The 265182-nt window shown below is 45.6% G+C and overlaps 1 protein-coding gene across 2 annotated transcripts; it reads right to left on the bottom strand.

The window, feature by feature from the left end:
- Nucleotides 1-23373: 23373 nt before the first annotated feature.
- RERG (RAS like estrogen regulated growth inhibitor) lies at nucleotides 23374-222020 on the bottom strand. Of its 2 annotated transcripts, XM_075341923.1 has the most exons (5): nucleotides 221922-222020; nucleotides 177794-177925; nucleotides 144308-144364; nucleotides 77822-77895; nucleotides 23374-25125 (listed from the first exon to the last, which is right to left on the bottom strand). In XM_075341923.1, exons 2-5 carry the CDS (start codon nucleotides 177852-177854, stop codon nucleotides 24718-24720), a joined length of 600 nt encoding a protein of 199 aa, XP_075198038.1. In that variant the 5' UTR covers nucleotides 177855-177925; nucleotides 221922-222020; the 3' UTR covers nucleotides 23374-24717. The 2 variants fall into 2 exon arrangements, with proteins under 2 accessions (XP_075198038.1, XP_075198039.1); XM_075341924.1 differs by lacking the exon at nucleotides 144308-144364.
- Between the last annotated feature and the right edge of the window lie 43162 nt (nucleotides 222021-265182).

Raw genomic sequence — 265182 nt, 5'->3', positions numbered from 1 at the left:
TATCCATGTGATTTTAGGGTTAGGATTTTGTTTGTTTTTACAGTAGGTGGATATTTTGGTAGGCGTTGTTTAGTTGTGCCTGCCTTCTTAACAATATTTTTTCTAATTTCCCTGACCTAACCCTGTCCCTGGTTTCGAATCCTTGACGGTCCATCCAAGAGTGAGACAGTCTCTTAGCCCTCTGGACGACTAGGCCCAGTGAGAATCAATCTGTTCTTTTTACTGCTATATTCTAGTGAATTGTAGTGAATTTATAATTAAAAAATCAAATGTGGCAGATGTTGGATTTGAACCGAGTTCTTCCATGGGAAAACCAGCTTGCTCAGTTTGAATGTCTTATAGGTTGCTGCAGGCATGGTTTTAACCACGTCAAACTGACATCATTCCGGGTTCCGGATCAACACATGTCTGAGAGCCACGCCTCCGGGTGGCGTCTCAATGCGCTGTCCCCGGTTAGCCAATGTCACTTCCTGTTCTGGATCAACAGGTGGCTATGAGAGCCCACTCCTCCAGATAGCAGTGCTAAGTAAAGGGGTGTTTACATGTCATTCAAGCCCCAAAATCTTCGTCCGCCCTAATAACCCTATGAAGACTTTAACAAAGGTAAATTTCCCTGTCAACTTCTTCCAAATTCCAAAAATTTTCCATCTCTTTCCCAATTTCCTGAAATCGAGATGTTTATTCGGTTGGTATCACAAGATTTAACTTCAATATCCACATCTATAAAAAATGATAATTTCACTCGAGGAGAAAGAACTGTTCTGAGACAATTAGAGGGTTTAAAAGATGTTATTATTAAACCTTCAGATAAAGGTGGAAATGTTGTTTTGTGGCCAAAAAAACAATATGAGAAAGAAATGTACAGGCAATTGAGGAATTCTGGGTGTTATCAAAGATTGTCATTCAACCCTCTTCTCAAATACCAACAGGAACTGGACAAGCTCTTATGTGAAGCGGTTGAAGATGGAGTTCTAACTATTAAACAAAAGGAAGGCCTTATTATTAAAGAACCTATAGTGGCTAGCATTTATTTGCTTCCGAAAATACATAAATACTTGAATACACCACCAGGTAGGCCAATTGCTTGTGGCATTAACAACTTTTTGGAACCCTTATGTGGTATTATTGATCATTTTTTTGAAACTCCTGGTGGAGGTACTACCCTCTTTCATTAAAGATACCACAGATGTGTTGCATAAATTGGATGGCATCCAGATGGAAAACAACTCTTGGCTCATTGTATGTGATGTGGAATTATTATACACATCCATCACATCCATATACACACATAGTATTGCCGCTGTTAGGTTCTTTTTGGAAGCTAGTGGTCTGGATACAGATCTATTGTTTTTTTGGTTAGAGCACTTGACTTTGTGCTTACGCACAATTTTTAAGGATACTCTCTACCTACAGCTCCAGGGCACAGCAATGGGGGCATCCTGTGCGCCCTCAAATGCTAATCTGTTCCTGGGGCTGAGGGAGAGAAATGTTTTCCAATCTGATGCATCACCACTAAGTAACAAAGTGAATTTTTGAGGACGATACATCGATGATGTGATCCTAATTTGGCAGGGAACTCTTCCTGAGCTTGATACATTTTTTCAAGAATTGAATGACAATGAGATGAACATCAAATTAACATACAAAAGTAGTAACACCAAAATTGATTTTTTAGATATTTTGATCCAAGTAGATGAACGAGGATTTCTACAAACAGACCTCTTTCGGAAAAACAATGCAGTTAATTCAGTTCTTCATGCCTCCTCTCAGCATCTGAATCATTTAATTAAAAACATCACGGTAGGACAACTCTTACGAGCTAGGCGCATTTGTTTAACTGACAAAAATTTTGAGACTCAAGCTGTTGACCTATGCACTCGTTTCAGGGATAGAGGCTACAAGAAAAAGACTATTCGTCAAGCATACAAGAGAGCATCATAGAGAAAAAGATCTGATCTACTTACACATGGAAAACAAAAAACGGATTTTCCATCTAAGGTACGTTGTGTACTAGATTTTAATTCAAGAAGTGACGAATTCCTCAATATTCTACGTAAACATTGGTCGGTTCTCCTACTGGACAAAACTTTTGCAAATCATCTTAAGCTTGCTTTACACCATACGATCCAGCATACGTTATCCTATGCGATCATACTCGTCCCCATCGTATGTGCGGTACGTTCAATTTGTTGAACGTGTCGCACAAACGAATAACCCCCCGTCACACATACTTACCCATCCATACGAACTCGATGTGGGCGGCGAACATCCACTTCCTGGAGTGGGAGGGATGTTCGGCGTCACATCGACGTCACGCAGCAGCCAGCCAATAGAAGCGGAGGGGTGGAGATGAGCGGGACGTAAACATCCCGCCCACCCCCTTCCTTCTGCATTGCCGGCGGGAGCCGCAGGACGTACGTAAGATCTGTTCATCGTTCCTGGGGTGTCACACACTGCAATGTGTGCTACCCTGGGTACAATGAACAACCTGATGTTCAATTTTTAGGAATTGAACGACATGCATGCGATGGACGTTTTACCGTTCAATCGCAATCGCACGTAGCTGTTACATGCTACAATGTAACTTACGATGCCGGATGTGCATCACTTACGACGTGACCCCGCCGACACATCGTAAGATATATTGTAGCGTGTAAAGCGCCCTTTAATCCTTTTCCATCAGTAACTTACAGACGATCCAAAAATCTTCGTGATAGACTAGTACATAGTCACTACAAAGATGAATCACCAAGTAAAAGTTTTTTGCCACTAAGGGTCCCAAATGGGGATGCTCACCATGTGGGAATTGTGTTGCCTGTGCTTACATCCTAATGAGCCAAACATTCAAAAATTCTGATGACACCAAAACATACAACATTACTCACAATATTTGTTGCACCACAAATGCAGTGGTATATTTTGCCACATGCCCTTGTGAGTTGATTTATATTGGGATGACATTCCATTAGTTACGACGGCAAGTTCGTGAACAGTGTTGGATATTGAAAATGGAAAGCAAGAACAAGATCTCAAAAACTTAAATTCCACGACATTTCAAAATACATCCCAATTGTGACAGCACTCTATTTTATGCCAAAGGAATTGATAGAATATTTTTAGGTTCTAGAGGTGGCAATTGGAAACGGATGTTAGCGCAGCGTGAATCTATGTGGATTTACAAATTAAATATGTTGGCTCCCCATGGTCTTAATGACCATAAGAGTTTTGTACATTTTCTGCCGATTTAGTACGTCGATGAGCAATTGATTGTCTGTGCCTCTTTCCATTGAGCTTTTTAATTGGTTTTAATTTTCTTTTAGTAATTTTATTGTTGGGTTAGGGTTTTAATTATTATATATTTTTTCTTGTTTTTTTAGGTCCCTCTTGATATGCCCTTATGATTCCATAATGTTGATGTTTGTGCATGGGGCTTCGTTGTTTCTCCTGTCATGCTGCTGCTATATATTTTTTTTTGAAGATGTAGCTATTATCCATTTTGTTGATTTTGTTATGATTGTTCTCATGTTGGGAATACCATAATCTTTTGATGTCCATTATATGTATTTCCTATATTGATGGTCCCTCTCTTCCCTTGGTACATTGAACATTAATCATTTCACTTCTTTTATATATTTTTAATGTTTGATAAATTAATATTTGATATATATTTTTTATCATTGTTCACTGTTTTCTCCATACATGTTTAGGTTGATTACTTGGTTTGGGTTCTTCTTATTATGTGTCGTGTTGTCATGTTTATATAACTATTCAGTTAGATTCAATGCACACTTGATTAATTTATATCATACATATATTTATGTATATATATATATATATATATATATATATATAATTATCATTCATATAAATATAAATTTTTTTACAAGTTTATTCAATTATACAATTATTATATTTTTTTCATTTTTCTCATTTTCATTTATACTTTTATACATGATAGATCACAATAATATTCTTCTTATCACACACACTAACACTTATTTGTATCACTTGTTATTCACATAAAATTAATTTTTTGTCACATGATAGTATACACACACACCGGCACGGTGGCTCAGTGGTTAGCACTGCAGCCTTGCAGCGCTGGGGTCCTGGGTTCAAATCCCACCAAGGACACCATCTGCAAGGAGTTTGTATGTTCTCCCCGTGTTTGCGTGGGTTTCCTCCGGGTACTCCGGTTTCCTCCCACACTCCAAAGACATACAGATAGGGACTCTAGATTGTGAGCCCCAATGGGGACAGTGTTGCCAATGCATGTAAAGCGCTGTGGAATTAATAGCGCTATATAAATGAATAAAATTATTATTAATTAATTATTATTATACATTAATACACATACATTTATTTCTCTAATAACATTGTTTTATCACTAGTTTTCACCATACACCATTTATATTTTCTTATTACACAATATTTTGATATTTTATGGTTATATGTATTTTTATAGTATCATAATTAAGAAATTTATTATTACTTCTCACTTTTTTCTGCTTCACGTGTGTTCACTTGGTTTTCTTTATTTACTTTCACATATTTATATATATTTTTTTTCCTTGGGTGGTTTCTGCACTTATTCACTATTTGATGAACGTAATCAATATTTTGAATTGTCCAGTTTGAGCACTTGCTTACTAATCTGTGCCCGGACTCCTCCGGGCATCGTTTGGCAGCAATTTCAAATGGAATGGACATATGTATTTGAACCCTGGGTATATGCATGCAGACTAATCATGACTATCGATATGTCTAGACATTTATGTATATATGGTACTGAAATGTGGTTTTCTTAATTGGATTATCTATAATATGTTATCCTCTGAAATGAATATATCTTCGGTGACCGCCAATTGAGTTATTGATCTAAAATTTGATCTTATTATGGATTGCGGTTTTCTACTAGTTTTGTATATATTCATGTATACTTCATTGTTAAAACAACTTATGTATATCTGACAATTATTGGTGAATATGTACAACATTGTATGGAACAATGTGTATTTTTCTATATACACGTATATCGCTACACTGAATAAGATATAACGCTCCTTTTGCTTTAAACGAGCTTTTAGCTATAATCCCGCAGTCATCGGACATGACGTATTCTGTGCTTGACAACGCATCCCTAGCAACATATACTTCCGTATTATAAGCTTGAATGAGTTGTAACTCCTCCCCAGTAATGAGTCCTTAACTACAAATCTTCAATGCACACAGCGATTGGATGTGACGTATACTTTACTTGGCAACGAGTCCTTAACTATACTCCTTACCATATCCAGTGATTGGACGTGATTGGATGTGACGTATACTTTACTTGGCAAAGAGTCCTTAACTACACTCCTTACCATATGCAGTGATTGGACGTGATGTTTCCCCTGCCTAACAACGAGTCCTTAACTACATACATCGCTACATTCGCTGATAGGATATGACGGGACCAACAGCGGTATGTTACGGGAATCCAATGTGGAGGCGTCACTAAATGGACATTTTTCATTGGACATCGGCACTATATAGAGGGATTCTTTTCTGATTTTACCTCACTCCTGGAAGAAGCACTACAAGGGCGAAATGTGCGTTGGAGAGGGTGTGGGACACCTACTTGTATTTTTTGATACTCTGTAGGTATTTTTTGTTACCTGTGTTTGCTACTTAGCTCTTCTGAGCTATTGTATTTCTCTTATAACACACTTGTGCTATCATATATATTTATTATTATACTTCTATTGATATATATAGTATTATCATGTTTTATATGGGGTGTTAATTATGTGAATTTTTGGTGTTCCCAACATAATAATTTTTTATAGAATTTTAACCCCTTTGAGCAGCTTGCTTCCTTGAGACATCCTGTCTATTTTTAATGTTTTATAATTAATAAAAGTTAATTTTTATATTGACTATATTTTCTTGTTGGTGATTTATATTTCATTGTTTGTATTTCCCTAATATTGGTATACAAAAAATTTTTTGGGTGTTGATATATGTTACCCAAGTATGAGGAAAGATCTGAGGGTTCTCCAGCAGGTTGTTTCGTTGCTACCCCACCACCTGATCCCCATTCTATTCCCCCTGTCCTGGAGCTGCTCTTGGATGTTGCTGTCCCACTGACTGGCCAAGATCCTCTAGATCCTTCAGTACCGCCCACACCAGCCTCCCCCCCCAATCCCTGTCCTGGCATTAGCAGCCCCCACCCCACAGCTGGTAGAACTTCTCCCCACTACCTATCCCCAACTGGTCCAAACTGAGCAGCCACCCCCATATGACCCAGCAAGTTGGATCTGTTACCAGTGTGGTTATCACAACCTGGACTGGAGAGATGTTTGAAAAAACTGTGCATTTCACTGCCCAGATCCGAGCCTCAGCCATAAACCTGCCATATTTTACCTGCCCTGGAGACAGACGGAGGTTACAATGTACCTCCCATACAACAGAGAACAGTTGAGTTGACTAGGAGCTACTGCCCCCACCTCTGCCCATGGCCCCTCCTGTACCCTGTAATGCCGTCCCTCTCCCCACCAGCCATTCTGACACCATGCACCCAGACTCTGGCTCCGGTCAATCCCCCACCCCCCTGCTTCTTTCGGGGCATATAGTGAGCCCTACTCTGAGTGGTCCCAGACCCGTCCACAGGTTTTCAGTTCATGATATGCCCAGATACTCATTATGCCCTCGAGGTCTCATGTTTTGTACAGGATATGGACGGGAGGTTTGTTAACGCAGGAGAATGATAAACAGAGGGCAGATGCCCGCAGAAATGTGTAGGAGTGTGTGATCATTGTAACAGAGAAAAGCTGGAGCAGAGATTGCCACCACATCTGGAAAGGTGGGGGCTAGGCAGCTCATAAGAAGTTGCAGAAGGGGAAAAAAAACTGACTTAGTAGAGAAAAAAAAATAGTTCCAGCAGAGATGTGGATTGTGGAGGGTGGAATTTGCAGGGCAGCTTGTGTCTTGCTCTGTGCTGGTGGGTGGGGTGTGGCCCCTCCTGGCTGGTGGGGTGGGTCTTGTTTAACCCTTAGAGTTTGGAGGGCGAAGCCTGGCCATGGGAGACTGAGGACGTGTCGGTGTCTCGCTCCTGTCCTGAGCAGGGAATAAGAGTAACAAAACCAAGCTAGAATTGTCGTAAACAACACCGATGGGAGCAAGAAGGAAAAAGAAAACTGCAGCGGTGCCCAGCTCTGATTCACCATCAGCACAAGCAAGCATGGATCGATTCTTGGTCGGACCCGACGGGGCAGGAGAGGAACGGCGGGAACAGAATGCTGCAAACAAGGTGACGCCGGTGAGAGGGAGAGAGGAGAGGGAGGATCCTGAAGCACCGACCAGCATGAATGCGGTGACAGCATTGGCAGAGGGGAGATCTCGAGCGGAGGGTGCTCTTGAGAGTGGAGGCCAAGCTGGAACCTCGTGGCAAGATGGCGACGGGACACAGAGCGGGGAGAAGCAGGAAGCTGCAGTCAAAGAGAACGCGGTGAGAGCGGTGGAGGGGGGGGACTGGACAGATCGGGGGCCCAGAGGCAGTAGCCAGAAAAATGAGGGCAGAATCCAGGAGAGCACAAGGGGGAGAAGGGAGAGAGGGTGCTGAAAAACAGGGCCAGACACAACATAATTCCAACATGGAGGGAGCGTCTTCTGGAGTGGGGGAGGGGAACAGAGCTCAAGTCTCTCCACCACCAGCCACTGGTGCCCAAACACCCCCCCTCAGTTACAAAGTGCCCCGTCCAGCAGTGGTATAACTAAGAGCCCGGGGACACCCCATGCTACAAATACAGATTAAATGTCTATTTATGCACCCAGAAGCACAGAGACACCTAGAGCTGAGATGGAAGAGATAGGAGTAAATGCTGATGTAAGAATAGGAGATTATCTACTCCTAGATATACAAAGTCTTACTACATATATCCGGAGCATTCCGACAAAGAAAGGTATGGAGCAATATATCACATGCCTGGAAACCTCATATAAAGCGGAGATAACAATCCTGAGAGACAAGGTGCAGCATCTGGGTGAGAGGGTGGTGGCAGCAGAGGCCTCTACCTCAGCTACAGCTGCAAGAATGGATTCCCACAACTCTGAAATAGCAGTCCATACCGATCAGTTACAATACTTAGCCGAGGTGCTGGATGATGCTGAGAATAGGGGCCATCATAACAATATAAGGGTAAGAGGTTTACCGGAAACAGTGACCCCACCTGAGCTGCACAAAACCTTACATGACCTCTTTAACTCTCTTTTGGGAGTCCCCAAAGACACTCCCTTGGAGATGGACCATGCCTATGGGGCCCTAGGCCCGAGGCCTGCAGATCCTGCTTATTCTAGGGATGTTATATGTCGGATCCACAGGTACCAAATTAAGGACGCTATAATGACACAAGCTAGAGCTGCTGGGAATGTACAGTTCCAGGGAACAAACCTCCAGATCTTGCCTGATCTTTCAAGATTGACCCTTCAAAAAAGAAAAGAACTTCGTCCACTGTTGGATATCCTGAGACAACGCAACATCCCCTACACCTGCGGCTTCCCTTTTCACCTGTGGGTCCAGCAGGAGGGAAGGATACATACTCTTCATCATCCAAGAGGACTTCAGGAGTTCACGGAAGCTCTGGAGATACCATCGGTTTCCATAACAGAATGGCCAAATCTACCAACAGGTCTTCAGGGCAATGATCCGCCTCAGCCTAGACCCCAGAGACAGAGGGAGCCCAGAAGAGGAAGGAGAAGAGATGTTGACGACCAGGAATGACATGGAGAACGCCTGATGAATCCAGTAGAGTACAGTGTTGGATTACCCGATAACTTTGTTAGACAATGCTAATGCATATGTGGGTCTGTGTTAAAATTTTTATTTATTCCAAATATAGTAAACAGTTTTGGGTTCTTTTCCCACCCTCTCTGCTCAAACCCTTTCCCATACCCTTTCCCCCCCTTCACCCACCCCCCTTTTTTCCCCCTCCCCCATCTCCTCCCTTCCCCCCCTTCTCCCCTCTCCACTCCCCCCCTCCCCTCCTCCCTCTCCCACCCTTTCCCCCCTTCCCTTCCCTTTCCCCCTCTACCCCCTACCCCCTCCCCTCCCCTTCCCCTTCCCCCAATGGAATATCCTACAGACAAGGGTTCGTAGGACCGGGAGTGCCTTACAATACAATCAGCCCCACAAGGAGAAGGGCTAAGTAGACAGGGCAAGCTACAAGATGGTTAATTTAAATATACTTGGTTTTCTTTAACTTTTCATCATAAAATCGTTATAATAATATAATGATTGCTAGCTTGGTTTAGGGCATAGCAAAGATAGTTCCCAGCTCCAGGGGAGGATCTTCCTTTGGAAAGCACGCTTCCAATAGAGGGAACTATACTTCGCAGGTCGGGGTGTAGTATAAAGTTCTACTCCCTCTACCTTACTCGCAATACAGGATTGTTCAGAGGAGAGTGAGGCCATAAAAATTAAGAGTTGGGTTATCTTATAACCAAACTTTTTGTGCTGCTCATATAGTTTGTATTTTCTATTTTCTTCTCTGATTTCTTCTACTCTGGTAGTGTTCTTCCCCTCCCCTGTGTGTTGACTGGTGCTGCTACAGACTAAGATGCCGAAAATAAAGCTGGGATCTCTGAATGTCAGCGGTTTTAATGTGCGAGTGAGGCCATAAAAATTAAGAGTTGGGTTATAACAAAACTTTTTGTGTTGCTCATATAGTTTGTATTTTCTATTTTCTTCTCGGATTTATTCTACTCTGGTAGTGTTCTTCCCCTCCCCTGTGTGTTGACTGGTGCTGCTACAGACTAAGATGCCGAAAATAAAGCTGGGATCTCTGAATGTCAGGGGTTTTAATGTACCTCAAAAGAGATCTCAGATATTATACAATATACACAAACAGAAAATACAGATGTTGCTTCTACAAGAGACGCATTTTAACCCCTTCAGCCCCGGGGCACGTTCCGTTTTTGTTTTTTGCTCCCCTTCTTCCGAGAGCCGTAACTTTTTTATTTTTCCGTCAATCTTGCCATATGAGGGCTTGTTTTTTGCAAGACAAGTTGTACTTTTAAATGAAACCATAAGTTTTACCATATGGTGTATTGTAAAACAGCAAAAATTTCCAAGTGGGGAAAAACTGCAAAAAAAGTGTGATGGCACAATAGTTTTTGGGATGTTTTATTCACCGTGTTCACTATATGGTAAAACTGATGTGTGGGTATGATGCCTGAGGTCAGTGCGAGTTTGTAGACACTAAACATGTATATCTAAGGGGTTAAAAAAATTCAGAAGTTTGTCCAATAAAAGTGGCGTACGTTTTGCGCCATTTTCCGAAACCCGTAGCGTTCTCATTTTTTGGGATCTATGGCTCAGTGATGACTCATTTTTTGCGTCTCGAGCTGACGTTTCTAATGGTACCATTTTTGCACAGATGCTACGTTTTGATCGCCTGTTATTGCATTTTGCGTAAAACTTGCGGCGACCAAAAAACGTAATTTTGGCGTTTGGAATTTTTTTGCCACTACGCCGTTTACCAATCAGAATAATTGATTTTATATTTTCATAGATCGGGTATTTCTGAACGCGCGATACCAAATATGTGTATATATTTTTTTTTAACCCTTTAATTTTCAATGGGGGGAAAAGGGGGTGATTTGAACTTTTAGTTTTTTGGTTTTTTTTTTAATTTTTTAAAACTTTTTTTACTCTTTTTTTTATTTTACTAGTCCCCCTAGGGGGCTATAGCGATCAGCAATGCGATCGCTCTTATCTATCTGCTGATCACAGCTATACAGCTATAAACAGCAGATTCAGTCACTTTTGTTTTCACCCTGCTCCCGGCCGGGTGAAAACGAAAGTAAAACGTCATAGCTGCAGGCGTCATCACATGCATCACATGACCCTGTGCTACGATGGCAACCCCCGAAAGTCACGTGATCACTCACGTGACTTCCGGTGGGGGCGGCGGTAAGTAAAAAACATGGCCGCGTGCATATACATCTCGCTGCCAGATTTTGGCAGCGAGATGTAAGGGGTTAATGTTCCGGGTGGAATCCGATTCCACTCAGAACATGTAGGCACACATGTCAGCTGTTGATAACAGCTGATATGTGCGCCGATCCCCGACGCCTGCCCACGGCAGGGGGCGGGGCTTAACGGGACACGCTCCATGACGGATATATCCGTCATGGTCGTGAAGGGGTTAAAATAGGACACATGCCTGACATTCACAACCGATATTATACTGAATGGTTGCATAGTACTAATAACGATTCTAAATCAAAAGGGGTATCTATAGCCCTACATAAAAACCTAAGCTACTCAGTGTTGGATTCACGGGTGATGTGGGTAGATATGTTTTGCTTAAATTAAAAATTAGCTCCACCATTTATACAGTGGCCGGGTGGTATGCCCCGAATCGAAACCAAACTAATGCTTGTTGTTCATTTCTAAAGATTCTGGCTGATTTCGTGGAAGGTATGGTTTTGCTGGGAGGAGATTTCAATTTAACCCTGGACCCACAGGTTGATGTGTCAACTGGGAGAAGTACGGTGCCCACAAAACGAGTAGCAGCGTTGAAGCGTGAGTTACATAGGCTACACATCTTAGATGTGTGGAGGATCATGAACCCCCGGGGAAGAGATTACACGTTTTTCTATAATCCTCATCAGTCTTATAGCAGGATTGATTTTTTTTCTGGTAAACCAACCGGTACTGTCATGGCATCCGGAGCCTACGATAGGAAACATGATTTGGACAGATTACGCACCTATATTTTTAGAGATCACTCCACCAGACTGTCTGAATCGGGAATGGACCTGGAGACTGAATGACAGGTTATTGCGAGACGACGTGTGTGTCTCTGACCTGGGGAATTCTATTGATCTCTTCATATCTACACATGCAGAAGACCCTACACCTCTTCCGGTTTAATGGGAGGCATTGAAGTGTGTACAGAGAGGGGTGCTAATCAAGCATGGAGCACAGCTCAAAAAGGAAAGGACCATGGAAATAGCAGGCCTCCTTCAAACAATTAATACATGCGAGAAGGCACATAAAGCTCACCCCTCCTCAGGCATGTTAGCCCAATTGATTAAGGCCAAAGAAGACCTCCGAGGTATTCTGGATACCAAATTCCTGAGATTTAAAACCCAGTTTAAAAGAGTCTTATACTGTCATTCTGATAAGTGCAGCCGTCCTTTAGCTCGCCTCCTTCACCCACGTAACCATACCTTATATATCCCTAAAATGAAATCAAAAGTTAACACAGACACACATGACCCTTCTGAGATACTGAACATATTGAAGAATATTATTCAGGATTGTACAATATTCAGGGGAAATTTGCAGACATAGCCCCACAGGACATACAACATCATATTGATACATATATCACAGAAACCTCCCTCCCAACCCTAAAGGCAGAAGAAACGACACTATTAGAAGACATCTTCTCAGAGGAAGCAGTAGATGCTGTCATTAAAAATACACCATCAGTGAAGAGCCCGGGCCCTGATGGATTTTCACCTGCATTTTATAAGAGATTTCGAGAGAAAATCACCCCCTTTATCACTAAAGTATTCAACTCTGTGTCAGAGGACTCCCCATTTACCCCACAATCCCTCGAAGCCAATATTACAGTGATCCGGGAAAGGACGCAATGGTGGCCTCCAACTACAGACCCATATCACTGATAAAAATTGATATGAAACTATTCGCCAAACTTCTAGCAGATAAATTGCCCCCCCTTGCTTCCTTCTCTGGTTCATACGGATCAAGTGGGGTTCGTTAAAGGGAGAGAGGCCCGGGAGAACGTAAACAAAACAATCACCATAATAGCACAGGCCATTTCCAGAACTGAACCAGTGGGACTCCTTGCTATAGACGCTGAAAAAGCGTTCGACCGTGTACACTGGAGGTTCATGAGGTCTGCATTAAAGCAGATAAGTATAGGTGGGAAATTCCTCAGAAGGATTATGGCTTTGTACACTCGCCCCTCGGCCCGCATCAAAGCCAATGGTTCCCTTTCTGCTCCCTTTGAGATCAGGAATGGCACCCGCCAGGGATGCCCACTGTCCCCATTACTATATATAATAACTATGGAACACCTGGCAAATACGATAAGACAGAACCCCAGTGTACACGGTCTCTGGGTAGGACAAAGAGAATACAAGACGTCGTTGTATGCAGATGACGTCTTGTTGTATATATCACAGCCAGTAGTCTCCTTCCCAGTGCTCTTAAAGGAGTTTGACCAATTCGGTGAATTGAGTAACTTCAAAGTCAACTATTCTAAAACAGAAGCAATGAACGTAACCCTGGCCCCGTCAGAAGTCCAGATAATAAAAAACACATTCCCTTTCCGGTGGCAGACAAAAGCGATCAACTACCTGGGAGTAAATATTCCAAATAGGCTTGACCTCAACTATCAAACCTCGTTATCCAAGACTCTAAAGGATCTTGAGTCATACGGCAGGAGAAGCTTATTTTGGTTCAGAAGGATAAACTCCTTCAAAATGGATATTTTACCACGATTTTTGTATATCTTCCAGACAGTACCCATTAACCCCCGATGGCCTTTTTTTAAGACTCTTAAATCTGCACTGATATGGTTTATATGGAAAGGGGCCAAGCCCAGGATTAGTTACCAGCCTCTCACAAGATCAAAAACAAATAGAGGGGCGGGACTATCAGACCTGAGAGTATATCAAGCCTCACTGTTAGCCCAGCTTATTGATTGGCATTTTCATGACCAACTAAGCAATGGGAATTACTAGAGCAAGAATGCTCCCGGACAATGCTGAAAAAACTACCCTAGATTTCCCCTAGACAGGACACACTGATTGACCCTGGAGGGATCTTGCCTGCGGCTACGTTAAGGGCTTGGGACAATATTAAAACCAAAAAGGGGTTAACTAGCACCAGTTCCCCACTGACCCCCCTGCTCGACAACCCTGATTTTCCCCCGGGGTGTCTAGTGGAGGAATTCTTGTGATGGAACAGGAGGTCAGATATCAGATTAGGTGATATAATGAGAGAGGGATCTTTACCATCCTTTGAGGAATTACAGATCCAATCCCCCTCTCGATGGAATATGTACAGCTAAGGTCATTTGTAAATTCCAAATATGGGGTGGATGATCTTCCCTGATTATCACCGACTACACCATTTGAACAACTATTCTCAAGGGAGACACCACCCACACACCAGATCTCATTAATAAGTAATCTATTAAATTGGCAAGGGGTGATGGACCCTAACTATATTAGGGCATGGGAGAAGGAATTGGGATATGACTTCACAGAGGAAGACAAACAAAAGGCATACATATTTTCTCACAAAATATCTGTAGCAAGTAATGTACAAGAAAAAAGTTACAAGCTACTGACTAGGTGGTATCAATGCCCCACTAAAGTCCACAAGGCATTCCCTTTGGTATCAGATCGATGTTAGAGATGTGATAGGGAAAAGGGAACCATGGCGCACATATGGTGGGAGTGTCAGGGAGTGGCCCCATTATGGACAAAGGTGTATCAGATATATAATCAAATGACGGAGGAACGAGCCACACCATCATTTAAAACCACAATTCTATCAATCCTTCCCGGATCCACTGGGCAACAGAAATAGAGCCTTCTGTCTAATAGCGGCACGGGCAGTCATCCCACGGCACTGGCGATCGACGACGCGACCTTGTATGATAGAGTGGCTGACGGAATTCTCTCATATATTTCGTATGGAGGAAATCTCGTCGGAAATCTCAGACTCACATGAAAAATTTTTAAGGTTGTGGCAACCTTGGATATCACTTAAGGAAACAGCAGACTTTTCTAATATATTTCGGTAGCAGTATACGGTCCCCCTGTTTTCCCTTGTCATTGTGTTTAGATTTCTCCCCTCTTCTTGGTTCCCTCTTGATCTTAATTGATCTTAATTCTTTGCTTAATATGTATTAAGTTGGAACAAATTATTATGTTCCAGTAGTTCAGATATAGTTGGATTAATAGTAGATTCTGTCGTGGTGTTCGAAGATTACCCCATGCATACTGTTGGATTAATACAAGGCAGAAACGACATGAATATATGAGAATATGACACGTATATACGCTGTGTTTGTTATTAATGTAATACTTCCTTATACTCTTCCTTTCTTTTGTTTTCTGCAATTCTTAAAATTCTTTTAATACACACTGATTGATTATAACCCTTAGAGTTCAGGATTTCAAAAGAAATTATCAATAGTATCCTGCTTATACCTGAATAATTAAATTAACTTTGCAGGGAAAATTAGATTTCTTGAGATATGCAAATTATTTTTTTTGTTTTTATGGTGATCTTTTTATTTTGTGACTCTGCATACAGACTGCTGATATTTTATTAACATTTCATTTTGGTTTTCCTTTCTTTCATGGATATTAGTGTACAGTATATACGAACCGTGTTATTTATCGTAAGGTCTCAAAATTCCCCAGTAGTGTATTGTTGCAGAGACATAGGTTATATCCAGTGTTTGTTTTGATTGAGTTTTATAGTAATTTGTCTGCTGTCTTATTTTTCTTTTAGCTGTACAGGTGCTAGAGGTGGGGAGACAGAAGGCGCAAATAGGGTCTTACCCGGTATGACTGGAGATGACAGAAATAAGAGTACACTCACCTGATCTGGTTGTGCCAGTCACAACTCCTGAGATCGCATGTGAGTGTCAGATTGGTTTGAAAGCAGCGGCCCCGTGGCTAGCAAATGTCAAATATATAGAAATAGGAAAACGGGTTTTAGCCGCGCTGAAAAACCACTGGTACAGGATTAATAAAGAGGTTTCTTTTTTATTTCAGCATTTCCAACGCGTTTCAGAGACTGGAACCGTCTCCTTCCTCAGGGAAAAAAGAAATCATGCAGCTGTCTAACAGTCAAATGTTATAAAGGAGGATGAAGATTGAAGACTGCCACGTTGACAGCCATGACGTCATCCACCCACTCTGTTGCAGGGCAATGACTCATAGACACGTGGAGAACATACAGGAAAAAATCACAATCAAATACATCGAATTATTGTAAAACACAAATAACTGCATGAGATAAAAATAAAAATTATTTAAAAGTTGTTAAAAAAAGTTTTTTGTGGTCCATTTGTGACATATAAAGTTTTAGATTTGCAGGTATAATTTATAAAAAAAGACTAAAAAGAGAATGGAGAGGTGCGAACCTGTGAACAGTTACTAGTATGCGGGGGATTAGCCACCGTACCATTCCTCCAAATACATCTAGTGAACTTGGTAGAAATGGGGATGGGATGTCATAAAGTGACTCAGAAGGATCAGTTAATAAAGGCAATCGCCCTCCAAGAGACGTGAAAATTTAATAAATATTTGTATATATATAAAATATAGATCTGTGTAAGTGTATGTACATGATAAATATTAAATCCATTAACCGTATCAAGTTTTACTGTTTAGAAAAATAAATTATCAAATGAAAAATTTGGGTGAATCAAAGAGGGGCTGGTGTGGGATAACTGAACGTAAGGTGAAAAAGAACCGCATCTATGAAAGAAGGAAGCGAGTGCCAGTGGGGACGGGGTGAAATAAGTTCAGACCGTGGGAAAAAAACAGACTGCGCAAGCGCATAGGGAAAGTAAAACCCTGCTGGGGTGACGAAAGTTCAGACCGCAAGGAAATGTGCTCAGTGGCATAGAGTAATGGGTGAATACACAAGTGAAAGTGCACTGTGCAGGGCTGAAGGGTGATCGAAACTAGTGATTATACTGATAAGAATATCAGGATGACTAATGGGTGCCTGGAAAAACAAGGGGAGAGAAATAACTTGTGGATTTAAAACCACTTTAAGAAGGGCTATTAAACTGAGATAACAACAAAACTAATGTGTACCCTGCGGAGATAAGAAGTGTACGGGACTAGCGTTAATCCCGACAACATATCTAAAGAAGAGAAATAAGAGAGGGACCAAATGTGTTTATAATTATAAAATATTTAAAATTATAAAATGATAACAATAAAAAGGTATCCATTAATACCAATCATTATTATCATTTAATATTCTTGGAAGGGGAAGATATTGGATATTTATTGATACCTTACAATTAAAATGGAAACAACGCTGGAAAAGAAAGCAACTAATAAATCATGTAAAAACAAATAAAATCATGTAAAAAATCGTGCCAAAGGACACTTAAGGAGATTAACTCCCCTTTGCACATAGGAAAGAACATTTGCCTCTTTTTGTATTTCAACTTTACCATTCAAAGGGCTGCACCATAAGAGGTTTTTTTAAAAAATGTATGACAATTTTGACCATAACAATGGGTCACAAAAATCTAGGGCAGCGTACATTGCCCGGGCTATGAAGGACTTGAAAAGGACCATAAAACACTGATTTTAAATTAGGCTAAAAAGACACTGACATCGGACATAAGTGAATTAAAACAATAAATTGGCATAAAAATAGGCTAATAAAATAAATCAGAGACTTCATTAAGGCCAAAAGGTTTCAGGGTATTCAATTTATATATCCAGAAAGTCTCTTTCCTGCTGAGAGTTTCAGCCCTATTGTGCACAACAGGGTCAATCTGTTCAATCGGTGTGATTTTAAAATCAGGATTTTTATTATGCTGTAGAACACAGTGTTTAGAAAGGCCATGTAAAAGAAAGCCCGTTTTTATATTGTGGCGATGCGAATTCAATCTGTTATGCAGTGCTTGGCTTGTTCTACCTACATACTGTTTGCCGCATATACAATCCACCAGATATATAACAAAATTTGATTGGCATGTCAAATGATTTTTTATCTTAAACAATTCCTTCCCATTGGACGCGCTAAATGAAGTTCTTCCATGGTGAATGATTTTGCAGCACAAACAGTTCCTAGAACCACATCTAAATACACCCACTGGGGCTGAAAGAAAGTTATTTGGGGTGGGCTTTGTCCTTAATTTACTGGGGGCTAATATATTTTTGATAGTGGGTGCCCGTCTGAATGTTACACCCGGGGTGGGAGGAAGAATGGGACTCAGGATGGGGTCATTTTGTAGAATATCCCAATGTTTGGCCAGGATGTTTTTGATCGACTTATTGTCGCTACTGAAGGTAGTGATGAGATTCAGGCTAAAATCCTGCTTGGCCTTTTTTCTTGCATATTCATTTTGGTTTTCATTAGTGGAAGGGTTTTTATCATTACTTTGCTCAATGGGGGGCATACTTGAACGGGTCTTGATTAGGTCTATTTGTTTCAAATTAGAAGACTTCTGATAAGCCCTCCGAATGAGAGGTTTGGGATATCCTTTTTCTTCAAAACGTTGTTTTAAAATAACCACCTGATCTTTAAAATCATTATCCTGAGTACAGTTCCTCCTGACTCTTTTATACTGGTTTAGAGGGATATTCTGCAGCCATTTATTGTAATGTTCGCTATTGTAGTCAATGTAGCTATTGGCATCAACTTTTTTGAAATAGGTTTTAGTAAAAATCTTGTGGTCCTGATGGAAAATAATTAAATCTAAAAAATGTATGCTATCATGACATACTGATGATGTGAAATTGAGACCCCAATTGTTGCCATTAAGGTCATCAAGGAGAACTTTGATGTCAGAGAAGCTGCTATCCCAGATAATAAACAAATCGTCTATGAATCTTTTATAAAGGACAATACCCTCTTTATGCCGGCCACTCGTGATGTAAATCATTTCAAAAATCCCCATGAATAGGTTTGCATAGGAACATGCAGCTTTCGACCCCATTGCCGTTCCAAGTCGCTGGTGGTATAATATGTTGTTGAAAGTAAAAAAATTATTGTGTAGAATAAAATTCATGCCTTCCAGAATAAAACTCCTTTGCATAGGTGGAATATTAACATCATCCTCTAGGAACAGGGAAATACAGAATAAGCCTAAATGATGCTGTATATTTGAATATAAAGAAGCCACATCTATGGTTACAAACACGTAAGAGTCTTTCCACACAATATCGCTAATATTCTCTATGAGATGAGCAGAGTCCCTGATGTGGCTATTTAGCCTCAACACATATGGTTGCAGGAATAAATCCGTATAGTGAGCAAGATTGGAAGTTAAAGAATCAATGCCTGCAATTATAGGTCTACCTGGGGGGTTTTGAATATCTTTATGGATCTTAGGTAGATGGTAGAAGAATGCCATTATTGGATTTTTAATTTGCAGGAATCTCTTTTCAGTCGGATTTAAAATATTACTTTCAATGGCTTTCTGGATGAGACCATTGTAGGCAGCAATAGCCTGATCATATTCCACTCTATCAGCAGTTTTATAGTAAATCGGGTCAGACAGGATCCGATATGCCTCTTTAAGGTAGTCAGTACGATTTTGAATGACGATTCCACCACCTTTGTCGGCTGCTCTGATGACTATAGCACCATTATTTTTCAAAGTTGACAGGGCTTCCCTTTCACAAAAGGATAAATTGTATTTAGTTTTCCTTTTTTGATTGATGGCTTCTTTTAGATCTGACAACACCAAGTCACAGAATGTCTTTAAAAAATGCCCCTTACTTTGTGTTGGAAATGCTGAAATAAAAAAGAAACCTCTTTATTAATCCTGCACCAGTGGTTTTTCAGCGCGGCTAAAACCCGTTTTCCTATTTCTATATATTTGATTATTTTTCTTTTAGAGAGTAATAGTATAAAACTGTGAATTTTGCTAGATTGGTACACAAAACAAAAAAAAGGGGGGGAAAGATGTTATCTATTATATTTCTCCAGCAGTAGGAAGCGCGACAGTCATATTTACTAGACTACTATGAAACATGTCTGTTATAAGAATGATCTAATGCATATTTAAAGTTTTTTTTCTTAGATGGAATAAGATGCTGGTCGATTCTACACTGGATATGCTGCGGTTTACACAACATGAGGCAATCAAAATTTGAACCATTCCCTCCCCTCCTATAAGTACAGGAGGCAGTTATGTATTGATGCCCTCTCTAGTTGGGTAAAACAGAAGTAGCTAAGATGGTCAAATGTGTATGTAGGATGTAGATCTTTCCTGTTGTCAAATGAGCTAGGTATGCTGAAGATAAAGTCTAGATCTGAGCTGATGAAACCAAAGGATATCCCCGCACAGGTGCAGCTGACAAAGAAGCAGTGAACGGGCCTAGAGTTGAGGAGTCCTTTACCACTGCAGACCGCAGCAACCTCAGTGGCACCTGTCACATCCATGACTTTTGTCACTTCTTGTGTTTTTAAATCCCTACAGGAACAAGCGATTCAACAAGGAATGGAGTGTGAGATCCAGGGAGCCAGCTGACTGAGGAAGGTCTATGGATAAAGGGCGGTAAGCTTTCTCTGCCATGACATCTCTTCTCATTGACGGCCCAGGTAACCTATGGACTAACATCTGTGTAAGATAGTTATCAGTGTGTGCTTTGGTGACACCAGGGTTCAGTACCCAGGTGGGCAGACTCACCCAGTCTTGTAAAACACGGTCTTAAAACAATGTGAGAAAAACTGTAAAGAGTCCACAGAAACACACCCTGCCCCTGCTCTACCCATTTCACAGACTGTAGACTGATTATAGATGTATATCATGAGCAGGTTTTCTGCAAGTTTGTGCGTGTTGTGTAAATTTCTTTCCAGGTTTGGTCAGAGGCATTCCAGTGCAGAAAACTACATTATTGCTGAAAATTCACATGATAAAGGTGGTATGTAAAAAAAAATGGGTTTACAGAGGTAAAAAATATGTATATTTTATGGAAAGGTGGAGACTGGCAAGTCATGAAGCAAATGCGTGTTTTGTTTCCCTTTAGTAATGAACAGGTCTATTTGTGGGATGTTTTTTGGTTTAGCACAGGCATGTACAATTTTTATATGATTGACTAAATAGTTTAATAAACAGGTGTATTCTCTAATTCCAGATCCTAAATCAGAGCTAGTAGCATATGGTCTTCAGTCAGGGGACTGATTGATCCTAAAAGAACAAGCAAGAAAGAGCCATGAGTCAAGACTAGATGAGCTGATCCAGCTTTTCCCAACCACAGAGATTTCGATGAAGCTCGACGGTAGGACAACATGGATTCACGCCTCGCATTGCAATAGAGACAACCCACCAGAGCTGCACTAAGTGTCTTGCTTGTATTTATCCTTTTCAAAAGACCTGTACAGTCTCAGACCATCATTGACAAAACAGTTAGAAGAGAGGACTTAGAGAGCCTTGAGACATGGGAAAGTCCAACTACAAAGGGTGAGGACTCGCCTAGGAGTCCTTGGTCTCAAACCTGTGAAGAAAACCCTTTCCCCTCTCCACCCATAACTAAACGTTCAGTCAGGCAGGTTTTCCCAACAGATCTTTTTTCCTCTCTTTCTAAGGGAACACAGTACCCTTAGTATTCGGAAATGGCAGAAGTGAATCTTTAGGGGGGACTGTTGAGGGTATGAATTGAGTAACCTGAAATACTTAATTCAGCCATTTCACAGACCCAAATATGTGGTTTAGTTGATGTAGCTTAAAATATTTGTGAATGCTTTTGTTTCCTACTAACTCATATATGAATATATTCAGTGATTTTCCTTAATACAAAATGCCAGCTGTAAACCCTCTAATCCCAGGAAAAGTTTTGGAAGAGCCCATCTCACCAGGCTGATGTCTCCCCGGTCCAGTCTGCTGAGCACTGGCAGTGATACGTCATGCCTCAGAAACCAATGGACCTGAAACAACTGAAACAGAGAGCAGCTGCCATTTCACCCACTATTTCAGAAGTCTTCTCTGAGTCAGCACCTCAAACTGTTTACATGAAGCCTCATCACGCTTTGGCTCCTTATCAAGAGCAGATCACCAAGGTTCATGAGTCGGCCCTGGATGGACTAGCACCGACCAAGTATCCTCCTTCTCATTTAATATCCAAAAAAGAACAACAGACAATCTGTAGCAGATGTTTTTTGGTTATGTGCCGACCTCAAGATAAGATTTAGACTCAACCTTCCTTGGTCAGGACAATGTGCCCTAATGAGCGTAATAACGCCAATCCTAATAGCCCCTGTAAATCATGGCATTACCCTTGAACAGATAAAATAGGTATCCAAGGGTGGAGCCAAAGCCCGTAAAGCTGTGTCAAATGATGACCTATTGGAAGACCCCCACATATATATATATAAATATAATTGGAGTCCCAAGGGGGGGTCCCAGATGAGTATAGGGTCCGAGAGCGTGACTAGCACGTACCTATATATTGTAGCATGGGACATAAAATTCCCTAGGAAACCCCTAGATTTAAGATGAAGGTAGACAGATAATCTTATTAAGGGTGGACTGTGAAGGTCCAGGCTATGAATCAATTATCCATATAATAAGGTCATCTGTGTTTATATGATTATTGCTATGTGCATACCAGAATGCGCCTTTGGAATGTGAAACAAATTATGCTAGGCTGAAAAATGAAAGTATTCATAACACACTGATTGTATTCATAATTTGTTGGTTCTCACTAGCTGGGATGTGAAGCTGGGGCTTTATCTCTTACTAACCAAGATGAATAAGCCAAAATGTACAATGAACAAAGAAGTATTCAGTAGCTGGTTCAAACTGGTATTAGAAAGCCAGTAGCAGGCTGATGTCATACTATATAGACTTTGTCGGTTATCTCCAACCAATCAAGGACAATGCTGAACTGAATAACTGTGTGTATTTTATAATATACGGGTTAGAAGAGCATTGAGCTTCTCCTGGATAGAGACACATCTCTGTGTAGTCATTTTTACTCATACATACATCTGCGCAGATTTGATTTAGAATCTGTCTCTGTGACCCTGAAGACCCTTTAGCGGTCTCCCCCAACAGTATGTGCCTGCCTTCCTAACCATTTATTTTCTAATTTCCCTGACCAAAACCTGCCCTTGGATTCAAGCCCTTGACGGTCCATCCACAGGTGAGACACAGTCTCCTAGCCCTCTGGACCACTTGGCCCAGTGAGAATCAATCCGTTATTTTTTCTGCTATAATCTAGTGAATTGTAGTGATTTTAGAATTAATTTAGAATTTAGAAATCAATTGCGGCAGAGGTTGGATTTGAACCGTAATCTCCCATGGGAAAACCAGTCATCTTAGCTGCCAGGTTATAGGCGGGTAGCTGCCAGACTTTGCTCAGTTTGAATGTCTTATAGGTTACAGCAGGTGTGGTTTTAACTGCGTCACACTGACGTCACTCCCGATTCTGGATCAACATGTGGCTATGAGAGCCCACTCCTCCGGGTGGCAGCATTAAGCACCGCCCCCCATTTACCGATGTCACTTCTGATTCTGGAGCAACACGTGGCTGATGGGCCTTTTAAGGAGGAGGGCAGTGGCCACAAAAGGCTACAGCTGAGCTGCAATTAAGCAACTTGCAGCAAGGAAAAACTGACAAAACTGTGCCATCAAAAAGCAAAGTACATTTAATGTTAGCTCCCAGAGTAGGGAGATAGCTCAAATAGTAGAACCATTACAAATCACTCCATGATGAGAGATAATCGTGACAGTACCCCTCTTTCCACGAGGGGCTTCTGGACCCTCAAAGCCAGACTTGTCCAGATGTGACTTATTAGATATATAAGCCAACACAGAAGCATTCTTCACTGCTGAGCTGACACCTGATCAGATAATTATCAACAAAAACTGGAGATGGCTAAAATAAACTGCCTCAGCGATGACCTGTGAAATACAATATGAGCATTACGTATTGGGTAGTGCAACATAATCATGACACTGCCCAATCCTTATAAGCCTCTCTTACTATATTTTAACCATTCTCAAAACTGGAAAGTGCACAGAAAAGTTGGAAATATTGGAGTAAATTTGATACGTCATGATTTGTGACTTATTTAAGCTATTAATAAATTTCCCTAATTCTCCAAGACCAGTAGAGATCAATTAGGGAGGAATAAATGAATTGTATATGATTTGACATAGTTTTCTGTTGCAAGGAAACAGGCTGTGGGTGATGTATTTAATATGGACATTGGGTAGATCCAAACAGTGCAGCTATGGTTCATTCTATGTTGATTTTGTAGAACTGGCAATTTGGATCAGTTGATTTGTGTACCAGAATTATATTTGTGACCTTGGTGGATTTATGAAGATTTGTGAAGAGTGGCATTTTTGGCAACAAACTTCCCTAAGGCAATACTGTACTTAGTGAAAGATGTGATTATCATCTGCACTGTAATCCTAACATTCTTTAGGAGACAAGTTGTTATATACATTTGATTTCATGATAAATAAGCTTCTATAAATCTGCCATACACTGCTGCAATCCATGGTGTATGTTAGAACTGATTTATAGTGGGAACCATGAAATAAAAAAATACATCAACAGGTGAAATTTCACCTAATGCCTTCATTTATTTGTGATGTTAAATGAAGAATTGGAGGCCGTGCAATATTCAGTATAAAGACTTAAGGTCACAGCAAATACGTAATGACCTAATAGAAAAACAGAGGAAGGCCACAATTATCACACTGGGCCCCATTTTTAAAATCAAATGAGACTCAATGACAGAAATCTCATCATCATTGCGTCCTGCGGTCAGTGTGGAGTGTGGGACAGAATTGCTGACATGTTGGCTTTTTACGAGAGGTAACATGGGTGTTATATTAGTGACAGAGTACACAGCACACAGCCTTAGAAATTTACATATGTACAATGTAGAAAGAATTTACAGGGTACAGCACTTGTCATTATGCTAAATGCAATAGCAGCTCCCCTGTGATCTTTCTTCATTTTTCAGCTACTGATTTTGGTTAACATTTTGTTGAGAGCTTGTTTAACATGAGTGGTGGAGCTTCGTCTTCTGGTCTTTCCTTGTATCATTTTCCTTCGTCTTATTTCCCGACAAAGCTCATAAAACACCTCAGTGATATTTCCTTCCCCAGTGCAGGCTGAGCACTCATAGAATGCACAAGCCAGTTCTGTCGCAAGCTTCTCACCATCCTCAGTACGAACCTGGCGAGAATGACTGAGATCTGCTTTATTTCCCACTAGGATGAATGTCACATTTTTTGGTTTCTTTACTTCATCTAATAGGTTCTTAAATGTGATGACATCTTCAAAGCTTCCCCTATCTGTTATATCATATACAATTATAAAGCCTTCTCCCCAACGGATGTGTCCTTCCCTTTGCAAGGGGTCTTCCTGAAAATAAAAAATGAAGAAAAAGAACTTATTAGATGATAAAATATACATATATAAATAGTATACAGATGCATACAAGCACATAAAATATGGACATACACATCACAAAGGCATATAGATAGTACACACATATATACAAGCATACAGTTAGGTCCAGAAATATTTGGACAGTGACACAAGTTTTGTCATTTTAACTGTTTACAAAAACATGTTCAGAAATACAATTATATATATAATATGGGCTGAAAGTGCACACTCCCAGCTGCAATATGAGAGTTTTCACATCCAAATCGGAGAAAGGGTTTAGGAATCATAGCTCTGTAATGCATAGCCTCCTCTTTTTCAAGGGACCAAAAGTAATTGGACAAGGGACTCTAAGGGCTGCAATTAACTCTGAAGGCGTCTCCCTCGTTAACCTGTAATCAATGAAATAGTTAAAAGGTCTGGGGTTGATTACAGGTGTGTGGTTTTGCATTTGGAAGCTGTTGCTGTGACCAGACAACATGCGGTCTAAGGAACTCTCAATTGAGGTGAAGCAGAACATCCTGAGGCTGAAAAAAAAGAAAAAATCCATCAGAGAGATAGCAGACATGCTTGGAGTAGCAAAATCAACAGTCGGGTACATTCTGAGAAAAAAGGAATTGACTGGTGAGCTTGGGAACTCAAAAAGGCCTGGGCGTCCACGGATGACAACAGTGGTGGATGATCGCCGCATACTTTCTTTGGTGAAGAAGAACCCGTTCACAACATCAACTGAAGTCCAGAACACTCTCAGTGAAGTAGGTGTATCTGTCTCTAAGTCAACAGTAAAGAGAAGACTCCATGAAAGTAACTACAAAGGGTTCACATCTAGATGCAAACCAATGATCAATTCCAAAAATAGACAGGCCAGAGTTAAATTTGCTGAAAAACACCTCATGAAGCCAGCTCAGTTCTGGAAAAGTATTCTATGGACAGATGAGACAAAGATCAACCTGTACCAGAATGATGGGAAGAAAAAAGTTTGGAGAAGAAAGGGAACGGCACATGATCCAAGGCACACCACATCCTCTGTAAAACATGGTGGAGGCAACGTGATGGCATGGGCATGCATGGCTTTCAATGGCACTGGGTCACTTGTGTTTATTGATGACATAACAGCAGACAAGAGTAGCCGGATGAATTCTGAAGTGTACCGGGATATACTTTCAGCCCAGATTCAGCCAAATGCCGCAAAGTTGATCGGACGGCGCTTCATAGTACAGATGGACAATGACCCCAAGCATACAGCCAAAGCTACCCAGGAGTTCATGAGTGCAAAAAAGTGGAACATTCTGCAATGGCCAAGTCAATCACCAGATCTTAACCCAATTGAGGATGCATTTCACTTGCTCAAATCCAGACTTAAGACGGAAAGACCCACAAACAAGCAAGACCTGAAGGCTGCGGCTGTAAAGGCCTGGCAAAGCATTAAGAAGGAGGAAACCCAGCGTTTGGTGATGTCCATGGGTTCCAGACTTAAGGCAGTGATTGCCTCCAAAGGATTTGCAACAAAATATTGAAAATAAAAATATTTTGCTTGGGTTTGGTTTATTTGTCCAATTACTTTTGACCTCCTAAAATGTGGAGTGTTTGTAAAGAAATGTGTACAATTCTTACAATTTCTATCAGATATTTTTGTTCAAACCTTCAAATTAAACGTTACAATCTGCACTTGAATTCTGTTGTAGAGGTTTCATTTCAAATCCAATGTGGTGGCATGCAGAGCCCAACTCGCCAAAATTGTGTCACTGTCCAAATATTTCTGGACCTAACTGTATATGAAACTTATACACATCATACTCATCTACAGTTAGATCCAGAAATACGTAGTTGGTCAGTGATCAAATCTTCATGATTTTTGCTCTGTAGGCGACTATTTTTTATTTACAATGAAACAACAGTGACGCAATTGAAATATAGATTTTCAGGTGTAATGAAAGGTATTGATAAAAATTATCTTGAGAAACGTTTTGGAATTGCAACCATTTTTCTGCAAAGTCTCTTCATTACAGGGGTTTAAAGGAAAAATTAACTGTACCATAATAAAAATGTTCATTTTTAATACTTTGTAGAGAATGCTTTCCAGGCAATGATGACCTCAAGTCTGGAATCCATGGTCATCACCAGACGCTAGGTTTCCCTCTTTCTGATTCTTTGCCAGACCTTTACTGCAGTGACTTCAGTCGTTGCTTGTTTGTGGGTCTTTCTGCCTTAAGATGTGTCTTAATCATGTGAAATGCAGCTCAATGGGGTTACGATCTGGTAATTGACTCAGCCTTTACAGAACATTCCACTTTTTCGCCTTAAACTCCTGGGTTGCTTTCAGAGTGTGTTTTGCATCATTGTCCATCTGTACTTTAAAGCGCTGTCCAATCAATCAGAATTCATCCAGCTGCTTCTGTCCTCAGTCACATCATCAGTAAATACTAGTGATTGTAAGCCATGCATGCCCAACTACCACACCATGTGTACAGAGTATGTACTGTGCTTTGGATTGGGATCCGTTCCAAGCCTTCTCCACACTTTCTTGTTTCCATCATTCTGATGGATTGATCTTAGTTTCATTTGCCCACAGAATGCTTTTCCAGAACTGGACTGACTTCTTTAGATTTTTTTTGGCAAAGTCTAATCTGGACTTTTTATTTTTCGGGCTGATGAATTGTTTGCACCTAGTGGTGACTAGTGATGGGCGAACTCGGAAGGTAAAAGTCCGAATCTGCGTGGGTAGCCTAGTACCTAGTATCTTTTGTAAGACAGACTATAAATAAGGACACAACTGCGCGAAAGGTGTAATATCTGACATCACCCTGGACTTAGTGCAATTTTCATCAAAATAATAAAGAAACGATAAATAAATCCAGAGCCAGTGATATACTCAAAATAGAAATATCTAACATTCGTCACCAAATATTATCCATACTAGATCGAAAATCGTTGTGTGCCAGGGATAAATTCCGCAGGAATATCTTTGAGTTTGGAGATAAAAGTGGACGATTACTGGCCAGAACCCTACATCCCAGATATGCACAAACTCCAATACTCTCGCTAAACTCACAGGCAGGAACTCAGATCCACTCCACCCCTGACATACTAGAAGAATTTAGAACCTACTATGCAAAACTTTACAACATCCCAACTCCACATGCCCCATTATCTGACACGAGACACCATAACTCAATAAATATGCACCAGACCCTCTTGAGGATACAGAGGCTGAGAGCCTAGAAGAGGATTTCTCAGACACTGAACTAGGCGATGCTAATAAAGCCCTTAAAGTTGGCAAAAGTCCTGGCCCCGACGGGTTTACCCCCCGGTTCTACAAAATATGTGGAGAAGCCTGTAGCTCTATAATGTTGAAAGCCTTTAACTCCATAACAAAAACATGCCAGTTCCCTAAACAGACACTTCAAGCCCGAATAACAGTAATACCAAAACCTGGCAGGGATCCACTAACTTGCACCAATTACAGACCTATCTCATTAATAAACGTGGATATTAAACTATACTCTAAAATGATAGCTTTGAGATTAGGCCCCTACATTCCCAAGCTGATACACAAAGACCAGGCAGGATTTGTTCCAGGGAGGGAGGCGCGTGATAATACAATCAGAACCCTGTCTTTGGTAGCCCAAGCCCGACAACGCCAAACCCCAATGTGCCTCTAGGACAGTCAATGCCGAAAAAGTATTTGACAGAGTCCATTGGGGCTTTTTAGAAGCCACGCTGCAGGCAATCGGCGTCCGTTCGCGCTTACTACAATGGGTAAAGGCCCTATACCGTGAACCAACGGCACAAGTGGGCGTGAACAGACGCCTGTCAACCCCATTCAATATTGGAAACGGAACCAGACAGGGATGCCCTCTATCACCATACCTATACATTTTGGTAATGGAATCCCTGGCAAACACGCTTAGGAAAAACCCCACTATAAAGGGGTTACAGATAGGACCAACGTCTCATTAACTGGCACTGTTTGCAGATGACCTCCTGATATATGTGACACAACCAAGGATTAGCTTACCCGCCATACTACAGGAGTTTGAGACTTTTGGTAGACTCTCCAACTTTAAAGTAAACCTACAAAAAACAGAGATCCTAAACGTATCGCTACCGTCGGTGGAAGAGGATGCCCTCAAACCCGTTTTTCCCTTTAAGTGGAACAGCAATTGCATTAAATATTTGGGGACCAGGGTACCTTCTAAACACCAAGACCTATATGAACATAATTTTCCAGACCTTTTAAAAAACATACAAAAAGACCTCACGGCTTGGCATAACCTCCCCATCTCGTGGTTTGGCAGAGTCAATACAATTAAAATGGATGTCCTACCCAAAATACTATATATGTTCCAGACAATCCAATTGAATCTAGGAGAAAACATCTTCCTCAATTTAAAAAAGATGATCAGCAATTTTGTATGGCGCGGTACCAGACCCCGACTGAAATACTCCATGTTGAACAGGTCTCGCTGGGGCAGAGGGGTGGGGCTACCTGATTTTAAAGCGTACCATGCGGCATCAGTGGGCAATTGCATACTGGATCTCCTCCATAACAGGGACAGAAAATTGTGGGTAGAGATTGAATGTGATTTACACGCGACCATGACGCAGGGAATCTTCTGGTTATCATCTAGAATCAACTTGGAGACCCTGGGAATTTCCCCAATTCTCTTGTCTCTGGCTACTGCATGGAGGAGGGCCAATAGGCAATATAGGCTGACAGGGGAACCGGGCCCTATGACACCACTGGTGGGCCACCCTGCATTCCAATGCTGGCTTCGCGAAATCCATCCCAGCTTGATTTCAATGCCAACGGGAGGGATCCCACATGTTAAAGATGTCATTACTCAACAGGGTTGCAGACCACTGATGTCCTTGCTAGATGACCGGCCAAGAGAGCCAAGTCATTGGTTTCAATACTTACAACTACGTAGCTTTGTAGACTCTCTGGCTCCGAGATCTGAGATGCATAAGGACTTGACTCCATTTGAAAGACTATGTTTCCTTCGAGAAACACCTCCCCACACAGTCTCGTTAATTTACAACATAACAGTGTCCGGGGGGACGGGGGGGGACCTGCCCGAGTATGTAGGGCAATGGCAGTCAGAACTGAGAAAGACCTTTTCCAAAGAACAGTGGCATAAGTCATTTAACCTAACACACAAATCCACCATCTCATGTAGAATGCAGGAACTCAACTATAAAATCCTCGCACGGTGGTACAGGACACCCGCCAGGCTCCACAAAATGTTTCCAGAGGTCTCAGACACTTGCTGGAGGTGTCAGACCTTGGTGGGCACAATGCTGCATGTTTGGTGGTCTTGTCCAGGGATCCAGGGATTATGGGAAGATGTCTTTGCTCTCTATAATCATTTACATCAAGTGGGAGTGACACCCTCGCCGGAAGTGGCACTCTTCTCAATGTACGGGGGGGGCAATCTCTAAGGCGAAGAGAGATCTGCTCTCATACTTCATGATCTCAATGAGACAGATCATACCGAAATATTGGAGGTCCACCTATACATTGAGAAGAGCAGACTGGGTGGGGGGCTATGGATGCCCTGAGACATTTGGAAGAGATAAGAGCATTTGATGAAGGGAGAGACTCACTATGCTTTTCCACCTGGTATCTGTGGCTTCAATTCAGAGAAACACAACAATTCCAATCCTGGTTACTCACGGGCACGCTGCCACATTGAAGTTTGGCAGGGCGAAGTGGTCCTCCTGATGGGAGGGTGGCGTGGTGCCACGTTACAGAACCCTACAGAATCTCCCCTTCTCTCTATCTCGTGTTTTCCTTCTTTCTCTTCTCTTTCTCCCTCTTCTTCTCCTTTCATCCCTTGCTTTTATTTCTTTCCCCTCTTTTCCTTCTCTTGCTTATCTGATTAGTGTACATAGGTTTACTTGTTGAAATATATGGCAAGATTAAACAGAATGATATTGGCATCTACATATTAAATAGAACAAAAGATAAGCGATTGATATATACTTGGGATAAGATGTCATTAAGGATGTTATGAAGAATTTTTCTTGTAAGACCTACGATAAAGTTCACTGTAGTATATGCTGTATAAGATTTAAATGCCCAGACAAAACTGCAAATTTTCCATATTCTGTAAAACCGGGCACTACAAAATTATCTATATTCATGCTTTGTTATATAATTTTTCTTGAAAACAATAAAGAAATATTAAACGAAAATCCCCAAATAACCCTCAAGGTCCAACGTAATCCACACAACACTGTCAGCTCTGCTACATGAAGATGACAGGGAGCGCTCTGTATCCTCTCCACGTAGCACCTGAAGTGAACCGCGCTGTAATCTGAGACTTCAGTCTGTAATGCAAAAGTCAAGATTACCAAATCTGCCTATGTTTTTTATTAGAGCCAGTAGCTCAATGGATAGAGTGCTTGCCTAAGAAGCATTAGTTCACGAGTTCAAGTTCCGGCAGTCCCGGTAAAAAATGTAATTTATTTTTAATTTTAAATTAGAATTATTTATTTATAATTATAATTAAATTTAATTATTCACTGAGGGGAGGACATCAGCTGTGAGCCATACCTCTAAAATTGGAGCAGTTCACGGAATGAGGCTGCATTGCTCTCTCTCTTTCTCTCAGTCAGTCTCAGTCTCAGTCAGTCAGTCAGTCTTAGTCAGTCAGTCAGTCAGTCAGTCTCAGTCAGTCAGTCTCAGTCAGTCAGTCTCAGTCATATAGAAAAAAGATTCCGGTCTTTGTGAGCGCTAGTAATAGATCTTTGGTCTTTGATCTTTTAAGAAATTTGGCTTTATTATTAATAACATAAAGCTCTTGTATTAACACAACGCGTTTCAGCAAGATACACTTGCCATCCTCAGGTGTCTGAAACGCGTTGTGTTAATACAAGAGCTTTATGTTATTAATAATAAAGCCAAATTTCTTAAAAGATCAAAGACCAAAGATCTATTACTAGCGCTCACAAAGACCGGAATCTTTTTTCTATATGCCTACTCCCATAAGGGAATCCGGGTAGAGCTGCTGTGAGTAATAGAATCCATCAGATCATTTGAATTAACAGCGGGAGGACACAGATCCGCACAGAGCTCCAGGATTAAAAAAGTCAGTCAATCTGAAGCCAGCAGCGGCAACAAACCTGGATCCACCCAGCAAAACAACGGATAACACCAGCTGAGACAGTCCCTCATCCCCCAGAGGAATTATACATCTAACACCGGGGTTGTGTGAGGGCGCACAACCTAACCAGGAGAGCAATTCTATAATATAAATATACAGAAATCACTCCACGGGTGCTTCTCATATGCGCTATATTTTTATCTCTACAGTCAGTCTCAGTCAGTCAGTCTCAGTCAGTCTCAGTCTGTCAGTAAGTCTCTCTCTCCTCTCTCTCTTCTCTCTCTCTCTTCTCTCTCTCCTCTTCTCTCTTCTTCTCTCCCCTCTCTCTCTTCTCACTCCTCTCTCTCATCTCTCTCTTCTCTCTCTCTCTCTCCACTTCTCTCTCTTCTCTCTCTCTCCCTCTCGCTCTTCTCGCCTCTTCTCCCTCTCTCTCTCTTCTCTTTCTCTCTCCCTTTCTCGCTTCTCTTTTCTCTCTGTCTCTCAGACCTAGCGATGATCAGCTGATGCGGTCACCTGACGGAATCAGCTGACACTATAAGTCGAGCGGTGAGGCCGACTTTTTACCGCCCGGCTAAACTATCAGCTGATGCTGTTGGACAGGAGTCTGCACAGAAGTGTGTAGTTTTTTGTTTTTTTTTGCACTGATGCATCAGCTGATTGTATAAAAGCCGTTTATACAATCAGCTGCTGTGTCATGTGATTCAGGCCCTTGAACCTGACACATCATCTGATCGATTTGTCTTCCAGCAAACCGATAAGATGATATTGGATCCAGATTGGACGGTGCGGGACCCTTGACCCAGGATTACTGCGGAGGGGGGTTCTTTATTTCAATAAAGATGGAGTCGCTAATTGTGTTGTGTTTTATTTCTAATAAAAATATTTTTCTGTGTGTTGTGTTTTTTTTTATCTGTACTAGAAATTCATGGTGGCCATGTCTAATATTGGCGTGGCACCATGAATTTCGGGCTTAGGGCCAGTTGATAATATACAGGTAGCCCTAACCCCATTATTACACAGCAAGCCACCTGTCACCAGGGCAGCTGAAAGAGTTGGATACAGCGCCAGAAGATGGCGCTTCTATAAAAGCGCCATTTTCTGGGGCGGCTGCAGACTGCAATTCGCAGCAGGGGTGCCCAGAAAGCTTGGGCACCCTGAGCTGCGGATTCCAATCCCCAGCTGCCTAGTTGTACCCGGCTGGACACAAAAATTGGGCGAAGCCCACGTCATTTTTTTTTTAATTATTTCATCAAATTCATGAAATAATTAAAAAAAAGGGCTTCCCTATATTTTTGGTACCCAGCCGGGTACAAATAGGCAGCTGGGAGTTGGGGGCAGCCCGTAGCTGCCTGCTGTACCTGGCTAGCATACAAAAACATGGCTAACCCACGTAATTTTTTTGGGGGGGGCAAAAAACTCCTTCATACAGTCCTGGATGGAGTATGCTGAGCCTTGTAGTTCTGCAGCTGCTGTCTGTATGGAGGAGAGCAGACAGCAGCTGCAGAACGACAAGGCTCAGCATACTCCATCCAGGACTGTATGCAGGAGATTTTTGAGCCCCCCCAAAAATGACGTGGGCTTTGCCATATTTTTGTATGCTAGCCAGGTACAGCAGGCAGGTACGGCTGCCCCCAACCCCCAGCTGCCTCTTTGTACCCGGCTGGGAACTAAAAAAATAGGGAAGCTCTTTTTTTAATTATTTCATGAATGTCATGAAATTAGAAAAAAAAATCGACATGAGCTTCTCCCCATTTTTGTGTCCAGCCAGGTACAACTAGGCAGCTGGGGTTTGGAATCCGCAGCACAGGTTGGCCCGAGCTTTCTGGGCCCCTATGCTGTGAATTGCAGTCCGCAGCCACCCCAAAAAATGGCGCCATCATCTGGCGCTGTATCCAACTTTTCCAACAGCCCTGAAGCCGGGTGGATTGCTGGGTAATAAGGGTTAATACTAGCTTTGTTTTACTAGCTAGTATTAAGCCAGAGATTCTTAATGTCAGGCACGTTTGACCCAGCCATTAAGAATCTCCAATAAAGGATTAAAAAAAAAAAGACACCACACAGAGAAAAAAATACTTTAATAGAAATAAATACACAGACACACTTAAGAGACTCCATGTTTATTACTCCCTCTCATCCCTCCACGATCCATGGTCTTCTGTCTTCTTTCTCCTTCAAACCATGCAGCTCTGCTACATCAGACAGCACAGCATGGAAGGAAGATTGCTGCTGCTCCCCGTGCAGTCTATTCACTCAGTGAGTGAGCAGAAGCTGCGTGCTGTAAGCGGTGATGTCACCGCTGACAGGCCGTTTGCTATAGCAACGGTGATCTCCATTATTCACCGGCTGTGGCATCCAGTCCTTGAATGTGGCTAACTCTGTAAAGAGCTCCAACATAAACGGAGGGAAGCTGACTGTGTGCCAGAGCATCTCGCCGGTACATGGAGATACACAAACGAGCACCGTGTACCGGAGAGATGCACTGACAGGACCTAGCATGACGGTTTTTTTGACGTCACGGAAGGTCCTATCATCAGTGCTGGTTACCGGGAGGACGCAGCAATTATCGGAAGGAAAAGTGACGGGAGACAGAGTGCAGGACGCGTCGCAGGGACCTGTAAGTGTTATGGCAATGTCTATTAACTGTATGTGTACATGTATAATGTGTTTTTATGTGTTTGTGTTTGCCTGCCATTGTTTTCAATGGGGTTTGAGAGGTTCATCGAACGTTCGCCGAACCAGCCCTCTATTCGACGAACTGAACTCGAGCCTTCAGAGGTTCGCTCATCTCTAGTTATAACCTCAGTTGGGTCTATTTATTGCATCTACTATTGGATATCAATTTATTTATTTCCTAAAATATTTCAATGGGGTCGTACACACGATCTGCCAGGTGTATACATTGAGATCTACGCACCATAAAAATGGCTTTATATTGATTATTTTTGGTGCGCAGTCTATACTAATGTTAGAGCGCATCCAGAGAGATCACAAGGTGTGCACTACACGTGTATATTCTGCGCAGAACGGACTGCACAGAACACGCTGTTTAAGAGAGCCTTATTTTGTAAAGCTGAGCGCTAAACGCCTCCCAATAATTTTTTTTGCTAATTAAGTCTGTCTTCCTGGCTTATCGCCTTGTTTTCAGAAGGGTTATTATCTTCTCTGCTCTTATGAGTACACATATGCTAGCACACTTAGCCATTTGACCTTTCAGTTTCTTTGGATAGCAGCTCTGTACACATCTCTGTTCCAGGCTGTATCTTTGTCTTTTTGCGGCAGCACGGTGGCTCAGTGGTTAGCACTGCAGTCTTGCAGCGCTGGGGTCCTGGGTTCAAATCCCACCAAGGACAACATCTGCAAGGAGTTTGTATGTTCTCCCCGTGTTTGCGTGGGTTTCCTTCGGGTACTCCGGTTTCCTCCCACACTCGAAAGACGTACAGATAGGAACTCTAGATTGTGAGCCCCAATGGGGACAGTGTTGCCAATGTCTGTAAAGCGCTGTGGAATTAATAGCGCTATATAAATGAATAAAATTATTATTATTTACAGGTATCTAGCTTGCTATGGTTTTCTTATTCAATTCTGTTGGTAGATTGTATATTGTAAAGGAATACATTTATTTTATTTTTTTACATGTACTTAGTGTTGTTACTGTGTGATTCTGTAAGCTATAGGTCAGTGCATACTGTCTGCAAAGCTGACAAACTTATATCAGCTAAGAGCTGTTTTTTTCCTTGGCCCCACCTGTTTTTTTGAAGTAGGGGGTTATTTACATTTGAAAGACTCAATGTGTTTACAAGTGGTGTAGTATTCTCACTGCTCTGACTGAATGATTAGCATATTAGGTATGTTTTGATGTAGTATAGAAGCTCTTATTGTGGAAAAGCACTGGTTAGGCCGTATATTGAGGAAGAAAGGTAACACCCAGAACGGAAGGAGCAGCAGGCCTTGTACAGATAATAATTTTAATAATTTATATAGCGCTATTAATTCCACAGCACTTTACATACATTGACAACACTGTCCCCATTGGGGCTCACAATCTAGAGTCCCTATCTGTATGTCTTTGGAGTGTGGGAGAAAACTGGAGTACCCGGAGGAAACCCACGCAAACACGGGGAGAACATACAACATACAAACATACAAACATACAAACTCCTTGCAGATAGTGTCCTTGGTGGGATTTGAACCCAGGACCCCAGCACTGCAAGACTGCATTGCTAACCACTGAGCCACCGTGCCGCCCAGTTACAAGGACACCCATTGCTAGGGAGGTTGAGCATTGCAGCGGCCAATGAAGGGTCTGAGGAATAGGGGGGTCCGCATTATATGGGAAAGGGGATTGATGTATCGGGTGATACGAGACACATTGGGGCCAGATAGCAAGCAGTTGGTGGTGTTGGAGAATTTCAGAAGGGATATCCTGTGCTTGGCCCACAAGGGGACACTTGGGAGTGCAGAAATCCAACTCAGGGTTATGAGCAGGTTCTTCTTGCCCGGGTGTCCTTTGAAATCAGAAAATTTGTAAACTCCTGTGACACCTGTTAACGGGTGGGATGTTCTCCACGCAGAGCCCCTTTGCAACCCATGCCTTTAATAGCAGAACTGACCCAGACGCTCAGGAAAGAGAAACATACTAACGGTTGTGAATTTTGCCACACGGTACCCTGATGCGGTAGCTCTCCGAGGAATAGATGCTAAAAGGGTGCCCTACACATTAGTGGAGATATCTTACTAGGTGAGTTAAATCAGCAACATGCTCAGGAAAGTGAAACTATGGCCTCCACAACCACTTCTACCCCCGTGGCCTCTACCAGCGGTGCTTCAAGAATAAAAAAAAGGTGCAGCTATTGCCCTTATTCTTGTGATAATAAAACAAGTATTACATGTTCTGGATGCCAAAAATTCTAATGCAAAGCACATGTTTATTGTTCTTCATGCAAGAATACAGTAATATTACCATGTGAATATGTTCAAATTGAAGTGTTTATTATCTTTAATTATTTTTTTTCACAAAATGTTTGACTTGCTTGTTTTGCTTTGGGTTTTTTTTACCACATGTGTAGTTTGCTATTTTTCATTTTGCTTATTACTAAGTTTTTTCTGAATAAGATAATAATAATTCAATTCCATTTTTCTTTTTTTTTTATTTCCAAACATGTTCCTATACAGTCTAGTAAGCAAAAGGCAAAAGGTATAAAAATAATTGAGTTAGAGTATCTAAAATCAAGATTTAATAAACCGGGTCATAGTGACGCAGGAGCAATACAAGTATATAGTACATGGGAACAGAACAACAGGGTTAATGAAAATGCATTGTGCATTAAGGGATCGAAATGTCTCTTTGGCATGCAAAGAAATTCCTTTTTGGGGTTTATTTTGTCCCCGGCTTCTATTGAAATAGATCCGATCAAGGTTCAGGCCATTCATGATTGGGTTCAGCCAACTTCATTGAAATCCCTTCAAAAATTTTTGGGCTTTGCTAATTTCTACAGTAAATTTATAGGCAATATCTCTAGTGTTGTTAAGACTTTGACTGTTTTGACCAAAAAGGGAGCTGACCTGGAGAATTGGACTCCAGAAGCAATTATGGCCTTTCAGGAGCTTAAAAAGAGGTTCACTTCTGCCCCATTCCTGCAGCAACCTGATGTTTCTCATCTGTTTCAAGTGGAGATAGATGCCTCAGAGATTGGAGCAGGAGCTGTTTTGTCTCAAAGAGATCCTAGAACTTCCAAGCTGAAGCCTTGTGCCTTCTTTTCTCTGGGGTTTTCTCCATCGGAACAAAATTATGATGTGGGTAATCGAAAATTATTGGCTATGAAGTGGGCCTTTGAAGAATGGAGATACTGGCTGGAGGGGACGAGACATGAAGTTGTGTTGTTCACCAATCATAAGAATCTGACCTACCTTGAATCTGCCAAGAGACAAAATCCTAGGCAGGCTAGGTGGGCTCTACTTTTTACATGTTTCAATTTTGTGGTCTATTTTCTTCCAGGCACCAAGAATATTAAAGCCGATTCCCTCTCTCGAAGTTTCTTTGCTTATTGTCTTGATGTTGTTGAGCCATTTACCATCCTAAACGAGGGTGTGGTCCTCTCCGCTATTTCACCTGATTTGAGGTTAGCACTTGAGATATTTCAGAGGGACAAACCTGTGATATGTCCTGTGGGACAACTATTTGTTCCTGATCAATGGAGGACTAGAGTTAAGTCTGAGATTCATTGTTCCGTATTGGCTGGACATCCTGAGATTTTTGGTACTAGGGATCTTGTGAGTAACTCTTTTTTGTGAGCCTTCTGTATCTCGGGATGTCAGGAGTTTTTTGCAATGATGTGGGATTTGTTCCAGATCCAAGCATTGTTGTTGACGTTCTAGTGGGTTGTTGTTGCCATTGCCTAAAGGCCCTGTCATACACACAGATAAATCTGCGGCAGATCTGTGGTTGCAGTGAAATTGTGGACAATCAGTGCCAGGTTTGTGGCTGTGAACAATATGTCCATGATTTCACTGCAACCACAGATCTGCAAAAGATTTATCTCTGTGTGTGATGGGGCCTTAAGAGACCTTGGACTCATATCGCCATGGATTTTATTTAGGATCTTCCTGTATTTCAGAGGATGATGGTTATTTGAGTTTTTTGTAATAGATTCTCTAAGATGGTTCATTTGGTACCATTGCCGAAATTGCCGTCTTCTTCAGAGTTGGTGCCCTTGTTTTTTCAACAGGTGGTTCACTTACATGGTATTCCTGAGAATATTGTGTCAGACAGAGGGGTTTAGTTTGTCTCCAGATTTTGGAGAGCATTTTGTTCTAAATTAGGAATTAAGCTGTCTTTTTCTTCTGCTTTCATCCTCAGACCAATGGTAAGACTAAGAGAGCAAATTAGACCTTGGAAACTTATTTGAGATGTTTTGTATCTATGGATCAGGACGACTGGGTTTCTTTTTTGCCATTGGCAGAGTTTGCTCTCAATAAAAGCGCTAGCTCTGCTACTTTGATGTCTCTTTTTTTCTGCAATTTTGGGTTCCATCCTAGGTTCTCTTTAGGGCAGGTTGAGGCTTCGGCCTGTCCGGGAGTTGATTCTGTGGTGGAGAGAATGTAGCAGATTTGGGGGCAAGTAGTGGACAAATTGTTTCAGTCCAAGGAGAATACCAAAAGGTTTGCCAAACGGAGTAGAACTGTTGGTCCCCGGTTTAAAGTGGGGGACATGGTTCGGTTGTCCTCCACAAATATTCCTATGAGAGTTTCTTTTTCGAAATGTAAGCAAGATTTATTGAGCCTTATAGGATTTTGGAGATCATTAATCCTGTATCTTTTTGTTTGGCTCTTCCTGAGTCTTTTAAAATTCACAATGTTTGTCATAAGTCCTCTCAGGGCCTGCCACCTCACGGACATGCCCAGTTAGGTCCTTACCGGACCTAGCCTCTGATGCACTGAGATGCACTGAAGTGCCTGAGCATGCTCAGTAGCCTGAACAACAGTCTCAGAAATCAGACTGTCTGCCTGAGTATGCTCAGTAGGCACAACACAGGACTTAGACATGGCACGATGTCCAAGTACCTGTGCAAAGAGGCTTGTCATACTAAGTGTAGGAGCATGCTCAATAGGCTAAACTGAGGACTCAGCCTCAGGAATGGCATAGTCAGGCTGAGCATACTCACTCGGCGAAACACTGGACTTTGGCTCTGGCTGGGGTAAATCGGCACGCACATGCGCACTAGCCACATCTCCACAATTAGACATGGAGGAGGAAGCAGCCAGCTGGACGACTCGAGGCATGGCCAAAAATGACGGCCAGAGCCTGGGCGCAACTGGAACCGCAGCTGGCTGCTTGCGGCTTTGGCGGCGCCGATTCGTAACACGATCAGACTGCTAATCCATAAAGTCTCCTAGGAGGACTAGCAAAATAAATGAAAAATAACTTTTAAAAAATAAAAAAACCTAAAAGTTCAAATCGGCCCCCATTGAAAATAAAACAGTTAAAAAAATAAAAAACATAATCATATATGGTTTTGCCACGTTCAGAAATGCCCGATGTATCAAAACATAAAATCAATTAATCTGATCGGTACACGGAGTGATAAGAAAAAATTCAAACCGCCAAAATTACATTTTTTGGTCGCCGCAAAAAAAATTTAAAATGCAACACCAGGCGAACAAAACGTAGCATCTGCACAAAAATAGCATAATTAAAATTTTCAGCTTAAGTTGCAAAAAATAAGCCATCACTGAGCTCCAGATTTGAAAAAAATGAGAACAATACAGGTCTCAGAAAATTGCAAATAAATTGCATTTTTTGGGGACAAAATTCTGAATTTTTTTAACTTCTTAGATAACAGTAAACCTATACATGCTTGGTATCAACGAACTCGAAGCAAACTGAGGCCTCACATCAACTCATCAGTTTTACAATATTGTGAATAAGGTGAATAAAATATCCCAAAAACAATTGTGTAATTGCACTTTTTTTTTTTTTTTTTTTTTAAACTTCACCCCACTAGGAATCTTTTTTCCTGGTTTCCAGTACACTATATGGTAAAACTAATGATTTCATTCAAAAGTATAACTTGTCCCGCAAAAAACAAGCCCTCATATGGCAAGATTGACGGAAAAATAAAAATGTTACGGCTCTCGGAAGAAGAGGAGCAAAAATAAAAAATGGAAAATTGCCCGGTCCTTAAGGGGTTAAATATCTTGTCAAACACATATGAAAGCTTTACATTCATATTCACTTTTGTTAACTTGATGCACATGCGGTATGCTTGACAATAAAGTCTCGATGCGATGTTACCAGCAGGAGGAGAAGTTGTTTTTTCTTTACTTATTACGGATTACTTCCATTCATGCTCAAGGCAAAGTGGCCAAGAAACATATGTGATCTGTGTGTGGTGTCATATAGTGTTGTGCGTGCTTCTCCATGACAGATATCATTGTCTGGTACGTTGTATCTACAGCCATGATGATGCCACAAAGTCTGTTAGATTACAGCATAGAGGATTGCATTTACATATTACCTTAAGATTAGGAAGAAATGTATTTATGGTTCACATACATACACAACCCACGGCAAGGACGTTCATTTCTATTATACACTGAGAGAAAACAATGTGTACTTTTCTGTAAAAATCCCATTGATTCTTCCCAAGGACACCTGTTAGTGACATTTCAATAGAAACCCTTGATTTCTGCGTGGGAGCAAAAGGGATGGAGATGCTGGCAGGAAGCAGCACATTAATTCCAGATACTAGTGACAAACGAGAAACACATCCCAGTCCTGATTCTAGACAGAAAGCCTTAATCTCTCTTCCTCTCTCTCTCTCTTTTCTCTCTCTCTTTCTCTCTCTATCTCTTCCTTCCTGTCAAAGATCCATGCATCCCACTACAAAAGATGTCAGACCTGGAACCAGGAGATGGCTGTCTTCCCTCTTCTACCTGACACTTTGAGTCAAGAAGATGATATCCAAGCCTGTGGACCAGAAGATGACTGTGCATCCCGCCTTTGATGATGTCCCACCACTACCGCATGAGGAATATGAGGCTCTGAGTGCAACTAAACCTGATGAATATGAACGGATGAGAGGACCACCATCACTCCTTCCCAAACGGATGCTGTATGCCAGTGTGGAACGTAGCCAAGAGGACAATCAAGGGGTATTAAGTCAGGGTCTGTCAGGAGATAGGGATACGCTGGAGGCTCAGCCCTGACCACCATTAGGTCTACCGTCAGGTTGAGGGAGAGCGCAGGGTCCCCAGTCACAGGGTCAGCACAGGAGCCCTTGGATCATTCATACTCCCAGTGACAGATAGGTTATCTCGTAGGCAAGTGAGGTAACCATCGGCATTCAGACAGATTGATACTCGACGAAAGTAAGGAAAGATTTTTGGCTACCTCCAAAGGAGGAAATGATATGGACATGATTATGAACTGTTATGAGTATGAAGTATTATATGAAGATATCCAAAAACAAGACTTACGATGGCGCTTGAAATATGTACCACACCTATATTCAGCAGACATCATAAGACACACCAGACATTCTGGGACTTTCCTGTGATAAGTGAATCATGCTGACTTAGCTTAATATAAATGAGGAAACACGTATACATTTTATATATATTTATATATATTTTATATATATCGCAGAATAAGCTCTTTTACAGTTTACCCAATAGGAGACGTGTTACATATTCTTGGTCCCTAGCCAACTGATTTCTTTAAATGTATCTTAACTTACGCAATAAAGTCAGTGATATGTTCTACGTAGACCAGTACACATTCCTTCTTGTTCTGTGTAAGAATGGCATGCATGCTACTGACAAAATGGCTCATGATTTGGATGCAGATGGATTAGAGGTGTAGATGCATAACTTGGATTGCATTACTGTAAATTATGTCCGCCCTTAACACAGGCGCTTCTCATCAGTGTTCACTAGAGATGAGCAAACCTCTAGAGGCTCGAATTCGACTCGGTTCGTCGAACGGAGGCCGCGTTCGAGTTCGGTTCAGCGAACCGTTCGACGAACCTCTCGAACCCCATTGAAAACAATGAGAGGCAAACACAAACACATAAAAACACATTAGAAATGTACACATATAGTTAATAAACATTGCCATAACACTAACAGGTACCCGCGACGCGTCCTGTACTCTGTCTCCCACCGCTTTTCCTTCTGATAATCGCTGCGTCCTCCCGGTAACCAGCACCAGCATAGGACCTATCGTGACGTCAAAATAGCCATGTGACCAGTCACGTGTCTATTATCTCATTGGCTGCAGACTGGTCACATGACTATGACTGTCATGCTAGGTCCTGTCAGTACATCTCTCCGGTACGTGGTGCTCGTTTGTGCATCCCTGTGTACCGGCGATATGCTCTGGCACATGATCGTCTCCCCGTTCTGCTTCCCCGTTCTGTTATTCATCGGCTGCCACAGCCGGTCAATAACGGAGATCACCGTTGCTATAGCAATGCGCCTGTCAGCGGTGACGTCACCGCTCACAGCACGCAGCTGCTGCTCACTCACGGAGTGATATAGGCTGCACGGGAAGCAGCGTCTTTCTCCCATGCAGTGCTGCTGATGTAGCAGAGCTGCATGGGTTGAAGGAGAAAGAAGAAAGAAGAGCTGGATCGAGGAGGGCTGTCAGGGAGTAATAAACATGGAGTCTCTAATGTGTCTGTGTATTTATTTCTATTAAAGTATTTTTTCTCTGTGTGGTGTGTTTTTTCTAACCCTATCTTGGAGATTCTTAATGGCCGGGTCAAACTTGCCTGACATTAAGAATCTCTAACTTAATACTAGCTAGTAAAACAAAGCTAGTATTAACTCATAATTACCCAGCAAGCCACCGTCACCAGGGCAGCTGGTAGAGTTGGATACATCGCCAGATGATGGCGCTTCTATGAAAGCGCCTTTTCTGGGGCAGCTGCGGACTATAATTCGCAGCAGAGGCGCCTAGAAAGCTCGGGCTAACCTGTGCTGCGGATCCAATCCCCAGCTGCCTAATTGTACCCGGCTGGACACAAAAATGGAGCGAAGCCCATGTCGGGTTTTTTTTTTTTAATTATTTCATGAAATTCATCAAATAATTAAAAAAAGGGCTTCCCTATATTTTTAGTTCCCAGCCGGGTACAAATAGGCAGCTGGGGGTTGGGGGCAGCCCGCACCTGCCTGCTGTACCTTGCTAGCATGCAAAAATATGGCGAAGTTCACGTCATTTTTTTTTTTTTAGTTTTTTGGCAAAAAAAATAAAAAATGCTTCCCTAGATTTTCCATTGCCAGTGAAGGTAACACCAAGCAGTGGGGGTAAGCAGTCAGTAGCTGCTTGGATTACCCTCAGCTAGCAATACAAAAAATGCAGCGGGAGCCCATATAAATATATATTTTTTTAATTATTTATTTAAATAACTAAAAAAAAAAATTGGGCTTCCCTGTATTTTGATTGCCTGACATCACAGTACTGTAAAAATAAATCATTAAAAAAAAGATGTAGCGCTCCGCAGTATTTTTGATTCTCAGCGCAGATAAAGCAGACAGCTACAGGTTGCCACCCCCATCTACCTGGCGTTACCTTGGCTGGCAATCAAAATACAGGGAAGCACATTAATTTGTTTTATTTAAAAAAATAGTTTAAAAAAAAATGACGTGGGGTCCCCCCATTTTTGAAAGCCAGCTAGGGTAAAGCAGACAGCTGTAGCCTGAAACCCACAGCTGACAGCTTTACCGTGGTTGGTGATCCAATGTGGAGGTCACCCCAGGCTCTTTTTTATAATTATTTTAGAAATAATAATAATTACAAAAATAGTAGGGTCCCCCCCAAATTGGATCACCAGCCAAGGTAAAGCGGACAGCTGTGGTCTGATATTCTCAGGGTGAGAAGGTCCATAGTTATTGGCCCTTCACAGCCTAAAAATAGCAGGCCGCAGGCGCCCCAGAAGTAGCGCATCCACTAGATGCACCAATCCTGGTGCTTCACCCCAGCTCATCCCGTGCACTGGTGCAGTGGCAAACGGGGTAATAAATGGGGTTGATACTAGCTGTAAGGTCACCTGACATCAAGCCCAGCAGTTTGTGATGCCATGCGTCTATCAGATACCCAACATCAGAAACTGTCAGTACTAACAAACAAAATAGACAAAAAAAAATTATTTGAAAAAACACTCCCCAAAACATTCCCTCTTTCACCAATTTATTGTAAGAAAAAAAAATAAGGGGGTCCCACAACGACTCTGGACCATCTAGAATATGGGGGGACATGCTCAGGGAACATATCCCCCATTTTCTAGAAGTGCAGACCCTCCATGTGAGGAGTGTGTGTGCAATGAATCTGCACCCACTCTCCCCGGGTCCACTGCAGCAGAGTCCATGTGGTAACTGTTGCTGCAATGCCCTGCTCATGAGGTAAGGGCATGTCTAATCAGGAGAACTATTCTACATTTCCAAATATTGGTATTTGCTATTATTGCTATTCCACCTACTATATATTGGGGGATAGGATCTTGGAGATGGAATACCCCTTTAAGTCCAGTTATCAAGCTGAATGAATACTAAACAACAGAGCTCGCTATTTAGATGTGTTTTCTTGTGGCGTATAATGGACTGTCATGTTTGGTAGTTGTTCAGCAGGGCAACTATAAAATCAAATACCTCCATTTGGAAATGTAGTATAGCTCTTCTGATCAATTATGTTCCTTACCTCATGAGCAGGGCATTGCAGTAGCTTACAGATGCATGGTTACTGCCACTCACTGTGTCTGAACACAGGAAGCTGAGCTGACAGACGCTCTGTGCATGCGGCAGTGTCTATTGTGAAGGAGGGGGCCGCGGGGATCAATGCTTCACAGGTACCATGGGACACCAGGGAACACCGGTGGTGTTATAGGGGGAGACCTGGCAGGGCCTGGGGAGGAGTTTTCTGTCGCATGTGTCATGGCACATGTGACAGAAATCAGAAGAGTAGGGTTAATGCAGCTGGTGCACTGCTGTGAACGCGGCCATCTTGGATTTCCGGGAGGGTGTCGGGGGGGGGGACACTTTGGAGTCACCGGGGGACCGCAGGGGAACGGGGAGGAGATTTATCTCCTATCTGACATGTTTGTTCATGCCAGATGGGAGATAAATAATTTTTTACCGGCGCTGTCATTTACTGTAACCTGATCATTGGTATACGGTGTATACCGGTGATCACGTGAGTGGGGACCAGAAAAAAACAGCCTGAATCATGATCTCCAGGGTCTCAGCTACCCCCTGAAACCCCAGAGATTTTCTGATGCTGGGGGGAGCTATTCACTTATTTCTGCCTGCTGTTTATAAACGGCAGAGATCAGAATAAGGATTCATTCACACAACCGATCCGTTTTTGCTGTCCGCAAAAAATGGTTCGTTTTTTTCAAGGGTGCATCCGTGTGGCATCCGTTTTCGTTCCGTATACGGTCCGTATGTTATCCGTTTGTCATCCGTGTGCCTTCCATTTTTTTGCTTACTGCAAAAAAACTGAAGGAGGGATAATACATAAATTTACCCAGGATCCTTAGCTTCAACCTACATGAGGCGGTCACATGTTGACTCCAGTGCCATTTGATACTGATTTTTACAGCGTAGAGCGCTCTGGTGATTTTCCTGTGCTTGTACACTTCATATCAGTCTTTTCTGTCATGATAATGGCAGAAAGACACATAATGTCCCACTCTCCTGCATTTTGTAATTTTCAACCCTTTGGTGCCTTTCATGTGGCATTAAGGGGTGCTTAGCCTTGTATTTAGCAAAAAAAATAAATAAATTTAAAAAAAATGACGTGGGGTTCCCCCTATTTTTGATAGCCAGCTAGGGTAAAGCAGACGGCTGCAGTCTGAAGACCACAGCTGGCAGCTTCACCTTGGCTGGTAATCAAAAACTAAGGGCACCTCACGCTGTTATTTTAAATTAAATAAATAATTAAAAAAAAAACATTGGGGGTCCCCCCAAAATTGGATCACCAGCCAAGTTATAGCGGAAAGCTGGGGTCTGATATTCTCAGACTAGGGAGGTCCATGGTTATTGGACTCTCCCCAGCCTAAAAATAGCAGGCTGCAGCCGCCCCAAAGGTGGCACATCCATTAGATGCGCCAATCCTGGTGCTTCGCTCCAGCTCATCCCATTACCCTGGTACATTGGCAAACGGGGTAATATATGGGGTTAATACCAGACGTGTAATGTCACCTGGCATCAAGCCCTGGAGGGCGTCTATCAGATACCCGACATCACCAACCCAGTCAGTAATAAATAAAAAATAGATGACAAACACATTTTTATTTGAAAAAACACTCCCCAAAACATTCCCTCTTTCACCAATTTATTGGAAAGAAAAACAAATCCAGGTCTGGTGTAATCTAATGGGTTCCCATGACTATCCATACCATAGTCAATGTCCCAGTCAATGAAGAACAGAATGTTCCATATTGGCTGGGAGAGCAATGCAGTGACCTGAGCTAACATCAATAGGTCAGCCCAGGTCACTGCAGGGCATGACGAGTGCTGCTGTTAGGAGGATAGCGAGGTACATTACCTGCGGTGATCGCTGCACTCCTGATAGCAGCGCTGTCAATGCAGGGCATGACAAGTACTGCTGTCAGGAGGTTAATGAGGCACATTACCTGTGGTGATCACTGCACTCCTCATAGAGCTGTCACTGCAGGGCTCCACCCACCTCGCACTTTGCCGCCCGAACACATGGCGGAGTGCTAGGTGGGTGGAGCCGAGCAGGGCCATGTGTGCGGGCGGCGGAGTGCGAGGTGAGTGGAGTCGAGCGGGGCCATGTGTGCGGGCGGTGGAGTGCGAGGTGGGTGGAGCCGAGCAGGGCCATGTGTGCGGGCGGCGCAGTGTGAGGTGGGTGGAGCCAAGTGGGGCCATGTGTGCGGTGGGCGGAGTGCGAGGTAGGTGGAACCGAGCGGGGCCATGTGTGTGGGCGGCGGAATGCGAGGTGGGTGGAGCCGAGCGAGGCCATGTGTGCGGGCGGCGGAGTGCGAGTTGGGTGGAGCCGAGTGGGGCCATGTGGCGCTGAGGACGTCAGTGCCGGGAACTGCATGGCTGGGGACAGGTGAGTGTACATGCCGAGTGTAGGAGGGGGCGGAGCCGAGCAGGGAAGTGTCGGCTTCCTACACACGTAGCCAGGGTAAATATCAAGTTACTAAGCAAAGCGCTTTGCTTGGATACCCGATATTTACCTTGGTTACCAGATTACCGCAGGCTGCCAGCGAAGGCTCCCTGCACACTGTAGCTGTAAAAAGCCACGCTTTTGTTGATCGAACCGTTTTCGAACGTAACTCGAACTGTCGAGCTTTTAGGAAAAAGCTCGAGTTAGAGTTTGATCTCGAGCGCCCCCGAAATCACTTGAACATGAAATTGGCGAACCTCGAACCTCGCTCAACTCTAGTGTTCACCAAGGAACTGACTGTTCCAGGGATCATTCAACAAGTGAAAAATCAAAGTTCACCACCTGATATAATTCATTTAACACAAGAAGTACGCCTGTGTCTGAGTAAATTAAACACTGACATATCCCCAGAGTCAGATGGCATTCATCCACGAATATTGAGGGAATTGAGCTCCGTAATTGACAGACCACTGTATCTCATCTTATTAGACTCTCTTGTAACAGGGTTGGTGCCTCAGGATTGGAGGATTGCTGATGTGGTTCCAATATTTAAGAAAGGTAAGCGGGTGGATCCAGGTAACTACCATCCAGTAAGCCTGACATCAGGAGTATGCAAAGTTTTTGAGGGCATTGCTCTATGAAGAGGTATGTGCAGATCTGGATATTGGTAATGCAGCTGATGTGACTTATTTGGACTTTGCAAAGGCATTTGATACTGTACCACATAATAGCCTTATACTAAAGCTCCAGAAGCAAGGACTAGGGGAAACTATATGCAACTGGGTACGGAATTGGCTAAAAGATAGGAAACAAACAATTGTCATAAACGGTATATTCTCTAAATGGGCTGCAGTCAGCCGTTCTTTTTAATCTCTTTATTAATGACCTTGTGGATGGGATTGATAGTAAACTGTCAGTCTTTGCTGATGACACCAAACTATGTAGGATATTAAAAACGGACCTTGATAGTACAATATTACAAAAAGATCTGGATAAGATGTCAGAATGGGCAGATACTTGGCAAATGAGATTTAATGTTGATAAATGTAAAGTAATGCACCTAGGACGGAGTAATCCTATAGCTGCGTATACATTAAATGGAAGTAAACTCGGGACTACAGAACAGGAGAAGGACTTGAGTATTCTTAATACAAATAAGCTGAGCAACAGCACTTAATGTCAGGCAGCAGCTGCTAAAGCAAACAAGATTTTAGAGTGTATAAAAAGAGAGATTAGATCCTGTGATCCCAACGTATTGTTACCCCTCTATAAATCACTGGAAAGGCCACAACTAGAATATGGGATCCAGTTTTGAGCTCCACATTTTAAAAAGGACATTCAAAAGTTAGAGTCAATTCAAAAGCGGTTAACTAGACTACTACAAGGAATGGAAGGCCTCCCATATGATGAGAGGTTTAAAACGTTAGATATGTTTAGCTTAGAAAAAAGACGTCTCAGAGGAGATCTCATTTATATGTATAAATACATGTGTGGTCAATATAAAGGACAGCACATGACTAATTCCTTCCGAAAACAATACTAAGGACCAAGGGGCACTCACTGCAAATGGAAGAAAAGCGATTCCGGCAGCAAAATAGAAAAGGGTTCTTTCCAGTTAGAGCAGTCAGACTCTGGAATGCCGACCACAAGAGGTAGTAATGGCAGACACTAACAGCTTTTAAAAAAGGGCTGGATGATTTCCTCAGTGCTTAACATTGTCGGATATAAATGACTTGGTGACAAAATGTAGAATTGGTGGAGGAAGGTTGAACTAGATGGACGTAGGTCTTTTTTTCAACCTATGTAACTATCTAACTATGTTAAAAAAAAATGATCTGGTAGAGTTTGATGCAGGAGATTTTCATGTTTGTTTGGTTTTTATTTATAAGATTTTACCTTACTTGTTGTGATAGGGTGCTTCTCCTATGTACGATACGATATGATACAATACGATACACTTTATTGATCCCGTGGGAAATTAAGGTATCACAGCAGCACAACTTAAATAATAACATGAATTACTAATTGACAAGACAGTAGAGTCATTATACATTAGATTAGGACATACACAGCGGGTAAACTGAAAAGTAGAAGAAATAAAGAAGTAAACATTCACCTTGATGATTTTACACTAATGTTATTGTTGTACATTCCCATAGCAGTTGGCACAAATGATTTCCTATATTTTTCCTTCTTACACCTCAGAAAGATTAGCCAGTTACTGAAGGTCTCTTCGGTCTCATGAATACCTCATATAATGGATGTGCGTTATTATTCAGAATCGCCATACACTTTTTCAGAGTTCTTCTCTCCCCGACCTCCTCAAAAGAGTCAAAATTGCAGCCAACACATAATCAACAGAGCGAGAGATGGCTGAAGAATCCAAAGAACATTTATTCCAAGCAAGTTTGAAGTTCTCAAAGAGACTGTCTCTTCCCCCAGGAAAGCAGAGAGTTTACAGAAAGTGGATCCCAGGTCCCCTTTTCCACACTTAAGGTCCAGTCACACTAAACAACTTACCAGCGATCGCAACAACGATAGGGATCGCTGGTAAGTTGCTAGGAGGTTGCTGGTGAGATGTCACACTGCGACGCTCCAGCGATCCCACCAGCAACCTGACCTGGCAGGGATAGCTGGAGCGTCGCAACACGAGTTGCTGGTGAGCTCACCAGCAACCAGTGACCAGCCCCCAGCGCCGCGTGGAAGATGCTGCGCTTAGTAACTAAGGTAAATATCGGGTAACCAACCCGATATTTACCTTGGTTACCAGCGCACGCAGCTACACCTGCAGAGAGCAGGGAGCAGCGCACACTGCTTAGCGCTGGCTCCCTGCTCTCCTAGTTACAGCACACATCGGGTTAATTACCCGATGTGTGCTGCAGCTACATGTGCACAGAGCAGGAGCCGACACTGACAGTGAGAGCGGCGGAGGCTGGTAACGAAGGTAAATATCGGGTAACCAAGGACAGGGCTTCTTGGTTACCCGATGTTTACCGTGGTTACCAGCCTCCGCAGAAGCCGGCTCCCTGCTCACTGCACATTTAGTTGTTGCTGTCTCGCTGTCACACACAGCGATCTGTGCTTCACAGCGGGACAGCAACAACTAAAATATGGCCCAGGACATTCAGCAACAACCAACGACCTCACAGCAGGGGCCAGGTTGTTGCTGGATGTCACACACAGCAACATCACTAGCAACATCGCTGCTACGTCACAAAAGTTGTTAGTTAGCAGCGATGTTGCTAGCGATGTTGCTTAGTGTGACGGGGCCTTTAGGGACAGGAACACTACAGGGGGTAATTACCTACAAACAATACAATGTACACACAAACAATACAAATAATGGACTGTGAACCATGCATAAAATACGAACCTACACAACATGATACACAGTACACCATATCCCACCATCACACTTGTCTTCATAGAATTGATTAATTTCCACTTTTGTTGATTTTGATGGTGCCTTACAAAATCAAGAAATTTTGTGCATTCATATAAAGAATGTTTTTGCGATGCCATAATACAGGTTTCAGAATTCAAAAACCCAAATTTATTCACAAATGTCTGAATCATTGATTGTGATCTGACACGTTCAGCAGCTGTTCTGTACAATCGCATAAATATGGACATAACAGTAAATGGAAGTTCTTTTTGTCCAATTCGTAATTCCTTTAGCATTTCAAAATTTGGAGAATTATCATTTCTTTTACAAAAAAAATCAGATCTTTCAGTGTGTCGAGTTCTCTCTCAGTGGGAGAACATGCACAATTGGGGGCTGACTAATGACTTTTTTTCCCCACCGTATATCAGTGTGAACCGATTTACAATCTTTCTACATTTAAATTTTCTAACTTTAAACTGTACCAGGTTCACAAAAGTCCCAAAGTGCTTAATTCACCTTAATCATACTCTTGTGTGTCTCATAAAATCATCAGATGACTCACCCATCACAGCAAGATTGCACACATGTATACGCCGAGCTCAGTGTGCTATGTGGGTGTATTGCACCTCTGTATTACTCTGCACTGGTGCCAGTAACATTTCACACATGCACATAGCACTTCCAGAGGCCACCCGCACCATATTGCAATAAGGCAAGACTACACATTAGCTCTCGCATGCTGAATGCACTCCACAGCAACACCTATATTTACTTGTGCATTTACTACAAGAATTTTTCCTTTTTTTGTTTTATTTGTTAAAATGTTAGTTTCATACATCCCTTGTGTGACACAACCTTCCTAATTAAAGGACAGCGCTGGTCACTCCATGTGTCTGGGGTGATGGCTGAAAACCTCCCGGTCTGCAGTCTCTCTCCCATTTCACTATGGGGCAAAATAACATTATTCATTTTTTTATTTTTTTTTTATCAGGCTTAGTTTATAAATTCACATAGATTTTTTTTTAATAGTTTTATAGCAACTATGCTTTTCATAATGCTATGCTTACAGAAAAATACTCTAAATAAATACTTTTAACCAAAAAAATTATAAACTTTGATGGATGAGTCAATATCCTCACAATGTGTATGTGTTATCATAATCTGTGAAAAAAAGAGCAAACATAAATTTAGAAACTAAAGAAAATATAAAAAACCTTCCAGAAAAATCAATTCACCACTGATCCGAGAGATACATGATTATAGTATTAATCTTAAAATCGACATCCAAACCATGCGGTTAAGGGTACTCAATCTATGTATCCACTCTAGTTCTTTATGTTATCTCCTCCCCTCCTCTGTGTTAGGACATGATCTATGATCCGAAATTTTAGCTGCTTCTCTATATGTCCACATTCACTGAAATGCTTAGGTACTGGGAGGGCCAATTTTTTTTTTTAATTGTATACCGATGTTGGTTCATTCTCATCTAACATCTACAGTCATCTCCCCTACAAGGACGTTTTTGCTAAAACGGTGTACTGCCTCCATCAATTTTTTTCCTATGGTACATGATAATGGAATACATGGGAGGTCTGGCAGCCACAGCTGTATATATAATATATATATATTATATATATAGTATATATATTTTATTTTTTATTTTTTTTCAGCATTACCCCCTTCCTTACCGCAAATACAGGCTCGAGGGCACCTCTATGGCCAGAAAACCATTTTCCATACCACCGACTCCCAGGAATCCCACCCTGAGGAGCCCCAAAAATTTGCCAGGTATCTACACGATTTCCAAAACCAATGAATGTACAAATCCCACTCCAATTTTTGACAACCCCCCCCCCCCCACTGTCACAGCAAGTATTATTTATCCCCTCAATATGCGTGTCACCACAAACAAAAACATGCCCGCTCCACACCCTCTTGCCCATAAATCTGTACCAAATTAACCTAAATGTACCCCATCACTGCATCAAAATTTCCCTTCGCCAGACTCCAAATCCATATGTCTCATCATGATCCTTCAATTCCCTTTTATTCTTTTGTAGATCCAGTCTACTGATCGGGCCCTCCACCAAATTTCTGGACACAATATCCAACCAATTTTCATGTTCGGATAAGATGCCCAAAACCACAATAAATCATGACAAATATCCCTTATCAACTCCCTTCAGAGGCAAATCCCTAAATTGTTTCCTCCACTATGTAATACCAAAACACCCAGGGGTAACCAGCTCATACCTCACACCCGTATCCACCTGTTTACCACATTTCTCCTAGCAAACCCAAATTTTCGTCCATCTTTCACACGTCGGTCCCCAACATTCACCAAAAAACAAATGAATGTTCTAGTGTGCTTTATCTGAGGAAAATTAGCATTGCCGGATAGGTTTATGGGTGGACGGGAGAAGTTTGTGGTATTTAGATAGGCCTGTAAACTTTACTTTAGGCTTAGACCGCACTCCTCAGATACCGAGGAGCAGCGGGTGGGGATAGTTATCTCACTCCTCTACTCTAGGGGGATCCCCATGCCTGGGTTTTCTCTCTCCTGCCTGGTTCTCAGTCACTATAGACAGTTGAGGGTTTTTTATGATGATCCTGATCGAGTTGTTCTGGCTGAATCCAAACTACGTCAGATTCAGCAGGGTGACTGGACAGCTCCAAGTTCCGCAGATGGTCCACATACACCCGGTAGAATGATTCCGCGCTCCGGAGCCATTTCTGTTCGTCTCTCTGAGAGAGTGAAGGATGCGCTAGTCATGTATGAGACTCCGGGTTCCCTGGAGGCTGCCATGTTCCTGGCTATCCGTGTTGACCGTTGTCTCTGTGAAAGCTCAAAGGAGATCCAATTTGTCTACCAGAAATACTGTAGTTACTAATTCTAGGTGTGTACCGACTGAGGACCCTGTGCAGTTGGGAGGGGCAACCCAGGACACTGGTTAACCTATAGATCTGTGCAAAAGAAGGGTTTGTCTCTATTGTGGTCATAAAGGTCACTTTGTAGAGATCTGTCTCTCAATACAAGACTGTACTCGGTCTATGAAAAAACAATCAAGCCCAGTTTGCATGGAGGATAGCAACCTGGGTATACATATTCCCTCCATTAGTAGGTCGCAATTTTTTTTATGCGCCGAGGTCCTAAGTGGTAGAAAGAAGGTGTATATTTCCGCCTTTTGGATAGTGGGGCAGGGTCCAATTTGGTGGATGCCCAGTTTGTACAGACCCAGGGCCTTACTCCATATAAGTTACCTAAACCTATTCATCTTGTCACCATTGATTCTGCACCCCTGAGTCAGGGGCATTTCACTGAGGTCATTCGAGCTTTACGTCTAAAGGTAGGGGCCATGTGCACAGAATCCATTGATTATTTTGTGCTGGACAGTCTACCCTTACCTGAGTATCTATCAGACTTTGAGGATTTTTTTATGAGCAAGGTTATCAGGAGCTGCCACCCCACCACTTCTACAACTGTTCAGTTAATCTTATGCTAGGGGCCAAGTTGCAAAAGAGCAGGCTACATAATATTTCTGGTCCAGTGAGGCAGGCCATGAAAGAGTACATTACAGAAAGCCTTGCTAAAGGACATATCAGACCCTCCTGTTCTCCTGCATCTTCAGGGTTTTTCTTTGTTAAGAAAAAAGATGGGGGCCTGCATCCTTGTTTGGATTTCCGCGAACCAAATCAAATCACCATTCAGGATTTGTACCCCCTCCCTCTTATCCCATATCTCTTTTATCAGATTTTCAGGGTGAAATGGTTCACCAAACTGGATCTGAGGGGGGCATACAATCTTGTCCAGATAAAGGAGGACAGTGAATGGTAAATGGCTTTCAATACCTCAGAGTGGCATTATGAAAACCTCGTCATGCCATTTTGGTTAACCAATGCCCCCCCTGTGTTCCATCATTATGTTAATGACATTTTCCGACATCTGGCAGATAGACTAGTGGTGGTTTGTTTGGATGACACCTTAATCTATTCACCAGATCTAGAGCCACACCAGGTACATGTGAGGCCGGTGTTACAGGTACTTAGGAAAAACAAACTCTATGCTAAGTTGGAAAAATGCATGTCCAATTTTTGGGGGTGTCTGTTATCTGCCACTGGTTTTTGTATGGATCCTGCTAAAGTCAGGGCGGTACTGGACTGGGATCTTCCTGAAAATCTAAAGGCTTTACAGCGGTTTCTTGGTTTCGTCAACTATTACCGTAAGTTCATAAAGAATTTTTCAGTAGTGGTCAAACCATTAACTGATATGACTAAAAAAGGGACAGACTTTTCAAAATGGTCCAATCCTGCCTGTGTTGCATTTTTTTACTCTTAAGAAATGTTTTGCTTCCGCACTGGTCCTCATACAGCCTGATGTTACCCAACCATTCATTGTAGAGGTAGATGCAGCAAAGATGGGGGTGGGGGTTGTACTGTCGCAGGGATCATCTCCCGGTAAATGGTCCATGTGCCTTCTTCTCTAAAAAAAAATTTTCGTCCGCTGAAAGAAATTATGATATCGGCAATAGAGGACTCCTGGCAAAAAAGTTGGATTTGAGGAATGGCAGTACATCCAGTCAGAGTCATTACAGATCATAAAAATGTATTGTATTTGAAATCTGCTAAATGACTTACCCCTAGGCAGGCAAGGTGGTCTCTGTTTTTCACAAGATTTAACTTCTTTATTACATATCGTCCAAGGATAAAAACATCAAGGCCGATGGAATATCTCATTATATTCCAGGGGGAGATAATGGTGGTGAGCCTGTCCCCAATTTACAGAAGGGAGTTGTCATTTCAGCAGTAAGTTTGGACCTTGAGAAGTAGGTTGTGGAAGCTCAGAGGGACGCCCCTGCAGCTTGTCCTCCAGGCAAACTGTTTATTCCTCTGAATTTATGTGTTAGAATTTTAATTGAACAGCATAATTCAGTTCTGGTAGGACATCTGGGGAGTAAAACTACTACGGAAGTACTCTCTCTGCTTTTCGGTGGTCTAAACTAAACCATGATGTTCAGGATTATGTCACGGATTGCAATGTTTGTGCACGTTCTAATACCCCTTATACTCGTCCGCCTGGGGTTCTGCAATCATTGGTCAGTCCTCATAGATAACGGACTCACAAGTCAGTGGATTTTATAACTGATCTGCCCATGTCCGCTGGTAAGACTGTGATACTGATAGCGGTTGAGAGATTTAGCAAAATGGCTCATTTTATTGGTTTATTTGCACTTCCCAGTGCTAAAACGTTGGCACAAGTGTTTATCAATCAGACTGTAAAATGTATGAGCTTCCCTCTGATATTTTATCAGATCACGGGACCCAATTCATATCTAAGTTTTGGAAGGCATTTTGTGCTCAGCTAGGGATTCATCTTTCATTTTCGGTCGCCTTTCACCATCAGTCCAATACGTAAATCAAAATCTTGAGACATATTTAAGGTGTTTTGTTTCTGAAAATCAAGAGGATTGGGTTTCTTATTTACCTCTGGCAGAGTTTGCAGTAAATTACCGTTGTCATGAATCTACAGGCAAGTCCCCGTTTTTCGGGGCATATGGGTTTCATCCTCAATGTAACGGGGTCCTTCTCCCATATCACACAATCAACAGAGTGAGAGATGGCTGTACAATCCAATAAGCATTTATTTCAAGAAAATCAAACGGTCTATAACATAATCCACCATACAGAAGGTAAAATTAGTCCAGAACTATGAAGATAATCCAATAAGCGATAAATGTCCAGGTCTCTTTGGGGAAACGCAGCTTTTCCCTCAGAGGTTCAATCTTCCTGCTTCACTCTTGTCTTGAAGTTCTCAAACAACCTGCCTCTTCCCCCCAGATAAGCAGAGAGTTTACAGTAAGTGGATCCCAGGCCCCCTTCCCCAGACGTAGGGACAGGAACACTACACTACACTACACTACAACCTACAGACAGTACAATGTACACACAAGTAATACAAATAATGGACAGTGAACCAAGCATAAAATAGGAACCTACACAACATAATACAAAGTACACCATATCCCACCATCACACTCAATTTTGCATCTTTAATTGAAACTGTTCCTCAGGAGTCCCTGGGGAGGAGCGGTTTTCTTTATCCATTTCTGCTGTGTGGCGAGGGGTTCTGAACAGCTTGAAGGTGATGGATGCCAAATACAAAGGTATGGCTGATTGTAAGGGTATGGATGGTCCAGACCTGTGTGTTGATGATATGGTGTGGTTGTCTACCAAGAACATTAAATTGAAGATCCTGTCTTGGAAGCTGGGATCCAGGTTCATTGGGCCATATAAGATTGTTGCCGTTATCAATCCAATACCTTTATGACTTGCATTACCCCCTTCGTTTAAGATTCATAATGTGTTTCATCATTCTCTCCCCAAAAAAATATGTTGCCTCCTCTGATCCAGCTCCATTATCCCCTTCACCAGTTGTTGTGGATGGAAATCTAGAATTTCAGATAGCCAAGATCATTGATTCCCGCTTGGTACACCGGTCACTTCAATACTTGGTACATAGGAAGGGTTACGGTCCAGAGGAGAGAATTATTATTATTATTATAGTGACATCAATTCCATGGCGCTTTACATGTGAAAGGGGTATACATAATAGGGACAAGTACAATAATCATAAACAGTACAAGACACAGACAGGTACAGGAGGAGAGAGGACCCTGCCCGCGAGGGCTCACAGTCTACAAGGGATAGCTGAGGATACAGTAGGTTAGGGTAGAACTGATTGTGCGGCGCTGTATCAGACTGAGGGTTACGGCAGGTTGTAGGCTTGTCGGAAGAGGTGGGTCTTCAGGTTCCTTTTGAAGCTTGGCAAGGTAGGAGTCTGATGTGTTGTGGCAGAGTATTCCAGAGTATGGGGGAGGCATGGGCGAACTCTTGTATGCGATGGTGGTAAGAGGAGATGAGAGGGGAGTAGAGAAGGAGATCTTGTGAGGATCGGAGGTTACGTGTAGGTAAGTACCGGGAGACTAGGTCACAGATGTAGGGAGGAGATAGGTTGTGGATGGCTTTGTATGTCATGGTTAGTGTTTTGAACTGGAGTCGTTGGGCAATGGGAAGCCAGTGAAGGGATTGGCAGAGAGGATAGGTCGGTGAGTAGCGGGGGGACAGGTGGATTAGCCGGGCAGCATAGTTTAAAATAGATTGCAGGTGTGCGAGACTGTTAGAAGGGAGGCCACAGAGCAGGAGGTTGTAATAATCCAGACGGGAGATAATAAGGGCATGTATTAGGGTTTTTGCAGCTTCTTGGGAAAGGAATGTACGGATCCGGGAAATATTTTTGAGTTGGAGGCAGCAGGAGGTGAAAAGGGCTTGGATGTGTGGCTTGAAAGAGAGATCAGAGTCTAGGATTATTCCCAGGCAGCGAGCGCGTGGCACTGGGGAAAGTGAGCAGCCATTGACATTGATGGATATGTCAGGTGGGGGAGTTGAGTGAGGAGGAGGAAAGACAATGAATTCTGTTTTGTCCATGTTCAGTTTTAGGAATCGAGCAGAGAAAAAGGATGAAATAGCAGACAGACATTGTGGGATTCTGGTTAGTAGGGAGGTGATGTCAGGTCCAGTGAGGTAGATCTGTGTATCATCAGCATAGAGATGATACTGAAAGCCATGGGACTCTATGAGCTGTCCCAGGCCGAAGGTGTAAATGGAGTACAGCAGGGGTCCAAGAACTGAACCTTGGGGGACCCCGACAGACAAGGGGCGAGATGAGGAAGTGGTGTGAGAGTGGGAGACGTTGAAAGTTCGGTTGGATAAGTATGAGGAGATCCAAGATAGCGCAAAGTCTGTGATGCCCAGAGATGAGAGAATTTGTAATAGAAGGGAGTGGTCTACTGTGTCAAAGGCAGAGGACAGGTCCAGGAGGAGGAGGACAGTAGTGTCGCTTGGCTTTTGCGGTTAGTAGATCGTTAGCGACTTTGGTCAGGGCAGTTTCAGTGGAATGATGGGGTCAGAATGTGACATAATCTGGTAAGCAAAATTAAGCTTACCAAGCAGCAATTGGAGGTCACTAAATTGTATTTTCTTAAGGTGACTAGCGTCAACTTTTGCGAACAGTGTCACAATTTTTTCACTGTGCAACCTGCACTCAATCCTTAATGTATCTATAATGATACCTAAAAAACTTAGGCAAGTAGTAGGACCCTCCGTTTTCTTCTGCACCAAAGGGACCCCAAAATGATGAGCTGCCTGTTGAGTCACAAGGGTCAGTGGGTGCTCTCGTTCGCTGGCCTGGCTGTCTTTAGAAAGACCACACAAAGCAGGGCTCAGAACACTATTCAGATAACACAGGGTGAGTAAACCACACATTGGTGAGACTTTATAGGTACACCAACATTCAAAAACATATTGCACATTCCCAGCAAGAACACAAGATGGTACAAGCAACTGAGTCTCACCCTTCCACTGGTCCACTAGGCCTTTGACCACACCACCCTGAAGAAGGCTACGGCCAATACATGTGTTGGTGTGGCTCAGCAGTGGTGTAATGGCGACAGGTATTTACCCCTATTATGGGAACTTTAGGAATTTCTTTCTTTCTTATTATGCCTGTATTTGTGCCATATAGTTATTTGTAAACAGCTATTAAGCCCTTCATCCTTTTTGGCTTTTATTTTATTATCTATGGGTTGGTTTATTAACCCTTTGATGAATATATCTCTTTAAATCACATTCATTGGATTTTATGTTATACCCATTTCTGGGAATAGATATCTGTGGTGTGATATATACTATTGATTTATATTCGATCATAATATCCATTGGTCTTCCCTACCTGTGGAGGGATTAACATCTGTCTGCTTAACTCCATCTGCCCCGATACTCCTTACAGCAGCGGCGGTTCTCCCATTACCGCAACCCACAGGTGGCATCACAAACTTATCCCATGTAAATACCCCCTTTATACGGCTCAAAGTGTCTGCCAAGCCGGGGTCCAGATGACCCCTTCAAGCCACAATCCCGGATCAGAGCAGCCCGACTAACACCGGGACGGCACAAAAGGACTTGGGCAAAATAGTGGATCCCAGATTCAACATGAGCCAACAATGCGGAGCTGCAACTAAAAAGGCCAACAAAATTCTGGGATGTATCATGACAAGCATTGAATCTAGATCAAGAGAGGTAATTATTACCCTATACTCTGCCCTAGTCAGACCCACCTGGAATACTGTGTACAGTTCCTCGCCCCCAAATTCAAGAAGTACATTGATATATTGGAGCAAATCCAGAGAAGAGCAACCAAGATGGTAGAAGGTCTGCAAACCATGTCATATGAAGAATGGCTAAAAGAACTATGGATGTTTAGTTTAAAAAAGAGAAGGCTGAGAGGAGACTTAATAGCGGTCTACAAATATGTGAAAGGTAGTCACAGTGCAGAGGGAACTACCCTATTCTCATCTCATTAGTACAAGGAAGTACAAGAAGTAACGGGATGAAGCTTAAAAGGAAGGAGATTCAGATTAGACATTAGGAAAAACTTTTTGACAGGAGGTGGTGAGCTCTCCATCAATGGAAATCTTCAAGCAGAAACTGGATCAACATATAGCTGGGATGATTTAGGAAAGCCTGCACTCGCAGGGGGTTGAACCCGATGGCCCTTGAGGTCCCTTTCAACTCTACTATTCTATGATTCTATGAAATTCTGTCTTGGATGGCAGACAAGGCCTTTTCATATTTCTCAAGCAGCAACCAATCTTGCACGACCACACAGTCTATTGTGGATACACAGAAGGCTTTCCCATCCAATCCTCAACCTGGTTCTCTTTCCGCCTCCAAAACATCAGTCACAGGAGACATATGACCCCAAGCTTGGCCACTCTGTGGATCTGTTTTGTATGTATCCTTTGGTTGGTTCTGGCCTCTCGCCATGCAGCATTGAAGAGGGACGTGAGGAGGTGGCGTGCATTGCTGAGCAAGTATTTGAGGACCTACGGCCAGAAGAAAGCCACTTTGAGGAACATGATTTACTGTCTCCAGAGGTGGAGGCTGATGATGATGAGACACAGTTGCCATCAAGTCAGCCTACAATCTCAAGTGGGAAGGAGGATGAGATGGAAGACGAGGTAGTTAATGATGAGTAAACTGATCTGATCTGGACTGTTGACATTCATAGACAGTACACCAACACAGAGGAAGACTGATATGTAGCACGAACACAGGCAACAAGGGGTACTGGTTTGCCCAGAGTGAGAACTGGGTCAACTGTTCCCAAGAGTACCCCCACTGTGGTCCAAGTCAGGGCAAGGGGGAATTCAGCCGCTTGTCTGGAAAATTTTTTCTGAAAGTCCTTCAGAGAAAAACATTGTAATCTGTAGCATCTGCTATACCAAGTTGAGCAGAGGCCAGGGCAAAGGCAACCTGAGCACCACCAGTATGCGGAACCGCATGGCAGTAAAGCACCCCAGTAAGTGGACAGAACACTAGGGTACCAAATTTGTATCTGCGGTTCAAACCACTGCCATGTCTCCTGTGCTACATCCTTCACAATCTGCTGTCCAGGAAGCAGGCAATCATATATCCTGCCCACAGACACAGCAAACATCAACTACATCCACTTCCTTTTCCCAGGGAAGCATCCAGAACTTGGAAAGGAAGCGTAAATACCCAGCCACCCACCCACAGGCACAAAACCTAAACTCGCACATTGCCAAATTGCTAGCCATGGATATGTTGCCATTTAGGCTTGTGGGAACACAGTGTTTTCTTGATCTCTTGGCTGTGGCTGCCCCACAATACAGTGTTCCCAGTCGACACCATTTTGCCTGTTGTGCCGTCCCCGCGTTACACAAGCATGTGTTAAACAATTTCAACCGTGCTCCGACCAACGCCGTAACTGGGAAGGTCCACCTAACAGACACGTGGACAAGAACGATACATATCTGTCATGGCATACTGGGTGAATCTTGCGGAGGCTGGGACAAACTCGCAAACTGTAGCATGACACATCCTACCCACACCAGAAATAGCGGGCCCAACTTCTACAAGAGATTCCGCCTCATCTTATGCCACTTCTTGTCTCCCCTCCTCATCCGCTTCCTGCTCCTAATCCTCTGCTGAATTACCCTCCTCATCACTGCCAAGCAGGGAGATGTGCAGCAGCGCATCAGCAAAGCAGCAACACACTCTGTTGAAGCTGATCGGTTTAGGTTACAAACCACACACTGCAGCAGAGCTGTGGCAAGGTATAAAGGAGCAGATCGATCAGTGGCTCTCCCCGCTGCACCTGCAACCCAGCCTGGTCATTTACGACAATTAGTGTAACCTGGTGGCGGCTTTAAAGGTCGGCAAACTGGTACATGTGCCATACATAGCTCACGTGATGAACCTAGTTGTTCAGAAATTTATGAAAATATACCCTGACTTGCCGTACCTACTTGAGAAGGTGCGCTGTATTAGTGCCCATTTACGCCATTCCTCTACCGCTTCTGCTGGTCTTACAGTTCTGAAAAAGCGCTTTAACTTGCCAAGTCACCAACTCATGTGCAACCTGCCCATGTGGTGGAACACTACATTCTATATGTTGGCGAGGATTACTGAGCACCAGAGGGCAGTAGAGGAATTCCAGCTTCAACATGTTCGTCAGACTGAGAGTCACCCACCACACATAACTGTTGAGTGGGTGTGGATCGCTGACATCTCTAAGGTTCTTGAGAACTTTCAGTACTGCACCAAGCTCATGAGCGGTGATCAGGCTATTATCAGCCTAACCATCCTGCTGCTGTGTCTCTTGAAACAATCACTGCATAATCTCAAAAAGGAAGCTTTGAGTGCCCAGTATATCTCTAAGGAGCCTTATTTCCCAAATGGGTGATACTACCTACAATATTCAGAGGCAACATTGGGTGATGATGAGGAGGAAGAAGACTTATTTTTCTGTGCTACCCAGGGGACTCCCAATGCTACACAGGGGACTCTCAACCCCAGCTTCATGTTTGTCCAGCATGACTGGGCTGGAAAGGAGGAGATGGAGCAGGATGAAGCACGTCAGTGTGAGGAGAGGATGGGTGTTGTTCCTCCTGGTGGGGATACAGAACCTTTGCCTCTTTGCAGCTTGGCCTACATGGCCCAGTTCATGTGTAAGTGTCTGTGGCAAGACCCTCGTGTGATACACATTTTATCCAACAACCTATACTGGTTGGCCACCTTTCTGGACCCATGGTGTTATGGACAAGATTATGAACCATTATGAGTATTGGGAGTTGTATGAAGATATCCAAAAACCAGGATTTAAGATGGTGCTTGAACTGTGTACCACACCTTTATCTGCATTCAGACATCATAAGACTGACCAGACAGTCTGGACTTTCATGTGACAAGTAAATCATGCTGACATGGCTTAATATAAATGAGGAAATGCATTGTACATTACAGTTTACTGTATATCACAGAATAAGCTATTTTATCCAATAGGAGACGTTTTACGTATTCTTGTTACGGGGGGACCGGCAGATTAGGACCAGGGGTATATATCCCAATTGCCAGTCGGGGCCCACCGTGCTCGAGATGGTAATGGAGCTGCTGGCACCCTGTGGGTTAGGCGGAGACTATAGAGCTGGATGGCTCTGAGATAACTCAAGGAACCGGTCACATGTGTAGGGACACGTCAGACCGGACGACAACCCAGTTAGCGTTTTGGTGGAGCGGACGCTACTCCAACCACGTGTGTAACAACACGTCAGGCCGGATGGTAACCAGTTAGCATTGACCAAGAAGACCGCTGCGACAGCGCCCTGTCGGCCACGTGTGTAAGACACGTCAGGCCGAGCGGTCCTCTGATTAGCGTTTCTGGACACCACTCGACTGGCCACATGTGTAAAGGACACGTCAGACCAGGTAGTCACACCAGTAGCATTTGACTGGGAAGCCGAAGATGATAATAGGGTTCACACACCCAATCCAGGAACACCCTGTTAACTTCACAGGGGTTCTGGGGTGCGCTGTCCGTGCGCGTAGAGGGCATACCCGGACAGGTGGCGCAGCAGGTACACTGTCCGTGTGCGTAGAGGGCACTCTCGGACAGGTGACGCAACAGGTATTCTGTCCGTGTGCGTAGGAGGCACAACTGAACAGGTGACGCAGCAGCCGCAGCCCAGTTAACGCCACTGGACTGCTCTAGCACAACTGGAACGGTAGCAAGGAAGTACGGCGCCTGACCCTCATGTGCTGAGCCACGAATCTTGGCGTGACAGGCACCGTTCGCCTAGCCCTACCTACCGCTTCCAACAAGGCTTATGCCACCAAGAACTCTAAATGAAGACTGTGCACCTCCATGTTGTCTCCAGACCCTTTTATAACCTGGGTCCACCCCAAACCCAGGGTGGAACCACCAAGGTCCAATAACAGAGTGCCATGTCATCAGTGACGTCACATGCGACCTATCAGGAACCGCCACGTCATTGATGACCTCATGGCAGCCACGCCCCAAACACTTCACTAGTCATCGTCTGACGACCAATGGTGAGGTGCCAGATCATAGGGGCGGGCCTCTGCGAGCCAGTCCGGAGTTGCCACGTCATCAGGACACCTGACACCCTCTGCCCTATCAGGGCCTGCCACCTCACGGACATGCTCAGTGAGGTCCTTACCGGACCTAGCCTCTGATGCACTAAGTGCCTGAGCATGCTCAGTAGCCTGAGCAACAGGCTCAGAAAGCAGACTATCAGTTTGAGCATGCTCAGTAGGCACATCCCAGAACTTAGACACAGCACGAAGTCCAAGTACCTGTGCAAAGAGGCTGTTAGGGTTAATTGTGGGAGCATGCTCAGTAGCCTGAACTGAGGATTTAGTCTCAGACATAACACAATCAGGCTGAGCATGCTCACTAGGCAAAACACCGGGCTTTGACTCTGGCTGGGGTAAATCGGCGCACGCATGCGCACTAGCCACCTCTCCACACTTAGACGTGGTGGAAGGAACAGCCAACTGGATGACCCGAGGCACGGCCAAGAACGGCAGCCGGTGCCTGGGCGCAACAGGATACGCAGCAGGCTGCTTGCAGCTATGGCGGCGCCGGTTCGTAACAATTCTTGTCTCCTAGCCAACTAGTTCCTTTTAAATGTTTGTCAACTTCCATAATTAAAGCAGTCATATTTTCTATGTAGATCCGTGTCATTTCTCTGGTCTGTATGGAAGAATAGTATGCATGCTACTAACAAATGACTCATGATTTGGATGCAGACGGGGTTAAGGTAGATGCACAGTTAGATTGCATCACTGTAAATTTATGGCCCCTTAACAATGGTAAGAGGAGATATTTCCTTCATTCCTTTTGGAGTCACCAAAGGGTTGCACAATGGAATCCTTCAAGAGTGTATTGTAGATCAGTAGATGAAAACATCACCCTCAGACAGCGCTGGCAACAGAGTTACCGACTCTTTTCAATACCAACAATAAATGGGGAGAGACACCAACACCAGGTCGAAACAGAGGTGGGGGGAAAATGTGCACAAATTAGGCCACTTTCAATAAACCAAGACATCAGCAAGGGCTATCTTTGCCTGTAGCAATGCCAAGGAGGAAGAAGTTGTACAACATGGTCAATGGGTACTTACAGTCATATGAAAAAGTTTGGGCACCCCTATTAATGTTAACCTTTTTTCTTTATAACAAATTGGGTTTTTGCAACAGCTATTTCAGTTTCATATATCTAATAACTGATGGACTGAGTAATATTTCTGGATTGAAATGAGGTTTATTGTACTAACAGAAAATGTGCAATCTGCATTTAAACAAAATTTGACCGGTGCAAAAGTATGGGCACCTCAACATAAAAGTGACATTAATATTTTGTAGATCCTCCTTTTGCAAAAATAACAGCCTCTAGTCGCTTCCTGTAGCTGTTAATGAGTTCCTGGATCCTGGATGAAGGTATATTTGACCATTCCTGTTTACAAAACAATTCCAGTTCAGTTAAGTTTGATGGTCACCGAGCATGGACAGCCGGCTTCAAATCATCCCACAGATGTTCAATGATATTCAGGTCTGGGGACTGGGATGGCCATTCCAGAACATTGTAATTGTTCCTCTGCATGAATGCCTGAGAAGATTTGGAGCGGTGTTTTGGATCATTGTCTTGCTGAAATATCCATCCCCTGCGTAACTTCAACTTCATCACTGATTCTTGCACATTATTGTCAAGAATCTGCTGATACTGAGTTGACTCCATGCGACCCTCAACTTTAACAAGATTCCCGGTGCCGGCATTGGCCACACAGCCCCAAAGCATGATGGAACCTCCACCAAATTTTACTGTGGGTAGCAAGTGCTTTTCTTGGAATGCCGTGTTTTTTTGCCTCCATGCATAACGCCTTTTTGCAGGACCAAACAACTCCAATCTTTGTTTCATCAGTCCACAGGACCTTCTTCCAAAATGTCACTTGCTTGTCCAAATGTGCTTTTGCATACCTCAGGCGACTCTGTTTGTGGCGTGCTTGCAGAAACGGCTTCTTTCGCATCACTCTCCCATACAGCTTCTCCTTGTGCAACGTGCGCTGTATTGTTGACCGATGTACATTGACACCATCTGCAGCAAGATGAAGCTGCAGGTCTTTGGAGGTGGTCTGTGGATTGTCCTTAACTGTTCTCACCATTCTTCTTCTCTGCCTTTCTGATATTTTTCTTGGCCTGACACTTCTGGGCTTAACAAGAACTGTACCTGTGTTGTTCCATTTCCTTACTATGTTCCTCACAGTGGAAACTGATAGTTTAAATCTCTGAGACAACTTTTTGTATCCTTACCCTGAACAACTATGTTGAATAATCTTTGTTTTCAGATCATTTGAGAGTTGTTTTGAGGAGCCCATGATGCCACTCTTCATAGGAGATTCAAATAGGAGAACTACTTGCAAGTGGCCACCTTAATTATCTTTTCTCATGATTGGATACACCTGCCTATGAAGTTCAAAGCTCAATGAGGTTACAAAACCAATTTAGTGCTTTAGTAAGTCAGTAAAAAGTAGTTACTAGAGATGGGGAGACAAAAAGCGCAAATAGGGTCTTACCCGATATAACTTGAATGATAAGGAGGAAAAGTACACTCACCTGATATGGTTGTGCCAGTCACAACTCCTTAAATCACTTGTGAGTGTCAGCGTGGTTAAAAGCAGCGGCCCCGTGAAAAGTGGATAGGATATAAAAAAAGGGGAAAAACGGGTTTTAGCCGCGCTAAAAACCACTGATGCAGGATTAATAAAGAAGTTTCTTTTTTATTTCAGCATTCCAACGCGTTTCAGAGACAAGGACCGTCTCCTTCCTCAGGGAAAAAAGAAATCATATACATGTCTACAGCCTGATGCTTTATAAGAGGATACAAGCTGCCACGTTGACAGACATGACGTCATCCACCCACTCGATTGCAGGGCAATGACTCATAGACACGTGGAGAAAGTACAAGAAAAAAGAAAAAAGAGGGAATCACATTTTGGTACATTAAACATCGCAAAAACACAAACGACCATCATGAGATACAAATAAAAATTATTAAAAAACTTTTTGTGGTTCATTATCAACATATATGCAGTTGTAGACATAGTTTGAATAAAAAAGGATAAAAAAAGAGAGAAAAGGAGATTGGAAGGTGCGAACCTGTGGGCAGATACTAGTATGCAGAGGGGTTAACCACCACACCATTACTCCAAAACCATCTAGTGAACTTGGTAGAGATGGGGATGGGATATCTTCCAATAACTTAAACTTAAAAAGATCAGTCTTTAAGAGCAAAACTTCCATGAACATTCGTTAAAAATATATGAAAAATCTAAGTGAGAACATCAACGTGGTTAGTGCTAGTGTGTATATATTAAAATCTATTCAAAGCATTAAACTTGTCAGATTGAAAAAAATAAGATATCATGAGTGCAAGGACAAGTGATCTATCTGACAGAATCAGGCAGGGCTAGTGTAGGAGGAATAAAACTTAAGATAAAAAGGGATCGCACATTTGAAAGAAAGGAGCAAGTGCCAGGGGTGTCGGGGTGAAACGGGTTCAGACCGTGGGAAAAAGAAGGACTGCGCAGGCGCACAGATCAAATATAACCCAGCTGGGGTAACGATAGGTCAGACCACAGGGAAATTGTGTTCAGTGAAACAGTGTGGTGGGTAAATACAAATATAGAGCTCCGCTGTGCAAAAAGGAGGAATGTACGGAACTATTAGTTATACTAATAAAAATATAAATATTGGAATGGTTATTAGATATCTAAAAAATGGGAAGAAAAGGGTTCATAATAAAATTTAAAACACTTCAATGGGGATTATTAGATAAAGATGTATTCGATATTAAAGCTAAAAAGAGTAATCTGATATAATGTAGTGGGATATTTTAAGAGAGAAATTATCAGTTATTAATCATTATTATTATTATTAATCATTATTATTATTATCATTACCACCAATTATCATTATTATTATTATTATTATTTTTTAGGGAAAAAATAAAAAAATAAATAAAAAAAATTAATCGATTATTATTTATTATTACTATTAAAAATAGGGTAGAAACACGCTGGATAAAAACTGAAACTATTAATATCATATAAAAACGTGTACTGATACATAGAAAAGTTTTTTCCATTTATCATATAAATGAATATTTTTCAATATTTTACATTAAAAACTCCCAAACCATTAAAGATGGGTCATAAATAAAATACCTTTGGGTAGCAGCCTTTACAAGGGCTACATGGGCCTATGATGAGACATAAACACTGGGATTAAAAATGAACTGCAAAAAAACCTTCAAGAATAAAAACACAGATATGGAACAATGAAACCGAACATATAAGCAAGATGAAACAATGAATTAGTATGAAAGCGGGTTGATAGGTTAGTAAAATAAATCAGATACTTCATTTAAGCCAAAGGGTTTAAGGGTATTCAATTTGTATATCCAGAAAGTCTCTTTTCTGCTGAGGGCTTCAGCCCTATTGTGTACAATAGGGTCAATTTGTTCAATCGGTGTAATCTTAAAGTCTGAATTTTTGTTATGCTCTAGAACACAGTGTTTGGAGAGACCATGTAGAAGGAAGCCCGTTTTAATATTATAACGATGCGAATTTAATCTATTATGTAGTGCTTGGCTCGTTCTGCCTACATACTGCTTGCCGCATATACAATCAATCAGGTAAATGACAAAGTTTGATTGACATGTCAAACGATTTTTGATCTTGAAACATTCATTCCCTTTGGATGAACAGAACGTGGTTCTCCCATGATAAATAATTTTACAGCACAAGCAGTTCCTGGATCCGCATCTGAAGACACCCACTGGGGCTGGAAAGTAGTCTAGGGTGGGCTTTGTCCTCAGTTTACTTGGGGCTAAAATGTTTTTAATAGTGGGGGCCCGCCTGAATGTAACACCCGGGGTGGGGGGAAGTATAGGACTAAGAATGGGGTCATTCAGTAAAATATCCCAATGTTTAACCAGGATATTTCTGATCGACATGTTGTCACTGCTAAAGGTGGTAATGAGATTAAGGCTGAAATCCTGCTTAGCCCTTTTTCTTGTACATTCCTTTTGATTTGCGTTTACAGTAGTATTAAGGCTTTTTTCTCTTTCTTGTCCAGTGGAGAAAGTACTCATCCGGGTTTTGATGAGATCTATTTGCTTTAAATTAGAGGATTCCTGATAAGCCCTCCGGATTAGAGGTTTAGGATATCCTTTCTCCTCAAAACGTTGTTTCAATACTACCACCTGCTCATTAAAGTCAGTATCCTGGGTACAGTTCCTCCTGACCCTTTTATATTGATTTAGAGGGATATTCTGCAGCCATTTGTTGTAGTGTTCACTATTGAAGTTAATGTAACTATTGGCATCCACCTTCTTAAAGTAGGTTTTAGTCAATATTTTGTGATCCTGATGGAAAATGACTAGGTCTAAAAAATGTATACTATCATGATGCACTGGTGATGTAAAATTCAGACCCCAATTATTGCTATTCAAGTCATCAAGGAGGATTTTAATGTCAGATTAATAATATTGTCATTATTTGGGACAGCAACTGTTCTGACATTAAAATCCTCCTTGATGACTTGAATAGCAATAATTGGGGTCTGAATTTTACATCATCAGTGCATCATGATAGTATACATTTTTTAGACCCAGGATACTGACTTTAATGAGCAGGTGGTAGTATTGAAACAACGTTTTGAGGAGAAAGGATATCCTAAACCTCTAATCCGGAGGGCTTATCAGGAATCCTCTAATTTAAAGCAAATAGATCTCATCAAAACCCGGATGAGTACTTTCTCCACTGGACAAGAAAGAGAAAAAAGCCTTAATACTACTGTAAACGCAAATCAAAAGGAATGTACAAGAAAAAGGGCTAAGCAGGATTTCAGCCTTAATCTCATTACCACCTTTAGCAGTGACAACATGTCGATCAGAAATATCCTGGTTAAACATTGGGATATTTTACTGAATGACCCCATTCTTAGTCCTATACTTCCCCCCACCCCAGGTGTTACATTCAGGCGGGCCCCCACTATTAAAAACATTTTAGCCCCAAGTAAACTGAGGACAAAGCCCACCCTAGACTACTTTCCAGCCCCAGTGGGTGTCTTCAGATGCGGATCCAGGAACTGCTTGTGCTGTAAAATTATTTATCATGGGAGAACCACGTTCTGTTCATCCAAAGGGAATGAATGTTTCAAGATCAAAAATCGTTTGACATGTCAATCAAACTTTGTCATTTACCTGATTGATTGTATATGCGGCAAGCAGTATGTAGGCAGAACGAGCCAAGCACTACATAATAGATTAAATTCGCATCGTTATAATATTAAAACGGGCTTCCTTCTACATGGTCTCTCCAAACACTGTGTTCTAGAGCATAACAAAAATTCAGACTTTAAGATTACACCGATTGAACAAATTGACCCTATTGTACACAATAGGGCTGAAGCCCTCAGCAGAAAAGAGACTTTCTGGATATACAAATTGAATACCCTTAAACCCTTTGGCTTAAATGAAGTCTCTGATTTATTTTACTAACCTATCAACCCGCTTTCATACTAATTCATTGTTTCATCTTGCTTATATGTTCGGTTTCATTGTTCCATATCTGTGTTTTTATTCTTGAAGGTTTTTTTGCAGTTCATTTTTAATCCCAGTGTTTATGTCTCATCATAGGCCCATGTAGCCCTTGTAACGGCTGCTACCCAAAGGTATTTTATTTATGACCCATCTTTAATGGTTTGGGAGTTTTTAATGTAAAATATTGAAAAATATTCATTTATATGATAAATAGAAAAAACTTTTCTATGTATCAGTACACGTTTTTATATGATATTAATAGTTTCAGTTTTTATCCAGCGTGTTTCTACCCTATTTTTAATAGTAATAATAAATAATAATCGATAACATTTTTTTATTTTTTTTTTATTTTTTCCCTAAAAAATAATAATAATAATAATGATAATTGGTGGTAATGATAATAATAATAATGATTAATAATAATAATGATTAATAACTGATAATTTCTCTCTTAAAATATCCCACTACATTATATCAGATTACTCTTTTTAGCTTTAATATCGAATACATCTTTATCTAATAATCCCCATTGAAGTGTTTTAAATTTTATTATGAACCCTTTTCTTCCCATTTTTTAGATATCTAATAACCATTCCAATATTTATATTTTTATTAGTATAACTAATAGTTTCGTACATTCCTCCTTTTTGCACAGCGCACCTCTATATGTGTATTTACCCACCACACTGTTTCACTGAACACAATTTCCCTGCGGTCTGACCTATCGTTACCCCAGCTGGGTTATATTTGATCTGTGCGCCTGCGCAGTCCTTCTTTTTCCCACGGTCTGAACCCGTTTCACCCCGACACCCCTGGCACTTGCTCCTTTCTTTCAAATGTGCGATCCCTTTTTATCTTAAGTTTTATTCCTCCTACACTAGCCCTGCCTGATTCTGTCAGATAGATCACTTGTCCTTGCACTCATGATATCTTATTTTTTTCAATCCGACAAGTTTAATGCTTTGAAATAGATTTTAATATATACACACCAGCACTAACCACGTTGATGTTCTCACTTAGATTTTTCATATATTTTTAACGAATGTTCATGGAAGTTTTGCTCTTAAAGACTGATCTTTTTAAGTTTAAGTTATTGGAAGATATCCCATCCCCATCTCTACCAAGTTCACTAGATGGTTTTGGAGTAATGGTGTGGTGGTTAACCCCTCTGCATACTAGTATCTGCCCACAGGTTCGCACCTTCCAATCTCCTTTTCTCTCTTTTTTTATCCTTTTTTATTCAAACTATGTCTACAACTGCATATATGTTGATAATGAACCACAAAAAGTTTTTTAATAATTTTTATTTGTATCTCATGATGGTCGTTTGTGTTTTTGCGATGTTTAATGTACCAAAATGTGATTCCCTCTTTTTTCTTGTACTTTCTCCACGTGTCTATGAGTCATTGCCCTGCAATCGAGTGGGTGGATGACGTCATGTCTGTCAACGTGGCAGCTTGTATCCTCTTATAAAGCATCAGGCTGTAGACATGTATATGATTTCTTTTTTCCCTGAGGAAGGAGACGGTCCTTGTCTCTGAAACGCGTTGGAATGCTGAAATAAAAAAGAAACTTCTTTATTAATCCTGCATCAGTGGTTTTTAGCGCGGCTAAAACCCGTTTTTCCCCTTTTTTATATCCTAGTAAAAAGTAGTTAGGAGTGTTCAAATCAAGAAATTGATAAGGGTTCTCATACTTTTGCACCGGTTAAATTTTGTTTAAATGCGGATTGCACATTTTCTGTTAGTACAATAAACCTCATTTCAATCCAGAAATATTACTCAGTCCATCAGTTATTAGATATATGAAACTGAAATAGCTGTTGCAAAAACCCAAATTGTTATAAAGAAAAATGTTAACATTAATAAGGGTGCCCAAACTTTTTCATATGACTGTAAGTGACCATACCTGCATCCTTTCTGATGCTTCTGTTCTCTTTAATTATTGGGTGTCCAAGCTGAATACTTGGCCCGACCTCTCTTTATAAGCCTTGGAGGTCCTGGCCTGCCCGGCTGCTAGTGTTATGTCAGAGTGAGTTTTCCATTTTGCTGGGACAATCATCACTGATAGGCACTCCCGACTCGCCACAGAAAATGCAGACACACTTACTCACACTTACTTAACATCCACCCCTTGCCATATAAAGCTGCTTCTGTCATGCGTCAACCATGACTCAGGCCATAGCGCTAATTTTTGTAAACACTATGCACATTGTGCAGTGGCGGACAAACCAAGAAAGTACTCCTACTGCAGCCTAACTACTATTTGTCGTTGGAGGACCTTGTGATGGGGACTTCTTGTGTTAACCATGACTCAGCCCATAGGGCTAATTTTTTTAAACAATGCACATCCGTGTGACAACTGCATCCTTTACGTTCTGTATACGGTCCGTTTTACATCCGTGTGCCTTCCGTTTAAGGAGTTCTTTTGCGGACCGCAAAAAAAATGGGAGTGTTACATGCAGTAAAAATCTAGAAAGATAGATAGCTGGATAGATAGATGGATAGATAAACAGATAGGACATTTATAATGTCCCACTCCCCTGCATTTTGTAATCTTGCACCCTTTAGTGCCTTTCAAGTGGCACTAAAGGGTGCTTAAGTCTTGTATTTATCCAAAAATAAATAATTAAAAAAACTGATGTGGGGTACCCTTTAATTTTTGTAGGCAGCTCGGGTAAAGCAGATGGCTGCAGCCTGCAGACCACAACTGGCAGCTTCACCTTGGCTGGTAATCCAAAACAGAGGATACCCCACGCTGTTATTTTAAATTAAATGAAATAATTTAAAACAAAAAACGAGGGGTCCCCCCAAATTGGATCACCAGCCAAGGTATAGCAGACAGCTGTGTTCTGGTATTTTCAGACTAGGGAGGTCCATGCTTATTGGACCCTCCCCAGACTAAAAATAGCAGGCCACAGCTGCCCCAGAAGTGGCACATCCATTAGATGCGCCAATCCTGGTGCTTCGACCAAACTCATCCCGTTGTCCTGGTGCGGTGGCAAATGGGGTAATATATGGGGTTGATACCAGCTGTGTAATGTCACCTGTTATCAAGCTTTGGCATTAGTGATGTAACGGCATCTATCAGATACCAGACATAACTAACCCAGTCTATAATAAAAAAAATAGAAAACAAAAAAAAAATTATTTGGAAAAAACACTCCCCAAAACCTTTCCTCCTTCACCAATTTATTAAAAACAAAAAACAAATCCGAGTTCCGCGTAATCCAATAAGGAAGTCCCACGATGACCCATACTATAGTCACTGTCCCAGTCAATGAAGAACAAAATGTTCCCCATTGACTGGGAGAGCAGTGCAGTGACCTGAGCTAACATCATTAGGTCAGCTAGGTCACTGCAGGGCATAACAAGTGCTGACGTCATGAGGTTAGCGGAGTTCATTACATGCAGTAATGAACTTTGCTGAACTCGTGACGTCAGCGCTTGTCACTAAGTTCCCTGGCCGCCACGTTTTTATGCAAACTGTCCTGTGAGCCTGTGACGTCACAGTTAGTCACAGTATGGAGCCACCTGCGAGACGTGATGTGAGAACGCGGCGTCATGGAAGTCAGTGACGAACGCTAACATCATGACTTCAGCGGAGATCATCACAGCAGGTAATGATCTGACCTAACCGCCTGATGTTTGCGCTCGTCATCCCGCAGCTGCTCGCACACTACTGTGTGAGTCACTGCAGGGCTGGCCGGGGCAGTGCGACATAGACTGCAGGGGCATTGACAGACTGAAGCCACACAGAAGTGCTCCCGTGTGGCTTCAGGGGATCCCAGAAACCATATGAGTCAGAAATGCAAGCAGGCATATTCTCCAGGCTCTCCCCATTCAGTTTTATCACTTTGCCATTAATTTCAGCCTTTTCCTCAGGCCCTGTTGGGTTCAGAAGAAAATTACTTGCATTTTCCATTGACTTGCATTGTACTCACTATTCGAAACGAGTATTACAAAGTAAATCCAATGTGTGTGTATCAGCTCACCGTATATAAGCTCACTCCTGGCTTCCCCCTGGAGCACGGACAGGCACTGTCACAGCCCAATATTGCAAGAAAGAAGAAAAATCCAGCTCTTCAGGCGAGGAAAGCCACGATCTTTATTTTAGCATGCAGAAACAACAAATAGCATAACTAGCACTACGCGTTTCAGGTGAAACAATCACCCTGTAGTGCTGGTCATGCTATTCGTTGTTTCTGCATGCTAAAATAAAGATCGTGGCTTTCCTCGCCTGAAGAGCTGGATTTTTCTTCTTTATTACAAAGTACTCGTTACGAGAATAGCTGTTAAGAATACTCGCTCATCTCTAATCACATTTATTTATTTCATTCTAGCAAAAAAATGACATTTACTGAATACACTTACCATAGTGCAAGCACAAAACCATGGTTTATCCTGTTTGGCCCTGAACAGCATAAGCCTATCTTTTGCAGACAGTCCTGAGTTAAGGACCTTCCACCATCTCCTATTATAGTGTTGTTGTTGGTTCTTCAGTCATTAAATGCACTTTTACTGGTGGCATTAATTTAGTTGCATCTGCAGAGTTAGAGGTACTTTGCACGCTGTGATATCACAAGCCGATGCTGCGATGCCGAGCGCGATAGTCCCCGCCCCCGTCGCAGCTGCGATATCCTTGTGATAGCTGCAGTAGCGAACATTATCGCTACGGCAGCTTCACATGGACTCACCTGTCCTGGGACGTCGCTCTGGCCAAAGACCCGCCTCCTTATTAAGGGGGCGGGTCATACGGAGTCACTGCAACGTCACACGGCAGGCGGCCAATAGGAGCGGAGGGGCGGAGATGAGCGGGATGTAAACATCCCGCCCACCTTCTCCCTTCCGCATATCCTACGGGAGCCGCAGTGACACCGGTAGGACATGTTCCTCGCTCCTGCGGCTTCACACACAGCGATGTGTGCTGCTGCTGGAGAGAGGAACAACATCGGACCATCGCGTCAGCGTAATTATGGATTACGCCGACTCTACACCAATGATACGATTACGACACTTTTGCGCTCGTTAATCGTATCATCTAGGCTTTACACACTACGATGTCGCCTGCGATGCCGGATGTGCGTCACTTTCAATTTGATCCCACCGACATCGCACCTGTGTTGTCGTAGTGTGCAAAGTACCCCTTACAGAAACCAGCCTGCAGCAGAACACACGGGAGAGCTGAGCTCACCTCTCCCTCCATCTTTCCTGCTTTCTCATGTTAGGGGGGGTTCACTGGGCTGAAAACAGATACCAAGTCAAAGACCACTGTGAAACCCAAGGATGAGGTGACCAGGTAATCTGGTGCTCCCAAAAGTCAACCACTATCAAGTGGAGGTGGCTCTTTTTAAGAAGATGAATAAAAATAGAGTGCATTTTGGATAAATCCAGCCCTCATCAGGTATCAATGAAGATTGGATGCAGGTAAAACATTTGTATTTTTGTTCTTCTTTCTCCCTGCCTGGTGCCAGTAACTTGCAGGATCAGAAAAAATGGGCCTCTCGGTCTTAAGCTACAGATCAGGAGTGAACCAGGGCAAATTATTAAAAAAGGTTTTTATTAAAATAATTACATATAAAAAAAGGCACTGGAACAGCAACGTTCTGGAGGTGGATATTACTAAGCTGTAACTCCGCACAACATGAAGAGGTGAGGGGGTATATTACCCATTTGATTTTTTACACTTTCCACACAGGGAGCACTTTCTCTCTTTTTCTGTTTTATTTAGTGCCAGTAAATGACCGACCAATACTAGTCTTACAAGAGGAACGGGCAGGAAGAAGCTGGCGGCAACCTTCCAACGAATCCCCGAGGGGTTTAAAGTACGGTTTTCTCAGGCACCAGCTGTGTCATATCAGCCAGTTATATTTCACTCTGAAATGTTGCCGGGTTTCAAATACATGCTTCCCATAGATAAGACAGCAGGTATCACCCAGCAGGTTCCTTTTAAGTAGAAGACCATGAAAACTGACAGATCAAGACTGGTGAGTGCTGTAGCCCAGAGCCACAAGACGTGGCATAACCTCCGATGCTTCACTGGCTCCACAGCACTACTCCACCTCTGAAAGAGACATTCTGACAATTCACAAAGCTGAGAGACCACCTAGGTGGTGGCACTGGCCTGGGGTAATGGAGAGGTGACGTCTACAGTCATCTACCCATCACTATCTGAAGGTTGGATGAAAGAAGGATGCATCATGCCGAGGATGATGCCTATAAAATGTGGTGGGTCGTCAATGTCTTATATTGATGGTATTGGGCTGCTCACGCTCAGGAAAAACATGAGGGCAAAGTTTGCAGATCGATGTAGACAAAAGACTGTCAGTTGCACTGATTCTCATTTCCATTGGATTTATGAGAACAGCTTTATCTTCATCTTTCAATCATTTTCTTGTTTCATATACAAAAACAAAATATAATGGATTTTCCCTCAAAGTTGTTAAGCAAAACTTTGGGCTTTCAAGCAATAAATTCAGTTCATAAGACAGATGTTGGATATTTTACCTGACCAGCAGTGTCCAGCAACTCCATAGTAACCACTTCATCGTCTATAGTAGTCTGATGGCGGTATGTAGACTCTGATGAAGAGAAAATGCTGTGAATAACATGCAGCCCTGAAACATGAAGCCATAAGCAGATCATATATATATATGTCAGAGCCCAATCAAATGGCTCTCACCCAACGATAATCACCCTCCAAAGCACAGCACTAAAATGTGCACAAATAAAAGTGATTTGTCTCTTTACCATCCATGCAGACTAAGGGGTACTTTGCACACTACGACATCACAGGTGCGATGTTGGTGGGGTCAAATCGAAAGTGACGCACATCCGGCGTCGCCATCGATATCGGAGTGTGTAAATAGTTTTTGATACGATTAACGAGCGCAAAAGCGTCAAAATCGTATCATCGGTGTAGCGTCGGTCATTTCCATAATTTCGGAAGGACCGATGTTACGATGTTGTTCCTCGTTCCTGCGGCAGCACACATCGCTGTGTGTGAAGCCGCAGGAGCGAGGAACATCTCCTACCTGCGTCCTGCGGCTCACGCTGGCTATGCGGAAGGAAGGAGGTGGGCGGGATGTTTACGTCCCGCTCATCTCTGCCCCTCCGCTTCTATTGGCCGCCTGCCGTGTGATGTCGCTGTGACACCGCACAACCCGCCCCCTTAGGAAGGAGGCGGGTCGCCAGCCAGAGCGACGTCGCAGGGCAGGTAAGTCCATGTGAAGCTCCCGTAGCGCTAATGTTTGCTACGGCAGCTATCACAAGAGATTGCAGCTGCGACAGGGGCAGGGACTATCACGCTCGGCATCGCAAGCATCAGCTTGCGATGTCGTAGTGTGCAAAGTGCCCCTAAGTATAAAGTAATAACAAGCATTATAAACTGCAGATTATTATAATAGAAGAGATCTTCAGTTACACCGTGGCTTTGGTTCCGGACAGTGACTGCAGCTGACTTTATTACATAATGTTATAAGAAAAAAATCTTGTCTCAATAATAATGTCCTGCCTTAATGATGTTACTACCCTGTCCATGCTCCAGCTCTGGACTTCAACTCTTCCTTGCCCTATGGCTGGCTCCGTTTGTGCAGGAGCACACTGGGTTACTATGCTAACCAGCATGCTCCTCTGATGTCATTATCCAACGGTTTATAAGGCTGGCTTAAAGGGAATCTGTCAGCAGGTTTTTGCTACCTCATCTGAGAGCACCATGGTGTAGGCAAAGAGATCCAGAATCCAAAGGTGGATCACTTAGATTACTGCATGCAGTCTTTCTGATCCAAATATTTAGTCATGTAGCAGAGCTGAGAGAGCTGTCCTGCCTGCACCAGAGTGAGTAAATCTGAGGAGGGGGAGCGTCGAACTGGTGTGCACCGTTACTTTGTAGTCTGAGCAATGATAAGGGTCCTGCTGGTTAAAAAAACATAGCAAATAAACAATATATCAGACTGTGACATTACAGGCAGCCCTGAACTTTCTGTTTTAATCCTTGCAGCATGCTGGCTTCAGCTTACATAGCAAAAAGCTGATGACAGATTCTCTTTTAGTTACTGTTTGTAACATGCATATTCAGTACACACTACTACAATGTGTTTGCCAGGTGTAAACTACACTTCTGAATTGGATATGTTGAAGCTAGATACCTGGTCATCAATTTAGCTACTCCTGTGTGCTATTCAACATCCCCATCCTACTACCAACTCAAGTCTGCTATTCCTGTGCGATACATGTAAGGAGGTGGACTTATTGCGGTCATGCTTCTTGGACAACAATCGCATTGATGTAAAGTGTAATGTATATTATGGCCTGTGTATTGTAATGTATTGTATTGTAATGTAATGTGAATTATAATGTACTGAGTAATGTACAGCATTGTTATGTGTGGTTGTTTAACAATACGGTAAGATATAGTTATAGTTGGGACTAGCCCACAGTGGGATCGAGTTAGCATGTAGGCTAACACATCAAACACTCCCATGGGCGGAGGTATGTGGATAGCCAGACCCGCCCATCTCTCAGGCTATCCATAAGACCTGGCCCAGAAATTCCCTAACAAGCCTTGTGGCACTACAAGTGCTAGAGCAGATATCCAGGTTTACACCATTTTCATGGAACACTCCCTCCGCCATGTTACATACCTCCTCCCTCTGCCTAAAGCCGTGGGGCTTGGTGTCTTTCTTTACCAACCTAGGAGGACTTTCCTAGCAACTTTGAGCTTCCGCTCTTGAGACACAGTCTGTCACTGTCATTAGACCCCCTCTGGTAAGTGATGCTTTCTCTGACTCAGTCTTCACATCTATTGGGTCAGCACCTTTGTCAGACCTCCCCCTACCGTGACTATCTCCTATGGTTAGTGTGGCAATGAGAGTCCGGTACACTTGAACCTACTGTCTAGTCTGACTGTGAGCTATCTAGTACACTATGGGTGCTACTGTCAGAGTCTCTCAGCACAGAGCTGATAGAAGATCTACCATTTTTTAGATCCTCCACATCCTCTTCTTGAAGATATACTATGGCCTCTTTTTCGAGAGCGTCTTCGGTCATCACCTCTCTGTTGGCGCCTTTTCCCACCACCATCTCTGGCTATAGACACGTCACTCCCTCCATTCTTTCTTTCAGATTTTGGCTTAGAGGGCTTAGGCCCTTCCGAGTCTGTGCTATGGCCCAATGTATAGTTGGGTCTTCCATGACCTTGACTCCTTCCACTCAAGGACTTGCTTTTTCTACCATTCCTGGCAACACATTCATCAGGTGGACCACACTTCTTCTTTGGGTCCTTTCCCAAACGGGCTTGCCACTTATTATCAAGTTGACAAAGTTGTTCCGCAATTCTTTGACCTTCCAGATTCAACAGTCTCAGTTCTTCAAGATACCCCAGGTGGTATTCTAGGAGGACTCGTACATTCTCAATACAGTCCATGGTTCCCACAATGATAAATGGAACCATACTGACTTCACAGTGTATCTGGGCTTCATTGCGAACCTCAACTCTCACTCTTGTTACACCAGATTTATCCACAATCTCCTGCATGACTCTTCCGTTCCTTCCAATAACCTTCAAGACAAGTTTTCTGGGCACCTGTATGAAGCCTTCCATGAACTCCTGTAAATTCCAAGCTGTTTTCACTGCTTCTGCAGTCTCTCCGTAAAGTCTAAATGTTCCACTGTGTTCTTCCCTTTCAACAGCTGTAACACCTGGAATCTTCTTGGCTTGCTGAATGTTATATTTCAGCGCTCGTCTTGCAAGCCCAATTAACCGTTTCTTCATAAACACCAGTTCTTGAAATGCTGCAGCCCGCTGCTTCATACAATCCAAGCGTCTGGTAGCTTCTTTCATCTGTACAGTGATCAGCCATTTTGTACAAAGACACCGTAGGTGCATGTCACTCAATAGCCACTCGCTTTTTTGTGACTTCACTTACAGAGCACACCAGTAAACAATTAGCTTCTGGGGCAAAGTACACTTTACAGGCTCCTATGGCCTTCTTGAATTTTTCATGCACCGTCTCACTGGCACAGGCTTCTCTCAGATCTTCAGGCACATGTACCATGTACTTAAAGACTGTATGGGTTCCTTTACCTTCAAGGCCATCAGCCCATTGTTTGGGTCTTTTGCATTCATCCTTTTTTCTTACAAAAGGCTCCACCTGATGAGTTACAAACTCCTTAGGTTAAGCCCCAACCTTAGAGCCTTTGGGTTTCTTTTTGCTTTTGATCTCAGGTTTCTCCTTCTTAGCTAAGTCAATCTCTGTCTTCCATCTTACCAGCTAGGTCAGTCAGGCTCTCAGCTCCAAATGAGACCTCTGGTCCAGACTTCACCTCCACAGAAGCTCTTTCCACTTCTGTAGCTTCAGCTGTTTCTTCGGTCTTCACTGCATTACCTTCAACTTGCTCTTGGGGCTCTGCAGTGTCACCTTCAGCTTTCTCTTGAGTCTCTGCAGCTTCACCTTCTGCCCAGGTATCCCACTCTTCAGCGTGGTACTCTGTTCCTTTTAGAGCTTTGGCGCTCCATCACTGGGTGGTACAATGGTCTGTTCATCATAATTTGTGTGCATTTTTCCTCCAACACTCTCCAGTATTCCTTCTCTTTCAGCACTTTCCAGGATTTCATCTCCTAAAGCACAGGAGAGACCTTCTTCGACAGACCATCAGCTTCATGCTTGGAAATCTTAGGGGACTGCACCACTGCTTCCTTGGTCAGCTCCATTTCCTGGATTTGACCCTGCTGATTTGTGTCATTACAATGTGTCAGTTCAGTCTCTGATTCCTTGTTCTTTTGCAGGATATCGCTGTCTGACTCTACATTAGCAGTTGCTACTGGCAATGTGTTTTCCTCAACCAGATATTTCACCTTCTCTGCACCCTCAGATGGTATATCTTGCGCTACTTCTTGATGCTTATTACGTCTCCGGCATCAGGAGGAGGTTTTACCCTTCTCAATTGTCTGGACCTCACTGTACTCACTCGTCACTTTACAAGAGTCAGTGCCTTTATTGGAGCCATCAGCCTCATGTAGAGTAATCCAGATTCTTTAGCCAGGTGCTCCCAGAATTAATACAAAATCCTTATTTCTTCAGGGTTTTATTAGATTCAAAGGTATAATAAAAATCGTCCGTATGCACACATGAAAGACAACGCATTTTGGCTACAATATCAGACAAGTAGTGTTGTGAATACATTTTCCAGTTAGGGGCTCCCTCTTGTCGTCAGTGCTGGCGGTGTAGTTGATTTGTGGAATGAAAGTCACACACCTGCAGATGACTGGCAATCAGGGTCAGATTGGGACTAAATAACTAAATAGTTTTCTCTTGTTACTTGCCGGTGCTCAATGGTCTCCTGTACAGTAAGGACATTCTGTAACCAGCTCTGCTCACTACCAGAACTCCTCTCAGATAAGTGGTCTTTGTACCTCTGCTGTTTGTTTTCCACTTTCTTGTTGCTTTCTCTGCTTTGATACTAAGGCTTGATTCCTATTTTGTCTGTGTGAAGTTCTTGGTGGAATGGGATCATTCCCTGCTGGGAGTGTTTGTATACTTAGCTCCATGATTCTGCAAGGTATTGTGTTTGTCATGCTTGGTATTAATTCAGTCCCTCATCTGTATTAGTGTTTTTGGATCCCAGTAACATCAGAGTGTTGATAAAGTGGGGGAGAGGTTGTGTGACCTTAGGATTCTTCCATATCACAAGTGCTGGTATTTATTAGGGTTTTTTACGGTTGCAGACAGTGCTCCTTCCTATCCTTTCGTATAAAGATAGTTTGGGCCTCACCTTTGCTGAATCTGTCTTTTCTAGCTTTGTATTGTGTTTTTCTACATCACCGTAGCCTTTACATGTGGGGGGCTATCTATCTATCTTTGGGGACTGCTCCAAGGCAGATTAGCTTTCTTATATCTCTATCTGTGAGAATATTTAGTTCTCCAGCCGTGTTGAGACGACTAGGTCATCGCAGGCTCGGCACAGCTACTTCTAGTTGTGTGTCAGGATTAGGTCTGCAATCCGTTAATGTTCCAGCCACTCTGTTACTATTTGGGATTCCGCATTTTTTGATCCTCCTTGGTCCCTAAATCATAACAGTAGCACCGGCCTCACCTAGATTTAAGGGTACTCAAAAGAAGGGAAAAAAAAAAGTGTGGCAGAACATTTTTTGTGTGTGTTTTTTCCTCTTTGTCTCTGGGTGCCATGGAGGATCTTGTGCTGCAATGGATGTTACAGAATTAGCTGGGCGAGTCGATCAGCTTACGTCTCAGGTTAAGGATATATCCGGTTATCTGGCTCAGACACCTGCATTAGAACCTAAGATTACTGTTCTGATTTGTTTTCTGGGGATCAGTCTAAATTTTTGAACTTTAAGAACAATTTTAAGTTATTCTTTGCCTTGAAACCAAAGTCCTCAGGGTCTTCCAGGCAGCGAGTTCAGATTGTTATCTCTCTGCTGCGTGGTGACCCCCAGGATTGGGCCTTTTCCCTGGCTCCTGAAGATCCTGCTCTGGCTGATGTGGACTTTTTTTCAGGCTCTGGGGTTGTTATATGATGAACCTAATGCTATTGATCAAGCCGAGAAATCTTTATTGGCTTTGATCCAGGGTCAGGATCCTGCAGAGATATACTGTCAGAAATTTCATATGAGGGTGGTCCTTACTGAGTGGAATGATGCGGCTCTTGTGGCTCACTTTCGGAAGGGGTTGGCAGAGCATGTAAAGGATGTTATGGTGGGCTTTCTTGTCCCCTCTGGTCTCGATGGCTCTATGTCATTGGCCATTCAGATTGATAGACGTTTATGGGAATGTAAAACAATGCGTGCAGAGGTGTCGCTCTCAGAGCGGTCTCCGGAGCCTATGCAGTGTGATAGGGTCCTTTCTAGGGTGGAACAGCAGGATTTTAGACGGCGTAAAAGCTATGTTTCTTCTGTGGAGACGCCTCTAATATTATTTCTGTCTGCCCTAAGCGCGAGAAACGATTTGCCCATTCATTTACTTTGGGCAGCATACAGTGCCCTGAACTTGATGGATTTTGGGTTGGCTGAGCGTTGTGGTTTTCCTATGGTGCCTTTGTATGCTCATATCCCTTTGAGGGGTATTGATGCTACTCCTTTAGCTGAAAATAAGCCCCAGTTTGGACCCAGGTGACGATGCGGGTCGCGCCTGACCATCAGGAGGTTTGTAAGTTTTTGGTCTTGCATAATTTGCATGACATTTTGGTACTGGGATTTCCTTGGTTGCAAGCCCATAATCCATTTCTTGATTGGACTTCTTTATCTGTGACTAGTTGGGGCTGCCATTGTGTGCATGGTGATACTCCTGTTTTGTCTATTTCATCTTAGACACGGGAGGTTCCTGACTATTTGGTGGATTTCATAGATGTGCTTAATGAAACCGAGGCTGCATCTTTGCCTCCGCATAGGGACTGTGTGAGTATATAGGAGTTACATGGAGATATCCATAAAGAACAAGATTTAAGATGTTGTTTGAACTGTACCCCACATATCTCTTGGCATAAGACTCAGACAGACAGTCTGGGCTATTCTTGTGACCAGTGAATCATGCTGACATTGCTTAATATAAATGAGGAACCAAGCACATTACAGTAAATTGTATATCACAGAATAAGCTGTTCTACTTTATCCAATAGGAGACGTGTTACGTATTCTTGGCACCTAGCCAATAAGGTTATATATATTTGTACAACTTCCGGAAATAAATCAGTCTTACTTTCTATTCATATCTGAGCACGTCTCTGGTGTGTGTGTGAAAGATTGTGGTTATGCATGCTACCACGAGTGACTCATAATTTGGACTGCAGACAGTTTAAGAGGGATGCATGATTAGATTGCATCAACCTAAATTACGGCCTTATCATTTGGCGCCCAACGTAGGGCCCTTAATCCTGCTGAACTTCTCCCTCTTCCAAGGGGGGAGTGTCCCACCTGCAGCTGGAGAATTGCGCAACTCCAGCTGCAGGTGGGACACTCCCCCCTTGGAAGAGGGCAAAAACAAACATGCAAAAGTGAAGGGAAAAGTTTCCACAGGACTATCAGCAATAACCTCTGCTAAGGTTCATTAGTGGGAACACAATGGGGAACAACTGCATATATGACCAAAAACGGAGTGTGTGTTTCAGGTCCCTGTCTCCCCCCTCTGCAGTCCCTGCTATGTCAGCAATAAACAGAGCAGTGACTTTGGCTGCATAAACAAAAATGGGGAACTGGGTGTCGGCTGGACTAAAATGGCGTCTAAAAATGAACTATGTAGTGTCTGAGTTAAAACGTCCACTAAAGATAATTACCGATAAGAAACAGCCGCTAAAAGAGGAAGTAGGTGTTGGCCAAAAATGGCGTCTGAAGAGTCCTGGGAGGGAGTGACATGTATTGTGACATTTACATTCAGGAGGCATTCAATCTGTCACCGGGAATATGGATTATATAGGGACCCCTGGGCTGACCCTGTAACTAGGGACCCTGTACTCGCCCTCATCTCGACGGTAGACCTGATGGTGGTCAGGGCCGAGCCTCCAGCGTATCCCTATCTCCTGTCAGACCCTGATAACTATCCCCATACCATACCCCACCCAGGGCAGAGTGACAGAAAGAAATCTACATTCAGAACAGAAAATAATGGGGTGGGCTTACGTGGACACAGTGAGCACACAAGTCCACCCTATCTATCAGCTTATGTTTCTTGTTTCCTGTTTTCACAGACAGGTAAAATACACATAGTATATTCAGTGTCATCTAACCTCCCCCCCTTTGGGAGAATTCTCCATTTCAACATACGTACATTCACAGGACACTGAAATAGAAACTAACACTTCCTTTTTTTTTTTTTTTTTTTCCTTTCCTTTTCAACCCTACGGTGTTATACACCAAAAACTGCGTACATTATACATAAAACATCTTCCAGTGTCACTTGGGTGATAAGGTACACACACCCTCACTGTAAACCTGCAAACCTGGCTTCATTACTGGCCAGAAAGAATCCCCAGCTTTAATCTGGGTGAGCCTATACAAATCAGTTCTGGTGGTGGGGTGAATCATTGTTAAATCATTGTCATCTTCCTGACACCCCTCGGTGTCTTCTGCTGCTCCAGCAACAAATAGGCCAGTGGCCTTGGGACTTAAGATGGCCGGAAAAGGGAACTAGGTGCGGCCCAACCTGAAATGACGTCTGGGCAGGCTAGGGAGGGCGTTTGGTGGGCAGGGGGACAAACTACACAAGTCCAACCCTCTGGGGACGACTTATAAGGAGGGGGGCGTTGTTTCCTAATGGGCTTGGCCACTTCCTGAGATGCCATTTTCTGATCTGGTGCAATATGCAATATAGAAATATCTACTAACATCTTTTGACGTTCTATACCATGCCTCAGCATCCATAAGGAGATCTTTATCTTTCAAGATCCCTTGCTTATTTAACAAAACATCTTTCCATTCCTGCTCCTCTAATCTCCCTTTCTTGGCAGTGATTCCTGCCACCTTCAAGAGCGACTTCATATTTTTAACATACTTCCTTCCTTCTCGTTTGCTTACTAATTCCTCTGCCGTTAACTTGACAGGTGTGGACTGATTAGACCCCATGCTTCAAGGGTACACGACCTAAACCTAACACGTCAACCTGGATGTCTGCTATGCCGTAATCCACTTCCTCTTCTGGACCATAGACTATACACATCCACAGAATACACAGAATTTCTACCTCAGTCCACAAACCACAAACACAAACGGGCTGTCCTACCAGGAAGTAGTGTCACGCGGGTGATAGAAACTAAATTCACCCTCACTATCTCTTACTTCATGTACTAGTAACCTCTGTTCACACTATATACACCTTATTTGAACAAATCCGTCCAGAACATCAATACTCAATGATTAAGCCTGACATCAAGGGTTTTCCCCAGTGTATTCAATTCCTAGGTAAGAATACACTGACATCCACTAAAACAAGACCAATGAGTACAACTTAAACTCACTGCTTAGCAGGAACACCGTACCAGGTAACAGTCAGGGTCAGTCCCCCACTTTTGTAACTTTATACAAGACTGCACATGTACATAGAAAACCCTTCCAAATCTTCTATCCCCGAAGATCAGGTCCGTCCAAGGCCTTATCAAACATCAACTATCGAGCGAACTTGCCACACATCAGTATCAGTGTATCTCATAGAAGAAACCAGATTCAATATATCAAATTATATCAAATATATTCCCGTGACACAACTTCCTCTTTTTTCCCGTAAACCAGCAAGTACGAGCGAACAAAGCACATAGAACTTCACGGTTCTCGTAACCAGCAAGTATTCCACCTGCTGCAAATAGACAGACATCTCAACAGGTAGACACAGGTCAACACAATGAGATAACAATAAGGACACTATATACACCATCCAGGTGGCTGATCTCACCTGGAGATATAACCATATATATTCATATATGCAGCGTATATAACAACTTCCTCTTTTTCCCTTGCAGTTGTCAGAGAAAAATAAAACATAGAACTTCTGCTTTTCTCCTAGAGCAGACAAAAACCACATTACATTTCATGTGATTTACAATTACATTACATAAATTACAGACAGCTTAAGGTGAACCTGACCACCTTGGTGCGGGATCTCTTAGGACGGCTTATCTCATGCGAGATGGCGGTCATTAGGTGTCTAGACTGGGACAGCCCAACCCCCCCTTCGAAATGCAAGTACACGCATGAGGTTTGCAAGGTGAGATTATACAAATTTTCTCACCTGCATTTGGAGTGTGCACCTCCACCTCTCGCGTAGTTGCCTTACGACTGAAGGTGTCAGCACGGCCGTCCGCCATCCAGAGCTCCGTCCTAAGGTTCGTTGGGCGCCAAATGATAAGGCCGTAATTTAGGTTGATGCAATCTAATCATGCATCCCTCTTAAACTGTCTGCAGTCCAAATTATGAGTCACTCGTGGTAGCATGCATAACCACAATCTTTCACACACACACCAGAGACGTGCTCAGATATGAATAGAAAGTAAGACTGATTTATTTCCGGAAGTTGTACAAATATATATAACCTTATTGGCTAGGTGCCAAGAATACGTAACACGTCTCCTATTGGATAAAGTAGAACAGCTTATTCTGTGATATACAATTTACTGTAATGTGCTTGGTTCCTCATTTATATTAAGCAATGTCAGCATGATTCACTGGTCACAAGAATAGCCCAGACTGTCTGTCTGAGTCTTATGCCAAGAGATATGTGGGGTACAGTTCAAACAACATCTTAAATCTTGTTCTTTATGGATATCTCCATGTAACTCCTATATACTCATAATAATGATAATCTTGTCCATAACAATTGCACTAATCAATTGGCGCCTGGTTGTATATTTCCTAAGGGACGGCTTTTCAATTTATCTGTACCTGAACATGTTGCAATGTGGACTTACATTAAGGAGTCTTTGGAGAAGGGTCACATCAGACCATCATCTTCATCTTTGGGCGCCGTTTTTTTCTTTGTGGCCAAGAAGGATGGCTCATTGCGGCCCTGTATTGATTATCGCCTCCTTAATAAAATCACGATTAAATATCAGTATCCATTGCCTCTGATTTCCGACCTGTTTTCTAGAGCGAAGGGTGCTAGTTGGTTTACTAAGCTCGATCTTCGGGGAGCATATAATCTCATTCGTATTAAGCAGGGTGATGAATGGAAGACGGCGTTTAATACCCCTGAGGGGCATTTTGAGTTCCTAGTGATTCCCTTTGGGCTCACTAATGCCCCTTCCATCTTTCAATCTTTCATGAATGATATTTTCCGGGACTTTGTGGACAAGTTTTTGATTGTCTATTTGGATGACATTTAGATTTTTTTCTCATGACTGGGATTCTCATGTTGAACAGGTTCGGACAGTATTTCAGTTTCTCAGGGACAATGCATTATATGTCAAGGGATCGAAATGTCTGTGTGGCGTACAAAAGATCTCTATTTTGGGGTTTATTTTGTCCCCATCTTCTACTGAGATGGATCCGGTCAAGGTCCAGGCCATTCATAATTGGGTAGAGCCTACTTCTTTGAAAAGCCTTCAGAAGTTTTTGGGTTTTGCTAATTTCTATCATAAATTCATAGGCAACTTTTCCAGTATTGTCAAGCCATTGACTGATTTGACCAAGAAGGGATCTGATGTTGTCATTTGGTCCTCAGAGGCAGTCTTGGCTTTTCAGGAGCTGAAAATGAGGTTTACTTCTGCTCCGGTCTTGTGGCAGCCTGATGTGTCTATTCCTCTTCAGGTGGAGATCAATGCCTCGGAGATCGGAGCTGGGGCTGTCTTGTCTCAAAGAGACCCTGTGACTTCGAAAATTAGACCCTGTGCTTTTTTTTCCAGGAAATTTTCACCATTGGAGCGAAATTATGATGTGGGGAATTGGGAATTATTGGCTATAAAGTGGGCTTTTGAAGAATTGGCTGGAGGGGGTGAGACATCAAATTGTCATACTCACTGATCATAAGAATTTGATCTATCTTGAATCTGCCAGGAGGTTGAATCCCAGGCAGACTTGACGGGCCTTGTTTTTCACACGCTTTAATTTGTGGTCTCTTATATTCTGGGTACTAAGAATATTAAGGCGAATGCCCTTTGTAGGAGTTTCTTGGCTGATTCTCTGGATGTGACTGAACCTGCGACCATCCTACATGAGGGAGTGATTCTCTGGATGTGACTGAACCCGCTTCCATCCTGCATGAGGGAGTGATTCTCTGGATGTGACTGAACCCGCTTCCATCCTGCATGAGAGAGTGATTCTCTGGATGTGACTGAACCCGCTTCCATCCTGCATGAGGGAGTGATTCTCTGGATGTGACTGAGCCTGCGACCATCCTGCATGAGGGAGTGATTCTCTGTATGTGACTGAACCCGCTTCCATCCTGCATGAGGGAGTGATTCTCTGGATGTGACTGAGCCTGCGACCATCCTGCATGAGGGAGTGATTCTCAGGATGTGACTGAACCCGCTTCCATCCTGCATGAGGGAGCGATTCTCTGGATGTGACTGAGCCTGCGACCATCCTGCATGAGGGAGTGATTCTCAGGATGTGACTGAACCCGCTTCCATCCTGCATGAGGGAGTGATTCTCTGGATGTGACTGAACCCGCTTCCATCCTGCATGAGGGAGTGATTCTCTGGATGTGACTGAACCTGCTTCCATCCTGCATGAGGGAGTGATTCTCTGGATGTGACTGAGCCTGCGACCATCTTGCATGAGGGAGTGATTCTCTGGATGTGACTGAACCCGCTTCCATCCTGCATGAGGGAGTGATTCTCTTGATGTGACTGAGCCTGCGACCATCCTGCATGAGGGAGTGATTCTCTGGATCTGACTGAGCCTGCGACCATCCTGCATGAGGGAGTGATTCTCTGGATGTGACTGAACCCGCTTCCATCCTGCATGAGGGAGTGATTCTCTGGATGTGACCGAGCCTGCGACCATCCTGCATGAGGGAGTGATTCTCTGGATGTGACTGAGCCTGCTTTCATCCTGCATGAGGGAGTGATTCTCTGGATGTGACTGAGCCTGCGACCATCCTGCATGAGGGAGTGATTCTCTGTATGTGACTGAGCCTGCGACCATCTTGCATGAGGGAGTGATTCTCTGGATGTGACTGAACCTGCTTTCATCCTGCATGAGGGAGTGATTCTCTGGATGTGACTGAGCCTGCGACCATCCTGCATGAGGGAGTGATTCTCTGTATGTGACTGAGCCTGCGACCATCTTGCATGAGGGAGTGATTCTCTGGATGTGACTGAACCTGCGACCATCCTGCATGAGGGAGTGATTCTCTGGATGTGACTGAGCCTGCGACCATCCTGCATGAGGGAGTGATTCTCTGGATGTGACTGAGCCTGCGACCATCCTGCATGAGGGAGTGATTCTCTGTATGTGACTGAGCCTGCGACCATCTTGCATGAGGGAGTGATTCTCTGGATGTGACTGAGCCTGCGACCATCCTGCATGAGGGAGTGATTCTCTGTATGTGACTGAGCCTGCGACCATCTTGCATGAGGGAGTGATTCTCTGGATGTGACTGAGCCTGCGACCATCCTGCATGAGGGAGTGATTCTCTGTATGTGACTGAGCCTGTGACCATCTTGCATGAGGGAGTGATTCTCTGGATCTGACTGAGCCTGCGACCATCTTGCATGAGGGAGTGATTCTCTGGATGTGACTGAGCCTGCGACCATCCTGCATGAGGGAGTGATTCTCTGTATGTGACTGAGCCTGCGACCATCTTGCATGAGGGAGTGATTCTCTGGATGTGACTGAACCTGCGACCATCCTGCATGAGGGAGTGATTCTCTGTATGTGACTGAACCTGCTTTCATCCTGCATGAGGGAGTGATTCTCTGGATGTGACTGAGCCTGCGACCATCCTGCATGAGGGAGTGATTCTCTGTATGTGACTGAACCTGCTTTCATCCTGCATGAGGGAGTGATTCTCTGGATGTGACTGAGCCTGCGACCATCTTGCATGAGGGAGTGATTCTCTGTATGTGACTGAGCCTGCGACCATCCTGCATGAGGGAGTGATTCTCTGGATGTGACTGAGCCTGCGACCATCCTGCATGAGGGAGTGATTCTCTGTATGTGACTGAGCCTGCTTACATCCTGCATGAGGGAGTGATTCTCTGGATGTGACTGAACCTGCTTTCATCCTGCATGAGGGAGTGATTCTCTGGATGTGACTGAGCCTGCTTACATCCTGCATGAGGGAGTGATTCTCTGGATGTGACTGAGCCTGCGACCATCCTGCATGAGGGAGTGATTCTCTGGATGTGACTGAGCCTGCGACCATCCTGCATGAGGGAGTGATTCTCTGGATGTGACTGAACCTGCGACCATCCTGCATGAGGGAGTGATTCTCTGTATGTGACTGAGCCTGCGACCATCCTGCATGAGGGAGTGATTCTCTGGATGTGACTGAACCTGCTTACATCCTGCATGAGGGAGTGATTCTCTTGATGTGACTGAACCTGCTTACATCCTGCATGAGGGAGTGATTCTCTTGATGTGACTGAACCTGCTTCCATCCTGCATGAGGGAGTGATTCTCTCTGCGATTTCACCCGATTTGAGATTTGCTTTTGAGGAATTTCAGGAGAAAAATCCTGAAAGATGTCCTGGGGGAAACTGTATGTATGTAAGTAGCCTTCCTCAGGTAACATTATAAATATAACAAGGAGATTTTTAGAGACAGAGGACTAACTTACCAGGGTTTCCTTCTTTTCCTTCTTAATTAATTAATCAAGGGGACCCGCCTGGAATTTAATTAGTATTCCACACTTAGAGGTGGAAATCTTTTTTTTTTTTTTTCCTCCCATTCCCTGTGTTAGAGGATTGTCATTTTCTTGCTGTGTTATAAATTATTTAAAAGGTATTATGAGCTTACAAATAAACTTCATTAAAAATATTAGTACATTAGTTGTTAAAATACATATAAATACAAATATTATAAAAAGTAACATATACATATTATGGAATATCGATAAAAATGTTTAAAATTATAAGTAACCTAAAGATGCGTTCATCTATGTGCAGGGTAGAACTTGTCCTCATATTTGTCTCTGCACCTCTCCAGGAGCTGCTTATTGGCTACGGTACATTGTCGGACAGAGAGACAGAGGGTACTGAAGATTGTTTCTAACATATATATGTGTATAAAGGGAATTCCATAGAAATCCCTGGCTGGGACAAAGAAAATTCCTCACAGCATGTATACTTCAGACATTTTCTAATTTGTCGTTTAAGCCATCAGGGTATAAGCAACGAAGCTTATATATCCAATATTCTTCTTTTCTATTAAGCAATTGTACCCTATTAGATGCAGTAGCTGGAATATGTTCCACCGGGGTCAGGTGGACATCAAATTTTTTCCTATGACTGAAGAGAAGGTGGCGCAAAAGGCTATGTGTAAGTAGCTCATTCTTGGCATTATACCTATGTCCATTTAGACGTGTTCGGACCATTTGAGTGGTTCATGTGACGGGGTGTACAGCAGAGCAAGGAGAGACAACAGGCCGAGGATGATCCAACAGGTTTACTAACAAGAATACAGGAACAGCACACGACAAGTCCAAATAAAACAGATTCGGGGGCACCTCGCACCTAATCCAAAGTGCCAGATCACGACGTAATAGTCCTTTTCAGAGTCCCAGAAATCCCACACAATCCACTGGACGGCGAGATCTGTCCGCAGAATCAGATCTCGCTCCCTTCCTCTTCAAAGCTCAGCTCCTAACTAACTTAGAAACAGGAGTGTATTGTTTGAGCTCGTGGGCCCGCCCCTCAAGGGTAGGGGTCTATGCAATGGTTGGGCCCACTAGAAGATTCTAGAAGGTTGGGTCCGAGATGTCTACAGGTTTGTGTAGTTGGCGTTATCCACTGCTTACGAAACAATGGGAAGTTCCCCTGGCTGTGTGGACAAGAGATAATTGCATTATAGGCCCAGAGACACAGGAGATGGGGGGAAGGTATGGTTACTTACATCCCAAGACATTTCAAAGTGTTCAGTAAGTACAACCAAAGGAAAGTGACATCACATCCTGACATAGTATTACAGCAAATACAGTGAGAAGGTAAAATACATCACATGGCATCTTATACAAAAAATATGGGATGGAGAAAAGCACATACATCATGACAGTTCACCCTACATATTATAGCCCACAGTTACAGGTAATCACATAAATCACATGGTCTGTCGTACAAGTGAGATAATCAGAAATGGGAATTGAATCTCCTGCACTTTTTGATTTTATACATTTTTGACTATGTGTTAGCAATTTACAACGATGATGATTCCTTTGTCCACACTTATAGACCCCAGATTTAATGTATTTAATGTTTGCTGTCTTCATGTATTCATTATGAACAGGGGGAAATCTCTGTAGGCGACTTGGTGCCAGTGGCGTAGCAAAAAGGGGTGGAGGGGCGGCACGTGTCAAGGGGGCGGCATTTTGGGGGTAAAAAATAAAAATAGAAAAACATAGAAGAAATAAAGAGCTAAGTAATAAAAGGCTAAGTAAGATTTGCCACCCCCGTTTGACCTTGGGCTGCATATAATTTACATATTAGCTTATAGAAAAGGGCCATCTGCAGCTGCATTCCTGAACATCTTTAACCCTTTAACGACCGCGGGCAGTAATATTACGTCCTAGCAGTCATAATGTTACTGCCCGCGGTCTGCTGCCGGCAGCTTGCCGCGATCGGCGCACATCTCAGCTGATTTTCACAGCTGAGATGTGTGCCTGTCAAGCACCAGCAGAATCGTTATCTGTTCGTGCCGTTTAACCCCTTAAATGGCGCTGTCAATATGTGATATCAGCGTCGGCAGTAAACATTTACTTACCGGCCGATACCGGAAGTCACTTGACGTGATCATGTGACTTCCGGTGGTTGTGATGGTAGCAAAGGGTCATGTGATGACTTCTGTAGCTCACATGAACTACTTTCGCTTTCACCCGGTCCGGAGCTGAGTGAGGCAGAAAATGAGCATATCTGCTGTTTACAGCTGTGATCAGCAGATATGGCAGAGCGATCGGATTGTTGATCCATTTAGCCCCCTAGGGGGACTAGTAAAATAAAAAAATGTTAGAAAAAGTTTAAAAAAAAAAATCACCCCCTTTTGCCCTATTGAAAATTAAAGGGATACAAAAATAAAAAATATACACACATTTGGTATTGCTGCGTTCAGAAATGACCGTTCTATCAAAATATAAAATCAATTAATCTAATTGGTAAACGGCGTAGCAGCAAAAAAATTACAAACGCCAAGATTACGTTTTTTGGTTGCCACAAATTTTGCGCAAAATGCAATAACAGGCGATCAAAACGTAGCATCTGTGCAAAAATGGTACAGCTAAAAATGGCAGCCTGAGACGCAAAAAATAATTAGTCACTGAGCCATAGATCCCAAAAAAAGAGAACGCTACGGGTCACAGAATATGGCGTAAAACGTGCGCCTATACATGTTTGGTTTCTACGAACTCGCACTGACCTCAGGCATCACATACACACATCAGCTGTACCATATAGTGAACACAGTGAATAAAATATCTCAAAAACAATAGTGTTAACACACTTTTTTTGCAATTTTTCCGCATTTTGAATTTTTTTGCCGTTTTCCAGTACACTATATGGTAAAAGCTATGGTTTAATTTAAAAATACAACTCGTTCTGCAAAAAATGAGCCCTCAAATGACCATATTGACTGAAAAATAAAAAAGTTACGTCTCGGAAAAAGAACGGAGAAACAAAAGACGGAAAGCGAAAAATTGGCAGGTCGTGAAGGGGTTAAATTCCATTCATAGTAACGAGGTTAACCACAAACAATGCAGCCCCACTGTGCTGCCAGCTTCCTCTATATAATTGGCTGTACGTGGTAGCGAGCTGGGTTCGTGCCGCACAAAGAAATCCAAATTTGATTGTAGTTCCATGAAAAATAAATATTTTGATGGCTTTCCGGATTTTTGAAGGTTTCTGGATTATCGACGGCAAACGCAGGGGGGCGGCAAATTTGACGACCACCCCGGGCGGCAAAAGCAGTGACTACTCCACTCCTTGGTGCCACTAAATTCCGGATCGTTTTCCCTCTTTTAAATGTGATTTTGGGTATTTTAGGTATTATTCCTCTTATTACAGGTTCTTGTTGTAAAATATACCAGTATTTATTTAATATTTTTCTGAATCTTATATTGCTATCATTGTATGTGGTAATAAAATTATAACGCCATTTATTTTTTGTATATTTTTGGACTATTTCAGATTCATTTTCCTTTTTGGAGAGATTTTTATATTTCTTTTGCATTCTTTTCGAGACATTCCTCCTAAGTTTTTTTCAGGTTCATTTGATAGGCTTCCTTAATCAATTTTTTTGGATATTTTTTAGCTTGAAACCTTTGTAATAATATTTTTGATTGGGTTCTATAGTCAGCTTGTTCAGTGTTATTATTTCTAATGCGTAGAAACTGGCTATATGGTATGTTCTTCTATTTATGGTAATGAGCACTACGGAGATCCAAATATCCATTTACATCTACTGGTTTGAAATTAGTTTTAGCTTTTATCCTATCATCTTTATGACTAATTTCTAAGTCAAGAAATACAATCCTGTCACGGTTAATATTCGAAGTGAAACTGATCCCCTATTCATTGGTGTTCAATTCTTCCACCAGGGACTCGGCCTCACTTAGTTCCCCTGTCCACATAATTATAAATTCAGCGATATAGCGCTTATAAAGAATATTTTTTTCAGCATACTGTGGGTAAGACAAGGGTGATAGGGACTCGAATAGCCGCATGAAGAAATTTGCAAAACTTGGGGCTACCCGAGTCCCCATCGCGGTACCGAGTATCTGTAGGTACTTCTGTCCCAGGAATTCAAACAAATTATGCTTTAATATGAATTCCAGGCCCAGAAGCAAAAATTCCTTTGTTCAGTGGGCATTTCCCCATTCATTTCTAAAAAATGCCCCACTGCATTGATACCCAAAGTATGGTCAATATTTGAATATAATGAATTTACATCCAGCGTAATAAACATACAACTGTCACCCATTTAATTTTCTGAAATTCATATAGGAGTTCAGTTGAGTCCCAAAGATATGAGGGTAGGGTCTTTACTAATTCCTGTAAATGGAGATCAGTGAAATGTGACAAACATAGAGTTTATACCCGAAATAATGGATCGTGCAGGAGGATTCAAAGGGTCCTCATGCAATTTTGGTAGGTGATAAAAAAAAAGACTGCGCTTCGCTCTTTATTGTAAAGGAGTTTCTTTTCCTTTTTATTTAATATTCCCTTTTCATAAGCTATTTTGATCATGTTATTATACTCATCTTTAAATGCTTTTGTTGTTTTTTTTTCCATTTTTTGGTAATATTTAGAATCCGATAAAATTTTTGAAGCCTCCTGGAGATAGATGTCTCGGTCCTGTATCACCCTAACCCCCCCTTGTCCGCTTCTCTGATTACAATTGTAGTGTTTTTCTTTAATTTATTAAAAGCAATTTTTTCTTTTTTGAAATATTCATATAATTGTAATTTTTATGGCTTTCTTCTCCTAGTTTTTAATTTTCTTTAATTATGTTTACATTTTTCAGATCTTATTTTTGTTTTATGATCTCTCATATTATCAAGGGTGCGAAATTCTTTCCCAACTACTGTGAGGAAGGTTTCAAGGTAACTCCACCTATGATGTATAGGGTTAAAATTGGATTTTGCTCTTACTTCCACATGTACATTTTTGTCGTTATTTGTATCCTCATCTTCCATTTCTTTTGTATTGGATGTTCTTTTTGTATTCATGTTCTTATTTTGTTTTTGTAAAGTGTAATGTCTAATCAACGTTAGTTGTCTTAAGAATTTGTTCAAATCTATGAACAAATCGAAATGATATGTTTTCTGTTTAGGGCAGAAATTGAGTCCCTTGGTTAGAAGCTCTGTTTCCACTTCATTTAATATATAACTGGATAGATTGAAGATTTTTTGAGACTTAGTACCACCCCCTGTGTGGGAAGCCCCTAATTCTCTTTTCCTACTTTTTTCTCTACTATTCCCTACTTTATTGGAGCCATCGTCACTGGTGTCCTGGACCACTCTGTTCCCACTTAACCAGGTGTCAGCCTCCTTTTCTGGAGCTACCCCATTTTTAACGGTCACACTAAAGTTTATTTCTTTTAACGTCATGTTGCTAAGTTGGGCTCGTCCACCATTTTCTTTGGTCACCCCTAACTTAGAACTGTCACCTCTAGGAGGCACTAACTTCACCTCATTACACACCAATATACTATTAGGATCCCCTTTAGCCTCCAGCTGTGGTGGGGCTTCTGTAATTCCACTCCGATTTTTACATGAGCTCCCAGACACTTCCCCCAGTTCCCACAAGTCCCAAAATATAACACAGTTTCTGCCTATTATAATAGGATGCGGCAAGTCTGGGACTACAGCCATATCATAGTACACCATACCCGTTGCTGTATTAGGGAAAACTCCAGCCATTGGATATTCCTTAATGTCTCCATGACTGCTGCAGACTTTAATAGTCTTTCCGGGAATTATATCAAGACCGAGTGTGTCCCTTATCAGGGTCACCAAGCTCGCTGAGTCCAATAAACCAGTCACCAGTTTACTCAAATGGAACATTCCCGTGGTTTCTCGCTGGAGCCAAAGTCGCAGGCCACTACCCCTTTGGACCTGGGATGCTCTGCCCCCTTTATTGTGACTCCCGCTTTATGGGTCTCCGTCCCCTTTTGGGAAACCACCCCTTTTGGCACTCCGCTCCCTTTTGGGCAACCAGACCTTTTTTGGGACTCCGCCCCCTTTTGGGCAACCAGCTCTTTTTGGGACTCCGCCCCCTTTTGGGCAACCAGACCTTTTTGGGACTCTGCCCCCTTTTTGGACTCTGCTCCCCTTTGGGGTACATTCCGTGGTCTCCCCATGGAATTCTCACGTACCAGTCTGCACTATTTGCACTGTACTGGCTGAACAAAGGATTGCACAAACCGGTACATTACTGCTTTATCCAGTCTGTCAGCGGCTCCTGTCGCTGCCACAGCTCTCGTTGGCTCTCTGGAGACCTGCGACTGTCCTGACCTGTACCAGCTGGTTCCAAAGCTCAACTCGCCCGCCCAACTCTCTGGATATCCATAAGACCTGGCCCAGAATTGCCCTAACAAGCTTTGAGGCACTACAATGCCACCCCATGCTCGGCGGCAGCCAAGCCGCTCGGATCTGGACCTACAGTGGCTCGAGGGTCTCCGGACCCGGGGGTCCTGCGGTCACTCCGATCAAAAGGGGGTGATTTGTGGATTGGGGACGTAGTTGTACGGCCGGAGTCGTGTTAAGTTTGTGACGCCACCCACGGGATGTGATGAAGGTGGACACCACCGCTGCAGTTACGGGGCACCCAGGGGAGATGTTATGCAGCAAGTTGTTAACCCCTCCGTGGACAGGGATGGTGGCTCCGGGACCCATTGGGCTGTTGGTGCAGGGAGATGGGCTGCCGGAGGGCACTGGTGTACTCACTATTAGAATGAAACACTCGAGTCTCTGGTAAACCAAGATGATGGTGGTCGGTGCCCGCAGCCAGCTGCAGTCTGGTCCCCCACTCGGTTGGTGGTCTCTGCCTTTCTCCTGCACCTGTGTTTGTAGTAGTGGACTACCTGGCCTTCAGGAGTCGGCTCCCCGGCTTGATTTGGCCAAAGGAGCCCGTTTGCCCGCAGAAGCTGGCCCGTGGGATCTCTAAGCCTTGGCGGGGGCTGCTTATCCCACCCGTTGGGCTGTTGTCTTCTATGGGGGGATTTGGGTGGGAAAGGAGCTCAAGTCCAGACCGCAATCAGTTAACTCAGTCCAGTAGCTTCTGGACCTTGTTTCAGGCTCTGAGTACCCCCCTTGTGCTCCGGTTTCCGAGTCGGTTCCCCGGGTCGGTACCGGCGGGCCACTACCCTGTCCCGGTCCACCACGGTTCCACCGAGCCTTCTTCCCGGCTCCTGCAGGCAGAGGCCTCCATATGCCTCCTAGCCAAAGGTGCCCAGGCTCCTACCCTGGCACCTGTCAGTCTGTCACAGGCCTGTCACACACAGGCCTGACCTCCTCCACTCCACTCTCAAACTGATCTGACTGCAAAGACTGTGCTTTTTCCCTCCTCGGGCCCTCTGAACTCTTAGGTAGGCGTGGCCAACTGCCTGGCTCCGCCCCCTGGTGTGCCCATCAAGCCCTGAGGGGGTGACTAGGGTTTAATATGGTTGGCTGCTGACACCTTGTTAGGGAACTGGTGTTGTGCAGGGGCTCTATCTGTGACACCTGGCTGGCCAGGGCGTCACACTACAATCCGGGCTTACACCGTTTTCATGGAACACACCCTCCACCATGTTACAATATATATATATATATATATATATATATATATATATATATATATATTGTCCATGGCTTCAAATGGATACCGGGTGGGTTTATCCACAATTATAAACCATTCGTGGACTTTTTGGTTATTATTTATTTGAGCTTTGTGGATTTCTGGATTTATTGAATTAGATGCACTTTTAACATTTGTGCATTTGTACTGCATTTGTATTTTTCTGTATGTGTTCTGCCTTATGGCAGCCTGCTAATAGTCATTCATTGCAATTTCTGTTACAACCCCTAGAGGTCGTTGTTATTCTTTTGAATTGCTGAGTTTCTCTTTAAGCTAAATGTATTCTGGGGAAGGAATGCCTCCCTGAGCTGAGAAGAAGCCTGCAGCCATTTTCTCTTTGGATTTGTCAGGAAAGGACATGCCGACTTACCTCTCTGTACATTCACCCCTGCCTAGTGTAATCCGGTGAGCAAAGCAAATTACATGTGTTAGTGATAGAATCTTAGATGGAAGAGTGTAGTAAATGCATTGTGCATTGTAATTCTACACCTTTAGTGTCATTCCTGCCTTGTTTGTATAGATAAGATTTTCTATGTATTGCAGATGCAGTGACCTTTCACCTAGATTCTAATTATAACTGCATCTCATATACTGTTATGCTATGTTAACTCTGTATTAACACTGTACTGACTGTCATCATTTTCTTGTTATAGTTTTTACCCATATTAAACAGTATCTTGGATATACCGTATTCCGTATACCGTATTCAACTGCATCTTGGATATTCCTATATTCACTGTATATTCCACGTATTCTGCAATCAAGTTCACGTTACCAGCTAATAAATCAAGGCTACTGAACTCCACAGTCTGTTTATTTGAAATGTGAACGAGGGTTTAGCTGTATGCTAGAGATTTGCAGCGTTACGTGAAAGAAGGCAGAACAGTAAAAATGGACACTGACCGCAGGCGGTAGTTGAATAGACTGCATGGGACCGCTATCACCCACACTGCACCGCATGCGGGTACTACAGCAGCCGCCATACAGCCGCAGGGATCAAAACCGCAGTCCTCCCCAGCAAGCACGACACCTTTCCCGCCACGTGGAACCCGTTCACGTATAGACCCAGCTTTTCCACCCAAGTTATCATCAATCCACAGCTGAGTGCACAATGTCTGCATCCTGAGCACCCTCAGTCAGGACAAGGTCCCGAGCAAGCTGCTCTAACAAGTCTTCAGTGAAAGAGTTCGCTGCTCTCGCTCGTGCAGAAGCTGAGGCTGCAAAAGTAAAATCCACCTTTGCCGCACAAGAGATGCAACTAAGACAGGCAGACCGAGATGCAGAAAGTGCACGCCTGCAAGCAGATCGAGAAGCACAAAGTGCGCGCCTGCAAGCAGACAGAACACGCTTGGTAGCTGAACAAGAAGCTGAAAAAGCACGCCTGCAAGCCTCTCTGGACAAACTTATTGCAGAAAAGGAGGCAGCAGCGGCAATAGCCAAAGCAGAGTTCCTGGAGGCCGTGGAGTATTCTGAATCCGAGGAACATAGCAATGTATTTGGACCAGACGTAGAGCAACAAGATCCAATCCAACGCATCTCAGAGTATGTCCACCAGCATCCCGGAACGGATGACAACCCTGATCCACGACATCGATCAGCTTATATCGACTACCAGAGACTTCATCCCGAACTGCAGTACTGTAAGCAAGAAAGTATGCAGCAGGTCGACGTCGACTACAACTACAGTTCTAAAGAACAGAAGGTATCACCTCTATCCCGAATTAGAGGGACACCCTTTGCTTCAGAACGGTATTATACAGACTACCCTGAGACTGAAGCCCCTAAAAGGTTTGGTGATACACCACACATTAGACATGACTATAACACACCAGCTCGCGCCAGCACCAACCAAGCTACCATGGACTTTGCAAAGTTCTTTGCACGCCGAGAACTGGTTACCAAGGGACTTGTAACGTTCACTGACAAAGCTGAGAACTATAGGTCATGGCAAGCCTCGTTCCAGAACACCATTCAGGGTCTGGACCTTTCTTGTAGCGAGGAGTTAGATCTCCTAGTAAAGTGGCTTGGGAATGAGTTGGCTGAGCACGCCAAACGACTAAGAGACATTAATATAAAGCATCCAGCCACAGGCCTACATAAGGTGTGGGAAAGACTTGATGAATGCTATGGGTCCATAGAAGCCATTGAAAATGCTTTATACCAAAGAATTAATGGTTTTCCTAAGATAGGGCCTAAAGGTTATCAAAAACTTAGAGAACTGAGTGATTTGTTGATAGAGTTACAGGTTGCCCAGGAGGAAGGAAATTTGCCCGGATTGGCTTTCCTGGACACTGCCAGGGGAGTTAATCCGATAGTGCAGAAACTTCCTTACAACCTACAAGAAAAGTGGGTCACATGTGGTTCACGGTACAAACAAATTCATAATGTGCCTTTTCCTCCTTTCACTGTATTTGTAAATTTTGTTGTTCAACAAGCTAAAGTCAAAAATGACCCCAGTTTTGACTTCACCCTGTCGTGTCCCACTACCACCGGTGTCAAACTCAGTAGGACACCCGTGGCAGTGCATGAAACTAACATTGTTTCCACAGGACCTTCTCAACATGCTAGTAAGCCACCTCCAGAAGAGAACAGACCTCAAGATGTCAGTAAGCAGTGTCCGCTACACAAGAAATCGCATCCGCTACTAAAATGCAGAGCCTTTAGGGAGAAGTTTTTAGAGGATCGCAAAGGTTTCCTCAAGGAAAACAACATCTGCTTCAAATGCTGTGCTACAACATCACACCTCGCCAGGAATTGTGAAGCTAGCGTGAAATGTGCAGAATGCAGCAGCACGGATCACAATACAGCCTTACACCCTGGACCACCCCCACGAATGTTGTCACAAGCAGAGGAGCACAATGCCAAGCAGAAGGATACTGACGTGGACTCCCCTGAGGTCACCTCTCAATGTACAGAGATCTGCAGAGGACCCGTAGGAGGAAGATCCTGTTCAAAAATCTGCCTTGTCCGAGTCTACCAGCAGGCCATAGGGACAAAGCAATCAAGATATATGCAATCCTGGATGACCAGAGCAACAGATCGCTAGGCACATCCATCTTCTTCAACAACTTCAGCATTGTAGGCCCCTGTTCTCCCTATTCCTTGAAGACATGCGCAGGTACTGTCGAGACGGCATGTGTGATAGGATGTCCATGTCACATGTCCCTGCATTATAAAACCGGACATTTTCCTCCAGCACGCCATTATCTGCCTTCTGCGTCCTTGGTGTCAGTCATCACTGGCGCAGCTCCTATCTCCGATACTGCTGTGTACGCTCTATACACAGCGCTGTACAGAATAGGGATAGCACTTTCTATCAGTCCTTTTAAGGGCTCATACCGGCAGGGTCAGAGCCATAGGTGACAGGTCCGTGAAAACAGAGTTTCACAGCTACACAAGATGACAGCGTCTGTGTAGCTAAGGTCAGGGATTTCCTCGCTGCATTTCCCCATTAGGAGGGATAGAAAGGCAGGCTTCCTTTCCTCTACCCAGAGACCCACAACCCTGCCACTGTACCCTCCTGCCCTTTGCACACTCAAACTCATTGTTACTAAGCCATTATAATAGCAAACACTGAGTGAACTTAGTGGCATCCTAAACGTGGCTGTTGGACTTCTGTATTGTCCCAGTAGTGCAAAGATATTTGCAGCACGTCTGCCTGCATTGCACACTCCAACTCATTGTTACTAAGCCATTATACTAGCAAACACTGAGTGAACTTAGTGGCATCCTAAACGTGGCTATTGGACTTCTGTATAGTCCCAGTAGTGCAAAGATATTTGCAGCACGTCTGCCTGCATTGCACACTCAAACTCATTGTTACTAAGCCATTATACTAGCAAACACTGAGTGAACTTAGTGGCATCCTAAATGTGGCTGTTGGACTTCTGTATTGTCCCAATAGTGCAAAGATATTTGCAGCACGTCTGCCTGCATTGCACACTCAAACTCATTGTTACTAAGCCATTATACTAGCAAACACTGAGTGAACTTAGTGGCATCCTAAACGTGGCTATTGGACTTCTGTATAGTCCCACTAGTGCAAAGATATTTGCAGCACGTCTGCCTGCATTGCACACTCAAACTCATTGTTACTAAGCCATTATACTAGCAAACACTGAGTGAACTTATTGGCATCCTAAACGTGGCTGTTGGACTTCTGTATAGTCCCACTAGTGCAAAGATATTTGCAGCACGTCTGCCTGCATTGCACACTCAAACTCATTGTTACTAAGCCATTATACTAGCAAACACTGAGTGAACTTAGTGGCATCCTAAACGTGGCTGTTGGACTTCTGTATTGTCCCACTAGTGCAAAGATATTTGCAGCAAGTCTGCCTGCATTGCACACTCAAACTCATTGTTACTAAGCCATTATACTAGCAAACACTGAGTGAACTTAGTGGCATCCTAAACGTGGCTGTTGGACTTCTGTATTGTCCCACTAGTGCAAAGATATTTGCAGCACGTCTGCCTGCATTGCACACTCAAACTCATTGTTACTAAGCCATTATACTAGCAAACACTGAGTGAACTTAGTGGCATCCTAAACGTGGCTATTGGACTTCTGTATAGTCCCACTAGTGCAAAGATATTTGCAGCACGTCTGCCTGCATTGCACACTGAAACTCATTGTTACTAAGCCATTATACTAGCAAACACTGAGTGAACTTAGTGGCATCCTAAACGTGGCTATTGGACTTCTGTATAGTCCCACTAGTGCAAAGATATTTGCAGCACGTCTGCCTGCATTGCACACTCAAACTCATTGTTACTAAGCCATTATACTAGCAAACACTGAGTGAACTTAGTGGCATCCTAAACGTGGCTGTTGGACTTCTGTATAGTCCCACTAGTGCAAAGATATTTGCAGCACGTCTGCCTGCATTGCACACTCAAACTCATTGTTACTAAGCCATTATACTAGCAAACACTGAGTGAACTTAGTGGCATCCTAAACGTGGCTATTGGACTTCTGTATAGTCCCACTAGTGCAAAGATATTTGCAGCACGTCTGCCTGCATTGCACACTCAAACTCATTGTTACTAAGCCATTATACTAGCAAACACTGAGTGAACTTAGTGGCATCCTAAACGTGGCTGTTGGACTTCTGTATTGTCCCAGTAGTGCAAAGATATTTGCAGCACGTCTGCCTGCATTGCACACTCAAACTCATTGTTACTAAGCCATTATACTAGCAAACACTAAGTGAACTTAGTGGCATCCTAAACGTGGCTGTTGGACTTCTGTATTGTCCCAGTAGTGCAAAGATATTTGCAGCACGTCTGCCTGCATTGCACACTCAAACTCATTGTTACTAAGCCATTATACTAGCAAACACTGAGTGAACTTAGTGGCATCCTAAACGTGGCTATTGGACTTCTGTATTGTCCCAGTAGTGCAAACATATTTGCAGCACGTCTACCTGCATTGCACACTCAAACTCATTGTTACTAAGCCATTATACTAGCAAACACTGAGTGAACTTAGTGGCATCCTAAACGTGGCTATTGGACTTCTGTATAGTCCCAGTAGTGCAAAGATATTTGCAGCACGTCTGCCTGCATTGCACACTCAAACTCATTGTTACTAAGCCATTATACTAGCAAACACTGAGTGAACTTAGTGGCATCCTAAACGTGGCTGTTGGACTTCTGTATTGTCCCAGTAGTGCAAAGATATTTGCAGCACGTCTGCCTGCATTGCACACTCAAACTCATTGTTACTAAGCCATTATACTAGCAAACACTGAGTGAACTTAGTGGCATCCTAAACGTGGCTATTGGACTTCTGTATAGTCCCACTAGTGCAAAGATATTTGCAGCACGTCTGCCTGCATTGCACACTCAAACTCATTGTTACTAAGCCATTATACTAGCAAACACTGAGTGAACTTAGTGGCATCCTAAACGTGGCTGTTGGACTTCTGTATTGTCCCACTAGTGCAAAGATATTTGCAGCAAGTCTGCCTGCATTGCACACTCAAACTCATTGTTACTAAGCCATTATACTAGCAAACACTGAGTGAACTTAGTGGCATCCTAAACGTGGCTGTTGGACTTCTGTATTGTTCCACTAGTGCAAAGATATTTGCAGCACGTCTGCCTGCATTGCACACTCAAACTCATTGTTACTAAGCCATTATACTAGCAAACACTGAGTGAACTTAGTGGCATCCTAAACGTGGCTATTGGACTTCTGTATAGTCCCACTAGTGCAAAGATATTTGCAGCACGTCTGCCTGCATTGCACACTGAAACTCATTGTTACTAAGCTATTATACTAGCAAACACTGAGTGAACTTAGTGGCATCCTAAACGTGGCTATTGGACTTCTGTATAGTCCCACTAGTGCAAAGATATTTGCAGCACGTCTGCCTGCATTGCACACTCAAACTCATTGTTACTAAGCCATTATAGTAGCAAACACTGAGTGAACTTAGTGGCATCCTAAACGTGGCTGTTGGACTTCTGTATTGTCCCAGTAGTGCAAAGATATTTGCAGCACGTCTGCCTGCATTGCACACTCAAACTCACTGTTACTAAGCCATTATACTAGCAAACACTGAGTGAACTTAGTGCCATCCTAAACGTGGCTATTGAACTTCTGTATAGTCCCAGTAGTGCAAAGATATTTGCAGCACGTCTGCCTGCATTGCACACTCAAACTCATTGTTACTAAGCCATTATACTAGCAAACACTGAGTGAACTTAGTGGCATCCTAAACGTGGCTGTTGGACTTCTGTATAGTCCCACTAGTGCAAAGATATTTGCAGCACGTCTGCCTGCATTGCACACTCAAACTCATTGTTACTAAGCCATTATACTAGCAAACACTGAGTGAACTTAGTGGCATCCTAAACGTGGCTATTGGACTTCTGTATAGTCCCACTAGTGCAAAGATATTTGCAGCACGTCTGCCTGCATTGCACACTGAAACTCATTGTTACTAAGCCATTATACTAGCAAACACTGAGTGAACTTAGTGGCATCCTAAACGTGGCTATTGGACTTCTGTATTGTCCCACTAGTGCAAAGATATTTGCAGCACGTCTGCCTGCATTGCACACTCAAACTCATTGTTACTAAGCCATTATACTAGCAAACACTGAGTGAACTTAGTGGCATCCTAAACGTGGCTGTTGGACTTCTGTATTGTCCCAGTAGTGCAAAGATATTTGCAGCACGTCTGCCTGCATTGCACACTCAAACTCACTGTTACTAAGCCATTATACTAGCAAACACTGAGTGAACTTAGTGCCATCCTAAACGTGGCTATTGAACTTCTGTATAGTCCCAGTAGTGCAAAGATATTTGCAGCACGTCTGCCTGCATTGCACACTCAAACTCATTGTTACTAAGCCATTATACTAGCAAACACTGAGTGAACTTAGAGGCATCCTAAATGTGGCTATTGGACTTCTGTATTGTCCCAGTAGTGCAAACATATTTGCAGCACGTCTGCCTGCATTGCACACTCAAACTCATTGTTACTAAGCCATTATACTAGCAAACACTGAGTGAACTTAGTGGCATCCTAAACGTGGCTGTTGGACTTCTGTATAGTCCCACTAGTGCAAAGATATTTGCAGCACGTCTGCCTGCATTGCACACTCAAACTCATTGTTACTAAGCCATTATACTAGCAAACACTGAGTGAACTTAGTGGCATCCTAAATGTGGCTGTTGGACTTCTGTATTGTCCCAGTAGTGCAAAGATATTTGCAGCACGTCTGCCTGCATTGCACACTCAAACTTATTGTTACTAAGCCATTATACTAGCAAACACTGAGTGAACTTAGTGGCATCCTAAACGTGGCTATTGGACTTCTGTATAGTCCCACTAGTGCAAAGATATTTGCAGCACGTCTGCCTGCATTGCACACTCAAACTCATTGTTACTAAGCCATTATACTAGCAAACACTGAGTGAACTTAGTGGCATCCTAAACGTGGCTGTTGGACTTCTGTATTGTCCCAGTAGTGCAAAGATATTTGCAGCACGTCTGCCTGCATTGCACACTCAAACTCATTGTTACTAAGCCATTATACTAGCAAACACTGAGTGAACTTAGTGGCATCCTAAACGTGGCTATTGGACTTCTGTATAGTCCCACTAGCGCAAAGATATTTGCAGCACGTCTGCCTGCATTGCACACTCAAACTCATTGTTACTAAGCCATTATACTAGCAAACACTAAGTGAACTTAGTGGCATCCTAAACGTGGCTGTTGGACTTCTGTATTGTCCCAGTAGTGCAAAGATATTTGCAGCACGTCTGCCTGCATTGCACACTCAAACTCATTGTTACTAAGCCATTATACTAGCAAACACTGAGTGAACTTAGTGGCATCCTAAACGTGGCTGTTGGACTTCTGTATTGTCCCAGTAGTGCAAAGATATTTGCAGCACGTCTGCCTGCATTGCACACTCAAACTCATTGTTACTAAGCCATTATACTAGCAAACACTGAGTGAACTTAGTGGCATCCTAAACGTGGCTATTGGACTTCTGTATAGTCCCACTAGTGCAAAGATATTTGCAGCATGTCTGCCTGCATTGCACACTCAAACTCATTGTTACTAAGCCATTATACTAGCAAACACTGAGTGAACTTAGTGGCATCCTAAACGTGGCTGTTGGACTTCTGTATTGTCCCACTAGTGCAAAGATATTTGAGGCACGTCTGCCTGCATTGCACACTCAAACTCATTGGTACTAAGCCATTATACTAGCAAACACTGAGTGAACTTAGTGCCATCCTAAACGTGGCTATTGAACTTCTGTATAGTCCCAGTAGTGCAAAGATATTTGCAGCACGTCTGCCTGCATTGCACACTCAAACTCATTGTTACTAAGCCATTATACTAGCAAACACTGAGTGAACTTAGTGGCATCCTAAACGTGGCTATTGGACTTCTGTATAGTCCCACTAGTGCAAAGATATTTGCAGCACGTCTGCCTGCATTGCACACTCAAACTCATTGTTACTAAGCCATTATACTAGCAAACACTGAGTGAACTTAGTGGCATCCTAAACGTGGCTGTTGGACTTCTGTATAGTCCCACTAGTGCAAAGATATTTGCAGCACGTCTGCCTGCATTGCACACTCAAACTCATTGTTACTAAGCCATTATACTAGCAAACACTGAGTGAACTTAGTGGCATCCTAAACGTGGCTATTGGACTTCTGTATAGTCCCACTAGTGCAAAGATATTTGCAGCACGTCTGCCTGCATTGCACACTGAAACTCATTGTTACTAAGCCATTATACTAGCAAACACTGAGTGAACTTAGTGGCATCCTAAACGTGGCTATTGGACTTCTGTATTGTCCCACTAGTGCAAAGATATTTGCAGCACGTCTGCCTGCATTGCACACTCAAACTCATTGTTACTAAGCCATTATACTAGCAAACACTGAGTGAACTTAGTGGCATCCTAAACGTGGCTGTTGGACTTCTGTATTGTCCCAGTAGTGCAAAGATATTTGCAGCACGTCTGCCTGCATTGCACACTCAAACTCACTGTTACTAAGCCATTATACTAGCAAACACTGAGTGAACTTAGTGCCATCCTAAACGTGGCTATTGAACTTCTGTATAGTCCCAGTAGTGCAAAGATATTTGCAGCACGTCTGCCTGCATTGCACACTCAAACTCATTGTTACTAAGCCATTATACTAGCAAACACTGAGTGAACTTAGTGGCATCCTAAATGTGGCTATTGGACTTCTGTATTGTCCCAGTAGTGCAAACATATTTGCAGCACGTCTACCTGCATTGCACACTCAAACTCATTGTTACTAAGCCATTATACTAGCAAACACTGAGTGAACTTAGTGGCATCCTAAACGTGGCTGTTGGACTTCTGTATAGTCCCACTAGTGCAAAGATATTTGCAGCACGTCTGCCTGCATTGCACACTCAAACTCATTGTTACTAAGCCATTATACTAGCAAACACTGAGTGAACTTAGTGGCATCCTAAATGTGGCTGTTGGACTTCTGTATTGTCCCAGTAGTGCAAAGATATTTGCAGCACGTCTGCCTGCATTGCACACTCAAACTCATTGTTACTAAGCCATTATACTAGCAAACACTGAGTGAACTTAGTGGCATCCTAAACGTGGCTATTGGACTTCTGTATAGTCCCACTAGTGCAAAGATATTTGCAGCACGTCTGCCTGCATTGCACACTCAAACTCATTGTTACTAAGCCATTATACTAGCAAACACTGAGTGAACTTAGTGGCATCCTAAACGTGGCTGTTGGACTTCTGTATTGTCCCAGTAGTGCAAAGATATTTGCAGCACGTCTGCCTGCATTGCACACTCAAACTCATTGTTACTAAGCCATTATACTAGCAAACACTGAGTGAACTTAGTGGCATCCTAAACGTGGCTATTGGACTTCTGTATAGTCCCACTAGTGCAAAGATATTTGCAGCACGTCTGCCTGCATTGCACACTCAAACTCATTGTTACTAAGCCATTATACTAGCAAACACTGAGTGAACTTAGTGGCATCCTAAACGTGGCTATTGGACTTCTGTATAGTCCCACTAGTGCAAAGATATTTGCAGCACGTCTGCCTGCATTGCACACTGAAACTCATTGTTACTAAGCCATTATACTAGCAAACACTGAGTGAACTTAGTGGCATCCTAAACGTGGCTATTGGACTTATGTATTGTCCCACTAGTGCAAAGATATTTGCAGCACGTCTGCCTGCATTGCACACTCAAACTCATTGTTACTAAGCCATTATACTAGCAAACACTGAGTGAACTTAGTGGCATCCTAAACGTGGCTGTTGGACTTCTGTATTGTCCCAGTAGTGCAAAGATATTTGCAGCACGTCTGCCTGCATTGCACACTCAAACTCACTGTTACTAAGCCATTATACTAGCAAACACTGAGTGAACTTAGTGCCATCCTAAACGTGGCTATTGAACTTCTGTATAGTCCCAGTAGTGCAAAGATATTTGCAGCACGTCTGCCTGCATTGCACACTCAAACTCATTGTTACTAAGCCATTATACTAGCAAACACTGAGTGAACTTAGTGGCATCCTAAATGTGGCTATTGGACTTCTGTATTGTCCCAGTAGTGCAAACATATTTGCAGCACGTCTGCCTGCATTGCACACTCAAACTCATTGTTACTAAGCCATTATACTAGCAAACACTGAGTGAACTTAGTGGCATCCTAAACGTGGCTGTTGGACTTCTGTATAGTCCCACTAGTGCAAAGATATTTGCAGCACGTCTGCCTGCATTGCACACTCAAACTCATTGTTACTAAGCCATTATACTAGCAAACACTGAGTGAACTTAGTGGCATCCTAAATGTGGCTGTTGGACTTCTGTATTGTCCCAGTAGTGCAAAGATATTTGCAGCACGTCTGCCTGCATTGCACACTCAAACTCATTGTTACTAAGCCATTATACTAGCAAACACTGAGTGAACTTAGTGGCATCCTAAACGTGGCTATTGGACTTCTGTATAGTCTCACTAGTGCAAAGATATTTGCAGCACGTCTGCCTGCATTGCACACTCAAACTCATTGTTACTAAGCCATTATACTAGCAAACACTGAGTGAACTTAGTGGCATCCTAAACGTGGCTGTTGGACTTCTGTATTGTCCCAGTAGTGCAAAGATATTTGCAGCACGTCTGCCTGCATTGCACACTCAAACTCATTGTTACTAAGCCATTATACTAGCAAACACTGAGTGAACTTAGTGGCATCCTAAACGTGGCTATTGGACTTCTGTATAGTCCCACTAGTGCAAAGATATTTGCAGCACGTCTGCCTGCATTGCACACTCAAACTCATTGTTACTAAGCCATTATACTAGCAAACACTAAGTGAACTTAGTGGCATCCTAAACGTGGCTGTTGGACTTCTGTATTGTCCCAGTAGTGCAAAGATATTTGCAGCACGTCTGCCTGCATTGCACACTCAAACTCATTGTTACTAAGCCATTATACTAGCAAACACTGAGTGAACTTAGTGGCATCCTAAACGTGGCTGTTGGACTTCTGTATTGTCCCAGTAGTGCAAAGATATTTGCAGCACGTCTGCCTGCATTGCACACTCAAACTCATTGTTACTAAGCCATTATACTAGCAAACACTGAGTGAACTTAGTGGCATCCTAAACGTGGCTATTGGACTTCTGTATAGTCCCACTAGTGCAAAGATATTTGCAGCACGTCTGCCTGCATTGCACACTCAAACTCATTGTTACTAAGCCATTATACTAGCAAACACTGAGTGAACTTAGTGGCATCCTAAACGTGGCTGTTGGACTTCTGTATTGTCCCACTAGTGCAAAGATATTTGAGGCACGTCTGCCTGCATTGCACACTCAAACTCATTGGTACTAAGCCATTATACTAGCAAACACTGAGTGAACTTAGTGCCATCCTAAACGTGGCTATTGAACTTCTGTATAGTCCCAGTAGTGCAAAGATATTTGCAGCACGTCTGCCTGCATTGCACACTCAAACTCATTGTTACTAAGCCATTATACTAGCAAACACTGAGTGAACTTAGTGGCATCCTAAACGTGGCTATTGGACTTCTGTATAGTCCCACTAGTGCAAAGATATTTGCAGCACGTCTGCCTGCATTGCACACTCAAACTCATTGTTACTAAGCCATTATACTAGCAAACACTGAGTGAACTTAGTGGCATCCTAAACGTGGCTGTTGGACTTCTGTATAGTCCCACTAGTGCAAAGATATTTGCAGCACGTCTGCCTGCATTGCACACTCAAACTCATTGTTACTAAGCCATTATACTAGCAAACACTGAGTGAACTTAGTGGCATCCTAAACGTGGCTATTGGACTTCTGTATAGTCCCACTAGTGCAAAGATATTTGCAGCACGTCTGCCTGCATTGCACACTGAAACTCATTGTTACTAAGCCATTATACTAGCAAACACTGAGTGAACTTAGTGGCATCCTAAACGTGGCTATTGGACTTCTGTATTGTCCCACTAGTGCAAAGATATTTGCAGCACGTCTGCCTGCATTGCACACTCAAACTCATTGTTACTAAGCCATTATACTAGCAAACACTGAGTGAACTTAGTGGCATCCTAAACGTGGCTGTTGGACTTCTGTATTGTCCCAGTAGTGCAAAGATATTTGCAGCACGTCTGCCTGCATTGCACACTCAAACTCACTGTTACTAAGCCATTATACTAGCAAACACTGAGTGAACTTAGTGCCATCCTAAACGTGGCTATTGAACTTCTGTATAGTCCCAGTAGTGCAAAGATATTTGCAGCACGTCTGCCTGCATTGCACACTCAAACTCATTGTTACTAAGCCATTATACTAGCAAACACTGAGTGAACTTAGTGGCATCCTAAATGTGGCTATTGGACTTCTGTATTGTCCCAGTAGTGCAAACATATTTGCAGCACGTCTACCTGCATTGCACACTCAAACTCATTGTTACTAAGCCATTATACTAGCAAACACTGAGTGAACTTAGTGGCATCCTAAACGTGGCTGTTGGACTTCTGTATAGTCCCACTAGTGCAAAGATATTTGCAGCACGTCTGCCTGCATTGCACACTCAAACTCATTGTTACTAAGCCATTATACTAGCAAACACTGAGTGAACTTAGTGGCATCCTAAATGTGGCTGTTGGACTTCTGTATTGTCCCAGTAGTGCAAAGATATTTGCAGCACGTCTGCCTGCATTCCACACTCAAACTCATTGTTACTAAGCCATTATACTAGCAAACACTGAGTGAACTTAGTGGCATCCTAAACGTGGCTATTGGACTTCTGTATAGTCCCACTAGTGCAAAGATATTTGCAGCACGTCTGCCTGCATTGCACACTCAAACTCATTGTTACTAAGCCATTATACTAGCAAACACTGAGTGAACTTAGTGGCATCCTAAACGTGGCTGTTGGACTTCTGTATTGTCCCAGTAGTGCAAAGATATTTGCAGCACGTCTGCCTGCATTGCACACTCAAACTCATTGTTACTAAGCCATTATACTAGCAAACACTGAGTGAACTTAGTGGCATCCTAAACGTGGCTATTGGACCTCTGTATAGTCCCACTAGTGCAAAGATATTTGCAGCACGTCTGCCTGCATTGCACACTCAAACTCATTGTTACTAAGCCATTATACTAGCAAACACTAAGTGAACTTAGTGGCATCCTAAACGTGGCTGTTGGACTTCTGTATTGTCCCAGTAGTGCAAAGATATTTGCAGCACGTCTGCCTGCATTGCACACTCAAACTCATTGTTACTAAGCCATTATACTAGCAAACACTGAGTGAACTTAGTGGCATCCTAAACGTGGCTGTTGGACTTCTGTATTGTCCCAGTAGTGCAAAGATATTTGCAGCACGTCTGCCTGCATTGCACACTCAAACTCATTGTTACTAAGCCATTATACTAGCAAACACTGAGTGAACTTAGTGGCATCCTAAACGTGGCTATTGGACTTCTGTATAGTCCCACTAGTGCAAAGATATTTGCAGCACGTCTGCCTGCATTGCACACTCAAACTCATTGTTACTAAGCCATTATACTAGCAAACACTGAGTGAACTTAGTGGCATCCTAAACGTGGCTATTGGACTTCTGTATTGTCCCACTAGTGCAAAGATATTTGCAGCACGTCTGCCTGCATTGCACACTCAAACTCATTGTTACTAAGCCATTATACTAGCAAACACTGAGTGAACTTAGTGGCATCCTAAACGTGGCTGTTGGACTTCTGTATTGTCCCAGTAGTGCAAAGATATTTGCAGCACGTCTGCCTGCATTGCACACTCAAACTCACTGTTACTAAGCCATTATACTAGCAAACACTGAGTGAACTTAGTGCCATCCTAAACGTGGCTATTGAACTTCTGTATAGTCCCAGTAGTGCAAAGATATTTGCAGCACGTCTGCCTGCATTGCACACTCAAACTCATTGTTACTAAGCCATTATACTAGCAAACACTGAGTGAACTTAGTGGCATCCTAAATGTGGCTATTGGACTTCTGTATTGTCCCAGTAGTGCAAACATATTTGCAGCACGTCTACCTGCATTGCACACTCAAACTCATTGTTACTAAGCCATTATACTAGCAAACACTGAGTGAACTTAGTGGCATCCTAAACGTGGCTGTTGGACTTCTGTATAGTCCCACTAGTGCAAAGATATTTGCAGCACGTCTGCCTGCATTGCACACTCAAACTCATTGTTACTAAGCCATTATACTAGCAAACACTGAGTGAACTTAGTGGCATCCTAAATGTGGCTGTTGGACTTCTGTATTGTCCCAGTAGTGCAAAGATATTTGCAGCACGTCTGCCTGCATTCCACACTCAAACTCATTGTTACTAAGCCATTATACTAGCAAACACTGAGTGAACTTAGTGGCATCCTAAACGTGGCTATTGGACTTCTGTATAGTCCCACTAGTGCAAAGATATTTGCAGCACGTCTGCCTGCATTGCACACTCAAACTCATTGTTACTAAGCCATTATACTAGCAAACACTGAGTGAACTTAGTGGCATCCTAAACGTGGCTGTTGGACTTCTGTATTGTCCCAGTAGTGCAAAGATATTTGCAGCACGTCTGCCTGCATTGCACACTCAAACTCATTGTTACTAAGCCATTATACTAGCAAACACTGAGTGAACTTAGTGGCATCCTAAACGTGGCTATTGGACCTCTGTATAGTCCCACTAGTGCAAAGATATTTGCAGCACGTCTGCCTGCATTGCACACTCAAACTCATTGTTACTAAGCCATTATACTAGCAAACACTAAGTGAACTTAGTGGCATCCTAAACGTGGCTGTTGGACTTCTGTATTGTCCCAGTAGTGCAAAGATATTTGCAGCACGTCTGCCTGCATTGCACACTCAAACTCATTGTTACTAAGCCATTATACTAGCAAACACTGAGTGAACTTAGTGGCATCCTAAACGTGGCTGTTGGACTTCTGTATTGTCCCAGTAGTGCAAAGATATTTGCAGCACGTCTGCCTGCATTGCACACTCAAACTCATTGTTACTAAGCCATTATACTAGCAAACACTGAGTGAACTTAGTGGCATCCTAAACGTGGCTATTGGACTTCTGTATAGTCCCACTAGTGCAAAGATATTTGCAGCACGTCTGCCTGCATTGCACACTCAAACTCATTGTTACTAAGCCATTATACTAGCAAACACTGAGTGAACTTAGTGGCATCCTAAACGTGGCTGTTGGACTTCTGTATTGTCCCACTAGTGCAAAGATATTTGAGGCACGTCTGCCTGCATTGCACACTCAAACTCATTGTTACTAAGCCATTATACTAGCAAACACTGAGTGAACTTAGTGGCATCCTAAACGTGGCTATTGGACTTCTGTATTGTCCCACTAGTGCAAAGATATTTGCAGCACGTCTGCCTGCATTGCACACTCAAACTCATTGTTACTAAGCCATTATACTAGCAAACACTGAGTGAACTTAGTGGCATCCTAAACGTGGCTATTGGACTTCTGTATAGTCCCACTAGTGCAAAGATATTTGCAGCACGTCTGCCTGCATTGCACACTCAAACTCATTGTTACTAAGCCATTATACTAGCAAACACTGAGTGAACTTAGTGGCATCCTAAACGTGGCTATTGGACTTCTGTATTGTCCCACTAGTGCAAAGATATTTGCAGCACGTCTGCCTGCATTGCACACTCAAACTCATTGTTACTAAGCCATTATACTAGCAAACACTGAGTGAACTTAGTGGCATCCTAAACGTGGCTGTTGGACTTCTGTATTGTCCCAGTAGTGCAAAGATATTTGCAGCACGTCTGCCTGCATTGCACACTTAAACTCATTGTTACTAAGCCATTATACTAGCAAACACTGAGTGAACTTAGTGGCATCCTAAACGTGGCTATTGGACTTCTGTATAGTCCCAGTAGTGCAAAGATATTTGCAGCACGTCTGCCTGCATTGCACACTCAAACTCATTGTTACTAAGCCATTATACTAGCAAACACTGAGTGAACTTAGTGGCATCCTAAACATGGCTGTTGGACTTCTGTATAGTCCCACTAGTGCAAAGATATTTGCAGCACATCTGCCTGCATTGCACACTCAAACTCATTGTTACTAAGCCATTATACTAGCAAACACTGAGTGAACTTAGTGGCATCCTAAATGTGGCTGTTGGACTTCTGTATTGTCCCAGTAGTGCAAAGATATTTGCAGCACGTCTGCCTGCATTGCACACTCAAACTCATTGTTACTAAGCCATTATACTAGCAAACACTGAGTGAACTTAGTGGCATCCTAAACGTGGCTATTGGACTTCTGTATAGTCCCACTAGTGCAAAGATATTTGCAGCACGTCTGCCTGCATTGCACACTCAAACTCATTGTTACTAAGCCATTATACTAGCAAACACTGAGTGAACTTAGTGGCATCCTAAAAGTGGCTGTTGGACTTCCATTAGTGCCCCACTGGTGCCAAGCTATTTCTTGCACCTCTGCATGACACCCTCCTGCTCTGTTTTTAATAAGCTATAATGATAGCAAAAAATGCTGCCATTTAGTGGCATACAAGAAGTGGCTGTTGTACTCCATTAGTGCCCCACTGGTGCAAATCTATGTGCAGCACCTCTGCATGACACCCTCCTGCTCTGTTTTTAATAAGCTATAATGATAGCAAAAAATGCTGCCATTTAGTGGCATACAAGAAGTGACTGTTGGACTTCCATTAGTGTCCCACTGGTGCAAATCTATTTGCAGCACCTCTGCATGACACCCTCATGCACAATTTGCTACGCTAATTTTATAGCAAACTCAGGCAATTCCTTGCTACATTTGATCATTCGGAGGGATAGAAAGTGAGGCTTCCTTTACTGTCCTGGTACCCACAGAACACGGACACTGTACCCACCTGTCCACTTTTGCCATGCTATTTAATTTGCCCAAAGAGCTGACTCTTTTTCTGCCTTCCTAAAATTGTCTGTAATACTAAGTTAGTGTTCCTTTGCTGCCAAGCAAGGTACAACACATGTGCATTCTACACTCCTTTCCATTTCTGGAATGCAATTATTAAATGCAGGTAGTCAAGCCAATCTGTGATGAAAGTGCAGGTGTGGATATAATGTAGCCTGCATCCAATGTTGGTTTTCTCGATGTCTGACAGCTCAACAATAACATCTGTTTCCACTTCCAAAACAAGTGATGACCTGCCAATCACACTCCTTGTTGCGTGTAAAGGGGTGGAAGTTCAGTGTGAAAAACCATGTGAGACTGCTGTCCCCAGTCACAGAGGATGAAGAGCACGCAGATGCACTTGATGGGGCAGGCGGTGGTTGCACAGGCACGCTAGGCCGCATTGTAGCACAGTGAAATTCACATTGCGACTTATGCTTCATTTTAAGTCGTGTACAGGGTGGGCTCCCCAGTATGCAGCAAAACCAGGCAACAGGAAAAGGACTCTAGTCAGTTGGGTTGATAAATGCTTGTTTAACTTTACCAAAACAAACAATAAGAACCATGCATACAATTTAAATAATTGAACAATCTATTCTGTTGCCTACTACCTGCTAATCCCTCTGCGTAGCAGTAATTGTGTGTTTGTGCGTGTGTGTGTGTGTGTGTGTGTGTGTGTGTGCGAACACGACTTACCAGTGGCGCATCACAAGAGCTTCCCAGTTATCTACGTAAACATAGACAAAACACATTACCCCCCTGAATACCCTTGTTAGCTGAAGCCTCACAGATAAGGCAGATGATAACAGTGTGAATGCAAACCACACAGCTCTGCAACACAGTCATGGAAATCTTGAAAATCAACAGTCAATGCAAACATGTGTCGCTGTCCCTCTATGATTTAAACTGTACGTGACAATTTGACAGTGCAGAGGCAGCAAGTCTTATTGTCTCTAAATAGTCGTTCTACCCAGAACAGATATGTGTTTTGCTAATAAAACAAAGTGTTGCGTGCCCGCATTATTGTCTGGGCACAGCCTACCGTACCCGGGTACTGTGATGTCTAGTTGCCAGAAATACAGACTTTACGCTCCTCTCACGGTAAGCAGTATAGACAGCACCGTAACAATGTTGGTCTGTGGCACAGGATGCTGCTCACTGGCGTTACGGTACTCCTCACCCTACTCCAAAATGACTCCCCTCACAATTGAACGAAGTGTTTCCGCTTTGGCTCCTTGCTGTAACACACACCTTTAGCTTTTCCTTCTGTTCATAGACAGCATCTCCAAGTCCACACCCGAAGAGCAATTTCTCCTCCACGTCTAAGTGTGGAGAGGCAGCTAGTGCGCATGCGTGTGCCGATTTACCCCAGCCGCAGCCTAACTACAGTGTTTCGCCTAGTGAGTATGCTCAGCCTGACTGTGCCATTCCTGAGGCTAAGACTTCATTTCGGGATACAGCGCATGCTCCCACACTTAGTGCGAAAAGCCTCTTTGCACAGGTACTTGCATTCCGTGCCAGGTCTAAGTCCTGTTTTGTGCCTAGACACCATGCTAAAGCTGATAGTCTTTTTTCAGAGACTGTATTTCATGCTACTGAGCATGCTCAGGCATTTACTGCATCAGAGACTAGGTCCGGTAATGAACTCTTTGGCCCTGCCCCTGATGTGGGGGGCCCATATAGACAACAGGGCATCAGGTGTCCTGACGATGTGGCCAGGCCACTCCTAAATGGCTTGCAGAGGCTCACCCCTATGACTTGTCACCTCATTATTGATGGTCAGACGATGACTGGTGAGGTGTTTGTGTCGTGGCAGCCATGAGGTCATTATTGAAGTTGCGGTTCCAAATAGGACGCTAGTTATGCCACTCATGACGTGTCACTCTGCTTTTGTCTCCAGGAGGTGCATTGTGGTCCACCCTGGTTTGGGGTGGACCCAGGTTATAAAACGGGCTGGAGCCAACAAGGAGGTGCGCAGTCTTCTATTATGCTCCGAAAGAGCACACCTCCATGTGTTGAACCCATTGCGGCTTTAGGCCAGAGGTAGGCAGGGATAGGGCATCGATGCAGGCCGCCACCACAGTTGGTAACGCAGAACGGTTAAGACCAGCTCCTGTCCTACCAGTCCTGCTTGTGCAGCCCAGTGGCATTAACAGGCCTGCTGCTGCTGATGTGCCTGCTGTCCACAGGTGTGGCCCCAATGCACACGGACAGTGTACTCAATGGCCCCTGTGATGTTAACAGGGAGTTCCTGGGCTGGGTGGGCGTGTTGACCCTGTGACGCTAACAGGGCTCCCAGTCTCCAGATCCGAGTGGCGTCTAACTCGGTTCAGGCTACTATTAGTTTCATAGCCACACAGCTCTGTATCCTCCACCTAACCTTCCAGTTGCCAACCTCTACTTTTCCATCTGGGAGCACGGTGGACACTGACTGCTGATGGGGATATATACCTTTCTCTTTCTTTTCTTATTAATTTTCGTTATATAGTGGTAACATAGTATATACCTGTCACAAACCACCGGGGGGGTCACTCAGAAATCCCCCGCGCTGGCTACCAGTACGTCACAATCGGGGGGTAACAAGTGGGGGTCACCCCTCCTTTATACCTCCCGACCGACAGACAGAGCACGTGACGCGCTCTCTAGCGCCCCTCTTATAGTCAGGCCAATTATGGAATTGCCCGACAATAAGCAAGGAGGCCGCTATACTACTTATGCCGATTATTGAAGGGTCCCCGGTGAGAGTAGGGTATATATTCCCCCGACCTCCGCGGGCGGAATATATAAAACCTCCCCGAATCTCACTGGCCTCCCCACAATAATCCTTGGCACAACTCGCTGCCACCAACCGCTTCACGGTAACTATTAGCCGAACACACAGACGTGGGATTCAAGATCGAGATAACAGAACAGCCCAAGATTAATTATATAATTTAATCAGCCTAAAGCACACTAGAAACTACAATATATACAATAGGGAATCTACAGAATATACATATGTCAGAGTACAGTTACAATCAAAGCATGGGTTACAAACAGGCATACACAGTTCCAGCAGTTACCTTGTTGCGTCTGGCCACAGGGGGGCGCTGTACCCAGGTTTCTAGGATCCTTCCCACAGATGTTTCCTACACGTGCCCCCAGCGAAAAGAACACTGGAAAATGGCCGAAGTAGGGTTATCAACCTGGGCAAATCCAGGTCCCCTCCTACCTTAGTGACCTCAGAGGGAGCACTGCTCCACCCCTGGCTTGAGTTATGGACAATCCACAACATGGAATATGGGCCATAACTTTGCCTGGGAGCGTCGTAGGCGGACGCCAATGCTCTCATTGTGACAGTTATGAATTTAGCTACAGAACGAGGGGACTCATGACCTGTCTGCCAGTTCCCCATTGGCTGATATCACGCCTGGGGCATTTCCCAATGTCCTGCTCCCATAAAAAGGGTGTGCCGGCATCGTCCGCATGCGGAGACACCATTTTTATGGTTGCCATATTTATCGGAAATATGGCTTGCGAGATATGAACCATTTTTTACTGGAGTCGTTCTGTCTGGCTATTTCCATAGCCTTGCTAACTAGCTAGCAGCCCCCACTACCGGGTCACGGCAGGGAGTCATCCTGTGTCCATTGTCCCCAAGCCACCTAATTTCCATATCACAGGACATGGCCATGGAGGTGTAAGTGGAACACTGAGAACAAGAAGGGAGGGGGCACTGCCAGGGAGTGATGAGGGACCATGACTGGAGTCATAATTCATCTTCATATCCCGGGATTTGCCTCACACCTCCCCCCTTTTGAGGGCGCTAGGGGGCAGCACACTCCGGTGTTCCCCCGTGCGCCCGTCCGCGACCTCTCCTTGTCGGGACAGCCCGTCTGCGTTACCGTGGTCACGGCCCCTTTTGTGGCGAATGGTGAAGTTGTATTGCTGGAGCGCAAGGCTCCATCGCAACAATCGCCCATTCGTCCCAGAGACGGTGTGCAACCAGCTGAGGGGATTGTGGTCCGTCTCCACGATGAAGTGGCGCCCGTATAGATAGGGTTGCAGACGCTGCAGGGCCCACACTATGGCCAGGCACTCCTTCTCCATCGTGGAATAGGCAACTTCCCTTGGTAACAGCTTCCTGCTCAGGTACAAGACTGGGTGCTCTTGGCTCGCAGAGTCCACCTGGCTGAGCACCGCACCGAGGCCGAAGTCACTGGCGTCGGTCTGTACTACAAACGGCCGCGTGAAGTCGGCTGCCTGTAGCACGGGCGGGCTGGACAGGGCGTCCTTTAGGGCCCGGAAGGCTGTCTCGCAGTCCATTGTCCAATCGACTGCAGAGGGCAGCTTCTTCTTGGTGAGGTCCGTCAAGGGCTTTGCCAGGCTACTATAGCATGGAACAAACCTCCTATAGTACCCAGCGGTCCCCAAGAAGGACATCACCTGCTTCTTGGTCCTGGGGGTGGGCCAGGATGCGATGGCTTCCACTTTCTCAGGCTCGGGCTTCAGTGTTCTCCCACCTACCCGGTGACCGAGGTACTGGACCTCGCTCATGGCCAGCTGACACTTTCCCGGCTTGATGGTCAAACCTGCCCGGTGGATCCGCCTGAGCACCTGTGCTAGATGCTCTAGGTGGTCCTCCCAGGTGGGACTGAAGACGGCAATGTCATCCAGGTACGCGGCCGCGTACCCTTCAAGTCCCTTGAGCAGGGTGTTGACCATCCGCTGGAAAGTGGCAGGGGCATTCCTCATCCCGAATGGCATCACCGTGGACTCGTACAGTCCAAATGGGGTAATAAAGGCAGAGCGTTCCCTGGCCTTGCGAGTCAGGGGGATCTGCCAATATCCCCGGCTCAGATCCATGATGGTCAGGTACTGAGCCCCGGCCAACTGATCGAGCAGGTCATCGATGCGTGGCATTGGGTACGCATCGGCGACCGTGACCGCATTGAGCCCCCTGTAGTCCACGCAGAACCGAGTGGTTCGGTCCTTCTTAGGGACGAGGACTACAGGCGAGGCCCAAGCGCTGTTGGATGCCTGGATCACCCCCAGCTTCAGCATCTCGTCAATCTCCTGGCGCATGTGTTGCTGCACCTCCAGGGAGACCCGATATGCTGAACGCCGGATCGGGGGATGATCCCCAGTGTCCACGTGATGGACAGCCAAGTCAGTCCTTCCGGGCTGGTTGGTAAACAACCCCCGGAAGGGGAGGAGGGTGGCCCACAGCTGGGACCGTTGGTCTTCCAAGAGCTGGTGGCCAACCTCCACATCCTCAATGGATCCGCCTGCCCTAACCTGGGCTAGCATATCCAAGAGGGTTTCCGCTTCTCCCTCCTCGGGCAGGTTGCACACGGGGAGCGCACATGCCTCCCGCTCATGATGTGCCTTCATCATGTTCACATGGAAGGGCTTCCGCCTTCCACGGGCAGGGTCCAGGGTGACCAGGTACGTTACAGGGTTGAGCTGCTGGTACACGAGGTATGGGCCTTCCCAGGCTGCCTGAAGCTTGTCCTGTGGTACGGGGACCAGTACCCACACCTTTTGACCCACTTGGTAGGTCCTCTCACAAGCGTTCTGGTCGTACCAACGCTTCTGATCGGCCTGGGCTTGAGCCATATTGTCGTGTACCAGTTGCGTCAAGGCCTGCATTTTGTCCCGGAAGCGCATGACATACTCGATAACCGACACTCCAGGGGTGGCCAAATCCCCTTCCCAAGCCTCTTTCACCAGAGCCAGGGGGCCCCGCACACGTCGCCCGTACAGGAGCTCAAACGGTGAGAATCCTGTTGAGGCCTGTGGAACCTCCCGGTAAGCAAATAACAGGTGTGGGAGATACCGCTCCCAGTCACGCCCATGGGAGTCGACCAACATCTTAAGCATCTGCTTTAAGGTGCCATTGAACCGCTCGCACAGGCCATTAGTCTGTGGATGGTACGGGCTGGCCACCAGATGTCGCACCTGGACTTGCTTACAGAGGGCCTCCATCAGCTGGGACATGAATTGGGTCCCCCGGTCAGTGAGCATTTCCTGGGGAAAACCCACTCGGGAGAAAATCTCCAGCAATGCGGTGGCCACCTTGTCAGCCCGAATGGACGACAAGGCCACTGCTTCTGGGTACCGGGTGGCATAGTCCACTACCGTCAGTATGAAGCGTTTCCCGGAGCTGCTGGGGATGGCCAGCGGGCCGACCAGATCCACAGCCACCCTCCTGAAAGGCTCATCGATGATTGGCAGAGATACCAGTGGGGCTTTGGGGTGTGGCCCCGCCTTCCCCACTCTCTGACAGGTTTCACACGAACGGCAGTAGGCAGCCACATCGGCCCCCATTTTTGGCCAGTAGAAATGCTGGTTTAACCTGGCCTTGGTCTTAGCGATCCCTAGGTGTCCGGCCATCGGAATCTCATGTGCGATCCGCAACAACTCCGTCCGGAACGGATAGGGTACCACTAACTGTCGGTCCCTGGGCCACGCCTCCGGTGAACCCTGCTGGACCGTGGCCCGGTACAGCCGTCCTTGGTCCCAGACCACTCGCTCCGGGTCCGAGGGAGGCTGTGCCGCCTGCTCCTTAAGAGCTTTCAGGCTGTCGTCAGCCTCTAACGCTGCCTGAAACCCCTGACTAGATGTGGCCAGAATCGACGAGACTGTCACATCTTCGGTCAGTACCCCGGGACCTGTGTCCTGGCATCCGCCTGACTCGGCTGCCACTGGGTCAGAAGGGGAAGAGCTATCGGACCTCCGGGAGGCCCCTTGGCTTCCAGCACTCCCACTGCGGGTGACAGCGGCCACAGCCGCTGCGACCGTGGGTCGTGCCTGCTCCTCCTCCGTTCCTGACCAAGTCGCCGGTTCAGGCAGACCTACCTGGCTTCCTGACACCCCGGTTGTGGGGGAACCATGCACCGAGATCTTACCTGGGAGCACTTCCGCTCCTGGACCGGCCCCAATCTCACCTGCCTGTTCCCCCCCTGCAGCAACAGAACCCCGCTGTGAAATCTCTGGGGACCCCACATTTGCTGTGGTAGCCCCCACCCCACACACTGGTCCTCCCCCTGCAGCACCCTGCTCTCTGCTTATCCCTGCAGAGGGCAACAGATCCCAGCTCACAGGCTGGTTACTTGTAGAGGCATTGTCACACCTTTCTCTGACCCCCTCCCCTCCTGTCACAGCTGCAGCTGCGTGTGTGTCTATGGTGTCTGTGCAAGCAGAAATATCAGAGTTCACTCCCTCCTCCCTTACATCATTCATAGATAACACATTAACATTGTCAGGAGTCATGTCAGTACTGGCTGAAGGTTCAGCCCTTGGGGGGGCCCAAACTGGGAGGTTATCTGCCCCAAATCTGTCCCAAGTAGCACGTTTGCAGGGATCCGATCAGTTACCCCCACCTCCCTCACCCCCCGCCCTGCGCCCCAGTCCACATAAATGTCAGCAACAGGCAGCGCCGGGTCAGTGCCTCCAATCCCGGAGACAGCGAGGGTTTTTCCAGGGATCAAGTCTTGGGGGGACACCATCTCAGGCCGCACCAGAGTCACCTCCGAGGCGCTGTCTCGCAGTCCTATGGTCACAGACTGGCCGACGGTGACAGGTTGGAAGCTGTCCAGGGACCTACCACCACCCCCACCCACACAATACACCTTGGGCGGCCCTTGGGACGGGGACGGAGCCGGGGCCTTGGGACGCTGAGGGCACATGGCCTTGAAGTGTCCAGGTAGGTTGCACTGGTGGCACCGTCTTGGTTCTGCCACGGGCCTGGAGAGGGGAGTTGAGGGGGACACCCCCTGCAGTCTAGGGGCAGGTGGGGCAGTCGCAGAGTTCATCTTACCCCCTCTCCAGGTGCTGCTGGTGGCTGCTCTCCTGGCTTCAGGAGCCCGATTGTTGGTGTAGTCATCGGCCAGGGCAGCTGTAGCCGTGGACCCCTTTGGCTTCTGGTCTCGGATGAACTGGCGGAGATCCTCAGGGCAGTTCCACAAGAGTTGCTCCGTGATGAACAAGTCCAGGATCTCCGGTCCGGTGGAAAGCTGCAGGCCTTGGGTCCAGTGGTCGGCAGCTCGGGCAAGTGCCCGCCGGTGGTCAGCCCAGGAGTCCTTTGGTCCCTTTTGCAGGGTCCGGAACTTCTTGCGGTAGGACTCTGGAGTGAGGTTGTACTGTTGGATCAGGGCCCGCTTGATGGTGTCGTAGCCCTGATCTGCCTCAGCAGGCAAGTCCCCAAGGATATCCAGGGCCTTACCCCTTAAACGGGGGGTCAGGTATTTGGCCCACTGGTCCTTGTTCAGATGGTGCTGCAAGCAAGTCCGTTCAAAAGCAGTCAAGAAAGAGTCCAAGTCTCCATCCTTCTCCAGCACTGGGAAGTCCTCAACACGGACCTTTGGAAGTTTGGTGTCTTGAAGGTCACGTGTGGCTGATGAGGGCCGGAGCTGAGCTAGCTGCAGCTGGTAGTCACGCTCTGCCTGGCGCTCTTCACGCGCTGCCTGCCGCTCCGCAGCCTCAGCCTCACGCGCTGCTTGCCGCTCTGCCCTGCGCTCTGCCAGGAGTTCCTTGTAGCCCTTCTGGTCTCCAGCCTGGAGAAGGGCCATAGCCATTTGAAGAAGGCTATCCGAGCCTCCCAGGCTCGGTGGAATGGCACGTGGTGATCTGCGGCCCGCTGCGGAGCCTGGTGATTCACTGTCCATTTCAGAGCGGAGGACTGGCATCTGGCTCGTTGAGGACCCTTGGGCGAGCTCCTCCTCATCTTGTCCAGCAGTGCCAGGTTGTGCAATGTCCTCTGCAGAGCTGTTCTCTGGCGTCGGGCTCTTGGAGGACTCGTGGACAACCTCCTCATCGTCTCTGGCTTTAGCATTGGCCAGTTGCATAGCTCTGCTCCTGGTGCCATCAGCCATTCTTGCAGACTTTTGGTCACTGACACAGAACTGACACCTGATGCCTCCACACACCTTACAGTATCTGCACTCTGACACTCTAGTGTTGAGCTAGTCTGAAGACCCCAGCAGCCACAGCTGCTGCAGGCAGTCTTTAGTGTCTGGGAGTATGGGTCTCACACTCACACACACTATTATCTCGATCCCACCGCTTGCCACCAATATGTCACAAACCACCGGGGGGGTCACTCAGAAATCCCCCGCGCTGGCTACCAGTACGTCACAATCGGGGGGTAACAAGTGGGGGTCACCCCTCCTTTATACCTCCCGACCGACAGACAGAGCACGTGACGCGCTCTCTAGCGCCCCTCTTATAGTCAGGCCAATTATGGAATTGCCCGACAATAAGCAAGGAGGCCGCTATACTACTTATGCCGATTATTGAAGGGTCCCCGGTGAGAGTAGGGTATATATTCCCCCGACCTCCGCGGGCGGAATATATAAAACCTCCCCGAATCTCACTGGCCTCCCCACAATAATCCTTGGCACAACTCGCTGCCACCAACCGCTTCACGGTAACTATTAGCCGAACACACAGACGTGGGATTCAAGATCGAGATAACAGAACAGCCCAAGATTAATTATATAATTTAATCAGCCTAAAGCACACTAGAAACTACAATATATACAATAGGGAATCTACAGAATATACATATGTCAGAGTACAGTTACAATCAAAGCATGGGTTACAAACAGGCATACACAGTTCCAGCAGTTACCTTGTTGCGTCTGGCCACAGGGGGGCGCTGTACCCAGGTTTCTAGGATCCTTCCCACAGATGTTTCCTACACGTGCCCCCAGCGAAAAGAACACTGGAAAATGGCCGAAGTAGGGTTATCAACCTGGGCAAATCCAGGTCCCCTCCTACCTTAGTGACCTCAGAGGGAGCACTGCTCCACCCCTGGCTTGAGTTATGGACAATCCACAACATGGAATATGGGCCATAACTTTGCCTGGGAGCGTCGTAGGCGGACGCCAATGCTCTCATTGTGACAGTTATGAATTTAGCTACAGAACGAGGGGACTCATGACCTGTCTGCCAGTTCCCCATTGGCTGATATCACGCCTGGGGCATTTCCCAATGTCCTGCTCCCATAAAAAGGGTGTGCCGGCATCGTCCGCATGCGGAGACACCATTTTTATGGTTGCCATATTTATCGGAAATATGGCTTGCGAGATATGAACCATTTTTTACTGGAGTCGTTCTGTCTGGCTATTTCCATAGCCTTGCTAACTAGCTAGCAGCCCCCACTACCGGGTCACGGCAGGGAGTCATCCTGTGTCCATTGTCCCCAAGCCACCTAATTTCCATATCACAGGACATGGCCATGGAGGTGTAAGTGGAACACTGAGAACAAGAAGGGAGGGGGCACTGCCAGGGAGTGATGAGGGACCATGACTGGAGTCATAATTCATCTTCATATCCCGGGATTTGCCTCACAATACCACCTTATCCAAATCTGCCAGTCCCACCGTAACAGATGGTGTTTCTTCAGCAAATGTTACTTTTGCTTACCCACCAAACCCACGGACAAAAACTTTTTTCCCCTTTCCAACACAACTGTTCCCCTTTCCACCAGCATCTGTCCTTTTTCGACTCATTTTGTATATGAACTAAAGTGCAACTCTGCAGGGACACCGTACTCAATGCCATCTCAGCACAGCAGCCAGCCCTCGGTCCCTCAGATGTGGACAAGTAAAAGACCATTTCCTCCTATCCATGACAAAGCGTTGAGATTCACTCTGTGCAGCACTGGTGTTTAGTGGAAAAGCAGATCTAAGATTGCGTACCACCTTCTGCAGATACTCCTGTATACGTGAGTCCCTTTCTATGGCAGGAATTATTTCGCCAAATTTTGTCTTGTACCGGGGATCTAACAGTGTAGCAACCCAGTAGTTAGCATTACTTCGAATTCGTACAATCCGAGGGTCATGTTGTAGGTAGTGCAGCAAGAAGGCGCTCATGTGTCTTGTGCATCCAGGAGGACCAAGTCCTTGGTGTGTTGGTGGCAGAGAGGTGAGAATCGTGCCTCCTTCCTCTGCCCTCTCCCCCAACCACGCACAACCGAAATGTGAGCAAGCTCTCACTCATCTGCTGAGTCTTCCATGCCCATCGCCAGTTCGTCCTCGATTTCTTCATGGGCTCCTGCACCTTCCTCAACAATTTTTGCTGATACTATGCACCCTTGTTAATCCCTCTCCCCCACCGTCCCTTGACTTCCGCCTAGGTGCCGCTCACCGTCTGGACCTTGTAGATCTTATTATCCCTTCTGCATATGACTCCTCCTGTACTTCCTCCCCTTCCTCTTGGACCAACACCTGACTCCGAATAATGCTTACAGTGTGCTCCATCTTGTAGATGACCAGAATTGTCATGCTGAGAATGGCATCGCCAGTGCTAAACATCTTCATCGACATTTGTAAACTGTGTAGAAGGGTGCATAGGTCCTTGATCTGACACCACTCCAGTAGCGTGATCTGCACCACCTCTGGATCAAGTTAGCCCAGGGTATACGTCATACCGTATTTCAGCAGGGCTCTGCGGTGCTGCCACAGACGCTGCAACATGTGCAGATTCCAATTCCTGCGTGTCGGAACATCGCATTTCCGGCGTTTAACCGCCAGACCCTAAGACTTCAGGAGCGATGAAAGTTGTTGAGCTGCTGGGTGCGAAGGATGAAAGTGAGCACATAGCAGCGTGCCCGCTGCACAAGGCCATGTAGGCCAGGATGGTATTTTAAAAATTGCTGGAGAATCAGATTCAAAACGTGAGCCATACAAGGCACGTGTGTCATATTGCCCTGACGAAGGGCCGCAGACAGGTTTGCATCATTGCCGCACACGGCTGTTAAGTCACCAACGTAGTCCACTCAATCAATTTGTACTCCGGTCGCCAGGTGACAACATGTTCCTTTCGTGCATAGTGCTGATGATGGGAAAGGAGTCGATGCCAGCGGCGCAGGTGGACGCAGGTTATGGTCACCCACTGGGTTGCGTTACCTTGACAGATGCAGAACCACAGGCTGAATGTAGGTGGTGGGTATCTCACAGATGAAGTACCATCATTCAGCTACAACCTATGGGAATACACCACACCCTTTTTTAGGCCCCTCCTGTCTGCAGACCACTGCCAGACAAAGCTATGAACCTCTTGTTACTGTTACCCCCAGTTCAGTTTTATGATTTTGTGTGCTTGTTACCTGACTACTTTTCCTGCTTGCTGTTTATGTACCTCGTTGGCCGATCCGCATTTCACCTCTGCTTGTTTTCTGATTAAGTCCTGGCCATCCCATTCTGTTCCTCTTCCTCAATTAATGTTTTGACCCTGCATGACTACTATTCTCTGGAACTGCAGCCTTCCACAGGTATTGATCAACTTGGGCCCTGTCTAATTCCAAATCACTGTATAGGGGTTAAAGGGTTTCAGGGTTCTGGGTGTCCAGCTTGGTGAATGGCTTCTCTCTAGCCTATCCTTTACAGCCCATCTGAGTGTGTCGATCCAGGCAGGCGTTACACCGTGCCCTCTGCAGAAGGCCATGTAGGCCGGGATAGTGTTTTAAAAATTGCTGGACAACCAGGTTCAACACGTGAGCCATACAAGGCACGTGTGTCACATTGCCCTGAAGAAGGGTCGCAGACTGGTTTGCATCATTGTCGCACCCGGCCTTCCCTGGCTGCTGGTTGAGTGGAGACAACCATTGATGAAACTCGGTCTCACTCTCCAGAGCTAACCGTCTACAATTCCTCAGCGGTGTCTCACATTTCCCCTATATTTCAAAGTAAACATTTGACCGCCTGATGGCCTTGAGCTCTGCTGCCAGCATAGTAAGGAGGTGTGTGGGATTCCTTGGGCGCAGTTACAAGGAAGGGTGGCCTGACCACACAGGGTTTGGGCCGAGGTGGAGGACCCACACGAGGTTGAGGAGGCAGAAGCAGTGGAGGAACTTGTACATACAGAGGAAGGATTGACACACAAGTCGTGGGGACAGCAAGACTTGTACAGCAAACCCTTCTCCATCTCTCACCATAGTTACCCAGTGCCCAGTCAGCAACATGTAACTCCCCTGTCCATGCTTACTGGTCCAAGTATCTGGTGAAATGCACCCTGTCACACACAGAGTTTCTCAAGGAATCGGTAATGTTGTGTGCGACCTGCTGTGGTAGCGCGGGCACGCCTTTCTTGGAGAAGGAGTGGCGACTGGCCATCGGCTCTTGGGGCACTGCAATGGGCATAAGGTCTCGAAAATCCTTGGTCTCAAAAGGGTGTAAAGGCAGCCTTTCTGTAGCCAACAAGTTGCAGATGCTGAAACTCAACCTCTTAGGCATGTCCTGCCCTTCGAAAATTATGTAAAACACTGCGAGGGGACTCCAACCACAGTCTCCCTCGTTTCCACTAATTGGGCCACACACACCCCACTTGACTGGCATCAGTTGACCCCCCTTTTCAAAATGAAAAGATGCTTTGCATGAAGCACTCTCAAAAATACGTGTGCCTTTCGCGTCCCCTGGATGACCCAGGGGAAGAAAAGTCCTCTGAGAGCCATGACTTGTTCATCTTGGTTCTTTTTTCAAAAGCGAGGGGACTCCAACCACAGTCTCCCTCGTTTCCACTAATTGGGCCACACACACCCCACTTGACTGGCATCAGTTGACAACCCTTTGGAAAAAGAAAAAGATGCTTTGCATGAAGCACTCTCAAAAATATGCGTGCCTTTCACGTCCCCTGGATGACCCAGGGGAAGAAAAGTCCTCTGAGAGCCATGACTTGTTCATCTTGGTTCTTTTTTCAAAAGCGAGGGGACTCCAACCACAGTCTCCCTCGTTTCCACTAATTGGGCCACACACACCCCACTTGACTGGCATCAGTTGACAACCCTTTGGAAAAAGAAAAAGATGCTTTGCATGAAGCACTCTCAAAAATACGCGTGCCTTTTACGTCCCCTGGATGACCCAGGGGAAGAAAAGTCCTCTGAGAGCCATCACTTGTTCATCTTGGTTCTTTTTTCAAAAGCGAGGGGACTCCAACCACAGTATCCCTCGTTTCCACTAATTGGGCCACACACACCCCACTTGACTGGCATCAGTTGACAACCCTTTGGAAAAAGAAAAAGATGCTTTGCATGAAGCACTCTCAAAAATATGCGTGCCTTTCACGTCCCCTGGATGACCCAGGGGAAGAAAAGTCCTCTGAGAGCCATGACTTGTTCATCTTGGTTCTTTTTTCAAAAGCGAGGGGACTCCAACCACAGTATCCCTCGTTTCCACTAATTGGGCCACACACACCCCACTTGACTGGCATCAGTTGACCCCCCTTTTCAAAATGAAAAAGATGCTTTGCATGAAGCACTCTCAAAAATACGCATGCCTTTCACCTCCCCTGGATGACCCAGGGGAAGAAAAGTCCTCTGAGAGCCATGTCCACATTGTCAGTGGACAGACACGTGTGCTTATCTGCCAGCAGACCCCCAGCAGCACTGAAGACAGGTTCCGAGAGAACGCTGGCTGCAGGACACGACAAGATCCCCAAGGCGTACGTGGCAAGCTCAGGCAATTTATCCAGATTGGAAGCCTAAAATGAGCAGGGCTCAAGTTGCACAGTAATGGCATCGATGTTTCCTTGCATATACTCATATATCTGTGTCTCCTCCTCTTTTTCCTTGTCCAGCTCTTTTGTTTTCGCATGAGTATATGTCCTTGTCACTTTCCCTTGTGTTTGTGTTGTGTTGTGAGTTGTTTGTCACCTTTTGGACACCTTTGAGGGTGTTTTCTAGGTGTTTTTATGTGTTTGTGATTGCCTGCCATTGTTTCCTATGCAGTTCGAGTTCGGTTCGTCGAACGTTCGACGAACCGAACTCGAACGGGACCTCCGTTCGGCGAACCGAACTCGAGCCGAACCACGGCCGCTTTGCTCATCTCTAGTGAGAACAGTCAAGGACAATCCACAGACCACCTCCAAGATCTGCAGCTTCATCTTGTTGCAGATGTTGTCAATGTGCATAAGTCAACAATACAGCGCACGTTGCACAAGGAGAAGCTGTATGGGAGAGTGATGCGAAAGAAGCTGTTTCTGCAAGCAAGCCACAAACAGAGTCGCTTGAGATATGCAAAAGCACATTTGAACAAGCCAGTGACATTTTGGAAGAAGGTCCTGTGGACTGATGAAACAAAGATTGAGTTGTTTTGTCATACAAAAAGGCGTTATGCATGGAGCCAAAATAACACGGCATTCCAAGAAAAGCACTTGCTACCTACAGTAAAATTTAGTGGAGGTTCCATCATGCTTTGGGGCTGTGTGGCCAATGCCGGCACCGGGAATCTTGTTAAAGTTGAGGGTCACATAGATTCAACTCAGTATCAGCAGATTCTTGACAATAATGTGCAAGAATCAGTGACGAAGTTGAAGTCACGCAGGGGATGGATATTTCAGCAAGACAATGATCCAAAACACCGCTCCAAATCTACTCAGGCATTCATGCAGAGGAGCAATTACAATGTTCTGGAATGGTCATTCCAGTCCCCAGACCTGACTATCATTGAAAATCTGTGGGATGATTTGATGCGTGCTGTCCATGCTCGGCGACCATTAAACTTAACTGAACTGGAATTGTTTTGTAAACAGGAATGGTCAAATCTACCTTCATCCAGGATCCAGGAACTCATTAAGGCTATGTGTCCACAGTAAAAGGTCCCTGCGGATTTTTTTGCCTGAAAATCCGCAACTTTCGCGGCAAATCCGCACCCGCGGATTTGCCGCGGATTTACCGCGGATTTACCGCGGATTTGCCGCGGATTTTGATGCGGATTTTATTTTTTTTTTTTTCCCCATTCAAAACAGAAAATCCGCACCAAATCCGCACCAAACAATTGACATGCTGCAGTTTGTTCCGCATCAAAATCCGCGGCAAAATCCGCAGCGGAAAAATCCGCAGCATGGGCACAGCATTTCCAAAATGCCATTGAAATGGCTGGGGAGTAGCTGTGCTGCAGATTTTCAGCAAATCCGCGCTAAATCCGCGTCAAAATCCGCGTCAAATCCGCGATAAATCCTGTAGCGTGGGCACATAGCCTTACAGCTACAGGAAGCGACTAGAGGCGTTTTTTTTTGCAAAAGGAGGATCTACAAAATATTAATGTCACTTTTATGTTGAGGTGCCCAGACGTTTGCACCGGTCAAATTTTGTTTAAATGCAGATTGCACATTTTCTGTTAGTACAATAAACCTCATTTCAATCCAGAAATATTACTCAGTCCATCAGTTATTAGATATATGAAACTGAAATAGCTTTTGCAAAAACCCAAATTGTTATAAAGAAAAAAGGTTAACATTAAGAGGGGTGCCCAAACCTTTAAATATGACTGTATCTAATGCAGACATATGTTGTGCACAGATAAATGCATTTATGTCTATATACACTTTTTTAAAAGAGGTTTTTATTTTATATGGAAATAATTTTTAGGCAATGAATCCAACTAGTGTTTGTTCATGTCACCTATGTTCCCTGTCGGTGTCATGGTTAATGTTGGTTGTGAGAGTTCTCACCTTTTGTGTATTTGTCTAATTAAGCATTTTATATTTAATGCCTTCTAACATGTAGAGATATGTCAGGATTAAGAACGGTTTTCTGCTCAAGACGCGTAGACCTCTGTCCACACTGCTGTTTTAACATCTTTTCTTTTTTATGGATTTCGACCAAGTTTTGCTTTTCCATATACTCTTTAAGCAAATTCTGCTAGCACTTTTTTCTTTTTATCACTAACAATCCCTTCTTTTTATCACTAACAATCCATACAAAGGTGATTGACTGCGTAATTTTGAGCAGGCAATGAAAACTGCCAAGACCTTTTTACCTTCTTCACTAGCAAAGTGACAGCAGGCAGTACTAACTAAGGCTACTTTCACACTATGGGTTTTTAACTGCGGCACAAATGGATTTTTTGCCGCAAAACCAGATCCTTTACAAATGCGTTGTCAGTTCAATTCATTTGCAATGGAATCGTGGCAAGATGAGGTCACATGCGGTTGCGTGCGGCACAAACTAAATCCGTTGTTTTGCGGTATTTTATCTGGTTTCAAAAACGCTACTTGTAGCATTTTTAAGCTCAGACAAAATACTGCATCTCACTGGATCCATCATATTGCAGCGCTAGCTGCAATGCATTTCAATGAGCCAGATCCTGCTCAACTGGAAGTCACCGCATTTTAATAGGCAGGATCATGTTTTCAGTGCTGAGCATGCTCAGAAAGTAGTTCTTCCGGAGGGCGTGGCCTGCTTGCTAATGGCACCGGTCACCTAGCTGCTGAGCTCCAGCCACCTCGACTCCTAACCGGCTCACTGCGGCTCACCAGTGGCACCAATCTCTCTGCACACGGGGGGAAAGTGCTGCGGAGGTACCCAGGAACGTGGCATGCCAAGGGGAAAGTCCCAGAAGAAGCCGTCCCCGGCGAAAGTTACAGACTTCTTCTCCAGCACGGGACGAGGGAAAATGGCAGCGGCATCCTCCTCCACAGCTTCCTCACGCTCATCCAGGAGGGGATCCACAGCAGGCCCAGACTTGGACACAGACGCTGCAGATATACCGCTTACCAAAGGTACAATGCAGAAACTGCTCAGTGCCCTCCGCTCATCACTGCAGCAGGATTGGTGGCTGGGCTGAGGGGAGATATCACTGCCATAGGCAGTAGCACAGCACACATTGAAACTAAAATGCAGGAGCTGACAAAGTCACACAATAGCCTCATTGATGCCAATGCAGCACTGGAGGAACAAGTGCAAAAGCTCCATACCAAGGTCTTGGATTTAGAGGACAGGTCCCGCCGAAACAACATAAGAATCAGAGGAATTCCAGAGGCCATACCAGACAAGGGGCTGCAGAGCTTTCTAGGCTCCTTGCTGCAGGAGCTGCTCCCAGACCTGTCTGCAACTGATTTCCTGGTGGACAGAATACAGAGTCCCTAAACCTAAATCCCTCAGTGCTGATGTCCCCCGGGACACTTTGGCTCGCCTGCACTTTTACAAGACCAAAGAAGCCCTGCTGCAAGGCCTGAGAAAGAGGCCGCCTCTGTCTGAGCAATTCCAGCACCTGTCCATTTTTCCGGATCTGTCTGCAGGAACCCTGGGAAAAAGGAGGGAATTTGCCCCTTATACCAAAATTCTCAGGGATGAAGCTATATCCTATAGATGGGGTTTCCCTGTAAAGATCCTGATTTTCCGTGCAGGAAACACCCACGTCTGCCATTCCCCACAACAGTTGGCAAAGCTCCTATCCTCATGGAACATGGCAAATCTCCCGGCCAGATCTCCAAGAGCCACAGGATCATCCCAAAGGGATAAAGTGAATGAAGATTGTTCCGTCGCGTGAGTTATGTGATATGTCTGAGTCGCGGCTGAGACTTAGTTGCTACTTTTAAGGTCCGCTGGTTCTGTTCAACCAGGACCCTGAACCCCCATGGCGGTACATTTCCACCATACCGCAGGCCCCCTTTTTAGGCTTTTTTCTATGTGGACTGATGCTCCCTACATCAGTAATGTTAGTGATGTTAATGTTGTCAGTGTTATCTCTTTCCTGCCTAACCTTCCTTTCTCCCCCCCCCGCAGCTCTAGGCAAGAGACTTTTTTTCATGTACAATGGTACTGAACTGTATGTCTATAAATGTTAGGGGCCTGAACTCGCCAGCCAAGAGATCCATGTTTTGGCGGGAAGTGGTTAAATCCAAATGTGACGTGATTTGTGGTCAAGAGTCTCATCTCCTCCAGGGGGACTCGCACAGGTTAAATAATGCTAAATTTCCTTTCATACTGCTGGCTTGTGGGAAAAAAAAAAAGGCTGGAGTATTCATTTGTTAAAAAATACTGTTGCGTTCACACTACATTCACAACATTTAGACCCTGAAGGTAGATACGCCATTATTAATTGCTCCATAAATGGATCTAAGTATACTATTGCAACCGTTTACGCCCCCAACTCTGGTCAGATCAGCTTTTTGCGGAGGTTTCTTTCCAAGCTTTCATCCGTTTCAGAGGGTAAGCAAATAATCTGCGGGGATTTTAACATGTTAATGTCCAGCACTCTGGATTGCTCCAATACTGCTGCAAAGAGGAAGGAAATGAGCACAATAATTTCAGAAAGGCATCTCCATGATATATGGAGATACCAACATGCAAATGAGAGGGACTACACATTCTTCTCACCTCGGTTCACCTCATACAGCAGATTGGACTACCTTCTGGTTGAAAGCTCACTTATTTTGGATTGCTCAGATTCAAAAATTGGACTTATAGCTTGGTCGGACCATGCCCCCATATACCTGACAGTCCAGGAGCAAAACCGCGCGCCTGTTTTTACCCGGTGGTGCATGAATGACTCCCTCCTTACCTGTAGACAAATCTCTGAGGAGTTGCAAGCCGACCTCGCAGAGTTTTTTAAATTTAATGACAACAAGGAGGTGACAGAGGAAACGCTATGGTCTGCACACAAGGCCTTTATTAGGGGGTCATTCATCAAAATTGCCACTAGGGAGAAAAGGAGGCGTCAGGCAACTTCCAAAGCTCTACTGTCCCACATAGCGCTTTTAGAAACCCACAATAAATCTGCCCCAAACATGTCAACATCTGACGAACTCAGGAAATTAAGAACACAGCTCCGCCAATTGCTGATGGTAGACTATGAGAAAAATTTAAGATCCCTCAAACAGCGGTACTATATGATGGGTGACAGGGCGGGTGCCTTACTAGCCAGGAGGGTTAAAAAACGAGAAATGCAAAATAAAATTGAATACCTCGTGACGGGTTCTAATGCCACAATACGCAACCCAACGGAAATAGCCAATGCATTCGCTGATTTTTATCAATCTCTCTACAACCTTAAAAATGACCCCACTGCCCCAAAGCCTACCCAATCGGCAATTAATTCCTTCTTAAACAATATTAATCTTCCTCGGTTATCTACAGTACAGCTAGAGCAACTAAATTCCCCTCTCTCCCTGGAAGAGGTTCGCCAGGCGGTGATCACAGCCAAAAGAAATTCAGCTCCAGGCCCAGACGGCCTCACTAACTCCTATTATAGGCAATTCACTGAAACCCTGTCTCCTTTCCTCCTGAGACTTTTCTCCTCTTGGCGAGCCACAGCAGATATTTCACCAAATAATCTAGAGGCCATTATAACTACCCTGCCAAAGCCAGGAAAACCCCCTATCTCACCAGGAAACTTTAGGCCAATATCCCTCCTAAACTGCGACTTAAAATTGTACGCCAAAATAATCTCAGCTAGAATACATAAAGTCCTTCCATCACTGATTTCCCCGGATCAAGTGGAGTTTGTGGCGGGGAGGCAGGCAAAAGATGGGACGAGACGTATGCTGGATCTGATTGCGGTGGCTGAGGGGAGGAAAATCCCCAGTGTATTCCTGTCCTTGGACGCAGAGAAGGCGTTTGACAGGGTGCACTGGGGATATCTGAAATCTGTATTGGCCAAGTTTGGATTTGAAGGCCCCATACTTACCGCCATAATGGCACTATACTCTAACCCTAACGCCAAAGTTCTGGCATCCGGATTTATATCTCGGAGTTTTGAATTATCCAATGGGACACGCCAGGGGTGTCCGCTCTCCCCTATCATCTATGCCCTTGCTATAGAGCCTCTGGCGCAGACTATCCGTGAATGCCCTCGGATCTCGGGGATTCGAGTGGGGAGTACAAACCATGTGATCAGTCTATATGCGGATGATGTGATTTTATCCTGCACTAATGTAGAGGTGTCCCTAAAACACGTAATGGAGATCCTGTCCTCCTTCGCTCAAGTCTCGTATTACAAGCTTAATATTACCAAGTCCTTAATTTTTCCGCTCTTCCTGCCCGCCTCAACTAGAGCCACTCTTTCTAATCTTTACCCTTTCAAATGGGAAGACGAGGGTATCCCCTACCTGGGTATTATACTGGCCCCGCTACACTCCGTGATCCGGAAAAATCTGCTTACCCTGCACACCTCACTGGATAGAGAACTTACTCGCCTTTCTCTTCTCCCGCTCTCTTGGGTGGCGAGAATGCAGACCTTTAAAATGATCTGCCTCCCAAAAATTATCTACTTACTTCGGTGCCTGCCCCTAACAATTCCGCAACGGTATCTCACCAAAATTCATTCGCTAATGAGTAAATTTATATGGGCTGGGAAAAAACCTAGAATAGCCCTGAGATGCATGCATGCCCCGTTAAGTGGTGGAGGAATGGGTATTCCTAATATTCTAACATACCACAGAGCCGCTATCCTGGAACCGGCTCGAGATTGGTGGAGGAATGATTCAGACTTAAGATGGTTACAGATTGAGTACACCTGGGCACAGGTCCACTCCCCTAAACAATTCATAGACTCCCTGCTCCTAACCCCTTCGCCCCCCGGCGATCTTCTACCCACCACAGCAGCTCTAAAGAAAGCTTGGTCCTTGTGGAGCAAGCCAGTGTCACATGCTTTAGGTCCCAGCATTCCCCTTAGATCGCTAGAAGCCTTCATTCCGAACTTGAATCTCGCCGCCTGGACACGTGGAGGTCCAATCACCCTAGGAGATCTCTATAGAGAAGGCGTCCTACTCCCGTACTCAGAAATGTGTGATAAATTTAACCTTCCCCGACACAGTCTATTCCAGTTTTTTCAAATACGTCACTTTCTTCAGTCCGCTCCTCATCTCCCGGCTCCCACGACAGCCGACCACGCCTCAATTAAAAAATTCTTTCAAAATAGCAAAATCAAAGGCCTTTTATATATCCATAATATGCTAAACTCCCCACAACCGGACAAACAATTGCCGTATATGCTCAAATGGGAAAAAGATCTAGCTTCTCCGCTTCCGTCGCAAGAATGGTTCGCGGCCTCAAAATGGATCCACAAGTTCTCTTCTTGTCTCAATCATATAGAGCAATTAAAAAAGGTTCATCTGAGGTGGTACAACTCCCCTACTAAACTGGCTTCTTTTCCCCCACATGTGTCACCACTGTGCTGGAGGGGCTGCAACCACAGGGGCACCTTATGTCATATGTGGTGGTTTTGCCCTAAGTTATCTAACTTCTGGCAGGAGGTGTTCAATCTAATCCATGAGGTTACTAGTCTCCGCCTTTCTCCAAACCCAACCTTAGCGGTGCTACACATTGGCTTAGATGGGATCCCGGATCTTTTAAAAAACATCATTTCTCACATTCTCATAGCTGGTAGGTACTGTGTGGCATACAAGTGGAGGTCGGTGAGCCCCCCTACAAAAAGAGATCTAATTGAGAGGATCAACCTACACTGGCTATACGAAACCAACTTGGCCCCCAACCTAGAGAAGAGAACGGTGAGACTTAAACAATGGCACCCGTGGGCCACTTCCCTTTATGCAACGGCCCTCCCCCAGATACAGACACCTACACCATAAATAAATTGATTATGCCTAAGAATGTCTTGTAGAGCTGCTTCCCCCACCCCCTCTCTTTCCCCCCTCCCTCCCTGCTCCTATGTTCAAGTTGTTGTTGTAAGGGGTATTTAATGTCCCAGATTGATATTCTGATAATGGCTCGAGGCTATTCCACCTCTTGCTACTCACTGCTCCTGTTCTTGATGTTGTTGTATGAGAAGTGTGTATTTTTCTGAAACTCAATAAAAACCTTTATGATTAAAAGAAAGTAGTTCTTCCGCTCCCCCGTGCTTTCTGTTATAGTAGAGCTCCATCGGTTGAAGAAGACAGAAGACCAGGATCGTGGAGGGGTGAGAGGGAGTAATAAAGATGGAGACCCTAAGTGTGTCTGTGTATTTATTTCTAATAAAGTATTTTTTCTCTGTGTGTTGTCTTTTTTAACCCTTTACTGGAGATTCTTAATGGCCAGGTCAAACTTGGCCTAACATTAAGAAGCTCGGGCTTAATACCAGCTGGTAAAACAAAGCTGATATTAACTCCTTATAACCCAGCGTGCTACCCGGCACCTGGGCCGCAGGAGAGTTGGATACAGCACCAGAAGATAGCACTTCTATGATTGCACTATTTTCTGGGGTGGCTGTGGACTGCAATTTGCAGCGGGAGGCCCAACTTGCAGCTTGGGCCCACCTGCACTTCGGATTCCAGTCCCCAGCTACCTAGTTATACCTGGCTGGACACAAAAATTGGGTGAAGCCCACGTCATTTTTTTTTTTTATTATTTCATTCAATTAAATTGCTGTGCCGCAGAAGCCGACTTCCATTTACTGTTTTGGGTAAATTGCTGTGTCGTAGCAGCAGTCTTCCATTTTACTGTTTTGGGTGAACTGCTGCTTCAGAAGCTGTCCCATATTGTGTTGTGTGAAGGTGTAAGATGGAACAAGAGAGAGCAACATACGAACACGAATCCCGATATTCTCACATGCGACAATGGTTCGACAAAGAACTGACTGACATGCGAGCCAATGCTGCTAAAAATTGTGTTTTCCTGACTGAATCCACGTACAAAAAGCTAGTGAATGATGTGACAAAGGCTAAAATGACTACTAAGAAGGCACCACGGGACTATTGGCTGCTGAAACGCTACGATGTTATGATAGTAGAAACCAAAAGTAAGTTAATTTATCCTGTTAAAAAAGGCATCAGTGCTATCCAGTTTTACCTCAGAGATTCAGAACTATTTGATATAATTCATGACACTCATTTGGCCATTGGCCATGGAGGACGGGACAGAATGTAGAAAGATCTTGTACCCAAATACAAGAACATTACCAGTCATGATGTTGAACTTTATCTTCAGCTTTGTGAGCCATGTCAGAAGAAACAAAAAAATGTAAAAAAAGGTGTTGTGGTGAAGCCTATGGTATCTTCTGATCTCAATTCACGCTGTAGGGTGGTGTAATGGTTAACTTTTCCAATCTGGGCATTATATGACACTTTGCCTGAGCAGTTCTTTTCATTCTTTATAATACCTAGACATCTTATGTAATGCCTAGGAAAAGTATAGAACAACGCAGATATTTCATACCCTGCCTGAAAATGACAGGGATTGTATAAATTGCCCAGGTATTCTATAGAATGCTAGATTTTCATACCTTGCTTGTAACATATATATATATATATAACCAAATACTCTTTTTCCTCACTGTAAATACTGATTACATACTGAGCTCCTCACACATATATATTCTGTGTATGTATATATATATATATATATATATATATATATATATATATATATATATATATATATATACATATATCCAATTGTGCAAGTTCTCCCCCTTATAAAGATGAGATTTGCCTGTAATTGACATAATAGGTGACCACAACTATGAGAGACAAAATGAGAAAACAAATCCAGAAAATCACCGCGTCTGATTTGGAAGATTTTTTTTTGGGGAAATTATGGTGGAAAATAAGTATTTGTTCAATAACAAAAGTTCATCTCAATATTTTGTTCTATATCATTTAATGCAAATGAGAGGTGAAACGCTTTTTGTAAGTCTTCACAAGGTTGGCACACACTGTTGGTGGTATGTTTGCCCATTCCTACATGCAGATCTTCTCTAGAGGAGTGATGTTTTGGGCCTGTCGCTGGCCAACACACACTTTCAACTCCCTTCAAAGGTTTTCTATGGGGTTGAGATCTGGAGACTAGCTAGGCCACTCCAGGACCTTCATATGCTTCTTATGAAGCCACTCCTTCGTTGCCCTGGTGGTGTGCGTGGGATCATTATCATGCTGAAAGACCCAGCCACGTTTCATCTTTAATGCCCTTGCTCATGGAAGGAGGTTTGCACTCAAAATCTCACGATACATGGCCCCATTCATTTTTTTATGTACACGGATCAGTTGTCCTGGTCCCTTTGCCTACAAACATCCCCAAAGGATGATGTTGCCACCCTCATGCTTCACAGTAGTTATGGTGTTCTTTGGCTGCAACTCAGCATTCTGTCTCCTCCAAACACAACGAGTTGTGTTTCTACCAAACAGTTCAACATCAGCTTCATCAGACGATATGACATTCTCCAAATACTCTTCTGAATAATCCAAATGCTCTCTAGCAAACTTCAGAAGGGCCTGGACATGTACTGGCTTAAGCAGGGGACACGTCTGGCACTGCAGGATCTGAGTCCCTGGCAGCGGAGTGTGTTACTGAGGGTAGCCTTTGTTACGGTGGTCCCAGCTCTATGCAGGTCATTCACTAGTTCCCCCTTGTGGTTCTGGGAATTCTGGTCATCGTTCTTGTGATCATTTTGACCCCACGAGGTGAGATCTTGCATGGAGTCCCAGATCGAGGGAGATTATCAGTGGACTTGTATGTCTTCCATTTTCTTATTATTACCCCCACAGTTGATTTCATCACACCAAGCTGCTTGCCTATTGCAAATTCAGTCTTGGTGCAAATTTGTTTCTGGTGTCCTTCGACAGCTCTTAACCATAGTGGAGTGTGATGTGTGACTGTTTGAGGCACAATTGGTGGCTGACAAAATACTTTTTTTCCCCCACTGTATATGTGAGGAGCTCAGTATGTAATCAGTATATATAGGTGAGGAGCTCAACATGTTATATATATATATATACACACACACACACACACACATACGCATATACTGTGTGTATATATATATATATATATGTATGTGTGTGTGTGTGTGTGCGTGTGTGTGTTTGTGTGTGTGTGTTTGTGTGTGTGTGAAGCGTTCAGTATATAATCAGTAAGAGGCTCTGTGTGTATATGTACAGGGCACCTATATAGGGTGTAGGGGGGCGTTGGTCCCAGCTCAGGATCCTGAGTTTACGCTATCGTGATATTCTACATTCTGTCCGGCATGAATTTTTCATGGAGCTCAGAGTCTGCGTTGATATTATGCCTTTATTTTCAGGATGATATCTGGAAATTTTAGTATTAATTGGGTTTTGTGCTAGGTGAAGACACTAGGGGGCTTCAGGAGGGGCAATATTTCTGTATACATACTGCAATACATTTCCCTCTTACACATCCCTTCGGTGACTGTATTGTTGTGATCCTGACAATTGTTTTTTTGTCTGATGGGGTTGAGAAGAAATTAAGCCTCCTAATAGTATAGATTGTGTAAGTGGTTGATTCTGGAGCAGGGTTGGTGACAGACACACTATAAGTGCAGCGTTCACCCCGAGCCTGGATGAGCTGGAGCAGTGTATATTCTACATCATACACAGGTCTACAGCCTGCGATCACTAATTCTGCACATGATATTAGGAAGAATCTTACCTAAGGTCGGGTCATATTCCCAAATGAATCGTTTTGTTAGAAACCTCACCAGGAGAGCTGAGGAAAGAAGAAAACATTTTCACTTTATTCATCTTGTGACGATTAAAGCTGCACATGACACAATGTACAATGTTTGTATTGTACATGGTAATCTATAGGTTATGTCGGCAAAAAAAGCCATCAAGTGTGTAACTGTGATAAATGCTGTAAAATACATGAATCCATCCCCACATTAGAGAACAGGAGAATCTGATGAGACCAGATGAGGGTGACATCCACCATGTAGAAGAACCATGATCTTGCTCTAAGATTTATCAGCAATTCCTGATAAGAATCTGACAATTTGTTTGTATAATCTGAGGGCAAGGGTGTAACGGGGGTGTTGGATGGTGGGGCAAGTGCCACAGTCACTGCCACAGTCAGCAAGGGTACAGTCAGCAAGGGGGTAGTCACCAAGGGTGCAGTCAGCAAGGCTACAGTCAACAAGGGTGCAGTCAGCAATGGTGCAGTCAGTCTACTTCTGCCATGAAACAAGATCAGCATCTTGTCTCATGTGGTGGTCTAAGGAGTCTATTAGAGCATGACATTTTGACGCCCCTGAGAATGTAATTCCACCATTCCATAAAACAATTGTTAAACTGACAGCCAGTTTGGAGAACCAATACAAAGCTGGAACCCTGTTGTCCATCAGGTTCGAATCTTTAAGACTTGAGTACAATTAAAGCTCTGAGTCCTGATATTTCCGGTGTCAAATTAACGTGCAGCAGCGTGATGACGCCAACTGACCACACTGCTGACATCAGTGCAGCACTGCAGAGGAGGCAAAGATGGCAGAAATGTAAGCACCCTAATGAAAGTCATAGACATTTATTTGGGATAAAAAATATAGGAGGGCAGTGTAAGGGGACAGTATGGGGGACAGTTTAGACAGTAGAATGAGAGAACAGTGTGAGGGCACAGTTTGAAGACTGGGTCCAGCATGGAAAGGGAGGAACTGAGAGGGGTTAATGAAGATAAAGACAAAGTGGTGATTGTAGCTCTTAATGTCACATTGTGTGGAGGTATGTACAAAAAGAAAGACAGCACTGCAGTATGTACCATAAGAAAGACAGTGTGGGGGTATGTACCATAAGAAAGACAGTGTGGGGGTATGTACCATAAGAAAGACAGCGTGGGGGTATGTACCATAAGAAAGACAGCATGAGGGTATGTACCATAAGAAAGACAGGGTGGGGGGTATATGCCATAAAAAAGACAGCGTGTGGGTATGTACCATAAGAAAAACAGTGTGGGGGTATGTACCATATGAAAGACAGCGGGGGAGTATGTACCATAAGAAAGAAAGTGTGCGGGTATGTACCATAAGAAAGAAAGCGTGGGGGTTGTACCATAAGAAAGACAGCATAGGGGTATGTAACATAAGAAAGACAGTGTTGGGGTATGTAGCTATTTTCACTACATGTTTCTGTCAGACGCTGGGATGTGACTGTCTCTCAGGGTGCTTTCACACATCCGGTTTTTGCCGTCAGGCACAATCCAGTTTGTGCCTGATGCAACGGATCCGTTGCAGGTTGTAGTAAAACTGATGCGACGGACGCAGTAAAAAACCCGGATCCATTGTAGCAGTTTGTACCGAGAATCCAGCGGTGGCCGCGGGTAACCTGATTACATCACTGCTGACAGCACGACTCACTTCAGTTGCTCTGTGGAGCTCACAGTGAGCGGCGGTGTTCTACGGCCGCTCCTGTCAGCTTCCGATGTAGCAGAGCTGAAAGCATCATGTGACCTCGTCTGGATTACATCGGACCTGGAGGTGTATTTGGGGATTTTAATAAAGTGGTGAAAGAGGGTGTTTTTTTGTCTTTTATTTCAGACTAGCTGTAATTCCCGGCTTCGCCCGGGTTAATAACTGCTCTTAACAAAATAGAATGTATTAACAAAAATGTATTCTGCACACAAAAACCATAAAACAAATAGATAGAAATGTAATTATTAAAAGGCAAAAACTAAGCTAATAGAAGCATTTCACAACATATATTTCAACACCACAGATATTCCACACAGATTTAACTAAATTGGCCAAGTAATGTGAAGTAATCTTCTACTCCTTTGATAAACGACATTCTTGGTTCTTCCTTCAGGTGCAAAGGCGAACAGATTTTTGGCTGTTCCAACTCTTGAACAGGCCACATAAAGTCGACCATGAAAAAAGCATGGAGATTGTAAATCGATTCCAACTACTTTCAAAGACTGTCCCTGAGCCTTTTTAATGGACATAGCAAATGCCAGCTGAACTTTAGGGGATCTGGTGGTGACAGGAGAGGTGGCAGTTTTATCTTGCCAAACAAAAGGCAGCATGTTTCAAACCTCCAACCATTTCCTGCGCCCTGGTGGAAGAAATAGCAATTCTCTTAGTGGCAAGTCGGCCTTCTCTCTGCTGAGATGACTCATTGGCCCTTGAGGAAGCAGCTCTTCTTCTCTTATCTGCAAGCCTCGCTTCCCTCTCCTCAGAAAATTAATTGGCCCTTGAGGAAGCAGCTCTTGTTTTCATGTCTCCAAGCCTTGCTTCCCTCTCCTCAGAAAGTTCATTGGCTCTTGAAGAAGCAGCTCTTGTTTTCATGTCTGCAAGCCTCGCTTCCCTCTCCTCAGAAAGTTCATTGGCTCTTGAGGAAGCAGCTCTTGTTTTCATGTCTGCAAGCCTTGCTTCCCTCTCCTCAGAAAGTTCATTGGCCCTTGAGGAAGCAGTTCTTGTTTTCATGTCTGCAAGCTTCGCTTCCCTCTCCTCAGAAAGTTCATTGGCTCTTGAAGAAGCAGCTGCTGTTCTCATGTGTGTCAGCCTCGTTTCTCGGTCTTCACATTTTTCATTGGCCCGTAATGCAGCTTTTCTTTTCACATCAGCTGATATCCGTGCCAAGGAATTCCTTTTCTTATGAGGCATTATTGTAGTAAAAATAGTCTATAACTGACAGTTTCTATATCCTCTCACATAGAGGTAATGTGACTGACATCAGCCTTTCCACGAACACACCCTGACATCCTATTACCTCACACAAGCTTTGTTATACTGAGAATGTCCTTTGTTGCCTATATTAACCAATCAGAGCTCAGATTAATTAACTGTAGCAAAATAGAAGCTGAGATGTGATTGGTTGCTATTGGCAGACTGATAAATCCCCTGGCAACAGAAAGCCCTCCCCCCTGACAGTATATATTAGCTCACACATACACATAATAACACATAATAACAGAGAGTAATAGGATGAGGGTTTCCAAGCCGCGCCAAATGACGATCACGTTAAGCTGTTAGATTAATGTTGCTTTTTATTCCAATTACAGGTCTACGCGTTTCGGAAGGCACCCCTTCCTTCTTCAGGACCAGATAGCAAAAAACATCAAATAAAAAGCAACATTAATCTAACAGCTTAACGTGATCGTCATTTGGCGCGGCTTGGAAACCCTCATCCTATTACTCTCTGTTATCTGCCAAAACCGAGGGACCGCTGCTGTGACTCTGGATTATCTACACACATGCTGTTATAGGAGTTGTGACTTTCACAACCCCTATAGGTGAGTAGTATCTCCCTCCATTTCTCCCATTGTTACTTGGGTAAGACCCTATTGCGCTTCTTTCCTCCACAGTTTATTATCACATACACATAATAGACAGGTCATGTGACTGACAGCTGCCGTATTTCCTATATGGTACATTTGTTGTTCTTGTAGTTTGACTGCTTATTAATCAGATTTTTATTTTTGAAGGATAATACCAGACTTGTGTGTGTTTTAGGGCGATTATGTGGCGAGGTTGGTGTATGTGTGGTGAAATGTGTGCTGAGGGTGGTATATGTTGTTTAGTGCTATCCCCATTAGAAAATGTGCTCCACTATTGCTAATGCGATCCAGTGTACATCTTGTCTCATGTATGCAGTCCTTGAAAAGCCGTTCGAGGGTGCATACTGTTGTTCGAGATGTGCGCAAGTTGCACGTTTGGAAGCCCAGATACTGGATCTAAATGAGCAGCTGGCAACTCTGAGATGCAATAGCAATATGGAAAGGAGTCTGCTGCTCACTGAGCAGCAGCTTGCTGGGTCAGATGTGGGGGAGGATCGTAGTAGGGAGCGGCATGACGGTGAGGTAGGTAGCTGGGTGACAGTTAGAAAGGGGGGTAAAGGGAAAAGTGCTAGGAAGGCTAGTCCTGAACTGACACACCCCAATAGGTTTGCAAACTTGGCAGATGAGGGGAATGTCATTACAGGGGTAGCATTGCTGCAGCAAGGCATGACCTCTGAATGCCAGAGGAGTGTCTGCTCCAGTAAGGGGGGGAATAGGAGTGCAGGGCAGGCAAGACAGGTACTGGTAGTGGGGGACTCAATTATTAGGGGGACAGATAGGGCAATCTGTCACAAAGACAGGGATCGCCGAACAGTGTGTTGTCTTCCTGGCGCTCGAGTTCGGCACATCGCTGATCGGGTTGACAGATTACTGGGAGGGGCTGGGGAGGACCCAGCGGTCATTGTACACATTGGCACAAATGACAAAGTTAGAGGTAGGTGGAAGGTCCTTAAAGATGATTTCAGGGAATTAGGTTGTAAGCTTAAAGCATGGACCTCAAAGGTGGTATTTTCGGAAATACTACCTGTGCCACGAGCCACACCAGAGAGGCAAAGAGAGATCAGGGAGGTTAACAGGTGGCTCAGGAATTGGTGTAGGAAAGAGGGTTTTGGGTTCCTGGAGAATTGGGCCGACTTTTCAGTTGGCTACAGATTCTATGCTAGGGATGGGCTGCATCTTAATGGGGAGGGTGCAGCTCTGCTGGGGCAGAAAATGGCTAGAAGGTTGGAGGAGTGTTTAAACTAGGAATGGGGGGGCGAGGGTATTCACTTTATAGAAGGGGAATGTAGTGCAGATAGTGACCAGGGCACAAGTAATGAAATTGGGGGTGGTACGGGGGGAAGGGTTAGGACAGTCAATACAGTAAGCAGGAATATAGGTACAGAGTCATACATAACGTGCATGTACACTAATGCCCGAAGCCTCACAAATAAGGTGGAGGAATTAGAATTAATATTGTTGGAAGAAAATTATGATATAGTGGGGATATCAGAGACATGGCTGGATGAGAGCTATGACTGGGCTGTTAATTTACAGGGTTATAGCCTATTCAGGAATGACCGTACAAATAAGCGAGGGGGAGGTGTGTGTCTATATGTAAAATCATCCTTAAAACCCATCCTGCGTGACAACATATGTGAGGGTATTGAGAATATAGAGTCCCTATGGGTGGAGATAAGGGGGGGGAGAATGAATAATAAAAGACTGATAGGGGTGTGTTATAAGACGCCGAATATTATGGAAGAGGTAGAGAATCTCCTCATAAAGCAAATTGATAAAGCAACGAGTCTCGGAGAGGTAATTATTATGGGGGACTTTAACTATCCTGATATAAATTGGGGAACAGAAACTTGCAGTTCCAGCAAAGGAAATAGATTTTTGATAACAATGAAAGATAATTACCTTTCACAAATGGTACAGGACCCCACAAGAGGGGGAGCACTACTAGACCTTGTAGTAACCAATAGGCCAGACCGCATATCAAATATACAAGTTGGGGGTTACTTGGGGAATAGTGATCACAAAATAATAAGTTTTCATGTATTCTTTAGTAAGATGTATAGTAGAGGGGCTACAAGGACACTAAACTTCAGGAAAGCAAATTTTAAACGGTTGAGAGATGATCTTAGTGCAATAAACTGGGATGATGTACTAAGTAATAAAAGTACACAAAGCAAATGGGAGACTTTTATGAGCATCCTGAATAGGGCTTGTGCAGAAAATATACCCTATGGGAACAAACATGCTAGAAATAGGAGGAAACCCCTATGGCTAAATAGAGCTGTAAGGGAAGCAATAAAAGAAAAACAGAAAGCCTTAAAAGAATTAAAGAGGGTAGGTAGTGATGAGGCATTATATAATTATAGAAAATTAAATAAAATATGTAAAAAGCAAATTAAGTTAGCTAAGTTTGAGACAGAGAGACTCATTGCGAGAGAAAGTAAAAATAATCCTAAAATATTCTTTAACTACATAAACAGTAAAAAACTGAAAAGCGATAGTGTTGGCCCCCTTAAAAATAGTCTTGGTGAAATGGTGGAAGGGGATGAGGGTAAAGCCAACCTGCTGAATGACTTTTTTTCTACGGTTTTTATACAAGAAAATGCCATGGCAGATGACATGACCAGTGATGCCATAAATTCACCCTTGAAGATTACCTGCTTAACCCAGCAGGAAGTACGCCGCCGCCTCGAAATCACTAAGGTTGACAAATCTCCGGGCCCGGATGGCATACACCCCAGAGTACTACAGGAATTGAGTTCTGTGATAGATAGACCATTATTTTTAATCTTCTCAGATTCCTTAATAACAGGGTCGGTACCTCAGGACTGGCACATAGCAAATGTGGTGCCAATATTCAAAAAGGGGACAAAAACTGAGCCGTGAAATTATAGGCCGGTAAGTTTAACCTCTACGGTTGGTAAAATCCTTGAGGGTTTCTTGAGAGATGCTATACTGGAGTATCTCAAGAAAAATAACCTTATGACAGAGTATCAACATGGGTTTATGAGAGATCGATCCTGTCAAACTAATTTGATCAGCTTCTATGAAGAGGTAAGTTCAAGCCTGGACCAGGGAAATGCAGTGGATGTTGTGTATATGGACTTTTCAAAAGCTTTTGATACGGTGCCACACAAAAGGTTGGTACATAAAATGAGAATAATGGGGATAGGGGAAAATATGTGTAACTGGGTTAAAAACTGGCTCAGTGATAGGAAACAAAGGGTGGTTATTAATGGTACGTACTCGGACTGGGTCTCAGTTCATAGTGGGGTACCACAGGGGTCAGTATTGGGCCCGCTTCTTTTCAACATATTTATAAATGACCTTGTTGGGGGCATGCGGAGTAGAATTTCAATATTTGCAGATGATACTAAACTCTGCAGGGTAATCAATACAGAGGAGGATAATTTTATATTACAGGGAGATTTATGTAAATTGGAGGATTGGGCTGAGAAGTGGCAATTGAAGTTTAATGTAGATAAATGTAAGATCATGCACTTGGGTAGAGGAAATAACATTTATGATTATGTACTTAATTGTAGAACACTGGGTAAAACAGACACAGAAAAAGACTTGGGTGTATGGGTGGATGGTAAACTTCACTTTAGTGGACAGTGTCAGGCAACTGCTGCCAGGGCTAATAAAATAATGGGCTGTATTAAAAGAGGTATAAGTGTTCATGAAAAAAATATAGTTCTACCTCTGTACAAGTCACTAGTGCGACCGCACTTAGAAAACTGTGTACAATTCTGGTCACCGATATATAAGAAGGACATAGCTGAACTGGAGAGGGTGCAGAGAAGAGCGACCAAGATTATTAGAGGAATGGGTGGGCTGCAAAACCAAGACAGGTTATTAAACTTGGGGTTATTTAGTTTGGAAAAACGAAGGCTTAGGGGGGATCTAATCACAATGTATAAATATATGAGGGGACAGTACAGAGACCTTTCCAAAGATCTTTTTACACCTAGGCCTGCAACTGGAACACGGGGGCATCCGCTACGTCTTGAGGAAAGAAGGTTTAATCATAATCACAGACGAGGATTCTTTACTGTACGAGCAGTGAGACTATGGAACTCTCTGCCGCATGATGTTGTAATGAGTGATTCACTACTAACATTTAAGCAGAGCCTGGATGCCTTTCTTGAAAAATTTAATATTACCAGTTATGTATATTAGATTTTATGACAGGGTATTGATCCAGGGAACTAGTCTGATTGCCGGATGTGGAGTCAGGAAGGAAATTTTTTCCCCATTGGAACTTGTTTGCCACATTGGGGGTTTTTTGCCTTCCTCTGGATCAACATGTTAGGCTACGGGTTGAACTAGATGGACTTAGAGTCTCTCTTCAACCTTAAAAACTATGATACTATGATACTATGGTATATGTACCAGACTTGTGTGTGTTTAGGGTGATTATGTGGCGAGGTTGGTGCATGTGTGGTGAGATGTGTGCTGAGGGTGGTATATGTACCAGACTTGTGTGTGTTTAGGGTGATTATGTGACGAGGTTGGTGTATGTGTGGTGAGATGTGTGCTGAGGGTGGTATATGTACCAGACTTGTGTGTGTTTAGGGTGATTATGTTGCGAGGTTGGTGTGTGTGGTGAAATGTGTGCTGAGGGTGGTATATGTACCAGACGTATGTGTTTTTAGGGCGATTATGTGGTGAGGTTGGTGTATGTGTGGTGAGATGTGTGCTGAGGGTGGTATATGTACCAGACTTGTGTGTGTTTAGGGCGATTATGTGGCGAGGTTGGTGTATGTGTGGTGAGGTGTGTGCTGAGGGCGGTATATGTACCAGACTTGTGTGTGTTTAGGGTGATTATGTGGCGAGGTTGGTGTATGTGTGGTGAAATGTGTGCTGAGGGTGGTATATGTACCAGACGTGTGTGTGTTTAGGGCGATTATGTGGCGAGGTTGGTGTATGTGTGGTGAGATGTGTGCTGAGGGTGGTATATGTTCCAGACTTGTGTGTGTTTTAGGGCGATTATGTGGCGAGGTTGGTGTATGTGGTGAAATGTGTGCTGAGGGTGGTATATGTTCCAGACTTGTGTGTGTTTTAGGGCGATTATGTGGCGAGGTTGGTGTATGTGGTGAAATGTGTGCTGAGGGTGGTATATGTGTTCAAGCACGTGGTAGTGTGTGGCGCATTTTGTATGTGTGTTCATATCCCAGAGTGTGGTGAGTATCCCATGTCGGGGCCCCACCTTAGCAACTGTACGGTATATACTCTTTGGCGCCATCGCTCTCATTCTTTAAGTCCCCCTTGTTCACATCTGGCAGCTGTCAATTTGCCTCCAACACTTTTCGTTTCCCTTTTTCCCCATTATGTAGATAGGGGCAAAATTGATTAGTAAATTGGAACGCACGGGGTTAAAATTTCGCCTCACAACATAGCCTATGACGCGCTCGGGGTCCAGACGTGTGAGTGTGCAAAATTTTTTGGCTGTAGCTGCGACGGTGCAGATGCCAATGCCGGACATACACACATACATACATACATACATGCATACACACACATTCAGCTTTATATATTAGATAAAGGATTTTTCAGTGTTTGTGTTTATTTACTTTCACTGCAGTTTAGTGATGGGGGGTGTCTCATAGACAACTGCCATCACTAAGCTAGGACTTAGTGGCAGCTGTGGGCTGCCATTAACTCCTTATTACCCTGATTGCCACCGCACCAGGGCAATTTGGGATGAGCCTGGTAGAGTCCCGGCACTGTTGCCTCTAATGGATGCGGCATTTCCTGGCGGCTGCTGGCTGATATTTTTAGGCTGGGGGGGCTCCCCATAATGTGGGCTCCCCATCCTGAGAATACCATCCCTCAGCTGTGTGGCTTTACCTTGGCTGGAATCAAAATTGGGGGGTACCCTAAGCCGTTTTTTTTAATTATTTATTTATTTTACTGCAAGATTTAGACCCTCCCACCGGCGGCTGTGATTGGTTATAGTAAGACAGCTGTCACTCAGCGTGAGGGCTCATCTGACTGCAACCAATCATAGGCGCTGGTGGGCAGGGGAAAAAGTGAATACAGGATGTTATAATGAGCGGCCAGCATTTTGAAAGCAGGAGAAGCCGCGGGAGCTTTGTGACAGCTGTGCAGCGCCGCGCCGGTGATCGGTGAGTATGAGAGAGGGGGTGAGAGGGAGAGACCGACCGACTGACAGACCTGTAGAGAGAAAGAGACCGACATCGACAGAGAGACAGACAGAGAGATTTTCCAACCAGAAAGGAATTTACATATCTGAGCAGGCTCAATTAAAAAAACGAATCCGTCGGTGGAATGCGTTTTCTGCTGCATTACGACGGATCTGGCGCCCATAGGCTTTCATTTTACAACACACCACACGGCGCCGAATCCGGTGCCGTGAGGTTTTTTGCCGGTGACAAAAAACGTTACCTTGTGCATCCTCTCCGTTAGCCGGACAAAGAAATTTTGACGGAAGTAACGCAAGGGTATCAGGCACAATCCGGCGCTCATACAATTCAATGAGGATAAAAACGCATCCAGCTCGGGATCCGTTTTATCTGAATTTTGCCGGATTGTGCCTGACAGCAAAATCTGGATGTGTGAAAGCACCCTTAATAGAGTGATTACCTTCTTTCTAATGCTCATAGAACTAAAAATGTGCGGAAAAACTTTGTTTTCAAATTTGGGAGGATTATTGCTTGATAGTTGGGTTTCTTGGAATCCAAATTATGGTGCAGTTATCTCATCTCTAAGCATTAGAGGGAACGAGGAGCAATCCCACCAGTCAATATACTTAAATGAAAATATTTTACACAAATTACTACATCTATACTTTTTCTGAAATAATTTTGAATTTCAACCTGTGGGAGAAAAAACAAAAAAAAAAAAGAACAAATACAACATTAAGAACATTAACATCTAGCTTGTCTGCCAAGAAGATTCCTGATAGGAGTCCAGGTGTAGACTTTCCCTGGGTATAACCTCCATGGGGGGAGGGAATTCTGGCAAAGAAGCCATGGCAGCTCAAACATGCTGTGGATTTTTGCTGTTCAAAAGAATAAAGTTACTTTATTTCATCTGAAGACTTTTATAGAAGAGATTCCTGGATAAGGAGGACGTTTTATTTTCAGTTGTTCTCTTTTGTATTCATTTGTTCCCCTTGGGAAGATGGAAGCTTTAGAAAGTTTTGGATAAATTTCAGTCCTTCTTCGGGTGAAGTCTCACTATAATATCTCTCGTAAATCTTTTACCATAGAGCCAGGCTTAGGCAGTCTGTGAGCCCAATCAATTGTCCAGTCCCTGTCGTTGGTATCTGGCAGGGCTGTCTGCATCAGATTCTTGAAGAATTCTGGTATGTTCGGAAGTAAGATAGATTCAGCTATGCCTGTGGGCTTGAAATTAAACCTTCTGTCCTCTATCTGCAATTTTCGTCTTTAGTTTTGTGAATTCTTCTTTTAGAAGGATGCTCTCCTTTTGTAACGTAATTTGGGATTTAGAGATGACACCAAATTTACTTCAAAACTCTGATTTTAATCTCATCAATGGAAGCTTGTAGTTGATCAAACTTATTGCTGAGATTAGTTTCTAGGGTATTGTTAAGTGCCACCATGATATCTTTGATTCTTGCTTCCAGAGTGGAGAGTTGTTGCAATCCGATTTGGAGTTTCTTTTAATGTGCTGGTGTTGACTTAGGAGAGTCGGCAAGGTCCAACCCTAGTCTTTTCTTATGTGGGTCTGTGAGTCCTTGTCTATTTCATGTTGTGTTTCATTTATTGATTCTTCCTTGTCAGTGTATATAACAGGAAAGTTTATGGTTGTAACTCCTTTAACACCTGTGTGCTGTCACTCACTTGAGTCTTTCTTTTCATTCCATTACTCATGATTAGTGAGTCTGAGTTTTCCTCGGTGTGGTGAAGATGGGGAAGTCTTCTGTAGATCTCTGGAATCCCTCCGCTGGCATGGCTGATGCATTCAGGATTGCAGGCCATAGATAGGACTTCCAGCCTGGCCTGAGCAGCCTAGTAGAGTCTAAAGGGAGCTTTACACGCAGCGACATCGCTAGCGATATCGCTGGTGAAAGCACCCGCCCCCGTCGTTTGTGAGTCACGGGCAAATCGCTGCCCGTGGCGCACAATATCATTAGGAGCCGTAATATAGATTTACCTGCCTAGCGACGTCGCTGTGGCCGGCGAACCACCTCCTTTTTAAGGGGGAGGTTTGTGCGGCGTCACAGCGGTGTCACTAAGCGGCCGCCCAATAGAAGCGGAGGGGCGGAGATGAGCGGCCGTAACATCCCACCCACCTCCTTCCTTCCTAATTGCTGGCGGCCGCAGGTAAGCTGTAGTTCGTCATTCCCGAGGTGTCACACATAGCGATGTGTGCTGCCTCGGGAACGACGAACAACCTGCGTCCTCAACAATCAACGATTTTTTGAAAATGAACGACGTGTCGATGATGGACGTTATGGTGAGTATTTTCCATCATTAACAGCCGGTCGTTGGTGTCACACCTAACGACATCGCTAACGATGCCGGATGTGCGTCACGGAATCCGTGACCCCGGCGATATATCATTATATACGGGGCCTTTAATGCTTTGTTGCAGCCTAGATTCTTTTGCAGCATTGACAGCGGGGACCCAGGGCTGTTATCCTTCTTCCAGGTTTTAATCATCCCTGTGCCTGGATTGTTCCAAAGCAAGATGGGCTCTGGTTTGTGGAGAAAGTATGCTTTATAGGGTATTTTTATAGGCTTAACTGTGGAACCTCAGCCCATTGTAACCATTCAGTAGCACTTTAAACCACTACCCCCACACTATACTGTTATTTTTAAGGCCACTGAGTCACAATGTGCTGCAGAAGATGAAAGTCTGCAAAGAGAAGTGGTCAATGTGAAAAGTCACCATGTCAGCTAAACCAGATATACACAAGAGGGATGAGAATGAATCCATTCACAGAGGATGTCAGCTCTAAGGGACCTGAATGTTAATGATATTTTAAATCCTGCATGTGTCTCATCAACAATGTGGTTCCTGTATGGTCTGCAGTCTGATGATTACTAGCAACAACAACTCCCAGCATCTCCCAACCAATGTTATACCGTAGTAGATTTATTCTATGCAATGTAGCTGGTGCCAACCTAACATTGTAATTGATAACTTTACTAAGCTTGGTAATGTGCTATACTGATTGTGGTTTTGCTGCTGTATTCCTGCACTGATGGTAGTTTTGGTGATGTATTCAGACACTGATAGTGGCTTTGGTGTTCTTTTCATGTACTCATGGAGGTTCTGGAGCTGTATTACTGTCTTGATAGATTCACTATATTCACATTTTGACTGTGGTGCTATATTCCTGTGCTTCTAATTCTTGCACAGTATTCATATATTGATACTGGGTCTGATAATAGTTGTGGTGCTGAATTTCTGTATTGAGGGTTCTGCTGTATTCCTGTACCTGTACACATGTACATACCTTAATTGTCAGATATGATGACTATGGTAAAACGTTTTGTACCGTCTAACAAGTTAAGAATTACTACATCTCTGTTTATTTTTTAAGAACATTAATTTTTTTGCATTGCTTTGGACGCACTGAAAGATGGGCATCCTAAATCAATTTTAAAAAAAAAATTGACTCCCACCACTCCTAACCCAAAAATTCCTTACTAAAAAGTCAACCTTCATAACACCACAGAGGAGAACACAAAGTGTGGAGAGGGGACAGAAGCTGAGTCACCCCACATGCAGTAGATGTCGGCTATATTTAACAGCCAACAGCTGTCTCTAATAGCAGTACATCGAAAGAATGATCTCGCTCAACAAATGTATATAATTGGGAATCTGTCAGTAGGATCTAAACCTGCTATATCGGCACACAGGTCATAGAAAGTTATTAAAATTATACCTGGATATCTGTAACATATTCAATTACTAAGAAATCCATGTTTTTCTCAACATGTAACTGAGCTGATGAGATCTATGAGCTGGACAGAGATCTCCCTGAGACTCCGCCTCCAGAGCTTATTTTACATGAAAGGTGGTGTTACCAGTGTGAGACATGTAGATCAGAAAAGCAGACTGTCGGTCATTACATAAAAACAAAAAAGTGAGCCGGAGTATGAGATGGTATACATGGTACTTGTGAGACCATGTTCACACTGGCCATGAGACAAAGAGAAACCAAGGAAAAAATTGTGAAAAAATACCCTGCTGTAACTAAATAAAAGCATAGTGCATATAAACATAGGGTACTTAGTAAACACTGTTTTTGATCAAAAAAAGCATAAAGCTATCCCACCAACGCCAAGGTGTACCCAGTTGGGATAGTACCTACACTCTCTAATATTAAAACCTTACCATGGGTCTAAAATAGGCCTCAATGTGGCTAAGGGCTGAGAGCGACCGGGTCCCAACAGGACACACACAGTCAGGGGGATTCACAGAATGAAATGTCCAGCTCGCTGAGAAGGGGGCCACTCCCTGTTTGTACTGAATACAAAAAAACTACATAAAAACAAAAAAACTGTGTGTGTGTGTGTGTCCTGTTGGGACCTGGTCGCTCTCAGCCCTTAGCCACATTGAGGCCTATTTTAGACCCATGGTAAGGTTTTAATATTAGAGAGTGTAGGTACTATCCCAACTGGGTACACCTTGGCGTTGGTGGGATAGCTTTATGCTTTTTTTGATCAAAAACAGTGTTTACTAAGTACCCTATGTTTATATGCACTATGCTTTTATTTAGTTACAGCAGGGTATTTTTTCACAATTTTTTCCTTGGTTTCTCTTTGTCTCATGGCCAGTGTGAACATGGTCTCACAAGTACCATGTATACCATCTCATACTCCGGCTCACTTTTTTGTTTTTATGTAGTTTTTTTGTATTCAGTACAAACAGGGAGTGGCCCCCTTCTCAGCGAGCTGGACATTTCATTCTGTGAATCCCCCTGACTGTGTGTGTCCTGTTGGGACCCGGTCGCTCTCAGCCCTTAGCCACATTGAGGCCTATTTTAGACCCATGGTAAGGTTTTAATATTAGAGAGTGTAGGTACTATCCCAACTGGGTACACCTTGGCGTTGGTGGGATAGCTTTATGCTTTTTTTGATCAAAAACAGTGTTTACTAAGTACCCTATGTTTATATGCACTATGCTTTTATTTAGTTACAGCAGGGTATTTTTTCACAATTTTTTCCTTGGTTTCTCTTTGTCGGTCATTACATGTCTCAAACTAGTAACACCACCTTTGACTTAACAAAAACCTGATGACTCTTTAATTTATGTAATCTGAAGACAGCATTTATTGAGCTGTGTGTTGTTTACTTACCATGAAGGTTTTATTACTCGGATATTATCATTGCATGGACTAGCTGTCTTATGCCTAGTCATCCGACCGCGTCCCCTCCTCTGACAAGCAGCTCACTGTCACTTTACACTTTATATGTATGTAATACATGTGTATGTGTTTAATATGTATGTCTGGGTGCGTGTAATGTATGTGTACGTGTGTAATGTGTATGTAATGTATATGTATGCATAATGTATGTGTATGTAATGTATAGTATATGTAATGTGTACATATGTGTAGTGTATTTAATGTGTATGTGTGTGTATAATGTAATGTGTATGTATGTGTGTGTAATGTGTATATATGTAATGTATATGTATGTAATGTGTATATAATGTAAGTGTATGTAATGAGCAGAGTGAAGGCAGATAGCCGTAACGTACATGACTGAGGCAGTGATAGATCCAGGAAAGGGTTAAGGAGTAAGGGATGGGGGTTTTTTACCTAAGGAATGTGGTGGTGGGCGAGCAGGAGGAGAGATGGGGGCAGGGGCCATATAAGAAATAGGTCCCATGTTAAGGTGTCATTCCTTTGTCCTGGACTTAAAGACTGAACAAGCAGTATGGATGCCTTGCTGAAGAGCGTTCAGGCCGCGGCTTTGACATGTAGGCCCGAATGGATTCAGGCCCAGCTAGACGAATTGCTGAAGAATGCCCGGGATACAGCATCTGTCCCTTCTGAACTTTCTGAACATCAAACTCTAAGAAGATCAAGACCTCCTGAGAGACTAACTTCTGAAATGGCCAATAGGACTCACAATAGGATCATAAGTCCTTCCGTTACTTCTAGGAAAAGAGCAAAGCGCAGCACGGCCTCTGATCCTGCTTACAAACCAGGAAGGAAACTACAGAACCAGAATAACAAGGGACAGAGAAAAGAGCCCGACCATCTAACCAGAGAGACTCCAAGAAGTGCAAGGAGAAAGTCCAGCTCTACTGATGTGCCAGCCAGAGAAGCAGCCACACAAGCTACAACTGACGTGACCACAGCCCACCATGAATCCATAGAACTTCCTCAACAAACTTTGCATCATTACAGAGGACATCATACGGCCTCACCCCAGGAAATAAACCAACACGGGGGGATGGGCTTAGGACACACAACATTTCCGGATCCGGGTTCTCATTACACGAGGAGTGGCAGGAATCCAAAAAGACAACTGCGCAAAAGTACTTTAACCAGACAAAGACTTCTTCGGCCGGCTCAGGATATGAGTCCGGCAAGAAATCTACAGCTACAAGACTCAGAAGAGATTCCAGACAATGACTATGACACAGATAACGACTGCCCACTAGAGGGCAGCAGCACGCAGCACTTCAATAATGGAGGGGCTGTAGAGACTATAACTAATACGTCACGGACGGCTGGTCAACCTAGGACGCAGCCAGGTATTGGTGAGAACACTTTTTCTTGTCCTATATCTAGTGTAACAACACCTGTAATGAATCCAGTGGGCGCAGTTTGGGGTACAGGTCCCGGCAATGTAGGATGGGATCTTAATTCAGTAGTACAGCAATTAGTGTCCGGGGTTAAGGAGGCTTTGAGTCAGTCTAGCTTACCCATAACCTCTTCTCCTATTGCTGCATGGTGCGGGAATGGTCGCCGGACATCGGAGGTGGTAAGTCAGTCGTGTGCTGATCCAGACACACAGGAGGACGCAGTAATTTCACAAGGGGTTCCATTATCTGATGCAGCAAAAGGAGAATTATATGTATGTTTTGAGGGTCCTCTAGGAATTCATTTGAAACAGGAGGTTAGGGAGAAGATTTGGGCCGACGAATATGTGGAAATATTTTCATTATTGCCCTTAGAAAAATATAACTTGGATAGAGTAAGGTTTGATGAGAGGAAAAGAGAGGAACAAGAAAGACGGTATTGTCTCATCCCCCAAACATTTAGCAATTGGTTCCATGCCTTTGCCATATTAGCAAGTGTAATAGGCCAAAAAACTCCTGAACATTGCTCTGCCTTATTTTGTTACATGAATTCTATCGGGGAGGCGCACCGTGTGTATGGAGGTTTAGCATGGCTGCGCTATGATGAGCAGTTTCGCCAACGAAAGGCTGGTCGCCAAGGGATTCGTTGGGATCACAAAGATATTAGTTTATGGATGCGTCTCATGACAGCGCCACGTGGGGTTAATCAGCCCTTTCAGGGCTATGTCGGCAGATCATCAGCAATCGGATTGTCGGCAGCAAACAGAAAAGGTTGCTGCTGGCAGTTCAATGATAGCCAGTGCAGATTCGGAAACACATGCAGGTACAAACATGAATGCAGCTTCTGTAGTGGAAACCATAGCCTATCAAAATGCTTTAAACGAAATAACACCCCAACAGCAGAGATTAACCAAAAAGGGGGAAACCCCAATTAGACTCGGGGAGATGGTGGGCTATCTAAGCAGGTACCCAGATAGAAAAGCAGCACAATTGCTGGGGGAGGGTTTCTCAGAAGGTTTTAAGATCCCATCTACTTCAGGCCCATTAACCTGTTCTCGTAACCTTGCTTCAGCTTATACATATTCTCACATTGTCTCCACAAAACTAAACAAAGAAATTGACCTGGGCCGCATGGCAGGCCCATTCCCCAAAATGCCAATAGAAAACTTAAGGGTCTCTCCATTGGGGGTGGTCCCAAAGAAGGAACCCAATAAGTTTAGGCTGATCCATCATCTGTCCTTCCCTCATGGAAGCTCAGTTAATGATGGAATCGATCAGGAACTTTGCACAGTCTCGTATACTTCATTTGATACAGCGATTGCATGGGTTCAGAAGTACGGCAGAGGAGCTTTAATGGCAAAAACAGACATTGAAGCTGCCTTTAGACTCTTACCAGTCCATCCAGAAAGCTTCCATCTCTTGGGTTGTCAGTGGCAGGGAATGTTTTATGTAGACTTGTGTTTACCGATGGGCTGCTCCATCTCATGCTCCTTGTTTGAATCATTTAGCACATTTTTGGAGTGGGTAGTAAAGAAGGAAGCCGGCATGCGTTCTGTCCTGCATTATCTAGATGATTTCCTATGTATTGGTCCACCAAAGTCATTTGTTTGTGCTTCATTATTGGCAGCGATTCAGTCGGTTTTTAAGTGTTTTGGAGTACCGTTAGCATCAGATAAAACAGAAGGCCCGTCTACACTTATCAAGTTTTTAGGAATTTTGATTGACAGTGAAGCAATGGAGTGCAGATTACCGGATGACAAGGTCAGTGATCTGCTGGAGGCAGTCAGAGAAGCTAGATCTCACCGTAAGATCAGATTAAAGGATCTACAATCGCTGTTAGGGAAAATGAACTTTGCGTGTCGCATTATTCCAATGGGTAGAGTTTTTTGTAGGCGCCTAGCTGCAGCTACCTCAGGCATAACCTTTCCACATCACGTTGTGCGGCTGGCTAGAACATTAAAGGACGATCTGGCGGTATGGGAACAGTTCTTAATAGAGTTTAATGGGAGGTCATTGTGGATCAGACCACCGGTTTCAAATTTTGATCTAGACATCCACACTGATGCAGCGGGGTCAACTGGTTTTGGTGCATATTGTTCGGGACAGTGGTGTGCAGATAGGTGGCCAGAGAGTTGGAGAAACAATGGGTTAACACGAAACTTAGTACTCCTTGAATTGTTCCCCATAGTGGTTGCTTGTGAAATTTGGTACAATATTTTCCAAAACCGAAAAGTGAGATTTCATTGTGATAACTTGGGAGTTGTAGAAGTCATCAACAAACAATCAGCTTCTTCCCTGCCTGTTGTTACGTTGCTGCGTCATCTAGTGCTGCGCTGTTTAAAGTCAAATTGTCAGATTACAGCTGTGCATGTCCCCGGTGTTTGCAATTCTGTGGCTGATGCTCTGTCTCGTTTTCAGTGGGACAGATTCCGTTCGTTAGCCCCGATGGCAGAGGTACAAGGCAAGAAGTGTCCGGATTTTCTGTGGTCACTGCCAGTGACACCGCATACGCTCTGATAGAACGGTCTGTGGGTGTAAGCACATGGCAGAGGTACCAGTCAGCATGGAGGGAATGGGAAGACTTGTGTGCTCTAGTGGGACATGATGCCAGGTTACATGACAATGTTTCCTTGTTGTTATTTTACATTAGCAGGGCCTTTGTGGATGGTACTTCATTGTCCAGTATTGATAGTAAAATGTCTGGATTAGCTTTTTGGTTTAAGTTGCACGACTTCACTGATTACACAAAGCATTTTTAGTTAAGCAGGCCCTAAAGGGTTACAGGAAAAGTTGTAAGAAGACCAGAGATAAACGGCGTCCGATTTCTTTCCAGTTATTGCAGCAGATGCTGAGTGTACTAGGCCGAGTCTGTAGCAGTCCCTTTGAAGTGTTTCTCTTTAGTTGTGCATTCACACTGGCCTTTTTTTGGCGCTTTTAGAATCAGCGAGTTGGTGTCGAGTAGCTCCACCAGAAGTGGGGGTCTACAAGACGAGGACGTGCATCAGTACACAGACAGATTAGAATGTTTTCTGGCAAAGTCAAAAACTGATCAACAGGGTAGAGGAAAATGGATCACATTGTTTCCTTTAAGCGGGTCCAGGGCCTGCCCGGTCATCTGTTTTAGAAACTATGTCTCAAGAAGGCCAAATATCCAAGGTTCATTACTAATTCATGAGGATTGTAAGTCATTGTCACAATTTCAATTCACAGCAGTTCTTAAAAAATGCCTGACAATATTGGGAGAGTCTCCAAATGCATTCACTTCACACTCATTTAGGATAGGAGCAGCCACAGAAGCTGTAGATGGGGCTTAGAGCCTGACATAGTTAAAAAAATCGGGAGATGGGAATCGAGCCGATTTAAGAGCTACATTAGATTACATTTATTATAAATGGCGTACATGTATATATATGTGTACATTGTGGTAATCTTATAGTAGTTGTGTCTTCATTTAGACAATTGTGTGATAATTGTGTTTTTGTTTTTTGTTTTAGCTGAACAGCAATGCCTGGTTTGGATCATGGGACATTCATTTGTTTTTTGGGGGGCCTTACGTGCAGCAGTCAGGCCTAATGGCAAACAGTTGGGGTTGCCCAGTTCCTTGGCACGGGTGACATGGATAGGAAAGAGGGGAATGCAGTGGCATCAGCTGTTAAAAGAAATCCAGTATCATGTGGAGTTCTACCGCCCCCCGGACGTCTTACTTATCCATTTAGGTGGTAATGATTTAGCAATAAGAACATCAAGACATTTAGTTAGGAACATAAAGCTTGATATGTTGAATTTATGGAGGTCTTACCCAGAAACAGTGGTGGTCTGGTCGGATATAGTAGCTAGACAAATGTGGAGAACAGCGCGATCAGTGGCTCGCATCAATAATACAAGGATAAAGGTTAATAAAAAAATAACAAAATTTGTGTTGGAAAACGGAGGGGTGGCCATACGTCACCAGATGCTGGAAAATACAAAGGAACATTTTTGGAGAGATGATAAGGTACATCTTAATGACATTGGCATTGATATATGGATGTTGGGAATACAAGAAGGAGTAGAACGAGCCATTAAGTTGTGGAGGAACTCACTCTTGTAAGGTGTCACAAGAGCGAGTCTTGGCGGGATGTGGTTGTTTAAACCCCCTCTTTGTTGGTTGGAGAATTATGTTTTTAATGGGGTCCCTGGGCCAGAGCTCAGCGGACAGTGGAATATGGGTCCCTGGGGAGGAGCTCAGTGGACAGTGGAATAGATGGGTCCCTGGGGAGGAGCTCAGCGGACACAAGGAAAATGATCAAGGGGTATACCCAGATTCCCCCTTGAGCTAGGTGTACACGGCGGAGGGGGATATGGGGCTGGGATTTATAACAACCACATCTCTGGGCCGATAATCTTGTTTTTTCTTATTGATGTTTTTTCTTATTAAAATAAAGGGCTGCTGTGGCCAAAATTTTAATCCATGTCACGCAGTGTGTGGTGTCTTATTTATTAGATTACCAGGAGCGCAATTCACTAGTCCATCAGTCAAGCAGAGTGAAGGCAGATAGCCGTAACGTACATGACTGAGGCAGTGATAGATCCAGGAAAGGGTTAAGGAGTAAGGGATGGGGGTTTTTTACCTAAGGAATGTGGTGGTGGGCGAGCAGGAGGAGAGATGGGGGCAGGGGCCATATAAGAAATAGGTCCCATGTTAAGGTGTCATTCCTTTGTCCTGGACTTAAAGACTGAACAAGCAGTTGTCCCACCCACCCTCCCTATAATAAAGGGAAATGTATCAATATCAGGACTTTGCAACACTGTCAATATTCTAACAATGTTATTGGTATTCAACATCATCGGTATTTTATCAACATTATTAGTATTGTATCGTATTGTATCAATTGTTATCAGTAATGTATCCAAATTGACAATGTCATATCAACATATTAATATTGTATTAACATTTTAATATTGTATGTTACAGCAGCATTTGGCGGCGGCGGGATGTGGTTGTTTAAACCCCCTCTTTGTTGGTTGGAGAATTATGTTTTTAATGGGGTCCCTGGGCCAGAGCTCAGCGGACAGTGGAATATGGGTCCCTGGGGAGGAGCTCAGTGGACAGTGGAATAGATGGGTCCCTGGGGAGGAGCTCAGCGGACACAAGGAAAATGATCAAGGGGTATACCCAGATTCCCCCTTGAGCTAGGTGTACACGGCGGAGGGGGATATGGGGCTGGGATTTATAACAACCACATCTCTGGGCCGATAATCTTGTTTTTTCTTATTGATGTTTTTTCTTATTAAAATAAAGGGCTGCTGTGGCCAAAATTTTAATCCATGTCACGCAGTGTGTGGTGTCTTATTTATTAGATTACCAGGAGCGCAATTCACTAGTCCATCAGTCATGTGTATGTATATATATCTATATCTCTGTGTGTGTATGTAATGTGTTTGTTTAATGTATGTATGTGAGTGTGTAATGTATGTGTGTAATGTGTCTGTGTGTATATTTGTGCAATGTGTCTGTGTGTATATTTGTGTAATGTGTGTGCAATTTATATGTGTGTGACATGTGTAATGTGTGTGTATGTGTGTATGTAATGTGTGTATGTAATGTGTGTGTGTGTGTGTGTGTGTGTGTGTGTGTTTACAGCCACATGCCGACGAGTCTCTCTTCAGTGAAGACAGTGCTATAGTTTTTCACAGAACATTAAGAGAATCAGGAAGATAAAGTATAAGCATGAAAATCAATCATCAAATCAAATCAAAATGTAATTGTGCAAATCGTATGAGTGGTTACATGACTACTCAAACCGCTTAACCTGTGTATAGGAGGGGGTATAAAGTAATGAAATTACAGGAAAACCTATATCCGCTAAGGGTTTGATACAAAGGATACCCCTACGTGGACTGCACTCTGAGGGGAAGGGCTCTGACATCTGGAAGATCCTTTGTGGAAGCAGTTGATGTGTACGGATCACTGATCGTGTTCTGCTCAATATCCTGGATTTACACTGGAGATCAACATTAGAAAACAACACACAATTTCCTAAATGTTAAGGTCATTGTGTTGTCCTACGTGATTATATCCTAACATGAGGAAACTTGCAGGATTTTCCGCTTAGTTCATAAATGGAATTTATTGTAAAGCAAATAATAAAAATGTAAACGAGATAAAAAAGAACACTGATCAAAATTAGAGAACACTTTCAGATCCCTGCAAGTTATTGGTGTTAATCTGGCTAATTTCTTTAACTATCTGACAAACCCTTTTTAACTGGCAGCCTAACTTTCCAGTTTGCACAGACTACAAAAAATGGTGTGCCGCTTCAAAGTAACTGAAACCCTCCGGCAGCAGGTTGTCCAGATGAAGACCAAAGAGGTGACCCTATCAGCAATAACAAGAGAAATTTGTTGTTTCAAGCCTGTGATTTCAAGAATATTGCATCTTTACAACATCACAAACTCTTTCAAGTCCCCCATGAAGACTGGTCACCCTTGAAAGACAGATGCAACAGAGGACAGGATAATGCGGAAACTCTCCATAATAATGGGTAATTGTTTCCACACTGCAAATGGAATTGCTCAGCAGTTCAGCACTGAACAGGATAAGGACCTGTCTCATCATACAGTGTCACAATGTTTAAGAGCATTTGGACTAAAAGCCCGCTCTGCAGTGACCAAAACTCTCATTAGCAGAAAGAATCACAAGGCTAGACTCACCTTTGGTGAGGAACATGTTGTGTGGACAGAAGAGAAGTGTCCATAGGTCATTTTAGTGATGAAAGCAAGTTTAATTTATTTGGGTCTGATGGGAAACATGTTTGTCAGCAAAGTGGGGAAAGGCTGAACCAAAAGTGTGTTAAGAAGTCAGTGAAAGGCGGTGAAGGAAGGGTCATGGTTTGGGGAATGTTTTCTGCAGCAGGAGTTGGACCTTTCATACAGCTACATGGCAGAGTGAATGCAAGTGCGGATCAGAACATTCTTCACAACACGCGGCTCCTTACTTGTGTCCATCACTCAATCAGCCACAATTTTAGTGCAGGACAATGTCCCTGTCACACAGCAAAACGAGGAAAGCAGATCCTGGAAACAGTGAAATGTCCACTGCCTGATCTAAACCCAATAGTCAACCTCTGGAAAATCCCTGGTGACAAAGTTATGGCCAAGAAATCCTCAACAGTCAAAGAACTGTGGAAGAGACTGGAGGAAGAGTGGTCCAAAATCCCCCCAGAGCAGTGTGAGAAACTAGTGATGTCCTGTGGAAGAGACTGGAAGAAAAGTGGTCCAAAATCCCCCCAGAGCAGTGTGAGAGACTAGTGGTGTCCTGTGGAAGAGACTGGAAGAAGAGTGGACCAAAATCCCCCCAGAGCAGTGTGAGAAACTAGTGATGTCCTGTGGAAGAGACTGGAAGAAAAGTGGTCCAAAATCCCCCCAGAGCAGTGTGAGAGACTAGTGGTGTCCTGTGGAAGAGACTGGAAGAAGAGTGGACCAAAATCCCCCCAGAGCAGTGTGAGAGACTAGTGATGTCCTGTGGAAGAGACTGGAAGAAGAGTGGACCAAAATCCGCCCAGAGCAGTGTGAGAGGCTATTAATGTCCTGTGGAAGAGACTGGAAGAAGAGTGGACCAAAATCCGCCCAGAGCAGTGTGAGAGACTAGTGATGTCCTGTGGAGAGACTGGAAGAAGAGTGGGCCAAAATCCCCCCAAAGCAGTGTGAGAGACTAGTGATATCCTGTGGAGAGACTGGAAAAAGAGTGGGCCAAAATCCCCCCAGAGCAGTGTGAGAGACTAGTGATGTCCTGTGGAGAGACTGGAAGAAGAGTGGGCCAAAATCCCCCCAGAGCAGTGTGAGAGACTAGTGATGTCCTGTGGAAGAGACTGGAAGAAGAGTGGACCAAAATCCGCCCAGAGCAGTGTGAGAGGCTAGTGATGTCCTGTGGAAGAGACTGGAAGAAGAGTGGATCAAAATCCGCCCAGAGCAGTGTGAGAGACTAGTGATGTCCTGTGGAGAGACTGGAAGAAGAGTGGGCCAAAATCCCCCCAGAGCAGTGTGAGAGACTAGTGATATCCTGTGGAGAGACTGGAAGAAGAGTGGGCCAAAATCCCCCCAGAGCAGTGTGAGAGACTAGTGATGTCCTGTGGAAGAGACTGGAAGAAGAGTGGACCAAAATCCGCCCAGAGCAGTGTGAGAGACTAGTGATGTCCTGTGGAAGAGACTGGAAGAAGAGTGGATCAAAATCCGCCCAGAGCAGTGTGAGAGACTAGTGATGTCCTGTGGAGAGACTGGAAGAAGAGTGGGCCAAAATCCCCACAGAGCAGTGTGAGAGACTAGTGATATCCTGTGGAGAGACTGGAAGAAGAGTGGGCCAAAATCCCCCCAGAGCAGTGTGAGAGACTAGTGATGTCCTGTGGAAGAGACTGGAAGAAGAGTGGGCCAAAATCCCCCCAGAGCAGTGTGAGAGACCAGTGATGTCCTGTGGAGAGACTGGAAGAAGAGTGGGCCAAAATCCCCCCAGAGCAGTGTGAGAGACTAGTGATGTCCTGTGGAGAGACTGGAAGAAGAGTGGGCCAAAATCCCCCCAGAGCAGTGTGAGAGACTAGTGATGTCCTGTGGAGAGACTGGAAGAAGAGTGGGCCAAAATCCCCCCAGAGCAGTGTGAGAGACCAGTGATGTCCTGTGGCCGCAGATGAAGTAATTCACAGCGACGGCCGATGCACGTCCTACTGATTCTGACTGTCACCTGCAGAACATTTACTAATCATCTCTCTACAGTCATTGCTGCTCTCTAATTATCATCACGTTTTGGGCAAAATAAAGGTTTTATGTGGAAAAACTTTGGATCTTTTGTAAAACCCTGTTCTAGTGGCATGGTGCACCCCTTACAAAAACACCTTCAAATGTTGATCAATGTAGATTACCTAACTTCTAAAAAAGAAAGCAAGTGATTGTACATAGTTCTCTAATTTTGATCTCCAGTGTACATATAATATGGCAAGGGCAATAAGCAGCAAATAACTCCTCCCGCACCATGCCCTGGAATATCAGCAAATCCACCAACAACGTTTCTCAGTGAAGTCTTAGCATCTTCCAGACCATAAAAAGAGAAATTCTCTGATCATTATGCTAAAAAATACACCAAATAAGTCACTTGGATCTGTCGTAAAAGGTCAGTGCTGCCAGCAGTGATGCAAATCTTTATGTAAGCAAAAGTACAATTTATGATGTGTGCTTCAATTACTGAGAATATTCCCCCTACCCGCACATCACCAATAATCCAGCACTTTTTCCGGCTATGTACACAGAATGTCCTTTTCAAACAGTTTTAAATAATATCAGGCGCACGACAATCGGTTGCTTAGGGTGTGATTGTGACTGAGTCCAGGGAGTCACAGGGCCAGCCAAAGCAATTATCAACTATATGCGTGCTATCGGGCACACATTCAACTGAAATATAACGCAGATCAGCGAGCTGGCCCAGCTGGTGTCAGACTGCCCATCGTAGGCAGCACATGACGTCACTTATGATCCACCTGCCCTCTTGAAAAAGCTGTGGAGCAAAAACACAAAGTTGCTGGTCTTGGGAGTGTGGACAGGTAACAAGAACAATTTTTTTTGTTGTTTTTTTTTTAATGTGTTAGGTAAGAGTGACAAGACAGGGAACAATATGACAAGAAGGGGCTCAAGAAAGGGGCAGTATTATAAGAAGGGGCCCAGGGGGACTGCATAATTAGAGGACAGATGGTGGTGGTCGGGGGCTCTATAAATAGGGGACAGACAGATGATGGTGGTAGGGTAGTGTATAATTACGGGATAGACAGATGGTGGTGGTAGGAGGTTCTATAATTAGGGGATATACAGATGGTGGTGGTTGGTGGCTCTACAGAGTATAGATAGATGGTGGTAGTCAGGAACTAGAGGACTGTTATGCTCGCGGGGTGAGCACTTTATTAGTGGGTCCAATAGACCAAAGGTACCGTTCACTTGCCTGGGGGAGAGAACCAGACTGGCCGTCAAGTCTTCACTACTGCCACCTGAGGTGGCAGCAGGTACACACGCTGGTAAGCAGCTGGCAGAAAGCAACCCCAGGGGATCTGCGGTACCTTGGCAGCTGGCACCAAGGACATAGTGCAGTCTTTGGTAGTATAGACAGCAGCAAAGGAAGCAGAGGTCCAGCAGGAAGTTTCCTCGGGGTATTGTTGCGGACACATGAGGGACAGGCTGACACAAACTCCAGGACGTCTTGTCACAATGCAGGCCACTAATAATGCCGCAAGATCAGATGCAAAGTCTTCTTCTATCCAGCCATCCTAGAGGAATGACCCCACCAAAGAACTCGCTTCCTGTCTGCTGCAGCAACGAACGTCTTACCGGGGATAATCTGGCACATGTATATAGCCACTGTCACCATCCTGGAAGGCTCGATAATGTGTTGAGGCTCCTCCTCTTGGTCGGCTGACAGACACATCTGCGACACTGCATCGGCCTTTATGATCTTCTCAGTTGGGGAGAAATGCAGAATAAAGAGAAAGCGGGCAAAGAGCAGCGACCTACGGGCTTGGTGCAGGTTCAACCTCTGAGCTGACTGTAGGTACGCCAAACTCTTATGGTTGGTGTAGATGATGACAGGGTGCAGAGCTACCTCCAGCAGATAGCTCCATTCCTCCAGAGCCATCTTGATCGTCAACAGATCCCGGTCGCCAATCAAGTAGTTGTGCTCGGCGGAAGAGAAGGCCCTGGAAAAGAATCCACATGTTACAGTCTTACCCATAGCTGACTTCTGTGTGAGGGCCGCACCAGAGGATGAAGCATCCACTTCCAGGATAAACTGCTTGCTAGTTTCCGGTGTATGCAGCGCCGGAGCCAAAGAGAAGGCCTGCATGATGGACATAAAGGTATTTTCTGATTCTGGGGTCCATGCTTTCAGATTCGCCACTTTGCGTGTCAAGGCCGAGATGTGAAGGACCAGGGATGAGAACCGCAGGATGAACTGCCTATAATAATTAGCGAAGCCGAGAAATTGCTGGATCGCTTTCAGACAGTAAGGACAAGGCCACTTCAATACTGCCGACAGCTTGTCCGGATCCATTCTCAGGCCATTATCAGAGTTGATGTAGCCTAAGAGAAGCAAAGAGACTGCTCAAAGAGGCACTTCTTGTATTTGGCATATAGTCGTTTCTCCCTTAACCTCTGCAGCACTTGACGAACATTCCTCCTGTGTGTAGGCAGGTCAGATGAATACGAGAATGTCGTCCAGGTATACCACCACACACATATAAAGCAAATCTCGGAATATGCAATTGACAAATTCCTGGAAGACCACTGGGGCATTGCTGAGCCCAAATGGCATTACCCAATACTCGTAATGGTCGTCACAGATGTTGAAGGCAGTCTTGCATTCGTCACCCAAACGTATCCGAACCAAGATGTATACACCACAGAGGTCGAGCTTGGAGAAAATCCTGGAACCTCAGAGTCAGTCGAACAACTTTGGTATAAGTAGCAGGGGACATTTGTATACTTTATTAAATTTTAAGGGGTTTACAGTAACAGGGGAGGGGGTAATTGAAGCATTTAAAATGCATTCTTAAAAATATTGTTGAAATAACAAAGAAGGGGAAGAGGAAGGGAAGAAAGGGTAGGCTAAAAGTGGATGGGGAAGGGGTATTGGAGGGGAAGTGGGAATGGAAGGAGTTAGGGAATATAAAGGGGAAGGAGAAAGGGAAGGAGGAAGACGTTGAGGCAATTCGTTAAGTTTCAAAGTCAAGCAAGATTATAAACTCATATTCATTTAGCACAGTAAATAAACACATTCGGAAATAACATATTACATTTATATTATTTAGAGAATGTCAAGGAACTAAGTCAAAACAAGGTTTGGCATTTATTTCTGGGACCAAAGAGACCATCTTATTTTATATCTTTGATAGTTTTTTTCTTTTAACACAATATTATACTCATATAAATTATGAGCTGAAACCCTGTCCGTAACTTCTGAAATAGATGGTATTCTTTCTTCTCTCCAGTTGGCTGCTAATAAATTCTTAATAACTAAGAAAATTTGACAAAGCATCTATATTTTTTCTTGTATTCTTCTAACCCTATGGAAAGAATAACCAATTCTGGAGTAAGATTTATATCTTTTGTAGTTAATTGCTTTAAGAGGTCTCTGACTTCCTTCCACAAGGGTTTAAGTAAAGGACATTCGCAGAGGTCGGGGACATTTGTTCCGCCACTGAGTGCAGGCTGCAGGGATCTGTACTGGGAGCAGCGGGACCGCAGAGATCTCTACTGGGAGCAGTGGGGACCGCAGGGATCTCTACTGCCGCAGAGATCTGTACTCGGAGCAGTGTGGGCTGCAGGGATCTGTGCTAGGATAGATTCTTTTTAATCTCTTTATTAATGACCTTGTTGATGGGATTGAGAGTAAAGTGTCGGTCTTTCCTGACTACAAGATGTGGAAATGGGCAGACACTGGACAGAGGGGATGTAATGGTGATAAATGTGGAGTAATGCACCGAGCACGGAGTCATCCTATAGCTGCGTATATATTAAATGGAAATAGAAAAAGAGAGATTAGATCCCAACGTATTGTTACCCCTCAATAAATCACTGGTGAGGCCACATCTGGAATATGGGATCCAGTTTTGGGCTCAGTATTTTAAAAAGGACATTCAGAAGTTAGAGCCTGCTCAAAGGCGGCAACTAGACTATTACAAGGAATGGAGGTCTCCCATATGATGAGTAATGGAGGCCGCCTGTATGATGAATAATGGAGGCCGCCTGTATGATGAGTAATTTAGGCCGCCCGTATGATGAGTAATGGAGGCTGCCCGTATGATGAGTAATGGAGGCCGCCCGCATGATGAGTAATGGAGGCCGCCCGTATGATGAGTAGTGGAGGCTGCCCGTATGATGAGTAATGGAGGCCGCCTGTATGATAAGCAATGGAGATCACCCATATGATGAGTAATGGAGGCCGCCCGTATGATGAGAGGAAGAAAAAGACAACTCGGAGGAGATCTCATTATATGTATAAATTCATGTGTGGTCAATATAAAGGACAGCGCAGGACTTATTCCTTCCAAAGACAATACTGAGAACCAGGGGGCATACACTGCGGGGGGAAGAAAAGTGATTCCGGCAGATAAATAGGAAAGGGTTCTTTACAGTTAGAGCAGTCAGATTGTGGAATGCCGACCACAAGAGGTAGTAATGGCAGACACTAACAGCTTTTAAAAAAGGGCTGGATGATTCCTCAGTACACAACAACATTGGTCAGTTATAATTGATTTATTGACGAACATATATAATTGGTGGAGGAACGGTGAACTAGATGGACTTAGGTCTTTTTTTTTCAACCTATGAAACTGTCTGGAAAATTCTTTGACTTACACCTGATGCTGGACAAACATTATCTGTATATACAAAAATGTTCAGCAACTACAACTCAAAATGAAACCCTTGCAGGATTGTTGTAGATGTAAATTTCCTTCCCTAATTGCTCATACAATTTATCCAATTCCTCTTTATATTCCAAGTGTAAAATCCTCCTCACAGAGAGCTGCCCACTCGTAATCCAGAGGAGGAAAGGAACGGTGACACTCACCCTTAGTACAAATCTTATTTCATCAAAAAATGAAGATCACAAACAGGAGGGGGATATGGGATACGTCTGATGCAGGGCACGCCAAGACGATGGCGACTGTTTCACTGGGTCCTGACAAGGGGGGAACACCCTTCACTTTTTAGGTGAGTGAATGCTAACATCATCAAGTGTAAAAGGTTAAACAAATGTAGAATTAAAATACACAGAGAATACACACTATATACAGAAGCTGCAAGATGCACAGTACACAATATATACGGAAACAAAGAAGTACATTAGCTCTTATCTAAATCGGCTGCATTGTTACATAAAACCTGAAAACTCAGTGTTCTTCATTAAATCCTAGCGCCCCTTGTGCCTTAAGGCCACATCTCACTAAGCAACATCGCTAGCAACATCGCTGCTGAGGCATGACTTTTGTGACGTAGCAGCGATGTTGCTAGTGATGTCGCTGTGTGTGACATCCAGCAACAACCTGGCCCCTGCTGTGAGGTCGCTGGTTGTTGCTGAATGTCCTGGACCATTTTTTAGTTGTTGCTCTCCCGCTGTGAAGCACACATCGCTGTGTGTGACAGCGAGAGAGCAACAACTGAATGTGCAGGGAGCAGGGAGCCGGCTTCTGCGGACACTGGTAACCAATGTAAATATCGGGTAACCAAGAAGCCCTTTCCTTGGTTACCCGATATTTACCTTCATTACCAGCGTCCGCCGCTCTCACGCTGTCAGTGCCGGCTCCCTGCTCTCTGCACACATAGCCAGACTACACATCGGGTAATTAACCCGATGTGTACTCTGGCTAGGAGTGCAGGGAGCCAGCGCTAAGCGGTGTGCGCTGGTAACCAAGGTAAATATCAGGTTGGTTACCCGATATTTACCTTAGTTACCAAGCGCAGCATTGCTTCCACGCGTCGCTGCTGACTGGGGGCTGGTCAGTGGTTGCTGGAGAGATCTGCCTGTTTGACAGCTCACCAGCAACCCGTGTAGCGACGCTCCAGCGATCCCTGCCAGGGCAGGTTGCTGGTGGGATCGCTGGAGCGTCGCTTAGTGTGACGGTACCTTTAGTCTCCACAATCCACCTGGCTTCTCTTCTCAGTAGGATTTTATGGGGGTCTCCCCCTTCTGGGGGGATACACGACCTCCTGTAATCAAACAAAGGTAAGAACCTCCGGATTTCCCAGATGTGTTTCTTTTCTGTGTTTTATTAGACGTGCCTTTTGTCCTGAAGTGATCGAATTGAAGTGTTCGCTACACCGGACATGAAGCGTCTTATTGTTTTCCCTATATAGAAGAATCTGCAGGGGCAGAAGACTCCGTACTTCATTTTACAGGAGATGAAATCTCTAACCTGATGGATTTTTTTCTCAGATTTTAATTGGGTTAGTTGTTAGATGAAACGCACAGTATGAACAGTCTCCACACTTAGTTACCCACTGGGCGATTTTCCTGTAACCAGTTCATTTTTGTGGTGATTCGATTACGGCCTGAAATGTCCTTTAGATTCTTGCCTCTCCCATATGTGTCATAGGTCTTTGTGAGCTAAAATCTTTCAAAGTGTTGTCTCCTTCCAGGAGATGCCAATTTGTGTTTATAGCCGTACAAATTGCATCGAGGTGACCAAATTTATAATGAAAATAGAACCTAGCATTATTACTCCCTTCATTTTGTTCTTGTAATTTTTAGGTTTTCTTTTATGGAAATTGCTTTTTCAAAGGCCTCAATTACTTTCTTGGGATCGATCCTTGCATCAAATCTCTCCTTTATTTGATTGGCCTGTACCAGAAAATGATTTTCATTGTAATTTATTGGTCTGAGCAGTAAGAACCATTTGTAATGGAGGGATTTGTGTGTATGACAGGCTAAAGGGGTGAAGGTTCCCTCTGCACATGCTCACAGGACCCTGTCCTATCATTCTAGTTAGTGGGTGAAGGTTACCTCTGCACATGCTCACAGGCTCCCGTCCAATCATTCTAGTGAAGGGGTGAAGGTTCCCACTGCACATGCTCACAGGCCCCTGTCCTATCATTCTAGTTAGTGGGTGAAGGTTCCCACTGCACATGCTCACAGGCTCCTGTCCAATCATTCTAGTTAGTGGGTGAAGGTTCCCACTGCACATGCTCACAGGCTCCTGTCCAATCATTCTATTGAGGGGGTGAAGGTTCCCACTGCACATGCTCACAGGGTCCGGTCCAATCATTCTAGTGAGGGAGTGAAGGTTTCCACTGCACATGCTCACAGGCTCCCGTTCAATCATTCTAGTTAGTGGGTGAAGATTCCCACTGCACATGCTCACAGGCTCCCGTCCAATCATTCTAGTGAGGGGATGAAGGTTCCCACTACACATGCTCACGGGCATCTGTCCAATCATTCTAGTGAAGGGGTGAAGGTTCCCACTGCACATGCTCACAGGCTCCTGTCCAATCATTCTAGTTAGTGGGTGAAGGTTCCCACTGCACATGCCCACAGGCTCCTGTCCAATCATTCTAGTGAAGGGGTGAAGGTTCCCTCTGCACATGCTCACAGGCTCCCATCCAATCATTCTAGTGAGGGAGTGAAGGTTCCCACTGCAAATGCTCACAGGCTCCTGTCCAATCATTCTAGTGAAGGGGTGAAGGTTCCTCTGCACATGCTCACAGGCTCCTGTCCAATCATTCTAGTGAGGGAGTGAAGGTTCGCACTGCACATGCTCACAGGCTGCTGTCATTCTAGTGAAGGGGTGAAGGTCCCCACTGCACATGCTCACAGGCTCCCATCCAATCATTCTAGTGAAGGGGTGAAGGTTCCCTCTGCACATGCTCACAGCCTCCTGTCCAATCATGAGAGAGTGAAGGTTCCCACTGCACATGCTCACAGGCTTCTGTTCTATCATTCTAGTGAGGGAGTGAAGGTTTTCACTGCACATGCTCACAGGCCCCTGTCCAATCATTCTAGTTAGTGGGTGAAGGTTCCCACTGCACATGCTCACAGGCTCCTTTCCTATTATTCTAGTGAGGGGGTGAAAGTTTCCACTGCACATGCTCACAGGTTTCTGTTCTATCATTCTAGTGAGGGAGTGAAGGTTCCCACTGCACATGCTCACAGGCTTCTGTTCTATCATTCTAGTGAGGGAGTGAAGGTTCCCACTGCACATGCTCACAGGCTTCTGTTCTATTAACATGTTAGTTAGGTTTCGGTCAGTGTTACAGGACTGCAGCCAATGTAATTCTATGGTAATTAACTCCATAGATAAAAGAACATTTACCCTTTTATGTTTTATAAGATTTATGGGAAACCCAATAAAGACATGACTAGCCTCTTCTCTGTGCTATTCTAAAAAATACTGCTAAACAAAAACTGCTTTAAAAAATGTATTAGGCATTAAACAGACTAAGGTATTTTTTTCTCATTTTCCTGTACGTCCTCGCAGCAGAACAGAATCCAGCAATATGTCCCAAGGATGGAAGAAAAGAATGCAGAGCGAAGTCTATACCCGCCTTCTCTGAAGCTCCCAAGACCATAGAACAAAAACAGGTGACATTATAGAAAATGCACAAACCCACCAGATTTGCCAACTCCAGCTCGGCCAAAAACAGCAATTTTCACTTCTGTGCTTTTTGCCATGTTGCTGCTGTTGATCTTCTTGGACGTTACCAAGTCAATGCGCCATTGGTAATACTGCAGAGTCTTCAAATCTACAAAAAGAAGAGACAAATAAAATCCAGACGATGGAGCCAATGTTAACAGGGCATTCATTAGACAAGGCATTGATTAGGAACCCATTTCTGATGAGTTAATGCCACCACCATCATAAATACATTATCCAGACAACATATGCGCATGTGTGCTAACATCTATATGGCTGTTTTCGAGGACAAGTACGTGTACTCCTCACCATTTTGGGGCTTTGTTGGGGCCTGGTGGCGCTACATCGACGACATCTTCCTGTTGTGGCATGGCACCATTGAGGGTCTTCTAGTGTTTCAGGAGTACCTCAATGGTGTGTATGTAGAGTTGAAATTTACCCTGTCATGGTCTATGGAAAAAATTCAATTTTTGAACACCTTGGTATTCAAGGTTGGACCGAACCTACATACTTTAAGGAATAACGTTTGGAACTCCATTCTATGTCTGAACTGGGTGCAAAAAACCTAAAAAACATCACTATGGGGAGATAAGGTATGCACACCAGTGACTATGGAAGGGGAATACATGGAATAGCAGAAACTGCTGTGTGAATACTGACATGAAAAATTCAATAGCTTTTTGTAAGAATGAAATGTGAAAAATGGAACCTGCATTACTGCCATGAATATATGAATAAAGAGAAATTTAGCTACTGAATTGATCAATGCAGAAGAGCCCCAACACTACGCCAAAGTATTTCTCTACGTTGGGGTCCCTAGCTTGTGTGTGTCCTCTCATGCAGTTAAAAAACTTACCGTGTATGGGACGCTGAGACCCAGGCTATATATGCGTATAATGTGGATTGGCAATAGGTGTGTATGGGGAGGGTTCACAAACGAAAAACTACTAACATTAAGGAATAACGTTTGGAACTCCATTCTATGTCTGAACTGGGTGCAAAAAACCTAAAAAACATCACTATGGGGAGATAAGGTATGCACACCAGTGACTATGGAAGGGGAATACATGGAATAGCAGAAACTGCTGTGTGAATACTGACATGAAAAATTCAATAGCTTTTTGTAAGAATGAAATGTGAAAAATGGAACCTGCATTACTGCCATGAATATATGAATAAAGAGAAATTTAGCTACTGAATTGATCAATGCAGAAGAGCCCCAACACTACGCCAAAGTATTTCTCTACGTTGGGGTCCCTAGCTTGTGTGTGTCCTCTCATGCAGTTAAAAAACTTACCGTGTATGGGACGCTGAGACCCAGGCTATATATGCGTATAATGTGGATTGGCAATAGGTGTGTATGGGGAGGGTTCACAAACGAAAAACTACTAACATTAAGGAATAACGTTTGGAACTCCATTCTATGTCTGAACTGGGTGCAAAAAACCTAAAAAACATCACTATGGGGAGATAAGGTATGCACACCAGTGACTATGGAAGGGGAATACATGGAATAGCAGAAACTGCTGTGTGAATACTGACATGAAAAATTCAATAGCTTTTTGTAAGAATGAAATGTGAAAAATGGAACCTGCATTACTGCCATGAATATATGAATAAAGAGAAATTTAGCTACTGAATTGATCAATGCAGAAGAGCCCCAACACTACGCCAAAGTATTTCTCTACGTTGGGGTCCCTAGCTTGTGTGTGTCCTCTCATGCAGTTAAAAAACTTACCGTGTATGGGACGCTGAGACCCAGGCTATATATGCGTATAATGTGGATTGGCAATAGGTGTGTATGGGGAGGGTTCACAAACGAAAAACTACTAACATTAAGGAATAACGTTTGGAACTCCATTCTATGTCTGAACTGGGTGCAAAAAACCTAAAAAACATCACTATGGGGAGATAAGGTATGCACACCAGTGACTATGGAAGGGGAATACATGGAATAGCAGAAACTGCTGTGTGAATACTGACATGAAAAATTCAATAGCTTTTTGTAAGAATGAAATGTGAAAAATGGAACCTGCATTACTGCCATGAATATATGAATAAAGAGAAATTTAGCTACTGAATTGATCAATGCAGAAGAGCCCCAACACTACGCCAAAGTATTTCTCTACGTTGGGGTCCCTAGCTTGTGTGTGTCCTCTCATGCAGTTAAAAAACTTACCGTGTATGGGACGCTGAGACCCAGGCTATATATGCGTATAATGTGGATTGGCAATAGGTGTGTATGGGGAGGGTTCACAAACGAAAAACTACTAACATTAAGGAATAACGTTTGGAACTCCATTCTATGTCTGAACTGGGTGCAAAAAACCTAAAAAACATCACTATGGGGAGATAAGGTATGCACACCAGTGACTATGGAAGGGGAATACATGGAATAGCAGAAACTGCTGTGTGAATACTGACATGAAAAATTCAATAGCTTTTTGTAAGAATGAAATGTGAAAAATGGAACCTGCATTACTGCCATGAATATATGAATAAAGAGAAATTTAGCTACTGAATTGATCAATGCAGAAGAGCCCCAACACTACGCCAAAGTATTTCTCTACGTTGGGGTCCCTAGCTTGTGTGTGTCCTCTCATGCAGTTAAAAAACTTACCGTGTATGGGACGCTGAGACCCAGGCTATATATGCGTATAATGTGGATTGGCAATAGGTGTGTATGGGGAGGGTTCACAAACGAAAAACTACTAACATTAAGGAATAACGTTTGGAACTCCATTCTATGTCTGAACTGGGTGCAAAAAACCTAAAAAACATCACTATGGGGAGATAAGGTATGCACACCAGTGACTATGGAAGGGGAATACATGGAATAGCAGAAACTGCTGTGTGAATACTGACATGAAAAATTCAATAGCTTTTTGTAAGAATGAAATGTGAAAAATGGAACCTGCATTACTGCCATGAATATATGAATAAAGAGAAATTTAGCTACTGAATTGATCAATGCAGAAGAGCCCCAACACTACGCCAAAGTATTTCTCTACGTTGGGGTCCCTAGCTTGTGTGTGTCCTCTCATGCAGTTAAAAAACTTACCGTGTATGGGACGCTGAGACCCAGGCTATATATGCGTATAATGTGGATTGGCAATAGGTGTGTATGGGGAGGGTTCACAAACGAAAAACTACTAACATTAAGGAATAACGTTTGGAACTCCATTCTATGTCTGAACTGGGTACAAAAAACCTAAAACCTGTTTTTTAGGTTTTTTGCACCCAGTTCAGACATAGAATGGAGTTCCAAACGTTATTCCTTAATGTTAGTAGTTTTTCGTTTGTGAACCCTCCCCATACACACCTATTGCCAATCCACATTATACGCATATATAGCCTGGGTCTCAGCGTCCCATACACGGTAAGTTTTTTAACTGCATGAGAGGACACACACAAGCTAGGGACCCCAACGTAGAGAAATACTTTGGCGTAGTGTTGGGGCTCTTCTGCATTGATCAATTCAGTAGCTAAATTTCTCTTTATTCATATATTCATGGCAGTAATGCAGGTTCCATTTTTCACATTTCATTCTTACAAAAAGCTATTGAATTTTTCATGTCAGTATTCACACAGCAGTTTCTGCTATTCCATGTATTCCCCTTCCATAGTCACTGGTGTGCATACCTTATCTCCCCATAGTGATGTTTTTTAGGTTTTTTGCACCCAGTTCAGACATAGAATGGAGTTCCAAACGTTATTCCTTAATGTTAGTAGTTTTTCGTTTGTGAACCCTCCCCATACACACCTATTGCCAATCCACATTATACGCATATATAGCCTGGGTCTCAGCGTCCCATACACGGTAAGTTTTTTAACTGCATGAGAGGACACACACAAGCTAGGGACCCCAACGTAGAGAAATACTTTGGCGTAGTGTTGGGGCTCTTCTGCATTGATCAATTCAGTAGCTAAATTTCTCTTTATTCATATATTCATGGCAGTAATGCAGGTTCCATTTTTCACATTTCATTCTTACAAAAAGCTATTGAATTTTTCATGTCAGTATTCACACAGCAGTTTCTGCTATTCCATGTATTCCCCTTCCATAGTCACTGGTGTGCATACCTTATCTCCCCATAGTGATGTTTTTTAGGTTTTTTGCACCCAGTTCAGACATAGAATGGAGTTCCAAACGTTATTCCTTAATGTTAGTAGTTTTTCGTTTGTGAACCCTCCCCATACACACCTATTGCCAATCCACATTATACGCATAAATAGCCTGGGTCTCAGCGTCCCATACACGGTAAGTTTTTTAACTGCATGAGAGGACACACACAAGCTAGGGACCCCAACGTAGAGAAATACTTTGGCGTAGTGTTGGGGCTCTTCTGCATTGATCAATTCAGTAGCTAAATTTCTCTTTATTCATATATTCATGGCAGTAATGCAGGTTCCATTTTTCACATTTCATTCTTACAAAAAGCTATTGAATTTTTCATGTCAGTATTCACACAGCAGTTTCTGCTATTCCATGTATTCCCCTTCCATAGTCACTGGTGTGCATACCTTATCTCCCCATAGTGATGTTTTTTAGGTTTTTTGCACCCAGTTCAGACATAGAATGGAGTTCCAAACGTTATTCCTTAATGTTAGTAGTTTTTCGTTTGTGAACCCTCCCCATACACACCTATTGCCAATCCACATTATACGCATATATAGCCTGGGTCTCAGCGTCCCATACACGGTAAGTTTTTTAACTGCATGAGAGGACACACACAAGCTAGGGACCCCAACGTAGAGAAATACTTTGGCGTAGTGTTGGGGCTCTTCTGCATTGATCAATTCAGTAGCTAAATTTCTCTTTATTCATATATTCATGGCAGTAATGCAGGTTCCATTTTTCACATTTCATTCTTACAAAAAGCTATTGAATTTTTCATGTCAGTATTCACACAGCAGTTTCTGCTATTCCATGTATTCCCCTTCCATAGTCACTGGTGTGCATACCTTATCTCCCCATAGTGATGTTTTTTAGGTTTTTTGCACCCAGTTCAGACATAGAATGGAGTTCCAAACGTTATTCCTTAATGTTAGTAGTTTTTCGTTTGTGAACCCTCCCCATACACACCTATTGCCAATCCACATTATACGCATATATAGCCTGGGTCTCAGCGTCCCATACACGGTAAGTTTTTTAACTGCATGAGAGGACACACACAAGCTAGGGACCCCAACGTAGAGAAATACTTTGGCGTAGTGTTGGGGCTCTTCTGCATTGATCAATTCAGTAGCTAAATTTCTCTTTATTCATATATTCATGGCAGTAATGCAGGTTCCATTTTTCACATTTCATTCTTACAAAAAGCTATTGAATTTTTCATGTCAGTATTCACACAGCAGTTTCTGCTATTCCATGTATTCCCCTTCCATAGTCACTGGTGTGCATACCTTATCTCCCCATAGTGATGTTTTTTAGGTTTTTTGCACCCAGTTCAGACATAGAATGGAGTTCCAAACGTTATTCCTTAATGTTAGTAGTTTTTCGTTTGTGAACCCTCCCCATACACACCTATTGCCAATCCACATTATACGCATATATAGCCTGGGTCTCAGCGTCCCATACACGGTAAGTTTTTTAACTGCATGAGAGGACACACACAAGCTAGGGACCCCAACGTAGAGAAATACTTTGGCGTAGTGTTGGGGCTCTTCTGCATTGATCAATTCAGTAGCTAAATTTCTCTTTATTCATATATTCATGGCAGTAATGCAGGTTCCATTTTTCACATTTCATTCTTACAAAAAGCTATTGAATTTTTCATGTCAGTATTCACACAGCAGTTTCTGCTATTCCATGTATTCCCCTTCCATAGTCACTGGTGTGCATACCTTATCTCCCCATAATTACGAACCTACATACTGACATGTTTACAAAGGTGACAGATAGGAAAAGTATCTAGCAATTTAATAGTTGCCACCCACATAGGATAGTTGAATCCCTGCCTTGCAGTCAACTATTAGGAGTGAGGAGGATTGTGTCTTCCGATGAGGTCATAGATCAACGTTTAAGGGACATGTGCAATACATTTCTAGAACGTCAGTTGGAGATGTATAAGTCTAAGCCTTTAGACTTAAGACGTACTGATTTACTACAAAAGAGTCCTCTAGGAATAAAGATAAGAGGATATCATTTGTTTCATCATACAGCCACATGAGTGGATGCATTGCAGGCATTGTTAACAAATACTGGACTTTACTCTCCAAAGGACATCCGGAAATTGAACAGTTTAAATTATCCCCTTTATTGTCTTATAGACGTGGATCAAATCTTAAGGATATTCTGTTAAGTCAGACGTTGGTTGCTTTAAGAGGGACACTTAACCTGGAGCTAACCCAGGTTGGGCAATTTTCCTTGCCTCGGGATCTGCAAAAGCTGTAACATGCTGAAGGGCCCCACGGTCTCTCCCCCACGGAGGTAGTACATCTCTTTCTGTTGATGTTCGTTTTTTTCAATGTCTTTTTGTTACTAATTTTAACATTTTGTACTGTCTCTCCATTTGCTTGTGTTTTTTTTGAGGGGGTGGATGGTGACGGTGGATTTGCTGTGTTCCCATCCCCCCTCATTTTCCCCGATTTTTATTACCATATTCTATGCAGGAATATTGTGCACCTATTTACACTTTTGAGGGAATGTGTGATATATATTCTGTCTGGCATCCCCCTATATGTATAGTTTATTGTCGGTACATGACTGTTGCTATATTTTTGCAATATGCTATTATATGGGGATTTTTTTCATTGTCTTTTCATTGCTAATCTCCTGTTGCGGTAGATTTTACTGCCGTAATAATACCAATGTTGTGTATTTTATACAGTATATTAGTGTAAAGTGATTTCCGCATCATTAACCACTGTTCACACTATAATCTGTCATTGTGATAACATTAGTTACAATATATTGAATGTCCTTTCAAATATGGTGGAGCAGGGAGCATGCGCGGTTGATATGTGGGGATTTCCCCATTGTTATTTCATTATTATTCTATATTCTGTTGCTGCAATAACATCATTGTTGTAATTTTGGTTGTAACCGCCGTTTACATTAAAACTTGTTATCATGATTATATTGGTTGCGATGTATTACAACATTCCCTCTAATATGGTGGAATAGGAACATGAGCAGTAACAGGAGGACTTTGTCTTCAGGAAAATGGAGGACTGAGGTCTGGATGACCCCTGTGACTACTGACCTCAGAAGGCCTACGCAGTGGAACTCCTTTGTTACTGATTCGCTGTTATCATCTGCTGAACTCCTTTGTTATTGGTCTGCTGTTATCATCTGCTGCACTCCTTTGCTATTGGTCTGCTGTTATCATCTGCTGCACTCCTTTGCTATTGGTCTGCTGTTATCATCTGCTGCACTCCTTTGTTATTGGTCCGCTTCTATCATCTGCTGCACTCCTTTGTTATTGGTCTGCTTCTATCATCTGCTGTACTCCTTTGTTATTGGTCTGCTGTTATCATCTGCTGAACTCCTTTGTTATTGGTCTGCTGTTATCATCTGCTGCACTCCTTTGTTATTGGTCTGCTGTTATCATCTGCTGCACTCCTTTGCTATTGGTCTGCTGTTATCATCTGCTGCACTCCTTTGCTATTGGTCTGCTGTTATCATCTGCTGCACTCCTTTGCTATTGGTCTGCTGTTATCATCTGCTGCACTCCTTTGCTATTGGTCTGCTGTTATCATCTGCTGCACTCCTTTGTTATTGGTCCGCTGTTATCATCTGCTGCACTCCTTTGTTATTGGTCTGCTGTTATCATCTGCTGCACTCCTTTGTTATTGGTCTGCTGTTATCATCTGCTGCACTCCTTTGCTATTGGTCTGCTGTTATCATCTGCTGCACTCCTTTGTTATTGGTCCGCTGTTATCTGCTGCACTCCTTTGTTATTGGTCCGCTTCTATCATCTGCTGCACTCCTTTGTTATTGGTCTGCTTCTATCATCTGCTGTACTCCTTTGTTATTGGTCTGCTGTTATCATCTGCTGAACTCCTTTGTTATTGGTCTGCTGTTATCATCTGCTGCACTCCTTTGCTATTGGTCTGCTGTTATCATCTGCTGCACTCCTTTGTTATTGGTCCGCTTCTATCATCTGCTGCACTCCTTTGTTATTGGTCTGCTGTTATCATCTGCTGCACTCCTTTGTTATTGATCCGCTGTTATCATCTGCTGAACTCCTTTGTTATTGGTCTGCTGTTATCATCTGCTGCACTCCTTTGTTATTGGTCCGCTGTTATCATCTGCTGAACTCCTTTGTTATTGGTCTGCTGTTATCATCTGCTGTACTTCTTTGTTATTGGTCTGCTGTTATCATCTGCTGAACTCCTTTGTTATTGGTCTGCTGTTATCATCTGCTGCACTCCTTTGCTATTGGTCTGCTGTTATCATCTGCTGCACTCCTTTGTTATTGGTCCGCTGTTATCATATGCTGAACTCCTTTGTTATTGGTCTGCTGTTATCATCTGCTGCACTCCTTTGTTATTGGTCTGCTGTTATCATCTGCTGCACTCCTTTGTTATTGGTCTGCTGTTATCATCTGCTGAACTCCTTTGTTATTGGTCTGCTGTTATCATCTGCTGCACTCCTTTGTTATTGGTCTGCTGTTATCATCTGCTGAACTCCTTTGTTATTGGTCTGCTGTTATCATCTGCTGAACTCCTTTGTTATTGGTCAGGTTCTATCATCTGCTGCACTCCTTTGTTATTGGCCCACTTCTATCATCTGCTGCACTCCTTTGTTATTGGTCCGCTTCTATCATCTGCTGCACTCCTTTGTTATTGGTCCGCTGTTATCATCTGCTGTACTCCTTTGTTATTGGTCCGCTTCTATCATCTGCTTGTCATGAGGATTAATGAAGACGCCGACACGTGCGCAATAAACCTGCACCATGATTGGACTTTGGAGATCATGTGTTGTATCGCCCAATGGATTTTGAGCTTTTTGTCACTATGGCAACATTGATATGAAGACAAACGGCGCGGTTTTTGTATGTTGGTAATGCCAGACAGTTTTGTATGATTGGATTTATGTATATTTGGATGGATTATGATATGTGTAACCCCCTGGAGGAATGTGATTTCTGCTAATCTGTATTGATCTTTGATGAGATGTATGTTTTGTATGTTTACTATGTTAACCGGGGCAGCTTTGTTTTAATTGGTAGTTGATTACCTGACTTCTGTATAAAAAAACAGGCATTTTTTATTACACACTATGCTTACAAAAGAACACACTGGTGGAAACGTTGCTGTTCACGTCCAATGGAACAAGAATAACTATGGATTGAATGTCACCCAGCGGGACGCTGTCATCACTTTATTCTTATGACAGACGCGCGGGCATCACATGTCAGACACAAACATTAGCTTATTGTCTCGTCATACATTTGTTAGGGCCAGGTGGACGGGCAGACCCAGGAGGTGGATCCACTGGGCTGAACACCTCACCGAGGGCAAGGTGCCCGGTAGCCGGAGCACTACAGGTAGCAGGACAGTCCGTTCAGAGGAGTGGAGAAGTCCCTGGGACCACGGAGTCACTGAAGGTAGTCCGGGTGACGGAGCTCAGGTTCGGAGGCCGAGATGACGTCAGGCAGAGTCCGGAACCGACGGAGCGAGAAGACGGGTCACCACAGGGATCGGAGATGGTATGAACTTGATGGGATGGCAGACCGTCACCGTTCGGGGTTCGGGTATCGTCAGAACCGGTTGGCGAGGCAGGAGCGGCTCTAGGAGAGAGATAGGTAAGTATCCCACAAAACACAAGGAGACCTGACTCCTAGCTTAGCAAAACACGAAGAACAGGCCCCGCCCACTTGGAAAGGATCTCCCTATATACCCTGTACCTGATTCTTCAATATCCTGTTGGAGGACACTGGCCCTTTAAGAGAGGGCCAATGACCGCGCGCGCGCCCTAATGCGCATGCGCGAGGCCCGGGTGCCAGAAGCCAGAGCAGGGAGCGGTGAACAGGAGGCAGGAGAGCCGGGCTGGAGCAGGGTTGCCGACGGGCGCCGGGAGCGGGGACCAGGCTGCCTGGGGACCACAGGTGATGGGGCATGGAGGCTGTGGAGCGGGGGACGCCTGGCAGAGAAGCCGGGAAGCGAGGCAGGGGAGCCGGGGAGCGTGGCAGGGGAGCCGGGAAGCGAGGCAGGGGAGCCGGAGAGCGTGGCCGGGGAGCCGGGGAGCGTGACAGTACCCCCTCCCCCACGCCCCCCTCCCCGCAACCGGGACAGGAAGGCACGTATCAGGGGAGTACCCACATTCTCCCGGGGTTCCCAGGACCTATCCTCAGGACCATACCCTGCCCAGTCCACCAGGAAGAACTGTCGGCCCCGCACGGTTTTCATGGCCACGATATCCCTTACCGCATAGATGTCATCATCAGCAATAGGAGGAGGAGCAGAACTGGCAGCAGCGGAGAAGGGACCAAGAACAACTGGCTTGAGCAGGGAGACGTGGAAGGAGTTGGGTATCCTCATCGTGGCCGGAAGCTGCAGCTTGTAGGAGACCTCATTTATTTTGCTGAGGACTTTAAACGGCCCGATGTAGCGAGGGCCCAGCTTGTATGATGGTAGCTTCAATCGGACGTACTTGGAAGCAAGCCAGACCAGATCTCCTGGAGAGAAACACGGAGGATCCAGACGCCTCTTGTCCGCGTGTCTCTTCATCCGCAGGGAAGCACGTCCAAGGGACGTCTTGACAGAGTCCCAAATTGTCGTAAAGTCACGGACTACAGCATCAGCAGCAGGGACATCCGAGGAAGAGGATACAGGTAAAGGGACAGAAGGCTGAAGTCCGTAAATGACGTGGAAGGGAGAGCTGGAGGAGGACTCACTGACGTGGTGGTTATGGGAGAATTCAGCCCAAGGAAGAAGCGTGGACCAGTCGTCGTGATGGGCGTTAACGTAGTGACGTAAGAAGGAGGTCAAGATCTGATTGACTCGTTCCACTTGGCCATTCGACTGAGGATGGTAGGCTGAAGAAAAGTCCAGAGTCACTCCCAGATGTTTGCAGAGGGCCCTCCAGAAGCGGGAGGTAAACTGAGTTCCTCTGTCGGACACAATGTGTGATGGAAAGCCATGCAACCGGAAGATGTGCTGTATGTAAGCGTCAGCGAGTTCCTGGGCAGAGGGCAGTCCAGCCATAGGGACGAAATGAGCCATTTTGGAGAACCGATCCACCACGAACCATATGACTGTGTGTCCGGAGGACAGGGGCAAGTCCGTAATAAAGTCCATTGCAATGTGTTGCCACGGAACGGAGGGTATAGGCAGAGGCAGAAGACGACCATATGGCAGGTGTTTGGGCGTCTTGTTCCTGGCACAAGAGGAGCAGGCTGAGACAAAAGAAGCGACGTCCGTGCGAAGGGATGGCCACCAGTAGTGACGTACAATTGTACTCCATGTTTTCTTCTGACCAGCATGGCCGGCTATTTTCGAGGCATGGCCCCAGTGCAACACTTTTTGCCTGTCAGTCTCAGAGACATAGGTCTTCCCGGGCGGTATCTGGGCCAGGGTGACAGGGGCCACCGGAATGATTTTACTAGGGCAGATGATGGGCTGGGATGTCTCCTCCTCCTGCTCCATGGGCATGAATGACCTGGACAAGGCATCTGCTCGTACATTCTTGTCCGCGGGTCGAAAATGGAGCTGAAAATCGAACCTGGCAAAGAACAAGGACCACCTGGCTTGCCGTGGGTTCAGTCGCTGAGCGGACCGCAGGTATTCCAGGTTCTTGTGGTCCGTGTAAATGATCACGGGGTACACTGCTCCCTCCAGAAGGTAGCGCCATTCCTCCAGAGCCAGTTTGACTGCCAATAGCTCTCGGTCACCGATGGTGTAGTTGCGTTCAGGCGCTGAGAAGCTCTTGGAGTAGAAACCGCAAGTAACCATCTTCCCGGAGGAGGACTTCTGCATGAGCACTGCTCCGGCTCCCGAGGAGGAGGCATCCACCTCCAAGGTGAACTGTCGGTTTAACTCAGGACGGTGGAGCACAGGGGAAGAAGCAAATGCCTGTTTCAGGGAGCCAAACGTGGCGTCGGCCGCAGGTGACCAGTCCTTTGGATTAGCCCCCTTCTTGGTCAAGGCGGAGAGAGGTGCAGTCAGAGCAGAGAAGTGAGGGATGAACTGACGGTAATAGTTTGCGAATCCCAGAAAGCGTTGGATTGCCTTCAGTCCGGAAGGAGGGGGCCAGTTGAGAATGGAAGAGACCTTCTCCGGGTCCATCTGCAGACCGGTATCGGAGATTACGTAACCCAGGAAGGGAAGAGAAGACTGCTCGAAGACACACTTCTTGTACTTGGCGTACAGACGATTCTCTCTCAGTCTTTGTAGTAACAGCTGCACGTTCTCTCTGTGGGTCTGGAGGTCCGGAGAGAAGACCAGGATATCATCAAGATACACCACCACACAGACGTAGAGAAGGTCCCGGAACACGTCGTTCACCAATTCCTGAAAGACTGCTGGTGCGTTACACAGGCCGAAGGGCATCACACAGTATTCATAGTGCCCATCGCGAGTATTGAATGCGGTCTTCCATTCGTCCCCAGAGCGGATGCGGACCAGGTTGTAGGCACCCCGAAGATCCAACTTGGTAAACACACGAGCTCCTCTAAGCCGATCAAACAATTCGGGGATGAGCGGCAGGGGGTATTTATTTTTCACGGTGATTTGGTTCAATCCCCGGTAGTCAATGCATGGGCGTAGGTCGCCCTCTTTCTTCTTAACGAAGAAGAAGCCTGCTCCCGCAGGAGAGGAGGATCTCCAAATGAATCCCCTTGCCAGGTTCTCCGTGATGTAGGCAGACATGGCCCTTGTTTCAGCAGGAGACAGCGGATATATCCGTCCTCGAGGTGGTGTAGTTCCCGGGAGTAGGTCGATGGCACAGTCATAAGGACGATGTGGCGGAAGTACCTCTGACTCCTTTTTATCACAGACGTCCGCGAAGGACCAATAGGCCGAGGGCAGTCCCGGTAGGGACTCCGGAACCGGAGGTCGTCGGATGGGCTGTATAGTCTTCAGACAGTTCTCGTGGCAAGAGGAGCCCCATCGGGTGATTTCACCAGTACCCCAGCTGACTGACGGTTCGTGTGTCCGTAACCAGGGGAGTCCCAGCAGGATTTGATGAGACATGTGTGGGAGGACGTAGAGAGCGATGTTCTCGGTGTGCAGGGCACCGATACGCAGTTCCACCGGCTTGGTGATCCACGAGATGGTGTCAGAGAGAGGTCTCCCATCTACAGAGGCAATCACGAGGGGTTTGTCGAGTGGAGTAACAGGCACCTGGTACTTGTCCACCGTGGCCTGCTGGATGAAATTGCCTGCTGCCCCGGAATCGAGGTACGCCTCGGCCGTGAACCGCGTCTCTCCCGTTGTCACTTGAACAGTCCACGTAACCGGGTCTGAGAGAGTCCCAGCACCTAGGGTGGCCTCTCCTACCAACCCTAGGCTTTGGAGTTTCCCGGCCTCTCTGGACAGGAGCGTAGAAGGTGTGTGCCCTCTCCACAGTAGAAGCAGAGGCCCTTGGCGAGCCGTTCTGCTCGGCGTTGTTCGGACTGCCGCAAACGGTCAATCTGCATGGGCTCGTGGACAGAGACACCAGACGACGCTGACTGAAGTACGGCGGGCTTCTGCGGAGGAGAGGAATGCCGTATCGGACGTCTCTCACGGGACACCTCTTTGGATCGTTCCTGGAATCTGAGGTCCACGCGGGTGGCTAGTGCGATCAGGGCATCCAGGGTGGAAGGAACATCGCGGCCTGCCAGCTCGTCAATACGGCTGGAGAGTCCTTCCCAGAAGGCGGCGGTGAGGGCTTCATTGTTCCACCCCAATTCTGAGGCCAAAGTGCGGAAGCGGATGGCATACTGCCCCACCGTCATGGTCCCCTGACGTAGCCTGAGGAGTGATGAGGCGGATGCGGCGGCACGTCCGGGTTCGTCAAAGGTGTTTCTAAATGCCTGCAGGAAGTCCTGGATGTTAGTGGTCACAGGGTCCTCCTTCTCCCACAAGGGGTTCATCCAGGCCAGTGCCTCACCCTCTAGATGGGACATCACAAACGCCACCTTGGCTTGGTCGGAGGCAAACAAGTGCGGAAGCAGCTTGAAATGAGGGAGCACTGGTTTAGGAATCCTCTGCAGGTCTTGGGATCTCCGGCATATCGGGGTGGAGAGGCCAGGCGGAGTTTAGAAGCTTCCGAGGTAGCCGCCACGGGAACCGTGGCCGTGGACTGTGCAGTAGTAACCTGAGATGCCAGGGACGTGGCAGATGCTTGCAGCGTGTGCAGGCGGGTATCCACTGAGGACATGAAGGCCAGCATGCGGGACTGGGTCTCGCGCTGTCGTACGAGTTCCTGCTGCAGGGTGCCCAGCTGGGCCGCTAGTTCTTCGGCGGGATCCATGGCCTGTTCTTACTGTTAGGGCCAGGTGGACGGGCAGACCCAGGAGGTGGATCCACTGGGCTGAACACCTCACCGAGGGCAAGGTGCCCGGTAGCCGGAGCACTACAGGTAGCAGGACAGTCCGTTCAGAGGAGTGGCGAAGTCCCTGGGACCACGGAGTCACTGAAGGTAGTCCGGGTGACGGAGCTCAGGTTCGGAGGCCGAGATGACGTCAGGCAGAGTCCGGAACCGACGGAGCGAGAAGACGGGTCACCACAGGGATCGGAGATGGTATGAACTTGACGGGATGGCAGACCGTCACCGTTCGGGGTTCGGGTATCGTCAGAACCGGTTGGCGAGGCAGGAGCGGCTCTAGGAAAGAGATAGGTAAGTATCCCACAAAACACAAGGAGACCTGACTGCTAGCTTAGCAAAACACGAAGAACAGGCCCCGCCCACTTGGAAAGGATCTCCCTATATACCCTGTACCTGATTCTTCAATATCCTGTTGGAGGACACTGGCCCTTTAAGAGAGGGTCAATGACCGCGCGCGCGCCCTAATGCGCATGCGCGAGGCCCGGGTGCCAGAAGCCAGAGCAGGGAGCGGTGAACAGGAGGCAGGAGAGCCGGGCTGGAGCAGGGTTGCCGACGGGCGCCGGGAGCGGGGACCAGGCTGCCTGGGGACCGCAGGTGATGGGGCATGGAGGCTGTGGAGCGGGGGACGCCTGGCAGAGGAGCCGGGAAGCAAGGCAGGGGAGCCGGGGAGCGTGGCAGGGGAGCCGGGAAGCGAGGCAGGGGAGCCGGAGAGCGTGGCCGGGGAGCCGGGGAGCGTGACAACATTGAGAACATTATGTCATTTTTATTGAAATGATAAATGTGAAGTTTTATTTATCGCTTCATCCTGTGTGTCCATCACTGGAGATTCTCTTTTTCTGATTATTTTCCAAACCACACCAAGGCGGCTCTGTGCGAGGACTGGGATTCCATCCAGGGGCTATTGGGAAGGTTAGCTGACCTTTTCTCTAAAGACACACTATGGGATACTGGATTGTAGCAGAAATACAACCGACAAGAGCCAAAGTGTGGAGTTCACTGTTGCACCCCGGGGCAGCCGAGCTGCTCGGATCCGGGTGGTTCGTGGCTCAAGGGGTCCCGGACCCGGGGGCACCGTCGAACAGTTTTAAATGAAAAGAAAAAGAAAAAGAAAGTCCAACTACGCCACTCGCGGTTTGCGGCCAGGGATAGTAGGGCCGCCACTGCAGGTTCCCACTGGGGATGATGGATGGGGCAGCGTCGATGGTGGAGCCCTCCGCGACCAGGGCTTTTCCCCAGGGGTACGTGAAGGGTTAACGAGGAGTTGCAGCGCAATGAAGCAGTCCAGACAGGGAGAGCAGTTTGATTGTCTTTACTTACTGGCTTCATGCCCTGGGGACGTACTGGATCCCAGGTGCGCCCGTGTCAGCCAACCTGGTGCCATTCTACCTCCGATGCACTCTGGTGTATGTGGGTCCACCCTGGCGTGGAGCACTTGGAGGTCCTCCTGGTGTCTGGGTCCTGCAGCAGGCAGCTTGGACTATTTAGGGGAATATGTCCCGGTCCTCTCTTTGCTGCTGATGCCTCGGACGTTAGTGGTTGCAGATGAGTCCTGGAAACCCACCCGCCTGGCAGAGTTAACAGATGGCTTGAAGTCCTGGTCTGTTCTGGGGTCTGCAACCCATGGGTGCAAAGTACTGTGAGCCCTGGATGTCCACCCCACAGGAATCCTCTGTCCTTGGAGCTTGCTCTCTCGCACTCGAGCTACTTTCCTCCTCTGAGTGGCTGTTCTTTCTACTCAGGTCTTTGCGGGTTCTTTACTGCTTTCAATGTGTCTCAAGAGTCTGTGGTCTGTCCTGACACCTTTCTTACTACTCCTCTCCAACCTACTACTTCCTCCTCCTAAACTCTTCTGTCTCACTGTCTACCCACACTCCCCAGGTCACTTTCTCCTCCCCCAGGTCTAGTCTCTTTCTCCCAGTTGGGTGCCTGTTATCTAACAGTGCCCAGCCCTGTCATCTGGCTAAGTGAGTCTCCCAGCTGAGTACAGCGAGTGTAAATGTCCTGGGGTGTGTTAGTGTGTGTGATGACTGGCACAGTCATGTAGGACCCGAGCTGGTACCTTGTTGTTACCTTATTTTTGTGACACCTGGTTACTGCAGGGGTGTCACATCACCATGCACGGCCACCATGCGGCTCATCTCAGGGGTCTTCTTTGGACTTCAGCCACCCATATGACCAGCAGCTTCAGCGCCAGCTCTGGGGTCTACAGTCACCTATATGACCAGAAGCTTCAGCACCAGCTCTGTGGTCTACAGTCACCCATATGACCAGCAGCTTCAGCACCAGCTCTGTGGTCTACAGCCACCCATATGACCAGCAGCTTCAGCACCAGCTCTGTGGTCTACAGTCACGCATATGACCAGAAGCTTCAGCACCAGCTCTGTGGTCTACAGCCACCCATATGACCAGCAGCTTCAGCGCCAGTTCTGTGGTCTACAGCCACCCGTACAACCAGCAGCCTCAGTGACAGCTCTGTGGTCCACAGCCACCCATACGACCAGCAGCCTCAGCGCCAGCTCTGTGGTCTACAGCCACCCGTACAACCAGCAGCCTCAGTGCCAGCTCTGTGGTCCACAGCAACCATACAACCAGCAGCCTCAGCGCCAGCTCTGTGCTCTACAGCCACCCGTACAACCAGCAGCCTCAGTGCCATCTCTGTGGTCCACAGCCACCCATATGACCAGCAGCCACAGCGCCAGCTCTGTGCTCTACAGCCACCCGTACAACCAGCAGCCTCAGTGCCATCTCTGTGGTCCACAGTCACCCATACGACCAGCAGCCTCAGCGCCAGCTCTGTGGTCTACAGCCACCCATACAACCAGCAGCCTCAGTGCCAGCTCTGTGGTCCACAGCCACCCATATGACCAGCAGCCTCAGCTCCAACTCTGTGGTCTACAGTCACCCGTACAACCAGCAGCCTCACCGCCAGCTCTGTGGTCTACAGCCACCCGTACGACCAGCAGCCTCAGCGCCAGCTCTGTGGTCCACAGCCTCCCATACGACCAGCAGCTTCAGTGCCAGCTCTATGGTCCACAGCCACCCATACGACCAGCAGCTTCAGTGCCAGCTCTGTGGTCTACAGCCAGATGTCTCCTCATCTTCTGTGAAGAGAACAGCAGCTATCCACTGGGTATGAGGGCTTACACCCAAAGTTAATTGGAGATCCCATTTCTGGACATTTTAGTTGAATCCTTGACTTGTTTCCAAAAAAACATAGAAGCATTTCCTGAAGAGGTTGCACACTGGAAAACTTGTACTTTTTGACCATCACACAAAAACATCTATGAAGTTTAACCAAAGAAAAGAAAAATATTCAGCTCAGAGACATGTGGTTCACGTTACAGACTCACAGATTATTCCATTAAAGCCATTTAATGTAAAATAAGATTCAGACGAAGATTGAGAAGATTAGAAATGGCACCTGCTGTCAGTGAGAAGTTCTATAAAGACATCCGTAATATTCTAACTGTATATAAAAGACGCCTGTAATAGTATAACTGTATATAAAAGATATCTAATGTTCTTACTGTATATAAGGGATGTCTGTAATGTTCTTACTTGCCACCTCTTATGATGGCCATGACGACATGGTTGGCCGTCAGAGACAGCGAAGGAATGGAAAGAATGTGCTTATGTAAATCTACTAGAGAGAGGATTGGTGTATACAGTATATCTCAGCCGTCACAGCCGCTAATGGAAGATGTATTCATCTGTTCTAAACATTCAGAGAAGGTCAAACAATCTTAGGGTCTGAGACCTCAGCAGTCCACACTGTATACTCAACTCATTTAGAGAAAAAACAAGAAAAAACAAAAAAGCCAGCTCAACTCAAAATGGCATTGTGAGGTAAATCCGGAGATATGACGATAAATCATGATATTCAAGTATGTCAGGAAGCCCTCTCCTGGTGTCACCCCCCCTTTCCTTCACACAACTGGTTTAGCAACAAATCCCATGGCCATCTCCTGTGATATGGAGATGAGGTGGTGTGGGAACAATGGACACAGGATGACTCCCTGCCGTCACCCTGTAACAAGAGTTGTATCTCATTAGCAAGGCTATGGAACTAGCTAGACAGAACGACTCCAGTAAAAAATGGTTCATATCTCGCAAGCCATATTTCCGATAAATACGGCAACCATAAAAATGGTGTTTTCGCATGCGGACGATGCTGGCACACCTTTTTTATGGGAGCGGGAGCTTGGGAAATACCCCAGGCGTGATATCAGCCAATGGGGAACTAATAGACAAGTCATGAGTCCTCTCGTTCTGTAGCTAAATTCATAACTATCACAATGAGAGCATTGGCGTCCGCCTACGACGCTCCCAGGCAAAGTTATGGCCATATTCCATGTTGTGGATTTTGTCCATAACTCCAGCCAGGGGTGGAGCAGTGCTCCCTCTGAGGTCACGAAGGTAGGAGGGGACCTGGATTTGCCCAGGTTGATAACCCTACTTCGGCCATTTTCCAGTGTTCTTTCGCTGGGGGTCACGTGCAGGAAACATCTGTGGGAGTTCCTAGAAACCTGGTCTACAGCGCCCCCCTGTGGCCAGACGCACAAGGTAACTGATTGAATTGCATACCTGTTTGTAAACCATGCTTTATCTGTAACTGTACTCTGACCTATGTATATTCTGTAGATTCCCTATTGTATATATTGTAGTTTCTAGTGTGCTTTAGGCTGATTAAATTATATAATTAATCTTGGGCTGTTCTGTTATCTCGATCTTGAATCCCACGTCTGTGTGTTCGGCTAATAGTTACCGTGAAGCGGTTGGTGGCAGCGAGTTGTGCCAAGGATTATTGTGGGGAGGCCAGTGAGATTCGGGGAGATTTTATATATTCCGCCCGCGGAGGTCGGGGGAATATATACCCTACTCTCACCGGGGACCCTTCAATAATCGGCATAAGTAGTATAGCGGCCTCCTTGCTTATTGTCGGGCAATTCCATAATTGGCCTGACTATAAGAGGGGCGCTAGAGAGCGCGTCACGTGCTCTGTCTGTCGGTCGGGAGGTATAAAGGAGGGGTGACCCCCACTTGTTACCCCCCGATTGTGACGTACTGGTAGCCAGCGCGGGGGATTTCTGAGTGACCCCCCCGGTGGTTTGTGACATATTGGTGGCAAGCGGTGGGATCGAGATAATAGTGTGTGTGAGTGTGAGACCCATACTCCCAGACACTAAAGACTGCCTGCAGCAGCTGTGGCTGCTGGGGTCTTCAGACTAGCTCAACACTAGAGTGTCAGAGTGCAGATACTGTAAGGTGTGTGGAGGCATCAGGTGTCAGTTCTGTGTCAGTGACCAAAAGTCTGCAAGAATGGCTGATGGCACCAGGAGCAGAGCTATGCAACTGGCCAATGCTAAGGCAGGAGCCGAAGAGAGGGAGGACGGTGCTGTGGACAGTAATGAGGAGGTTGCCCACGAGTCCTCCAGGAGCTCGACGCCAGAAAACCGTTCTGCCGAGGACATTGCGCAACCTGGCACTGCTGGACAAGATGAGGAGGAGCTCACCCAAGGTTCCTCAACGAGCCAGATGCCAGCCCTCCGCTCTGAAAGGGACAGTGAATCGCCTAGCTCTGCAGCGTGCCGCAGATCACCACGTGCCATTCCACCGAGCCTGGGAGGCTCGGATAGCCTTCTTCAAATGGCTATGGCCCTTCTCCAGGCTGGAGACCAGAAGGGCTACAAGGAACTCCTGGCAGAGCGCAGGGCAGAGCGGCAGGCAGCGCGTGACGCTGAGGCTGCGGAGCGGCAAGCAGTGCGTGAGGCTGCGGAGCGGCAGGCAGCACGTGAAGAGCGACAGCAACAGGCCGAGCGTGACTACCAGCTGCAGCTAGCTCAGCTCCGGCCCTCATCAGCCACACGTGACCTTCAAGACACCAAACTTCCAAAGGTCCGTGTTGAGGACTTTCCCGTGCTGGAGAAGGATGGAGACTTGGACTCTTTCTTGACTGCTTTTGAACGGACTTGCTTGCAGCACCATCTGGACAAGGACCAGTGGGCCAAATACCTGACCCCCCGTTTAAGGGGTAAGGCCCTGGAAATCCTTGGGGACTTGCCTGCTGAGGCAGATCAGGGCTACGACACCATCAAGCGGGCCCTGATCCAACAGTACAACCTCACTCCAGAGTCCTACCGCAAGAAGTTCCGGAGCCTACAGAAGGGACCAAAGGACTCCTGGGCTGACCACCGGCGGGCACTTGCCCGAGCTGCCGACCACTGGACCCAAGGCCTGCAGCTTTCCACCGGACCGGAGATCCTGGACTTGTTCATCACGGAGCAACTCTTGTGGAACTGCCCTGAGGATCTCCGCCAGTTCATCCGAGACCAGAAGCCAAAGGGGTCCACGGCTACAGCTGCCCTTGCCGATGACTACACCAACAACCGGGCCCCTGAGGCCAGGAGAGCGGCCACCAGCAGCACCTGGAGAGGGGGTAAGATGAATTCTGCGACTGCCCCACCTGCCCCTAGACTGCAGGGGGTGTCCCCCTCAACTCCCCTCTCCAGGCCCGTGGCGGAACCAAGACGGTGCCACCAGTGCAACCTACCTGGACACTTCAAGGCCATGTGCCCTCAGCGTCCCAAGGCCCCGGCTCCGTCCCCGTCCCAAGGGCCGCCCAAGGTGTATTGTGTGGGTGGGGGTGGTGGTAGGTCCCTGGACAGCTTCCAACCTGTCACCGTCGGCCGGTCTGTGACCATAGGACTGCGAGACAGCGCCTCGGAGGTGACTCTGGTGCGGCCTGAGATGGTGTCCCCCCAAGACTTGATCCCTGGAAAAACCCTCGCTGTCTCCGGGATTGGAGGCACTGACCCGGCGCTGCCTGTTGCTGACATTTATGTGGACTGGGGCGCAGGGCGAGGGGTGAGGGAGGTGGGGGTAACTGATCGGATCCCTGCAAACGTGCTACTTGGGACAGATTTGGGGCAGATAACCTCCCAGTTTGGGCCCCAACCAAGGGCTGAACCTTCAGCCAGTACTGACATGCCTCCGGACAATGTTAATGTGTTATCTATGAATGATGTAAGGGAGGAGGGAGTGAACTCTGATATTTCTGCTTGCATAGACACCATAGACACACACTCAGCTGCAGCTGTGACAGGGGAGGGGGTCAGAGAAAGGTGTGACAATGCCTCTACAAGTAATCAGCCTGTGAGCTGGGATCTGTTGCCCTCTGAAGGGATAAGCAGAGAGCAGGGTGCTGCAGGGGGAGGACCAGTGTGTGGGGTGGGGGCTACCACAGCAAATGTGGGGTCCCCAGAGATTTCACAGCGGGGTTCTGTTGCTGCAGGAGGGGAACAGGCAGGTGAGATTGGGGCCGGTCCAGGAGCGGAAGTGCTCCCAGGTAAGATCTCGGTGCATGGTTCCCCCACAACCGGGGTGTCAGGAAGCCAGGTAGGTCTGCCTGAACCGGCGACTTGGTCAGGAACGGAGGAGGAGCAGGCACGACCCACGGTCGCAGCGGCTGTGGCCGCTGTCACCCGCAGTGGGAGTGCTGGAAGCCAAGGGGCCTCCCGGAGGTCCGATAGCTCTTCCCCTTCTGACCAAGTGGCAGCCGAGTCAGGTGGAGGCCAGGACACAGGTCCCGGGGTACTGACTGAAGATGTGACAGTCTCGTCGATTCTGGCCACATCTAGTCAGGGGTTTCAGGCAGCGTTAGAAGCTGACGACAGCCTGAAAGCTCTTAAGGAGCAGGCGGCACAGCCTCCCTCGGACTCGGACCCGGAGCGAGTGGTCTGGGACCAAGGACGGCTGTACCGGGCCACGGTCCAGCAGGGTTCACCGGAGGCGTGGCCCAGGGACCGACAGTTGGTGGTACCCTATCCGTTCCGGACGGAGTTGTTGCGGATCGCACATGAGATTCCGATGGCCGGACACCTAGGGATCGCTAAGACCAAGGCCAGGTTAAACCAGCATTTCTACTGGCCAAAAATGGGGGCCGATGTGGCTGCCTACTGCCGTTCGTGTGAAACCTGTCAGAGAGTGGGGAAGGCGGGGCCACGCCCCAAAGCCCCACTGGTATCTCTGCCAATCATCGATGAGCCTTTCAGGAGGGTGGCTGTGGATCTGGTCGGCCCGCTGGCCATCCCCAGCAGCTCCGGGAAACGCTTCATACTGACGGTAGTGGACTATGCCACCCGGTACCCAGAAGCAGTGGCCTTGTCGTCCATTCGGGCTGACAAGGTGGCCACCGCATTGCTGGAGATTTTCTCCCGAGTGGGTTTTCCCCAGGAAATGCTCACTGACCGGGGGACCCAATTCATGTCCCAGCTGATGGAGGCCCTCTGTAAGCAAGTCCAGGTGCGACATCTGGTGGCCAGCCCGTACCATCCACAGACTAATGGCCTGTGCGAGCGGTTCAATGGCACCTTAAAGCAGATGCTTAAGATGTTGGTCGACTCCCATGGGCGTGACTGGGAGCGGTATCTCCCACACCTGTTATTTGCTTACCGGGAGGTTCCACAGGCCTCAACAGGATTCTCACCGTTTGAGCTCCTGTACGGGCGACGTGTGCGGGGCCCCCTGGCTCTGGTGAAAGAGGCTTGGGAAGGGGATTTGGCCACCCCTGGAGTGTCGGTTATCGAGTATGTCATGCGCTTCCGGGACAAAATGCAGGCCTTGACGCAACTGGTACACGACAATATGGCTCAAGCCCAGGCCGATCAGAAGCGTTGGTACGACCAGAACGCTTGTGAGAGGACCTACCAAGTGGGTCAAAAGGTGTGGGTACTGGTCCCCGTACCACAGGACAAGCTTCAGGCAGCCTGGGAAGGCCCATACCTCGTGTACCAGCAGCTCAACCCTGTAACGTACCTGGTCACCCTGGACCCTGCCCGTGGAAGGCGGAAGCCCTTCCATGTGAACATGATGAAGGCACATCATGAGCGGGAGGCATGTGCGCTCCCCGTGTGCAACCTGCCCGAGGAGGGAGAAGCGGAAACCCTCTTGGATATGCTAGCCCAGGTTAGGGCAGGCGGATCCATTGAGGATGTGGAGGTTGGCCACCAGCTCTTGGAGGACCAACGGTCCCAGCTGTGGGCCACCCTACACCCCTTCCGGGGGTTGTTTACCAACCAGCCCGGAAGGACTGACTTGGCTGTCCATCACGTGGACACTGGGGATCATCCCCCGATCCGGCGTTCAGCATATCGGGTCTCCCTGGAGGTGCAGCAACACATGCGCCAGGAGATTGACGAGATGCTGAAGCTGGGGGTGATCCAGGCATCCAACAGCGCTTGGGCCTCGCCTGTAGTCCTCGTCCCTAAGAAGGACCGAACCACTCGGTTCTGCGTGGACTACAGGGGGCTCAATGCTGTCACGGTCGCCGATGCGTACCCAATGCCACGCATCGATGACCTGCTCGATCAGTTGGCCGGGGCTCAGTACCTGACCATCATGGATCTGAGCCGGGGATATTGGCAGATCCCCCTGACTCGCAAGGCCAGGGAACGCTCTGCCTTTATTACCCCATTTGGACTATACGAGTCCACGGTGATGCCATTCGGGATGAGGAATGCCCCTGCCACTTTCCAGCGGATGGTCAACACCCTGCTCAAGGGACTTGAAGGGTACGCGGCCGCGTACCTAGATGACATTGCCGTCTTCAGTCCCACCTGGGAGGACCACCTAGAGCATCTAGCACAGGTGCTCAGGCGGATCCACCGGGCAGGTTTGACCATCAAGCCGGGAAAGTGTCAGCTGGCCATGAGCGAGGTCCAGTACCTCGGTCACCGGGTAGGCGGGAGAACACTGAAGCCCGAGCCTGAGAAAGTGGAGGCCATCGCATCCTGGCCCACCCCCAGGACCAAGAAGCAGGTGATGTCCTTCTTGGGGACCGCTGGGTACTATAGGAGGTTTGTTCCATGCTATAGTAGCCTGGCAAAGCCCTTGACGGACCTCACCAAGAAGAAGCTGCCCTCTGCAGTCGATTGGACAATGGACTGCGAGACAGCCTTCCGGGCCCTAAAGGACGCCCTGTCCAGCCCGCCCGTGCTACAGGCAGCCGACTTCACGCGGCCGTTTGTAGTACAGACCGACGCCAGTGACTTCGGCCTCGGTGCGGTGCTCAGCCAGGTGGACTCTGCGAGCCAAGAGCACCCAGTCTTGTACCTGAGCCGGAAGCTGTTACCGAGGGAAGTGGCCTATTCCACAATGGAGAAGGAGTGCCTGGCCATAGTGTGGGCCCTGCAGCGTCTGCAACCCTATCTATACGGGCGCCACTTCATCGTGGAGACGGACCACAATCCCCTCAGCTGGTTGCACACCGTCTCTGGGACGAATGGGCGATTGTTGCGATGGAGCCTTGCGCTCCAGCAATACAACTTCACCATTCGCCACAAAAGGGGCCGTGACCACGGTAACGCAGACGGGCTGTCCCGACAAGGAGAGGTCGCGGACGGGCGCACGGGGGAACACCGGAGTGTGCTGCCCCCTAGCGCCCTCAAAAGGGGGGAGGTGTGAGGTAAATCCGGAGATATGACGATAAATCATGATATTCAAGTATGTCAGGAAGCCCTCTCCTGGTGTCACCCCCCCTTTCCTTCACACAACTGGTTTAGCAACAAATCCCATGGCCATCTCCTGTGATATGGAGATGAGGTGGTGTGGGAACAATGGACACAGGATGACTCCCTGCCGTCACCCTGTAACAAGAGTTGTATCTCATTAGCAAGGCTATGGAACTAGCTAGACAGAACGACTCCAGTAAAAAATGGTTCATATCTCGCAAGCCATATTTCCGATAAATACGGCAACCATAAAAATGGTGTTTTCGCATGCGGACGATGCTGGCACACCTTTTTTATGGGAGCGGGAGCTTGGGAAATACCCCAGGCGTGATATCAGCCAATGGGGAACTAATAGACAAGTCATGAGTCCTCTCGTTCTGTAGCTAAATTCATAACTATCACAATGAGAGCATTGGCGTCCGCCTACGACGCTCCCAGGCAAAGTTATGGCCATATTCCATGTTGTGGATTTTGTCCATAACTCCAGCCAGGGGTGGAGCAGTGCTCCCTCTGAGGTCACGAAGGTAGGAGGGGACCTGGATTTGCCCAGGTTGATAACCCTACTTCGGCCATTTTCCAGTGTTCTTTCGCTGGGGGTCACGTGCAGGAAACATCTGTGGGAGTTCCTAGAAACCTGGTCTACAGCGCCCCCCTGTGGCCAGACGCACAAGGTAACTGATTGAATTGCATACCTGTTTGTAAACCATGCTTTATCTGTAACTGTACTCTGACCTATGTATATTCTGTAGATTCCCTATTGTATATATTGTAGTTTCTAGTGTGCTTTAGGCTGATTAAATTATATAATTAATCTTGGGCTGTTCTGTTATCTCGATCTTGAATCCCACGTCTGTGTGTTCGGCTAATAGTTACCGTGAAGCGGTTGGTGGCAGCGAGTTGTGCCAAGGATTATTGTGGGGAGGCCAGTGAGATTCGGGGAGATTTTATATATTCCGCCCGCGGAGGTCGGGGGAATATATACCCTACTCTCACCGGGGACCCTTCAATAATCGGCATAAGTAGTATAGCGGCCTCCTTGCTTATTGTCGGGCAATTCCATAATTGGCCTGACTATAAGAGGGGCGCTAGAGAGCGCGTCACGTGCTCTGTCTGTCGGTCGGGAGGTATAAAGGAGGGGTGACCCCCACTTGTTACCCCCCGATTGTGACGTACTGGTAGCCAGCGCGGGGGATTTCTGAGTGACCCCCCCGGTGGTTTGTGACAGGCATGTATTACAAAATGTGCACTGCACTAAAAATTCCAAACTGTACGATTTTAAAATTTGAGATTTTTGTCAAAAAAATTGCAATTTATTGAGCTATCCCGCCACGTCACGGCAAATCTCTTTGGGGCAGTCCTACTCTAAAATATTTTATATTTAAAATGTGCCATACAGCCTCACATATGCAAAAGGAGAACTATTTATAGTATAACTTACCTGGTGCTTTTCAATCCCGTACCCATGACTGAATCATGGCTGTGGGCAGGAGAGGCCCAAGCAAATGTTGCATGAATTAAATAGCTTGTGGACAGGGCTTGATGGCTGAATGTGAACAGCCACTAATTGCCAAAATCAAGAAAGGTGGAAAAACAAACGAAATTGAGGTGCACAGCAATTGGTGGCTGTTCACATTCAGCCATCAAACCCTGTCCGCAAGCTATTTAATTCATGCAGCATTTGCTTGGGCCCGCCCCACCCACAGCCATGATTCAGTCATGGGTACTGGATTGAAAAGCACCAGGTAAGAGCTGCTATAAACAGTTCTACTTTTTCACATGTGAGGCCGTATGGCACATTTTAAATATAAAATATTTTAGAGTAGGACTGCCCCAAAGAGATTTGCCGTGACATGGTGGGGTAGTGCAAGAAATCCAATTTTTTGCCTAAAATCTCAAATTTTGAAATAGTACAGTTTGGAATTTTTAGTGCAGTGCACAGCTTATAATACATGCCATTTTTGAGTTGAGCTGGATTTTTTGTTTTGTTTTTTCTTCAACTCATTTACAGGTAGAGGCAGCCTCCAGGTAAAAGTCTAAAACCTACAAGAATGAAAGAACACCAGGGATGAGCGAATCTGAACAGTAAAGTTTGAGTTTGTACCAGACATCGAGTGTCCAGGGCTCAAACTCAAACTCAAACACAGACTTTAAAATAAAAAATGTGTGTCCAAGTTCGGGGGCTGTTCATTGCCAAAAAAGTTTGTTGAAAGGCTATAGTGCAGCCAATCTGCATGCAGAAGATCACTGTACACAGCAGTGTACAATAAAGAAAAAAAAATGACTTAGGCTCCCACCTATTTTTGATAACCAGCGCAGATAACAGAAGCAGCTCTCAGCTGTCTGCTTTACCTTGGCTGTTTATCAAAAATTGAGGGAACTCCATGCAGGTTTTTTAATTATTTAAATAATTAAAAAAAAACAAAAAACACTGGTGTGGAGTCCCCCCCCCCCTATTTTTTCTTAACAAGCCAAAGTTAAGCAGACAGCTGAGGGCTGGTATCTTCAGGCTTGGGAGACCTATGGTATTTGGGCCATTCCCAGCTTAAAAATAGCATCCCACAGCCACCCCAGAAGTGGTGATCAATTAGATGGACTGGGGTGGATGGCAGAAATAATTGTACAGGGGTGGATGGCAGTAATAATTGTACTGGGGTGGATGGCAGGAATAATTGTACTGGTGTGGATGGCAGGAATAATTGTACTGGCGTGGATGACAGTAATAATTGTACTGGGGTGGGTGGCAGCAATAATTGTACTGGGGTGGGTAGCAGCAATAATTGTACTGGGGTGGATAGCAATAATAATTGTACTGGGATGGGTGGCAGTAATAATTGTACTGGGGTGGGTAGCAGCAATAATTGTACTGGGGTGGATAGCAATAATAATTGTACTGGGGTGGGTGGCAGTAATAATAGTACTGGGGTGGGTGGCAGCAATAATTGTACTGAGGTGGGTGGCAGTACATTTAGAAGACCCATTTCCGTCCAAGCTTTAAGTTCCTGGCTGATGTCTTGAGATGTTCTTCAGTATTGCCACATTATCTTCTTTCCTCATGATGCCATTTTTTTTGTGAAGTGCACCAGTCTGTCTTGCAACAAAACAGCCCCACAACATGATTCTGCCGCCCCCGTGTGTCACAGTTGGGATGGTGTTTTTAGGCTTCAAAGCTTCTCCCTCTTTCCTCCAAACGTAACGATGGTCATTATGGCCAAACAGTTCAATTTTAATTTCATCAGACCACAGAACATCTCCAAAAATTAAGCTCTTTGTTCCTGTGTGCATTTGTAAACATTATTCTGGCTTTCTCTGTTTCTTTTAGAGTAATGGCTTCTGCCTGGCAGAGTGGCCTTTCAGCACATGTTGATACAGGACTCATTTCACTGTGGATAATGACACCATCTTACCAGCTTCCTCCAGCATCTTCACAAGGTCTTTTGCTCTTGTTCTTTGGTTGATATGCACATGTCTGACTAAAGCACGTTCATCTCTGGGGCACAGAACTCGTCTCCTTCCTGAGTGGTGTGATGGCTGCACATTCCCATCTTGTTTGTACTTGTGTATAATTGTTTGTACAGATGAATGAGGCACCTTCAGGTATCTGGAAATTGCACCCAAGGATGAACCAGACTTGTGCAAGTCCACAATTCTCTTCCTGAGATCTTGGCGGATTCCTTTTTACTATCTACACAAAGAAGCCATGTGTTTCAGTTGTGCATTAAAACACATCCAGGTGTGTCTCTAATTAACTCAGATGTTGCCAAAAAACCCAATGCTTCCAAAAAAAAATCAGGTGCTTCCAAAGACAAGACATCATATAGGCGGTCTCATATTGTTTAAAGGCATAATAGTCTTAGTGTATGGAAACGTCACCATACAGAAAGTAATAAAAATGCCTGAAAACATTCTCTCTCTTGACATTCCGGCATTTGGCAAATAGAAATAATTTTGGTTCCTAACTGACCTAAAACGGGAAAGGTTTACCGTACTTTGATTTCATGTCAGATAGTGAGAAAAACCTGCATGTGTGTCTTTATAGATGGTAGATGGAAACTTCTCGTTACACTGTACATGACGGATGTGTGTGATACATTCCTGTAGTAAATGGTGACATCACTACTGATATCATGGAGCTGAAGTGCAGCTCAGATTTATCTCCACTGAAAGCCGAGATCCTCAGATCAGGAACAGAACAGACATTTATAGGACATTTCATAACTTTCCCACATTTTTATGAAGAAACTAGCTGTACTACCCGGCTTCGCCCGGGTTAATAACTGCTGTTAACAAAATAGAATGTATTAACAAAAATGTATTCTGCACACAAAAACCACAAAACAAATAGATATAAATGTAATTATATCTGTCTCCCAGTCTGTATATATCTCTGTCTCTCTCTTTGTCTGTCTCTTTCCCTGTCTGTCACTTTCCCTGTCTATCTGTCACTTTCCCTGTCTGTCACTTTCCCTTTCTTTCCCTGTCTGTCTGTTTCCCTGTGTCTGTCTATCTCTTTGTCTGTGTCTGTCTCTTAACCTGTCTCTCTCTTTCCCTCTCTTTCCCTATCTGTCTCTTTCCCTGTCAGTCTATCTCTTTGTCTGTGTCTGTCTCTTTGTGTCTGTCTCTTACCTTGTCTATGTCTGTTTCTTACCCTGTCTGTGTCTGCCTCTTTCCTTGTCTGTGTCTGTCTCTTTCCCTGGCTGCATTGTGACACGCCAACATTCCATACAAGGGCGTGGCTGCGCATTCTTCTGAAGTTCTGGCTGCACTGTGGCTCCCAGCTCCATTCGCTTTAATGGAGGCAGGTTTTTTGGCGAATAACTGTAAAGAGTGGGGTTAAAATTTCCCCTCAAAACATAGCCTATGACGCTCTCGGGGTCCAGAAGTGTGAGTGTGCAAAATTTTGTGGCTGTAGCTGCGACAGTGCGGATGCCAATCCCGGACATACACACACACACACACACACACACACACACACACACACATACACACATTCAGCTTTATATATTAGATATTCATCACATTCTGCATTGAACGCTGGATCCAATTTATTACATATTTTAGGAGTCGAAGTCACTCCATTTTATATCGACTCCAGGAGTAAAGGTCCTTAAAAAGAGCAGATACATCCAATAAAAAGTATCAATGTCAGGACACAAAAAGGTGGTGAGTATTTTAGGGCAGGCAATCGTAGCACAAAAGAAGACAAAAATGAAATATGAAATAAAGAAATGGCAATGAGCCATATCAATATAGGAGGTGACATCGGTGACGAAAAAGTGGGAGCATGGAGGAGAAAAAAGGAAAGAGAATAGGCAGGGAGGAAGATAAAGAGGATCAAGGAGCCCAAGAGGGAAAAAACATTAACTTGTCCCTAAGTAAACCTAAGCTCACCCTACCTATCATCTTGGCACGCTACCGTCACATCTGGTGCCCCCACTCCTTGCTGATGATCCCTCAGTACCCCTATAAAATCACTATCATAGAGGTAGATGGGACAGGAAGATAGAGGAAGATATTTAGACCAAGCAAGCAAAGATGAATATTTTATTGAGGCCTAGGGGTGCTTGAGTCTTCAGGGTGAAAATCCAGTGGGATTCTCATTGTTACAATCGATCCCAATCACTACCCCTTGAGGAGAATTCAACAGTGTCAAAGCCCACAAGGAAAGTCCTGAAATGTCACCTTGATGTGCCTCATTCATATATTTTGCCAATGGTGTATCTCTCTTATTCGCTAGATCTCTCAGATGTTCCCCACTCTTCTTTTGAGTTCTCTATTGTTTCCCTACTCAATCCAGGTTGCATGGGCATCTAGCTTCATCAATAAACCCTTTGGTAAGAACCTAATTCTGTATTCTTTATGATTGACACAACTGGTAAAGGTTTTACTATTCTGAATAACTGGACAGGCTACACAGTCACTGCATCTGTGGCAACCCAGTGTCTTAGCAGGTAGCCATGAGTTGGGTTTCGGAGGGACAAAACGGCTGTGGAGCAGTTAGTCACCAAGAAGGTAAAAGGGGGATTCACCTATCAGTCCAGCAATGTATATGTAAAATCGACCAATGGTTTTGAAAGATAGCACAAACCATACATCATGACTTACAGAAAGTGGTAATAAACCTCAGTTCAGCATTATTTGGTTTGGGGGGTGTCGGGATCAGAAGATGGTCTCTATAATACCGACCTGAGAATACGATCAGGATAACCCTCTCTCTAAGGCCAGGGCCACACGGGGATTACTGCGATCCCCTCGCATGACACACGGCTCACGCTGGCAGGACAGCAGAGCCGAGTATCATGCGAGTGTCCCTGAGACTGAGGTCCGACTGTGCGAGCGGACCTCAGCTGCGGGGGGCGGGCCGGTGCTGCGGAGGGGCGGACCTCAGCTGCATGGGGCGGTCCAGCTCTGCGGAGGGGAGGGATTTATCTTCCTCTCTCCTCCGTTGCCGGCTATTCCGATTAGGTACTCCAATGTACTGCGTGGTACTCCAATGTACTGCGAGTGCAGTACGATTTGTCTCTCGCCCCATACACTTGAATGGGTGCGAGAGAAAGAGTTTTGCATTACAATCACAGCATGCTGCGATTGTTTTCTCGGTCCGATTAGGGCTGAGGAAATAATCGCTCATGTGCGCTGACAGACAGGCTAATATTGGTCCGAGTTGAATGTGATTTTTTATCACACCCCACTCGCACCGTTTTTCTCGCCGTGTGGCTTAGGCCTTACCCGTATTCTCCAGTACAGTTTAACCTCACCTAACGAGTAACCCAGTTAATGAGAATTTTGCTTAACAAGCAAAGCTTTCTGTAAATTTGTAACTCGGTTTACAAGAAAGCTTTACTGTACGAGCAAAATACTCACCGCACACACTTCCGGTTCCGTACATCCACTGCGCTCTAATTCGGTCGTGCAGTCCACACAAACACACACAAGCACGCACAAACACACACAAACACACACGCACGCACACACATACAGTATTATGCTCACCTTACCTTCCGTTCTATCGCCGGTCTCATGGGTTCTTGCACCGGTCTCATCTCTGGTACATTGCGACGAGGGAGGAATCCTCGCGGCGAACTACAAGATCCAGGAGGCCGGCGATGGAACGGAAGGTAAGGTGAGCATAATATGTGTACCTTCTGTTCCATCGCCGACCTCCTGGGTCTTGTAGTTCGCCAGTATAGGCTGTGCATCGGCAACCATAGCAATGAAGCAGGAACTTCCTCTGTCACCGCTACTCAAAGGCAGCGCGCTGACCAATCAAAGGCAAGCGGCTCCTGGCTTTGACGTCAGCACTCTGGGTGTGGAAGTTTCTCCCTCGTCGTGACGGTTACCGATACACAGCCTGTACTAGCGAACAGCAAGTCCCAGGAGACCGGCGATGGAATGGAAGGTAAGGTGAGCATAATATGTGCGTGTGCGTGCGTGCTTGTGTGTGTTTGTATGTGTTTGTGTGTGTTTGTGCATGTGTAGAATGGCACAATAGGGGACCAGGATGGGACATTTGACAAGTTGTGGAACGAATTGTCTGCATTGCAATGATTTCCTATGGGAAATCTTGCTTTGCTGAATGTGTAACTTGGTTAACAAGCACACTCCAAGAATGGACTGTTCTCGTTAACCAAGGTTCCACTGTATTGCCCTTTTGGGATCCCTCGTCATAGGGGTAAGGGTTGGTTACTCTCCCCGCAAAACAATGCATTACAAGATGTCAGTTTCTACATGTTTTAGTCACCAGAGACCCTGTTGCAGCTTTGCACACCAAAACATCTAGAAATGCTGGGTCAGAAAAATGTCTCTCGCTGGTAAAGGTGAAGTTAGTAGCGTAGCTAGCGGGGGGGCAGAGGGTGCGGTCACCCCGGGCCCCGTGTTCAGAGGGGGCCCACTCGGAGCTACAATACTATGAACTGTATCAGTGACACTGCACCTTTAAATACAGTGGCTTGGCCGTGTCACGAGGTTTAGGTCCTATCACACAGCGCACTGTGTGCAGAGAATTCCGCTGTTTCTCCAGGACCTGTGTGCTGCTCAGTAACGGCTCCGCCTCCCTCTTCCTCCATTATCTCAGTGATTTGCTCTGCTGCACACTGAGCTCTGGGCTGCTGGTAAGAGGCAGAGAGAATCTGGTGACAGGGGGCAGTGTCCATTACTGTGCAGTGTGGGCGCCTGATAAGGTATGTACTGAGGGGATCTGTGTGGGGGGGGGAAGGGGAGCTGTATATTATAAAGGCCTGATCACATATATGTACTGAGGGGATGTGTGTGTGTGTGTGTGTGTGGGGGGAATGGGGGCTGTATATTATAAAGGCCTGATCACATATATGTACTGAGGGGATGTGTGTGTGGGTGGGGGGAGCTGTATATTATAAAGGCCTGATCACATGTATGTACTGAGGGCATGTGTGTGTGGGTGGGGGGAGCTGTATATTATAAAGGCCTGATCACATATATGTACTGAGGGGATGTGTGTGTGGGTGGGGGGAGCTGTATATTATAAAGGCCTGATCACATGTATGTACTAAGGGGATGTGTGTGTGGGGGGGAAGGGGAGCTGTATATTATAAAAGCCTGATCACATATATGTACTAAGGGGATGTGTGTGTGGGGGGGAAGGGGAGCTGTATATTATAAAAGCCTGATCACATATATGTACTAAGGGGATGTGTGTGTGGGGGGGAAGGGGAGCTGTATATTATAAAAGCCTGATCACATATATGTACTGAGGGGATGTGTGTGTGGGTGGGGGGGGGGACTGTATATTATAAAGGCCTGATCACATGTATGTACTAAGGGGATGTGTGTGTTGGGGGGAGTGAAGCTGTAAATTATAAGGGCCTGATTACATGTATGTACTGAGGGGATGTGTGTGTGGGGGGGAGGGGAGCTGTATATTATAAAGGCCTGATCACATGTATGTACTGAGGGGATGTGTGTGTGTGTGGGGGGGGGAATGGGGGCTGTATATTATAAAGGCCTGATCACATGTATGTACTGAGGGGATGTGTGTGTGGGGAGGGGAGCTGTACATTGTACATTATAAGGTCCTGGTCACATATATGTACTGAGGGGATGTGTGTGTGTGTGTGTGTGGGGGGGGGGGAGTGGATCTGTATATTATAAAGACCTGATCACATGTATGTACTGAGGGGATGTGTGTGTGGGGGGGAGGGGAGCTATATATTATAAAGGCCTAATCACATGTATGTACTGAGGGGATGTGTGTGTGGGGGGGGGGGGGAATGGGGGCTGTATATTATAAAGGCCTGATCACATGTATGTACTGAGGGCATGTGTGTGTGGGGGGGAGGGGAGCTGTACATTATAAGGTCCTGGTCACATGTATGTACTGAGGGGATATGTGTGTGTGTGTGTGTGGGGGGGGGGGGGGAATGGGAGCTGTATATTATAAAGGCCTGATCACATGTATCTACTGAGGGGATGTGTGTGTGGGGAAGGGGGGCTATATATTATTAGGGTCTGATAACATGTAGTGTGGGCCAATCATACTGTGTACAGGGGAGGTGTGGGCCCATCATACTGTGTATAGGGGAGGTGTGGGCCCATCATACTGTGTATAGGGGAGTTATGTACCCATCATACTGTGCATAGGAGAGCTTTGGGCCCATTATAATGTACGGGAGCTGTGTGTAATTGATCACACTACGTTAGGGTTTCCGTCTGCAGAAAACATATATGTGCAAAAATGGCACAAAACAGAGCACACGCTAACGTAGTGTGCTCATTTACAGTGAATGGCCCTGCCGGCGCAAGCATCCGGAAGACGCTTTGCGGGGTGGGGAAGGGGCAGTTCGGACGGATGCCCCGAAGGGACCTGTGAACGTAAGGTAAAAAGCAATGTGAAAGGAGCCGAACAGCGCGGTCATCTGCTGAGGTTCCTGTATACCCATTATAAGGCGTTATACTATAGTTGTTACCAGCTTAGGGGCCCATTCAGATGTTTTGCCCCCCTGAGCTGAACCATTAGCTACGCCGGTGGGTGAAGCCTAAAGCGGGCTTTACATGCTGCAATATCGCTAGCAAGATCGCAAGCGATCATACCCGCCCCCGTCGGTTGTGCGACACGGGCAAATCGCTGCCCGTGCCGCACAACCTCGCTTAACCCCGTCACACGCACATACCTGCTCTGCGACGTCGCTCTGGCCGGCGAACCGCCTCCTTTCTAAGGGGGCGCTTTGTGCGGCATCACAGCGACGTCACACGGCAGGCGTCCAATAGAAGCGGAGGGGCGGAGATGAGCGGGACGTAACATCCTGCCCACCTCCTTCCTTCCTCATTGGCGGTGGAGGCAGGTAAGGAGATGTTCGTCATTCCTGTAGTCACACGCAGCAATGTGTGCTGCCGCAAGAACGACGAACTACATCGCTAATAAGCAGAGAACGATTTTTTCAGGATGACCTCTCCGCGGCAAACAATTTTGACCGCTTTTGCGATCGTTTAAGGTGGCTCATAAGTGTCACACGCTGCAATATCGTTAATGACGCCGGATGTGCGTCACAAATACCGTGACCCCGACGATAAAACATTAACGACATCATAGCGTGAAAAGCCCGCTTTAGGCTATGTGCCCACGTTGCGTTCTGTCCCTGAAGAAATTTCTGCAGCGATTTGAACAGCACACGTGCGCTTCAAATCGCTGCAGAAACAGTTTGTAATGAAAAGCCGATTTCATGCGCTCTGGATGCAGCCTCTCCCATAGACAGAGCGGGACCTACATCCAAAGCGCATGAAAGAAGTGACATGTTGCTTTTTAGAACGCAGCGCTTCGGCAGTAGCTGCGTTCTAATACGCCACGTGGGCATGGATTAGGCACAATCTTCATAGATTGTGCTGGGGACGCAGGACGCATGCAGTTACGCTGTGGTGCAGAACGCAGCGTAACTGCATGAAAATACGCTATGTGGGAACAGAGCCTAAGGGGTACTTTGCACGTTGCGACATCGCAAGCCGATGCTGCGATGCCGAGCACAATAGTCCCCGCCCCCGTCGCAGCTGCAATATCCTTGTGATAGCTGCCGTAGCGAACATTATCGCTACGGCAGCTTCACATGGACTCGCCTGTCCTGCGACCGTCGCTCTGGCCGGCGACCCGCCTCCTTATTAAGGGAGCGGGTTGTGCGGCGTCACAGCGACGTCACACGGCAGGCGGCCAATAGGAGCGGGCGGGCGGATATGAGCGGGATGTAAACATCCCGCCCACCTCCTTCCTTCCGCATATCCTACGGAAGCCGCGGTGACGCCGGTAGGAGATGTTCCTCGCTCCTGCGACTTCACACACAGCGATGTGTGCTGCCGCAGTAGCGAGGAACAACATCGGACCGTCGCGTCAGCGTAATTATGGATTACGCCGACGCTGCACCGATGATACGATTACGACGCTTTTGCGCACATTAATCGTCTCATCGAAGCTTTACACACTACAAAGTCGCATGCGATGCCGGAAGTACGTCATTTTCAATTTGACCCCACCGACATCGCACCTGCGATGTCGTAGTGTGCAAAGCTCGCCTTAGGGTTGGAGTGCAGATCAGACACATATTGGAAAAGCTGTTAGCGGCCCTCTCCACAAAGATGTCGTCAAGATATCCTGACCAGAAAACCACGCTATCACCGTCCGGAGGGGGATGGTACCAAAAATCAAAGTCTCCTCCCACCATCTCAGGAGTAAATTAGCATACGAGGGCGCACATGAGCCAATACTCACATAGGATACACTCACATAGGATACAATCACATAGGATACACTCACATAGGATACACTCACATAGGATATACTCACATAGGATACACTCACATAGGATATACTCACATAGGATACTATCACATAGGATATACTCACATAGGATACACTCACATAGGATATACTCACATAGGATACACTCACATAGGATACACTCACATAGGATACTCTCACACAGGATACACTCACATAGGATACACTCACATAGGATACTATCACATAGGATATACTCACATAGGATACACTCACATAGGATATACTCACATAGGATACACTCACATAGGATACACTCACATAGGATACTCTCACACAGGATACACTCACATAGGATACACTCACATAGGATACAATCACATAGGATACACTCACATAGGATACACTCACATAGGATATACTCACATAGGATATACTCACATAGGATACACTCACATAGGATACAATCACATAGGATACATTCACATAGGATACACTCACATAGGATATACTCACATAGGATACACTCACATAGGATACACTCACATAGGATACTCTCACACAGGATACACTCACATAGGATACAATCACATAGGATACACTCACATAGGATACACTCACATAGGATACTCTCACATAGGATACACTCACATAGGATACACTCACATAGGATACTCTCACACAGGATACACTCACATAGGATACAATCACATAGGATACAATCACATAGGATACACTCACATAGGATACACTCACATAGGATATACTCACATAGGATACACTCACATAGGATACACTCACATAGGATACAATCACATAGGATACACTCACATAGGATACTCTCACATAGGATACAATCACATAGGATACTCTCACACAGGATACACTCACACAGGATACTCTCACATAGGATACACTCACATAGGATACACTCACATAGGATACAATCACATAGGATACTCTCACATAGGATACACTCACATAGGATACTCTCACATAGGATACACTCACATAGGATACTCTCACATAGGATACAATCACATAGGATACAATCACATAGGATACACTCACATAGGATACACTCACATAGGATATACTCACATAGGATACACTCACATAGGATATACTCACATAGGATACTCTCACATAGGATACTCTCACATAGGATACAATCACATAGGATACTCTCACATAGGATACAATCACATAGGATACTCTCACACAGGATACACTCACATAGGATACTCTCACATAGGATACACTCACATAGGATACACTCACATAGGATACAATCACATAGGATACTCTCACATAGGATACACTCACATAGGATACTCTCACATAGGATACTCTCACATAGGATACTCTCACATAGGATACAATCACATAGGATACACTCACATAGGATACACTCACATAGGATACACTCACATAGGATACACTCACATAGGATACACTCACATAGGATACAATCACATAGGATACACTCACATAGGATACACTCACATAGGATACAATCACATAGGATACTCTCACATAGGATACACTCACATAGGATACACTCACATAGGATACACTCACATAGGATACACTCACATAGGATACAATCACATAGGATACACTCACATAGGATACTCTCACATAGGATACTCTCACATAGGATACAATCACATAGGATACTCTCACATAGGATACAATCACATAGGATACTCTCACACAGGATACACTCACATAGGATACTCTCACATAGGATACACTCACATAGGATACACTCACATAGGATACAATCACATAGGATACTCTCACATAGGATACACTCACATAGGATACTCTCACATAGGATACTCTCACATAGGATACAATCACATAGGATACACTCACATAGGATACACTCACATAGGATATACTCACATAGGATACACTCACATAGGATATACTCACATAGGATACTCTCACATAGGATACTCTCACATAGGATACAATCACATAGGATACTCTCACATAGGATACAATCACATAGGATACTCTCACACAGGATACACTCACATAGGATACTCTCACATAGGATACACTCACATAGGATACACTCACATAGGATACAATCACATAGGATATACTCACATAGGATACAATCACATAGGATACACTCACATAGGATACACTCACATAGGATATACTCACATAGGATACAATCACATAGGATACAATCACATAGGATACACTCACATAGGATACACTCACATAGGATACAATCACATAGGATACAATCACATAGGATACACTCACATAGGATACTCTCACATAGGATACACTCACATAGGATACACTCACATAGGATATACTCACATAGGATACAATCACATAGGATACACTCACATAGGATACACTCACATAGAATACACTCACATAGGATACACTCACATAGGATACACTCACATAGGATACAATCACATAGGATACTATCACATAGGATACTCTCACATAGGATACAATCACATAGGATACACTCACATAGGATACTCTCACATAGGATACAATCACATAGGATACACTCACATAGGATATACTCACATAGGATATACTCACATAGGATACAATCACATAGGATACAATCACATAGGATACACTCACATAGAATACACTCACATAGGATATACTCACATACAGTATGACAACACAGTGACCACAACATTTAGGAAATTGTGCACTGTGCTCTCATCACACAGCACACACCTCCCAGTGCACGCACACAGCATAAACCTCCCAGTGCACACACACAGCATAAACCTCACAGTGCACACACACACAGCATACACCTCACACACTGCACACACACAGCACACACCTCAGACAGTGCACACACACAGAATACACCTCCAAGTGCACACACACAGCATACACCTCACACAGTGCACACACAACATACACCTCACACAGTGAACACACACAGCACACACCTCACACAGTGCACACACAGCACACACCTCACACAGTGCACACACCTCACACAGTGCACACACACAGCATACACCCCACACAGTGCACACACACAGCATACACCTCAGACAATGCACACACACAGCACACACCTCACACAGTGCACACACACAGCACACACCTCACACAGTGCACACACACAGCACACACCTCACACAGTGCACAACAAGCATACAACTCAGACAATGCACACACACAGAATACACCTCCCAGTGCGCACACACACACACAGCATACACACACACAGCATACACCTCACACAGTGCGCACACACAGCACACACCTCACACAGTGCACACACACAGCACACACCTCACAGTGGACACACACAGCATACACCTCACACAGTGCACACACAGCATACAACTCACACAGTGCACAACAAGCATACACCTCAGACAGTGCACACACACAGCACACACCTCACACAGTGCACACACACAGCACACACCTCACACAGTGCACAACAAGCATACAACTCAGACAATGCACACACAGAATACACCTCCCAGTGCGCACACACACACACAGCATACACACACACAGCATACACACACACACAGCATACACCTCACACAGTGCACACACACAGCACACACCTCACACAGTGCACACACACAGCACACACCTCACAGTGGACACACACAGCATACACCTCACACAGTGCACACACAGCATACACCTCAGACAGAGCACACACACAGCACACACCTCAGACAGAGCACACACACAGCACACACCTCAGACAGAGCACACACACAGCACACACCTCACACAGTGCACACACACAGCACACACCTCACACAGTGCACACACAGCACACACCTCACACAGTGCACACACACAGCATACACCTCAGACAGAGCACACACACAGCATACACCTCACACAGTGCACACACAGCATACAACTCACACAGTGCACAACAAGCATACACCTCAGACAGAGCACACACACAGCACACACCTCACACAGTGCACACACACAGCACACACCTCACACAGTGCACAACAAGCATACAACTCAGACAATGCACACACACAGCATACACCTCACACAGTGCACACACAGCACACACCTCACACAGTGCACACACAGCATACACCTCACACAGTGCACACACACAGCACACACCTCACACAGTGCACACACACAGCATACACCTCACAGTGCGCACACACACAGCACACACCACACACACCACACACCTCACACAGTGCACACACACAGCACACACCTCACACAGTGCACACACACAGCACACACCTCACACAGTGCACAAACACAGCACACACCTCACACAGTGCACACACACAGCACACACCTCACACAGTGCACAACAAGCATACAACTCAGACAATGCACACACACAGCATACACCTCACACAGTGCACACACAGCACACACCTCACACAGTGCACACACAGCATACACCTCACACAGTGCACGCACAGCATACACCTCACACAGTGCACACACACAGCATACACCTCACAGTGCGCACACACACAGCACACACCTCACACAATGCACACACACAGCACACACCTCACACAGTGCACACACACAGCATACACCTCACACAGTGCACACACACAGAATACACCTCACAGCGCGCACACACACAGCACACACCTCACACAATGCACACACACAGCACACACCTCACACAGTGCACACACACAGCATACACCTCACACAGTGCACACACAGCATACACCTCACAGTGCGCACACATACAGCACACAGCTCACACAATGCACACACACAGCACACACCTCACACAGTTCACACACACAGCACACACCTCACACAGTGCACACACACACAGCACACACCTCACACAGTGCACACACACAGCACACACCTCACACAGTGCACAACAAGCATACAACTCAGACAATGCACACACACAGAATACACCTCCCAGTGCACACACACACACAGCATACACCTCACACAGTGCACACACACAGCACACACCTCACACAGTGCACACACACAGCACACACCTCACAGTGGACACATACAGCATACACCTCACACAGTGCACAACAAGCATACACCTCAGACAATGCACACACACAGCACACACCTCACACAGTGCACACACACAGCACACACCTCACACAGTGCACAACAAGCATACAACTCAGACAATGCACACACACAGCATACACCTCACACAGTGCACACACACAGCACACACCTCACACAGTGCACACACAGCATACACCTCACACAGTGCACACACACAGCACACACCACACACAGTGCACAACAAGCATACAACTCAGACAATGCACACACACAGCATACACCTCACACAGTGCACACACAGCATACACCTCACACAGTGCACACACAGCATACACCTCACACAGTGCACACACACAGCACACACCTCACACAGTGCACAACAAGCATACAACTCAGACAATGCACACACACAGCATACACTTCACACAGTGCACACACACAGCACACACCTCACACAGTGCACACACAGCATACACCTCACAGTGCGCACACACACAGCACACACCACACACAGCACACACCTCACACAGTGCACACACACAGCACACACCTCACACAGTGCACACACACAGCACACACCTCACACAGTGCACACACACAGCACACACCTCACACAGTGCACACACAGCATACACCTCACACAGTGCACACACACAGCATACACCTCACAGTGCGCGCACACACACAGCACACACCTCACACAATGCACACACACAGCACACAGTGCACACACACAGCATACACCTCAGTGCGCACACACACAGCACACAATGCACACACACAGCATACACCTCACACAGTGCACACACAGCATACACCTCACAGTGCGCACACATACAGCACACACCTCACACAATGCACACACACAGCACACACCTCACACAGTGCACACACACAGCACACACACACACACACACACACACACACAGAGAGCATACACCTCACGCAGTGCACACACACAGCATACACCTCCCACAGTGCACACACACAGCACACACCTCACACAATGCACACACACAGCATACACCTTACACAGTGCACACACACAGCATACACCTCACACAGTGCACACACAGCACACACCTCACACAATGCACACACACACACAGCATACACCTTACACAGTGCACACACACAGCACACACCTCCCAGTGCTCACACACAGCATACACCTCACACAATGCACACACACAGCATACACCTCACAGTGCGCACACACACAGCACACACCTCACACAATGCACACACACCTCATACAGTGCACACACACAGCACACACCTCACACAGTGCGCACACACAGCATACACCTCACACAGTGCACACACACAGCATACACCTCACACAGTGCACACACACAGCATACACCTCACACAGTGCACACACACAGCATACACCTCACACAATGCACACACACAGCACACACCTCACACAATGCACACACCTCACACAGTGCACACACACAGAATACACCTCCCAGTGCACACAAACAGCATACACCTCACACAGTGCACACACACAGCACACACCTCACACAGTGCACACACACAGCATACACCTCACACAGTGCACACACACAGAGCATACACCTCACGCAGTGCACACACACACACACACACACACACACACACACACACACACAGAGCATACACCTCACGCAGTGCACACAAACACCATACACCTCACACAGTGCACACACACAGCATACACCTCACACAGTGCGCACACACACAGCACACACCTCACACAATGCACACACACAGCACATACCTCACACAATGCACACACAGAGCACACACCTCACACAATGCACACACAAACACACACACACACAGCACACACCTCACACAATGCACACACCTCACACAATGCACACACACAGCATACACCTCACACAGTGCACACACACAGCATACACCTCACAGTGCGCACACACAGCACACACCTCACACAGTGCACACACAGCATACACCTCACACAGTGCACACACACAGCACACACACAGCACACACCTCACACAGTGCACACACACAGCATACACCTCCCAGTGCACACAAACAGCATACACCTCACACAGTGCACACACACAGCACACACCTCACACAGTGCACACACACAGCATACACCTCACACAGTGCACACACACAGCACACACCTCACACAGTGCACACACACAGCACACACCTCACACAGTGCACACACAGAATACACCTCACACAGTACATCCTATGTTGTGCACATAAATCATACATATAATAGATCACACCCACAGCACAATCTTCTCAGTGGAGATAACCTACAATCCGCGCGGCTCGATCCAGACACAGAGACCTGCAGCGTCCATACCTGAGGTACAGAGCGATCGTCATCCTCCGGCTCCCCTCAGCTTCTCCTCGGATGCAGCTGCTCAGATGTCGGAGCTGCAAGAAGACGATGAGTGGGAGGATGCGCAGCCGCGGACAGGATGTGTGCGCCACCTGCTGGAGAGCGAGCAGAAGGCAGCGACCGTTCAGAAGTCACAACCAGCACCACCGACGGCGGAAAGCAGAGAGCGGATAAGTATGTGCCCCCCCCCCCGGTAATAATGTAATGTACACAGCATATAAGAAAAGAAGTATGTGCCCCCCTGGTAATAATGTAATGTACACAGCATATAAGAAAAGAAGTATGTGCTCCCCCCCAGGTAATAATGTAATGTACACAGCATATGAGAAAAGAAGTATGTGCCCCCCCCCCCGGTAATAATGTAATGTACACAGCATATAAGAAAAGAAGTATGTGCCCCCCTGGTAATAATGTAATGTACACAGCATATAAGAAAAGAAGTATGTGCCCCCCGGTAATAATGTAATGTACACAGCATATAAGAAAAGAAGTATGTGCCCCCCCCTGGTAATAATGTAATGTACACAGCATATAAGAAAAGAAGTATGTGCCCCCCTGGTAATAATGTAATGTACTCAGCATATAAGAAAAGAAGTATGTGCCCCCCTGGTAATAATGTAATGTACACAGCATATGAGAAAAGAAGTATGTGCCCCCCCGGTAATAATGTAATGTACACAGCATATAAGAAAAGAAGTATTTGCCCCCCTGGTAATAATGTAATGTACACAGCATATAAGAAAAAGAAGTATGTGCCCCCCTGGTAATAATGTAATGTACACAGCATATAAGAAAAGAAGTATGTGCCCCCCTGGTAATAATGTAATGTACACAGCATATAAGAAAAGAAGTATGTGCTCCCCCCCAGGTAATAATGTAATGTACACAGCATATAAGAAAAGAAGTATGTGCCCCCCCCTGGTAATAATGTAATGTACACAGCATATAAGAAAAGAAGTATGTGCCCCCCTGGTAATAATGTAATGTACTCAGCATATAAGAAAAGAAGTATGTGCCCCCCTGGTAATAATGTAATGTACACAGCATATAAGAAAAGAAGTATTTGCCCCCCTGGTAATAATGTAATGTACACAGCATATAAGAAAAAGAAGTATGTGCCCCCCTGGTAATAATGTAATGTACACAGCATATAAGAAAAGAAGTATGTGCCCCCCTGGTAATAATGTAATGTACACAGCATATAAGAAAAGAAGTATGTGCCCCCCTGGTAATAATGTAATGTACACAGCATATAAGAAAAGAAGTATGTGCCCCCCCGGTAATAATGTAATGTACACAGCATATAAGAAAAGAAGTATGTGCCCCCCTGGTAATAATGTAATGTACACAGCATATAAGAAAAGAAGTATGTGCCCCCCTGGTAATAATGTAATATACACAGCATATAAGAAAAGAAGTATGTGCCCCCCTGGTAATAATGTAATGTACACAGCATATAAGAAAAGAAGTATTTGCCCCCCCCCCCGGTAATAATGTAATGTACACAGCATATAAGAAAAGAAGTATGTGCCCCCCTGGTAATAATGTAATGTACACAGCATATAAGAAAAGAAGTATGTGCCCCCCTGGTAATAATGTAATGTACACAGCATATAAGAAAAGAAGTATGTGCCCCCCTGGTAATAATGTAATGTACATAGCATATAAGAAAAGAAGTATGTGCCCCCCTGGTAATAATGTAATGTACACAGCATATAAGAAAAAGAAGTATGTGCCCCCCCTGGTAATAATGTAATGTACACAGCATATAAGAAAAGAAGTATGTGCCCCCCTGGTAATAATGTAATGTACACAGCATATAAGAAAAGAAGTATGTGCCCCCCTGGTAATAATGTAATGTACACAGCATATAAGAAAAGAAGTAAATGCCCCCCCGGTAATAATGTAATGTACACAGCATATGAGAAAAGAAGTATGTGCCCCCCTGGTAATAATGTAATGTACACAGCATATAAGAAAAGAAGTATGTGCCCCCCTGGTAATAATGTAATATACACAGCATATGAGAAAAGAAGTATGTGCCCCCATGGTAATAATGTAATGTACACAGCATATAAGAAAAGAAGTATGTGCCCCCCCGGTAATAATGTAATGTACACAGCATATAAGAAAAGAAGTATGTGCCCCCCTCCGGTAATAATGTAATGTACACAGCATATAAGAAAAGAAGTATGTGCCCCCCTGGTAATAATGTAATGTACACAGCATATAAGAAAAGAAGTATGTGCCCCCCCTGGTAATAATGTAATGTACACAGCATATAAGAAAAGAAGTATGTGCCCCCCCGGTAATAATGTAATATACACAGCATATGAGAAAAGAAGTATGTGCCCCCCCGGTAATAATGTAATGTACACAGCATATGAGAAAAGAAGTATGTGCCCCCCCCCCCGGTAATAATGTAATGTACACAGCATATAAGAAAAGAAGTATGTGCCCCCCTGGTAATAATGTAATGTACACAGCATATAAGAAAAGAAGTATGTGCCCCCCGGTAATAATGTAATGTACACAGCATATAAGAAAAGAAGTATGTGCCCCCCTGGTAATAATGTAATGTACACAGCATATGAGAAAAGAAGTATGTGCCCCCCCGGTAATAATGTAATGTACACAGCATATAAGAAAAGAAGTATGTGCCCTCCCGGTAATAATGTAATGTACACAGCATATGAGAAAAGAAGTATGTGCCCCCCGGTAATAATGTAATGTACACAGCGTATAAGAAAAGAAGTATGTGGCCCCCCCCCGGTAATAATGTAATGTACACAGCATATGAGAAAAGAAGTATGTGCCCCCCCGGTAATAATGTAATGTACACAGCATATAAGAAAAGAAGTATGTGCCCCCCTGGTAATAATGTAATGTACACAGCATATAAGACAAGAAGTATGTGCCCCCCTGGTAATAATGTAATGTACACAGCATATAAGAAAAGAAGTATGTGCCCCCCGGTAATAATGTAATGTACACAGCATATAAGAAAAGAAGTATGTGCCCCCCTGGTAATAATGTAATGTACACAGCATATGAGAAAAGAAGTATGTGCCCCCCTGGTAATAATGTAAGGTACACAGCATATAAGAAAAGAAGTATGTGCCCCCCCGGTAATAATGTAATGTACACAGCATATAAGAAAAGAAGTATGTGCCCCCCTGGTAATAATGTAATGTACACAGCATATAAGAAAAGAAGTATGTGCCCCCCGGTAATAATGTAATGTACACAGCATATGAGAAAAGAAGTATGTGCCCCCCCGGTAATAATGTAATGTACACAGCATATAAGAAAAGAAGTATGTGCCCCCCCGGTAATAATGTAATGTACACAGCATATGAGAAAAGAAGTATGTGCCCCCCCGGTAATAATGTAATGTACACAGCATATAAGAAAAGAAGTATGTGCCCCCCCCGGTAATAATGTAATGTACACAGCATATGAGAAAAGAAGTATGTGCCCCCCCCCCGGTAATAATGTAATGTACACAGCATATAAGAAAAGAAGTATGTGCCCCCCTGGTAATAATGTAATGTACACAGCATATAAGAAAAGAAGTATGTGCCCCCCTGGTAATAATGTAATGTACACAGCTTATAAGAAAAGAAGTATGTGCCCCCCTCCGGTAATAATGTAATGTACACAGCATATAAGAAAAGAAGTATGTGCCCCCCTGGTAATAATGTAATGTACACAGCATATGAGAAAAGAAGTATGTGCCCCCCCCCCGGTAATAATGTAATGTACACAGCATATAAGAAAAGAAGTATGTGCCCCCCTGGTAATAATGTAATGTACACAGCATATAAGAAAAGAAGTATGTGCCCCCCGGTAATAATGTAATGTACACAGCATATGAGAAAAGAAGTATGTGCCCCCCCCGGTAATAATGTAATGTACACAGCATATAAGAAAAGAAGTATGTGCCCCCCCCGGTAATAATGTAATGTACACAGCATATAAGAAAAGAAGTATGTGCCCCCCCTGGTAATAATGTAATGTACACAGCATATAAGAAAAGAAGTATGTGCCCCCCCCGGTAATAATGTAATGTACACAGCATATAAGAAAAGAAGTATGTGCCCCCCCCGGTAATAATGTAATGTACACAGCATATGAGAAAAGAAGTATGTGCCCCCCCTGGTAATAATGTAATGTACACAGCATATAAGAAAAGAAGTATGTGCCCCCCGGTAATAATGTAATGTACACAGCATATGAGAAAAGAAGTATGTGCCCCCCGGTAATAATGTAATGTACACAGCATATAAGAAAAGAAGTATGTGCCCCCCCGGTAATAATGTAATGTACACAGCATATAAGAAAAGAAGTATGTGCCCCCCCGGTAATAATGTAATGTACACAGCATATAAGAAAAGAAGTATGTGCCCCCCCTGGTAATAATGTAATGTACACAGCATATAAGAAAAGAAGTATGTGCCCCCCCCGGTAATAATGTAATGTACACAGCATATAAGAAAAGAAGTATGTGCCCCCCCCGGTAATAATGTAATGTACACAGCATATGAGAAAAGAAGTATGTGCCCCCCCTGGTAATAATGTAATGTACACAGCATATAAGAAAAGAAGTATGTGCCCCCCGGTAATAATGTAATGTACACAGCATATGAGAAAAGAAGTATGTGCCCCCCGGTAATAATGTAATGTACACAGCATATAAGAAAAGAAGTATGTGCCCCCCCGGTAATAATGTAATGTACACAGCATATAAGAAAAGAAGTATGTGCCCCCCCGGTAATAATGTAATGTACACAGCATATAAGAAAAGAAGTATGTGCCCCCCTGGTAATAATGTAATGTACACAGCATATAAGAAAAGAAGTATGTGCCCCCCGGTAATAATGTAATGTACACAGCATATGAGAAAAGAAGTATGTGCCCCCCCGGTAATAATGTAATGTACACAGCATATGAGAAAAGAAGTATGTGCCCCCCCCCCCGGTAATAATGTAATGTACACAGCATAAAAGAAAAGAAGTATGTGCCCCCCCCGGTAATAATGTAATGTACACAGCATATAAGAAAAGAAGTATGTGACGCCCTGGTAATAATGTAATGTAAACAGCGCAGGAGAAATGTATGTGCACCCCTGGTAATAATGTAATGTACACAGCATATAAGAAAAGAAGTATTTGCCCCCCCCGGTAATAATGTAATGTACACAGCATATAAGGAAAGAAGTATGTGCCCCCCCGGTAATAATGTAATGTACACAGCATATGAGAAAAGAAGTATGTGCCCCCCCGGTAATAATGTAATGTACACAGCATATAAGAAAAGAAGTATGTGCCCCCCGGTAATAATGTAATGTACACAGCATATAAGAAAAGAAGTATGTGCCCCCCCGGTAATAATGTAATGTACACAGCATATAAGAAAAGAAGTATGTGCCCCCCCGGTAATAATGTAATGTACACAGCATATGAGAAAAGAAGTATGTGCCCCCCGGTAATAATGTAATGTACACAGCATATAAGAAAAGAAGTATGTGCCCCCCGGTAATAATGTAATGTACACAGCATATGAGAAAAGAAGTATGTGCCCCCCCGGTGGTAATGTAATATACACAGCATATAAGAAAAGAAGTATGTGCCCCCCTGGTAATAATGTAATGTACACAGCATATAAGAAAATAAGTATGTGCCCCCCCGGTAATAATGTAATGTACACAGCGCAGGAGAAAAGTATGTGCCCCCTGTAATAATATAATGTACATGACACTCCCACGGGGTCTTGGGGATTACTCGTCACTGGGCCGGTGTCGGTTTTGGCTGTCACAGTGGCCTGGCCCGGTTCCGTGACCCCGGCGGTGTCATTAAAGATGGGGATGATGATGGGAGTAGTTATTCGTGACGCCACCTGTGGTATGCGTCCAGTTATTATCCGCCGCTGCGGGAAGTCCGTCTTCTGGGGCAGATGGTGATGCAGCTGTAGTGCCCCTGAACCACTCAGGGCACTACTAGGTACTGCTATTGTGGCGCCCCTGACCTGGTAAGGCACCACTGAGTACTGCACCCATGTCGGGTCAGTATGAACAGGTAATCCTGATGGCTGAATAGGGTGTGAACATGCAGGCACCCTTAACCAGAACACACATACACATTAGATGGGACCCCTGGGCAGACCCAGGAAGGGGGCGTAGCCCTCGTATCTCAGATACTGTGGTGTAGTGTAGCTGGAGGAGAGTTGTGCAGTGGCAGTCAGAGGAGAAGGAGTGGAGCAGCCGTGTCTGAAGTGTAGGGCATAGATTGGAACACTGTCAGACCCTGCATGTGCAGTGCCTGCTTGCGGGGGAGAACACTGCTACATGGTTGCTTTGAAAGACACCTGAATAGAGAGAGAAGCACGGAGTCGAGTACGGGAACTCCAGGCAATGAAAGCACATACGGGGTACAGGTCCCTAGAGACAGACATCCATCTAATGGTCTGCTAAATCCTGCCGGTGGGGTGGACAACAAGTCCCACACCAACCAACGTAGAGCCCGCAGCATCAACAGCGAGGGGGCCCATAAGGAGGATCGAGCCTGGAGCCATCTTATCCTTGGTCCACGCTGTCAGCAAATGGGTGAGAAAGGGGAGAAAGGCAGCAGCGACTTCCCTGGACGCATCCCGCAGTACTTTATGTCACGGTGTTAGCAGCGGGTTAATCAGCGTGATGTCCACAGCGATCAACAGAGAATATTCATTTATTGAGAATTAAGAACATCCAGCTTACAACATGAGAATAAAATCAGTCTGGTTTCTGGGAGAGGGAGAGAGAAATCTGCTGTGACCTTCAGCTTCCAGCTCCACACTAGAATGCACACACTGGGAGGAAGAGGAACATCCTGTCTGTGAATGAAGACTTTTTTTTTTTTTAACTTTGTTAACATCTGAACAATATGCATGCAGACATAAAATCACATCATATTAAACAAACAATAGTTGTTGCAATACATATAGATCAATATGCATTAGGCCAACACAGGGGTGGTCCGAACAAAGGTGCTAGGAAGGCGAGTCAGCAGTCACCCCTATTTCAGCCTGAAGGATACCTGGTTCTACCTGGTTCATCATAGCATCGCCCGGGTTGCCTCACTCTACCAGCAAAAAAGTTAGGCTGCTTTCACACCTCCGGTTTCTGCAATGCGGCACACTCCGGCACTTTGCAGGAAAATCGCAACCGGTTTTTTTTGCTGCCGGTTGCGATTTTCCTGCATAGACTTTAATTAGTGCCGCATGGCCTTGCGTTCCATCCGGTTTTTGCCGCATGCGGCAGATTTAGCCGATGCGGCGGCCGGATGGAACGTTGCCTGGCACGTTTTTTCGTGCGGCAAAAAAAAACCGCATCGCGCCGCATTCGGCCGATGCGGCGCATTTTTCAATGCATGCCTATGGCGGCCGGATGCGGCGCGATGCGGCAATAACCGCATCCGGCCGCCGCATGCGGTTTTTGCCACTGCGCATGCTCAGTAGCATGCCGCAAGCGGCAAAAACCGGACTGGCCGCAAAGGAAAAACTTATGCAAAGGATGCGGTGTTTTCACCGCATCCGTTGCATAGCTTGCACAGCCGGATTGAGCCGCAGAGCTCAAGCCGGATGTGTGAAAGCAGCCTTAGTAAACAGCTTGAAAGACACTTTGGACTGAGACTGCTTATTCCTGCGACCTGTGGTTCTACACGCACCTACACCCGAGCCCCTGGGGCCAGCCTCACTATTGGGAAGCCATAACACCAAACTGCAGACACCATCAGCCCCAGTCACTCGTTAAACAGCAGTGGCGGTCCCCTATCCCCTGACTGCAAAACCGAGAGTGGCGTCACGATTCCTATTGAAGTTAATCTGATATACCTGTGGCCAGAAGGTATCCCCAAGAGCTGTCCCCGCAGTGTCACGCTGCAGCACTGTGGTGGGCGACTCACATCCTCACTGGGATGCAGGGCCTACCCCCAGGGACCTGGAACACTAGTGCCAGTGACATCTGCATACACCAAAATAATAGTTTCCACTCCACACCAGGGGTAGTTGGCTAGTTAGATACCAAAGGGATGGCCACCTAGAGGGCAGAGCCAGTCCAGGAGACTAGACAGCCTGGTGGGAGGGGTCAAGAGTAGAGAGTCAAGAGTAGAGACGTGCCTAGAGCTGGGTCGTGTAACGGTGACCCCGGGGCACAGGAGAGTGGTCACCAGGGCAGATACACTCGAGTATTACTGGGACCAGAGCACCATCGGGACACAGGGCCCTAGGTCAAGCGTCAGTTTCAGACGGTCTGGCAAATACCTGCACAGTGAGGGGACCTTCACGGACTTCACTGACCCACAAATCCGGGGGCATCAGCAGAAAAGCGAGGATCAGGGATCGGAACCACGGACTGGCCCTACAGGGTCCACACTGCCTGCGCCTGCCGTACGGACGAGGAGACTGCCAAAAGACAGTCGGAGCCCCCAAACCTGCTTCAGCCTACGGGGACCCAACCATACTGATGGTGCCGGGGACAGAGCAACCGAGTCATCAAACTGGCACTGGAAATACAGGGACCTGAACCAGCCGTCCAAGGGCCCAACTGTGAGTAAATAACTGTTAAACTGCAACCCCTGGTGTAGCCTGCCTCCCTTATTCGGCAAAAGTCTCCACCATACATCTCCCGGGCTCAGCCCTACCTGCGGAGGGCCTAACACCACAGCTGCCATTACCACAAGCCCTAGAGATAACTAACTCAGCAGCGGCGTTTCCACCATCTTAACCGCAACCCGCAGGTGGCGTCACACAAATTACTTTAATCTCCCCTGTAAATACTCCCCATTAAAAAGCCCCCAGGACACGGGACCGGGCAACGGCCAGCGAACACCCGTGACACAGCATCCCCCGTAAATATATGGCCCGGGACCGAGTACGCCGTAGCCCTGGGCGACACAGCTTTTTCCTTGTGTCACGAACAGGATATGGACAAGGCCCATTAAGCTGGGTGACGTGCGCCTTATGGACTGTTTTGTGCAACAACTACCGCCATCTTTATTTCTGTGAAAAACTGTCTGCACCATCACTGTGGCAAAAGCGTGCAAAAAGCCGACTCCGCCCCTGCGAGCGTGCAGCATGCAAAAGCGAAACTAACTGCAGGAAGCCGGAAGAGGCGTCGGCAGAATGCACCCTGGTGCGCTGGAGGGACGGCTGTTTTGGATCGCGAGACCAGTAAATCTGCAAAAGACAAGATGTCTGCTCCCATGGACCAGAGACCAGAGCGGCCTGGCCGCGGAACCTTAACCTGGCTCGAAGAGGAGTTGGGATTGCTGTGCCTCCGGATGCGGGCATAGATGATCCAGCAGATTGAGGAATGGCGTTCGGAGATGATGGGGATGGTGGTGACCGTGCTCGCCCAAGAAGAATGGGCGCTGTATGAAGAGCAGCGCTGGGAGCCGGTAAGAGTGCAAGCCTCCCTGGCCCCACTAGTCCCCGTGGCAACGGAACCTGTACCACCCCTTACCGCTGACCCACCGGTATCACTGGACCCTCCATCCACAGCCAGGCCGCAACGCCTCTATCCACGGCCAGACCAGACCAGGCCTCAATTCCTCCGACCACAGCCAGACCAGACAAGGCCGCAACATCTCCATCCACGGCCAGACCAGAGCAGGCCGCAATGCCTCCATCCTTGGCCAGACCAGACCAGGCTGCAATGCCTCCGTCCACGGCCAGACCAGACCAGGCCACAACTCCTCCATCTACGGTGAGAACAGACCAGGTCATGCTGCAGGATACAGCCCTGGAAGACCCGACAACCGCCAAAGGAGTCGCCAGTGACCAGGCCGAGCAGACACCCGCTGATGGAGATCTGGATGTGAACTGTTTGTGTCGCGGGCGGAGGAGGGGACGCTGCGCTCTCCCACTGCTCGGGTCCGGCTGCTGCTGCTGCTCTGTGGTGGCTCGAGCGGTAGGCCGGATCCCGGGGACTCGAGCGGGGCTCCTCGCCCGTGAGTGAAAAGGGTGGGGATTTGATTGTGGGGGATTTGAGTATTGTCCGTGACGCCACCCATGGTTGTGGTGAGATTGGTAACACCACTGCTGCTCTAGACGGGGATCCCGGGAGCGGTGACAGGGAGCAGCCTTGTTGTTAGTTCTCCCCTCCGTGGGTAGGGGGTTGGTTGTCCCGGGGCCCGGTGATGGGGGTAGGGGTGGATGACAGGCGGGTTACGGGGCCTGGTGAGGTGCAGGGTCGCGGGGGCAGCGCTGTGCCGCACGGCACGGTGGTACTCACTCAGCCAATGATGAGGACACAGTTCTCGGTAAAACACACGGCTGGATGGATGGGTCCCACAGACGGCTGCGGTGTTGTTTCTCCCGGCAGGTTGATGGTGACTGCCTTTCCCTGCACCTATGTACGGTAGATGGTTCCAATGGGTTCCCACCGGTAACCCGCTCCCCAGCTTGGATATGGGCAGGAGGAGCCCCTTCTGCCCGCAGGCTCTGGCCCTGGGAAACGGTTGCCTTGGCGGTGGCGGTGTCTCCCTCTTTTGGTTGGACTGTTGCCTTCTGTCGGGACTTGGCTGCTGGGAAACCCAGGAGATTCCCTTCACTAACGAATTCGGCAAATTCACGGCGACTCCTAGCCTTGCCGGGGTCCATAAGCCCCTGCCAGATGGTGCTGGCTTCTCTTTGCGTACCGGTCCGGTTCCGCCGGGCCACCACCCGTCCACGGTCCTTACGGTAGACTCCGATAGGCCACTCCTGCAGACGGTCACCACCGTCTGCCAACCTTGCTGTACCGCCCGGGCCACACACCCGGACGCTGTCAGTTAGTTGCTCCACTACCACTTTCCTTCCTTCCACTTTCACCTCCCAAACTAAACTGTCTGTTTTTCCCGCCTCCAGGACTCCGAACTCCTCGGTGGGCGGGGCCAACCGCCTGGCCCACCCCCTGGTGTGGACATCAGCCCCTGGAGGGAGGCAACAAGGGTTTTATGTCCGACTTCGGTGTGCCTGACCGGGAGTGTGGGGTGTGTGGGTGTTGTACTCTGTGGCCCCTGGCTTGTCCAGGGCGCCACATTTGGATTCAAGGAGACTAGTGTTCGAGCCGGAGTGCGGCATGGCTGTTGCTGCACAACTGGTTGTTGTGGATGAGGAGGTTTATGAAGCTTGCCAGGCCACCATCCAGCAGCTGGCCAGGGAGCAGCAGGAGCGGGCAACCAGGAGAAAGCAGGTGAAGGCCCATGATCTGCACGAGAAGCAGAGCCTGCGCCGAGCCAGCTGGGGGGCCCGTGGGGTCCGGTACCAGGGCACCGTGGACAGATTTGACCAGCAGAAAGGCTGGGGCTTTATTAAAGAGCCTGGCATGCAAGCGGGAATATTTGTAACCTGCCGGGATGTATTGGAGTACCTGCAAAAAGGACATCCAGACCATGACCTGCACCTGGGTGACGTGGTCACATACACCAGACACCATGTAGAGCAGGGCTGGTACCCCTTGTTCAGAAGATCAGAGAACTGTCAGCCCTCACTCCTCCTAGCTGAACCAGGCTACCCCAGTTTGTTGTTGTTTTGTTGAAAATGTTGAAAAAGTTGCATGACCCTGCATAATATTTGAAAAATTCATATAAACCTGGACCACTGGTCATTGGACTGGGAATGACCCAAACTTTCGCACTGTACATATGTTGCATCAGTTGTGCATCCGAGAGTATACCTTAACCATCAGGACACTGATACCGCCACCAAGGAGAGGAAGATTGGAGGAAAGGTCTGGGACAGAGGTGGCCCGGACCTGGTCACCACAGAAACCGGTGACCTGCCTCCTTAGTGGGTTCTGAGTCCAGGACCTCTGGGTGGTGGGTTGATGGGGGGAAATGCTCAATGCAACGTTCAAGAAATGCCTCCCCTACGAGGGTAGAATGTTATGTATTTATGTGTGTATTAAAACCTTTAATCTCCTTTACAGCCCGAGAACTTGCTCTTTTTTACCAAGGGGGAATGTATAGCGCCCCTGAACCACTCATGGCACTACTAGGTACTGTATACAGCAAAAAAATACCTAAAACATAACCTTTAATAAGTCTCTTAAAATAGAGGTTAACTTTACCTCTGTTAAAACCAATATCTGTCACAAAGACTGTCGTGCTATGGTACCCACTTCTTCTAATAAGGGATCAATGCACTCTGTTACAGAATATATATAAAACTAACCACCAGGCCAAAAAACTCGGTACAGAATCATAAATTGACAACATACCGGGGAAAAATTAGGTAGTCCTTTCAGACAGTTGTGCGGGACTAATGCAAATTAATAAGTGACCAGTTGCTTGAATGTCACATATAACATTTCTGACCAACAAGCACCAGTGGTTCAGAACAAACGTGACAATGCTCACAAATACCCAACCTTCATCAGAGCATTGTGCATATAGAAAGATTGGAACAATCTCACCGGTTCTGGTGCATTAAGTTTCCACAATTTCCAAACAGACAGTTTCCCATCATTATAGGCATCTCCACAGTCCCTTTCACTCTGGATCTGGGATCCCTTTAGATTGGGGTTACTGTCTTTCCCAAATTCTCCTTCTCCCGACGCGTTTCATATGTCCCATAATCATCAGGGTAGTTAGAATGAGGAGATACAGGTTCCTGTTATGAAACCTTTCATGGGTTCACTATAAATAAAGCAAAATTGGAAGGGAATAAATGGGGGATATAGGTACACATAAACCCCTTACAAGAGGCTCTCCCAGTAAAGGAACAATAGAGAGCAAGTGACTTACCAGACGGTGACAGCACGCATCATCCAGGCTGCACACCGCTGTACACAGTCACCATGTTTAAATAGTCACCGCTTTTTTGCCAGCGTGTGACGTCACGTCCGCACATGCGTTCCCCGCCTCCATGTTATGCGGTGGAACGCAGCAAGGTCCCTCAGGAAGTGACGATCACTCGCCCGGTGCCTCAGTGACGTTCCCATGCTGGGACATCCGAGTAGAACGCACGTGCTTCCACAGCGCCCGCCTCCATGACATAATGAGAGCCGAGACGCCTAAGTGGAACGCAGATGCGTCCCTAGTGCCCGCCCTATTCACAGAATAGCAACATCGCTCTGCAAGCGCTTTACTGCGCATGCGTGAAGTTCATATTTAAATGAACAGTGCTATCTATATGCTGTAAACCGCCCTATTAATATGCAGTAAACATAGATAGAAAGCAGGGCAGATTTACTACCAGATGACATGTACAGGTTTATAAAACCCAGGGAATCATTTAATCAATAACTGGATCTTTTTAGGAAGTAATAATCCCAGAGAAAAACGGAAAGGGGTTGGGGGGGGTTGGGGGAGGGGAGGAGGGGAAAATGTTGAGGACTAGGACTTAAGGGGGCTTTAAACGCTACGATATCGTTAATGTTTGGTCGCCGGGGTCAAGTTGTTAGTGACGCACATCCGGCGTCATTAACGATATCACAGCGTGTAATACCAGCGACCTTAGGCGACCTCAAAAATGGTGAAAATCGTTCACCATGGAGAGGTCGTCCCAAAGTCAAAAGTCGGTAAGGATTGTTTAGCGTTGTGGTTCATCGCTCATGCGGCAGCACACATCGCTATGTGTGACACCGCATGAGCGAGGAACGTCTCCTTACCTGCCGCCGGCCGCAATGAGGAAGGAAGAAGGTGGGCGGGATGTTACGTCCTGCTCATCTCCGCCCCTCTGCTTTGATTGGCCGGCCGCTTAGTGACGTTGCGGTGACGTCGCTGTGATGCCGACTGTCCCTCCCCCTTGAAGGAGGGATTGTTCGGCAGTCACAGCGCCGACGCCGACCAGGTAAGTATGTGTGACGCTGCGTAGCGATAATGTTCGCTACGGCAGCGATCACAAACAATCGCATGCGCGACGGGGGCGGGTACTTACACGGTCGCTATCTCTAGAAATTGCTAGCGATATCGCTACCGTGTAAAGCCCCCTTTAGTCTCCACAATTTTTATTAGAGGACTGTTTAAAACCCATACTGGAGAGACATGGCCTGAATAAATGTAATAGGTTGCAACCAAGAGGGAACTCAGAACCGACATGAAGCAGTTGTTTGTACTAATTAGAAAAAGGAAGAAAATTCTAGCAACTCCACTACTGAGTATTCTGACTAGAAGGGGACTTTCCCTACCTAACTGCGGAGGTTGGCACCCTAAAAGTGCGGTGTTTGGCGCCCCCGCTCATGCGATGGCTATCCCTCCTAACTACCAATAAACCTCCACCTACAGAAAGGGTGCATAGGATAGGGTCTCGTTCAGACCAAGAGGATAAACCGTCTTTAGCCTAAATATCCATCTCGATTCCTTTTGAAGATTTTTTTTGTCCCAGTCACCCCCTCGTTTCAGTGGGGGGAACAATATCAATTCCCTGAAAGGTCACATGACCCTCGGCCTCTCCATGAACAATGTTTACATGATTTGCCAGCGGAGTGTCATTTCTCAGTCTTATATCCCTTAAATGCTCTCCTATTCTCCTTCTGAATTCCCTCTTGGTTTTGCCTATATATTCCTGCCCACAGGAGCATGTAGCTTTGTAGATAACCCCCTTCGTTCGTCAATTAACAAAACATCGAATGTCAAATTCTTGACCATTGTTACTACTCAGGAACTTTTTCCCTACTTTTATAACACTACACGCCAAATAACCACTACACCGAAAGCACCCTTTCAGGTTGCTTTTCAGCCAATCACAGCCCGTACCTCTGTTATCGACAAAGTGGCTGTGTGTCAGTCTATCATGCAATGATCTTGCCTTCTTGAACGTAATCTGGGGTTTGTCAGGAATAAATTTGCCAATATCCGAATCCATTTTCAGAATAGGCCAATGCCTCTCTAGTATTTCTCTCATGGCCTTCGAGCCATTATTATAGGTTGTGACAAAATGTATTATTTCATCTGTACTCCTCATTTCTTGTGGAGGGAAAAGTAGCTTCGGTCTATCAATTCTACTAATCTCCTCCCATGCTTTCTTAATGATCTTATTGGGATATCCTCTTTCCCTAAACCTCTCTTCAAGGTCATCAAACTGTAGCGCACATTTCTCTGTATTAGAGCAATTTCTCTTGATTCTGGAAAACTGGCCCTTAGGGATGCCCTTCTTCAACGCTATTGGATGACCGCTTTCCCACCATAACAGTGAGTTTGTCGCCGTCTCTTTACAATGGGTGCTGGTGACAATATTTCCCTCACTAGTTTTTTCAATGAGGACATCCAAAAAGGGTAGTTTAGAGCTATTCACCTCAAATGTAAAAAATATACCAAGGTTATTCTTATTAAGTTCTTGTACCATTTGAGATAGTTCGACCTCCGAGCCCTTCCATAGGATGAAAATATCATCAATAAACCTGCACCACAGCAGAATCTTATCGGTGGGCAGGGTGGACTCAAACAAGTCAACTACGAGAGGCCAAAAGAAAAGCAGACCAATGGTTGGTTTGACAAAGAGTGTAAAGCCGTTCGAAAGACCCTGAGAACAGCCTTAAACAATAAACACAGCGACCCCAATGGCCCAGACCTGAGGGCAGCCTATGACACCATGGAAAGGCAGTACAAAACAATCCTCAGGAGGAATAAGAAGAGCTACATCTCTACCAAACTTAGCCAACTCCAAGACACCCTCCAAGATAACTCCTTCTGGGAAATATGGAACCACATGGACACAAAGAGCAAGAAGAAAAATGACATGCATATCCAAAATGGCAACATCTGGATCCAGTACTTCAGAGACCTCTACAAAGACATCCCAAAAGAAGGGCTAAGCCAAGAGCAGGAAAACATAACATCAAAACTAAAGGCAATGGAGGAGAAAATCAAAAATTTCCAAAACCCTCCAAAACTTATTACCTGTATCAAAACCCTCTGGACACACCAATTACTTTACAGGAAGTTGCAGAGAAAATCACTTCCATAAGGTGTAAAAAATCTAGTGGCCTGGATGGAATCCCCCAGAAATGCTGAAGCACAGCCCACCAGAGATTCAAGCTGCAATGGTTAAACTGTTCAATATTGTGCTGAGTGCTGGTTACTTCCCTCGTACGTGGAACCAAGGACTCATCACACCCATCCACAAGAGTGGGGACAGGTATGACCCTGCCAACTACAGAGGCATATGTGTCAGCAGTAACTTGGGAAAACTGTTCAACAGCATCCTGAACAAGCGGATCCTCAGTTTCCTTACCGAGCACAATGTCCTCAGCAAAGCCATGCAGGGTTTGTGCCAAACCACCGCACCACGGACCACATCTACACTCTGCACAGTCTCATTCAGAGCCACGTCCACAATACAAAGCATGGGAAGATGTACGCCTGTTTTGTAGACTTTAAAAAGGCCTTTGACTCAGTGTGGCACCCGGGCTTGTTCTTGAAACTGCTGGAGAGCGGAATAGGAAGAAAGACCTACGATGTCATCAAAAGTTCCTACACCGAGACCCTCTGCAGTGTGAGCGTGAACGGTAGAAGAATGGCTTATTTCCAGTAGAGCCGAGTAGTCAGACAGGGCTGCAGCCTAAAGGGGGCTTTACACGCTACGACATTGCTAGCAATTGCTAGCGATATCGAGCGTGTAAGCACCCGCCTCCGTCATGGATGCGATATCGTGTGATCGCTGCCGCAGCAAACATTATCGCTACGGCAGCATCACACGCACTTACCTGGTCGGCGTCGTCGCTGTGACTGCCGAACAATCCCTCCCTCAAGGGGGAGGGACGTTCGGCATCACAGCTGTGGCGCCCTGGACAAGCCAGGGGCCACAGAGCACAACACCCACACACCCCACACTCCCGGTCAGGCACACCAAAGTCAGACACAAAACCCTTGTTGCCTTCCTCCAGGGGCTGATGTCCACACCAGGGGGTGGGCCAGGTGGTTGGCCCCGCCCACCGAGGAGTTCACAGTCCTGGAGGCGGGAAAAGTAAGGAGTTCAGCTAGGGAAGTGAAAGTGGAAGGAAGGAAAGTGGCAGCTGAGCAGACTGAAGTTGGTCCGGGTGTGTGGCCCGGACGGAGCAGCAAGGTTGGCAGACGGTGGTGACCGTCTGCAGGAGTGGCCTATCAGAGCTTACCGTAACGACCATGGACGGGCGGTGGCCCGGCGGTACCGGACCGGTATGCAAAGAGAAGCCAGCACCATCTGGCAGGGGCTTACAGACCCCGGCAAGGCTAGGAGTCGCCGTGAATTTGCCGAATTCGTTAGTGAAGGGAACCTCCTGGGTTTCCCAGCAGCCTAGTCCCGACAGAAGGCAACAGTCCAACCAAGAGGGGGAGACACCGCCACCGCCAAGGCAACCGTTTCCCAGGGCCAGAGCCTGCGGGCAAAAGGGGCTCCTCCAGCCCATATCCAAGCTGGGGAGCAGGTTACCGGTGGGAACCCATTGGAACCATCTACCGCACATAGGTGCAGGGAAAGGCAGTCACCATCAACCTGCCGGGAGAAACAACACCGCAGCCGTCTGTGGGACCCGTCCATCCAGCCGTGTGTTTTACCGAGAACTGTGTCCTCATCATTGGCTGAGTGAGTACCACCGTGCCGTGCGACACAGCGCTGCCCCCGCGACCCTGCACCTCACCAGGCCCCGTAACCCGCCTGCCATTCATCCCTACCCCCATCACCGGGCCCTGGGACAACCAACCCCCTACCCACGGAGGGGAGAACTAACATCCAGGCTGCTCCCTGTCATCGCTCCCGGGATCTCCGTCCAGAGCAGCGGTGGTGTCACCAATCTCACCACAACCATGGGTGGCGTCACGGACAATATCAAATCCCCACAATCAAACCCCCTTTTCACTCACGGCCGAGGAACGCCGCTCGAGTCCCCGGGATTCGGCCCACCGCTCGAGCCACCACCGAGCAGCAGCAGCAGCCGGACCCGAGCAGTGGGAGAGCGCAGCGTCCCCTCCTCCGCCCGTGACAACGCGACGTCATCGCGACGTCACTAAGCGGCCGGCCAATCAAAGCGGAGGGGCGGAGATGAGCGGGACGTAACATCCCGCCCACCTCCTTCCTTCCGCATTGTGGCCGGCGGCAGGTAAGGAGAGGTTCCTCGCTCCTGTGGTGTCACACACAGCGATGTGTGCTGCCGCAGGATTGACGAACCACATCGATAATCAACCATTACCGATTTTTGGTTTTGGGACGACCTCTCCATGGTGGACGATTTTCACCATTTTTGAGGTCGCTTAAGGTCGCTGGTAAGTATCACACACTGCGATATCGTTAATGACGCCAGATGTGCGTCACTAACAACGTGACCCCGACGATAAAATATTAACGATATCGTAGCGTGTAAAGCCCCCTTAAGTCCAACGCTCTTCAATATTTACATCAATGAGCTGGCTACTGCTCTGGAATCTTCAACTGCTCCAGGTCTAAAGCTGGTGTCACACATAACGACGACGACAACGACGTCGCTGCTACGTCACCATTTTCTGTGACGTTGCAGCGACGTCCCGTCGCTGTCGCTGTGTGTGACATCCAGCAACGACCTGGCCCCTGCTGTGAGGTCGCCGGTCGTTGCTGAATGTCCAGCTTCATTTTTTGGTCGTCACTCTCCCGCTGTGACACACACATCGCTGTGTGTGACAGCGAGAGAGCGACGAAATGAAGCGATCAGGAGCCGGCACTGGCAGCTGCGGTAAGCTGTAACCAGCGTAAACATCGGGTAACCAAGGGAAGACCTTTCCCTGGTTACCCGATGTTTACGCTGGTTACCAGCCTCCGCTCTTGCTGCCAGCGCCGGCTCCTGCACTGTGACATGTGGCTGCAGTATGCATCGGGTAATTAACCCGATGTATACTGTAGCAAGGAGAGCAAGGAGCCAGCGCTAAGCAGTGCGCGCGGCTCCCTGCTCTCTGCACTGTGACATGTAGCTGCAGCACACATCGGGTTAATTAACCCGATGTGTGCTGCAGGAGAGCAAGGAGCCAGCGCTAAGCGCGGCTCCCTGCTCTCTGAACTGTGACATGTAGCTGCAGCACACATCGGGTTAATTAACCCGATGTGTGCTGCAGGAGAGCAAGGAGCCAGCGCTAAGCGCGGCTCCCTGCTCTCTGAACATGTAGCACAGCGACCTTATGATCGCTGCTTCTGCTGTGTTTGACAGCTAAGCAGCGATCATAACAGCGACTTACAAGGTCGCTGTTACGTCACCGAAAATGGTGACGTAACAGCGACGTCGTTGTCGCTGTCGTTTAGTGTGACACCAGCTTTACACTCCATGATGAGCAGGTGAAATTCTTGCTCTATGCAGATGACCTACTGCTGGTGTCACCAACCGAGAAAGATCTCCAAGACAACCTACAAATCTTGAAGAAATTCATCTCCACATGGGCACTACCAATAATTCTAAAGAAAACCAACATCATGGTGTTCCAGAAGAGAAAAATAAGATTTGACCAGCATCCTTCATTTGTCCTAAACGGCTGCACTCTAACAGGAACAGACAAATACACCTACTTGGGCCTGGAAATTCACCAGTCAGGGAGCTTCAAACAAGCCATAGAGACCCTGAAAAACAAGGCCTGCAAAACCTTTTATGCCATCCGAAGGAAATTGTATCATCTGAAGCCACCAGTGTGGGTCTGGCTAAAAATCTTTGATTCCATCATCGCCCCAATCCTCCTGTACGGCAGCGAAGTCTGGGGCCCTCACACTTACCCAGATTGGTCGAGGTGGGATTCCAGCCCAACAGAACTATTCCACCTGGAATTCTGTAAGCACCTTCTCCAGGTCCATCGAAGCACTTCCAACAGCGCCTGTCGAGCCAAGCTGGGCAGATTCCCTCTACACCTAGCAGCTCTGAAGAGGTCACTATCATTTCAGGCTCACCTACAGAGTAGCAATCCAAGCTCCCATCACCACAAAGCTCAGATATATATACGTGGTCCAGATGAACCAGGACCCCTAGCACAGGCCTCCCAAACCCAACTGGACAAAATAACCAATCACAGCAGCCTGACAAAAAACAGAATCAGGAAGATGGTAGACGAGGGCCAGGAGAGGTATGTCAGTGACTGAAGGACCGACATCAACACCTCACAGAAACTGACCATGTACCAGAGTCTACAGACTGGCCCCATATCTGGAAAAACTCCCAGACCCCAAAGACCGCAGAACCCTGAGCTGATATAGACTCAGTGCCCACAGTCTAGCCATTGAATCCGGCCGACACAAGCAGAGCTACAAGCCCAGGGAGGACAGACTGTGCCAACAATGTGACCTGGAGGCCCTGGAGGATGAAACCCACCTCCTGCTACACTGCACCAAGTACTCAGCAGTGAGGGACACTCACTTCAAGAGACTCTCCCATCTCTTACTGGATTTCAGCTCCATGAAGGAGGAAGAGAAAATATATATCCTGCTGGGGAAGAAGAGAGCACAGTGGAGATAGCAGCGCGGTATGTGAGCGAATGCCATAGACTTCCAGAAAGAGAACTATGATAAGTCATGGACTTCCATAGCCCCCCATCCCAGATGTGGCCCCACAGTCCCCCACCCTGGATGTGCCCCATCCATCCTTACTACAGTCCCCACCCTGGATATGCCCCATCATAAGCCATGGACTTTCATAGCTCCCACCCTAGAAGTGCCCCCACAGTCCCCACCCTGGATGTGCCCCATCCATCCTTCCCACAGTCCCCACCCACCATCCCCAAAGTCCCAGTCCCTAATGTACACTTGCTTTGGCAAAACTAATTTGTATTTGGTCCTGCCAATAAAGCTTATTTGATTTGATTTGATAGATAGAGGGATAGATAGATAGATAACGGATGGATGGATGAATAGATAGAGGAATAGATAGATAGATAGAAGGATAGATAGATAATGGATAGATAGATAGATGGATGGATAGATAATGGATAGATAGATATATAGATAGAGGAATAGATAGATAGAAGGATAGATAGATAATGGATAGATAGAGGGATAGATAGAGGGATAGATAGATAGAGGGATAGATAGATAGATAGAGGGATTGATAGAGGGATAGATAGATAGATAACGGATGGATGGATGAATAGATAGAGGAATAGATAGATAGATAGAAGGATAGATAGATAGAGGGATAGATAGATAGATAGATAGATAGATGGATAGATAATAGATAGATAGAAGGATAGATAATGGATAGATAGAAGGATAGATAGATAATGGATAGATAGATAGATAGATGGATAGAGGGATAGATAGATAGATAATGGATAGATAGATAGAGGGATAGATAGAGGGATAGATAGATAATAGATAAATAGATAGATAATGGATAGATGGATAGATAGATAGAAGGATGGATAGATAGATAATAGATAGATAATAGATAGATAATTGATAGATGGATAGATAGATAGACAGATAATAGATAGATAGATAGAGGGATAAATAGATAGATAATGGATAGATAGATAGATGGATAGATAGATAATAGATAGACAGATAATAGATAGATAGATAGATAGAGGGATAGTTAGATAGATAATTGATAGATAGACAGATAATAGATAGAGGTATAGAGGGATAGATAGATAGATAGAGGTATAGAGGGATAGATAGATAGATAGATAGATAATAGATCGATAATGGATAGATAGAGGGATAGATAGATAGAGGGATAGAGAGATAGATAGAGAATGGATAGATAGAGGGATAGATAGATAGAGGGATAGATAGATAGATAATGGATAGATAGATAGATAGATAGCTAGAGGGATAGATAGATAGAGAGATAGATAGAGAATGGATAGATAGATAGATAACGGATGGATGGATGAATAGCTAGAGCGATAGATGGATAGATAGAGGAATAGATAGATACATAGATAGATAGAAAGAAGGATATATAGATAATGGATTGATAGATAGATAGATGGATAGATAATGGATAGATAGAGGGATAGCTAGAGAGATAGATAATGGATAGATAGATAGATAGATAGTGTGAGGTAGCAGCGTTGTTTGGGCAAAAACGTGAGGCAGTGAGGCAGCAGCGTGTTCACACCAACAGTCTATTTATTGTTGCAGCATAAATAGATCCAATTTCCCACAGTCAAAGTCTCTTCCGGATCACAGCCGGTGCATATAGACAAATTCTTTGCATCAAAAAGTCTTGTTACCTTAGGACCCCGATAACCGCAGGGATCTGTATAAGGTTCTCCTAGGCTGACACTCTTGGCCTGTGTTCACTCCACACAGAGCCAGCCCAGCTCACACAGCATGTGTTAGCTTCACCAAGCCTGGCTCTCACCTGAGACACACCCTGCTGTGCTCTGCATGATTTAAACGAAAATGCCGGACATGAGGATTGCTACAAAACCTGAACTGGGAGGAGGGATCTGTCTCCCTGTTACCCTTTGTACTATACTCATACTATAGCAAACTCAGAGGGTTTCCAGACACATTCTGGGGGACACATAGCGGTCTTCAAATATTACCCCTGTCACTGCCTCACAATAGATAGATAGATAGATAGATAGATAGATAATGAGATGATAGATAGATAATATATAGATAGATAGATAGATAATGGATAGAGGGATAGATAAATAGATAAATAGAAGGATATATAGATAATGGATTGATAGATAGATAGATAGATAGACAGATGGATAAATAATAGATAGATAGAGGGATAGATAGATAATAGATAGATAATGGATAGATGGATAGATAGAGGAATAGATAGATAGATAGATAGATAATGAGATGATAGATAATATATAGATAGATATATAGATAGATAGATAGATAATGGATAGATAGATAGATAGAGGAATAGATAGATAGATAGAGAGATAGATAGATAATAGATAGATAATGGATAGATAGATAATGGATAGATAGAGGGATAGCTAGAGAGATAGATAATGGATAGATAGATAGATAATGAGATGATAGATAGATAATATATAGATAGATAGATAATGGATAGATGGATAGATAGAGGAATAAATAGATAGATAGATAGAAGGATATATAGATAATGGATTGATAGATAGATAGACAGATGGATAAATAATGGATAGATAGAGGGATAGATAGATAGATAGATAGATAGATAGATAGATAGATAATAGATAGATAATGGATAGATGGATAGATAATGGATAGATAGATAGATAATATATAGATAGATAAATAGATAGATAGATAATGGATAGATGGATAGATAGAGGAATAGATAGAAGGATATATAGATAATGGATTGATAGATAGATGGATAGATAGATAGAGGGATAGTATCATAGTATCATAGTTTTTAAGGTTGAAGGGAGACTCTAAGTCCATCTAGTTCAACCCGTAGCCTAACATGTTGATCCAGAGGAAGGCAAAAAAAACCCCAATGTGGCAAACAAGTTCCAATGGGGAAAAAATGTCCTTCCTTCGTCCACATCCGGCAATCAGACTAGTTCCCTGGATCAATACCCTGTCATAAAATCTAATATACATAACTGGTAATATTAAATTTTTCAAGAAAGGCATCCAGGCTCTGCTTAAATGTTAGTAGTGAATCACTCATTACAACATCATGCGGCAGAGAGTTCCATAGTCTCACTGCTCGTACAGTAAAGAATCCTCGTCTGTGATTAGGATTAAACCTTCTTTCCTCAAGACGTAGCGGATGCCCCCGTGTTCCAGTTGCAGGCCTAGGTGTAAAAAGATCTTTGGAAAGGTCTCTGTACTGTCCCCTCAAATATTTATACATTGTGATTAGATCCCCCCTAAGCCTTCGTTTTTCCTGTCTTGGTATTGCAGCCCACCCATTCCTCTAATAATCTTGGTGGCTCTTCTCTGCACCCTCTCCAGTTCAGCTATGTCCTTCTTATATATCGGTGACCAGAATTGTACACAGTATTCTAAGTGCGGTCGCACTAGTGACTTGTACAGAGGTAGAACTATATTTTTTTCATGAACACTTATACCTCTTTTAATACAGCCCATTATTTTATTAGCCCTGGCAGCAGTTGCCTGACACTGTCCACTAAAGTGAAGTTTACCATCCACCCATACACCCAAGTCTTTTTCTGTGTCTGTTTTACCCAGTGTTCTACAATTAAGTACATAATCATAAATGTTATTTCCTCTACCCAAGTGCATGACCTTACATTTATCTACATTAAACTTCAATTGCCACTTCTCAGCCCAATCCTCCAAGTTACATAAATCTCCCTGTAAGATAAAATTATCCTCCTCTGTATTGATTACCCTGCAGAGTTTAGTATCATCTGCAAATATTGAAATTCTACTCCGCATGCCCCCAACAAGGTCATTTATAAATATGTTGAAAAGAAGCGGGCCCAATACTGACCCCTGTGGTACCCCACTATGAACTGAGACCCAGTCCGAGTACGTACCATTAATAACCACCCTTTGTTTCCTATCACTGAGCCAGTTTTTAACCCAGTTACACATATTTTCCCCTATCCCCATTATTCTCATTTTATGTACCAACCTTTTGTGTGGCACCGTATCAAAAGCTTTTGAAAAGTCCATATACACAACATCCACTGCATTTCCCTGGTCCAGACTTGAACTTACCTCTTCATAGAAGCTGATCAAATTAGTTTGACAGGATCGATCCCTCATAAACCCATGTTGATACTCTGTCATAAGGTTATTTTTCTTGAGATACTCCAGTATAGCATCTCTCAAGAAACCCTCAAGGATTTTACCAACCGTAGAGGTTAAACTTACCGGCCTATAATTTCCCGGCTCAGTTTTTGTCCCCTTTTTGAATATTGGCACCACATTTGCTATGCGCCAGTCCTGCGGTACTGACCCTGTTATTAAGGAATCTGAGAAGATTAAAAATAATGGTCTACCTATCACAGAACTCAATTCCTGTAGTACTCTGGGGTGTATGCCATCCGGGCCCGGAGATTTGTCAACCTTAGTGATTTCGAGGCGGCAGCGTACTTCCTGCTGGGTTAAGCAGGTAATATTCAAGGGTGAATTTATGGTACCACTGGTCATGTCATCTGCCATGGCATTTTCTTGTATAAAAACCGTAGAAAAAAAGTCATTCAGCAGGTTGGCTTTACCCTCATCCCCTTCCACCATTTCACCAAGACTATTTTTAAGGGGGCCAACACTATCGCTTTTCAGTTTTTTACTGTTTATGTAGTTAAAGAATATTTTAGGATTATTTTTACTTTCTCTCGCAATGAGTCTCTCTGTCTCAAACTTAGCTAACTTAATTTGCTTTTTACATATTTTATTTAATTTTCTATAATTATATAATGCCTCATCACTACCTACCCTCTTTAATTCTTTTAAGGCTTTCTGTTTTTCTTTTATTGCTTCCCTTACAGCTCTATTTAGCCATAGGGGTTTCCTCCTATTTCTAGCATGTTTGTTCCCATAGGGTATATTTTCTGCACAAGCCCTATTCAGGATGCTCATAAAAGTCTCCCATTTGCTTTGTGTACTTTTATTACTTAGTACATCATCCCAGTTTATTGCACTAAGATCATCTCTCAACCGTTTAAAATTTGCTTTCCTGAAGTTTAGTGTCCTTGTAGCCCCTCTACTAGACATCTTACTAAAGAATACATGAAAACTTATTATTTTGTGATCACTATTCCCCAAGTAACCCCCAACTTGTATATTTAATATGCGGTCTGGCCTATTAGTTAGTACAAGGTCAAGTAGTGCTCCCTCTCTTGTGGGGTCCTGTACCATTTGTGAAAGGTAATTATCTTTCATTGTTATCAGAAATCTATTTCCTTTGCTGGAACTGCAAGTTTCTGTTCCCCAATTTATATCAGGATAGTTAAAGTCCCCCATAATAATTACCTCTCCGAGACTCGCTGCTTTATCAATTTGCTTTATGAGGAGATTCTCTACCTCTTCCATAATATTCGGCGTCTTATAACACACCCCTATCAGTATTTTATTATTCATTCTCCCCCCCCTTATCTCCACCCATAGGGACTCTACATTCTCAGTACCCTCACATATGTTGTCACGCAGGATGGGTTTTAAGGATGATTTTACATATAGACACACACCTCCCCCTCGCTTATTTGTACGGTCATTCCTGAATAGGCTATAACCCTGTAAATTAACAGCCCAGTCATAGCTCTCATCCAGCCATGTCTCTGATATCCCCACTATATCATAATTTTCTTCCAACAATATTAATTCTAATTCCTCCACCTTATTTGTGAGGCTTCGGGCATTAGTGTACATGCACGTTACGTATGACTCTGTACCTGTATTCCTGCTTACTGTATTAACTGTCCTAACCCTTCCCCCCGTACCACCCCCAATTTCATTACTTGTGCCCTGGTCACTATCTGCACTACATTCCCCTTCTATAAAGTGAATACCCTCGCCCCCCCCCATTCCTAGTTTAAACACTCCTCCAACCTTCTAGCCATTTTCTGCCCCAGCAGAGCTGCACCTTCCCCATTAAGATGCAGCCCATCCCTAGCATAGAATCTGTAGCCAACTGAAAAGTCGGCCCAATTCTCCAGGAACCCAAAACCCTCTTTCCTACACCAATTCCTGAGCCACCTGTTAACCTCCCTGATTATAGATAGATAATAGATAGATAATGGATAGATGGATAGATAATAGATAGATAGATAGATAATGGATAGATAATGGATAGATAGAGGGATAGCTAGAGGGATAGATAGATAGATAATGAGATGATAGATAGATAATATATAGATAGTTAGATAATGGATAGATAGATTTGTCTGACGTCAAACGTCAAACAAGTCAACTACAAGAGGCCAAAAGAAAGACAAAGACAAAGAGTGTAAAGCCATTCAAAAGACCCTGAGAACAGCCTCAAACAATAAACACAGAGACCCCAACAACCCAGACCTGAGGGAAGCCTATGACACCATACAAAGGCAGTACAAAACCATCCTCAGGAGGAAGAAGCAGAGCTACATCTCTACCAAACTTAGCCAACTCCAAGACGCCCTCCAAGACAACTCCTTCTGGGAAATATGGAACCACATGGACACGAAAAGCAAGAAAAAGAATGACACCCATATCCAAAATGGCAACATCTGACTCCAGTACTTCAGAGACCTCTTCAAAGATATCCCAAAAGAAGGACTAAGCCAAGAGCAGGAAAACATAACATCAAAACTAAAGGCAATGGAGGAGAAAATCAAAAATTTCCAAAACCCACTGGACACACCAATTACATTACAGGAAGTTGCAGAGGAAATCACTTCCATAAAATGTAAAAAATCTAGTGGTCTGGATGGAATCCCCCCAGAGATGTTGAAGTACAGCCCACCAGAAATTCAAGCTGCAATGGTTAAACTGTTCAACATTGTGCTGAGTGCTGGCTACTTCCCTCGTACCTGGAACCAAGGACTTATTACACCGATCCACAAGTGTGGGGACAGGTATGACCCTGCCAACTACAGAGGCATATGTGTCAGCAGTAACGTGGGAAAACTGTTCAACAGCATCCTAAACAAAAGGATCATCAGTTTCCTTACCGAGCACAATGTCCTGAGCAAAAGCCACGCAGGGTTCGTGCCAAACCACCGCACCATGGACCACATCTACACCCTGCACAGTCTCATTCAGAGCCACGTCCACAATACAAAGCATGGGAAGATATACTCCTGCTTTGTAGACTTTAAAAAGGCCTTTGACTCAGTGTGGCACCCGGGCTTGTTCTTGAAACTGCTGGAGAGCGGAATAGGAGGAAAGACCTACGATGTCATCAAAAGCTCCTACACCGAGACCCTCTGCAGTGTGAGTGTGAACGGTAGAAGAACGGCTTATTTCCAGCAGAGCCGAGGAGTCAGACAGGGCTGCAGCCTAAGTCCAACGCTCTTCAATATTTACATCAATGAGCTGGCTACTGCCCTGGAATCTTCACCTGCTCCAGGTCTCACACTCCATGACGCCCAGGTGAAATTCTTGCTCTATGCAGGTGACCTACTGCTGGTGTCACCAACCGAGGAAGGTCTTCAAGACAACCTACAAATCTTGGAGAAATTCAGCTCCACATGGGCACTACCGATCAATCTAAAGAAAACCAACATCATGGTGTTCCAGAAGAGAAAAAGAAGATTTGACCAGCATCCTTCATTTGTCCTAAACAACTGCACTCTTACAGGAACAGACAAATACACCTACTTGGGCTTGGAAATTCACCAGTCAGGGAGCTTCAAACAAGCCATAGAGACCCTGAAAAACAAGGCCTGCAAAACCTTTTATGCCATCCGAAGGAAATTGTATCATCTGAAGCCACCAGTGAGAGTCTGGCTAAAAATCTTCGATTCCATCATCGTCCCAATCCTCCTGTACGGCAGCGAAGTCTGGGGCCCTCACACTTACCCAGATTGGTTAAGGTGGAATTCCATCCAACAGAACTATTTCACCTGGAATTCTGTAAGCACCTTCTCCAGGTCCATCGAAGCACTTCCAACAGTGCCTGTCGAGCTGAGCTGGGCAGATTCCCTCTACACCTAGCAGCTCTGAAGAGGTCACTATCATTTCAGGCTCATCTACAGAGTAGCAATCCAAGCTCCCATCACCACAAAGCTCAGATATATATACGTGGTCCAGATGAACCAGGACCCCTAGCACAGGCCTCCCAAACCCAACTGGACAAAATAACTAATCACAGCAGCCTGACAAGAACCAGAATCAGGAAGATGGTAGACGAGGGCCAGGAGAGGTATGTCAATGACTGGAGGACCGACATCAACACCTCACAGAAACTGACCACATATCAGAGACTACAGAGAGACTACAGACTGGCCCCATATCTGGAAAAACTCCCAGACCCCAAAGACCGCAGAACCCTGAGCTGATATAGACTCAGTGCCCACAGTCTAGCCATCAAATCAGGCCGACACAAGCAGAGCTACAAGCCCAGGGAGGACAGACTGTGCCAACACTGTGACCTGCAGGCCCTGGAGGATGAAACCCACTTCCTGCTACACTGCACCAAGTACTCAGCAGTGAGGGACACTCACTTCAGGAGACTCTCCCATCTCTTCCCGGACTTCAGCTCCATGAAGGAGGAAGAGAAAATATATATCCTGCTGGGGGAAGAAGAGAGCGCAGTGGAGATAGCAGCGCGGTATGTGAGTGAATGTCATAGACTTCCAGAAAGAGAACTATGATAAGTCATGGACTTCCATAGCCCCCCATCCCAGATGTGGCCCCCCAATCCCCACCCTGGATATGCCCCATCCACCGTTACTACAGTCCCCACCCTGGATATGCCCCATCATAAGCCATGGACTTCCATAGCCCCCACCCTAGAAGTGCCCCCACAGTCCCCACCCTGGATGTGCCCCATCCATCCTTCCCACAGTCCCCACCCACCATCCCCAAAGTCCCAGTCCCTAATGTACACTTGCTTTGGCAAAACTAATTTGTATTTGGTCCTGCCAATAAAGCTTATTTGATTTGATTTGATAGATAGATAGATAGATAGAAGGATATATAGATAATGGATTGATAGATAGATAAATAAATAGATAGATAGATAATGGATAGATAGATAGAGGGACAGATAAATAATAGATAGATAATGGATAGATGGATAGATAATGGATAGATAGATAGATAGATAATGGATAGATAATGGATAGATAGAGGGATAGCTAGAGGAATAGATAGAGAGATAGATAATGGATAGATAGATAATGTAATGATAGATACTGTAGATAATATATAGATAGATGGAGAGATAGATGATATTACAGCTTTTATTTGTGATGTATGTGTTCCCCCCCAACAGTATGTGTGCTGGAGCAGTGACCCTGCGGGAGTTTGTATCTGAGTTCTCGCAGGGTCACTGCCAGTCAGTGACGTCACTCTGAGTTGTGCTTTACAGCAGCACTGAAGTTCTTGCGAGCAGTAATGTGTTGACATCACCGACCGTGAGAAATGACCTGGAGTTATCCCTGCAGCATCGTTCACGGAATGAGGCTGCATTGAGTATCGCGTCTCAGACGTCACTGAATCAGTGTGGTTTACGCCGGACCTGGATATTTGTGGGGGTTAATAAAGTGGTGACAGAGGGGCTTTTTGGTGTTTTATTTCAAATAAAGGATTTTTCGGTGTGTGTGTTTATGTACTCTACTTACAGATTAGTGATCGCGTGTCATAGACGCCGCCATTACTAATCTTGGACTTAGTGGCAGTTATGGGCTGCTATTAACTCCTTATTACCCCGATTGCCACTGCATCACGACAATCGAGAAGGGCTGGTGACACACCGGGACTGTCGCATCTAATGGATGCGACATTCTCGGGGCAGCAGCGGGCTGATATTCTCGGCTGCGAGAGGGGGGCCGTAACCATAGCCCTCGCCCACCCCGGCCTGAGAATACCGGTCCGCTGCTGTTTGCTTACCTCAGGTGGGTATCATTTCGGGGTGCACCGCACGTTGTTGTTTTAAATTATTTATTTATTTTACTACACGATATAGACCTGCCCACCGGCGGCTGTGATTGGTTGCAGTGAGACAGCTGTCACTCAGCGTGGGGGCGTGTCTGACTGCAACCAATCATAGGCGCCAGTAGGTGAGGGAAGCAGGGAATACGAGATGGAATAATGAGCGGCCGGCATTTTCAAAAGCAGGACAACCCGCCACAGTGTGACAGCCGTGCAGCGCCGCACCGATGATCGGTGAGTATGAAAGAGAGAGAGGGATACCGACTGACCAAAATGGCCGCTGACTTATATAGCCCCTATGACGCTGTGCGGCCAAGCCAGTCATAGTAACACCACAACAAAGTTGGCTGTGGCGTTACTGTGAGGGCAAGCAACATCAGATGTGTTCATTGGCTGGAAAAAGGCACCAGGAAGTCAGAAATGAAAATTAAAGTATAAAAGAGGGGAAATTGCTAAGAAACAGTTTCTAGTGCCTAATCACTGTAATAAAACGACAAATCAAGCTCCGACCTCCCAAAAAAAAACACTTTAGCATATGTTCACACGTTTTGTTTTTTACATTTTTCCTTTTTTTATTAGAAAGGGCTGTAACGTATACATTATATTGGTGTCTGTCTCACACCTTTTTTTTGGGACATACAGTGGAACCTCGCTTAACGGGTAACCCAGTTAACGAGAATTTTTCTTAACAAGCAAAGCTTTCTGTAAATTTGTAACTCGGTTTACAAGAAAGCTTTGCTGTACGAACAAAATCCTCCCCGCACACACTTCCGGTTCCATACATCCACCGCGCTCTGACCCGCTCTTGCAGTCCACACAAACACACACAAGCACACACAAAACACACACAAACATGCACGCACACACATACAGTATTATGCTCACCTTACCTTCCGTTCCATCGCCGGCCTCATGGTTCTTGTAGTTCACTGGGACATCGCGACGAGGGAGGAATCCTCGCAGCGAACTACAAGATCCAGGAGGCCGGCGATGGAACGGAAGGTAAGGTGAGCATAATATGTGTACCTTCCGTTCCATCGCCGACCTCCTGGGTCCTGTAGTTCGCCAGTATAGGCTGTGCATCGGCAACCATAGCGACGAAGCGGGAACTTCCTCTGTCACCGCTACTCAAAGGCAGCGCGCTGGCCAATCAGAGGCAAGCGGCTCCTGCCTTTGACGTCAGCGCTCTGGCAGCGGAAGTTCCTCCCTCGTCGTGATGGTAACCAACCCGATACACAGCCCGTACCGGAGAACAGCAAGTCCCAGGAGATCGGCGATGGAATGGAAGGTACGGTGAGCATAATATGTGCATGTGCATGCATGCTTGTGTGTGTTTGTGTGTGTTTGTGCGTGTTTGTGCGTGTTTGTGCATGTGTGGAATGACACAATAGCGGACCAGGATGGGACATTTAATAAGTTGTGGAACGAATTGTCTGCATTGCAATGATTTGCTCTAGGAAATCTTGCTTTGCTGAACGATTAACTTGGTTAACAAGCACACTCCCAGAACGAACTGTTCTCGTTAACCAAGGTTCCACTGTATTTGACAGCACTTTAAAAGGTCAGCTACAATGTGCCCGTTGGGATGTTGACCATGCCCTCTTCCACCAGCACCACCGGCTCCAGTGGCCCTCTACTCAAATGTAGGAAGGGCCACTGGCTGTCCTCAAATATCAGACTTCTAGGGCTCTCAGGTGGGCCCTGTAACATACATTGGGGAGGGATGGCAGTCATTTGTAGTTTTCTGCGTGCCCTATATCATTAGTGTGAAAGTTGGAATACGTACTCCATAACACTTTACAGTGCTATTACCAATGTGGCCATTTGGATGTTGGCCTTGCCCTCCTCCTGCTCCTCCATCAACACCACCGGCTCCAGTGGCCCTCTATTCAAATTCTATTCGAATAATTCAGAAATGTATGTTTTATGGACAAATGAATGCCACGCTGGGACATCGAAGTTGATATCGTTGATGATGATTGCATCTGACCAAAAGCAGGTTGGGAGCAGGAGGCATCATCGCCTGCTTCCTAAACCGCAGTTTGTGAAACGTGCAGCACCGTGGAAGTGGCAGTTGTTTCACTCTGGAACTCAGGCTTTATTCCACTAGCTAACACCGAGGATTTAAAAAAATTCAGTTTCCCCAGGGGATAATGGTTGAAAGACCATGTAGCACAGCATAAGAAGTTGCTCCCAATAGCTCTCAACAGCTTTTTTTTTTTTTAAATTGGTAGGATAAGCAACAGGGCATAACATGCCAATGAGTTTAATACATTCACTTCCCCTAGGGTGTAATGCTTCAGACACCATGTAGCAAAGCATCATAAGGTACTCCCAACAGCTTTTTTAAAAAATTGGTAGAATAAGCAACAGGGCATAACATGCCAAGGAGTTTAATACATTCAGTTTCCCCAGGGGATAATGGTTCATACACCATGGAGCACTGCATCAGTAGGTACTCCCAACAGCTTTTTTAAAAATTGGTAGGATTTGCAACAGGGCATAACATGCCAAGGAGTTTAATACATTCAGTTTCCCCAGGGGATAATGGTTCAGACACCATGGAGCACAGCATCACAAGGTGCTCCCAACAGCTTTATTTAAAAAAAATTGGTAGAATAAGCAACAGGGCATAATTATGCCAAGGAGCTAAAAAAAATTCAGATTTTGCAGGGGGCCATGTATAACACACCGTGGAGCACAGCATCATTAAAGAACACAAATAGAGACTGCCTGACCAATTGTTATAGACTGTGTAGCCTCGACAGTGGTTGTGCCAGTGCATAATGTACAAAGGCTTGAAAAATATTGCCCTGGGTGATTGGGCCAAACAATTACATTGCAGCAGCATAACAAGTTAGATTCGTCATGCGGTGTCATTAGATGATAGAAGACAAAATAGTCTTGAATGAGAAACAATGGAACTTATTTGAACTTAAGAAATACAAATTTTGGGGCTACACTTATTATTGGGTCTTGTTAATGACTCGCCCACCCCAGGGCTTTGGGACACCCGGTGTAGGGCCGGACTAGTCCGGGGTTAGTCAGTGGTGGCGGGGCCCGACTCTGTGACCCTGGCGGGGTCAACTAATATGGCTGCAGTGGGGTTGGTGATTATTAAAGTTTGTATTTGTGACGCCACCTATGGTTTGCGGCTATTAAGCCGCTGCTGCTGTATGGGGCCTCCGGGGCTGGTGGAATAGCAGCTTGGATGGTCCTGCTCCCCACAGGTGGAGGGGTGCCCCGGGGCAACCGTTGGTGCTTGTAAGAGTCTATGAGGGTGTTGTAGATGGTGCAGTGCAGCCGAAATAATGGAGGCAACACCAGGGGGTGCAGTTTCAAGATGTTTACTCACAGTTCCAGGGCTGTAGCACACTGGTGCCTTTGGACTGCTGGGACCCTCTGTCAGGGACCTCCACCGATCCCGGATAGATCTGGGAATAAAAGCCGGTGCACCCCTCTGTTGTGTCTCTTCCCTCAGCTGTCTTCAAAGCCTCAACTTTCCTGGATAAACCTGTCTTGGCCTCCACTATAGGTTCTGGACAAGAGAGCTTGCCTGGATGGTGGATGGTACTCTGCCCTCTTCCCTGGGGTTCTACAGTGGGATGTGGCCCTGGGCGCTTGCAACCACCCTAGGCCTCGGTGTTCACCTTTGGAAATGACTTCTCTTCCTCCAGTTTCTAGGGACCGTTCCCTGTATGCAGCTTGATCCCTCCACCCGATGGTCAGTGGAACAGGCCACAAGCTTGAAAGCCTTGCAGTGGCCCTGGAATCCTTTCTGTAGTTCTCTGCTGTGGTGTCACCTGAGCCTAGCTGGGTCCCAGGGTCTCCACCAGGAAGCGTCACTTTTTCTTGCTGTTTCACTCCTCACTCAGACTATCTGCCTCCTCTGCCTTCCGCAGACTTCTCACTCACTTCAACTCCAAACTCTATCTGACTCAACTTGACCTTCCTGTCTTGCTCTACCTTCTGCTGGCTCCTCCCACCTTTCCAGTTGCTAGACCCCACCCTATGGGAGAAGGGATGGGTCTTACGGCCCCCCCAGCATGCAGCATGGGGGGGGTAGCTGCCACGATCCCCGGTCCCTGTGTGTGCCTAACAATGGGTGTAGTGTGAATTTGCCTATGGACCGGCGTTTACCCCCTTCCTTACCCAGGATGGGACATCACACCTCTGGCTGAGGTGCAATGTCTCTGTGGCGACGGAAGCCTCAGGGGCGCCACACTCCCCCCACAGCGAATCCCAGCACGTCCGCGGGCTGAAATAAGAAGACAATGAATAAACTGCAAGTTTTTATATATGCATGTAACAAGAACAATTGTAAAACTTTACATCCCATTATGGGAGGTGCATTACTTGAACGTTGCAAACTTTTAAAATAATAAAACTTTAGAGTCTTTTGGGCACTCCCACCAGAATTCTGGTAGGGGGCACAACAGGTGCAACTTTATACAGGGGGATATTGACCACGCATAGTTCAGTGGACCAATTGTCTTTTCAACTTTGTATTAACTTAGGGGCAAATGGAAGAAAGAACCAGCCACTAAGTCCAGTGGCCTGGTTAAACATGACACTTAAATAACAGTGGACCACATTCCAGTCTAGTGGCCCGGTAACACATAAACAGGGGGGTGACATCTTCAAAAAGAACATGAGGGCAAAACATTAGGAATGGGTGTCATCTTCAAAAAGAACAATGGGGTGGGGCAATTCAGGGAAGTCTTGAAGGAATGATGAGGGGCAGACAGGGACTATGTACAGTTCTGTATCTTCTTTTCTTCTTACATTTCAGTGCTGGAGTCCCGACTTGGCAGGGCCCTGGGCAGCAGGTAGTACATGGAGATCATGGTCTGCATCTCCGGAGTGTTAGTTGCTGGCTTGCTGCAGGGTGCTGCGACCTGTGCGCTGGCTGGTATGGGACTGCTGCCTGGCGTGGGGCTGCCGGCTGGTGTGGGGTTGCTGGTTTGCAGAGGGTTGCCGGCAGCATGGCGCCATTCTGGCTCTTCTGGGGCTGTCTCCTCTCGCAGTATATGCACACCCAGGGCGTACCAGCCCCGGTCCCCCATCAGCCGGGTATACTCCACCAGGTCGCCAGGCTGGACATCGCGCCGTGGGTGGCCTCTGGTCAGGTGCTCCTCGATGTCGCGGCGGGAGACAAACACATCTTTGCCCAGGCCGGGCTCCCGGATGAAACCCCAGCCCGCCGCCTGTCGGAAGTCAATCATTTGGCCCCTTTTTACTGGGCCCTGGGATCCTTTGTGGGCCTTCCGGATCTGTGCTTTGGAGGTCAGGTTGGACGCCTCCACTGTCCTCCGCTTCTCCTCCCTGAGTTCCCGCTCCCGTTGGAATTGCTCCAGTTGCCGACTGCAGGCCAGGTGGGCGGCTAGCGGGGTCGCGGCGGGGAGGATTGGCAGGGGCAGTCTCCCGTCTCGGAGTGGCGTGGCGTCCCAGTTCACCCCTGGTAAGCACATTCCAGGTAAGCCGGTGGGAGGGCTCGGCAGGGGGCCCACTAGGTGCTCGGGGTCCGCACTGCTCAGGAAATCATCCTCGCTGCCGGGGCCTGCTGCGCTCTCTCCGGCCTCGGAGCTGTTAGAGGGGGTCTCCTGCAGGCTTGGGCAGGTAGGGGCAACTTGCGGCTTACCCGGGTTCAGTACTGCGGCCTGCTCTCGGTGGCCCACGACCTCAGGTGCCGCCCGGTCCTCCTTGGCACTCGCCCGCCTTTCTTCGCCTTCCACCCGCCGCTCCACCTCCTCTTGCAGGGAGCTCAACCTCCGGGTGAGGAGCTCCACTTCTCTTCGGAGGAAGGTCAGCTCTGGGTCCATCTCCTTGGTCCCTGGGGTGCTTTGCTGCGGATTCTCTGCCAAGCTGCTTGCCTGGGGATTGCTCGCTGCAGAACTACTCTAGTGCTCGACCACGCCACTCGGCTGCACCCTTTCCCCTGCTGAAGACAGGGCCGGGGGCTGCACCAGCGCCTGGCGCCAGACTGGCACCCAGCCCACGGCCGGCATCACTCCACCGACAATCCAGTACATTATTTTTGTCTGCTGATCTGGCATCTGGACTCACTTTGTCAGCCGTTCAGCTTCTTGTTATGCCATGTTACATCCTCCGCTCTGCATAGTGGGCACTGCTTCACGCTCTTTTTTGCAAGACCAAGGGGGCGGGGCTTACTTTCATGCCCTTCTCCAGGCACGCCCCTCTTCTTCCCACACTTAGTGGTCTCAATGGCGGCAGTTTTTACAGTACAACAGTCTTTAAACACAGTTTTGCAAGGCGCACAGTACCCGGTGAGGCCGGGCACGTTATCCTGTTTGTGACGCCAAGGTTGACTCGCTCACCCCAGGGCTATGGGACACCCGGTGTAGGGCCGGACTAGTCCGGGGTTAGTCAGTGGTGGTGGGGCCTGACTTCGTGACCCTGGCGGGGTCAACTAATATGGCTGCAGTGGGGTTGGTGATTATTAAAGTTTGTATTCGTGACGCCACCTGTGGTTTGCGGCTATTAAGCTGCCGCTGCTGTATGGGGCCTCCGGGGCTGGTGGAATGGCAGCTTGGATGGTACTGCTCCCCACAGGTGGAGCGGTGCCCCGGGGCAACCGTTGGTGCTTGTAAGTGTCTATGAGGGTGTTGTAGATGGTGCAGTGCAGACGAAATAATAGGACGCAACAGCAGGGGGTGCAGTTTCAAGATGTTTACTCACAGTTCCAGGGCTGCAGCACACTGGTGCCTTTGGACTGCTGGGACCCTCTATCAGGGACCTCCGCCGATCCCAGGTAGATCTGGGAATAAAAGCCGGTGCACCTGCTGCGCCCTGGATTAGCCAGGTCGTCATAGGTACTGCAACACACACCCCCACCCTGAGACAGGCACATCAGCCAGACACAAAATCCTTGTTGCCTCCCTCCAGGGGCTGATGTCCACACCAGGTGGGGTGGAGCCAGGCGGTTGGCCCCACCAACTGAGGAGTTCACAGTCCTGGAGGCGGGAGAAGGAAGTCAGAGTAGTTGAGAGGAGTTGAGTGAGGAGAGTGAAGTAGAAGTGGAGGAGCAAACTGACCGTGTCCGGGTGTGTGGCCCGGGCACTAAGAGCAAGGTTGGTAGACGATGGTGGCTGTCTGCAGGAGAGGCGAAGCAACGCGGAACCGTGGGACCGGGGACGGGCGGTGGCCCGCTGGTGCCGAACCGGGGAGCGAGGTGAAGCCAGCACACACAGGCAGGGCCTGCGGACCCCGACCAGGCTTGGAGTCGCCATTAGAGGTCAAATCCATCAGTGACCGGAACCCCAGGGGTTTCCTAACAGCCAAGACCCGATTGAAGGCAACCGTCCGACCAGCAAAAGGAAATACAGCTACCGCCACAGCTAGAGTTCCAAGGGCCAGAGCCTGCGGGCAAAAGGGCTCCTCCGGCACATATACACGCTGGGGAGCGGGTTACCGGTGGGAACCCATCGGGACCGAACATACACAGAGGTGCAGGGAAAGGCAGCCACCACCAACCGTCCGGGAGAAACCACAGCAGCCGGCTGCGGGACCCGTCCATCCAGCCGTTTAGTTTACCAGAGACTTTGCGTACATTTGTGGCTGAGTGATTACAACTGTGCCAGCCGGCACCGCGCTGCGCAGTCCAGGCGACCCTGCACCCTGCCAACCCTGCCTTCCCGTCACCTCACCGGGCCCCGGGACCACCAACCCCTACCCACAGAGGGGAAAAACAACATCCCAGCTGCTCCCTACCAATCGCTCCCAGCGGTGGTGCCCAATCTCACCACAACCCGTGGGTGGCGTCACGGACCAAATCCCCAAACCAAACTACCCCCCTTTCACTCACGGGAGAGGAGCGCCACTCGAGTCCCCGGATCCGGCCCACCGCTCGAGCCACCGAGCAGCCGTCGCAGCAGCGCCGGACCCGAGTGTTAGTGAGCGCAGCGCAGCGGCGTCCTCCCCGCCCGCGACACACCCCTCTGTTGTGTCTCTTCCCTCAGCTGTCTTCAAAGCCTCGACTTTCCTGGATAAACCTGTCTTGGCCTCCACTATAGGTTCTGGACAAGAGAGCTTGCCTGGATGGTGGATGGTACTCTGCCCTCTTCCCAGGGGTTCTACAGTGGGATTTGGCCCTGGGCGCTTGCAACCACCCTAGGCCTCGGTGTTCACCTTTGGAAATGACTTCTCTTCCTCCAGTTTCTAGGGACCGTTCCCTGTATGCAACTTGATCCCTCCACCCGATGGTCAGTGGAACAGGCCACAAGCTTGAAAGCCTTGCAGTGGCCCTGGAATCCTTTCTGTAGTTCTCTGCTGTGGTGTCACCTGAGCCTAGCTGGGCCCCAGGGTCTCCACCAGGAAGCGTCACTTTCTCTTGCTGTTTCACTCCTCACTCAGACTATCTGCCTCCTCTGCCTCCCGCAGACTTCTCACTCACTTCAACTCCAAACTCTATCTGACTCAACTTGACCTTCCTGTCTCTGCTCTACCTTCTGCTGGCTCCTACCACCTTCCCAGTTGCTAGACCCCACCCTATGGGAGAAGGGATGGGTCTTACGGCCCCCCTAGCATGCAGCATGGGGGGGTAGCTGCCACTATCCCCGGTCCCTGTGTGTGCCTAACAATGGGTGTAGTGTGAATTTGCCTATGGACCGGCGTTTACCCCCTTCCTTACCCAGGATGGGACATCACACCTCTGGCTGAGGTGCAATGTCTCTGTGGCAACGGAAGCCTCAGGGGCGCCACATTAACAGGCGGCCTAAGATACTCTGGGGCAATCCATCTATGGTTCATTTTGATCATCGTCACACTGTCTGCACTTTCTGTGGATAGTTGTGTGCGACTATCTGTTATTATTGACCCCGCTAAGCTGAAAACACGCTCAGACAACACACTCGCAGCAGGGCAAGCTAGCACTTCCAAAGCGTATAAGGCGAGGTCTGGCCAAGTGTTGAGCTTGGAAACCCAATAGTTAAATGGAACAGTAGACTCTGAAAGCACGCTGATATAATCACCTACATAGTCCCCCCAACCATTATCTGATTCGCAGTTGACGGTTTGTGTAAAATGGACCAGTTTTGGCACATTAGTCCCCCACCTGTGTTGTTCCTACTATGCATAGCCCTCTCTTGTAATCCTGTTGCGTGAGATGACACGCTACCTCTGACGCCAGCGTGATCTGAGGGTAATCATTTCATCAACTGCTCCACTACAGCCCTCTTGAATGTCTCCGTATTACAATCCTTATTTGCCTCGACAAGTAGTGAAGTGAATTTGTCTTTGTAGCGTGGGTCAAGGAAGGTACATAACCAGTATTTGTTGTCTGCCAAAATGTGGACTAGCCGACAGTCATGAGAAAGGCAGTGTGACATGAAATGTGTCATGTGTCCCAGACTCCGAACCTGAAACCTCTGTGTCTTAGGCTATGTGCACACGTTGCTTTTTTTTTCAGCGCGGAAAAAAACGCACCCTCTGGCAGAGGGGAGAATTGTAAACAATGCTTTTTGAGAAAAACGCATCGAAAACGCATGCGTTTTTCATGCGTTTTTTTAGGTGCGTTTTTTAAGACTTGTCAGTGTTAATAAAGTTGGTTGAACACAGACCTTTGGAAAAAAAAAACTGTGATGTCATTTCCTTCTCCACATTCTGTTTGGATAAATGGGAGGGCTTGGAATGGAAGGAGCACCATTTGAATTTTGGAAAAGTTGAAATAAACTTCGCGCACCATGTCACATTAGCAGGGCCCCTTGGGAACCTATACGTCAGAAAACCCCCACAAGTGACCCCATTTTGGAATCTGCACCCCTCAAGGATTTTATTCAGGAGTATATTAAGCATTTTGAATCCACAGCTACTTCACCCAAAATGTTGCTGTAGCAACAATATTCTCACTTTTAGGCTATGTGGCCGTGATCCAGCGACACGGCGTCTAGTACACAGTGTCAACCTTCCTGCAGAGATGTGAGTGTTGTCCACGGGAGAACGCAGCTGCCCATGCCCACGATTTGGGTTCAGGCTGCTGTGGACTTTAGCTCTATTCTACCTGCAGAGAGCACTCTCGTCTCCACAGCATAAATTGACATGCTGAGGCTCGGGAAGCCACGCCACCGGTCAGTTTATGCTGCGGAGAAAAGAAGCACAGTGGGCATGGGAGCTCCAAAAATCCTTCCACTGTGCTTCTACTGCACAACGCAGCGTTATGGACGCAGGGAAAACACTCAGTGCCCAAACCACTGCAAAACCTGATTGTGGGCACACAGCCAAAAAAGCGTCAATGGATGAATGGATGTCAAATATATATAACGTCCCACCCCCGCCTGCATATTCTAAGCTGGCACCTTTAGTACCTTTCATGTGGCACTAAAGGGTGCCTAGCTTAGTATTTATCAAAAAAAAAAAATGGCGTGGGGTCCCCCCTATTTTTGATAGTCAGTCAGGGTAAAGCAAACAGCTGTAGCCTGCAAACCACAGCTGGCAGCTTCATCTTGTCTGGTGATCAATTTGGAGGGCTCCCCAGGCTTTTTTTTTTATTTATAAATAAAGAATTAAAAAAAAAATAACGTGGGGTCCCCCCAAATTAGATCACCAGCCATGGTGAAGCTGACAGCTGGGGTCTGGTATTCTCAGGGTGGGAAGAGCCATGGTTATTGGACTCTTCCCAGCCTAAAAATAGCAGGCCACAGTCGCCCCAGAAGTGGCGCATCCATTAGATGCACCAATCCTGGCGCTTCGCCCAAAGTCATCCCACCAGATGTGTAATGTCACCTGGCATCAAACCCAGCAATTAGTGATGTCACGGCGTCTATCAGATACCAGACATAACTAATTGACAGTAATAAAAAGCAAAAAAAAATGACAAAAAATCTTTTATTAGAAAAAACACTCCCCAAATCATTCCCTTGTTCTCCAATTTAATCAAAAAAATTTGAAAAAAATGGGTCCGCAGAAATCCATTTGGACGTCCCACGTCGGCTCTGGACCTTCTAAAATATAGGGGCACGTTCAGGGAACGTATCCCCCATTTTCTAGGAGGGCAGACCCTCCATTTGAGGAGAGTGGGTGCCAAAAATCTGCACCCACTCTCCCCGGGTCACAGCTGCAGAGTGCGAGCAGCCAGCACAGCTCTCTGAACACAGTGCTGGCTGTCAGCTGCTCGGCACATGTGACCGCACTGACCGGCGTCTGCTGTGAAGGAGGAGGGGGTCGCGGGGGATCAGCGCTGCGACCGGACAGGTAAGGGGGAATACCGAGGGAATAGGGGGTGACCTGGCAGGGCCTGGGGGGCATTTTTCTGTCGCATTTCTCAAGGCACATGCGACAGAAATCATAGGAGTAGGTTGCGGCCGGTGTGCTACTGTGCGCGCGGCCATGTTGGATTTTCGGGAAGGGGGTCGGGGGTCGGGGCGGGCACTTTGGAGACACCGGGGGCTTTCCAGGACTTTGCCAGGAAGTGAGGTCAACAGGAAACCTCTTGACCTCACTTCCAGGTAAATGCCTGCGTTCTGGCATGCCGACAAAGCCCGCGGACCGCAACAAAAAAGCAGCTCACTGCAGTGTAGCTGCGTTCTGACCCACATCATTGATTCAATGGGGGAGAGAACGCAGCCACAACGCACAAAAGAAGTGACATGCTGCTTTTCTTTCCGCACCGATTTTTGGCATCCAAAATGCTGCGTTTAGAAACGCAGCGTGTGCACTGATTTTTCGGCTTTCTCATACACTTTGCTGGGAAAGCTGAACGCATGCAATTTGCCACTGAAACGCTGCGGTTCTAAACGCAGCGTTTCCGCGGTAAAAAAACGCAATACATTCTGTCTCCCTAAACCTCCTCTCCTCCTCAGTCTTTCTCTCCTTTTCCTGCTCCTCCTCAGGCCATCCATGCTGGACAGCCCTGAAGCTTGGGTTGTCAATCCCTTGGTTATCAACTTCAAAGCATTCCTGTTCTTCATCATCCTCATGATCCTGAGCAAAGGTGGCCTCAGCTTGTTGGCCGAGGTTGTGTGGATTACTAGCAACCATTGTGAAGTCTGTATCCACAGACAACTCGGGTGCATGAACACTTTGGTCAGTCAGACCATCCAGATAGCGTTTCAATAAACATATCAGTGGAATGGTAATGCTGATAACAGCATCCTCACTGCTCACAATGTTGGTACAGTAATCAAAATTCTCCAAGACCTGACAAATGTCTGCAATCCACACCCACTCGGCAGTACTTATGTCTGGCAGCTGCGTCTAATGGGCATGTTCCAGCTGGAATTAAGATACTGCCCTCTGCTGCTCATGGATCCTGGCCAACATATGATAGGCTGAATTCCATCTCATAGGGAGGTCACATATTAGTCTGTGACGAGGCAAGTGTAAGCGCTGCTGCAGCACTGCCAGATCAGCAAAAGAGGGAGATGACTTGCGAAAATGCGCTAATACCTCGTACCTTGATAAGTAGGTCTGGTATCCCAGGGTATTTCTTGAGAAAGTGCTGAACTACTAAATTTACAACATGGGCCATACAAGGAACATGTACAAGCTTTCCAAGCTTTAAAGCCGCCACCAGATTACGACCATTATCTCACACTACCATCCCTTCACGGAGGTCTAACGGCTCAAGCCACTCATCTGTCTGCTCAGTTATTGCTTTCAAAAGCTCACGTGCCATGTGCGATTTGTCACCGATACAGATGAGCTTCAGTAGAGCGTGTTGCCACTTAGCCGAGGCAGTGCGGCAGAGATTCCAGCTGGGGAATGATGTCGACAGTTGGACACCGGCAGAAGTTGAGGAAGATGCACAGGAGCCAGATGAAGCCCCCCGTGACGAAGGCTATTGCTGAAACGCGCGTCGGATGGGACT

Source organism: Anomaloglossus baeobatrachus, chromosome 4 (assembly GCF_048569485.1).
Source record: "Anomaloglossus baeobatrachus isolate aAnoBae1 chromosome 4, aAnoBae1.hap1, whole genome shotgun sequence".
Classification (NCBI taxonomy): domain Eukaryota; kingdom Metazoa; phylum Chordata; class Amphibia; order Anura; family Aromobatidae; genus Anomaloglossus; species Anomaloglossus baeobatrachus.
Note: the sequence above shows the minus strand (reverse complement) of the source record. Positions and strands in the feature narration are given on the sequence as shown.

Coding starts and splice junctions, on each gene's coding strand:
- RERG (XM_075341923.1), bottom strand. CDS start 177,854: ATGGCAAAAAGCACAGAAGTGAAAATTGCTGTTTTTGGCCGAGCTGGA. Junction 144,365..177,793: donor AGCTGGAGTTGGCAAATCTG/GTGGGTTTGTGC, acceptor TTCTTTCCTCAG/CTCTCCTGGTGAGGTTTCTA. Junction 77,896..144,307: donor GGAATATGACCCGACCTTAG/GTAAGATTCTTC, acceptor TCTCTTCATCAG/AGTCTACATACCGCCATCAG.